Source organism: Salvelinus namaycush, chromosome 15 (genome assembly GCF_016432855.1).
Source record: "Salvelinus namaycush isolate Seneca chromosome 15, SaNama_1.0, whole genome shotgun sequence".
NCBI classification, from domain to species: Eukaryota; Metazoa; Chordata; class Actinopteri; order Salmoniformes; family Salmonidae; genus Salvelinus; species Salvelinus namaycush.
The window spans coordinates 13942043-14230400 of record NC_052321.1 but is presented as its reverse complement, the minus strand read 5'-3'; the positions used below and the strand labels follow the sequence as shown (position 1 = coordinate 14230400).

General features: G+C 42.7%; 4 protein-coding genes across 4 annotated transcripts; all 4 read left to right on the top strand.

The window, feature by feature from the left end:
- The first annotated feature begins 47247 nt into the window (after nucleotides 1-47247).
- Nucleotides 47248-73567, top strand: LOC120060212 (glutamate-rich protein 1). The gene is made up of 6 exons (XM_039009363.1): nucleotides 47248-47742; nucleotides 48172-48312; nucleotides 48540-48686; nucleotides 62242-62628; nucleotides 63307-63501; nucleotides 72706-73567. The coding sequence occupies exons 1-6, from the start codon at nucleotides 47724-47726 to the stop codon at nucleotides 72831-72833; spliced, it is 1017 nt and encodes a 338-aa protein (XP_038865291.1). The 5' UTR covers nucleotides 47248-47723; the 3' UTR covers nucleotides 72834-73567.
- Nucleotides 73568-82626: 9059 nt separating this feature from the next.
- zgc:193593 (uncharacterized protein LOC564090 homolog) lies at nucleotides 82627-84445 on the top strand. Its single transcript, XM_039008831.1, has 2 exons — nucleotides 82627-82677; nucleotides 84179-84445. Exons 1-2 carry the CDS (start codon nucleotides 82627-82629, stop codon nucleotides 84443-84445), a joined length of 318 nt encoding a protein of 105 aa, XP_038864759.1.
- Nucleotides 84446-91558: 7113 nt separating this feature from the next.
- On the top strand, nucleotides 91559-112709 carry LOC120059841 (cytospin-A-like). Its single transcript, XM_039008891.1, has 11 exons — nucleotides 91559-91921; nucleotides 93173-93282; nucleotides 94203-95027; nucleotides 95222-95295; nucleotides 103334-103890; nucleotides 104334-104430; nucleotides 104625-104691; nucleotides 104816-104988; nucleotides 107669-107785; nucleotides 111926-111985; nucleotides 112100-112709. Exons 2-11 carry the CDS (start codon nucleotides 93243-93245, stop codon nucleotides 112187-112189), a joined length of 2100 nt encoding a protein of 699 aa, XP_038864819.1. The 5' UTR covers nucleotides 91559-91921; nucleotides 93173-93242; the 3' UTR covers nucleotides 112190-112709.
- A 3273-nt stretch (nucleotides 112710-115982) lies between these two features.
- On the top strand, nucleotides 115983-270768 carry LOC120059781 (CD109 antigen-like). The gene is made up of 25 exons (XM_039008830.1): nucleotides 115983-116150; nucleotides 116283-116408; nucleotides 116542-116581; nucleotides 116750-116820; nucleotides 118437-118685; nucleotides 119215-119319; nucleotides 120090-120272; nucleotides 120457-120600; nucleotides 121100-121151; nucleotides 121877-121964; nucleotides 122105-122222; nucleotides 122525-122638; nucleotides 122931-122999; nucleotides 123859-124000; nucleotides 124625-124801; nucleotides 133199-133280; nucleotides 133383-133611; nucleotides 136091-136262; nucleotides 136584-136774; nucleotides 136937-137092; nucleotides 142715-142857; nucleotides 143034-143139; nucleotides 249037-249397; nucleotides 270465-270547; nucleotides 270619-270768. Exons 1-25 carry the CDS (start codon nucleotides 115983-115985, stop codon nucleotides 270766-270768), a joined length of 3519 nt encoding a protein of 1172 aa, XP_038864758.1.
- The last annotated feature ends 17590 nt before the right edge of the window (nucleotides 270769-288358 follow it).

Sequence of the window (288358 nt, the reverse complement as noted above, 5' to 3'; positions counted from 1 at the left end):
GTCTCACTTTGCTGCAGATTGCCATCAAGGGCCTGGGAGTATGAGGCGGGGGTGTGAGGAGGGAGAGGGGGGAGAGAGGGGAGAGGCGGAGGTATTGGTGGAGAGAGGTAAGAGGGGGATATGAGGAGAGAGAGGGGAGAGGGCATATTGGGGAAGCGATAGGAGAGGGGGATTATGGGGGAGAGGGGAAAGGGGGTATGAAGAGTGGAGGTTATGGGGGGAGAGAGGGGAGAGGGGGGTATGGGGGAAAGTGTGGTATGGGGGAGAGAGGTGAGGGGGGTATGGGGAGAGGCGAGTATAGGGGAGAGAGGGGTATGGGGGCAGAGGGGGAGAGGCGGAGAGGGGGAGGGGGGAGCAGTACAATGAGACCTCAGAACTCGGCGAGGAAGCGACAGCTCGTCGGTTAATTACAACAGCTAACATAGCAGCTGCTACTCACGGTACGGTGGGGCAACAGAGTGCTCAGATGAGATTTAATACAGCAGCTATAGGGGCTGAAAAGAGGCATAGAGATGGAGTTAGGATTCAGACACACCAATAGCATTTGCTGGCCGAGAGTACTTAGCACCTCTTTTACATGTAGAATCGTGTGAAAAATGCCATTGTGTTCAGCGGGTGGTCCCTAAAACACAGAGCGATGAATGATCGGCAGACGAATGCCGCATTCGCTGTGATATGTGCAAGCCTTTAGACTGAAAGGACTAGTTCAGAGAGTTGGACTGAGTGGCAGTGGTAGTGCACACCTGGGTAAGCGTGGGAGAGTGGAGTATACACCTAAATGAAGGCCTCCATGGAGAGACAAGTAACTGTTTAAAGCCCCAGTAGGTGCACATTCACCTTCCAAAGAATGAACCCACAGGGACACCTGGAGGAGATGCTGTATACCAAATCAAATCAAATTGTATAAGTCACATGCGCCGAATACAACAGGTGTAGACCTGACAGTGAAATGCTTACTTTACGAGCCCCTAACCAACAATGCAGTTAAAAAAAAAAAAAAAAATGTAAAAAATACAATTGCGAATAAGAATAAGAAATAAAAGTAACAAGTAATTAAAGAGCAGCAGTAAAATAACAATAGCGAGACTATATACAGGGGGGTACCGGTACAGAGTCAATGTGGGGGGCACCAGTAAATCGAGGTAATTCAGGTAATATGTACATGTAGGTAGAGTTAAAGTGACTATGCATAGATAATAAACAGAGAATAGCAGCTGCGTAAAAGAGGGAGGGGGGGCAATGCAAATAGTCTGGGTAGCCAGGAGTCTTATGGCTTGGGGGTAGAAGCTGTTGAGAAGCCTCTTGGACCTAGATTTGGCACTCCGGTACTGCTTGCCGTGCGGTAGCAGAGAGAACAGTCTATGACTAGGGTGGCTGGAGTCTTTGTCAATTTTAGGGCCTTCCTCTGACACCACCTGGTATAGAGGTCCTGGATGGCAGGAAGCTTGGCCCCAGTGATGTACTGGCCGTATGCACTACCCTCTGTAGTGCCTTGAGGTCACGGGGCCGAGCTGTTGCCATACCAGGCAGTGATGCAACCAGTCAGGATGCTCTTGATGGTGCAGCTGTAGAACTTTTTGAGGATCTGAGGACCCATGCCAAATCTTTTCAGTCTCCTGAGGGAGAATAGGTTTTGTCGTGCCCTCTTCACGACTGTCATGGTGTGCTTGGACCATTATAGTTTGTTGGTGATGTGGACACCAAGGAACTTGAAGTTCTCAACCTGCTCCACTACAGCCCCATCGATGAGAATAGGGGCGTGCTCGGTGCTCTGTAGTCCACAATCATCTCCTTTGTCTTGATCACGTTGAGGGAGAGGTTGTTGTCCGGGCACCACATGGCCAGGTCTCTGACCTCCTCCCTATAGGCTGTCTCGTTGTTGTCGGTGATCAGGCCTACCAGTGTTGTGTCATCGGCAAACTTAATGATGGTGTTGGAGTCGTGCCTGGCCGTGCAGTCATGAGTGAACAGGGAGTACAGGAAGGTACTGAGCACGCACCTCTGAGGGGCAACCAGTGTTGAGGATCAGCGTGGCGGATGTGTCTTACCACCTGGGCTCGGCCCGTCAGGAAGTCCAGGATCCAGTTGCAGAGGGAGGTGTTTAGTCCCAGGGTCCTTACCTTATTGATGAGCTTTGAGGGCACTATAGTGTTGAACGCTGAACTGTAGTCAATGAATAGCATTCTCACATAGGTGTTCCTTTTGTCCAGGTGGGAAAGGGCAGTGTGGAGTGCAATAGAGATTGCATCATCTGTGGATCTGATTGGGCGGTCTGTTTAAAACATGTTGGTATTACAGACTCGGACAGGGAGAGGTTGAAAATGTCAGAGAAGACACTTGCCAGTTGGTCAGCGCATGCTCGCAGTACATGTCCTGGTAATCCGTTCCGCCATGCGGCCTTGCGAATGTTGACATGTTTAAAGGTCTTACTCACATCGGCTGCAGAGAGCATGATCACACAGTCTTCTGGAAAAGCTGGTGCTCTCATGCATGTTTCTGTGTTCTTTGGCTTGAAGTGAGCATAGAAGTAGTTTAGCTCGTCTGGTAGGATTGTATCACTGGGCAGCTCTCGGCTGTGCTTCCCTTTGTAGTCTGTAACGGTTAGCAAGCCCTGCCACATCCGGCGAGTGTCAGAGTGGATGGATCTTAGTCCTGTATTGACGCTTTGCCTGTTTGATGGTTCGTCGGAGGACATAGTGGGATTTCTTATAAGCTTCTGGGTCCCGCTCCTTGAAAGCGGCAGATCTAGCCTTTAGCTCAGTGCGGATGTTGCCTGTAATCCATGGCTTCTGGTTGGGGTATATACGTCCACTTATTGATGAAGCCAAAGACTGATGTGGTGTACACCTCAATGCCATCAGGGGAATCGCGGAACATATTCCAGTCTGTGCTAGCAAAACAGTCCTGTTGCTTAGCATCTGCTTCATCTGACCACTTTTTTATTGATCAAGTCACTGGTCCTTCCTGCTTTAAGTTTTGCTTGTAAACAGGAATCAGGAGGATAGAATTATGGTCAGATTTGCCAAATGGAGGGCGAGGGAGAGCTTTGTATGCGTCTCTGTGCGTGGAGTAAAGGTGGTCCAGAGTTTATTTCCGTCTGGTTGCACATTTAACGTGCTGATAGAAATGTTCCCTGATTTAAAGTCCCCGGCCACTAGGAGTGCCGCCTCTGGGTGAGCGTTTTCCTGTTTGCTTATGGCGGAATACAGCTCATTGAGTGCGGTCATAGTGCCAGTCTCAGTCTGTGGTGGTATGTAGACAGCTACGAAAAATACAGATGAAAACTCTCTAGGTACAGTTGAAGTCGGAAGTTTACATACACTTAGGTTGGAGTCATTAAAACTTTTCAACCGCTCCACAAATTTCTTGTTAACAAACTACAGTTTTGGCAAGTCGATTAGGACATCTACTTTGTGTATGACTAAAGTAATTTTTCCAACAATTGAATACAGCCAGATTATTTCACTTATAATTCACTGTATCACAGTGGGTCAGATTCTAGTGGGTCAGAAGTTTACACCATCTCAACCGTGAAGCATGGGGGTGGCAGCATCATGTTGTGGGGGTGCTTTGCTGCAGGAGGGACTGGTGCACTTCACAAAATAGATGGCATCATGAGGTAGAAAAATTATGTGGAAATATTGAAGCAACATCTCAAGACATCAGTCAAGAAGTTAAAGCTTGGTCGCAAATGGGTCTTCCAAATGGACAATGACGCCAAGCATACTTCCAAAGTTGTGGCAAAATGGCTTAAGTACAACAAAGGCAAGGTATTGGAGTGGCCATCACAAAGCCCTGACCTCAATCCTATAGAAGATTTGTGGGCAGAACTGAAAAAGCGTGTGCGAGCAAGGAGGCCAACAAACCTGATTCAGTTACACCAGCTCTGCCAGGAGGAATGGGCCAAAATTCACCCAACTTATTGTGGGAAGCTTGTGGAAGGCTACCTGAAACGTTTGACCCAAGTTAGACAATTTAAAGGCAATGCTACCAAATACTAATTGAGTGTATGTAAACTTCTGACCCACTGGGAATGTGATGAAAGAAATAAAAGCTGAAATAAATCATTCTCTCTACTATTATTCTGACATTTCACATTCTTAAAATAAAGTGGTGATCCTAACTCACCTAAGACAGGGAATTTTTACTGGAATTAAATGTCAGGAATTGTGAAAAACTGAGTTTAAATGTATTTGGCTAAGGTGTATGTAAACTTCCGACTTCAACTGTAGATAGTGTGGTCTACAGTTTATCATGAGATACTCTACCTCAGTCGAGCAAAACTTTGAGACTTCATTAGATATCGTGCACCAGCTGTTATTTACAAAGTCATAGTCCGGCGCCCCTTGTCTTACCAGACGGCGCTGTTCTATCCTGCCGATACAGCGTATAACCAGCCAGCCTTATGTTGATAACGTCGTCATTCAGCCACGACTCCGTGAAGCATAAGATATTACAGTTTTTAATGTCCCGTTGGTAGTTTAATCTTCCACGTAGGTCATCGATTTTATTTTCCAAAGATTGCACGCTTGCTAGCAGAATGGAAGGTAGTGGGGTTTATTAGATCACCTACGAATTCTCAGAAGGCAGCCCGCTCTCCGTCCCCTTTTTCTCTGCCTTCTCTTCACGCAAATGACGGGGATCTGGGCCTGTTCCCGGGAAAACAGTATGTCATTCACGTCGTGCTCGTCGGATTCGTTAAAGGAAAAAAAGGGTTCTGCCAGTTCATGGTGAGTAATCACAGTTCTGATGTCCAGAAGTTATTTTCGGTCATAAGAGACGGTAGCAGCAACATTATGTACAAAATAAGTTAAAAAATAAGTGACAAACAACGCAAAGAAACAAACAAAAAAACACAATTTGATAGGAACACGTAAAATGTCCTCCTTCTTCTCCGGTGCCACCTCTCCCCCTCACATGCTCCTCCTATACAGAGTAGAGGTCGATCGATTAATCGGAATGGACGATTAATTAGGGCCGATTTCAAGTTTTCATAACAATCGGAAATCGGTAATTTTGGACGCCGATTTTGCCGAATGTTTATTTATTTATTTATATATTTTTTTTTACACCTTTATTTAACTAGGCAAGTCAGTTAAGAACACATTCTTATTTTCAATGACGGCCTAGGAACGGTGGGTTAACTGCCTTGTTCAGGGGCAAATCGACAGATTGTTACCTTGTCAGCTCGGGGATTCAATCTTGCAACCTTACGATTAACTAGTCCAACGCTCTAAACACCTGCCTCACGAGGAGCCTGCCTGTTACGCGAATGCAGTAAGAAGCCAAGGTAAGTTGCTAGCTAGCATTAAACTTATCTTATAAAAAACAATCAATCAATCATAATCACTAGTTATAACTACACATGGTTGATGATATTACTAGTTTATCTAGCGTGTCCTGCGTTGCATATAATCGATGCAGTGCGCATTCGCAAAAAAGGACTGTCGTTGCTCCAACGTGTACCTAACCATAAACATCAATGCCTTTCTTAAAATCAATACTCAGAAGTATATATTTTTGAACCTGCATATTTAGCTAAAAGAAATTGAAGTTAGCAGGCAATATTAACCAGGTGAAATTGTGTCACTTCTCTTGCGTTCATTGCACGCAGAGTCAGGGTATATGCAACAGTTTGGGCTGCCTGGCTCAATGCGAACTAATTTGCCTGAATTTTACGTAATTATGACATAACATTGAAGGTTGTGCAACGTAACAGGAATATTTTGATTTATGAAAGCCACCCGTTAGATAAAATACGGAACGGTTCCGTATTTCACTGAAAGAATAAACGTTTTGTTTTCGTTTTGTTTTCGAGATGATAGTTTCCGGATTCGACCATCTTAATGACCTAAGGCTCGTATTTCTGTGTGTTATTATGTTATAATTAAGTCTATGATTTGATAGAGCAGTCTGACTGAGCGATGGTAGGCACCAGCAGGCTCGTAAGCATTCATTCAAACGGCACTTTCGTGCGTTTTGCCAGCAGCTCTTCACTGTGCTTCAAGCATTGCGCTGTTTGACTTCAAGCCTATCAACTCCCGAGATTAGGCTGGTGTAACCGATGTGAAATGGCTAGCTAGTTAGCGGGGTGCGCGCTAATAGCGTTTCAAACGTCACTCGCTCTGAGACTTGGAGTAGTTGTTCCCCTTGCTCTGCATGGGTAACGCTGCTTCGAGGGTGGCTGTTGTCGATGTGTTCCTGGTTCGAGCCCAGGTAGCGGCGAGGAGAGGGATGGAAGCTATACTGTTACACTGGTAATACTAAAGTGCCTATAAGAACATCCAATAGTCAAAGGTATATGAAATACAAATCGTATAGAGAGAAATAGTCCTATAATTCCTATAATAACTACATCCTAAAACTTCTTACCTGGGAATATTGAAGACTCATGTTAAAAGGAACCACCAGCTTTCATATGTTCTCATGTTCTGAGCAAGGAACTTAAACGTTAGCTTTCTTACATGGCACATATTGCACTTTTACTTTCTTCTCCAACACTTTGTTTTTGCATTATTTAAACCAAATTGAACATGTTTCATTATTTGTTTGAGGCTAAATTGATTTTATTGATGTATTATATGAAGTTAAAATATGTGTTCATTCAGTATTGTTGTAATTGTCATTATTCCAAATACATTTTTTTTTAAATCGGCCGATTAATCGGTATCGGCTTTTTTTGGTCCTCCAATAATTGGTATCGGTATCGGCGTTGAAAAATCGGTCGACCTCTAATACAGAGTAAAGTTATTATGAGGTGAGGTAAGGACAGAGGCATTAGACTAGACAGGGTAATATCTCTTTACATCGCTCTGTCAGAGGAGACCCCGTGTGGCTCAGGTGGTAGAGCATGGTGCTTGCAACATCCAGGTTGTGGTTTCTATTCCCATGGGGAACCAGTACAAAAATGTATGCACTCACTACTGTAAATCACTTGCTTTAGATAAGAGCATCTGCTAAATTACTAAACTGTAAAATGAGACAATACCTGACAGACCCACTCCTTGAAAGATAACATAAGTACCGTTTGACAATTGGTTTCAAGGGCACCTACCTCCACATTTAGCTTACATCAGACTTGATACTCTCAAAGTAATGCATTGTAGAAGTGCTCTAAGCACAAAACGACTGCAGCTTCATACAGTAGTTGTGTCTAGATTACAGTAGTTGTGTCTAGATTACAGTAGTTGTGTCTAGATTACAGTAGGTGTGTCTAGATTACAGTAGTTGTGTCTAGATTACAGTAGTTGTGTCTAGATTACAGTAGTTGTGTCTAGATTACAGTAGTTGTGTCTAGATTACAGTAGTTGTGTCTAGATTACAGTAGTTGTGTCTAGATTACAGTAGTTGTGTCTAGATTACAGTAGGTGTGTCTAGATTACAGTAGGTGTGTCTAGGTTACAGTAGTTGTGTCTAGATTACAGTAGTTGTGTCTAGATTACAGTAGGTGTGTCTAGGTTACAGTCAGCGTGTCTAGATTAAAATTGGCAGCATTTAAGCATTACCCTGCAAAAAGCTCTCTCTCTCTCTCTGTCTTTCTCTCATTCTGTCTCTCTGTTTCTCTCTCTCTATTCTTCCTTGGTCCACTCCCTCTTCCATGGTCCTAATCCCTCTCCCTCTCGGTCTCTCTCCCAGCTCCTTTCACCATCTCTCTCTCTCTCCTCCCCTTTCCTTCCCTCCCTCCCTCCTTCCAAACCAGCAGAGAGGCTAGGAGCTGGGATAGGAGATGATGATGGGGCACCATAAACTAGACATGGAAGTAAAAAATGGTGATACAATGGTGAAATATAAATACTTTAATGAATGGCTAAAAATAGGCAGCAGAAGCTTTGAGTTCATGCCATACACATGCTGGTTCCCCAGGCCTCTCTCTGAGTACGGCGGGAGAGGAGGGACACACTGATAACAGACACACAGTAATATAAGGAAAACTCATCTCCATGGTTAATATGTAGATCCAATGAATATACAGTACAACTACAGCCTCTTTGATAAGGTACAACTTAAAGTAATGGGAAACGTGTGAGTGTGGGGGGATGGGGGTGCATTGACAGTAAAGGGGAGTGAGATAGAAAGGAAGAAAAATAAAGAAAGAGGGAGAGAGAGTGGGTGAGGGAGAGGAAGAATGAATTAATGCTTTTGTTAATGCATGGCTGTAGTGTACAGAGATGTACACACTACAGCATAGTGCCAGCAGAGGGCGCCACTAACTCAATACAAGGAGAGGAGGCAGCCCAAATGTTGTGGCACTCCTTGTCACACACACACACACGATCTCTCATGCACACGCACACACACACACACACACACACACACACACACACACACACACACACACACACACACACACACACACACACACACACACACACACACACACACTAAGGGGGTTTGTCTTTATCGAGCTCGGCATGAGCGATGAACTAGATATTGATATGGAAGAAATGCCATCGTTTATTTATTTGCTGGGATCTAAAGTGGAATTTAATTTACAGTACAAAACTGCCAGGGTCCCAATTATGCTCCATCTTCTCATCTACATTATGTTATGAAATCAAATTAACATAATTTCTCAGCTAATGTATCAAAGCAGCCATTAACTCTCTGAAAACATATTTTTTTCTACTAATGTGTCCATTTCCAAATGTGCATGTTCATTTAGGACAACTATTCATCATGGTTATATCATTGAATCAACAGGCAAGTGACAGGATGCACAATACCATCTTTTATAACCTACACTGACATCCATGGCTCTGTCGCCATAGAAACAGAATGTGGCCATAGTGATTATATTCTCAAATTGTTGAGGTTATTCGAGTTTGTTAAGCTGAAATAACAACTCCAGTACCTACCTCACTAACGTAAGACACAAAAGAACTGTCACATATTTCCCTTGGAGAAATAATGACACAGTTAAGTTGTGATCTATGACCCTTGGAATATTCACAAGAGGTACGGGTGACATTCAACTCTTCTTTTAATAGTCAAGCAAGACCGAACACAGTCACATATTGATTTAAAAACAAATCATCGCATTCCAAGATGGCGTAGCAGTTGGACATGTGTTTGTCTTGTCCCGTCTTGTCCCGTCTTGTCCCGTCTTGTTCCGTGTACAAAGTCATTTTCCTGGGCTTTTTTGTTATATATTTCATATATATTTTAGTCTAACTTTCCATCTACGAACTGAATATACTTTCCTGCAACCCGCCTCACCCAATGTGGTACGGATCTGCTATTTTTATACTTTAGAATCGGAACCCCCATCAGAAGATAGATGCTAAATTGTAATTATTTCGCCTCTAGGGCCTATTTATTGCCTACCTCCCTAATCTTCTACATTTGCACACACTGTACATAGATTGATCTATTGTGTTATTGACTGTACGTTTGTTTATGTGTAACTCTGTGTTGCTGTTTGTGTCGCACTGCTTTGCTTTATCTTGGACCAGGTTGCAGTTGTAAATGAGAACTAGTTCTCAACTGGCCTACCTGGTTAAATTGTCACGCCTGCTCGCCTGCTCCCGCTCTTCCTCCCTCTGGCGCTTGAGGGCGCCAGACTCCCCAACATTACGCACTCAAGCCCCCATCAGTACGCACACCTGACTTCCCCCCGTCACACACATCAGTGATCATTGGACTCACGTGGACTTACTTGTGTCATTACCTTCCCTATATCTGTCTGTTCCCAAGCTCTGTTCCCTGCTTCTGGATTGATTGGCATATGTCCGTGTTACCCGTGTTCTGATGCTGTTCCTGTCTTGTTCTATGTCTGTTCCCTATTAAATGTTTGACTCCCTGTACCTGTTTCTCCTGTCCGGTGTCACTCCTTATATAAATAAAGGTGAATTTCTTTTATTTTTTTATTAAAATATTTTTTGTTGTTGCTGAGGGTGTGAAATGTCATTTTAACATGAGTTTGACATCAAAGTAAGTCATCCCTGAGCTTCAGACTGCCTCTGTCACCCCATAAGTGACAAGGTTTCTGATAACAATACCCACTTGAGACAGGCCTGGGCTTGTTTTTGTGGCGTTAGTTACAGCACTAACACACAGCAGCTATTAGTTTCAGCAAACTGTGTATCATCTCCTGCGGTCATATTTTCCCAGGATTTGTGGGAGCGTAATAGTCTTAGCTACTCTGATAAGAACTTCCAGTCCCTCTACAATCACACTGGCCAAACAAATAGACAGGTTGCCATGCTAGCTCTGTCTTGTGCTTTATATAAAGACTGGCAGCTGGCACCCAGAGAGAGAGAGAGAGTTTGATCTCTGGCTGTGACCTCACATACCGCTTGGCTGTGTCTGATGTGAGGTGTCAGTGATTTGGTCAGTAGTCAGTACTGTGGGTATTCACAACCCCTATCTCTGTGGGTGAGAGTGAATGTAAGGGTGAGAGTGAATACACTACATTGAAATTCTACTTCGTGCTACGATGAGGCCCGGCGTTGGCCCAAGCTGCTGCACTGAGGTAACACCTTCTGTCTTAGCTGCCTGGGAGATACAGACAGGCACACCAGGAGGGGGCGCTGCCATGCCCCTCATGCAGACAGGAGACCAAGGTACTGCATTCTGGTGTGGCTAAACTAGCAGATCATTTCGCCATCATCGGTTTGGTGACAAGAGGACAAGAAGAGTCAGAAGTGGGCGTCTAATGTGAGAAACATGCAGATTAGAAACTGAAGATATTCTGCACATCGTGCCACAGGTTTGTGCTTGGAAAAGGAATAATCAACATGTGCGCGCCCACACACACACACACACACACACTGTGGCGCCCACACACACACACACACACTGTGGCGCCCACACACACACACACACACTGTGGCGCCCACACACACACACACACACTGTGGCGCCCACACACACACACACACACACACACACACACACACTGTGGCGCCCACACACACACACACACACACACACTGTGGCGCCCACACACACACTGTGGCGCCCACACACACACACACACACACACACACACACACACACACACACACACACACAATCACACACACACACCGTGAATCGTAAGAGCTGAGCCAGGTGGACTTCAAGCTAACTCTTCTCTCCTAGTCAGCCACTGTGTGCTTTAGTCCCATGGAGAGGGAAGACATCCACATTCATAAGGCATTGTTTGGATAAATGTCCACTCAGTCATAACTACTCCTCTCTGAACAGCACCAGGACACCCAAGACACATTCCTCCACATTCATTGTTCCACATTGTCACCTGCTTCAACAAATACCAGTATGAGATGGCATCTATTTCCCTAGAGATTGGTGCATGAAGATTTAAATATGCACTCACAGCTGTCAATAGAATATAGATACTAATTTGTTTCACTAAGGTCAGATACAGATATTCAATCAGACTTTAACTTTTAACTAACTTTAACTTGTAGCTCTACTATTTTTATCTCTCCTCAGGGTTTCTGTTCCCTTGGTGCTCTCACGCCCCCCTCACACCCCCTCACCCCCCCACACCCCCCTCACCCCCCCACATCCCCCTCATCCCGCCACACCATCCCTCACACTCTCTTACACCCACTCACACCTTCCCTCACACCCCTACATACCCCCTCACCCCCTCTTACACCCCACACCCCACCTCACCCCCCCTCACACCCCCACACACCCTCCCTCACACCCCCTCACACTCCCCCACACACACACACACACACACTGTGGAGGATGCAGAGTCAGCCGCAGCCCACTACAGAGGCAGGATACGCTCTGCTTTAGATCAATGCCAGCAGAGGCAAACACCTCCCTGGACCAGATCGTATGAGACTCACTGGATGAGAGGCGCCAACTGCAGGCCCTGTCCCAGTCTCTGAAGCACCTGCTGAACAACACATGTGACACAAAGCTGCTGTCCCAGAGAGGAACACTGACGGCACTACAGGAGCCTCTCCTCCTGTGGGGACACTGCCACCCCACTAGCCAACTCCACTCTCCCACAGAGGCACACTCAGTCTCCTCTCATTACCAATGATCTGGAACTGAACATGCTGGTCCCACGAAGACAACAACAACAACAACAGAGATTGTTGCTGTAGAATCTCAGCTCCTCCATAGAGCCCTAACACTGACTCTGCGGTTCTGGAAGTTGGAGGTGACAGTATAGAACTGAGTGTAGGAAAGAGCAAAACTTCTATGAACTTCCCTTCTCAGGTATCAGTCAGTAAAGATGGCTGAACTCTCTGGGGAAGCAGACTGGCTCCTTCTCAGGTATCAGTCAGTAAAGATAGCTGGACTCTCTGGGGAAGCAGACTTGCTCCTTCTCAGGTATCAGTCAGTAAAGATAACTGGACTCTCTGGGGAAGCAGACTGGCTCCTTCTCAGGTATCAGTCAGTAAAGATGGATGAACTCTCTGGGGAAGCAGACTGGCTCCTTCTCAGGTATCAGTCAGTAAAGATGGCTGGACTCTCTGGGGAAGCAGACTGGCTCCTTCTCAGGTATCAGTCAGTAAAGATGGCTGAACTCTCTGGGGAAGCAGACTGGCTCCTTCTCAGGTATCAGTCCGTAAAGATGGATGAACTCTCTGGGGAAGCAGACTGGCTCCTTCTCAGGTATCAGTCAGTAAAGATGGCTGGACTCTCTGGGGAAGCAGACTGGCACCTTTGCGTTCCTAGACAAGGGGTCAGACCTCGGGTCCTCTGAGGGGTGTCTAAGGTCACCTGTGGTTGTGGCTGCATCCAGTCTGGGGTGCATGGTGGTCCTGGCGCATCCTGAACGCAGGTGCATCTTCATCCACACCTGAGATGGGGAAAGACTATTCACCCTCCAGCCAGAAGGCCTTTTGGAGGGCCAGATATTTGTGACTGACCACTGTGAGGAAGGTGTCCAGACCATCCTGACCATAGAGTGGATGACAGAGAACCTGCTGCTAACCCTAACTGAAGTGGCCCAGCTTTGTGGCCAGGACAGGGGGACAGGGTGGCTGTGTTTACTGAAGACTCTGGTCTTCTCTATGACACTACAAGCTCTCTGCTATGGAGGAGTCAGCAGAGAGTTGTCCACCCAAGTGGCATCGCTATAGATGACAGGAATAATGTCATAGTAGCGAACCACAGCCCTGGAGATATGGTGGTTTTCAGCAGTGAGGGGAGATGGCTGGGCTGGACTGGTAGAGGGTTGGCAGGACCTCAAGGACTGGCACTGGGTAATGACAGGGTGCTTGTCATTACTAACAGCCAGAACAACAAAAACATTATAATACGCCCTTATCAATATCAAGATACTAATGTCAGCTTTCAGAAAACATTGGCTATCAGAAATCACTAAATGCACTAACCTTCAGGTACTGTTAAAGGATATGCTGCTAATAGACATATGGCACAAAAGCATTCAATAACTCATATTTTTTATTTATGAGCTAAATAAAATATCTTGGGACAGAACGATTCTGTATCTAGTGAGCATACTAATCCATCTAAATCCTGTTTTCTCAATGATCCAGTCGTGTCCATTTCCCCCAATAGGATGCAACAGGTGAGTAAGCACGACACATGGCTGTGGGCCAACAACACTACTGCGGCATTGCTTTGTGAAATGAATGGTTTGTGGAACCCTCATGCAAGGTAATAATGGGGCCCTACCCTACAGCAAGAGCATAGAGAGAAAAAGTGGGCAGCTCTGTAAAAGTAAACTGGAGAAAAGCCTCAGCCAGGTACCTGAGTATATCTCCCTGCTCTTCAATTTCATCAGCCACCTCTTCACACCTGCAACAATGATGTGAAGAAGCCCGTCGTGTGCAGAGCAATGTTACAGCAGCCCTGAAACTGGTCAAGGCAAGGACCTTCACGCAGGAGGCTGGCAGTAATATAGTAGTTAACATTCAGTGCAGCCGTAACATTGAATCATTTGCTTTAATAAATCACCACCCGTCCTAACCCCAAACTGAACAACATGAGCAAATACCTGTTGCCGTTTCAAATGAGCAGACGGCTTCTGCAGTAGCACTGACGACACCCATCAGCATTTACACTGAGTGAACAAAACATTAAGGACACCTTCCTAATATTGAATTGCACCCCCTTTTGCCCTCAGAACAGACTCAATTTGTAGGGGCATAGACTCTACAGGGTGTCTAAAGTGTTCCACAGGGATGCTGGCCCATATTGAATCCAATGCTTCCCAAACTTGTGTCAAGTTGGCTGGATATCCTTTGGGTGCTGGACCATTCTTGATACACACAGGAAACTGTTGCTCGTGAAAAACCCAGCAGCGTTGCAGTTCTTGACACACTCAAACCGGTGCGCCTGGTACCTACTACCATACCTTGTTCAAAGGCACTTAAATATGTTGTCTTGCCCATTCACTGATTGGAACACACACAATCCATGTCTCAATTGTCTCAAGGCTTAAAAATCCTTCTTTAACCTGTCTCCTCCCCTTCATTTACACTGATTGAAGTGGATTTAACAAGTGACATCAATAAGGGGTCATAGCTTTCACCTGGATTCACCTGGTCAGTCTATGTCAAGGAAAGAACATTGTTCTTAATGTTTTGTACACTCAGTGTATTTATACTCCCGGCCGAGAGGAGACAGAAACAGCAGGTCTTTCCCTGGGACACTCCAGGGACCAGGTGGACAGATATGAACCCCCTCATCCCCACCTCATCCCATGCTGGCTGGCTGACAGTAGATCTCCCCCTGTTCTAGTCCCCTATCTGCCTCTGCTCTGAATTATGTGTTTGGCTGTGGGGCACCTGCTCTTACCTGTGTTTGTGTCAGGTAAGATACAGCAATGCTTCTGCAGGATGCTCGGCAGCACCTGTGGAGGGAGACAGAGAGGGACAAAAATTAAACAGGTGTGTCACACAACAGAATGGATGGCAATGAGTCCTGGGAGACCATTCAGCCACACTTAAAGACCTACAACTACAGCAATAGGCAACAATTTCTCACCGCATTTGTATGGGCTGAGAATCATCATGTTTATCTAAATAGATTTGTTATGCAGCATTTGATTCATGCAGTAAACCATGAAATTGTGGTCCAGATACAGGTGTGTGTGGGTGGACTATTTCATTCTAAGAGAGTTTTATCTCAACATTGGCAGAGGTGTATTTAGTGTTGTGGAGAGGAGAATGTGATAGGATATCAAGCATCTAGCCCCTGGGAACCAGTAGTAGCACAGAAATACTGTTCAATGAAGGAATGGAAGACTATCTGATAATTTAATCTGACGCGTTCACTACAAGATTGAAGAAGCCTGATTTAGAAGCATTTTCTGCATCAACAGTTTGCCAGGAAGTTATGGAACAAAAAAATAGAACATGCACGTACATTACTTCTATGATATAATTAAGCAATAGGGGGTGTGGTATATGGCCAATATACCATGGCTAAGGGCTGTTCTTATGCCGCCTGTCCACGAGAGACTAGGGTAGAGCAGGTGTCACAGCAAACCTTTTCATGACTACTGATTTACAGGTTCAATGTCATCAAAATTACTTTCATAATATATTATAATAACGACTGCTCTGCATCCTCCCATTTATCCATGGGAAGACCAGTGGGAAGGGAAGCAATAATATTCCCTTTATTTGCTCTTCTCCGTAACTTCCAACACATCAATCTTCCAGAGTATTTCAGGTCCTATTACTGGATATTGGATAGGCCTCTCTTAATTAAAACTGAAATATATCAAGGTCCTATTTGACCATGATAGGAGTCTAGGAGGAATATTTATTTTATTTAACCTTTATTTTGACAGGAAGTTGTGCTGAGACCAAGCAAAGGTCTCTTTTACAGATGAGCCCTGTATACATCAATACACATCAATATACATACACATCCATATACACATCAACATTCACATTAATATACACAAAAAAACACAATCACAGAAAACAAACACATTCCTCAGAAAAAAGGTCCTCAATCAGCCTTTTGAAATGCCTTAGAAGCAATATAAATATGAGTTAAATCATTGGGCCTCTCTGTTGGGGGTTACTAATAAGCCACTGTATGAGATCCTACCAGAGGGGCTATAACATGTACTTTCCATTGTCATGAGCAGCATGTATCTGAGTAGATGACTCATAACTGTAGCTAGGTTAAGGTTAATAACATACTGTACACATGACCATTGCATTCTCACCACTGTATTAAAGGTGCAATATGCAGAAATCGCTCTGCCATTTCCTGGCTGCTAAAATTCTAATAATTCCCCTAATGTCAGTTTATGTTTAACCTCTGCTTCATAAGCACCCCAAATCATCCACACCTTGTCCTCTTAATTAGCAGCTGTCATTGGCTGCTGCTCCACCAGGCTCAGCCAGGCCTTTAAAAGATGACCTAAGCCGTGCCGTGGTTAAGTGGATAAGAAGCAAGAGAGTAGCATCGACGCCAAATGAGAGGCTCCACAAAAGTGAATGATAAACAGTTTGGCCTGTGTGGATCGAACTCAGCATAGTGGGCTAAGCGATTGGGATGACTAGATGGTGCTGGGGGATGGCTGCATGGTATGACTAGATGGTGCTGGGGGATGGCTGCATGGTGATGGGAATGGTGATGGCTGCATGGTGATGGGAATGGGGACAGCTGCATGGTGATAGGGATGGTGATGGGGATGGCTGCATGGTGATGGGAATGGGGATGGCTGCATGGTGATAGGGATGGTGATGGGGACGGCTGCATGGTGATGGGAATGGGGACAGCTGCATGGTGATAGGGATGGTGATGGGGACGGCTGCATGGTGATGGGAATGGGGACAGCTGCATGGGGATAGGGATGGTGATGGGGATGGCTGCATGGTGATGGGAATGGGGATGGCTGCATGGGGATAGGGATGGTGATGGGGATGGCTGCATGGTGATGGGAATGGGGATGGCTGCATGGTGATAGGGATGGGGATGACGATGGGGATGGCTGCATGGTGATGGGGATGGCTGCATGGTCATGAGGATGGTGATGGCTGCATGATGATGGGATGGTGATGGGATGGATGCATTGTGATGGGGATGGCTGCATGGGGTGGGGATGGCTGCATGGTGGTGAGGATGGCTGCATGGGGGTGAGGATGGCTGCATGGTGATGAGGATGGCTGCACGGGGTGGGATTGGCTGCATGGGGTGGGGATGGCTGCATGGTGATGGGGATGGCTGCACGGGGGTGGGGTTGGCTGCATGGGGGTGGGGATGGCTGCATGGTGATGGGGATGGCTGCATGGGGGTGGGGATGGCTGCATGACGATGAGGATGGCTGCATGGCGGTAGAGATGGCTGTGTGGGGGTGGGGATGGCTGCATGGTGATGGGGATGGCTGCACGGGGGTGGGATTGGCTGCATGGTGATGAGGATGGCTGCATGGCGATGGGGATGGCTGCATGGGGGTGGGGATGGCTGCATGACGATGAGGATGGCTGCATGGGGGTAGAGATGGCTGTATGGGGTGGGGATGGCTGCATGGTGATGGGGATGGCTGCATAGTGATGAGGATGGCTGCATGGGGGTGGGGGTGGCTGCATGGTGATAGGGATGGCTGCATAGTGATGGGGATGGCTGCATAGTGATGAGGATGGCTGCATGGCGGTGGGGATGGCTAAATGGTGATAGGGATGGCTGCATAGTGATGAGGATGGCTGCATGGGGGTGGGGATGGCTGCATGGTGATAGGGATGGCTGCATAGTGCTGGCTGGCTGGGCTGGCAGAAGTTGCTTTAGGAGGGGGAGAGACAAACTGTTAGGATGCTCATCAATGTTTCACACCCAGAAAGAGGAGTACTCTCACCCTCTCATTTCTGCTTTAAAGGGATCATAGGGCTTGAAGGCATATCGTCTCATTTCATATAAACATGTTAGGCATCTGTCTGTCTTTCAGCTTCATTTCATATAAACATGTTAGGCATCTGTCTGTCTTTCAGCTTCATTTCATATAAACATGTTAGGCATCTGTCTGTCTTTCAGCTTCATTTCATATAAACATGTTAGGCATCTGTCTGTCTTTCAGCTTCATTTCATATAAACATGTTAGGCATCTGTCTGTCTTTCAGCTTCATTTCATATAAACATGTTAGGCATCTGTCTGTCTTTCAGCTTCATTTCATATAAACATGTTAGGCATCTGTCTGTCTTTCAGCTTCATTTCATATAAACATGTTAGGCATCTGTCTGTCTTTCAGCTTCATTTCATATAAACATGTTAGGCATCTGTCTGTCTTTCAGCTTCATTTCATATAAACATGTTAGGCATCTGTCTGTCTTTCAGCTTCATTTCATATAAACATGTTAGGCATCTGTCTGTCTTTCAGCTTCATTTCATATAAACATGTTAGGCATCTGTCTGTCTTTCAGCTTCATTTCATATAAACATGTTAGGCATCTGTCTGTCTTTCAGCTTCATTTCATATAAACATGTTCAGCATCTGTCTGTTTTTAAGCTTCATTTCATTTAAACATGTTCAGCATCTGTCTGTTTTTAAGCTGCATTTCATATAAACATGTTAGGCAATATTGCAAAAGAGAGTTTAGTATATTACCCTCAGGACTAAGGACAGATCTTGTGAATGAACTGTCTGAATCCACTGTGCCAGTGTGCTATTAAAAGGTGCCATTAAGCAAAGCTATATCAGTGCTTACAAATCCTTGGTGCTACTGGCAATATTATTCTATGTTATGGTTTTTGCTTAACCCTTTACACTCGTGGGAAATTGCCATATGGATAGGGCTAAATTGAAACGTTTCTTTTAGAAGAAATATGAAAAGCATATGCATAACCATGATAGCAAAGGAACAGTTTGGAGATAATGGGAAAATTATTAGACCAAAGGTCTACAACAGCAGTTCACCTGACACAAGACATCACACTGTTGATTTCATGTGCATTTACAGTACTTTTCGCCACATTTGTTGATAACGAAATCTTGAAAATACTCTGGATACATTCATTAACATGATTAGACTATTCATGGAAAATATGGGGTAGGTGCAACATAAGACAACATTTTGGGTCAGGTGGGCAAGATTTGAAAGCCTTTTCTATTGCCAACATGACTACCTAAATTACAAAACATAATCTTACAGTGTTAGGCTTTCATAATGCAATTCAGAGAAACACATTGAGTGCATTCAGGTGTGTGTCGGCGGCTAATTTTCATAGGCTCAACATAGAGGCTCATTCTGTTCAGAACAACCCAAGGTATGACGACATGTCATCTTATAACTATACATCAAACATAGTGATCATAAATGTTGACACTGTATATGACATGAGTTTTATGATTTGTAAATTAGATGTGCACATTTGGACTCATGGGAATTTGGCTTACTTGTATGACATCAAAGCAGTATTTATTATCATCCTCAATGTCTCATCTTTCAAAATACATAGAGTCCTCTTAACTTACAGGATTTCCCTCACTCAGACAACTACAAATTACAAATTACAAAGGGGGCAACTTCTTGTTGCGCGCGTTGCTCAAGTTCAGGACGGCTGTCAATCAAAACTCATACAGCGCTGTGAAGCGCAGAGGCAGAACTCTGACGGCATTTATAGCATGTAACTGTACAGCCACTACGATCCAATTTAGGCGCTTATTATTGCCCAAATCTTCAATTTTCAACCTGTACATGGGTACAAGTGTAAAGGGCTACTCATCTTCGGGGCTGCAGATGAAATAGAAAGGAATCAGAGTAGGTCTCATTATTCTCCTTCTGGATGCTGCCTGTCTGTTTCTCTCCCCTCATCTGCCATGTGTGGAGAGACACATTAAATTAACTGTGGGGTCACACATTAAATTAACTGTGAGGTCACTGCAACCAAGGAGAACACACAACAAACCTGTGTCCTGTGTTTCCTGGCAAAGCCTAAGCATCACAGCAGGAGGCTTTTCTCAGAAGAGAGAGAAAAGAACGATGAGAGAAAAGATAATGTATTGTGCACTTTGCAGGTTTCCGAGAAGTATGAGTATTTTCATTGTCAACCTACCTGAGTACATCCTATTAGATCCGGGACAATACCAGTATCGTGATTCTTGTTAGTATGGTGGCAAGGAAACAAAACACGAAGCGGATTTAACTTCTTCTTCTTTTGTTGAAAACAAACATCATGTTCTCAGCCAGAGTGACATTTACAGTACCAGTCAAAAGTTTGGACACACATACTCATTCAAGGGTTTATCTTTATTTTTACTATTTTTTGCATTGTATAATAAAAGTGAAGACATGAAATAACAGATATGGAATCATGTAGTAACCAAAAAAGTGTTATATATGTTATATTTGAGATTCTTCAAAGTAGACACCTGTCAGGGGTTCACCTAGGGGTCATGATAGGGCCTGTAGCAAATGTTTGATGTATTATCATAATTGATTATGCTTATGTTGTATTAATAGAAGGGGAGGGGTTATAAGACCCCGCCCTCCTTACATTTATAGGGTCCTAGACTACAGATTAACAATATATATATATTCATTATAGAGGTTTAGTATTGTTCCACAGTTGTTTTCTAGTCTCTCTGCTTCTTATAAAGAAACAGTCTGAGAAATGTGTGACTGAGACAGAACTCTGCAGGGGAGTGTAGGAGATAAGAGACTAGTCAGACATTCCACAATAAATCAACTTGGTTTAGTTTTGACGAGCAGAACAGCTGACGTATGACGTAAAGGTAACGTAAGGGTAATGGCGGACTGAAGGGATTTATGTAGAGCACCTCAAGATAAAACATAATATTCGAAATATCTGCTAAATTAGACTAAAATATTAGCACTACTTAATCTGGTGAGTGATAACCTTCAATCTGGACAATAACACAAAACAAATCCTAAAACTAGAGACATTTATCGACAAATATTACGAAAACAGGCAACAACCAAACATGACGGAGAGTAAGACAGGGGAACCGATTACAAAACGAAAACGTGACTCTTCTACAGACACTGATGACTTAATATTCTCACCACCGGGAATGGTAAAGGTCGAAACCGATCTGTTAAAATCAATAAATGACAAACTGGGTATACTTGAATTAGTTAGTAAGGATATAAAAGAGTTGAAGGCAAGCCTAGAGATGAGTGATGAAAAAGCTGCGACATTGGAGAAGCAAACACACGAGCTAAAAGGGACAGTCAATAAGATTGAAACCGAAATGAATGGAATTAAAAAGGAGAACACCGTTCTGAAGGAAACCTTACTAGACATACAAACTAGATCCATGAGAGAGAATTTGGTACTTACAGGTATCCAAGAAAAAGGAGAAGTTCCTGAATCTATAGTTAGAGAGTTCCTCCTTACAGCGCTTCAGATTCCACGCGAAGTTATCGACAAAATCCAACTTGAACACGTTCACCGCTTCGGACAGAGAGGGCAGAGGTACGAACGCCCAATCGTTGCCAAATTTGCTTCATTTAAAGATAAAATAATGGTTAAAAGCCTGGGTAAAAGACTTGCTGGGACCAAAATTGGCATGAATGATCAGTTTCCGAAGGAAATAGCAGAACGGCGCAAAGTTCTGTATCCAATTTTCAAAGAAAATAGATTAAAAGCGAAACGAGTAGCTCTCGTCGTTGATAAACTATATATTGATAACCAGTTGTTCAGAGACACAAAGACTACTCCATGGTTATTTTAAAAATTACAAAGTTCTCATAGACGAGGGAAATAAACACAATTCAAGCCCGGTTACTGATTGTAACAATACAATAAAAAATATAGCTTTTCTATAAATCTTCACATATAACTAATTGAACACACAAGCACTAATTCAACATAGTGAAGATAAAAACTAAGTAAACAGAAGGCACAGTATGTGTGGATGGTATGGTTTGTGTTTATTTTTTATTTTATTTGTTATGTTTGGAAAGTTGAGTGAGTGAGTAATGAAATGGTTGCATATCCCAGAGCCAATGTATTGCTGTGAGCCGGGTATGAGAGGGCTTTCAATGTTGTTCAGATGATGGATATACCTTTATAATGAATTATACGTCTTATTTATTTATTGTCCTATCATGGAGAACTACATTTTTTATTTATTTTTTTATAAATTATATCTAATTATTTATTATCCTATTTTAATGGTACGGTCCATGGCACTATACCCTAGACACCCACCTGAATGACCCAGATACTAAGGAGAAGTCCCTAACTGTTTTATGTGCCCGCTGTAAGCGGTCTGTATGCAGCTAAAATGAGGTCAGAGACCAAGAGCAGCACTGCCCCCTCAAGATTCTGAGCCTGCTTGGCAGGGTTGGTCCTGCAAAGCCAAAGCCCCATAAAGGGAGAGCATAATATACAAGGAAATTCTCAAAGCTGCTAATGAGAACCTTGATGACCTTGTACCTAGCCGGTGGGGATTCCGGTGGGGTGCCCCCACCCAGGCAGTGGCAGTGCTGGCAACACTAGCTGCAGTAACCCATGGGGAGGGGGTCACACTCGGACATTCAGAGAGGGGGTATATTATTGTGGCCCTGGCGGCACAAAATCAAAGTCGGACTGCATGGAGATGCGTGGGGACATGGTCATGACGGGTGGCCGTATTGTGGGTGTTTCAGGAATAAGGTGTACATTTGACCTCCATTATCTAGGATATGACAATGGTAAATAAATCTCTCAATTTTTGCTAATTTTTTGTGCGGTCTTGCAGGCCTTCTCATGCAGCTGCAACTGCAAGTGCATTTGTAAATCATGACCCATCTTGAGTTGGGCTCTGGGATGGTGCAATTGTTGAGAAAGTGAGCTTATGGTTGTGTGGGGGTAAGGGCTGAGTGTGTGTGGGTGTATGTGTGTATCCCACAACTGTTGCGAAGGAAGAAGTAAAAGATGTTAGGGACAATAGAGGATGATCCACAGATATATATAATACAAATTGAGGTGAGGGCAATGGAAATGCATATGGCAATTGATCTTCTTCAATTCGGTAAATGGCACTGTATGCTCTTTTCAAAGAATGGATCCCAGTCGGTTCAGGGCTATGGGATACAGGGGGTCGAGGGTGGTCTGCCGGGCATTGGGATGACAAGCCATCTCGAGATGAGGCCTTTTAGCGGGTGGAATAGTAGGGACCAATTGGAGGTTTACTTAGTAGAAATGCAAATATCATGGTACAACTATATAGACACTCAATCATTATGTTACTTTTTAATAGTACGTTTACAAAAATATATTCTGATTAAAAGAATGAAAGGTGTGTCTCATTATGGTAAGTGGTGAAATAAGTATAGCCAGTTACAATTGTAATTAGCAGATAATAAGAAAAGACGATCAGTATTTACCTGGCTAAAAGAGAAGGATTATAATATCTATTGTTTACAGGAAACCCATTCAACAGTTTTAGATGAAGTTTTGTGGAAAAAGAACTGGGGGGGCAAAATATATTTCTCCCATGGGCAAAGAAATTCAAAAGGGGTGATGGTTTTAATTAACAATAATTTTGATCCAAATGTGCAAATTGTCCAAACAGATCCTCAAGGTAGATGGATTATTTTAAATATGTTATTGGACAATAAACAAATATGGCTTGTTAACCTATACGGTCCGAATAATGATGATCCAAGCTTCTTTGAAAATATATATAAGAATTTATCAACTCTACAAGCAACACTAGACTCTATTATTATAGTGGGAGATTTTAATACGGTCTTAAATACCTCTATAGACCGGAAAGGAAATCACACTACAAACTATCACCCTCAGGCACTTAAGGAAATCATGAATGTCATGGATATATTGGAATTAGTGGATATATGGAGACTTAAATACCCTGATTTAGTGAGATATACATGGCGGAGGCTGAATCAAGCTAGTCGTCTTGACTACTTTCTTATACCATTCTCTCTGGCACCAAAAGTTAAAAAAGTGTTGATAGGGGACAGAATGCGGTCGGATCATCACATAATTGGCATATATATTTCTCTTACAGAATTTCCACGTGGGCGAGGATATTGGAAATTTAATCAAAGTCTACTAGATGATAAATTGTTTAGAACTAGGACAGAAGATTTTATAACTGACTTTTTCAGACATAACATAGGTACAGCAGATCCCCTTATTGTATGGGACACTTTTAAGTGTGCCTTTAGAGGCCATGCAATTCAGTACTCATCTATAAAACAAAGGGAATTTAGATCAAAAGAGTCCATATTAACAAAGGAAATTGAAGGACTAACAGTACAGTTAGATAGCAATAAAAACGGTACCATAGAGGCACAGAATAAGTTAGAGGAAAAACAAAAAGAAATGGAGGAACTTATTCAAGAAAGATCCAGTGTAATATATTATAAAAATAAAGCGAACTGGATGGAATATGGGGAAAAATGCACCAAATTCTTTTTCAATCTTCAATATAGAAATGCTACCAAAAAAAATGTATTAAAACTTGTTACAAATGATGGAGTCACGCATGATTCACCAAATGATATTTTGAAAGAGGAAGTAAAGTACTTTAAGAATATGTTTTCGTTTCAGGCTCCTCCATCTCCACTAACTGAAACTAATTGTATGGATTTTTTTCCTATTAATAATGTAAAATTAACATCTGTACAGAAAGACTCATGTGAAGGCCAAATTACAGAGGAGGAACTGCTTGATGCAATTGGGGCCTTTAAGGATGGGAAAACTCCAGGGCTGGATGGCATACCAGTGGAAGTATACAAAACTTTTTTTGATATACTCAAAGGACCATTATTAGCTTGTTTTAACCACTCCTATATAAATGGTAGATTATCAGACACGCAACAAGAAGGTCTGATATCGTTATTACTGAAACAGGACCCAAGTGGTATATATAAAGATCCAGTCCAATTAAAAAATTGGAGACCTCTTACACTTCAGTGTTGTGATGCAAAAATCCTAGCAAAATGCTTGGCGCATAGAATAAAAAAAGTTTTGTCAGATATTATTCATCCTAATCAGACAGGTTTTTTACATGGACGATACATTGGAGATAATATAAGGCAAGTACTGGAAACAATAGAACACTATGAAATATCGGGGACACCAGGTCTGGTTTTCATAGCTGATTTTGAAAAGGCTTTTGATAAAGTACGACTGGAGTTTATATATAAATGCCTAGAATATTTCAATTTTGGGGAATCTCTTATAAAATGGGTTAAAATTATGTATAGTAACCCTAGGTGTAAAATAGTAAATAATGGCTACATCTCAGAAAGTTTTAAACTATCTAGAGGAGTAAAACAAGGTTGTCCACTATCGGCATATCTATTTATTATTGCCATCGAAATGTTAGCTGTTAAAATTAGATCAAACATTAATATTAATGGATTAGAAATCCGTGGCTTAAAAACTAAGGTGTCATTGTACGCTGATGATTCATGTTTTCTTTTAAAACCACAACTAGAGTCTCTCCACGGCCTCATAGAGGATCTAGATACCTTTGCTATCCTCTCTGGATTAAAACCAAATTATGATAAATGTACCATATTACGTATTGGATCACTAAAAAATACACATTTTATATTGCCATGTAGTTTACCAATTAAATGGTCTGACGGAGATGTGGACATACTCGGTATAAAAATCCCAAAAGAAAGAAATGATCTCACTCCAATAAATTTTTATAGAAAGTTAGCAAAAATAGATAAGATCTTGCTACCATGGAAAGGAAAATACTTGTCTATTTGTGGAAAAATCACCCTGATTAACTCTTTAGTCATATCACAGTTTACCTATTTGCTTATGGTTTTGCCTACACCTAGTGACCTGCTTTTTAAATTATATGAACAAAAAATATTCCATTTTATTTGGAACGGCAAGCCAGATAAAATTAAAAGGGCCTATTTATATAACGAATATGAATTCGGAGGGCAGAAATTATTAAATATTAAAGCATTAGACCTCTCACTAAAGGCATCAGTCATACAAAAGTTATACTTAAATCCAAACTGGTTCTCTAGTAAATTGGTACGAATGTCTCATCCTATGTTCAAGAAGGGCCTTTTTCCCTTTATTCAGATTACACCTGCTCACTTTCGGTTGTTTGAAAAGGAAATAATCTCCAAAATATCCTTATTTTTTAAACAAGCCTTAGAAAGTTGGTTGCAATTTCAGTTTAATCCACCTGAAAGGACGGAACAAATAGTACAACAAATATTGTGGTTAAATTCAAATATAGTAATTGATAAAAAAACTGTATTTATCGAAGAAATGTTTAAAAAAGGTATAATTTTTGTGAATGATATCATAAATAGGACTGGTGGAGTTATGTCACACATGCAGCTAACACAGACATATGGAAATGTCTGCTCTACCCAAAATTACAACCAATTAATTGCAGCATTACCACAAAAATGGAAGAGGCAAGTAGAAGGGGAAAAAAGTAAGGAACTTGTATGTCGGCCCTGTATTAAAGAACATAAATGGTTAAAGAAAAGTGTGATAAATAAAAACATATACCAATTTCATTTAAGGACCAAAAAACTGACAGCTGTGCCATATAAATTGCAAAATAGTTGGGAAGAGATTTTCGATGTACCCATTCCATGGCACATGGTTTATGAATTGATACGCAAAACAACGCCGGATTCAAAACTTCGAATTTTTCAATTTAAATTACTGTACAAAATTCTTGCAACTAATAGAATGTTATATATATGGGGTATACAATCTTCCCAGCTCTGCAGATTCTGTTGTGAGGAGGCAGAGTCATTAGATCATTTATTTTGGTATTGTCCATATGTAGCTCGTTTTTGGTCACAGGTCCAGGAATGGCTGAAGAATTGCAACATTTGCCTAGAACTAACGCTACAGATAGCAATACTGGGGGATTTGAAAAGCCATAGTCAATCAATCAATAATATAATAATTATTTTAGCAAAAATGTTTATTTTTAATTTACAATCTGTAGAAGCTATGAGAATAGGAAGGTTCAAATCTTTTGTGAAGCATCACAGCACAGTTGAAAAATATATGGCAAATAAAAATCCGAAATGGATGATGTTGGAAGATAGATGGGAAGGGTTGAGTGGAACTGAAGGGTGGGACTAATAACAAGATAAACAATGTAGGGCATACGGGATCTGTGAAATGTGTATAGGTGCGGAGCTTTTGTGAAATAGCACAGTTACAAGTGGAAATAAAATTGGATGGACAACAGAAATAGAGGAAGGACTAAGAACAAACAAGAGAGAACTATTATAAAGTAGTCTGTGTCTGTAAAATAGGTATAAGATGTATAAATTGAAGGTAAAAGCAGAAGTGTTTATTAGTTTACTCCAATTGGGGGAGCGGTGGTAGGGTTGCGGGGAATAATAATAAAGGTATATTCTTTAAAAAAGTATGTATGTCTATATAGGTATGTGTATGTATATATGTATATATGTATGCATGCGTGTATGGATATATATATTTACCCAAAAAAATATGGGGGATTGGAAATGATGCAGACAATTACATTGGAAGCAACATTCTTTCCGCAATATTAAGCTGATCCACCCCAAAAAAAAAAAAAAAAAAAAAAAAAAAATTTGGGGAGTGGACATTTATTGCCTAGGCCTTAGAAAACACTGGAACTATTGTATCTCTCTTGCAAGTTTATATAGCTGTGTATGCATGGGCTTGGTCTGATGAGTAGAAGGTAATGACGTATGCTGTGACATCACAAGGGCTGGACTTCGGGTTTAATAAAATAACTTGGGACCCTTTATATTTTGCAGAACTTACTCGGAAACATGAGTGTTGTCAACATGTTCCTGTTTTCAACTTCTGTCTGCAATTGCATTAATAAAGGTTTTTGAATGATTTAATTAAAGATATTGTCATAATGATAACTTCACCAATGAGTCAATGATTGACAAGGAACAAGGAAACGAACCCCAACACACCATTTGCCTTGATGACAGCTTTGGACACTCTCTGCATTCTCTCAATCAGCTTCATGAGGTAGTCACCTGGAATGCATTACAATTAACAGGTGTGCCTTGTTAAAAGTTAAATTGTGGAATTGAATTCCTTCTTAATGTGTTTGAGCCAATCCTTTGTGTTGTGACAAGGTAGGGGTGGTATACAGAAGATAGCCCTATTTTGTAAAAGACCAAATCCATATTATGGCAAGAACAGCTCAAATAAGCAAAGAGAAATGACAGTCCATCGTTACTTTAAGACATGAAGGTCAGTCAATATGGAACCTTTTAAGAACTTTGAAAGTTTCTTCAAGTGCAGTCACAAAAAACGTCAAGCGCTATGATGAAACTGGCTCTCATGAGGACTGCCACAGGAAAGGAAGACCCAGAGTTACCTCTGCTGCAGAGGATAAGTTCATTAGAGTTACCAGCCTCAGATTGCAGCCCAATAAATGATTCAAAGAGTTCAAGTAACAGAAACATCTCAACATCAACTGTTCAAAGGAGAGACTGCGTGAATCAGGCCTTCGTGGTCGAACTGCTGCAAAGAAACCACTGCTAAAGGACACCAATAAGAAGAAAAGACTTGCTAGGGCCAAGAAACATGAGCAATGTCCTTTGGTCTGATGAGTCCAAATTTGAGATTTTTGGTTCCAACCGCCGTGTCTTTGTGAGACGTAGAGTAGGTGAACAGATGATCTCTGCATGTGTGGTTCCCACCGTGAAGCATGGAAGAGGAGGTGTGATGGTGTGGGGGGTGCTTTGATGGTGACACTCTCTGTGATTTATTTAGAATTCAAGGCACACTTACCAGCATGGCTACCACAGCATTCTGCAGAGATACGCCATCCCATCTGGTTTGAGCTTAGTGGGACGATCATTTGTTTTTCAACAGGACAATGACCCAACACACCTCCATGACATGTAAGGGCTATTTGACCAAGAAGGAGAGTGATGGAGTGCTGCATCAGATGACCTGGCCTCCATATTCACCCGATTTCAACTCAGTTGAGATGGCTTGGGATGAGTTGGACTGTAGAGTGAAGGAAAAGCAGCCAACAAGTGCAAATGTGGGAACTCCTTCAAGACTGTTGGAAAAGAATTCCAGGTGAAGCTGGTTGAGAGAATACCAAGAGTGTGCAAAGTTGTCATCAAGGTAACGGGTGGCTACTTTGAAGAATATCAAATATTAAATATATTTTGATTTGTTTAACACTTTGTTTGGTTCCTACATGATTCCATATGTGTTACTTCATAGTTTTGATATCTTCATTATTATTCTACAATGTAGAAAAAAGTTAAAATGTCCAAGCTTTTGACTGGTGCTGTATATCACAGACGACTGAAAAATAACAATACCATTTGACATAGAAACACCAGATTTTCTATGTTTATTTTTGTATGTTTATTAATTACGAAATTATAAAAAATATTAATAAGATTCCACCCATGAGGCCACTAGATCATTTGACTGCAGGATAGGGCTACACCTTAAATACACTACAAGATTTAAATTTCCTGCATTAGAGGAAATTTCTCCTGCAAGCATTAGCGGAAAGTTATCCTGCAACAGGATGATTAAATTAAGATCCTACACCTGTAGAAAATCTCCACTTCATGTGTAGATGCTTTCAGTTTCAGGATAGGACGTGTATACTCATGCACCATAAATGAAGATAATACATTTTACAACACCTATGCCATGTTTGTATCGTCCCTAAAGGTTCACACCGAAATACCTACGAAAAACCGAGAGAGAGAGAGAGAGAGAGAGAGAGAGAGAGAGTAACGTTCGTCTTTCGGGGAGAGAGTGGACCAAGACGCAGCGGGTGATAAATACATGATGATTTAATAACAAGACGAAACACGAAGAACACTTGAACAATTTACAAAACAACAAACGACGTTAAACAGACCTGAACATGAGAACTACAATATAACGAAGAACGCACGAACAGGAAAAACGAATGAACGAACTAGACAGTACCGTGTGGTGCAACAAAACACAGACACAGCAACAATCACCCACAAACAAACCGTGAGAACAGTCTACCTTAATATGGTTCTCAATCAGAGGAAACGTCAAACACCTGCCTCTAATTGAGAACCATATCAGGCAACACATTTGACCCAACATAGAAACACATAACATAGAATGCCCACCCCAACTCACGCCCTGACCAACTAAACACATACAAAAACAACAGAAAACAGGTCAGGAACGTGACAGAACCCCCCCCTCAAGGTGCGAACTCCGGGCGCACCCCTAAAACTCAAGGGGAGGGTCTGGGTGGGCATCTGTCCGCGGTGGCGGCTCCGGCGGTGGACGAGGACACCACTCCACCACTGTCTTTGTCCCCCTCCTTAGCGTCCTTTGAGTGGCGACCCTCGCCCACGACCTTGGCCTAAGAATCCTCCCCAAGGCCCCCACATGATTTAGGAGGTAGCTCAGGACAGAGAGGTAGCTCAGGACAGAGAGGTAGCTCAGGACAGAGAGGTAGCTCAGGACAGAGAGGTAGCTCAGGACAGAGAGGAAGCTCCGGACAGAGAGGCAGCTCCGGACAGAGAGGCAGCTCCGGACTAATGGCAGCTCCGGACTGGGTGGCAGCTCCGGACTGGGTGGCAGCTCCGGACTGGGTGGCAGCTCCGGACTGGGTGGCAGCTCCGGACTGAGTGGCAGCTCATGACTGTAGGGCAGCTCATGACTGTAGGGCAGCTCATGACTGTAGGGCAGCTCATGACTGGCGGGCAGCTCATGACTGGCGGGCAGCTCATGACTGGCGGGCAGCTCATGACTGGAGGGCAGCTCATGACTGGAGGGCAGCTCATGACTGGAGGGCAGCTCATGACTGGCGGGCAGCTCATGACTGGCGGGCAGCTCATGACTGGCGGGCAGCTCATGACTGGCGGGCAGCTCATGACTGGCGGGCAGCTCTTGACTGGCTGGCGGCTCTGGCAGCTCCTGACTGGCTGGCGGCTCTGGCAGCTCCTGACTGGCTGGCGGCTCTGGCAGCTCCTGACTGGCTGGCGGCTCTGGCAGCTCCCGGAACTGGTGGTACCGGACTGGAGACACGCACCTTAAGGCTAGTGCGGAGAGCAGGAACAGGGCACACTGAATTCTCAATGCGCACTATAGCTCCTGACTGGCTGGCGGCTCTGGCAGCTACTGACTGGCTGGCGGCTCTGGCAGCTCCTGACTGGCTGGCGGCTCTGGCAGCTCCTGACTGGCTGGCGGCTCTGGCAGCTCCTGACTGGCTGGCGGCTCTGGCAGCTCCTGACTGGCTGGCGGCTCTGGCGGCTCCTGACTGACGGGCGGCTCTAGCGGCTCCTGACAGACGGGCAGCTCTGAAGGCTCGTGGCAGACGGATGGCTCAGATGGCGCTGGGCAGACGGATGGCTCAGATTGCGCTGGGCAGACGGATGGCTCAGATGGCGCTGGGCAGACGGATGGCTCAGATGGCGCTGGGCAGACGGATGGCTCAGACGGCGCTGGGCAGACGGATGGCTCAGATGGTGCTGGGCAGGCAGGCAGCTCAGACGGCGCTGGGCAGACGAGCAGTGCAGGCGGCGTTGGGCAGACGGCCGACTCTGACCTGCTGAGGCGCACAGTAGGCCTGGTGCGTGGTACCGGCACTGGTGGTACCGGGCTGAGGGCACGCACCTCAGGGCGAGTGCGGGGAGAAGGAACAGTGCGTACAGGGCTCTGGAGACGCACAGGAGGCTTGGTGCGTGGTGCCGGAACTGGAGGCACTGGGCTGGAGACACGCACCACAGGGAGAGTGCGTGGAGGAGGAACAGGGCTCTGGAGACGCACTGGAAGCCTGGTGCGTGGTGTAGGCACTGGTGGTACTGGGCTGGGGCGGGAAGGTGGCGCCGGATATACCGGACCGTGAAGGCGTACTGGCTCCCTTGAGCACCGAGCCTGCCCAACCTTACCTGGTTGAATGCTCCCCGTAGCCCGTCCAGTGCGGGGAGGTGGAATAACCCGCACTGGGCTGTGTAGGCGAACCGGGGACACCATGCGTAAGGCTGGTGCCATGTACACCGGCCCAAGGAGACGTACTGGAGGCCAGATATGTAGAGCCGGCTTCATGGCACTTGGCTCAATGCTCAATCTAGCCCGGCCAGTGCGGGGAGGTGGAATAACCCACACCGGGCTATGCACACGTACAGGAGACACCGTGCGCTCTTCCGCATAACACGGTGTCTGCCCGTACTCTCGCTCTCCACGGTAAGCTCGGGGAGTTGGCGCAGGTCTCCTACCTGACTTCGCCACACTCCCTTGTAGCCCCCCCCAAGAAATTTTTGGGCTTGACTCACAGGCTTCCGTGCTAGCCGCGTACCCTCATAACGCCGGTTCCTCTCTCCGGTTGCCTCTGCTCTCCTAACTGCCTCCAGCTGTTCCCATGGGAGGCGATCTCTTCCAGCCAGGATCTCCTCCCATGTGTAGCAACCCTTGCCGTCCAAAACTTCCTCCCATGTCCCTTCCTCCTTCTTGCGCTGTTGCTGCTGCCCGTTAACCCGCTGCTTGATCCTTCGTTGGTGGGTGATTCTGTAACGTTCGTCTTTCGGGGAGAGAGTGGACCAAGACGCAGCGGGTGATAAATACATGATGATTTAATAACAAGACGAAACACGAAGAACACTTGAGCAATTTACAAAACAACAAACGACGTTAAACAGACCTGAACATGAGAACTACAATATAACGAAGAACGCACGTACAGGAAAAACGAATGAACGAACGAGACCGTGTGGTGCAACAAAACACAGACACAGCAACAATCACCCACAAACAAACCGTGAGAACAGCCTACCTTAATATGGTTCTCAATCAGAGGAAACGTCAAACACCTGCCTCTAATTGAGAACCATGTCAGGCAACACATTTGACCCAACATAGAAACACATAACATAGAATGCCCACCCCAACTCACGCCCTGACCAACTAAACACATACAAAAACAACAGAAAACAGGTCAGGAACGTGACAGAGAGAGAGAGAGAGAGAGAGAGAGAGAGAGAGAGAGAGAGAGAGAGAGAGAGAGAGAGAGAGAGAGAGAGAGAGAGAGAGAGAGAGAGAGAGAGAGAGAGAGAGAGAGAGAGAGAGAGAGAGAGAGAGAGAGAGAGAGAGAGAGAGAGAGGGAGTCTTTCTGAATGAAGGTTAAATGAGATGAAGTCTGGGCTAGGGCTTTAGCCTTGGTAGTGGAGAGGATGAAATAATGGCCTAGGCAGGATTCCCCATGGTAGCCTCTCTTCTCACAAAACTGTAGAAATACTGAGTTTGTAAATGTGTTATTAGTCCTTGATAAATGAAACTGGTCCATCTCCTGAGTCATTATCGTACACAATATGACAAATAAGGTACATTTTCTGAAAAATACATTCTGGTTTCAAATCCCATACCTATGGCATGCATTAGACTTCAAAGCGATCAAAGGCCACTATTTAGATGTTCTAATCTTTCAAGTTCAGTGTAGTTCCTAGTAGCCTGATATTGGTACATCTCAGCCTCTAGTATCATTACACCTCCATAAAGTTCCCACCGTAGAGTTTAAGTGTTTTACTCACATCTGTCTGATTGTTAATCTCTCCCTGTCGAAGCGGAGCAGAGCAATGTAGAGAAACACAGTTTGTTAAAGTAAACTGTACTGTCACATTAACCTTCTGCATCAACAAACAAAGGCAAGAGAGACTACTGGGCCTGTAGCTGAAGAACTTTACTGTACTGTACAGTTTAGTTCTTCAACTGTGGAAATCAGAGGGAACATGAGCAGCAGAAGTGATACCACAGGGAGAACAATTGCCAATTAAGTCCAACTGAACAGCATGATCAGATGTAAACAATAGCTGCTTGTTGACTAAAGAAGCCAGAGGCAGAGCTCTGTGTTTTTACAGTATCTTAATCCAATTTAACTCATACTGGACCCATTAAGTCTGTGCCTGATAAAAACCAATTTTGGAAAAAGTTTAAACAGAGTTAAATAATTTCAGTACTGGCTGTGTTTTTACAATAAAATGTATTGACTTGGCTGTAAAGGAACTGGGCTTGTAGCCAATGATAATGGTATTACACCTATAACCAGCCTAGTAAAAGAGAGAACAATCATTCTGAAGTGCAGTCAAGCATGCTTTTGTTTGAGTGTTGCAGTGGTATCAAATCTATAGACCAAGTGTTAACATTGCATTGTTACCAATAAGACACAAATCAAATTTGTTACAGAAACAATGACCTTCGTTGACCTCTATCTCTACCTAAAGTATTAAAGATGTACTATGCAGAAATGGCTCCACAATTTCCTGCTTACTAAAATTGGAATAGTTCACCTAATTTCAGTTTACGTGACAAAACAAGCAATGTACTGTACAGTGTAAAGCAGGAATTCCCAAACTTGGGTACACGCAATGCTGGGGTATGCCAAATAAAAATGTGATTCACATTTTCAAACAGTCCATTTAAATTTTCCAACGTCAAATACAGGTAGCCTAGTCAAATAATTAACATCCAATTGCATTAACCGTTACTCTCTTGCAGGAATTCCACTAACGGTCCGTATGTAGCCAAACGTAGCTGCTGCTCATTCCGTTTGCTCGAAAATTGATAAATGGTTAAAAATGTAAGGCCATAAAGACACATACCAGCTCTACTGGTAGTACTGCTACTACCAGCAGTACTACACCTGCACCTGTCGACAAAACAAGTTGTTCTGCTTCCACGAGCACATCCAATGCTAGCATCAGTAATTCTACATTTGTTGTTAGCCCAGCTAGCATGGACATGACAATTATGAATCTGATGACAGGGACGTTGGACCATCGAAGAGGCGCAAATATGATGAGAACTACATTGATTTGGGGTTCACTTATTCTGGGAGTAATGCCTTTCCTCAGCGACAGTGTGTTATTTGTGCAAAAGTACTATCTAACAACTCGATGAAACCTTCACTCTTGCGCAGACATTTAGAAACAAAACATGCCAATTTGAACTACAAGCCACAGGAGTTTTTTGTGCGAGAATTAAGACAGCTTTCGAGAAGTAAGTCATGTATAAAAGCAATAGATACCATTAATAAGAAGGGGCTAGAAGCATCTTATACGGTGAGCTACCTAGTTACTCGGACAGGCAAACCCCATACTACTGTGGAGGACTTAATTCTTTCTGCTGCCGGGGATATGGCTGGGACAATGCTGGGGAAAAAGGCCCAAAAAACTATACAGACAAAGCCTTCATCAAACAACACTGTTTCACGACGCATCAGTGACATGGCAGGAGATGTTTTGAAACAATTACTGCTTCGCATACAAGCCAGTGAATTCTATGCATTACAGCTGGATGAGTCAATAGATGTGCCGGGCCTTAATGCCTTTTTCATTGGCAAGATAAGCAAACTTAGGGATGACATGCCAGCAACAAACGCTGACACTACACATCCAAGTATATCGGACCAAATTATGAAAGACAAGAATTGTACTTTGAATTCCGTAAAGTCAGTGTGGAAGAGGTGAAAAAAATATTGTTGTCTATCAACAATGACAAGCCACCAGAGTCTGACAATATAGATGGAAAATTACGGAGGATAATAGCAGACTATATTGCACTCCTATTTGCCATATCTTCAATTTAAGCATACTAGAGAGTGTGTGTTGTTATGAGAATTGTCACGTTCCTGACCTGTTTTCTTTTGTCTGGTATTTATTTTAGTTGGTCAGGGCGTGAGTTGGGTGGGTTTGTCTATGGTTGATTTTCTATGTTGGGATTTTTGTGTTCGGCCTGGTATGATTCTCAATCAGAGGCAGCTGTCAATCGTTGTCCCTGATTGAGAATCATACTTAGGCAGCCTGGGTTTCACGTGTGTTTTGTTTCCGTGTTTGTATTCGTGCCACACGGGACTGTTGTCGGTTGTATTCATTTTTGTTATTTTGGTTTCATGTTAGTGTTCAGTTTCGAGTTAATAAATTATCATGAGCACTACCCACTCTGCGTGTTGGTCCGATCCATGCTCCTCCTCGTCTGAGGAGGAGAACGACTATGACGACCGTTACAGAAACACCCACCAAAAAAGGATCAAGCAGAGTGGGAACAGACAGCAGCAGCAGCAGAGACCGAGGACACAGGATTCGTGGACTTGGGAGGAGATCCTGGACGGCGTAAGGACCCTGGGCTCAGCCAGGGGAATATCGCCGTCCCAAGGCGGAGTTGGAGGCAGCGAAGGCAGAGAGGCGCTGGTATGAGGAGGCAGCGCGGCGACGCGGTTGGGAGCCCGAGAGTCAGACCCAAAAATGTATTGGGGGGGGGAGGCACACGCGGAGTGTGGCAAAGCCGGGTAGGATACCTGAGCCAACTCCCCGTGCTTACCGTGGAGTGAGAGGGCGTCGTACTGGTCAGACACCGTGTTATGCGGTAAAGCGCACGGTGTCCCCAGTACGCGTGCTTAGTCCAGTGCGGGCTGTTCCACCTTGCCGCACTGGCCGGGCTAGGTTGGGCATCGAGCCGGGTGTCATGAAGCTGGCCCAACGCATCTGGCCTCCAGTGCGTCTCCTCGGGCCGGCGTACATGGCACCAGCCTTACAAATGGTGTCCCCGGTTCGCCAGTATAGCCCAGTGTGGGTTTTTCCACCTCGCCGCACTGGCAGGGCTACGGGGACCATTCAACCTGGTAAGGTTGGGCAGGCTCGGTGCTCAAGAGCGCGTGTCCTCCTTCACGGTCCGGTTTTTCCGGTGCCACCTCCACGTACCAGTCCTCCGGTGGCAGCCCCCCGCACCAGGCTGTCTCTCCGTTTTCTCTCTCCAGTTGCTCCCACCTGTCCAGCGCTGTCAGAGCCTTCCTCCTCTCCAGCGCAGCCAGTGTCTGAGCTGCCTGCCTGCCCAGCGCTGTCTGAACTGTCTGCCTGCCCAGCGCTGTCTGAACTGTCTGCCTGCCCAACGCTGTCTGAGCTGCCTGCCTGCCCAGCGCTGTCTGAGCTGCCTGCCTGCCCAGCGCTGTCTGAGCTGCCTGCCTGCCCAGCGCTGTCCGTCTGTCCCGAGCCGTTAGAGCCGTCCAGCCAGGACCAGCCAGAGCCGTCCAGCCAGGAGCCGCCAGAGCCGTCCAGCCAGGAGCCGCCAGAGCCGTCCAGCCAGGAGCCGCCAGAGCCGTCCAGCCAGGAGCCGCCAGAGCCGTCCAGCCAGGAGCCGCCAGAGCCAGCCAGCCAGGATCCGCCAGAGCCAGCCAGCCAGGATCCGCCAGAGCCAGCCAGCCAGGATCCGCCAGAGCCAGCCAGCCAGGATCCGCCAGAGCCAGCCAGCCAGGATCCGCCCCTCAGTCCGGTGCTGCCCCTCAGTCCGGTGCTGCCCCTCAGTCCGGGGCTGCCCCTCAGTCCGGAGCTGCCCCTCAGTCCGGAGCTGCCCCTTAATCCAATGGGGTTTATATGGAGGGTGGCCATTGGGAAGAGGCCACGGAAGCGGGGTTTGACTATGGTGGGGTGGGGACCACGACCAGCGCCAGAGCCGCCACCGTGGACAGACGCCCACCCAGACTCTCCCCTAGAGTTTATGCTGGTGCGCCCGGAGTTCGCACCTTAAGGGGGGGGTTAATGTCACGTTCCTGACCTGTTTTCTTTTGTCTGGTATTTATTTTAGTTGGTCAGGGCGTGAGTTGGGTGGGTTTGTCTATGGTTGATTTTCTATGTTGGGATTTTTGTGTTCGGCCTGGTATGATTCTCAATCAGAGGCAGCTGTCAATCGTTGTCCCTGATTGAGAATCATACTTAGGCAGCCTGGGTTTCACGTGTGTTTTGTGGGTGTTTGTTTCCGTGTTTGTATTCGTGCCACACGGGACTGTTGTCGGTTGTATTCATTTTTGTTATTTTGGTTTCATGTTAGTGTTCAGTTTCGAGTTAATAAATTATCATGAGCACTACCCACTCTGCGTGTTGGTCCGATCCATGCTCCTCCTCGTCTGAGGAGGAGAACGACTATGACGACCGTTACAAGAATTTCGTTATCAATGTTCATAAACTTCAATTAATCTACTCAGTCTGCAACCCAGAGTTTGTAAGGTTCTGGTTTAAATGAAACAGACAGATTTCCCAGCTTACAATAGTCAAAATGTTTATTCATGAGAGCACTCTAACATCAAAAATGCAAACCCAGTCTTTATAACACACACAAACAAGTTCAAATCTTAAGCTACGCCTTGCTCAGACAGTCTGTGTTTTTCCACTATACAGATACATTGTTTAATCTACAACATGTTTCATAATTTTCTGCAAGCCTAATAGTTTCTCCCCTCCACGGGTGGAGACAGAATGTCCTGTAAGGAACACAGTAGTCCATCTTGTCTGACGATAGCTCCTCTTATCATTTGTTTCCCACTTGCACTCTGCTTACATACTAAAAAGGAACAAAAGGTCCTTGTTCTAATTCTGACTAAAACTACACACATCATCAGATTATAGTTTTATGATTCTAATAAATTTCATACAATTATATGGTTTCAGAGTGGAACTATTTAATCATTATCTTTAAACATATACATTATTTTATCAGTGCCCTCAGGCCTGGAGGGAAGCTAAAGTCATTCCGCTACCCAAGAATAGTAAAGCCTCCTTTACTGGCTCAAATAGCCGACCAATCAGCCTGTTACCAATCCTTAGTAAACAACTGGAAAAAATAGTGTTTGACCAGATACAATGTTATTTTAGAGTAAACAAATTGACAACAGAATTTCAGCATGCTTATAGGTAAGGACACTCAACAAGCACAGCACTTACACAAATGACTGATGATTGGCTGAGATAAATTGATGATAAAAGGATTGTGGGGGCTGTCTTGTTAGACTTCAGTGCAGCTTTTGACATTATTGATCAGTCTACTGCAGGCTTTACACCCCCTGCTATAATGTGGATAAAGAGTTACTTGTCTAACAGAACACAGAAACCTATCAAATAAAATCCAGTTAGAATCAGGAATTCCCCAGGGTAGCTGTTTAGGCCCCTTGCTTTTTTACATTTTTACTAACAACATGCCACTGACTTTAAGTAAAGCCAGAGTTTCTATGTATGTGAATGACTCAACACTATAGATGTCAGCTACTACAGCGACTGTATTGACTGCAACACTCAACAAAGAGCTGCAGTTAGTTTCAGAGTGGGTGGCAAGGAATAAGTTAGCCCTAAATATTTCTAAAACTAAAAGCATTGTATTTGGAACAAAACACTCACTAAACCCTAAACCTCAACTAAACCTTGTAGTAAATAATGTGGAAATTGAGCAAGTTGAGATGACTAAATTGCTTGGAGTAATACTAGATTGTAAACTGTCATGGTCAAAACATATTGATGCAGTATAGCTAAGATGGGGAGAAGTTTGTCTATAATAAAGCGATGCTCTGCCTTCTTAACAACACTATCAACAAGGCAGGTCCTACAGACCCTAGTTTTGTCGCACCTTGACTACTGTTCAGTCGTATGGTCAGGTGCCACAAAAAAGGACTAAGGAAAATTGCAATTGGCTCAGAACAGGGCAGCACGGCTGGTCCTTGGATGTACACAGAGAGCTAATGTTAATAACATGCTTGTCAATCTCTCCTGGCTGAAAGTGGAGGAGAGATTGACGTCATCACTACTTTTATTTATGAGAGGTACTGACATGTTGAATGCACCGAGCTGTCTGTCTAAACTACTGGCACACAGCTCGGACACCCATGCATACCCCCACAAGACATGCCACAAGAGGTCTCTTCAGAGTACCCAAGTCCAGAACAGACTATGGGAGGCACACAGTACTACATAGAGCCATGACTACATGGAACTGTATTTCACATCAACTAACAGACGCAGTAAAATTACATTTAAAAACAGATAAAAAAACACCTTATGGAACAGCGGGGACTGTGAAGGAAACATTGGCACAGACACATGCATACACACCCACACACACACACACACCCACACACACACACACACACACACACACACACACACACACACACACACACACACACACGGATTTAGTACTGTAGATATGTGGTAGTGGTGGAGTAGGGGCCTGAGGGCACACAGTGTGTTGTGAAATCTGTGAATGTGTTGTAATGTTTTAAAATTGTATAAACTGCCTTAATTTTGCTGCACCCCAGGAAGAATCGCTGCTGATTTGGCATCAGCTAATGGGGATCCATAATAAATACAAAATACAAATACAGCTCCTGGTATATGTCCATTACGTTTATGGGGGGTCAATTAAGGAAGACATCCTCTTCAGAAAACCACTGGAAACCAGGACAACAAGTGACATCAAATGGACTTTGGTGGTCAAGATGTGTTGCTATTTGTACTGATGGCGCAAAAGCCATGACAGAGAGACATAGTGGAGTGGTAACACGCATGCAAGCAGTTGCTCCCGACGCCACTTGGGTAAACTGCAGCATCCACCAAGAGGCTCTTGCTGCCAAAGAATGCCTGACAGCTTGAAAGACGTTTTGGACACTAGAGTTAAAATGGTTAACTTTGTTAAAGCAAGGCCCCTGAACTCTCGTGTATTTTCTGCACTATGCAACGATATGGGCAGCAACCATGTAACGCTTTTACAACATTCAGAAGTGCGCTGGTTATCAAGGGGCAAAGTATTTACACGAGCTTAAAGTTTTCTTCACTGACCATCATTTTCCCTTGTCTGACCGCTTGCATGATGACAAGTTTCTCACACGACTGGCCTATCTGGGTGATGTTTTTTCTCGCCTGAATGATCTGAATCTAGGATTCCCGGGACTCTCCACAATTACATTCAATGTGCGGGACAAAATTGAGGCTATGATTAAGAAGTTGGATCTCTTCTCTGTCTGCATTAACAAGGACAACACACAGGTCTTTTCGTCATTGTATGATTTTTTGTGTGCAAGTGAACTCAAGCTTACGGACAATGTCAAATGTGATATAGCGAAGCACCTGAGTGAGTTGGGTGTGCAATTACGCAGGTACTTTCCCAAAACGGATGACACAAACAACTGGATTCGTTATCCCTTTCATGCCCTGCCTCCAATCCACTTACCAATATCTGAACAAGAGAGCCTCGTTGAAATTGCAACAAGCTGTTCTGTGAAAATTTAATTTAATCAGAAGCCACTGCCAGATTTCTGGATTGTGCTGCGCTCAGAGTATCCTGCCTTGGCAAATCGCGCTGTTAAGACACTGATGCCCTTTGCAACCATGTACCTATGTGAGAGTGGATTCTCGGTCCTCACTAGCATGAAAACTAAATACAGGCACAGACTGCGTGTGGAAAATGATTTAAGACTGAGACTCTCTCCAATGCAACCAAACGTTGCAGAGTAATGTGCATCCTTTCAAGCACACCCTTCTCATTACCCTGTGGTGAGTTATTCAAAATTTTCGCTGAACAAATCAAGTTTTATATGTAAGATGGCTAAATAAAGAGCAAAATTATTCATTATTATATTATTATTATTTGTGCCCTGGTCCTATATGAGCTATTTGTCACTTCCCACGAGCCACGTTGTGACAAAAACTGTTTAATAAATGCATCGTATGGCAGGCTTACAATGATGGCAAAAAACAACATTTGAGAGTGCGCTGACCCTGGTGCTAGAGGGGGTGCGCAGCTGGAGGTTGAATGTTGGAAGTGGTACGGGACTATAAAAAGTTTGGGAACCACTGGTGTAGAGAGTCATCATACCATCTAAACCACTGTGAAATATATTTTCAATAACAACAAATATTGCATTTTCAGCTGTTTGAAGCTGATGTACAAAAGTAAAAGATGCAAAAACAAACTTAAGAACCGAAGCATAGAAATAGCGCACATTGAACATATCTAACGCTTCTTAGACTTGCTTTCAAGGAGAATGACAGATCTATAACTCACATTTCTATGTGAATTTGGTCGGGTCGCCCAAAAAGTTACATATTGCAGGTTTAAGTCAACTATTGAGATGACTAACACAAATGTGAATAAGAGAAGATTGTCCTTTAATAATTTTCGGTGTCATGGGGCTGGCTGTCACTACAGGGCTCTGCCAAACCCCCAATTACACTCTCTCTCTCTCTCTCTCTCTCTCTCTCTCTCTCTCTCTCTCTCTCTCTCTCTCTCTCTCTCTCTCTCTCTCTCTCTCTCTCTCTCTCTCTCTCTCTCTCTCTCTCTCTCTCTCTCTCTCTCTCTCTCTCTCTCTCTCTCTCTCTCTCTCTCTCTCTCTCTCTCTCTCTCTCTCTCTCTCTCTCTCTCTCTCTCTCTCTCTCTCTCAATTCAATTCAATTCAATTCAAGGGGCTTTATTGGCATGGGAAACATGTGTTAACATTGCCAAAGCAAGTGAGGTAGATATTATACAAAAGTGAAATAAACAATACAAATTAACAGTAAACATTACACATACAGAAGTTTCAAAACAATAAAGACATTACAAATGTTATATTATATATATACAGTGTTGTAACAATGTACAAATGGTTAAAGCACACAAGTTAAAATAAATAAGCATAAATATGGGTTGTATTTACAATGGTGTTTGTTCTTCACTGGTTGCCCTTTTCTTGTGGCAACAGGTCACAAATCTTGCTGCTGTGATGGCACACTGTGGAATTTCTCCCAGTAGATATGGGAGTTTATCAAAATTGGATTTGTTCTCAAATTCTTTGTGGATCTGTGTAATCTGAGGGAAATATGTCTCTCTAATATGGTCATACATTGGGCAGGAGGTTAGGAAGTGCAGCTCAGTTTCCACCTCATTTTGTGGGCAGTGTGCACATAGCCTGTCTTCTCTTGAGAGCCATGTCTGCCTACGGCGGCCTTTCTCAATAGCAAGGCTATGCTCACTGAGTCTGTACATAGTCAAAGCTTTCCTTAAGTTTGGGTCAGTCACAGTGGTCAGGTATTCTGCCACTGTGTACTCTCTGTTTAGGGCCAAATAGCATTCTAGTTTGCTCTGTTTTTTTGTTAATTCTTTCCAATGTGTCAAGTAATTATCTTTTTGTTTTCTCATGATTTGGTTGGGTCTAATTGTGCTGTTGTCCTGGGGCTCTGTGGGGTGTGTTTGTGTTTGTGAACAGAGCCCTAGGACCAGCTTGCTTAGGGGACTCTTCTCCAGGTTCATCTCTCTGTAGGTGATGGCTTTGTTATGGAAGGTTTGGGAATCGCTTCCTTTTAGGTGGTTGTAGAATTTAACGGCTCTTTTCTGGATTTTGATAATTAGTGGGTATCGGCCTAATTCTGCTCTGCATGCATTATTTGGTGTTCTACGTTGTACACGGAGGATATTTTTGCAGAATTCTGCATGCAGAGTCTCAATTTGGTGTTTGTCCCATTTTGTGAAATCTTGGTTGGTGAGCGGACCCCAGACCTCACAACCATAAAGGGCAATGGGCTCTATGACTGATTCAAGTATTTTTAGCCAGATCCTAATTGGTATGTTGAAATTTATGTTCCTTTTGATGGCATAGAAGGCCCTTCTTGCCTTGTCTCTCAGATCGTTCACAGCTTTGTGGAAGTTACCTGTGGTGCTGATGTTTAGGCCGAGGTATGTATAGTTTTTTGTGTGCTCTAGGGCAACGGTGTCTAGATGGAATTTGTGGTCCTGGTGACTGGACCTTTTTTGGAACACCATTATTTTGGTCTTACTGAGATTTACTGTCAGGGCCCAGGTCTGACAGAATCTGTGCAGAAGATCTAGGTGCTGCTGTAGGCCCTCCTTGGTTGGTGACAGAAGCACCAGATCATCAGCAAACAGTAGACATTTGACTTCGGATTCTAGTAGGGTGAGACCGGGTGCTGCAGACTGTTCTAGTGCCCGCGCCAATTCGTTGATATATATGTTGAAGAGGGTGGGGCTTAAGCTGCATCCCTGTCTCACCCCACGACCCTGTGTGAAGAAATGTGTGTGTTTTTTGCCAATTTTAACCGCACACTTGTTGTTTGTGTACATGGATTTTATAATGTCGTATGTTTTACCCCCAACACCACTTTCCATCAATTTGTATAGCAGACCCTCATGCCAAATTGAGTCGAAGGCTTTTTTGAAATCAACAAAGCATGAGAAGACTTTGCCTTTGTTTTGGTTTGTTTGGTTGTCAATTAGGGTGTGTAGGGTGAATACATGGTCTGTTGTACGGTAATTTGGTAAAAAGCCAATTTGACATTTGCTCAGTACATTGTTTTCATTGAGGAAATGTACGAGTCTGCTGTTAATGATAATGCAGAGGATTTTCCCAAGGTTACTGTTGACGCATATTCCACGGTAGTTATTGGGGTCAAATTTGTCTCCACTTTTGTGGATTGGGGTGATCAGTCCTTGGTTCCAAATATTGGGGAAGATGCCAGAGCTAAGGACGATGTTAAAGAGTTTTAGTATAGCCAATTGGAATTTGTTGTCTGTATATTTGATCATTTCATTAAGGATACCATCAACACCACAGGCCTTTTTGGGTTGGATGGTTTTTATTTTGTCCTGTAACTCATTCAAGGTAATTGGAGAATCCAGTGGGTTCTGGTAGTCTTTAATAGTTGATTCTAGGATTTGTATTTGATCATGTATATGTTTTTGCTCTTTATTCTTTGTTATAGAGCCAAAAAGATTGGAGAAGTGGTTTACCCATACATCTCCATTTTGGATAGATAATTCTTCGTGTTGTTGTTTGTTTAGTGTTTTCCAATTTTCCCAGAATTGGTTAGAGTCTATGGAGTCTTCAATTACATTGAGCTGATTTCTGACGTGCTGTTCCTTCTTTTTCCGTAGTGTATTTCTGTATTGTTTTAGTGATTCACCATAGTGAAGGCGTAGACTCAGGTTTTCCGGGTCTCTATGTTTTTGGTTGGACAGGTTTCTCAATTTATTTCTTAGATTTTTGCATTCTTTATCAAACCATTTGTCATCGTTGTTCATTTTCTTCGGTTTTCTATTTGAGATTTTTAGATTTGATAGGGAAGCTGAGAGGTCAAATATACTGTTAAGATTTTCTACTGCCAAGTTTACACCTTCACTATTGCAGTGGAACATTTTACCCAGGAAGTTGTCTAAAAGGGATTGAATTTGCTGTTGCCTAATTGTTTTTTGGTAGGTTTCCAAACTGCATTCCTTCCATCTATAGCATTTCTTAATGTTACTCAGTTCCTTTGGCTTTGATGCCTCATGATTGAGTATTGCTCTGTTCAAGTAGACTGTGATTTTGCTGTGGTCTGATAGGGGTGTCAGTGGGCTGACTGTGAACGCTCTGAGAGACTCTGGGTTGAGGTCAGTGATAAAGTAGTCTACAGTGCTACTGCCAAGAGATGAGCTATAGGTGAACCTACCATAGGAGTCCCCTCGAAGCCTACCATCTCTCTCTCTCTCTCTCTCTCTCTCTCTCTCTCTCTCTCTCTCTCTCTCTCTCTCTCTCTCTCTCTCTCTCTCTCTCTCTCTCTCTCTCTCTCTCTCTCTCTCTCTCTCTCTCTCTCTCTCTCTCTCTCTCTCTCTCTCTCTCTCTCTCTCTCTCTCTCTCTCTCTCTCTCTCTCTCTCTCTCTCTCTCTCTCTCTCTCTCTCTCTCTCTCAGCTATATTTCCACACGTTAGAAAATGCAGTTTCCATGTTGCGACTATAGCAGACCTCCCTGTTCATCTAGGGAGGTCTGCCTCTCTGGTTTCTGCCTCTCTGGTGCGCAGCTGGCTGTCATTGAAGAAAGACATGTGGGATACTATGAGCTAAAAATGAAGACAGGCTCATTGGTATGTGGGGTACTTACAACTCTCTTTACGGTACCAATGGTACACCAGGTATTTTACAGCACTTCTTCCCATTGTCCTCAATCACCCAATTTTGCACAACAAAACAGCTTTTTTGTGGGCATCAATACTTGCACCTGCAAACTGTGAATCGTAACTACTGTCGCCTTAGTGACTCATCATCATACCTGACAATAGCAAATATCATACTGTATACATTTTCAATAAGCCAGCCTCAGCCCAAGTGATGTAACCTAATTCACAAATGATATGTAATTTAGGGGTGTATACACCCCTCATGGGAATACATCTAGTCTTGCTGCTAGTGATCAGTGGCAAACAAACAAACCTCACAGTGTGCACTTGTAGATCATTATTGTCCCAGATAGTGTTGTTGAATACTTGGCTTTTCTCAATGTGTCCTCAACACCCAAGCATTACATAACATGTTTACTAAGGTTTTCTTCTCAGCTTCTCACTGAGAGACTGAGACTGACTATTCAAACACCGCTGCCTGCCTGCCTCCCTTCCCTAGCTGAGCCAAGCTCTCCTTTGACAGCTTGCAAGGCAACTACCCACCACCACCGCTACCACTGAGTATAGTCTACACAGACAGATAGCAGCAGCACATTGCATGTCTGGCGGCTGCTCACAGGAGTGTGTGTGATTGTGATGCACTGTAAGTGTTAGTGATCAGCCTGGCATGCATTTCAGAGTTTAATACCTCACAAAAAGTGTTTTTTTTCTACCTGGAAAGTTCCCATCTCTCACTATCCTCCTCCAGGACAAAGTTGTGCACATGCAGCAGCAACCAGAGAGAACAGTGGTGTCGGTGAACAAATTGACACCTGCACTACAATGCAACATCATTCAAATTAGATTATTTCTAGGAAGGACGCAGGGGAAAATGAGTAATTGCTAATAATTCAAAAAGTAGTACATTATCTTTCTTAACAAAATCATCTATCAAAATTCCTCAACAATGGATATGAAATTAGACTGATCAGTCATACAGCAAATTCGAGGTAAGATGCTGAGACCCACCCATTTCCCAACTGACTTAATCTATGGGTATGCTTAACGCGCTGACTGTTCAAACACACCGAAATCCATGCGCTGCCAACATTGCTAACCCAACACACTTAGACTTTTCTAATAGACTATAACTATGACATGAGAGGTACATTATGATTTTAAAAAACAATTACCTTCTTCAGAGCTGACATTCTAGTTAATTCCTCCTCCTCAAATCCTGTTCACATGCTGACGTTCCCAGCGAAGTTCAGAGGGTGCGCGCATTCCAAACTAGGCTCACTCTGGTCCTGATGCTGAGCTATTTGATATTCACATCGCGGTGTCCATGCGCTGCTGTCAAACCCTTCTTTCACAGCTGGCTTAGTTTGCGCATGTCGATGGATTTGATGTTACTGGATGCGACCAGAGGGGGAGCTGTTGGTCAGGCTACAGACAGCCACCGTGTCATGCAGGCAGTTCCTTCAGAGAGGAAGAAGCGAAGCAAGAGGTATGACTGGGTATGACCCAAAATCTGTATTCTCCATTTTTTTCAGTTTTTTTCGCTCACCAAGCAGATTTTGTATGGAGATCAACGAGTGTTTCAAATTTGGTCATCAAAAAATGTAATGGCTTTATTTGCTACGTGAGGCTTATTTGATCGAATACAAGTTTCGTAATGGTTAGGATGTTAAGAGTGTACTGATATAAGTAGGACAATTGACATCCCGGAAACGTTGAGAAAAAACATTTTATATCGGAGTTATGCCTGTTGTTCACACGCTTATCTGCCCTCTCATTGGCTAGAATGGTCCCACCTGATCTTGCCTCCTCTCGACTGCCTTCCATTGTTGAAGACATTTCACATTGTTAGAGCGGCCACTTCAGTATCTGGTCAATATGGATCATCTTTGGTTCCTTCCTCATGTGTGGATGATTGAGGTCTGTGCTGCAGCTCGTTTGGTTGTTTTCCGTCGCGGCTGTGCACATAATGATATTTAGCGATATTTTTTCAGTCGTAACCGAGCATGATTTCTCATCGCAATGATGCAAACGATGGGGTGTCATTACAAAAGTTCCTTAACAAAGCTGCAAAACATCAACTAGCAGGGTTGATGCCAGGAGCTAGCAATGCTAACTAGCTAGCTGGTAACATTAGCATTTTTCACAAGTGTGTTTTATCTAATGTTACATTCGAGTTAAATATAGTGATATGGCACATAGGAAAGAAGGTAAGTACTTTATTTACGTATGTCGTTGCTGAAACATTAAACGCCAGATGTAGCTAGTTTTTACTAGTCTGTACTTATAGCTAGTTTCTGTCCCGCTAGCCAGGCAGGCTACTGTCGCGCAACTCATTGAGCGTTAACAAACGCCAAGTTGACCGATCAATCCCGCGTGTTTTTGTGATACCTTCGCTGATGTATAACGTTATATCGGTGAATACGTTGGATCACGTTTCGTTTTTGTAGGCTTCTGATATTAATAAATTTATGCTTTTTGTGAATTTTACTTTGATCTATCAGCTACTAGTTATTGAGATTAAATAATTTCAATTGAAATTGTGTAATTAGCAAAACATGTATTTATACCCTAGATGGCTTGTACTTGACATGGGCAGCAATGTGGAAGTAATGTTAAGAATGTCAACTACGTTTCAGTATTCCAGTCTAAAGTTCTTCAGAAGCTGTACCCCTTACCTCCCAAGCCTGAGAGAGAACCCAGCTCTTCACCCCCTGAGTTTGTTCTCGAAAAGTCCTCTGTGAAACAAAAAGTAGGCCTAGAGGAGGGCACTATCACTGGTAAGTAGAGTAACATATTTCATTAAATGAGTTATGCTCAATTGAATTAGAAATATTGTTCCCGGAGCTAAGCGAAGTGAGACATCACCCACTTTTTATTACTTCCAAATAAGTTGGTGTCACAGTCCGGAAATTATATAGCCTACAATACAATCACCTCCAAACCAATCGCCAAACACTTACAGTATAGCTAATGTTCTTTCTTTCTCATTTGCTCTGTGTCTCAGGAGATGAAGGGATAATACCATCCTCGACCCAGCCAGGCAGACGAATGTACACAGTCGTAGCTCCCCCTGCAGAATACAAGACAGGTGCAGAGGGATCTGTCACGCTCTCTCAACCAGCATGCATAAATACTGTGGAAGACCCAGCTGGTAAGAGGGCTATAATCTTACATTTATGGACTGTGGTGACAGAGATGTGCCATAAAGCAGGGGATTTACTAGAAGGGGCTCTCCTCAGTTCCTCTGTCCAACTCAGTGTTACCATCACTCTCCTTTATTGTCTTTTCCAGTCCAGTTGTGGGGAGATTAAAGCGGGAACAAATATTTTTATCCAAGACCTTAGTTGATAAATGTGAGATGGTTGTGTTGAGTGTACTGATGAACAAATACCATCTGAATGCAATCTGTGCCAAATGGATCAGACCACCCACTGTCATTCACATTTAATGCTGTGTGTTCTCAAGGTCAAATGTTGTTATTATTACAGATACGTGGTGATTATCTAAAGGTATATGGCTTATGTGAGCACTCATTGAAACCATTTTAGGCGCAACAGTTGACATTGATTCACCACAGAGCTGATCATTTTGTGATATATGATCAGTAGACTTAAAGGTGCAATATGCAGAAATCCCTCCACCATTTTCTGGTTGCTAAAATTCTAATAGTCTAATTTCAGGTTGTGACAAAACAAGCAATGTGTAGAGAATCATTGTACCATCTAAACCTCTGAAATATCTTTTCAATAACCAAAAATATTGTATTTTCAACTGTTTGAAGCTGGTGTACAAAACTGAAAGTAAAAGATGCAAAAACTAAATGTATGAACGGGAAGCATAGAAAAAGCGCATATAGAACATATCTACCTCTTCTTTGACTTGCTTTCAATGAGAATGAAAGATCTATAACTCATATTTCTATAAGAATTTGTTAGTATCGTCCAAAAAGTTACATATTGCAGCATTAAGATGTAATGCAGCACATTCCATGTGTTTTAGTGAATGTTTCCCTGGCATCAAAGAGCTAGCTGAACAACCTGCTCTAAGCCGTCCTGACAGGATATCCACTACTAACCCAGTCCGTTTCATTCAGTCAGCATCTGCCTGCCAGAAAGGTAAAGGGGTTTAGGCTACCTGACAAAAACTGTTTAGATTATATTAATAGTTGACAGTAGAGAAATTAGCCTTGGGCAACACCTTCATTTGGGTACACTGAGTAGGTTGTACCGGTATTTCCACTTTACCTGCAGCAAATTTCTCATTAATTGGAAGACTTAATGTATGTTTTTCTAGAAACTCAAGAATTAATGACTTCGAAGTATACTCAATGCAGCTATATTTGCCTGTTATAATGGACTAGTCAGCCATTTAGGCCTATTAGTGCTTTCTCTTACATACTTGGTCATCAGATGGCTGGGTTCATGTATATGCACTTTGTGACTCTGCTGATGTAAAAAAGGCTTTATAAACACATTTAGATTATTTTAGAAGTAGTACAAGTTAGCCATTAGGCCTAGTCTTGTAGCGGTACAGGTGGAATAGGGGAGTGGTTTTTAGCTTCTTTCTGCAGTCCTGAAATGGTCTGTGTGAGCAAATGTTTGTGGCTCTGTGCTACGCTTGCAGGTATCTGTTACCATGGAGAAAGCAAAGTACACCATGACAACCTCATAGTCATAAATGTTTTTATTTTTTGGTTACAAGTCCTTTAACATTTAGCTGGGCAAGGTGTCTACCTTGAATAATGTCTTAAAATACTTTCATGTAGATCAGCTGCTAGGTCTGTACACATGAAGCAGTTCTGCTCTAATTACCATCTAGGCCTAAAACAAATTTAAGTCATCATAAATATTGCATATTTTAAAAGGCCAATTTATGGGAAAATCTGAATGCACAGTGCGCACACATGCTAAATATTTAGCAAAAACAACTAAAAAGAGGCATGGAGAGAAGCTCAGCAATACTCAAATTATGGAATAATGAATTTTAATCATAAAACATTGACACTGTAAGAGCAATGTTTACAATGATTTTAGAGAGCCTAGTTGCTCTTAGCCTACATGGCCTGGTGATTGTAGTTGGGTTCTGAATAGGGCTGTTACGGTGACAGTATTACCGCTACACCGGCGGTCACGAGTCATGACGGCAGTCAAATTCCACATGACCATTTAGTCACGGTAATTAGGCTTCTCCAAGCTCTGATGCTGCTGATGGTCATTAGTAGCCTACCAAACTTGCTAACTGCCTGGTACTTGGCACTCTATTGTCCCATTAATCACTCTGAAATCAATGCAAATGTAATCGAAAATCTAATCAAACACTTCATGAGAGCTCATGTTGCACAACATTTATATAGTCTATCGAATTACGTTAGAGAACTGATTGATGGCCTCTATTAACCTCTCTTGGGTACGTGAGACGTTAGCGTCCCACCTCTTCAACAGCCAGTGAAACTGCTAGGCGCCAAATTCAAATACAGAAATACTCATTATAAAAATTCAGAAAACAAAACATATTTTACATAGGTTTAAAGATTAACTTCTTGTGAATCCAACCATGGTGTCAGATTTTTTAAATGCTTTACGGCGAAAGCATACCGTACGGTTATTTGAGAACATAGCCCAGCAGACAAATCATTACAAACAGTAACCAGCCAAGTAGAAGTGTTACAAAAGTCAGAAATAGAGATAAAATCCCTAATCCCTTACCTTTGATGATCTTCATATGGTTGCACTCAGCAGACATTCATTTACTCAATAAATGTTCCTTTTGTTCGATAAAGTCTCTTTATATCCCAAAACCTCTGTTTTGTTCGCACGTTTTCTTCAGTAATCCACAGGCTCAAACACAGTCAAAACAGGCAGACAAAAAAATCTAAATTGTATCTGTAAAGTTCATAGAAACATGTCAAACGATGTTTATATTCAATCCTCAGGTTGTTTTTAGCCTAAATAATCGATAATATTTCAACCGGACAATAACGTTGTCAATATAAAAGGTAAACAGGAAAGGCACTCTCTCGGTCGCGCGCATGAAAAAGCTCTGTGACACTTTAGGGTCCACTCATTCAGACTGCTCTTACTTCCTAATTTTTCAGAATAGAAGCCTGAAACAATTTCTAAAACTGTTGACATCTAGTGGAAGGCATAAGAACTGCAATTTGAGTCCTAAGTCAATGGATACTGTAATGGCATTGAATAGAAAAATGTAGTTTTCTCAGTTTTTCGCCTGCCAAATCAGTTCTGTTATACTCACAGACACTATTTTAACAGTTTTGGAAACTTTAGAGTGTTTTCTATCCAAATCTATCCAAAAATTCCAAATGCTGCCCCCTAACCTAGAGAAGTTAAGAAGAGGATACCATCAGCTTTCTATAGGCAAGGATGACTATTTAATTATCAATTTTCCTAATATTAAGCACATTGCTTCTCTTTACAACAGGAGTATAGCCTACCTGGCTGGCATGAAAAATAACCACTGGAAAAGCGTCCTCCATTCGCTATTTAAGTGCATAGATGACATGTATTCTTTCCTGTTTTGAGAGAGGTGCAAGATAATGGTCCATTCTAAATCAAAACAAATTTCACACATTATTTTGTAAATGTAAAGACCAGATTAAATCAGGAATATTTTGGGTGACAATATTAGCCTATCACTTGTGAATGATGTCCAGCTTGTGCAGTAAGGCAAGAAAGAGCACATGCCTTTTTTTGTAACCCATTCAAATCATAGTAGCACACCTCATTTAGCCTAGCCCATAGGCTAATGTTTTGATAAGGTTTGTATCACAACTAAAGTGGCCAAATGGCTACTTAAAATTAAGCACATTAATCTGCCTTATAACTGGTGTTGAGCCTAACTGGCATACATAGGCTGCCTGTGAGTTTCTAGTTTGGGGAAGATAATTTTCACCATAAAAATGCACCTTTTTCTAATAAAAGCATTACATGCATAATTGCATTTGTGGCCACTTGATAATGGTGTTTTCCTGCTAATGGAACATTGGTGCTTTTAGCCTACTGCTGTGTGCGCATAGGCTTTTTCTTCACATTATAAGCTAAGCTAATAGTTTAAAATTTTAAGCTAAACATTCTAATCTGTTGTGTAAGCCTCATTGCGTACATTCTTTTGGGGGATGCTAGTGGTTGTATTAATTTGGGCTCTATCGCATCCCACAACTGTCCCAGACTATGTTGGGAATATTTATTTCTCGCACAGAATAGAATAAGTCAACTTTTGTACTATAGGGATAGTAGATTGGCATAGGCTAGTGCTTTTGCCGTTTGTTAGGCCTACTTATCTTGTTGGCTGACAAAGTAAATGTGGACATTTCCAACATCTTCAATATGCGCCTCGGAATTGGATAAGGACACACCCAGTTGTCTTCACTTGTAGCCTGTGAGAAAGACTTGATCACGTGACGGAAAGCTATGTGATTGAGAGGTGCTTCGGAGCACGCAGGGAATAAAGGAATTAACATTTCTATATTCAGCCCAAGGGCACAACTGCCACTGGCCGCTAAAGGCATGGATTTTGGGGGGGGGGCATTACGGCCTCACAGAGGATGCCGCCGGGAAAATCGAGGCATTATCAAGTGCTTGTCAAATTGTGAATAAGAGACTGATGAAGTGTGTACAGCCTGCACACAAAAAAAGTAGAGCTCATGCCTTTCATGCAATTTTTTCCAAATCCTCATTAATCGCATAATGCAGCCTTAGAATGTATTAAAAATCAAAACACATAGCCCAACATTTGTATCACAACTAAAGCACATAAATAACTCATTTTATTTTAGATCTGTAAAATAATGAATTTATTGTGAAGGCTATATTACATGGATTTACTAGACTTAAAAAAAAAAAATGTTTTGATATTCCAAAGGTCAGCTTACAAGCCACTGATGCAATGTGTGGAAGCTAAATGTGTTTTATGTTAATTAACGGTCAATTACTGTGAGACCGGCAGTTATTTGCTTGACAATCACTGGCTGATGAAATTTCGGGAACGCCGCAGCCCTAGTTCTGACCTGCTGTTTTTTGTTGTTAGCATAGTTAACTCTATTACACTGTCTTTTCCAGCTACTGTCTGAGTTGTTCTGGGCCTGTGTGTTCATGTCACAAGGAATTTGCCAAATTCCTTCAACCCCCTCCCAAGGCCTTGCATTTATTAGAAAGTGTGAAGTAAGTGACCAAACTAGCCAAGACTGATATCTTATCAGTGGCTTAGATGTACTCAGAGAGACCGTGGATGACCTTACTATTCATCCCGCCTGCCAACATTACTATAGACCCATGTAGGGCAGACCCCATTTAGTCGATTGTTTGGTCAATAGGCTGGCACAGTCTTGCAGGCACAGTCATCACTATATGTGGTATACTGAAATTGTATATGGTTATATTATGTAAAAAAATAATGGGGCAACACGTGTGTGTGTGTATATGCTTTCTCTCGCGTTGGATAGCAGTCACTGTCCGTGGTACTGAAACATCTTCTGTGCGCCGTTGAATTGGCTCCTTTCCCTATGTTTCTATGGACATAATAGCAAAGTTAACCAGCATATTGGTGTTGCGAACAATGCGGCGGAGACAGCAGAGGTGTGAGAAGACGAGAAAAAAATTGAAGTAGCGTTAAGTCAAAACTAACAATGCCACTCAGGAACATTCACTGTCTTCTTAGTAAGCAACTCCAGTGTAGATTTAGCCTTGTATTTTAGGTTATTGTCCTGCTGAAAGGTGAGTTTCTCTCTCAGTGTCTGGTGCAAAGCAGACCCTGGGTGATGCGTAGCTCCATTATGTTTATTTTTTATCCTGAAAACTCCCCAGTCCTTAATCCTTAACGATTACAAGCATACCCATAACATGATGACGCTACCACTATGCTTGAAAATATGGAGTGTGGTACTAATGTGTTGTATTTACCCCTCATATATTTTTTCAGGACAAAAAGTGAATTGCTTAGCCACATTTTTTTGCAGTATTACTTTGTTCCTTGTTGCAAATAGGATGCATGTTTTTGAATATTTTTTTTATGTACAGACTTCCTCCTTTTCGTTTAGTCAATTAGGTTAGTATTGTGTAGTAAGTACAATGTTGTTGATCCATCTTCAGTTGTCTCCTATCACAGCCATTAAACTCTGTAACTGTTTTAAAAGTCACCATTGGCTTCATAGTGAAATCCCTGAGCGGTTTCCTTCCTCTCCGACAATTGAGTTAGGAAGGACGCCTGTATCTTTGTCGTGACTGGGTGTATTGATACTAATTACACTTTGGATAGTGTAACTTCACCATGCTCAAAGGGATATTCAATTTATGCTTTTAATTTTTTTTTCCCATCTACCAATGGGTGCCCATCTTAGTGAGGCATTGGAAACCTCCCTGGTCTTTGTGGTTGAATTGTGTGTTTGAAATTCACTGCTAAACTGAGGGACCTTAAAGATAATTATGTGTGGTGTACAGAGATGAGTTAGTCATAACACTGTTGCACACAGAGTTCATATAAGTTATGTGACTTGTTAAGCAAACATTTTCTCCTCCGTGTATTTAGGTTTGCCATAACAAAGGGGTTGAATATTTGACATTTCAGCTTTTCATTTTTAATGAATTTGAACAACATAATTCCAATTTGACATTCTGGGTGTGTGTGTGTGTAGGCCAGAGACAATCTAAATGTAATCTGTTTTAAATTCAAGCTTTACCACTTTGTGGCAAAGTCCATGGGTGTGAATCCTTTCTGGAAGCACTGTATCAATCATTCATTTGTTCATGTCATCACACAGCATATAAGTCATTAATGCTTTGAAATGCAATCAAACATTTTTGTTTTAAAATTGAATAACAAAGTGAGCTTTGAATAATTAGCCTAAACGGTAAATAAACCGCAATTCACTAATGCATGTAACTTTTTTAAAGTCTTTATATGTAAAGGCGATATACACTGAGTATACCAAACATTAGGAACACCTTCCTAATATTGAGTTACACCCCCTTTTGCCCTCAGAACAGCCTCAATTTGTCAGGGCATGGACTCTACATGGTGTCGAAAGCGTTCCAACTGGGATGCTGGCCCATTTTGACTCCAATGCGTCCCACAGTTGTGCCAAGTTGGCTGGATGTCCTTTGGGTGGTGGACCATAATAGATACACACGGGAAACCCTGGTACCTACTATCATACCCCGTTCAAAGGAAATTAAATATTTTCTCTTGCCCATTTTACCCTCTGAATGGCACACATACGCAATCCATGTCTTACTTGTCTCAAGGCTTAAAAATCCTTATTTTAACCTGTCTCCTCCCCTTCATCTACACTGATTGAAGTGACATCAATAAGGAATCATAGCTTTCACCTGGTCAGTGTATGTCATGGAAAGAGCAGGTGTTTTGTATACTTTGGTGGGGTGTGTCCCTTTTTCAGGACCCTGTCTTTCAAAGATGATTCGTAAAAATCCAAAACTTCACAGATCTTCATTGTAAAGGGTTTAAACACTGTTTGCCATGCTTGTTCAATGAACCATATACAATTAATGAACACGAACCTGTGGAACGGTCGTTAAGACACTAACAGCTTACAGACTGTAGGCAGTTAAGGTCAGTTATGACAACTTAGAGGACACTAAAGAGGCCTTTCTACTGACTCTGGAAAAATACCAAAATAAACATGCCCAGGGTCCCTACTCATCTGTGTGAATGTGCCTTAGGCATGCTGCAAGGAGGCATGAGAACTGCGGATGTGGCCAGGGCAATAAATTGCAATGTCTGTACTGTGAGGCACCGAAGACCGCGCTACGGACGGACAGCTGATCGTCCTCGGAGTGGCAGACCACGTGTAACAACACCTGCACAGGATCGGTACATCCGAACATCACACTTGCAGTACAGGTACAGGATGGCAACAACAACTGCCTGAGTTACACCAGGAACTTACAATCCCTCCATCAGTACTCAGACTGTCCGCAATAGGCTGAGAGAGGCTGGAATGAGGGCTTGTAGGCCTGTTGTAAGGCAGGTCCTCACCAGACATCACCGGCAACGTCGGCACAAACCCACCGTCGCTGGACCAGACAGGACCGGCAAAGTGATCTTCACTGAGGAGTCGCGGTTTTGTCTCACCAGGGGTGATGGTCGGATTTGCGTTTATTGTCATTGCAGGCAATCGCAACGCTGTGCGTTACAGGGAAGACATCCTCCTCCCTCATGTGGTACCCCTCCTGCAGGCTCATCCTGACATGACCCACCAGCATGACAATGCCACCAGCTATACTGCTCGTTCTGTGCGTGATTTCCTGCAAGACAGGAATGTCCGTGTTCTACCATGGCCAGCAAAGAGCCCGGAAAAATCCCATTGAGCCCCTAAATCCCATTGAGCACGTCTGGGACCTGTTTGTCTCGGTTGTTGAATCTTGTTATGTTCATACAAATATTTACACATGTTAAGTTTGCTGAAAACAAATGCCGTTGACAGTGAGGACATTTTATTTTTTGCTGAGTTATATAAGTTACTCCGGGATGCTGGCCTTCTAGGCAGAGTTGCAAAGAAAAAGCCATATATCAGACTGGGCAATTAAAATAAAAGATTAAGATGGGGAGAGTTCCTCTGTCCAGGCCTGCATCCCGGAGTTGCCTCTTCCCTGTTGTCGTTGAGACTGGTGTTTTGTGGGTACTATTTAATGAAGCTGCCAGTTGAGGACTTGTGGGGTGTCTGTTTCTCAAACTAGACACTCTAATGTACTTGTCCTTTTGCTCAGTTGTGCACCGGGGCCTACCACTCTTTCTAATCTGGTTAGAGCCAGTTTGCGCTGTTCTGTGAAGGGAGTAGTAACACAGCATTGTACGAGATCTTCAGATTCTTGTCAATTTCTCGCATGGAATAACCTTAATTTCTCTGAACAAGAATAGACTGACGAGTTTCAGAAGAAAGGTCTTTGTTTCTAGCCATTTTGAGCCTGTAATCGAACCCACATGCTGATACTGAACTAGTCTAAAGAAGGACCGTTTTATTGGTTCTTTAATTTCAGCTGTGCTAATATAATTGCAAAATAGTTTTCTAATGATCAATTAGCCTTTTAAAATGATACTTGGATTAACAATGTCTGCACTGTATTTCTGATCAATTTGATGTTATTTTTAATGGACAAAATGTGCTTTTCTTTCAAAAACAAGGGAATTTCGAAGTGACCCCAAACTTGAACGGTAGTTTGCATGCAGTCAAGTTTGGACACCTACTCATTCAAGGGTTTTTGTTTATTTTTACTACATTGTAGAATAATAGTGACGACATCAAATCTATGAAATAACAGATATGGAATCATGCAGTAACCAAAAGTGTTAAACAAGTCAATCTATTTTGGATGCTTCAATGTAGCCACCCTTTGCCTTGACAGCTTTGCATACTCTTGGCATTCTCTCAACCAGCTTCATGAGGAATGCTTTTCCAACAGTCTTGAAGATGTTCCCACAATTAGGTTGAGGTTGGGTGATTGTGGAAGCCAGGTCATCTGATGCAGCACTCCATCACTCTCCTTGGTCAAATAGCCCTTTCATAGCCTGGAGGTGTGTTTTGGGTCATTGTCCTGTTGGAAAAACAAATGCTAGTCCCACTAAGCGCAAACCAGATGTGATGGCGTATCACTGCAGAATGCTCTGGTAGCCATGCTGGTTAAGTGTGCCTTGAATTCTAATTAAATTACTGACATTCACCAGCAAAGCACCACACATGCAGAGGTCATCTATTCACCTACTCTGCGTCTCACAGAGACATGGAGGTTGAAACCAACAATTTAATTTGGGCTCATCAGACCAAAGGACAGATTTCAACCAGTCTAATGTCCATTGCTTGTGTTTCTTGGCCGAAGCAAGTCTCTTCTTATTGGTGTCCTTTAGTAGTGGTTTATTTGCAGCAATTTGACCACGAAGGCCTGATTCAGACAGTCTCCTCGTAACTGTTGATGTTTCTGTTACCTGAACTCTGAAGCATTTATTTGGGCTGCAATCTGAGGTGCAGTTAACTGTAATGAACTTATCCTCTGCTGCAGAGGTAACTCTGGGTCTTCCTTTCCTGTGACGGTCCTCATGAGAGAAATTTTCATCATAGCGCTTGATGGTTTTTGCAACTGCACTTAAAGAAACTTTCAAAGTTCTTAACATTTTCCGGATTGACTGACCTTCATGTCTCAAAGTAATGATGAACTGTCGTTTCTCTTTGCTTATTTGAGCTGTTCTTGCCATAATATGGACTTGATCTTTTGCCAAATAGGGCTATCTTCTGTATACCACAACTGATTGTCTCAAACGCATTAAAAGGGAAAGAAATTCCACATATTAAGGCACACCTGTTAATTGAAATGCTTTCCAGGTGACTACCTCATGAAGCTGGTTGAGAGAATGCCAAGAGTGTGCAAAGCTGTCAAGGCAAAGAGTGGCTACTTTGAAAAATCTATTTTGAATTGAATAACTTTTTTTTAGCTTACTACATGATTCCATATGTGTTTCATAGTTTTGATTTCTTCATTATTCTACAATGTAGAAAATAGTAACAAAAAAATAAAACCCTTAAATGAGTAGGTGGTGTCCAAACTTTTGACTGGTTGTGTGGACCTCATTACTTTTTCCACATTTGTTACATTACAGCCTTATTCTAAAATTGATTAAATACAAATCATCAATCTACACACAATACCCCATAATGACAAATCGAAAAGTTATTTTAGAAATGTTTGCTAACTTATTACAACTAAACATAAGGTATTTATTTACAAATGTATCAGTCCCATTGCTATGAGACTCAAGTGAGCTTAGGTAAATCCTGTTTCCATTGATCATCCTTGATGTTTCTACAACTTGGAGTCCACCTGTGGTAAATTCAATTGATTTGGAAAGGCACACACCTGTCTATATAAGGTCCCACTGTTGATAGTACATGTCAGAGCAGAAACCAAGCCATGAGCTCGAAGGAATTGTCCGTAGAGCTCCGAGACAGGATCGTGTCGAGGCACAGATCTGGGGAAGGGTACATCAAATGATGCAACATTGAAGATCCCCAAGAACACAGTGGCCTCCATTCTTAAATGGAAGAAGTTTGGAACCACCAGGACTCTTCCTAGAGCTGGCTGCCCGGCCAAACTGGGCAATTGGAGAAGGGCCTTGGTCAGGGGGAGTGACCAAGAACCCGATGGTCACTCTGACAGAGCTCCAGAGTTCCTCTGTGGAGATTGGAGAACCTTCCAGAAGGACAACCATCTTAGATATTACTGCGCTGTTGGAGCTAGAGACAAGCATTTCACTACACCCGCAATAACATCTGCTAAACGCATGTATGTGACCAATAAAATTTGAGTAAAAGGCATATAACAGCCCACTTGGAGTTTGCCAAAAGGCACCTAAAGACTCTCAGACCATGATGAAACCAAGATTGAAGACTTTGAGCTGAATGCCAAGTATCATGTCTGGAGGAAACCTGGCACCATCACTACTGTGAAGTGTGGTGGTGGCAGCATCATGCTGTGTTTTTCTTTCAGCGGCAGGGACTGGGAGACTAGACAGGATCGAGGCAAAGCTGAACGGCGCGAAGTACAGAGCTAATGAAAAACCTGCTCCAGCGTTCCAACAGGACAATGACCCTAAGCACACAGCCAAGACGACGCAGCAGTGGCTTCGGGACAAGTCGTCGAATGTCCTTGAGTGGCCCAGCCAGAGCCCGGACTTGAACTCTATCAAACATCTCTGGAGAGACCTGAAAATAGCTGTGTAGCAATGCTCCCCATCCAACCTGACAGAGCTTGAGAGGATCTGCAGAGAAGAATTGGGGGTGGGGGGGTGTATATATTTCATTAGAACAGACACACTGGTACACTTCTTTTATTTAGTGTTTACATTTTGTTCCAAATGGTCAGAAAAAATATTGTCATTGTAACACTACTCCCACAACGTTTGTTCCTATACCCTCCTTTATCTGGATCTCCAATAGTTTCCACAACTAAGTCAAATGTCTTCCACACATCTGACTTTCCGTTCTGAGCAACCAGTAAACATTCTCCAGGTTAGAGTTTATTTTTCACCACCTCCGCATCCAGTTTGCTGTCAGTGTTCGGAGTTTGATATAATCAATTTATTGATGTGATTGATAGGCTATAGATCAGGCCCTATTGGTCACGTGCATGAGATGCTTACATGTTTCACGTAAAGAGAGCAATGATTGAGGAAATAGGCAATGTTTTTCCTAAACAAATCAGGGATTTCGGTAACCACTTGTCAGTGAAACAAGTAAGAAACGAAATAGCTGATATGTTGCAGCTTCAGCACGGACAGTGCGAAAAAACACTTGCAGTGCTCTGGTGCCTTTTTCCCTGCAGCAGGGAGAAGAGTAAGACAATGTTCACCAGTCACAGGCATTCCCTGTAATTTTGTTTTTAACAGCATGGCCATCAGGCTCCTTCTTGAGTCATTTGTGTCTTAATTATTTAGTCAAACAGTGCTTGTGAAGCATCAGACAAGCTCAGTGCATATAGTGGATTTTATTCAAACACAAGGTAAATGAGAGGCAAGGTAGATAGAGCTAGATAAATCGAGAATAAGAATAGTTGTTGAACATGGCTAAAGCCATCAGTCTTGCGTGTTTTCATGGTTATCACTCACTCTTACATTTGTCACGGTCCCGATACCAGCATTAGTTATACTGCTGCAGAGCTTTTTGATGTCGGGATGCGAGCACATCACTCAAACGACATTTGATGGTAAACAGAAAATGGCTCTGTGGTTTGATCCCTGACCACTAGAGTACATCACCACTAGAGGGAACACTGACTCACATTCATTTGACTGCAGTTTACCTGTTGAACAGTCTAAGTCATGATAAAATGGACTGTGTGCATGTCCATCCTCATTCTACAGGACATCCTGTTTCTTTGAGAGACTATTGAGCTGGACCTTGCTGAATCACATTTGCTGCATTATACGCCTTTTATCAAGCCATGTCCGCTTTGCCCCACATCTGTTGCAGCATTCACTTATTGCCACCAACAGTAAATCGCTTCCTACATGCTTATTATGATTAGTTTTATGGAAATGCTGTGAATAATCATCACCGGCTGTTTATTTGTGCTGTTTCCAATTTCGATCTCCTTTCACAGCTGAGAATTGATACTTAACACGACCTTTTTTTAAAGATTCTTATTGTCGCACTCTCTGCACAGCTGGCCATATGGTGGCAGTTTCTCTTTCAGACCAAAAAGCTCTTGAAACTGCTTCAAGTCTAGAGAAAGAGAGTGGTGTGTGTGCGCATGCATGCTCTGCAGTAGGGGGTACTGGAGTGTATTGACTGGTTGGGTTGCTCAATCCCAGACAGCCTCTCCACCCACCAGTTACTCTGGGGAACAGCCACCACACTCTGTGTGGGCAGGGGCCCAGCTTTACCACAGGGGAAGGTGATGCAGTCAGCTTTTGACTTCAGTGCTCTCTGAGCCCCAGACAGCCATCCATCCTTGTGCATCAATCCAAGGGGTGCTGCTTGGCTGAATAAACTTTCTGCTACCAAATAAACAAAGTCTTATGTCAAAGGTGGGATAGACATGGTGTTGAAGGTGGCTGATTCCAAGTGCTATGAAATGGATATTAGTTATGAATATGGATCACAGGGACTGACTTACCATAGCGCAGCACCACAGCCAAATGAATGCTAGATTAGTTAACAAGCTCTCACTTTTTCTTCTTCCCTTCAGATGAGAACACTCATGAGTCTGAAGGAGAGGGAGAAAGACAACGACTGAGGAGAAAAAGAAGAAAGAGGAAGGGAACAACAGCTCCAGGAGGAGGGACAGTCGCGGGACAGGCTACAGACTCCAACCCTGGGGATCCAACCATGGCTCCGACCCCCACGGAGAAGGAAGGAGAGCGGCTCAGCAAGAACAAGAGGAGGAAGCTAAAGAAGAAACGCCACAAAGAAAAACTCCTGTCTCTGGGTCTGATGCCCCGCGCTGCAGCTCTGGAGTTCACCTACCAGAGAGAGGGGAATGGGCAGGAGGATGAGGATGAAGAGATGAAGCAGAGAAGAGCAGCTGAAGTGATGGACTTCCTAAGGACCACACAGGAGATCTACGTGTCTGATCGTGAGTATCAACCCAGATACAGTCACACACAGCCTAGGCCAGAGCTCTCCAACCCTGTTCCTGGAGATCTACCCTCCTGTAGGTTTTCAATCCAACCCCAGTTGTAACGAACCTGATTCAGCTTATCAACCATCTAATTATTAGAATCCGGTGCGCTAGATTGGGTTGGACTGGAGACCTACAGGACAGTAGTCTCCAGGAACAGGGTTAGTCTGGCTCAGTCTTCCTAAGAGCTGGCCAAATGTAGTGCACTATATAGGAAAAGGGGGGTTTTGCCCATGCTCTTCAAGTGCTGAAGCATAGTTTATTTTATAGCCTTCATATTGGCAGAAAATAAATAATTTGAGGAGCAGTGTGCAGAGCACAACCCAAAAAATGGTCCCAACTTGAGGACCATGGGAGATTTTAAGGTCTGAGGTGTTTAGGTTACTTCCTAATGTACAGGCTCTGTCGTCTGGTCTGGCATAATCCCTCCCTGACTTGCCTCTGGAAGTAATTCTCCTGTCCTTATTATGTACCTCAGTCTCAACATAGACCTGACGATTGGTAGGTATTAGACATTTTGCTGCTGTCATATGATTGAATTACCAACATCCTGCTTAGCACATTCCCATTCAGTAATGGATATTTGAAAGGTTGGTGGAGTAATAGCATCTCCTCTTTCCTCACACTCTCCAGGCTCATTGCCTGCAGGCAGGCTCCATGTGTCCTCAGTGGTAGTGGAGGGCCTTCTGACCAGTCTGTCCAATGGAACATTCCCCCCTCCTGTTTTGGCCCAACTCCACAGCCTCAAGTCCCTGGTGCAGCAACAGGACACTGAGAGGCTTGCCAAGGCTCTGCAAGAGCTCCAGAACAGCTCTACCATGTCTCCTAGTGAGTAGTCTTATCTGGTTTTGCCTTAACTATTCTTGTCTGAGCTCACCTGTCCATACTAGAGGTTGACCGATTTAATTAGGGACGATTTCAAGTTTTCATAACAATCTGTAATTGGCCTTTTTGGATGCTGATTACATTGCAATCCACGAGGAGACTGCGTGGCAGGCTGACCACCTGTTACACGAATGCAGCATCAAAATGACCTTGTGGCTGCAAGGGAGCCAAGGTAAGTTGCTAGCTAGCATTAAACTTATCTTATAAAAAACAATCAATCTTCACATAATCACTAGATAACTACACATGGTTGATGATATTACTAGGTTAACTAGCTTGTCCTGCATTGCGTATAATCAATGCGGTGCCTGTTAATTTATCATCGAATCACCGCCTAGCAATTGTTGCACAAATGTACCTAACCATAAACATCAATGCCTTTCTTAAAATCGATACACAGAAGTGTTTATTTTTTATTTTTTAGCTGCTAATTCATGTTCAGGCAATATTAACTAGGGAAATTGTCACTTCACTTGCGTTCTGTGCACGCAGAGTCAGGGTATATGCAGCAGTTTGGGCCGCCTGGCTCGTTGCGAACGGTTCCGTATTTCACTGAAAGAATAAATGTTTTGTTTTCTAAATGATATTTTCCAGATTTGACCATTTTAATGACCAAAGGCTCGTATTTGTGTGTTGATTATAATTAAGTCTATGATTTGATAGAGCAGTCTGACTGAGCGGTGGTAGGCAGCAGCAGGCTTGTAAGTGTTCATTCAAACAGCACTTTACTGCAGCTCTTAGCAATGCTTGATGCACAGCTCTGTTTATGACTTCAAGCTTATCAACTCCCGGGATTAGGCTGGTAATACTAAAGTCCCTAATACTAAAGTTCCTATAAGAACATCCAATAGTCAAAGGTATATGAAATACCAATGGTATAGAGAGAAATAGTCGACGCGTCATAATTCCTATAATAACTACAACCTAAAATTTCTTAACTGGGAATATTGAAGACTCATGTTAAGGAACCACCAGCTTTCATATGTTCTGAGCAAAGAACTTAAACGTTAGCTTTTTTACATGGCACGTATTGCACTTCTCCAACACTGTTTTTGCATTATTTAAACCAAGTTGAGCATGTTTCATTATTTATTTGAGACTAAATAGATTTTATTTATGTATTATATTAAGTTAAAATAAGTGTTCATTGTTCAATCAGTATTGTTGTAATTGTCATTATATAAATAAATAAAAATCGGCCAATTTTAATCAGTATCTGCTTTTTTTGGTCCTCCAATAATCGGTATTGGCTTTAAAATCATAATCGGTCGACCTCTAGTCCATACTACCAGTCGCCTAATCATACCTGCCCTCGTCTGGCCATACTAGCATGCCTTACCTATACATGCGTCCTCTCCCCTATCCAAACACAAACCAGTTTGACAGTCCCCAGTATCTCCTGCCACCGGGTGTTTTACTCAAGAGCTGCCAGGAGAGCAGACTTTGTACAGGTCTGGAAATTGTGAATGAGATGGTCTCGTGTGTGTTTTGGGCCAGTTCAAATCTAACTGATAAGATCAGTGGTGACCTGGTTGGCCCTAGTGCAGAGTATACTACTGCAGTGTATTATACGACTGTCCTGTCCAGGGGATTCAGGGCACGGCTGAGCAGGTGGTCATAGTGATGATCAACTCTGCCAAGGCAACGCTGAAGAGGAAAACAAACTCCAGTCCAGACCTGTGATCAGTTCCCATAGTGGACTCTCTATAGACCAGGGATCATCAACTAGATTCAGAAGCGGGACGATTTTTTGTAATTTTTTTTCTCGGGTGGCTGGTCGGGGGATCAGAACATAATTTGTAGACTGCAAATTGACTGCATGAAGATATATATTTGACTAGAACATAATAATTTCAAAACTTGCTTACATTTGTATATGATCACGTGTTTGTGTGTGAATACTTTGGAACAGATGTCCAAAATGAAAGTCACTTGGAGCTGATTTCCTGGTGTTTTTACAGACTTATGTCCAACAATAAAAATGTAACACTTGGGTGGTCAAATAATATCACCCGTGGGCCACCAGTTGGGGAACCCTACTATAGACTCACTATAAACTAAAACCACACAGCTTATTCCTGCTGGTCCCTCCACCTGCTCCTCAGATGTGGACAAGCTTTGTGGATTCCACCAAAACGTAATTAGTCATTAAAACTCAAATGCTGCCGCTTTCATCTCAATATCAAATCATTTCTAGGTAACCATTATGTACCTTATTGTGATGGTTATGAATTAGTGTCAGAAAAAAATTCTTAGCAAAGAGCAGTTCACGCAAGAATTTTACTTGGACTGTCTGAGTGGGAGGGGAAATCTGAAAACTAGCTGTTATTGGCAGAGAGGTTTGGAACTCTTTGTTATTGGTCTAATAACTAATTTACTGCCTGGTGATGTCCCCACGCAGGCCAAAACTCCATCCTACAAAAAAAGACTGAAATTTAAGGTGTTCTCAAACAGCGCTTTCACTAAAAGGGCATTTATCATAATTTTCACAGTATTATTCCAACCTCGTATTGTGGAAATGTATATAAATCACATTTTTGACTGCACTGAGCCTTTAAAGAGCAAATAGTCTAATATCCATCCAGTCTGTTAACTAATCTATTCCCACCTGTTCTCTTTTGCTGAAGGCAAATGTCCATTAAACGGAATGTAAAACAATGGGGTAAAATAACTTACTGTTTTAAGGATATTTATATAGCTAAACAAATGGAATTGGCCACCAGTGGAATAAAGCCAGCTGTTTCTGTCCAGCCATGCTTGAGCCCAGTAAGCCTGCTGTTTGTCTAGCCATGCTTGAGCCCAGTAAGCCTGCTGTTTGTCTAGCCATGCTTGAGCCCAGTAAGCCTGCTGTTTCTGTCCAGCCATGCTTGAGCCCAGTAAGCCTGCTGTTTCTGTCCAGCCATGCTTGAGCCCAGTAAGCCTGCTGTTTCTGTCCAGCCATGCTTGAGCCCAGTAAGCCTGCTGTTTCTGTCCAGCCATGCTTGAGCCCAGTAAGCCTGCTGTTTCTGCCCAGCCATGCTTGAGCCCAGTAAGCCTGCTGTTTCTGCCCAGCCATGCTTGAGCCCAGTAAGCCTGCTGTTTCTGCCCAGCCATGCTTGAGCCCAGTAAGCCTGCTGTGCTGTTGGTTTAGCCTGTTCTGTGGAAAAGTCTGAAGTCTTTTCCACAGTTCCCTGGAGCTTCTCTTCAGCTCTGAGAGAGAGGAGGAATCAGTTGACCACGAGGGCAGTGCTAAAGCATATCCCACTGCTTACATTTCACTGTTCTACCCAACACCTCTGTCGGCGATGACGTCTGCTGCTTGCCTGTTGCCAGTTTTATTTGATGACTTTCGTGCACTTCTCCTTTTAATTTGGACTCTTAACAGCACGGTTATATAAAAGACATAGCCCAGGGGGAAAGGGAAGCTGTTAGAGGTACTGTAGGTGACAGTAATCAAATCAAACTTTTTGTCACATGCGCCGAATGACAGGTGTAGACTTGAAATGCTTGCTTACGAACGAGCCCTTCCCAACGATGAGTTAAAAAATAATTAGACAAATTGTAACACAAGGAATAAAATACACTAGAATTAAGCTATATACAGGGAGTACCAGATCAATGTGGAGCTATATATCAAATTTATTTATAAAGCCCTTACATCAGCTGATGTCACAAAGTGCTGTACAGAAACCCAGCCTAAAACCCCAAACAGCAAGCAATGCAGGTGTAGAAGCATGGTGGCTAGGAAAAACTCCCTAGAAAGGCCAGAACCTAGAGAGGAACCAGGCTGATGCGTGGCCAGTCCTCTTCTAGCTGTGCCGGGTGGAGATTATAACAGAACATGGGCAAGATCTTCATAGATGACCAGCAGGGTCAATTAATAATCAGTGGTTGTCGAGGGTGAAACAGGTCAGCACCTCAGGAGTAAATGTCAGTTGGCTTTTCATAGCCGATCATTAAGAGTATCCCTACCGCTCCTGCGGTCTCTAGAGAGTTGAAAACAGCAGGTCTGGGACAGGTAGCACGTCCGGTGGACAGGTCAGGGTTCCATAGCCGCAGGCATAACAGTTGAAACTGGAGCAGCTGCACGGCCAGGTGGACTGGGGACAGCAAGGAGTCATCAGGCCAGGTAGTCCTGAGGCATGGTACTAGGGCTCAGGTCCTCCGAGAGAGAGCAAGAAAGAAAGAGAAAAAGAGAGAATTAGAGAGAGCATACTTAAATTCACACAGGACACCGGATAAGACAGGAGAAATACTCCAAATATAACAGACTGACCCTAGCCCCCCGACACAAACTACTGCAGCATAAATACTGAAGGCTGAGACAGGAGGGGTCGGGAGACACTGTGGCCCCATCCGACGATACCCCCGGACAGGGCCGAACAGGCAGGATGTAACCCCACCCACTTTGCCAAAGCACAGCTCCCACACCACTAGAGGGATATCTTTAACCACCAACTTACCATCCTGAGACGAGGCTGAGTATAGCCCACGAAGATCTCCGCCACGGCACAACCCAAGGGGGGGCGCCAACCCAGACAGGAAGATCACGTCAGTGACTCAACCCACTCAAGTGATGCACCCCTCCTAGGGACGGCATGGAAGGGCACCAGTAAGCCAGTGACTCAGCCCCTGTAATAGGGTTAGAGGCAGAGAATCCCAGTGGAGAGAGGGGAACCTGCCAGGCAGAGACAGTAAGGGCTGTTCATTGCTCCAGTGCCTTTCCGTTCACCTTCACACTCTTGGGCCAGACTACACTCAATCATAGGACCTACTGAAGAGATGAGTCTTCAATAAAGACTTAAAGGTTGAGACTGAGTCTGAGTCTCTCACATGGGTAGGCAGACCATTTCCAGGGAGTACCAGTACCAGATCACTGTGGAGATATATACAGGGAGTACCAGATCAATGTGGAGCTATATACAGGGAGTACCAGTACCAGATCACTGTGGAGCTATATACAGGGAGTACCAGATCAATGTGGAGCTATATACAGGGAGTACCAGTACCAGATCACTGTGGAGCTATATACAGGGAGTACCAGATCAATGTGGAGCTATATACAGGGAGTACCAGTACCAGATCACTGTGGAGCTATATACAGGGAGTACCAGATCAATGTGGAGCTATATACAGGGAGCACCAGTACCAGATCACTGTGGAGATATATGCAGGGAGTACCAGTACCAGATCAATGTGCAGGGGTATGTATATATTAGAGGTCGACCGATTATGATTTTTCAACGCCGATACCGATTATTGGAGGACCAAAAAAAGCCGATGCCGATTTTATATAAAAAAAAAAAACATGTACATTAATTTGTAATAATGACAATTACAACAATACTGAATGAACACTTATTTTAACTTAATATAATACATCAATATAATCAATTTAGCCTCAAATAAATGAAACATGTTCAATTTGGTTTAAATAATGCAAAAACAAAGTATTGGAGAAGAAAGTAGAAGTGCAATATGTGCCATGTAAAAAAGCTAACGTGTAAATTCCTTGCTCAGTACATGAGAAAGCTGGTGGTTCCTTTTAACATGAGACTTCAATATTCCAAGGTAAGATGTTTTAGGTTGTAGTTATTATAGGAATTATAGGACTATTTCTCTATACCATTTGTATTCCATATACCTTTGACTATTGGATGTTCTTATAGGCACTTTAGTATTGCCAGTGTAACAGTATAGCTTCCATCCCTCTCCTCGCCGCTACCTGGGCTCGAAAGAGGAACACATCGGCAACAGTCGCCCTCGAAGCAGCGTTACCCTTGCAGAGCAAGGGGAACAACTACTCCAAGTCTCAGAGCGAGTGAAGTTTGAAATGCTATTAGCGCACACCCCGCTAACTAGCTAGCCATTTCACATCGGTTACACCAGCCTAATCTCGGGAGTTGATAGGCTTGAAGTCATAAACAGCGCAATGCTTGAAGCACAGTGAAAAGCTGCTGGCAAAACGCACGATAGTGCTGTTTGAATGAATGCTTACGAGCCTGCTGCTGCCTACCATCGCTCAGTCAGACTGCTATATCAAATCATAGACTTAATTATAACATAACACACATAAATACGAGCCTTTGGTCATTAATATGGTCGAATCCGGAAACTATCATTTCGAAAACAAAACGTTTATTATCGCATATACCCTGACTCTGTGTGCAATAAATGCAAGAGAAGTGACATAATTTCACCTGGTTAATATTGCCTGCTAACCTGGATTTCTTTTAGCTAAATATGCAGGTTTAAAAATATATACTTCTGTGTATTGATTTTAAGAAAGGCATTGATGTTTATGGTTAGGTACACGTTGGAGCAACGACAGTCCTTTTTTGCGAATGCGCACTGCATCGATTATATGCAACGCAGGACACGCTAGATAAACTAGTAATATCATCAACCATGTGTAGTTATAACTAGTGATTATGATTGATTGTTTTTTATAAGATAAGTTTAATGCTAGCTAGCAACTTACCTTGGCTTCTTACTGCATTCGCGTAACAGGCAGGCTCCTCGTGGAGTGCAATGAGAGGCAGGTGGTTAGAGCGTTGGACTAGTTAGCTGTAAGGTTGCAAGATTGAATCCCCGAGCTGACAAGGTAAGAATCTGTCGTTCTGCCCCTGAACAAGGCAGTTAACCCACCGTTCCTAGGCCGTCATTGAAAATAAGAATGTGTTCTTAACTGACTTGCCTAGTTAAATAAAGGTGTAAAAAAATACAGATTTCCGATTGTTATGAAAACTTGAAATCGGCCCTAATTAATCGGCCATTCCGATTAATTGGTCGACCTCTAGTATATATGTAAATGAAGGCAGGATAAAGTGACTAGGATATTCTTAGTGTGAAAGTGTGTCAAATCAAAAAAAAATCTTTGTCACATGCGCCGAATACAACAGGTGTAGACCTTACCGTGAAATGCTTACTTACAAGCCCTTAACCAACAATGCAGTTAATAAAAAAACAAGTGTTCAAGTATTTACAAAAATTAACTGAAACAATTAAGGAGCAACAATAAAAGAACAGTAGCAGGGCTATATACAGGGGGTACTGGTATGGAGCCAATGTGCAGGGGCACAGGTTAGTCCAGCTAATATGCACATGTAGGGAGGAGTAAAGTAACCTACACATAGATAATAACAGAGTAGCAGCAATGTAGAAGGGCGGGGCAATGCAAATAGTTCGGTTAGCCATTTGATTAGCAGGAGTCTTATTGCTTGGGGGTAGAAGCTGTTAAGAAGCCTTTTTTACCTAGTCTTCGGCACTCCGGTACCGCTAGTCTGTGACTAGGGTGACTGGAGTCTTTGGTAATTTTTAGGGCTTTCCTCTGACAACGTCTGGTATAGAGGCCCTGGATGGCAGGAAGCTTGGCCCCAGGCAGTGATGCAACCAGTAAGGATGCTCTCGATGGTGCAGCTGTAGGACTTTTTGAGGATCTGAGGACCCATGCCAAATCTTTTCTATGTGGGTTTTGTGTGTGTATACACTGAGTATACAAAACATTAAAAGCACCTGCTCTGTCCATGACAGACTGTCCAGGTGAAAGCTATGATCCCTTATTGATGTCACTTGTTAAATCGACTTCAATCAGTGTAGATGAAAGGGAGGAGACCGGTTTAATGAAGGATTTTTAAGCCTTGAGACAATTGAGACATGGATTGTGTATGTGTCATTCAGAGCGTGAATGGATGAGGACAAAATATCGAATTTCCTTTAAACTGGCTATGGCAGTAGGTGCCAGGCGCACCGGTTTGTGTCAAGAATTGCAACGCTGCTGGGTTTTTCACACTCAGCAGTTTCCCGTGTGTATCAAGAATGGTCCACTACCCAAAGGACATCCAGCCAACATGACACAACAGTGGGAAGCATTGGAGTCAACATGGGCCAGCATCCCTGTGGAATGCTTTTGACACCTTGTAGATTTCATGCCTTGACAAATTGAGTCTGTTCTAAGGGTGTATACTCAATGGATATAGTCTTGAGTGTGCATTGTCCATGTAACCAACCAGCCTGTTGGTTTGAGAGCCGGTGCTCCGGTACTGTTTGATGGACAGTAGCAAAATGAACAGTCTTGGTTGGCTGAAGTCTTCGGCAATTTTTTCAGGCCTTCCTCTGACACTGCCTCATAGATGTCCTCGGTGGCAGGGAGCTCCGCCCCAGTGATGTACAGGGCCGTCCGCACCATCCTCTGTAGCACTTTGCGGTCGAGGGCGGTGCATTTGCCATACCAAACAGTGATGCCATCAGACAAGATGCTCTTGATGGTGCAGCTGTAGAATTTGAGGATCTGAGGGCCCATGCCAAATCTTTTTAGCCTCCTTAAGGGGGAAGAGGCGCTGTTGTGCCCTCTTCACGACTCTGCGTGTGTGTGGACCATCCTTAGGGATGTGGACGCCAAGGAACTTGAAGCTCTCGACCTGCTCCACTACAGCCCTGCTGATGTGAATGGGGAAGTGCTCTCCCCTCTCACATGTAGTCTACAATCAGCTCCTTGGTCTTACTGACATTGAGGGAGAGGTTGTTCTGTCACCACACTGCCAAGTGTCTGACCTCCACCCTGTAGGCTGTCTCATCACCGTAGGTGATCAGGCCTACCACCGTCAGCTAACTTGATGGTGTTGGAGTCATGCGTGGCCACGCAGTCTTGGGTGAACAGGGAGTACAGGAGGGGACTAAGCACACACCCCTGAGGGGCCCCTGTGTTGAAGGTCAGCGTGGCGGAGCTGTAGTCAATGAACAGCATTCTCACATAGTTATTTCTCGTCTTGTCCAGGTGGGAGATGGCAATGTGAAATGCAATGAGATTGGAGTGGGTCTGGGATGGTGTGTGTCATGACCAGCACTTCAAAATTACAGATGTGAGTGCTACTGGGGTGCTAGTAGGGTGATAGTCATTTAGGCAGGTTAACTTGGAGCTCTTGGGAACAGGGACAATGGTGGTCAGTTTAAAACATGTTGGGATTACTGACTGGGTCAAGGCGAGGTAAAAAATGTCTGAGGAGACAGACAGTACACACAGACAGACGGGTACAGTACTGGACCTAGACCAGGATAATTGTCCTTATCACTATAGAATGGCAGTAATGATCTCATTAAATAACTGTTTAACCACTCACTGTTCCTAATTGCAATCAAACTAATGTAACGTGTGTCTCGTCTTTCCAGGTGAGGCCACTGCAGTTGTGTCCTTATTTCAATACTGGATCACAGACATCCTGCCCCTGCAGAGACAGAAAGACAGGCCAACCAACAACACAACCTTCCTAGTCGAACCAACCAACAACACAGCTTAGACTTTCCTAGATGTTCAAGGTTTTAAACAATACTACTGATGGAAAATTAATCTGAATCATACATTGTGTGCCCACAACCACGACTGTTTGAGAAGACCACTACATACAAACGTTCTTAAAGGTGCTACCTGTAGGATTTTTTGTTTCATTTTTGCATTGTGATTTCCTGAAAATGTCCCTAATATATCTGCAGTAATAGTGGAATGATAGTATTACTTACCCACCTTGTTGTGACTGGCTGTGATATTCAACCTATTGATTTATCCTGCCGGGCCTTCATCTGTTGTCAAAATAGGAAAGCTGTTCTGTCTTTGGCTGTGTTATCTAGTGGAAATCGGATCAAGCGGCCAATGTAGAAATAACTTTCATTTTTTTGGTCGCTAAAATTGTACTCTCAATTTCAGTTTGAGAGAAAACAAGCACTGAATAGTGTAGGGAATCATTGTACCATCTAAATTGCAGTGAAATGCATTTTCAATTACAAAAAAAATGTTTTATAGCTGTTTGAAGCTAGTGGACCAAAACAAAGTAAAAGGCTCAAGCGCGAGGCTCTGCCATGTTATGGGTAAATGGATGCGGTGCAGGGGTTTGTTCTGAATGCAGCCTAGTGCGTACCACTTTTTTCCCCCCATGTAATTTATTTAATTTTTATGCACACATGTGAAGCTGTTAATTAGGAGTGGATATGAATGGAAATCAATTCGTGTCTGTGCGTATTAAAACTTTTTGATATATTTTGCTTTTATTTTTATTGTCCACCTGATATACAGTAATTAATTACTTATTTTAAATGAAGAGGCTGTTGGATCATTCTACCTTCCATGAGTAAGTGTGATAATGCCACTTGAGTTACTGTTAGTTGTTTCATACGATAGCATGGATATAGCATAACACTACATCCTTCCAATTGACGTGAGACATATGCCAAATCTGATGCAATTGTTGGCTTGTTGACATGACATTTGGACCAACTTGATAGCTCACCAATTACTGTACGATGTAGTCTTCACAATCCATTTTCAATGAGGTCAGAACATACACCTTTTGACTAAACTAACTTGGCGACAATTTACTTCACTAATCAAGTCAAGGTACACGTACGACTTCCGAAGGAAGTTTTGGAAGGGAGATATTGTTCAGCATGTTATAGGTTAAGGGCCAGGTGTTTTTTTTCTTGCTCGTGAGACCTGACCAGGAGAACTCTGAGCCCTAGCAACAGGCTATTAGTGCTGTTCAGATCATAGGAACAATTCCTGGTCCTTGGGACAAAGACCTGTTTAGACATTGGTAGTCACCCTAAATCTACATGTGTATAGTCTCCATCCACGCACAGGTTGCGTTCTGCATGCATCAACCAATGGTTCTGTGCCGTAGGGCACCAGATTTCTATTACATAATTTGGTTAGCTGATACGTAAAATAACTATCCAGGCGTTGTAAGATCTGACATGCGTCAGCAATGCCTGGGCAGAGGAACGCGCCCACAATGTTACTGACATTCTGTTTGTGAGTGAAGTTCAGTTGAAAATCACCTACTGTCCCAGAGCCAACAGATTATCCACTGACAACACAGCATCTGACTTTAGCACTGAGCATTCTAAGCTAGAATTAATTTCATTCTAGATGCTGATTTAGAAATGAGTGGCTTTATGAGATCAGGCATAGTCCTGGCTGGATCAGTAACTAGCTACCATAGCAGTTGTGAACCATTACCACAAGGGCCACCATCTGTGGCCCCTATTCATAAGAGGCCCATTCTGGAGTCATTAGCCAGAGGGGATGATGAGGTCAAACACTACATCATGCTGTAACAGTGAGTGTTAACGGCATACCATTAGCACTTTGCCTGGTGGTGCTGCTAAAATTCACACTGTTTTATTCAGCCTTGTCATCTTTTTGAGGATGTGACATGGATAGGCTATCACGTACCCTCTTAAGTCTTGTAAGACTTTTACGAGTTACAAGCAACTTCGATTCATACATGTCATTGTAAAATAACGTGAATGACCATTCAGAGGAGTATCTTTTTAGGTAAGTTGTTTTTAATGCCCGTCTCACAAGAATGCCTCAGAACTCACACACTGCTTTACGACATTCCGTAACAGTCGTGCATACCATGACACCTCCCCCTTTAACTTTTACACATTTTCTTTTTAATGCCTACAAATTATGGTAACCATAATGAAAACTGTACTTCAGAATAGCGATTAAACAGTAACAATGTTACTGTAAAGGTTTTGAAAGCACAATAAAGCAACGCAACATTTCTTTTTTATCACTTTCCCCTGAAGTCTATTGACCTGTAGTGTCTCATTTCAATGCCTCTTTGTTTCTATAGTTGTTCTTTACAGGTCCTGTCTGACAACTGGTTTGCTAACCCTACCAGACCTGGTACAGGCGGGCCTGGACTTCAGACGGGCCTGGACATGTACTGGCTTAAGCAGGGGGACACGTCTGGCACTGCAGGATTTGAGTCCCTGGCGGCGTAGTGTGTTACTGATGGTAGGCTTTGTTACTTTGGTCCCAGCTCTCTGCAGGTCACTCACGGGGTGAGATCTTGCGTGGAGCCCCAGATCGAGGGAGATTATCAGTATGTCTTCCATTTCCTAATAATTGCTCCCACAGTTGATTTCTTCGAAACCAAGCTGCTTACCTATTGCAGATTCAGTCTTCCCAGCCTGGTGCAGGTCTACATTTTTGTTTCTGGTGTCCTTTGACAGCTCTTTGGTCTTGGCCATAGTGGAGTTTGGAGTGTGACTGTTTGAGGTTGTGGACAGGTGTCTTTTACACTGATAACAAGTTCAAACAGGTGCCATTAATACAGGTAACGAGTGGAGGACAGAGGAGCCTCTTAAAGAAGAAGTTACAGGTCTGTGAGAGCCAGAAATCTTGCTTGTTTGTAGGTGACCAAATACTTATTTTCCACCATAATTTGCAAATAAATTCATTAAAAATCCTACAATGTGATTTTCTGGATATTTTTTTTCTCATTTTGTCTGTCATAGTTGAAGTGTACCTATGATGAAAATGACAGGCCTCTCATCTTTTTAAGTGGGAGAACTTGCACAATTGGTGGCTGACTAAATACTTTTTTGCCCCACTGTAGGTCCAAAACAATTATTTCCCATGGCCTGACGGAGCGGCGTTGAGATTAGTCTCCTTTTGCTGTGTATTTCTAAGCTCAAGACTGACATGACAGCCTTTTTATTTATCTCTGAGATCCCGGCCACCATACTGAGGCGTTGGCCTTCTCTGCATTTAGTCAGACCTTGATGTCCATTGTGCATGACGGACATGTCTGCCCTCTGTCTGGTACTAGAATGCGTTTTCCCCATCTGACTATACCATTGTACTCTGACAGTTCACTTTTCACTGGGAAGAACTGACTGTGACTGGGGTTTTACTCACATGTTCAAGCCTTACCTGAAGTACTTGGTCACTGTCTGTAGTTTATCTGCTGCAGTGGCAACTCTGATGCTCTTCATTTTTGTCTGTGTATCAGGTATGTCGTTGATTACGGCTGTGATGCAACACTCCACGTCCGTGTGTGTGTGTCTGTCTCCTTTTCTGTGCGTGTCAACTGACTCCTTGACACAGTGTCTGCCACAACCAAGGTTTTGTCTTGTGCGTACTCCCACAGTGGGTTTGAACCTCATAAGCCGCATGTGTAGTCTCTGGCACCATAAAGCCACATTATCCAAGTTTTTTTTCTGTTCATTAGTGAGACCAAGGGCTTGTGGTCTGTCAGTAACTTGAAGTCCTCCAGGCCGTACAGGTATTTCTTGATCTTCTCACACTCGCCAGACACTCCTTTTCGATCTGTGCATATCTGGTTTCTGCCTTGGTGAGCCACCTGGAGCAGTACGCCACTGGCTTCCAGTCCTCTCCATGGAGCTGTAGTGTTACACCACCAAGTTGCTTGCGTCTGCTGAGACTGCGGTGGCTCTGTTGCTGTAATAGAACGTCAGGACTGGGGAAGTCGTCAGGAGTTCTTTGAGGCGCCGGTCCCATGTCCATGCTGTCTTTGACTTGCAGTGGTTGACCCACTGTGGAAAGGTTGGGGATGGTTAACTACCTAGGGAAGTATATCTCAAGAACTCTCCTCAGCTCCTGCATGTTCTCTGGTGGGGAAAGCTGCCTGATGGCCTCCACTTTCACTGGATCAGGCCTGACTCCTGAGGGGTCGATGAGGTGTCACACTAATTGTAGCTGTGTTTGCCTGAGGGGACACTTTCTTCTTTTCAACTTTAGTCCGGTTGACCCTGATCATCTGCAGGACTCTTTAGTTGCTTGTCGTGCTCCTCCAGGACACCTACAGCACCTAATGTCACAGGAAGGCCAAAAAGATCATTATTTTATTTATTTAACCGTTATTTAATTAGGCAAGTCAGTTTAAGAATAAGTTCTTATTTACAATGACGGCCTACCCCGGCCAAACCCAGACGACGCAGGGCCAATTGTGCGCCGCCCTATGGGACTCCCAATCATGGCCGGATGTGATGCAGCCTGGATTCGAACCAGGGACTGCAGTGACGCCTCTTGCACTGATATGCAGTGCTTTAGTCTGCTGCGGCATTCGGGAGCCCTAGAATCAAGGACAACAACCACCCGAGCCACTGCCTGTTCACCCCGCTATCATCGAGAAGGCGAGGTCTGTACAGATGCATCAAAGCTGGGACCAAGAGACTGAAACAGCTTCTATCTCAAGGCCATCAGACTGTTAAATAGCCATCATTAGGCGGCTTCCACCCGGTTACGTAACCCTGCACCTTAGAGGCTGCTGACCTAAACACATAGACTTGAAATCACTGGCCACTTTAATAATGGAACATACACAAAATAGTCCAAATTGGTGAAGTGAAATGGAAAAAATAAATAAAAATAAAAATATGGAAAAGTGGTGCGTGCATATGTATTCACCCCCTTTGCTATGAAGCCCCTAAATGAGATCTGGTGCAACCAATTACCTTCAGAAGTCACATAATTAGTGAAGTCCACCTGTGTGCAATCTAACTGTCACATGATCTGTCACATGATCTCAGTATATATACACCTGTTCTGAAAGGCCCCAGAGGCTGCAACACCACTAAGCAAGGGAACCAACAAGCAAGCGGCACCATGAAGACCAAGGAGCTCTCAAAACAGAGGGACAAAGTTGTGGAGAAGTACAGATCAGGGTTGAGTAATAAAAAAATATCCGAAACTTTGAACATCCCACGGAGCACCATTAAATCCATTATTAAAAAATGGAAAGAATATGGCACCACAACAAACCTGCCAAGAGAGGGCCGCCCACAAACTCACAGACCAGGCAAGGAGGGCATTAATCAGAGAGGCAACAAAGAGACCAAAGATAACCCTGAAGGAGCTGCAAAGCTCCACAGCGGAGATTGGAGTATCTGTCCATAGGACCACTTTAAGCCGTACACTCCACAGAACTGGGAATTACGGAAGAGTGTCCAGAAAAAAGCCATTGCTTAAAGAAAAAAATGTGCAAACACGTTTGGTGTTCGCCAAAAGGCATGTGGGAGACTCCCCAAACATATGGAAGAAGGTACTCTGGTCAGATGAGACTAAAATGGAGCTTTTTGGCCATCAAGGGAAACGCTATGTCTGGCGCAAACCCAACACCTCTCATCACCCCGAGAACACCATCCCCCACAGTGAAGCATGGTGGTGGATGTTTTTCATCGGCAGGGACTGGGAAACTGGTCAGAATTGAAGGAATGATGGATGGCGCTAAATACAGGGAAATTATTGAGGGGAAACCTGTTTTCAGTCTTCCAGAGATTTGAGACTGGGATGGAGGTTCACCTTCCAGCAGGACAATGACCTTAAGCATACTACTAAAGCAACACTCGAGGGGTTTAAGAGGAAACATTTAAATGTCTTGGAATGGCCTAGTCAAAGCCCAGACCTCAATCCAATTGAGAATCTGTGGTATGACTTAAGATTGCTGTACACCAGCGGAACCCATCCAACTTGAAGGAGCTGGAGCAGTTTTGCCTTGAAGTGTGGCAAAAATCCAAGTGGCTAGATGTGCCAAGCTTATAGACATACCCCAAGAGACTTGCAGCTGTAATTGCTGCAAAAGGTGGCTCTACAAAGTATTGACTTGGGGGGGGGGGGGGGGGGTGAATAGTTATGCACGCTCAAGTTTTCATTTTTTTGGTCTTATTTCTTGTTTGTTTCACAAGAAAATGTATTTTGCATCTTCAAAGTGGTATGTGGCATGTTGTGTAAATCAAATGATACAAACCCCCCAAAAATCAATTTTAATTCCAGGTTGAAAGGCAACAAAATATGAAAAATGCCAAGGGGGTGAATACTTTCGCAAGCCACAGTATATACTGTATTCTATTCTACTGTATTTTAGTCTATGCCGCGACATTGCTTATCCTAATATTTATATATTCCTTACTTCCATTATTTTACTTTTAGGTTTGTGTGCATTGTTGTGAATTGTTAGATATTGCTGCACTGTTTGAGCTAGAAACACGAGCATTTTGCTACACCAGCAGTAACGTGTATGTGACATTAAAATTTGATTTGATATACCAAAATATCATCCATAAAAAATGCGATGTCTCCGTAATTTTCTCCTGGGAGTGCTCGAGATCCCAAACGGCAGGTGGGGTATTTGCTAGAACCCACTTGACACATCAAATTGTGAGAATACTTTGGTTCCGCTCAGCTTTGTGCGTATCTCTTCCGAGGTGGGTAGGATGAACCATTCTCTTTTCACCGCTTAATTAAGCTTTTTCAAACCCACACATATACACAACCATTTTTCTTCAGGGCAGGCACCATGGGTGCATACCAATCTCTTGGCTGCGTCACCTTCTCCACAATGTCATTTTCGTCCATCCTGCACAGCTCCTCTTTCACCTTCTGCATAAGTGGTATTGGGATTCTGGACACTGTGTGCACTGCATATGGCTGTGTTCTCACTGGTTCTGTTTTGAGCAAGCCATGTTCTCCTAATGCGCTCATGAACTATTCGATGTGTTTCACCAGGCCCATCTTAGCTGCTGTTGACTGGCTGAGTAGGTTGTTCACGCTGTCCCTGAACGACATATAGTGGGAAGGAGTAGTGTTTTTCATTGTATGTGGTGCTTGCTTGAAATTGCTCTAAACAATTCGTGGCCCCCGGTACTTCACAGAGTAATGGTAGATGTTCTCTCTGAAATGTGCATATCAAATCTCTTTTCACACATTACGCTAGCTTCTGCTCCAGTGTCAATACATTATTTCCAGGTGTTGCACCAATGAGGAATTGCACTGTCCATTGGTCATTACTCCTATCTGCATGCTAACGGATCCCAAGAAATATGACGTCTGGTCATTTTCTGTAACTTCACTAACCGATTTTGTGTGACACATTCTTTCCCAGTGTCCTGTTTTCTGTTAATCTTTCCTGCTTTTTATGTTGCATTTTCCCACACCGGCTGCGTTTTCCTTCTGCACGCTCCGTGTCCCTTTTAATCTCTGTTCTCATTGTGTTTTGTGCGCCATTATGCATTCTTCTTGTGCCGCTGTGCAATCTCTTACTCGCATGCTAACCTCTGACTGATGGACTGTTTGTATAGTAGTTGCTAATGTGAGATCTGACATCAACTGCAGTTTGCGAGACAGTCCTTTATCCAGTCCTGAATATGCTAATCTCTACGAGCTTTCAGAGCATTGTGACTGCTGCGAATAAAGGGCTCTGATAAATGTCTCTTCCTTTTCCCCAGGTAGCTGTATTCTTCAATCAGAATACGTTTTTCCCCACAAAAGGGCTTTATTACAGACCGAAATACTCATCTGCTGTCCGGGAGGCTGGTCTCAGACGATCCCATAGGTGAAGAAGCCGGATGTAGAGGTCCTGAGCTGGTGTGGTTAAACGTGGTCTGCGGTTGTGAGGCCAGTTGGACGTACTGCCAAACCGCCTGCAACGTCATCTTAGAGAATTTATGGCAGAGAAATTAACATAAATTCTCTGGCAACAGCTCTGGTAGACATGCCTGCAGTCAGCATACCAATTGCACACTCCCTCAAAACTTGAGTCAATTGTGGCATTGTTGTTTGACAAAACTGCACATTTTATTGTCCCCAGTACAAGGTGCACCTGTGTAATGATCTTGCTGTTTAATCAGCTTCTTGATATGCCACACCTGCCATGTGGATAGATTATCTTGGCAAAGGAGAAATGCTCATTAACAGATGTAAACACATTTTTGAGCAGAATTGGAGAGAAATAAGCTTTTTGTGCATAGGAACATTTCTGAGATAATGTATTTCAGCTCATGAAACATGGGACCAACACTTTACATGTGTTATTTTTGTTCAGTATATTTCCACATGACAATATCAAAGTCTGCTTTCTCATTCTCTGATGCAAAGGTGAACGATTTGAATACGTTCTCTGCCTTGCTGCCCATGTCATGTATGAGGGAACTGACTTGCACATCGCGATCTTCCTGATCCAACTTGGTCGTTGTTCTGAACCCCATAAAATGTTTCCATTTCGTCGGTTCATCAAAGTTAAAGTTATGTGGCGCTTCAAACTTCGCCACAGTCCACTTTCTTAGTAGGATGTTAGCCTGTAACGCACTTCTGACACCATGTAATATAATGTGAATGTCCAGTCAGGAGTATCTTTCTAGGTAAGTTGTTTTTAATGCACGTCTCACAAGAATGCCTCAACTCACGCACTGCCTTACGTACTGCTTTACGACATGCCTTAACACTGTCGTGCATACTATGACAGTCATATTTTGGGGTGATGTGGACATGCATCGTATCTAATTAAATACCTTTTTTGTGAGTAACAATCTACTTGGACTAACTTTGGGGAAAGGATGCTCTGAAAGCTCAGTTGCCTAGTTGAGTGAGTGTGAAATGTTCAAGCCACTGTTCAGAGGTTCTGTTGAGTGGAGGGTCATTACTGGTTCCTCTGTGACACTGTTCCTTCTCTCCCTGTCCACTGATGATGTTATCAACCGAACAAACTTATTATTAATATTCTTCTGAGCTGGAGACCACCCCCTGGCAAGTATGGACCCAATGACACAAAGGGATATTAAACCTCAAGGAAGGTGCTGACTTAGCAAAAAGAGAGGAGACCCTGCTGCAAACATAATCAGAAAAACATCCAGATCTCCCAACTCGGCCGATTTGAAGGAGTCTTTGTTGTTGAGGGTTCAACTCACAACTAACGATACTCGCTCTACCCTTGGGAAGGGGAGAGCAGTGAACCAACTGGTGTTGATGTGTCCTAATGCTAATCTTATTGGAGGTAGCCTACCATTTAGTATGCTTGACCATATAGCGTTACTTCTAACCATGTATTACTACTACTGTACAGCTACTATGTATGCTGTGTTTACATACTTGATCTCAGCAATGTGACTTCTCCTCTGGCTCTCTAGTGATTGACTTGTCTCCCTGTTGATGACCTTGTGTATAATCCCCCCTCCTCCCTGTCTGTTTACTCCTAGGTCATTGTCTCTGTGCCAGCAACTCCCATAATCCACACACATACCACCTGTGTTCTATACATACTGTACTGTAGTTGTGTAAAGAGGAGAGGTTATATAAGAGCTTCAGAGGCTGACACGCACCAGGTTGATAACAGCAGGTCCACACATCCAGGTCCTCTGACGAGCCCTCTTACAGTGGGTTCCTCACGGGAGAGAAAGAGAGTCTAGGAAGACTGCGAGGAAACAGTTTGAGAAGAACTGACCAGTAGAGCTGTATTTTCACTATCAGTCTCGAAGCAAAAGTTTGAAACCCTGGAGACCCGCAGCAAGATGTTTTTCAGACTCCCAAGACTAACTCCTGGATACCTACGGTATCTACAGGTGAGTGGTCAGTGATGTGTACAAAATTGTACTGTTTAGTCTTGTCCTTTTTTGCTTGTACTTTTAGACAAATCTTATGAGTACACAAAGTACTGAATGTTTTGCTGTGTCATTCCTTACTCTAAGGGGATTAGTGGTGTTTAAACTGTCTGCTACCTCAAGCAGCTCAGGTCCAAGTTAGTCCTCTTCTGGCTGAGTCACTGGAAACAGTATGTCCTCAGCACTGGTAGGCATGAGGGAGTGGATTCTGCTTTGTTTGGCCTGATCTGGCCTTGATTGAGGACCTTTCAAACATAAATGCCCTGCAATATCTGCTGATGTTTTAGTATAGATGACTTGGTCCTTGGCATTCTGTGGCTTTAGGAGTCTCTAGGGAGTTCCTGGGATGTAAACAAATGGAATGAACTTGAGATAGTGTATTGATGTATGCTGTATTGCCTGTAGTTGTGAATGGATGGACAGGTACTGCATGGCTTTCAGGTTAATGCCCGTTGGCCAGAGATTGCTTTACTGAGCCTAATGTTATAATTTATTACTAACCTATTGCACCTTGTAGTAGGGCAGTTTGTCTCAAATGGTTTTATGTTTAGGTCCTTGTAAGAAAGTGCAGCGGCCTTGCAATTTGATAGAACATAGGGCAGTTTGTGTGTCTGTTTCTATCCAACCACTAACACCAGTGGCCAGCTTGTTAAGATTGCCGTTCCCTTTTCTATTCAAACTTGAGTGTCTGCAGGCTATGAATGACAGAGAACACAGTGGCGTTGCAATGTGTGATAGACCACAGTGCAGTTTACGCTTCTACTTGCATAAAAATAAATATATATTCTCTGTCTTACTTCTCAGCTGCAAGTTTGAGGAAGTCTTTTGTTTTAGCTCACAACTTTATTGGACTTATTTAGTAGTGTTTACTGCTAGCTAGTGAGGGAAAAATCCATGACATGGTTTGTTGAATTATGATTACAAATAACTCTGAGGGAGCATCAGGAAGGGCTGCTTAACAGCCTGAGTCCCAGCCCCATTATAGCTGGGGGATCTATTATTTCCTCTTCTCTGCTCTTTATTATTGTCTAGGGGCCTGCGAGGAAATTGTCCATCTCGCAAAATAACAGAGCCTTTGTTTGTCACAGACTGTAATTTGGCAAATGGGGCAAGATGGGTTTTTAATCTCTTCAGTTGGGGTGTGGGGGTGAAGGGGGCATAATGTGGCTGACTTGGTACTTTGGGAAATTGGGAATTTTGTCGCAAGAGACTAGGAGGTTTTATGTTTTTTGAGTTCTGTTCTGTTCATGCGACTGCAGCCCACTACATCCCCTTATCTATCAGTATATAGCACAATGCACAGTACATTGGTCAGTGCCGTAGTCTCAGTGGTTAGCATTGAGCCCGTTTAGAAGGCCTATTATGATTATCCTATCGATGCCATCTCCCAGACCATTATTCATGAATAAGAATGCTTTCCCCTTTAACCACATCATGTCATGTTGATTTGTCTCCCCATCAGACCCAGGCTATGGCGAGTGAGACCCAGAGAGCTGGGGACCTGCCCCGTCTGGCCATGCTCCTGGGGGCCTTGGGGATCGGGGTGTGTGGCTACAGCTCCAGGCAGCTGGCACTGCACCACCGGCTCTCTGCCCGCGTGCTGACCTGGATGGACGTTGGGAGCACCCCGGTGAAGGGGAGAGCACCTTCCTTCATGGACCTGTCTCAAAGCCACAGCATCTGTCAGGACATCCCACCTCCAGCATTCGCTGGGCAGAAAGTGCCTTAAAACAACCACCAAATCTAGAGTGCATGTTTTAATCCCTCAGTATGCAGTACCTAGCCAGGTATGGTGGAGCTTTACTCCACTGTGCTAGCACTTCAGTGTTAACACACGTTTAACCCTAACCCAGAGATCCATAATCTGATAATCAATAATTACTAGCCACACCTGTGTGAGATTCTGCATTGACATGCAGTATAGGAGCTGCTATACCAGGTTATCGATTTAAAATAGTTGATTGGATGAGTAGTTCAACTTGTTGCCACAGTGGGTAGGAAGGTTTAGCTATGGAAGTCTGATTTAGCTACATCCTGTGTGTCTTTGTGAAGTCACCGTGTTTGGCTCGGCCCCCTGGTACACAGATGGTTGGCAACCCCTCGGGCTGGTTGCCATCCATAAGTGTTGGCAGCTCATCCACAGCCAACAACTTCCATTGATTTCAACTGATAAGAACTATGGGGACCTATCCATCACTAGAGCTTGGCATCCACTGTCAGGTCTGGACTGGAGTGAAAGACACAGGTTTTATTTCACGGTGTTTTCAAACGATAGTGCTACAGTAGTCGTCCTCTCTGAAGGTGTCAATTCTCTTACATATTGATATTGTAATGAGGTACATTGCAAGGAAAGGCTGGACGATTGTTCAGCTACAGTTACTGAAGCATGCTAGTGATGCCTCTGGTTGTATAGAATGATCCACACTCTCTTTATGATGTCTCACTGCCATGTAAATAATGTAACTGTATCAATACTGCTCATTAGATTATAGCTCTTATTTGAACCATGGTTAAAATGATGAGGGAGAGCGAGAGAGAACAAAGCTCCTCATCACTAAACCAATTTCCTCCTATGGGATTAAACCAGGTGGAACATCCGTGAGCTGGCATACATCGCTCCAATCTGGTATTAGGGATGAGGACAGGAGACTGGTTCCTGCAGTGCCATGAGCAAAGGCTTTGTTCCAAAGAGTTCATATGATATCAGGTATCTTTAACTAGATTGGGAAATGTGCACAGCATCTTTCAGAATGAGAAGTTTTCTGTTACTGCTACCAAAGGCCATTATGAATTTCTCAGAGCTAGTGTGAACCACGCCTATATTTTTCCTCCAAAGAAGATAGTGAGATGCAAAATCAAACATCCATTGTACAACCACTGGAACCACTAAATGTCGAACCAATGCTTTTGTCTGTAAACAACAGAGGAATGATATTAAGGAGAGCAGGTACAGTAGAGGTCTGTAAAAGCTGATCCCATAATCCTTTTCCACAGCAGCTGAGCCAGTTTCCTGTGTCTGCCAAAATAGAAGTTTTTAGCAGGACCAGATTAGCTGTGCTAGCCCTGCCACTGCATTTTAGGTCACTACAAATGGCCCTAATCCACTCAGCAGATGTGCTAATTGGCTGAGCTGGCACCAAAGAGCGACCGGCAGTTCCCTCAACTCATGACAGAGACTGACACTCAAACACTTGTTAATGGACTATCTAATGGTTTTACGCAGAAACATGACACGGTGTGTTCCCGTTGAGCTCAATTTGGAAACCACTTTTTTTGGGAACAGAAAACGAATGCATCCTGTTAGGTCAACCCCTATTTCCTTCAAACTAGAATATTATGTAGTCTGTACCTACTGCTTACATGTTGTATGAAATTTGCTTGGGCTTGTAAGGAATTTCTGGGACAAATAAATTTGTTAAACTTTTGCCATGGTTTTTCTTTTATCTATATTTGTTTTACAAATGTATGATTCTTTTAAGTTGTTACTATTGTTGACCGCTATTGTTGACTTTTACTATTCCTCAGTCTGTTCTCTACCTGTACATTAGTACAGATGGATTGAACAATGTGTTATCTATTGTTTAGTCTTATAGAATAATTAATAATGGTCACTGAAACCGCATGTGGGCATTTCCATCAAATGACCCATGACCACCGAAGTGATATTCATAGGAACATGTACAATTGGGTGTCACATGAAAGTTGAGTCTATATTTTTTGGGAAATTAAGGCTTTGAGTTCTGAATCAACAGATGGAAAATGGGTCTTACCCTTTATTTTTTGGGGTATATGTTTTGTATCAGATATACATCAAAACACGATGTAATGACCCCTGCCTACTAATACCAACATATATATTTAGTTTTGGAGAAATTGTTTACCTTCTGTAAGTTTAAGAAATATTGCCTTCGGCCTCCCGAGTGGGGCAGTGGTCTAAGGCATTGCATCGCAGTGCTAGAGGAGTCACTACAGACCCGGGTTCGATCGATGATATCAGGGCGGCGCACAATTGGCCCAGTATCTCTGGGTTAGGGGAGAGTTTTGCCGGGGGGAATTTACTTGACTCATTGCACTCTAGCAACTCCTTGTGGCGGGCCGGGCGCCTACAGGCTGACCTTGGTTGTGGAAATTCTAATCAAAAGGAAGAAAGACTGCAAATTCTTCAAAATAACTTTTTATTATAAGAGTTGCAAATCTGGAGCTGGTTAACAATCCACTCAACAACAGCACAGAGTTAAGAGCCCAACTCACAAGAGTTGGGTCTCAGCCTTAATATGAAAATACAACCTCTGTCTACGTGGCAGTTTAGCAGGTGTGTGAGAGCATGGTGCGAACATTGCGCACAAACAAGTGAAAACACCAGTTGTGTTACTCCTTTCTGCTGATAGAATTGTCGCTGATGCTCAAGCTAGCCTCTTCTCTTCTTATCTCCACACAGCTGTGCCCTTGAAAGATACGAAAAGAACCGGATGAACCAAAAACTGTGTTCTCTGAGGCTCTTTGTCTTTGGCCGAGTGACCAAGTTGCTCAGAAAATAGAGGAAAAACACTGGCTTCTTCTTACATGAGAGAAACAGACAGTGGAACTGTACAGGTTTACGGTTCATACAGAGCATGTACATAACAAAGTTTGTCATTTTGCCACCATACGGTGTAGTCAGGTGAACAGTGTTTCCTCCAACACATTGGTGCAGCTGGCTTCCGGGTTAAACAGGCGGGTGTTAAGAAGTGTGGTTTGGCGGGTCATGTTTCGAAGGACGCATGACTCAAAATTCGCCTCCTGAGCCCGTTGGGGAGTTGCAGCAATGAGACGATCGAAATTGGGGAGAAAAATGGGGTAAAATATGTAATTCCATTAACAGAAACATATCTTTAAGATATTTTTGCATAGTAAAATACAGTACATAGTACAGTACAATAATTTAAAGTAAAAAGTAAAGTATATTGTATTGTACTGCACTCTACTGTGCTCTGCTGTGCTGTGATGTCCATACTTGTTGAACATGATAACATTAATATCCATAATTATGCTTTTCTTTGAAGTACAGATCACAACCCATGATGTAATTCCGTTACCATAATTATGTTGCTGGTTGTAAATACACTTCACTTACTGTAGATCAATAACCAAAATATATTTTTTCATAGCTGACACCCCATTCTTTCTGCAGACATCTTTGAATCTTAATTCGGAGCAGATATGAGAGTTTTTGGAGAACGTGGCAGCATAAACACCTGAGGGAGATTTTTCTGTAATTCCATTACTTAAATTTACATCTGCACAGTTCTTCCACTATATTTGTTTTAGTACATCTTTCAATGGAAATTGTTAAAAGTAGTCCTTGTGCATGGTTGTATCAGTGGTTTGTTAAACTTTGAAATCAATGCTTTTTGTTTAGCATACATTTTAAAGTGAAAAAACGAAGTTAAAGTAAAATTCCGTTATCGTGGAATTGCCCATGTAGAATAACATCGACTGTACCAAGAACACTAACAGGCATAGTTAGAGCAGTTGATGTTGTCTTATTCCTTCCATACGGTTTCCTGTGGAGGCTAAGGCTCTTTGGCTGTATAATGAAGAATTGGGCATGAAACAGCAATGAGAGGCATTACTTCTACATCAGCTCTGTTAGCTGTGGTCAACAAAGCAAACACAGTGCCTTCAAAAAGTATTCACAACCCTTGACTTTTTCCACATTTTGTTGTGTTAGTCTGAATTTAAAATGTATTAAATTGAGATTTTTTTGTGACTGGCCTTCAGGATAAAAAGGAAACAGAATGGAGATAAACACAGGCAAAATCCTAGAGGAAAACCTGGTTCAGTCTGCTTCCACCAGACACTGGGAGATGAATTCACCTTTCAGCAGGACAATAACCTAAAACACAAAGCCAGATCTACACTGGAATTGCTTAACAAGAAGACAATGAATGTTCATGAGAGGCCGAGTTCCAGTTTTGACTTAAATCTATCGCAAGACCTGAAAATGGTTTTCTAGAAATGATCAACAACCAATTTTACAGAGCTTGAAGACCTTTGAAAAGCTGTAATCACAGCTGTAATCACTGCCAAAGTTGCTTCTGCGAAGTATTGACTCGGGTGTGAATACTTACGTAAATTTGATATTTCTGTATTTCATTGTCAATAAATTTACTAAAATTACTAAAAACGTTTTCACTTTGTCATTATGGGATATTTATTGTGGGTGAGGAAAAAAATATATATTTTGAATTCAAGATGTAACAACAAAATGTGGAGTAAGTCAGGCACTTGAAGGCACTGTATTGCTGGTGTATCCCCACCACCACACTATCATCATCCAACTAGATACCATACATTCTCTTAATGAACCCAAAGGTTGGAATAATGCGCTTTTACGCAGTACTAAATTCCAAATTGATTCAACTCAGTTTTACCAGGGAGAAATTGAGTCATTAATTATATTTAGGGAGGAAAAATTCACTGTGTGTGACAATATAAAGCCAAGTGTGTGAGTTCTACAACCAATGAGTGTATTCATAGAGTTGGGTTGTTTTTATTCATTCATGTTCTTCATAGAGATATATTACCGATATTTGGTTGTTCATTATATTGCGTGACAAAGTATTTTTTAAATGTTTAATTCACCTTTATTTAACCAGGTAGGCCAGTTGAGAACAAGTTCTCATTTACAACTGCGACCTGGCCAAGATAAAGCAAAGCAGTGCGACACAAACAACAACACAGAGTTACACATGGAATAAACAAACGTACAGTCAATAACACAATAGAAAAAAGTCTATATACAGTGTGTGCAAATGGCGTGAGGAGGTAAGGCAATAAATAGGCCATAGTAGCGAAGTAATTACAATTTAGAAAATTAACACTGGAGGGATAGATGTGCAGATGATGATGTGCAAGTAGAAATACTGGTGTGCAAAAGAGCAAAAAAGTAAATAAAAATAATATGGGGATGAGGTCGGTAGATTGGATGGGCTATGTAAAGCTGCAGCGATCGGTAAGCTGCTCAGATAGCTGATGTTTAAAGTTAGTGAGGGAGATATGTCTCCAACTTCAGCGATTTTTGTAATTCGTTCCAGTCATTGGCAGCAGAGAACTGGAAGGAAAGGTGGCCAAAGGAGGTGTTGGCTTTGGGGATGACCAGTGAGATATACCTGCTGGAGTGCGTGCTACGGGTGGGTGTTGTTATCGTTAAGTATGGCTGTTGATACTCTATCAAATCAGTTTGTGAAATCCAGTGGCAATTTTAGCATGTAAATCTTGGTGGGACAAACTCCCAATATTATCAATGCATGATAGTTAAATGGATACATGAAACGCATCCTAGCAGACAATTGTTACATCTATTTTCTATGTCAACGTTCTAAATATTGACTAAAGAAATCACAAGTTAATGGAAACTGTAGCTTCTGAAATCAGAATTATGGTTCTGTCGCCATTCAACACACCTGTCCGAATCTGTATCTGTCCAATTTGCAAACCTGAATTGGGAGATTCCAAGGACAGAGAGACTGGAGAGGTACCATCATTCCAGGGTTTCAAACCACAGGAGGTTGGTGGCACCATAATTGGGGAGGATGGGCTCGTGGTAATGGCTGGAGCAGAATTCCATTTGCTCTGTTCCGTTCTCCCCTCAGCAGCCTCCACTGGTTCGAACCACATAAAAGCTCCTCAAGCTGCTCACAGCATGGGTAGGCAGACCAGAGATGGTATAGAAAGCGAGACATCCCACTCCCTTATTTGTTCTGCCACTCTGGTCTGATTATTGCCCCAGCCCTGCGAAGGGGTGTTTTTTTTCTGGTTGTGCTGGGGCGGATGGGGCGAGTGGGGATGGGACAATAAGTAGACCAGAACCATCTGTTCACGCGAGAGAGGGAACGGCCACTTACACAGACAGGAACCGTGACCATTTTTGTTCAATGGGAAACGGCCTGAGTGAACTATCTTCATTTATCCACCATCTTTGACCAGACCACCATGAGAAACGCTTTATGATAGATAACATGGCACTCCTTTTTAGCTTTGTACAAACCATCCTGATCTCGCGAGCTTAGGTTCTGTTTCGTGAGACCAGGATGATTCATACGAGGCTAACTCTTTTTAGGGCCCAAGCCAAGTTGGCATAGTCAGATTTTTCTTTTTTTCAAGTTTGTATAAATCTGTCATTTTTATTTTGTCAGGCACTGTAAATAGCCTAATTCCCATAGAGACCTGGAACTTTCCATATTTTTTGTGAAATTAACCAATGATGTAGGCCCAGGCTACCACTGCCTCCATTCCAATGCTTTCAAGCCTCCACCCTACTGCTGGGCCAACCTTACAGGCGCAGGCCTACCCCTACAACAGGCTTCACCAATATGTTTAATTTTATATGATTATACACCTGAAATACTTAATAAGATACCACTAGATCAGAAAGAGGTGACAACTCAAAAGGCGATAACACAGACTTTCAATTCTCAGAGGCGCAACATCGCAAGTTTTCCGGGTACGCTTGAGAAGCAGACCAGGCCGGGGTTTGGGGTTTGAGAAGTCAATGAGAGAAGTGAAAAATTCTTCCTTCGTTCCTAATTTTCTCGAAATCTAAAGGCACAACCTAGATTCAAGCCAACGTCTTAAGTAGTTGAATATGTCAATTCCTCCAGCCTCGTGAAAGTGAAACTACTTTATATTGAAGGAGTGCCTTTGATTTGACATCTTGTACATGCGCAGTTTGGAGCATGACGACCGTTAGATCTGATGACGTGTGTCTGCACATGAGATTTGCTAGCTATCTTCACACTGTACTGTCTTTGGCTATAATTCCATCTGGTAGGTTGCATGCTGTAGGACAGCCCAACTATGCTCCCTAGTGGTCAAGGACAGAATTTAAAGGACATCAGAGAAGAATGGATCAAAGTTAGAGAAAGTTAGACCTGTATAAAGTTGATAAAGATGCATTCAGTTCTGTTATAAAATAATCACATGACATATTGGGTGTTTTCATGAGAGAAACGGGAGTTTATATGTCAACTCCATCGAGAACAAGTGGAGTTGGTGCGCTTGGCTACTTCGTCCCGACTCTTTCGTTGTGCTCAACTCCACCGCATTGACAAAGACTGATCCAATGCGCGGTAGGCTACAGAGGGAAGAAAGGACAACACACGGACTATATTTCCACGAGGAGGAAAATAAATCGATTAAAAAAAGAAATTATTCTACTTTAAAGGTTGTGTATAGTTACTTTTTTCGCAGAGTAAAAAGTTTGATGCATGCGTCACTGTTTGGAAAGAAAGAACATATCAGCCAACTTCTTTTGAAACTGGTTTTGTGTTTGTAGAACAACAATGTTTGCTTATGTAATTCCTTGGATATTTTCTGATAGTTTCTGAATAAATATTTTTATGGGACGACTTGGGTTGCCCTCCTAGGCTACATTAATTAGTTTAAGGTGCGGTTCTGTACGTCTAGGACTACATACATGAAACTTCATTCGGTTTATCAATCCAATTTAAAATCTTGATTATTAAAGGCCTTCGTGTTCATTTAAAATGCGAGAACAATGCAAACGCCCAAAAGCCATTGAGGTTTGAGTGACCTCCATCATTAGTCGGCTACAAATTTGGATTGAGTACTGCCAGTGCCTCATGTATTGGCACTCTCCTTTGGACTGATGTTACGCACTCACACGATTACACAACCTAATATAGGATACCAGCACCGAATTTTATTATTATTACTACTACTACTAATGTAAATAGACTTATGTCTAGTGTCTTCTGTAATTAAAATGTATGCAAATTTACTTTGGATATGAAATCGTTTGTTTTCTGTGCTAATGATAAGAAGTTGTGGGGTTCTATTCTGTCTCCTGGTATATCCCTCTCACTAAAATGTAGTTTATTTTGTTGTAGGCTTTGATTTACACCACAGGTACTACAACAAATTCAAATGAACATTCAAATGAACATGGCGTAGATTCTAGGGTGTGTAATGTTTAGTCTGGATGCACGATCTCTCTGTCTTACTGGGCATTCAATATGCTAGACTAGAGGGTCAGGTTCAAGTGATTGGTTTACATGTGAAACAAAGTAGCCTTTTTCCATAGCACTTCTCTAATCATATCAAGTGATTAGAGAAGCACTATCACTGGCTTACCACACACCCTGCAGCCCCCACAAAAAAATTAACTGCTACGTTTTCTCTCAGCCTCATGCCAAAATGTGTAGAATGGCATGATATTAGCTATGTAACTGCACATTTTTCTTTTTGCCCCATGGCCAAATGTGTAGAACTGTTGGAAGTTTGTTATTTTCCCCCCAGACCTTGCGGGGCCCATCAAATGTGTTATGCCACTGAGTCCTATGTGTATGATTAGAGAAGTGATGACCGATTCATTGGTGCATAATTTCCCTTGTGGAACATGACATAATTGTGTAGTGTCATATTGGAGATTAATCCTACTGATTGTTGTGTGCAGGTCTCCTCTGCAGCCTCTGCTCTGTCCTGACTGAGAGCCACTGGTGTGTTGCCCACTTTCCCTCTGCATCATGGGTACCTTCTCCAGCAAGGACGGCCATGGACCCACAGGTACCCTCTGCCTCCCAACAATACACACACACCTCACTTCATTAACCTGTCAACCCCCCTTGCTGTGCTGAACAAGTCTTTATTGACTTTTCTTACAGAGAACAAAGACAACATACCTTGAGACTCGCATTTATATTTAAGCTTTTAGTCGCCGGTGGAAAGACCGAAAGGAGACAGGAGGGGGGATGGACAGAGACTGACATGAATAGAGAGAAGGAATGAGACAAGAAGAGGGGAAGAGACAGGAGATTGGGGAACACAAAGTGTGTGTGTGTGTGTGTGTGTAAGCCAGAGGGTAGAAATCTTGGCTTGGCTGGGCTCATTCTCCTCGCATCCTCTTGTGATTCGTCAGGCTCTGCTGCCCCAGCTGTGATGAATCGGCAGAATTCCCCAGCTCTGCACAAGGGCAACGGCTTAATCATGGCAAGCCTAATGCTGGCGGACACACACACACGAGCACACTATGGCTTGGAATAGGTACATACAGGCAGCGGTGGAAGTGGGGAGTTATGGCCCTTCACTCTGTTTTTGATGTGGATTGATATTTACCTGATCATGATGCATCACTTTCAATAACTTGTTTAGTTGAACTCTATCAGTGATAATATCCATTAAACCTAGAGAAGGTCTGTTCAAGCGAAGGACAGAGGAGGACGGGGTCAGTGGTGGTGTAGATCAGCAGCACAGAGCAGAGGAATGTGTCTCCTGATGAGCAATTGCCCATTCATCCGGAATGACAGCCTGGGTATTGTACGGGGTTAATGGTCTGGTTTAGTCATCCTGGCAGCTCTGCATGCCCAACCAGTGACCACTGCACTCAATCTCTCACAGTCTCTGTCAGTCTGCCTGTCTCTCTGACCATCTGTACGTGTCCCTCACTCACTCTCACACTCGTGCGTCGTTGCTCTTATTCTCTCCAGGGCCCAGCTTGGATTTGTTCCAAACCCCTCCTACTTCTCCAGTGACCTCCACCCTGCCTGCTCTTACTCCGATCACACCCTCTACACCAGGCCGGCCGGCAGCTCCAGTACCAGTCACAGCCCTATCCCCAGTACCAGTACCAGTCACAGCCCTATCCCCAGTACCAGTCACAGCCCTATCCCCAGTACCAGTCACAGCCCTATCCCCAGTACCAGTCACAGCCCTATCCCCAGTACCAGTCACAGCCCTATCCCCAGTACCAGTCACAGCCCAAGGCCCAGCACCAGTCACAGCACAAAGCCCAGCACCAGTCACAGCCCTAGCCCCAACTCCAGCACCAGTCACAGCCCTAGCCCCAACTCCAGCACCAGTCACAGCCCTAGCCCCAGCACCAGTTACAGCCCCAGCCCTAAGTGGGAAGAGACTCCTGCCCATCAGCCCAGGCTACTCTGTGATTGGTCCTGGGTTTATCTCCCTGCAAGGAAGGACAGGAAGTAATGCAGCAGTGCCTGAAGGGTGGGTTGTGATGGGGTGTAATGGAGGCCCCACCAGGTCTAGTCCCAGGATCCCTGTACCCCAGGGGAAGAGCTCATCGATGAGCCCCACCAAGACTCCTTCATCCCTGGGTAGCTCCCTGTCCTCGGCCAGCCCGATTAGCCTGGTCAGCCCCTCGGGGCAGAGCGAGAAGGACAGTGGGCTGAGCCTGACCACGCTGGAGCACCATGGGGCTGCAGACAACCAGGGTGAGATTGAGAGGCTGGTGGAGGAGTGTAGGACAGCACTGGGTCTCAGTCCCAGTCAGTATGCAACACTAAACAGCGCAGGTAAAAGCAGCACATCATGTACATAAACATTACCACTCCCTCTTTATAGCAATGCCTAAAATAATCCCCCATTATGAAATGCATGATGTCATACCTCTGAATTATATGAATAACTACTACCAAATGCATCTTTCTGTGCTCCTCCCTCTCTCGCGCTTACTCTCTCCTTTTTCTCCCTCCCCTCCCTCTGTCAGATGTGTTGAAGCATCTGATAGTGGAGCGCCAGGAGTTGACCGCTGAGGTCCAGAGTCTGCGGGAGACCATGCAGGTGAGAAACACCAACAAGACATCCCAATAAACACTTAATTTACCTTACGACAGGAGATGTCCTGTTTCCAAATCAGGAAACTGATTTTACATAATGTAACCCTTCAGCTTCAGTCTAGTTCCAGATCTGATTAGGCTTTAGCCAATTCTTCTGACTATTGTTGTCATGCCATGCAGCACATTTGGCATAATACCAAAGGAACACTGTAGAGAACAGTTGGCTAAAGCACAAGTAGATCTGGAGTGAGGCTCATCATGGCTACAAATTTAGACAGTAGAACATGACAGATTGTTTTCCTATTAATCTAAGTACTGAAGCCCAGGTGTGTTTTTAGGTTGGGAAAACTACCTTCAGTTTTAATCAAATCAAATTTTATTAGTCACATGCTTACTTATGAGCCCTTAACCAACAATGCAGTTTAAAAAAATATGGATAGGAATAAAAGTAACAAGTAATTAAAGAGCAGCAGTAAAATAACAATAGTGAGACTATATACAGGGGGGTACCGGTACAGAGTCTGTGTGGGGGCACCGGTTAGTTGAGGTAATATGTACATGTAGGTAGAGTTATTAAAGTGACTATGTATAGATGATAACAACAGAGAGTAGCAGCGGTGTAAAAGGGGGGGGCAATGCAAACAGTCTGGGTAGCCAATTGGTTAGGTGTTCAGGAGTCTTATGGCTTGGGGGTAGAAGCTGTTTAGAAGCCTATTGGACCTAGACTTGGCGCTCCGATACCGCTTGCCGTCCGGTAGCAGAGAGAACAGTCTATGACTAGGGTGGCTGGAGTCTTTGACAATTTTTAGGGCCTTCCTCTGACACCGCCTGGTATAGAGGTCCTGGATGGCAGGAAGCTTGGCCCCAGAGATGTACTGGGCCGTTCATAGTACCCTCTGAAGTGCCTTGTGGCTGAGCAGTTGCCATACCAGGCAGTGATGCAACCAGTCAGGATGCTCTCGATGGTGCAGCTGTAGAACCTTTTGAGGATCTGAGGACCCATGTCAAATCAGTCTCCTGAGGGGGAATAGGTTTTGTCGTGCCCTCTTCACGACTGTCTTGGTGTGCTTGGACCATGTCAGTTTGTTGGTGATGTGGACACCAAGGAACTTGAAGCTCTCAACCTGCTCCACTGCAGCCCCGTTGATGAGAATGGGGGTGTGGATAAGTTTAGAAATGTAAACAGGAAATGACACCACCCTGAGGCAGAGGTCAGGGCTGGGTTTCACCGCTTGTAACATCGGAGTTCAGGAGATAACAACAAAAGACCCTGTCATCTCCACCCAGAAATGGATCAGAGCAAGGTCCTCTGGGAGACGTGGTCCTGCTAATAGGCCTCTTCCTGTCCTAGACCCATCCTGAGAGGCCCAGGAGGAAATGCTCTGATATCATTTTGCCCCCCCCCCCCCCCCCTTGCCCAACGCACTATCACAGGAACTGTGTTGAAAAGGCTAGATGGTGTGTAGAAAGACAAGGTAGGGAAGATGGAAGTTTAAATTCTTTGAGCGTTGCTCAGACAATCCAAAGAGGCTCCCAAGAGATTCCAATTCAGATTTTTTAAAAATCTGGTAATTTCCTGTCAAAAGCCCATTCCAAACCTTGACCCACCATAATTATTATTCTTTGCAGGGGCTCACATCTTTTCCTGATCTGCTACAGATTGGGAAGATGGAACACAAGCCCTACTCTCTCCATCCCTCTCTCTTTTCCTACCATCCTCTCTTTTTCTACTTCCTTCCTTCCATCTCTTTCTATCATTTCCTCTCCTTCCCTGAACTCTTCAACATATCTGTAGAGGCCCAAGACAGATAGACTGAGCTGGGGAAAGCCAAGAGAGACGGGCTCCAGTGAGAGAGAACCTCTAACCCTAAATATTAAATTCAGTGTTTCTAACACTGTTGACTCAGTTGTGTAATATAAGTGATAAAAGCGTTAATGTACTTTCAGAGAGAGATAGAGATGTGTGGAGGAGGTGGGCTGCATTCAGCTGTCGGAGACAAAACTTGTTTTGTTTGGTGGCGTTAGGGGAAAAAGTCAGACTGTGTTAGAGGGAGAGAATGGAGAGACTGACTGACTATTGTTGGTGTGTGTGTGTGCGCTAGAGAGAGAGAATGGGGAGAGAGATCAGACACATTGAGTCTTGGCTGAGATGTGGGTGTCGGGCTGCAGTGTTTACCCTTTCCCTGGGCCTCGCTCTCTCTGTGCTTCTCTCTACCTCTCCGTCACTACCTCTCTCTACCTCTCTCTTTCCCTGGGCCTCGCTCTCTCTCCCTGTGCTTCTCTCTACCTCTCTCTCTATACCTCGCTTTCTCTACCTCTCTTCTAGCGGTCAACCGAATATGATTTACCAACGCCGATACCGATTAGTGGAGGACCAAAAAAAGCCGATATAAATCGGCCGGTTTTTATTTATATATATATAATGACAATTACAACAATACTGAATGACCAATGAACACTTTTATTTTAACTTAATATAATACAGAAATAACATCTATTTAGTCTCAAATAAATAATGAAACATGCTCAATTTGGTTTAAATAATGCAAAAACAGTGTTGGAGAAGAAAGTAAAAGTGCAATATGTGCCATGTAAAAAAGCTAACGTTTAAGTTCCTTGCTCAGAACATATGAAAGCTGGAGGTTCAATATTCCCAGGAAAGAAATTATTCAGTTGCAGTTATTATAGGAATTATGACGCGCCGACTATTTCTCTCTATACCATTTGTATTTCATATACGTTTGACTATTTGATGTTCTAATAGGCATTTTAGTATTACCAGCCTAATCTCAGGAGTTGATAGGCTTGAAGTCATAAACAGCGCTGTGATCAAGCATTGCTAAGAGCTGCTGGCAAACACAGTAAAGTTTGAATGAATGCTTACGAGCCTGCTGCTGCCTACCACCGCTCAGTCAGACTGTTATATCAAATCATAGACTTAATTCTAATATAATAAACACAGAAGTACGAGCCTTAGGTCATTAATATGGTAAAATTTGGAAACTATAATTTCGAAAACAAAACATTTATTCTTTCAGTGAAATACGGACCGTTACGTATTTTATCGAATGGGTGGCAACCCTAAATCTAAATATTGCTGTTACATTGTACAAACTTCCATGTTATGTCATAATTATGTAAAATTCTGACAAATTAGTTCGCAACGAGCCAGGTGGCTCAAACTGTGTCATATATCCTGACTCTGCGTGCAATGAAGGCAAGAGAAGTGACACAATTTCCCTAGTTAATATTGCCTGCTAACACTAAATATGCAGGTTTAAAAATATATACTTCTGTGTATTGATTTTAAGAAAGGCAAAAGATGTTTATGGTTAGGTACATTCGTGCAACAATTGTGCTTTTTTTTGCAAATGCGCCTTTGTTAAACTTCTCTGGGATATGTGGGACGCTAGCGTCAACAACAGCCAGTGAAATTGCAGGGCGCCAAGTTCAAAACAACAGAAATCTCATAATTAAAATTCCTCAAACATACAAGTATTATACACAATTTTAAAGATAAACTTCTCGTTAATCCAGCCACAGTGTCTGATTTCAAAAAGGCTTTACGGCAAAAGCACACCTTGCGATTATGTTAGGTCAGCGCCAAGTCACAGAAAAACATACAGCCATTTTCCAAAGAAGGAGAGGTGTCACAAAACTCAGAAATAGCGTCATAAATATTCACTTACCTTTGATGATCTTCATCGGAATGCACTCCCAGGAATCGCAGTTCCACAATAAATGTTTGTTTTGTTTGATAAAGTCCATCATTTATGTCCAAATACCTCCTTTTTGTTCACGCGTTTAGTCCAGTAATCCAAATGCTCAATGCGCGATCACTTAGTTCAGACAAAGTCAAAAAAAATATATTACAGTTTGTAGAAACATGTCAAATGATGTATAGAATCATAAATCTTCAATAATGTTTCAACCGGATAATTCCTTTGTCTTTAGAAATGAAAAGTAACGCAGCTAACTCTCACGGCCGCACGCCTGACTGAGCTCATGGCATTCTGCCAGACCCCTGACTCAAACAGCTCTTATTCTCTCCACCCTTCACAGTAGAAGCCTGAAACAAGGTTCTAAAGACTGTTGACATCTAGTGGAAGCCTTAGGAAGTGCAATATGACCCCATAGACACTGTATATTGGATAGGCAAAGACTTGAAAAACTACAAACCTCAGATTTCCCACTTCCTGGTTGGATTTTTTCTCGGGTTTTGCCTGCCATATGAGTTCTGTTATACTCACAGACTCCATTCAAACAGTTTTAGAGACTTCAGAGTGTTTTCTATTCAAATATACTAATTATATGCATAATCTAGTTTTTGGGCCTGAGTAGCAGGCAGTTTACTCTGGGCACCTTATTCATCCAAGCTACTCAATACTGTCCCCGTTCCCAAAGAAGTTAAATCATTACCCGTTTGGCGAAGTAGGCTGTGATTCGATGATAAATTAACAGGCACCGCATTGATTATATGCAACACAGGACAAGCTAGTTAACCTAGTAATATCATCAACTATGTGTAGTTAACTAGTGATTATGTTAAGATTGATTTTTATAAGATAAGTTTAATGCTAGCTAGAAACTTACCTTGGCTCCTTGCTGCACTCGGGTATCAGGTGGTCAGCCTGCCACGCAGTCTCCTCGTGGAGTGCAATGTAATCTGCCATAATCTGCGTCCAAAAATGCCGGTTACTGATTGTTATGAAAACTTGAAATCGGCCCTAATTAATCGGCCATAATCGGTCGAGCTCTACTCTCTACCTCTCTCTCTTTCCCTGGGCCTCACTCTCTCTCCCTGTGCATCTCTCTACCTCTCTCTCTTTTCACCTATTTCTCTTTCCCTGTACCTCTCTCTCAATTCAAATTCAATTTAAGGGCTTTATTGGCATGGGAAATATATGTTAACAATGCCAAAGCAAGTGAAGTAGATAATATACAAAAGTGAAATAAACAATAAAAATGAGCAGTAAAAATTACACTCTCAGAAGTTCCAAAATAATAAATACATTACAAATGTCATATATATATATATATGTGTGTTGTAACGATGTACAAAAGGGAAAATAAATAAGAATAAATATGGGTTGACCTTTTCTTGTGGCAACAGGTCACAAATCTTGCTGCTGTGATGGCACACTGGTATTTCACCCAGTAGATATGGAGTTGATCAAAATCGGGTTTGTTGTCTAATTGTGGATCTGTGTAATCTGAGGGAAATATGTGTCTCTAATATGGTCATACATCTCTCTCTGTGCCTCTCTCTCTCTCTCTGTGCCTCTCTCTCTCTCTCTCTCTCTCTCTCTCTCTGTGCCTCTCTCTCTCTCTCTGTGCCTCTCTCTCTCTCTCTGTGCCTCTCTCTCTCTCTCTCTCTCTCTCTCTCTGTGCGGCAGGTACCTTAGCGGTTAGGAGCATTGGTCCAGTAACCGAGCAAAGGCACTTAACCTCAATTTCTCCTTTTAAGTCACTCTGGATAAGAGCGTCTGCTAAATGACTAAACTGTAAATGTACCTCACTCTCTCGCTCCTGTGCCTCTCTCTCTGGACATTTGAGGGTTCACCGCTCCTCTCTCACCAACCCTCCCTCCTTCAGCACAGAAACTACAACAATTACTTCACAACTGTTGCTCCTGTCTCTTATCCCCCCCATGCTAGCCTCCCTGTCTCCCCCCATTCATTGTGCCTGTCCGTGTGGTTGGTTGGTGGGTGGGCTGATCCCGAGGATTTAATAGCTCTCAGGTCTGCTCTGGGATCAGTTCCAGGTGGACAGTGCTGCAGATTTCCTGGAATGAGCTATTTGGTTTTGGCTCCAAAAACTCAAGAGGCTGGGGTTGAACATGTTTACATGCCAAATGAAGGTTCTGTGTCAAATTTGCAATGCGTAAAAAATGGTGGAGGCTGGGGAGAAGGTAGTGTGTGTGTGTATATGGGAGAGGTATAAGCAGTATGTCTTTTCTCTAGGTGTGTGGGTGAGTGTATCCACAGTCCTTGTAAGTAGAGGGAGTGAGGCAGTCTCTTAATGAGTATCAGAGTGTATGGGAACTGGTTGTTCAACACACCCCAGTGAATGTGGAAAGCTGCAGAGCCACGGCAGAGTGAGGATGTTTCCCCAAGTACGCGTTAGGGAGTCTGGGTGTGGACGTAAACTGAGGCGTGGGGACAGATGGATGGTTCTTTCTCTCTCTCTCTCACACGCACAAACACACCAACCGAGAAACACACATCTGGAATAAGCTCAACACTCCCAGAGAGACTGTGCATGAATCAGTGTATGAGAGTCAGCATCTGTGCCTGTGGTGGGTCACTATGTCAGTACCTCAGGGATATATAGAGAGAGAGTGTGTGTCTGGGGGGAAATCAACAGTGTTATCTTTGAGTTAAGGAGTGTCCCATCCTGTTTCCCTTCTAAGACATACCCTAGTTGAACACTGACAGTTAGTTAGCTGTACAGACAGGATTCAGAACATAGGCTACTAAAGAATGTGGTGGTTTAGACTAATGGTTTCCCACGTTGTCCTTTTTCTCCCATCTGGCGTTATGAGTTGCATCATGTGTACCAATAAAAAGTAGTTTGTCTCTGCTGCTATAACAAGGCAGTTTAAACTCTGTGTGAGGCTGTGTGTTTGTGGCTTTGAATCAACGAATGTAGGAATGGGTTGTTCAGTGTTTGTGTGGTTTTACATGCTGTAAAGTTTGTGTTCGAGAGAGGGGTGAACTTCACTTTATGGCTGTGTTCGAAGGGAAAAGACAAAGAAGGGAGGTGTGTGTTATCGAGAGGGGGTGGAAGAGAATATGTTCTGTGTGTGTCTCCAGTGACTGCATAATTGGCCCCAGCTGTGGTCTTGAGTCGCTGGTCAGATGAGGAAATGAGTTGGCTCCAGTTTCTCCGTCTCTTCTCCTCCTCCTCCACGTCTCTATCCATTCTTCATTTAATTACCAAATGACCCAACTCCTCCACACTCCCACGTCACTCTGCGGGTCACATTGCAATGTTCACGAACCGAGTCCATCTGTATGTTACCTGACTGCTTTGTTAGTCCTCTATTTCCATCATTATAGGGATGTCTGCTCTCAAAAGCTTTTCTCAATATGAGAGCTTGGGACTAGAAGGTTCTATCTGCAAAAAGATGATTCTAAGATAATTGGCTTTAAATGTGCTTTTTGATCTTAAATGATGGTTAGGGTTAGCATTGTGGTTAAAGTTAGGGTTAGCATTGTGGTTAAAGTTAGGGTTAGGTTTAAAATCAGATGGTATGACTTTGTGGGTATGCCAGCTAGTGACCACTGCAGAACTGCCTCCAGAACAAGAGTCATGATGAAAACCACTAACCTGCTGTTTCCTTTGAAATTTAGCAATAATGCTCTGATTTCCTTTCCCTGTTTGAACTTGTATATGTTTCCTTACAAATTTATCAATAATCTCAGTGCATCAAAAACCCTTGGGAGTAAGAGCTGTTAACACTACATTCCAGGTTAGTGGATCTGATCTGAGCACCTGAATGGGGCCAGGGCTATTTAAATCAAAATACAATTTTATTGGTCACACACATTTAGCAGATGTTATTGCGGTGTAGCAAAGTGCTTAGGAGCTAGAAGCAGAGCTTCCATGTCTGTCAGCGCCACCTTGTCACTTAGAACAACCCCTTGGCACAGGGTCCCGATGTGGCTCATTTGATTCCCTAGTGCCACTCCTCTAAACTTGCAAAAGCTTGCCTCTCATTCTGTCCAATATTTGAGTCAGATTATGAATGCCAAATGGATATTTGATCACTAAATAGCTCATAGTCTCTAGAGGCTCAGTGCTGTGTATAATGTGATGCTGGCAGACAAATTAATATGGAAATGATGTCATATGAAATCAAAGATTAAAGGCTTGCACTCTGGGTGTGAATATAGAAATAAACTTTAAGACCGAATTAGTTAACTCCAGGCCTTGAGCTGCGGACTATACATATGTTTGTTCCAGCCCAGCACTAACACACGTGATTCAACCAACCTGTTCTTCATAGTACCTAACTGTTAGTGTCTTCCTTCCTGCAGACGGAGCGTGTGGAGTGGCACCAGTTCCAGTCTGACCTGCAGGTGGCGGTAGCAGTGGCTGACCGGCTGAGGGCCGAGGCCGAGGAGGAGCTGAACACGCTCAGAGCGGCTCGGATGGATACAGAGCGCGAGCTGGAGGCTGCCCAGCAGAGACAGAAAGAGACTGATGGGCAGCTGGTCAGCCTGAGAGGAGAGCTGAGGGAGAGCAGGCAGAGACTGGTCCACCTCACCCAGAACCAGGGACCAGGACAGGCCCAGGCTCAAGCCAAGACCCAGGGCATGGAGATGGCTACTGGGGAGACCAGCACACTGGAGACCCAGGAGGGGGGACACCGGGGAAGGGAGAGGGGGATCAGCAGGTTTGGAAGAGGAGATGACAAGATGGAGAAGAGGAGCCAGGAAGAAGGGAATAAGAATATAAGTGTGAAAGAGGCTCGAACAGACACTAAGAGCGTGGCCAACAGGTACTTGAGGAACGTGACCAATGAGGAGAGGAGTGGAGAGGAAGGGTGTAGCATGAGGGAGACACGGAGGATAGTCACACAGGAGAGGGCAAGGTGAGTACCACGATGACTTCCTGTTTGTATGATTTCAACTATACATGAACTTACGCTCAGCCTTTTGCTTGTAATGAAGGTTAATGTCCATGATTTATATAGCTGGCTATTCTAACATAAAGCGATCCAGACCGATTTTGGACTGCTGTAATGGAACAGAGATTAACAGGTAGGGCACTTGAGGACAAGGATTTGTAAAAACCATGTTAAAACTGTGCTCTACTACTACGCTTTCAGTTAGATTATTAAAAAATAATCATTATTTTCGGTTTTGATATATTTTTTAAACATGAACTGAGAATAAAGTGTATCAACAACAGTTGGCTTTGCTCTCATGTCTGACCCCTGATAAGTTGGAACAACAAATGGTTCTTCTCTGCTCAGTGTGGCTGTGTGAGTTGAGTTCATCCAATAATAGCAAAGCACATTTCTTGATTTCACAGAAGCCTTTCTAGACTACCCGCATCTTCAGACTCCCCTGCTGTAATGAATGGAACATCCCAGTCCAATACTGCCACAATAGCTGGATCTACAAACAAAGTGAGACCACTTAAAAGTTGGGGTCTAACTGCTTGTCTGTGTGTCATACCTCTGGAAATATGTAACGCTATTACTGTTCCAACCGGTGGCATCATCGCATTAGTCAGTGTGTTTTCTGATCTACTAGAATTTGAAAGGAATGTATGCTATGTTATTGCGTAGGAATATATATACTGTATGGTGTATCCTTTCAGAACCAAAGCCAAACCAGAGGAAGAAAAGGGCTAGAATGGCAAGACAGCTGGTCCAGCACTCACACAGGTGTGTTTTTGTGTGTGTTCCACAATCACCCATGTGTCAGGACGCTCACCATTCCATGTTGCTCTTATGTCTAGTAACGGAAATTAGGTAAATCCCTTTCTATTGACATATTTGTGTGTTCCAGGGAAACGGGAGGAGGCATTGAACCAGTACAACTCTGCCCTGGCAGAGCTGCCCCCTAACACGACCTCTAAGACCAGGTCTCAGGATGGCTTTAATCTACTCCTACGCCGCCATGGAGGCTCCAAGAGGAACTCTCTTCTGCGCTGGTGTCAGAGCCGCACTCAGGGCTACAAGGTACTGTAACGTGTGTGTGTGTGTGTTAGGGTTGGGTGATTTATTATGATAGCATCGACGATGATTGGCGATGACATCGTGATGTGACCCAAAACGTAGTCTCGCAGGGATTCACACGTGACATTCTGAGTAATTTGTCTTTTCCTATTTGCTATAGTTTATTTCTATACATATGTTCTATAGGCCTACAGAACACGAGAGGAATGAAGGCCAGACAGAGCGGAGAATTCCACAAAAGCAGCACAAAATGTCCAGTCAGAAAATATAGTTTCTCTCTCTGTCAGATGCATGGGCATCAGGCTATAGTAGCCTAAACCTATATATTCTTTTATAACAGACATTCCTTAACTATCTTATGTCAAGCTGTTTAAAAAAATGACTTTGCCTATATTCCTTTCTCTCTCCATTCGATAGGCTATGAATATGACAGAAGGCTATGCTTCATCGTTTTATGCATGGCTTTCTCCCGATCAAACAATGAATGAAACGGCGTTCCATCTCAAAGTTATTTGAACAGCTTAAAAACTTAAGGTAGCCAGTAGTGCTGAGCGATTAGTGCCTTTTGAGGTCAGTTTGGTTTCGGTTTGATTATAAGACAATTATCACGATTTCGGGTTTCAGCGATTTTATTTTTATTGAAATTGTATCATTATTATTCTTTTTTTGTATATAAACTCAGCAAAAAAATAAACGTCTTCTCACTGTCAACTGAATTTATTTTCAGCAAACTTAAGGTGTAAATATTTGTATGAACATAACAAGATTCAACAACTGAGACATAAACTGAACAAGTTCCACAGACATGTGACTAACAGAAATGGAATAATGTCCCTTAACATAGGTGGGGTCAAAATCAAAAGTAACAGTCAGTATCTGGTGTGGCCACCAGCTGCATTAAGTACTGCAGTGCATCTCCTCCTCATGGACTGCACCAGATTTGCCAGTTCTTGCGGTGAGATGTTACCCCACTCTTCCACCAAGGCACCTGCAAGTTCCCGGACATTTCTGTGGGGTGGGGGGGGGGGGCTGCAGCCCTCACCCTCTGATCCAACAGGTCCCAGACGTGCTCAATGGGATTGAGATCCGGGCTCTTCGCTGGCCATGGCAGAACACTGACATCCGGGTTTGGCCGGTGTAGGCCGTCATAGTTAAGAACAAATTCTTATTTACAGACTTTTCTAGTTAAATAAAGGTTAAATATAAAAAAAAATTATAATAATTCCATTCCAAGTCATCTCATATCTATAGAGCTGCCGGCTATGCTTTCTGACAAAATCACTATTTTGTACTTCTTCAAAGTAAATTAGGCGTACTTTTATGACTGCTGAATACCAACTATCAATCCCTTAGATCATGTATTTTCAGGTAGAGATACCTCACAAAGAAACTGCTCTCTGTGTACCCTCTTGATCGCACAGATCTGACATAGTAGTTCGTTTAGCGTAGAAAACTTGATAATTATGTAGAACATTGGCCTGTTGGAAACTACAACTCCCTACTACATCGCACAGTTTGGGCAGATTATCTGATTTATCTGTAGAGAAACTGCAGCAAAATGTGCCATTGAGCTCACAGAAAAAAAAAGTACGAAATGGAATTCAAGTACCGGTAATTGAAACCACGTTAGTCAATTAGTTGTTTAAAAACATTTTGGTTAATCGCTCAGCACTAGTAACCAGAGGACTAATAATGAGAGAGAACAAACAATATCAGTAGCCTATAGAACAATCTAATGACAAGTTTAAGCTTATTAAGACAGAAATTATCCATGCGGCCCGGGAAAATCCCTCCGTGCGACGTTAAACCAAATGGCCAATAACCTATCCTCTTACTAGGCTGATCATAAAAGCTTTAAGAAAAATGTAAGTTAAGAACATTAGCTCATTTCCTAAATATTCTAGTCTAAGGTATTGTTCAAAAAGAACAAGAAAAGTCTATAGCCTAAGTCTAGGCATACTGTAGGCTACTTTCATCCACAGCTTTATGAGAGATGGAACAAACAATATCATTTATTTTTCTACTTTATGATGCAAATAAAGCAAGAATTATCCAGTACTGAAGACTGTAGACTGCTTCTATCCAGCACTTGATATAGTCCTGTAACCTAGAGCTCACTACTGTAAGACAGCTGTTCCTCATCACAGTCACTGCATCATCATGTGCGTGCCACACACACACACACACACACACACACACACACACACACACACACACACACACACACACACACACACACACACACACACACACACACACACACACACACACAAAAAGCTTTTTCTGCTCCTCCACCAGAAAGGAATTATATAAAAGATTTGCCATTGTCTGCACTTGGCCTCTGACCAGGCTTTCAACAACATTATCTTTCGACATGATTTGTCCAGTTTGATTTGATTTCGCTCTACAGCCCAATAGTAATTTTAGCAGATTTGTATTATTTATTTATTTTAGTAGGGGGGGCGATAGCATCGCTCATCACAATGTTTTATGGGTACATAATCACGATATGACAAAGGTTGACATCGCCCATCCCTAGTGTGTGTGTGTTGAACAGGGTCAGGAGAAAGAATGCTTTGGGACTCTGATGTAAAGAGAATGTTGTCCAGATGTAATCAGTCAACACTCATTATGGTGGTGTCTTTACCCTTTCTCTGCCCCCGCTCACTTTCTCTATTGACAGAATATTGACATCACTAACTTCAGCAGTAGCTGGGCGGATGGTCTGGCCTTCTGTGCTGTGTACCACACCTACCTCCCCTCACACATCCCCTACTGCACCCTTAGCCCTGACAACAAGGTGGGTAATACTAGGGCTGTGGCGGTTATGAAATTTTGTCAAACGTTGATTTTCATCCAAATCTGCCGGTCTCACGGCAATTGACCGTTAATGAACATAAACACGTTTAGCATCTCCAGGCTTCCACACATAGCCTACAAGCTACTGATGCGGACTTTTGGAACATGTACATCCATTTAATGTCAGCTAGACCATCACAATAAATCCATTATTTATTTTAGACAGGTCTAAAGAAACATGATATGAAGAAAATGTAGTCTATTTCAAAAGAACACAATAGCATATTCTGAGTTGTCCTTATGTTAGGCTCTGATCTTGCTATGTCATATGGCTGTGGGGTACACTAGTTCATTTAGCAGACTTGCTTAGAATTCCGTAGCATTATTTTATAGTATGAAGAATATAATTGAACAAAAAAAAAAAAATAATAATATTTTACCCAAACGATTTCCAGATGGAGTGTGCACATGCGGCTATTTTGTGTTGAGTCGTTTACAAGGAAACAGGTCCTCTATGCTTAATTTAGAGTTAATTATGTAACTTTAGTTGTGATACAAATGTTAGGCTATATGTTTAGATGTTTAGTACATTCTAAGACTGCATGATGCGACTCTAATGATGATTTGAAAAAAGTCGCATGAAAGGCATGAGCTCTGCTCTATTTCTTGCGCAGGCTGCACACACTTCATCAGTCTCTCATTCGCAATTTGACAAGCACTTGATAATATTCTCACCCATAAAACAAATCTTTATTTTAAATTGTTTTATTTAGATCTTGTCTCATCGCTGCAACTCCCCAACACCCGCCCGCTTAACCTGGAAGCCAGCCACACCAATGTGTCGGAGGAAACACCGTTCAACTGACGACCGAGGTCAGCCCGCCACGAGGAGTCGCTAGAGTATGATGTGTCAAGTAAAGCCCCCCCTGGCCAAACCCTCCCCTAACCCCGATGACGGTGGGCTATTGTGTGCCCCCCATGGGACTCCCGATGCAGTGGCTTAGACCGCTGCCCCACTCGGGAGGCCCTCCATCAGACTATTCTTAATCTTATATGGTCTTTACATATAGCTTACTAATATACACTGAGTATACAAACATCAATAACACCTTCTCTTTTCATTACATAGCCTGACCAGGTAAATCCATGTGAAACCTATGATCCCTTATTGATGTCACTTCAATCAGTGTAGATGAAGGGAAGACCAGTTAAAGAAGGATTTTTAAGCCTTGAGACAATTTAAAGCATGGATTGTGTATTTGTGCCATTCAGAGGGTGAATGTGCAAGACAATACATTTAAGTGCCTTTGAATGGGGTATGGTAGTAGGTTCCAGGTGCACCGGTTTGTGTCAAGAACTGCACCGCTTCTGGGTTTGTCACGCTCAACAGTTTTCCGTGTCTATCAAGAATGATCCACCACCCAAAGGACATCCAGCCAACTTGACAACTGTGGGAAGCATTGGAGTCAAAATGGGCCAGCATCCCTGTGGAAAGCTGTTGACACCTTGTTGAGTCCATTCCCCAAAGGCTGATCTGAGGGCAAAATGGGGGAGTGCAACTTTTATATTAGTGCACACTGAGTATACCAAACATCAGGAGCATCTTCCAAATATTGAGTGCGCCCCCCCTTTTGCATTCTATGTATGCCCTGTTGTAAAGGGGATTAATGTGCTTAATTTCAATAAATATAGCAGTACGAGAAAGCTGGGATCGTCTTTTAAATAGTGGTCAGTCAAAACTCTGTTTTCACACGCGATTGCTCAATGACTGGGCTTATAAGAACACGTTTCACTAGGCTTCTGTAGGCTATGTGCTCTGATTGTATTCCAGGGGTCCTAGGCCTATACACCATGTTTGGAGTTATTTGGCCACTTTAGTTGTGATACAAACCTTAACTAAATACACTGCTCAAAAAAATAAAGGGAACACTTAAACAACACAATGTAACTCCAAGTCAATCACACTTCTGTGAAATCAAACTGTCCACTTAGGAAGCAACACTGATTGACAATAAATTTCACATGCTGTTGTGCAAATGGAATAGACAAAAGGTGGAAATTATAGGCAATTAGCAAGACACCCCCAATAAAGGAGTGATTCTGCAGGTGGTGACCACAGACCACTTCTCAGTTCCTATGCTTCCTGGCTGATGTTTTGGTCACTTTTGAATGCTGGCGGTGCTCTCACTCTAGTGGTAGCATGAGACGGAGTCTACAACCCACACAAGTGGCTCAGGTAGTGCAGGTCATCCAGGATGGCACATCAATGCGAGCTGTGGCAAGAAGGTTTGCTGTGTCTGTCAGCGTAGTGTCCAGAGCATGGAGGCGCTACCAGGAGACAGGCCAGTACATCAGGAGACGTGGAGGAGGCCGTAGGAGGGCAACAACCCAGCAGCAGGACTGCTACCTCCGCCTTTGAGCAGGAGGAGCACTGCCAGAGCCCTGCAAAATGACCTCCAGCAGGCCACAAATGTGCGTGTGTCAGCATATGGTCTCACAAGGGGTCTGAGGATCTCATCTCGGTACCTAATGGCAGTCAGGCTACCTCTGGCGAGCACATGGAGGGCTGTGCGGCCCCACAAAGAAATGCCACCCCACACCATGACTGACCCACCGCCAAACCGGTCATGCTGGAGGATGTTGCAGGCAGCAGAACGTTCTCCACGGCGTCTCCAGACTCTGTCAGGTCTGTCACATGTGCTCATGTGCTCAGTGTGAACCTGCTTTCATCTGTGAAGAGCACAGGGCGCCAGTGGCGAATTTGCCAATCTTGGTGTTCTCTGGCAAATGCCAAACGTCCTGCACGGTGTTTGGCTGTAAGCACAACCCCCACCTGTGGACGTCGGGCCCTCATACCACCCTCATGGAGTCTGTTTCTGACCGTTTGAGCAGACACATGCACATTTGTGGTCTGCTGGAGGTCATTTTGCAGGGCTCTGGCAGTGCTCCTCCTGCTCAAAGGCGGAGGTAGCGGTCCTGCTGCTGGGTTGTTGCCCTCCTACGGCCTCCTCCACGTCTCCTGATGTACTGGCCTGTCTCCTGGTAGCGCCTCCATGCTCTGGACACTACGCTGACAGACACAGCAAACCTTCTTGCCACAGCTCGCATTGATGTGCCATCCTGGATGACCTGCACTACCTGAGCCACTTGTGTGGGTTGTAGACTCCGTCTCATGCTACCACTAGAGTGAGAGCACCGCCAGCATTCAAAAGTGACCAAAACATCAGCCAGGAAGCATAGGAACTGAGAAGTGGTCTGTGGTCACCACCTGCAGAATCACTCCTTTATTGGGGGTGTCTTGCTAATTGCCTATAATTTCCACCTTTTGTCTATTCCATTTGCACAACAGCATGTGAAATTTATTGTCAATCAGTGTTGCTTCCTAAGTGGACAGTTTGATTTCACAGAAGTGTGATTGACTTGGAGTTACATTGTGTTGTTTAAGTGTTCCCTTTATTTTTTTGAGCAGTGTATATAGGCCTATGAGCTAGGCTACACGATGCGTGCAACTATGATTTGATAAAGTCACAAAAAGGTAATCGCTGTTTCTTGTCTGGGCATTATTCACAAGTGATAATACATCCTTCAGAAGTGATAATATTGTCACCATCAAACTCAATTTCATATTTTCTTTAGTTTTGAAATTAGTTTTCATATAGAATGGACCATTATCATGCACCTGTCGAACAGGAGCAGGGGGAAAAATACATGGCATCCTTATGCACTTAAATAGCGAATGGAGGATGCTTTTCCCGTGGTTAATTTTCATGCCAGCCAGGTAGACTACTCCTGTTGTAACACAAAGCAATGTGCATTAAAAAAAAGAGAAATAAATATAGTAGGCCTAGCCTATAGAAAGCTGATGGCATACTCCTCTTTTTAATAGAGGCCATCAACTCTGTTTCCTCACGCGGTTGCATAGCTTATAGAAATGTGGCGCAACATGAGTTCATGGGCTCTCATGGAGAAGCCTAGTTACTGTGACTAAATGATCACATGGAATTTGACTGTGGTCATGACTCGTGAACGCCGGTGTGGCGGTAGTACGGTCACCGGAACAGTCCTAGGTAACACACACATGCATTGCACACTCACTCAGTTATTTGCCTGTCAGACATGGTGCTGCTTCTTTTATCCATAGAGCGAGAACCTCAGCCTGGCATTTAAGACGGGAGAGAATGTTGGAATCACAACATCACTGGTGAGTCTGTTAATCAGAACTTGTGTTATTTAAAGACTGTCAAGTTTGTTGTATGCTTGTATGAAAAAACTCAACAGTGAATGCTGCAGTATTGAAGTCATCTGTGTTTTACAGACCATGGAGGAGATGCTGAGAGCCGGAGGACCAGACTGGCAAAGAGTTCTGGGATACGTGGAGTGCATGTACCGTCACTTTGAGATGTAACGCCCAGGACTGTGTGCTTGAGGGAAACCTCGGCGGGAGGTACAGTTCACTGCTATTGGTGGAAGGATGGGGAGTGGGAGTCACTCCTCTACTAGCTGATATGGTCATTGATAGCCATGTAGAGAAAGTTAGGCTTTGTTGGCACAACAGAGCCCCCTTCTGGTCAAGAGTGCAGGTGCAGGTTGCTGTAAATGTCTACACTGGGACCCCATCAGAAGGTTACACAAGTAACTGATATTATCATACCAAACCTTTGCTTGACTCCTAAACTTTTTCTCAGCTGCTGATCTGTGTCCAGTGCCTTTAGTACCACAGTCTTCCATTTAAAACATGTTCATATTTTCTATCCGTTTTAGCACTCTGTAAATATGCACTTTTAATAAGCACTTTGATGATTGTAATTTAAAGGAGGAAGGGGGAAAAGGAGTTGTATGGATGCAGTCTCCCTGTCTAGCAATCCATTGATTCTTATATGTAACTAAAATGTGAACGCTGACTATGTTGCCAAAGATGCAGAATAAATAAAATGGGCAATATAAAGCTAACGATGTCTTTTTGTTCTGTACAGTGCTGTCCAGCAGGGAGACTGAAGTGCTTTATTACAGTGACATGACTTGGGAAATTATAGGGGAGGCCTTGGTTAGTATGGTCTTTGTCTCCATCTACTGGGGTCTTTGAAGTTGACAAGTTATAGCCATTGTAGTGATTAGTACTGTGATCAAAACAAATGTAATAATTGAAAGGTTTTTTCAAAGATTATTACAGAAGAACCATAATCACACAGAGACAGACACACACACGCAATGACCGGCTAAGATAAGATCCCACCCAGTTGCTGCCCTCTTGTCACCTGTATTAATCTGTTCCCAAGTGGTAATGGAAAGATCACGTCCATTTATTACATACATTTGAAGTCGGAAGTTTACATACACTTAGGTTGGAGTCTTTAAAACTTGTTTTTCAACCACTCCACAAATTTCTTGTTAACAAACTATAGTTTGGCAAGTCGGTTAGGACATCTACTTTGCATGACACAAGTAATTTTTCCAACAATTGTTTACAGACAGATTATTTCACATATAATTCACTGTATCACAATTCCAGTGGGTCAGAAATGTATATACACTAAGTTGACTGTGCCGTTAAACAGTTTGGAAAATTCCCGAAAATGATGTCATGGCTTCAGAAGCTTCTGATAGGCTAATTGACATAATTTGAGTCAATTGGAGATGTACCTGTGGATGTATTTCAAGGCCTACCTTCAAGCTCAGTGCCTCTTCGCTTGACATGGGAAAATCAAAAGAAATTGTAGACCTCCAGAAGTCTTGTTCCAAACGCCTGAAGGTACCACGTTCATCTGTACAAACAATAGTACGCAAGTATAAACACCATGGGACCACGCAGTCGTCATACCGCTCAGGAAGGAGACGTGTTCTGTGTCCTAGAGATGAACGTACTTTGGTGTGAAAAGTGCAAATCAATCCCAGAACACCAGCAAAAGGACCCTGTGAAGATGCTGGAGGAAACGGGTACAAAAGACACAGATCGTACTTTTTGGAGAAATGTCCTCTGCTCTGATGAAACAAAAATAGAACTGTTTGGCCATAATGACCATCATTATGTTTGGAGGAAAAAGGGGGAGGCTTGCAAGCTGAAGAACACCATCCCAAACGTTAAGCACGGGGGTGGCAGCATCATGTTGTCGGGGTGCTTTGCTGCAGGAGGGACTGGTGCACTTCACAAAATAGATGGCATCATCAGGAAAGAAAATTATGTGGATATATTGAAGCAACATCTCAAGACGTCAGTCAGGAAGTTAAAGCGTGGTCGCAAATGGGTCTTCCAAGTGGACAATGACACCCAGCATACTTCCAAAGTTGTGGCAAAATGGTTAAGGACAACAAAGTCAAGGTATTGGAGTGGCCATCACAAAGCCCTGACCTCAATCCTATAGAAATAACTGTAAAAGCGTGTGCGAGCAAGGAGGCAAACCTGACCTACAAACCTGACTCAGTTACACCAGCTCTGTCAGGAGGAATGGGCCAAAATTCACCCAACTTATTGTGGGAAGCTTGCGGAAGACCACACGAAACGTTTGACCCAAGTTAAACAATTTAAAGGCAATGCTACCAAATACTAATTGAGTGTATGTAAACTTCTGACCCACTGGGAATGTGATGAAAGAAATAAAAGCTGAAATAAATCATTCTCGCTACTATTATTCTGACATTTCACATTCTTAAAATAAAGTGGTGATCCTAACTGACCTAAGACAGGGTATTTTTACTAGGATTAAATGTCAGGAATTGTGAAAAACTGAGTTTAAATGTATTTGGCTAAGGTGTATGTAAACTTCAGACTTCAACTGTACTTGAATGAATGATGAAAACCTTAGAAGACTGAATAATATTACTCATATAGCTCTTGGCTTGGAAGTTGTTTTGCTCCGAACTAACTTTTGTTCCAAGTTGGTGATATTGAAAAAGCTGGATTTAGTTCATACGTGGTATCATCTCAGCTACTGAATATAGTCCCTCTGGGCCGAGATGTAGTGTCAATCCCCACATGATCCTCTTCAGCCCCCCACAGCATGGCACAGGGATGAACCTGATATGGCTGTCTTTGTGTGGGGCTGGGAAAGGGCAGGGTGGTGGCCGCTTGGGCTCCACACTGGGTGTGGTTTGTACAGGTACGGAACGGGTCAGTGGGGTTGGTTAGAGCAATACGGACTGGTGTTGCTTTCAGTCTGGCCCTGGGTACAGTAAAGAAGACATGGAGAAGATTTGGCTCCTGGGAGTTTGTGTGGCACTGGCTGTCGTTTCTACTTCTGCTCAGGTCTCCTCCAGGTAATTCGCCTTCAATTTGAGCTGATGATAATTAGATATTTCTGTGATTTATTTGGTATATTTTGCCATATCTTTAAATTGAATTTCTAAAGATGACTGGGTCTTCTCTGTCAGGTAATCTGTTTATTATTAGAAGTACTCATGTCTGATAGGCAGAACTCATAGGAGCCAAGAAGCATGCTTGAATAGTTTAAATTGCCATCTTTTTTGGGGGGGGGCATTTTATTGATTGCTTGAACACTCTTAGGCTTTACACAGGCTGAACAATTCTAATATTTTTTTCTTCAGTAATTGGTATTTTGACCAATCAGATTAGCTCTGAAAAAGTTCTGATGTGATTAGTCAAAAGATCAATTAGTGGAAAAAAGATCAGAATTCTATCTCCTCTCTCTCTTTCTCAGTATGAGTGCTACATACTTGATCTCAGCTCCCAGTGTGTTGCGTCCTGGGACCCCTACCTCCCTGGCTGTCACCATCCTCACTAACGATCCAGTCAGGGTCACAGCAGAGCTGACCAATGGCAACACCAGCCTGGCCCAGGCAGAGAGCACCTTTACAGGAGGTGACATTGACTTATATGATGCTTACTGCAAGATAACTTGGCAAGATGTTAAACTTACTTTTTGTTATTAAGCAACTTAAACATTGTTGCTGTTTTTTTCCCGAAGGTGTGACTGGAGTTCTAGATCTTCCTCCAGTGAGTATTTTAAATCTGTATTGATTGTCTATTGAGGTAATATCTGGGCTGGTCAGGGGTGGGTGAAGAACCATTGATGATACAAAAAGTATACACATTTGACCAGTTAGACCAAGCATGGCACTCATTTTGATTATTGATAAGATCAACTCAATTAAGTAATATACTTTTCATTTGTTAGTTTCCTGAGAGCTCTGTTGATCAGAGGTATTCCTTTAAACTGCTTGTGAGGGGATACCAAAGAGACCGAATGGTATTCATCAACACAACCACTCTACGCTTCAACCCCAGGACTTTCTCCACCTTCATCCAGACTGATAAACACAACTATAGACCAGGAGACACGGTCAAAATGAGAGTCCTGTCCGTCCAACCAGATGGCAAGCCACACAAGGGCCGTGTGTATATCTCAATAAGGGTGGGTCTGAATTTTCTGTGTGAGAAGTGTGAGAACTTCGAAACAAAACCCAGGGTGATGAATAGATTTCTAGCCTGTATTGTGTTCTAAACAGTTTGACTGTCCCTTTGTGCTACCTGCCCTGTAATCCAGGAACCCAAAGGGAACCTCATCCAAGGGTGGCCGTCCCTGAACAGTTACCTGGGCGTTGTGTCCAAAGAATTCCACTTGTCTCAGAACACTCCCCTCGGCATATGGACCATCGAGACCATGGTGGATGTATGATTCACCATACTGTCATTCTGCATTGTCATCCTACTGTATTCCACCACGAATACATTCTGTTTTTCATATCGTGATGAAGATCTGATCTAGTTTCACCCCATTGACATTGGTTTTTGTTTCTCTGTAGGAGTTGACCACAGAGGAGCAGTTCATAGTGGATTACTATGGTAAGATTATCCTAACTATGTTGCCATAGCTAATGATTGGAAACAGCCTAGTTAAGGGTTGGCTAAAGGAATGAAAGGGTGGAGGGGGGTCGGGTCATTGAAATGTTTCCGATAGGTGACATATCAGACTATTATCTATTCAACCTCTCTTTGTGGCTGTTGTTCTAGAGCCGCCCCACTTTGATGTGCAGGTAAAGACGGCCCCAGAGATTGTCATGGTGGACGACCTCTCAGGGACTGTGACTGCTCAGTGAGTCAGGCTTTAAAAAAAACAAGCAAATCGATATTAAAGGTGCTAGAAAAATGTACTTTCAATATGTAAATTCTATTGGTTCACATACATTATATTTCTTTCTAGACACACCAATGGACAGCCAGTCCAGGGAACACTGTCTGTCACAGTTACTCTGGTGTCTGCTTTGTTCAACTCTGGCCGTCCAACCATTGTCCATAATACAACTAAAGATGTAAGACTGTCATGCTAAGTTTACGAAGTGAAACCAGTAACAGCAAACCATGCTAGCTAAATCCAGTTTGAGCCAGGATTCAGTCACTGTTTGAACCAAAATGGATATATGTTACAGGTGTACCTGCCTGACAATGGTGCCAGAATGTCATACACATCGTCTATCTGACGATCTCTTTCAGATTCATGGGTCGACCCAGTTTCTCATCAGCCAAGATGATCCTCCTGTACGCCAGCACAGGGCAACAGATCTGAGTAATTCTCAGCACCACACCAATGGAAGCCTTTATATTACAGCTTGTGTTACAGAGATGTCTACAGGTGAGGTACCGATGTATGATCTTAATTTGATCACCCTGTTGCAGGAGAACTTTCCTACAATGCAGGAAATTCAAAACTTGTAGTGTATTTGAGGTTTAAAAAGGCTTCTGAAGTTTAATTTCTACTTTCACATTTGACTTGATTTTCCCTTATGAAAAATGTATCAACCCCTACAAAAATTTAAATGAATTATAATCCACATAATTCACATTTCTTATTGCTGCAGGATTATTTTTCCTGCTGTAGCAAATTGGCTTAAATTAAGATCCTACATCTGTATATCACGTGTTTTGAGAAAATTGCTAAACTTGAAGTAACAGTTTGATGCATATTTAAATTAATTTAATATAGCTGGATTATTCACAGATACAGGTAACTGCCAAAATAAAGTAAACATTTTAGTAAATGAGGGATACAAAGTATATTGAAAGCAGGTGCTTCCACACAGGTGTGTCCCTGAGCAATTCCTCGGCAATTAACATCCCATCATGCTTATGTATAAAAGGCCCAGTTGCCCATTATTTTGACTACCATGGCAATGCCCCCATCCACAGGGCACGAGTGGTCACTGAATGGTTTGATGAGCATGAAAACAGTGTAAACCATATGCCAGAGATCTGTTACCAGATCTCAACCCAATTGAGCACTTCTAGGGAGATTCTGAAGCAGCGTATTCCACGACACCAGCAACAAAACACCAAATTATTGCCAAGGCGCATTGAAGCTGTTCTGGCTCTTGGTGGCTCAACGCCCTGCCCTTTGAAAATAAACTTTATGTTGGTGTTTCCTTTATTTTGGTAGTTACCTGTTTCATTGTCTTTTATCCTAAAGGACTCAAAACCAATAAGACTGTGGTGGTGCACGTTATGGAGAATACATACCACCTTGAATTATACAATTTCCCACATGTTCTGAAGCCATCTTTAAACTTTTCAACACATGTGAGTGGTAAATATCTATTGGCTTGGAGTAATACATACCTCTACATACCTCTACCTTTGGTACCACTAGTTCACTGTTCTAATAATACTGTATGAATCACAGACTACACCTTCCTGTATCCCTCAGCTGAAAATATCCAGGTACGACAACGAGCCTCTGACTCCAGAGGATCGGATGAACTCTGTGTTCATTGACATCGGTCACAGAACATCTAAGCCCATCGGACAGAACCAGGGAGAAACCAACTCCGATTCACCACAAGACAAGATGGAGGACATAAAAAGCTATAGACGCTTGACTCTACCAGTGCCTCAGGATGGGATCGTACACATTGAGTTCCAGTTACACAAACAAGTAGAGATGCTTTTCATTCAGGTGAATAGACACGTTTCAAGGAGCTACTCTATACCACAGGAATCCCAATACGCAACGAAACTCACTTTCAGCATTTCAGCTGAACGGATATTAATCAAGACTCAGTTGTCAAGTGAGGGTAAGCAGTAAAGCTATACAAGAAATACACAACGGAAGGTATACTTGACCTAGTATGGAACCACAGATTTTCCTCTCAGTAGTATAGGTCAGGGCTCTGTAGGTTTCCAGTCCAACCCTAATCTAGCGCAACTGATTCTAATAATTAGATGGTTGATAAGCTGAATCAGGTTCGTTACAACTGGGGTTGGATTGAAAACCTACAGGAGGGTAGATCTCCAGGAACAGGGTTGGAGAGCCCTGTAGTAGGTCAAGATGAATCTAATCCAACACAATCCCAAGTCACCATTCTATGATGATTGTATGAACATGTGCACCACAAGAACTATAATCTCGGGACCCAGAACCGAGTAAATTCTGTGTGCGCCTTTTATCTGTGACGTGACACAAGAAATGAGTTTGTTCTCTGCAGGCCATGTTCATGGGCAGTGAGGAGAGCCTGGAGCTCTACAATAGTAACCACTCCTCTCCCAGTGGATCATACATCCAGATCCAACGCCTCCGCTCTCCACCACAGGTGACATATCAGCATCCACTTTAGATCACCAAAAGTTGACTGCATCTCTAAATGAGTCTGACCTTAACTTAAGGCCCTCAAACTCAGCTCTGGATCTTGTTTAAAGAAAAATGCTATTGCAACCTCTTTGCAATAAGGAATTGAGACTAAAAGCTCAAGAGAAGTTTCAAGTGTTTAATACCAAGGATGCCATCAGCTGAGTGCATACATTTTAGAAAGCTCACAACACATCTTATGCTCTTCCCTTGTAGGCGTCACCTCCCCAGCTATACATTTTATGACCTCAGTGAGTTTTCCTCCTTTCCCCTGTGGAATGTCCATGGTCCTCTCTTTGTTTAGCTATCCATCTTCTGGGCTACAGTTTAACTTGAAACATGTTACATTTTAACAGAATCCATCAACCTCAAAGCCAGTTCCTCTGCATTTTTTCATTGTTGCTCTCTAATCAGGAACTGATTTAGACCTGGAACACCAGGTGTGTGCAATTAATTCAGGTAGAACAGAAAACCAGCAGGCTCCGGACCTCGTAGAGTAAGAGTTGAGTACCCCTGACCTATGGTATACAGTTGATGAAAATAATACTTTTTTGCATTTTATGTTCCAGATTGGAAAACCTCTTCCTATATCTGTAGAGAGCACTTTCCAACTCACTGAGCTTCACTATCTGGTAGGTATTTTTCTTGATTGGTGAGATTGTAGAGAAGTAAAGTGATTCCTCAGTGCTCTTTAGGTTGACCTCTGCTTTGACCTCTTGTGTTATTGACTTCCAGGTGACGTCCAGGGGTCAGGTGGTGGCTGCTGGGACAGCAACCTCTCCCTCCTTCTCTCTGACCCCTGCAGTATCCTGGTCACCAGAGGCCTGCATCACTGTGTTCTGTGTCCTACCAGATGGAGAGATCATCAATGAGTCCATGCACGTCTTCATCAAGCCCCATGGAGTCCTACAAAATGAAGTAACTAACTTATTCACTAGATAAATCAGTCTGAACCTTACTGATGATGCTACAGAGCCCCAATGGTGATTTTAGCAACTCTGTTAGAAGCCATGAAATACATACGGAATGCTAACATTGTTAAGTGTATAGACTAGGTCTGGCATATTTTACTTGCTTATATTGTATGTACATGTTTCTCCAGGTATATCTGAGCTGGAGCCATGAGAAGGTGATGCCAGGTGAAGAGGTGTCCCTCACTGTCCTTGTGATTGAACCTGGCTCTCTGGTCGGAATCATGGTGATGGACAAGGACTCTGACTCTGATGGTGACATCACAGAGGAGAAGGTAAGGAACACAACAATACCGAACTGTACATCTATATAATCCCTGTCACATGAAATACATCCTACTGTAAACAACGCTTAGGATTTACCATGCTTTATTGTCTCTATTGTCTGTAAAGCACCCGTATCTGAGATTTAATCTGTGAATACAATAAAATTTGATTTGAAATGGATACTTCTGTGAAGCACTGAACAGTTCAATCAGACATAAAGGAGGTTTCAGATAATGTCAGTGATAATTGTATTTCTCTTTGGGCTTTCCCTTCGATTACAATAGTTGCAATCATAATGAGCCTGGAATAACCCTCAAGTGGTTCATCTTGTGACTGTAACAGTTTTGGGAATCAGCTCAGCAGTCAGGCTCTGTATCAATGGAGACGTGGTGAACTTCAGTCTCCCCCAGAACTGACCCAACTGGCTGTAATGTAGCTAGTTGTATTGTTGTGGAATGCTGTTTTTTCTAAGAGGTTGTGGTAACTCTAGTGTTGTGCTGTTCTCAGGTGCTGGCGGAAATGACTGAATACCTCAAGGAGGAGATAACCCTTCACCATAGTGGAATAACTGGAGGGAACGACAGCCCGCTCTCCGTTTTCACGGTATTAACGCCACACATTGTGTCTTGCTGAATAGACCACACTGAGCCTGGAATAACCCCAAGCCTCACCTCACTGTAAATCAACCCAGTTATCCAATGTCATGTTACATCATGAGCAACCTGACCCACTTCTGGGCCGTACGCATGTAGTTGACAGTGATGGATGCGCCTTTTATCATACTGTATCATTTTGGCTGTGTTACAAGTGTTGCATTACTATTGTGTTAATATTAAACTTTGAACACATTGCAGAGGAAATTTCATATAAAGTTGCAAAACCTTTTCTGTTTGTACACACAGGCCTAATAGGCATACAGTGTTTTGTGTACAATGTTGTCATGAACATTTGCTTTTTGCTTTTCAAATCTTAGGCTTGCAACCTTGTGGTTTTAACAGATGCCAGTTTACATACAACTGGAGATTATCAGGAGACTGGAATGGGTATGAAAACAATGACACACTCTATAGTGTTTGGATAAATGAACATTTTAAACAAAACGCATTAACAAACACACATTGGGAGATCTTTCTGTGTGTCTGAATTGAATATGAAATCAAGGGGTCCCTCTTGTGGAGCTGTGGCGTATTACATAAATAAAATACTACATCTACATTCCCAGTGGTACAGGCTCTGTGACTGAGGCTTAGATAGTTCTGATTACCTATGTTGTGTATCCATCAGATCATGAGGCGGAGGATCAGCCAGAGCGGAGGCCCTCCATGGGACAGGACTTCTCTAAGACCTGGCTGTGGCTGGACATGAACATCAGGTGAGCTTTAGGAGAAGCACATTAACAATGCTTAGGTGTGAATACACTTGAGGATACAGTCTACATTCACCACTATTGAAAACGGTCAGGGTTATTTGGAGGGAATGTTGAAATACTCTATTCCTTCCTGTCTGTATCAGTGAGTCAACAACAACTAGTTTCCATGTGGCTGTCCCAGACAGCATCACCTCCTGGAGAGCAATGGCGTTTGTTATGTCAGATAACCTGGGCTTGGGCCTCACCTTTAAACCACAGAAGGTATGTTAAGACCTATCCACTACATCCACCGTTACCTAGTCTGGGCAGCTAACTAGTAGTTTATTAAGATTAATATTACTTTATTGGCCAATTGCACCCAAGGTCCAACCAAAATTTGACTTCCACTTTTAACCCTTCTAATTGCTGGCTGGCCACTCTAACCAATAGGTTACATGTATGGCTGTGTGACATAAATACATGGTTGATAAAGATGGTATGTTTCATTTAATGTCAGTGCAATATTCAGATATTCTAGAATTCGATTTTTGAGGATAATCTTGAGTATTGGTTGTCTCCCACAGCTGATAGTGTCAACGGATTTCTCCCTGTCTCTCGATGTCCCAGAATGCATCACCAGAGGAGAGCAGCTTGTCCTCGAGGTCAACCTCTTCAACCATCTAGAAGAGGACACGGAGGTCAGTGGTCTTGGTTGAAAAGGCCAGGAGGTTTTTACCTCTCCTCACATGTTTATGGTCTTAACAATCTCACCATGTAGGGTGATTTCTTCAAAGAACAGTTTGTGTTACTCTCGAACAGTGAACAAAAAAACCAAGTTGTTAAACACTTGTGAAAACGTCTTAGAAATCATTACCTTCTTCCCATTCTCTTTGTATCTCCCACATCAAACAGCTTCCTGGATGTAAGTGATCCATCCTCAATTGTTTTCCCATTCCTCAATTGTTTTTCCATTCCTGTTGTTCTCCACAGGTCATAGTGGTGGTTGCTGAGAGCTCTCGCTTTGAGTTTGTTCTGGCAGACCGAGACCTTGTTTCTATGGTGAACGCACGTAGAGTGACAGTGGGGAGCCAGGGCGGCGCCACCGCTCTCTTTCCCATCAGGCCTCTGGTTTTTGGAGAGATATTGATGTCTGTGAAAGCAATGACTGGACAGGCCACAGAAAAGATTGTTCGTAAAGTGCTTGTGAAGGTACAACGGGGCTGAATAACTGAGTCTTCTAAGTTATAAAATGGATCCTTGGTGACTGTAAAATTATTAACTGTATCTCTGTCTTTTGATGCACACCTTTCAGTACCCCTCTCTCCTCAGAACACCCCAGTAAATCACTAATTAACACTATAGTGAGTATACAAAACATTAACTCCTGCTCTTTCCATCAACTGGTCAGTCTATGATCTCTTATTGATGTCACATGTTAAATCCACTTTAATTCGTGTAGATGAAGGGGAGAAGACAGGTTAAAGAAGGATATTTAAGCCTTGAGACAATTGAGACATGGATTGTGTGTGTGTGCCATTCAGATGGTAAATGGACAAGACAAAAGATTTAAGTGCCTTTGAACGGGGTATGGTAGTAGGTACCAGGCGCACCAGTTTGTGGCAAGAACTGCAATGCTGCTTGGTTTTTCACGCTCAACAGTTTCCTGTGTGTATTTAGAATGGTCCATCACCCAAAGGACATCCAGCCAACTTGACACAACTGTAGGAAACATGGACCAGCATCAATGTGGAACACTTTAGACACCTTGTAGAGTCCATGACCCAACGAATTGAGGATGTTCTGAGGGCAAAAGGGGGGTGCAACTCAATATTAGGAAGGTGTTCCTAATGTTTGGTATACTCAGTGTATATTTCCAATTGGTTCTCCTCCCGTAATCGCTGTCTTTGTGTTCTCTTAGCCTGAGGGTAAAGAACAGTCCTTCTCAGAGACCGTGTTTCTGGAGGTGGTTCCGACCAACCGTAACCTGTCCAGACAGCTCCACTTCTCCTTCCCTCCAGATGTAGTGCCAGGCAGCGAGAGGGCTCACGTGGCAGTGGTTGGTATGTACCATGCCCTACTGTATACCAGCCATCTTTTGTTATCACCAACATAGCTCTGTTTACTTTTTACATGTCGTGAACTCAACCGCAGCATACGCCCATGTTTAATTTTGTGTTTAGATGCAGGGCATGAAGCAGGCATATGGTAGTCCAGTAAAGAGCTGTCATTTACCATGTTGGGTGTTAGATGATGGAAAAAGAAATGAGGGCTATCAAAACAATATTTGTGGCAAGCCGACTCGGAGCGGCTGCTGGGTTGTTTATGATGATCACCAATCAGGTCCAGAGATGTTGGGTATTTGTCGTGGTAGAATGCTAACCTACAATATTTTTGCGCTTGGTGTTTACTGTACAGGGCATCTTCCTCTTTTCTAAACACCAAGGGCTTTTCTGTCTCTTCATCTCTGCCATATTCTTCTCTACATTCACACCTTTTTCCTCCCTCTGTTTAATCTGTCCATCTCTCTCTGCTCGCACATTTACCTTTTCTCTGTTCAGGTTGCTTGGTCTGAAATGTCCTCTGGTGAAATCAATCCCAATCCGTCTGTATTACCACCACAATGTTTGGGTTGTATAACATCTAAATGGTTCCTCCCTTCCCTTCTTGTTTGTGGGGTGTGACAGGTGATATCTTGGGCCTGTCCATCACAGGGCTGGGCTTGCTGGTTAAGATGCCTCACGGCTGTGGAGAGCAGAACATGATCAACTTCGCTCCCAACGTCTATGTCCTGCAGCGCTTGGCGAAATCCAGCCAGCCATACGAGGAGATACGCAGCAAGGCTTTGTTATACATGATGGAAGGTGATGAACTTTCAAACACGCTGAATCCATGCCCTATAGTTCAGTATGATACTCAGTATGATTTAATCCATGCCCTATAGTTCAGTATGATTTAATCCATGCCCTATAGTTCAGTATGATACTCAGTATGATTTAATCCATGCCCTATAGTTCAGTATGATTTAATCCATGCCCTATAGTTCAGTATGATTTAATCCATGCCCTAAAGTTCAGTATGATACTCAGTATGATTTAATCCATGCCCTAAAGTTCAGTATGATTCTCAGTATGATTTAATCCATGCCCTATAGTTCAGTATGATACTCAGTATGATTTAATCCATGCCCTATAGTTCAGTATGATTTAATCCATGCCCTGCAGTTCAGTATGATACTCAGTATGATTTAATCCATGCCCTAAAGTTCAGTATGATTTAATCCATGCCCTATAGTTCAGTATGATACTCAGTATGATTTAATCCATGCCCTATAGTTCAGTATGATTTAATCCATGCCCTATAGTTCAGTATGATACTCATTATGATTTAATCCATGCCCTATAGTTCAGTATGATTTAATCCATGCCCTATAGTTCAGTATGATTTAATCCATGCCCTAAAGTTCAGTATGATACTCAGTATGATTTAATCCATGCCCTATAGTTCAGTATGATACTCAGTATGATTTAATCCATGCCCTAAAGTTCAGTATGATACTCAGTATGATTTAATCCATGCCCTAAAGTTCAGTATGATTCTCAGTATGATTTAATCCATGCCCTATAGTTCAGTATGATACTCAGTATGATTTAATCCATGCCCTATAGTTCAGTAGGATTTAATCCATGCCCTATAGTTCAGTATGATACTCAGTAGGATTTAATCCATGCCCTATAGTTCAGTATGATACTCAGTATGATTTAATCCATGCCCTATAGTTCAGTATGATTTAATCCATGCCCTATAGTTCAGTATGATACTCAGTATGATTTAATCCATGCCCTATAGTTCAGTATGATACTCAGTATGATTTAATCCATGCCCTATAGTTCAGTATGATACTCAGTATGATTTAATCCATGCCCTATAGTTCAGTATGATTTAATCCATGCCCTATAGTTCAGTATGATTTAATCCATGCCCTATAGTTCAGTATGATACTCAGTATGATTTAATCCATGCCCTAAAGTTCAGTATGATTTAATCCATGCCCTATAGTTCAGTTTGATACTCAGTAGGATTTAATCCATGCCCTATAGTTCAGTATGATACTCAGTATGATTTAATCCATGCCCTAAAGTTCAGTATGATTTAATCCATGCCCTATAGTTCAGTATGATACTCAGTAGGATTTAATCTATGCCCTATAGTTCAGTATGATACTCAGTTTGATTTAATCCATGCCCTATAGTTCAGTATGATACTCAGTATGTTTAATCCATGCCCTATAGTTCAGTATGATACTCAGTATGATTTAATCCATGCCCTATAGTTCACTATGATACTCAGTATGATTTAATCCATGCCCTATAGTTCAGTATGATACTCAGGATGATTTCATCCATGCCCTATAGTTCAGTGTGATATTCAGGATGATTTCATCCATGCCCTATAGTTCAGTATGATACTCAGTATGATTTAATCCATGCCCTGCAGTTCAGTATGATACTCAGTATGTTTTAATCCATGCCTATAGTTCAGTATGATACTCCAGATGATTTAATCCATGCCCTATAGTTCAGTATGATACTCAGGATGATTTAATCCATGCCCTATAGTTCAGTTTGATACTTAGGATGATTTAAGCCATGCCCTATAGTTCAGTATGATTTAATCCATGCCCTATAGTTCAGTATGATACTCAGGATGATTTAATCCATGCCCTACAGTTCAGTATGATACTCAGGATAATTTAATCCATGCCCTATAGTTCAGTATGATTCTCAGTATGATTTAATCCATGCCCTATAGTTCAGTATGATACTCGGTATGATTTAATCCATGCCCTATTTTAATCCATGTCCTATATTTCAGTATGATTTAATCCATGCCCTAAAGTTCAGTATGATTTAATCCATGCCCTATAGTTCAGTTTGATACTCAGTAGGATTTAATCCATGCCCTATAGTTCAGTATGATACTCAGTATGATTTAATCCATGCCCTAAAGTTCAGTATGATTTAATCCATGCCCTATAGTTCAGTATGATACTCAGTAGGATTTAATCTATGCCCTATAGTTCAGTATGATACTCAGTTTGATTTAATCCATGCCCTATAGTTCAGTATGATACTCAGTATGATTTAATCCATGCCTATAGTTCAGTATGATACTCAGGATGATTTAATCCATGCCCTATAGTCCAGTATGATACTCAGGATGATTTAATCCATGCCCTATAGTTCATTATGATACTCAGGATGATTTAATCCATGCCCTATAGTTCAGTATGATACTCAGAATGATTTAATCCATGCCCTATAGTTCAGTATGATACTCAGTATGTTTAATCCATGCCCTATAGTTCAGTATGATACTCAGTATGATTTAATCCATGCCCTATAGTTCACTATGATACTCAGTATGATTTAATCCATGCCCTATAGTTCAGTATGATACTCAGGATGATTTCATCCATGCCCTATAGTTCAGTGTGATATTCAGGATGATTTCATCCATGCCCTATAGTTCAGTATGATACTCAGTATGATTTAATCCATGCCCTGCAGTTCAGTAAGATACTCAGTATGTTTTAATCCATGCCTATAGTTCAGTATGATACTCCAGATGATTTAATCCATGCCCTATAGTTCAGTATGATACTCAGGATGATTTAATCCATGCCCTATAGTTCAGTATGATACTCAGTATGAATTAATCCATGCCCTAAAGTTCAGTATGATTTAATCCATGCCCTATAGTTCAGTATGATACTCAGTAGGATTTAATCTATGCCCTATAGTTCAGTATGATACTCAGTATGATTTAATCCATGCCTATAGTTCAGTATGATACTCAGGATGATTTAATCCATGCCCTATAGTCCAGTATGATACTCAGGATGATTTAATCCATGCCCTATAGTTCAGTATGATACTCAGGATGATTTAATCCATGCCCTATAGTTCAGTATGATACTCAGTATGATTTAATCCATGCCCTAAAGTTCAGTATGATTTAATCCATGCCCTATAGTTCAGTATGATACTCAGTAGGATTTAATCTATGCCCTATAGTTCAGTATGATACTCAGTATGATTTAATCCATGCCTATAGTTCAGTATGATACTCAGGATGATTTAATCCATGCCCTATAGTCCAGTATGATACTCAGGATGATTTAATCCATGCCCTATAGTTCAGTATGATACTCAGGATGATTTAATCCATGCCCTATAGTTCAGTATGATACTCAGAATGATTTATTCCATGCCCTATAGTTCAGTATGATACTCAGTATGATTTAATCCATGCCCTATAGTTCACTATGATACTCAGTATGATTTAATCCATGCCCTATAGTTCAGTATGATACTCAGGATGATTTCATCCATGCCCTATAGTTCAGTTTGATACTTAGGATGATTTAATCCATGCCCTATAGTTCAGTATGATTTAATCCATGCCCTATAGTTCAGTATGATACTCAGGATGATTTAATCCATGCCCTATAGTTCAGTATGATACTCAGTATGATTTAATCCATGCCCTATAGTTCAGTATGATACTCGGTATGATTTAATCCATGCCCTATTTTAATCAATGTCCTATATTTCAGTATGATTTAATCCATGCCCTAAAGTTCATTATGATTTAATCCATGCCCTATAGTTCAGTTTGATACTCAGTAGGATTTAATCCATGCCCTATAGTTCAGTATGATACTCAGTATGATTTAATCCATGCCCTAAAGTTCAGTATGATTTAATCCATGCCCTATAGTTCAGTATGATACTCAGTAGGATTTAATCTATGCCCTATAGTTCAGTATGATACTCAGTTTGATTTAATCCATGCCCTATAGTTCAGTATGATACTCAGTATGATTTAACCCATGCCTATAGTTCAGTATGATACTCAGGATGATTTAATCCATGCCCTATAGTCCAGTATGATACTCAGGATGATTTAATCCATGCCCTATAGTTCAGTATGATACTCAGGATGATTTAATCCATGCCCTATAGTTCAGTATGATACTCAGTATGTTTAATCCATGCCCTATAGTTCAGTATGATACTCAGTATGATTTAATCCATGCCCTATAGTTCAGTATGATACTCAGTATGATTTAATCCATGCCCTATAGTTCAGTATGATACTCTGGATGATTTCATCCATGCCCTATAGTTCAGTGTCATATTCAGGATGATTTCATCCATGCCCTATAGTTCAGTATGATACTCAGTATGATTTAATCCATGCCCTTCAGTTCAGTATGATACTCAGTATGTTTTAATCCATGCCTATAGTTCAGTATGATACTCCAGATGATTTAATCCATGCCCTATAGTTCAGTATGATACTCAGGATGATTTAATCCATGCCCTATAGTTCAGTATGATACTCAGAATGATTTAATCCATGCCCTATAGTTCAGTATGATACTCAGTATGTTTAATCCATGCCCTATAGTTCAGTATGATACTCAGTATGATTTAATCCATGCCCTATAGTTCACTATGATACTCAGTATGATTTAATCCATGCCCTATAGTTCAGTATGATACTCAGGATGATTTCATCCATGCCCTATAGTTCAGTGTGATATTCAGGATGATTTCATCCATGCCCTATAGTTCAGTATGATACTCAGTATGATTTAATCCATGCCCTGCAGTTCAGTAAGATACTCAGTATGTTTTAATCCATGCCTATAGTTCAGTATGATACTCCAGATGATTTAATCCATGCCCTATAGTTCAGTATGATACTCAGGATGATTTAATCCATGCCCTATAGTTCAGTATGATACTCAGTATGAATTAATCCATGCCCTAAAGTTCAGTATGATTTAATCCATGCCCTATAGTTCAGTATGATACTCAGTAGGATTTAGTCTATGCCCTATAGTTCAGTATGATACTCAGTATGATTTAATCCATGCCTATAGTTCAGTATGATACTCAGGATGATTTAATCCATGCCCTATAGTCCAGTATGATACTCAGGATGATTTAATCCATGCCCTATAGTTCAGTATGATACTCAGGATGATTTAATCCATGCCCTATAGTTCAGTATGATACTCAGTATGATTTAATCCATGCCCTAAAGTTCAGTATGATTTAATCCATGCCCTATAGTTCAGTATGATACTCAGTAGGATTTAATCTATGCCCTATAGTTCAGTATGATACTCAGTATGATTTAATCCATGCCTATAGTTCAGTATGATACTCAGGATGATTTAATCCATGCCCTATAGTCCAGTATGATACTCAGGATGATTTAATCCATGCCCTATAGTTCAGTATGATACTCAGGATGATTTAATCCATGCCCTATAGTTCAGTATGATACTCAGAATGATTTATTCCATGCCCTATAGTTCAGTATGATACTCAGTATGATTTAATCCATGCCCTATAGTTCACTATGATACTCAGGATGATTTCATCCATGCCCTATAGTTCAGTGTGATATTCAGGATGATTTCATCCATGCCCTATAGTTCAGTATGATACTCAGTATGATTTAATCCATGCCCTGCAGTTCAGTATGATACTCAGTATGTTTTAATCCATGCCTATAGTTCAGTATGATACTCCAGATGATTTAATCCATGCCCTATAGTTCAGTATGATACTCAGGATGATTTAATCCATGCCCTATAGTTCAGTTTGATACTTAGGATGATTTAATCCATGCCCTATAGTTCAGTATGATTTAATCCATGCCCTGCAGTTCAGTATGATACTCAGTATGATTTAATCCATGCCCTATTTTAATCAATGTCCTATATTTCAGTATGATTTAATCCATGCCCTAAAGTTCATTATGATTTAATCCATGCCCTATAGTTCAGTATGATACTCAGGATGATTTAATCCATGCCCTATAGTTCAGTATGATACTCGGTATGATTTAATCCATGCCCTATTTTAATCAATGTCCTATATTTCAGTATGATTTAATCCATGCCCTAAAGTTCATTATGATTTAATCCATGCCCTATAGTTCAGTTTGATACTCAGTAGGATTTAATCCATGCCCTATAGTTCAGTATGATACTCAGTATGATTTAATCCATGCCCTAAAGTTCAGTATGATTTAATCCATGCCCTATAGTTCAGTATGATACTCAGTAGGATTTAATCTATGCCCTATAGTTCAGTATGATACTCAGTTTGATTTAATCCATGCCCTATAGTTCAGTATGATACTCAGTATGATTTAACCCATGCCTATAGTTCAGTATGATACTCAGGATGATTTAATCCATGCCCTATAGTCCAGTATGATACTCAGGATGATTTAATCCATGCCCTATAGTTCAGTATGATACTCAGGATGATTTAATCCATGCCCTATAGTTCAGTATGATACTCAGTATGTTTAATCCATGCCCTATAGTTCAGTATGATACTCAGTATGATTTAATCCATGCCCTATAGTTCAGTATGATACTCAGTATGATTTAATCCATGCCCTATAGTTCAGTATGATACTCAGTATGATTTCATCCATGCCCTATAGTTCAGTGTCATATTCAGGATGATTTCATCCATGCCCTATAGTTCAGTATGATACTCAGTATGATTTAATCCATGCCCTGCAGTTCAGTATGATACTCAGTATGTTTTAATCCATGCCTATAGTTCAGTATGATACTCCAGATGATTTAATCCATGCCCTATAGTTCAGTATGATACTCAGGATGATTTAATCCATGCCCTATAGTTCAGTATGATACTCAGTATGATTTAATCCATGCCCTAAAGTTCAGTATGATTTAGTCCATGCCCTATAGTTCAGTATGATACTCAGTAGGATTTAATCTATGCCCTATAGTTCAGTATGATACTCAATTTGATTTAATCCATGCCCTATAGTTCAGTATGATACTCAGTATGATTTAATCCATGCCTATAGTTCAGTGTGATACTCAGTTTGATTTAATCCATGCCCTATAGTTCAGTATGATACTCAGTATGATTTAATCCATGCCCTATAGTTCAGTATGATACTCAGGATGATTTAATCCATGCCCTATAGTTCAGTATGATACTCAGAATGATTTAATCCATGCCCTATAGTTCAGTACGATACTCAGTATGTTTAATCCATGCCCTAAAGTTCAGTATGATACTCAGTATGATTTAATCCATGCCCTGCAGTTCAGTATGATACTCAGTATGTTTTAATCCATGCCTATAGTTCAGTATGATACTCCAGATGATTTAATCCATGCCCTATAGTTCAGTATGATACTCAGGATGATTTAATCCATGCCCTATAGTTCAGTTTGATACTTAGGATGATTTAATCAATGCCCTATAGTTCAATATGATTTAATCCATGCCCTATAGTTCAGTATGATACTCAGGATTATTTAATCCATGCCCTACAGTTCAGTATGATACTCAGGATAATTTAATCAATGCCCTATAGTTCAGTATGATACTCAGTAGGATTTAATCCATGCCCTATAGTTCAGTATGATACTCAGTATGATTTAATCCATGCCCTAAAGTTCAGTATGATTTAATCCATGCCCTATAGTTCAGTATGATACTCAGTAGGATTTAATCTATGCCCTATAGTTCAGTATGATACTCAGTTTGATTTAATCCATCCCCTATAGTTCAGTATGATACTCAGTATGATTTAATCCATGCCTATAGTTCAGTATGATACTCAGGATGATTTAATCCATGCCCTATAGTCCAGTATGATACTCAGGATGATTTAATCCATGCCCTATAGTTCAGTATGATACTCAGGATGATTTAATCCATGCCTTATAGTTCAGTATGATACTCAGTATGTTTAATCCATGCCCTATAGTTCAGTATGATACTCAGTATGTTTTAATCCATGCCTATAGTTCAGTATGATACTCCAGATGATTTAATCCATGCCCTATAGTTCAGTATGATACTCAGGATGATTTAATCCATGCCCTATAGTTCAGTTTGATATTTAGGATGATTTAATCCATGCCCTATAGTTCAGTATGATTTAATCCATGCCCTACAGTTCAGTATGATACTCAGGATAATTTAATCCATGCCCTATAGTTCAGTATCATACTCAGTATGATTTAATCCATGCCCTATAGTTCAGTATGATACTCGGTATGATTTAATCCATGCCCTATTTTAATCCATGTCCTATATTTCAGTATGATTTATTCCATGCCCTATATTTCAGTATGATACTCAGTATTATTTAATCCATGCTCTATATCCTTCCAGGATATCAGAGAGAGCTATCTTTCCAGAGAGATGATGGATCCTTCAGTGCCTTTGGAGCCAGCGACACTTCTGGTAGTACCTGGTAAGTCATTATATAATCATGTGAATATCATAGCTGTGGTTCAGACTTAGGGCATTCATTTCAAAGTGTATCTGTTCTCAAACTCTTCTCTCCCTGGTCCAGGCTGACAGCGTTTGTCCTGAGGTGTTTCCTGCAGGCCCAGTCCTTCATGCAGATTGACCAGAGTGTTCTCTCCAGGGCCATGGGCTGGCTGGTCCAGCAGCAGGGATCCCAGGGAGAGTTCATCGAGATGGGCAGGGTCATTCACACTGAGCTACAGGGAGGCCTGGATGGACCCGTCTCTCTGACCTCCTATGTACTGATGACACTGCTGGAGGACCAGGCCTATGTGGTAAGGAGAACCAAGAGTTTGAGATTTACAAAAAAATTATGAAAGTGTGTGTGGTGTGTGGTGGCAAGTTGAGTGAGTTTGATACTCTCCAAAGTCTTTTGAACCAAGTGTAAGCAGAAGAAGGTTGACAATCTAAGTATTTGAGGAGTCTCAGCCTTCAAATAAACATTTGTCATGCTAGCGTCCCACCTTGACAACAGCCAGTGAAATTGCAGGGCGCCACAGTGTCTGATTTCAAAAAGGCTTTACTGCGAAGCACACCATGCGATTATGTTAGGTCAGCACCTAGTCACAGAAAACCATACAGACATTTTCCAGCCAAGGAGAGGGCTCACAAGCCAGAAATAGCGATTAAATTAATCACTAACCTTTGATGATCTTCATCAGATGGCACTCATAGGACTTCATGTTACACAATACATGTATGTTTTGTTCGATAAAGTTCATATTTATATCCCAAAATCTCAGTTTACATTGGCGCGTTAAGTTCAGAAATGCATTGTCTCAAACAAACATCCAGTGAAAGTGCAGAGAGCCACATCAAATTACAGAAATACTCATCATAAACATTGATAAACGATACAAGTGTTAAACATACGAATAAAGATAAACTTCTCCTTAATGCAATCGCTGTGTCAGATTTCAAAAAGGCTTTACGGAGAAAGCACACTTTGCGATAATGTTAGATCAGCACCTAGCCACAGAAACCCATACAGCCATTTTCCAGCCAAGGAGAGTGTCACAAAAGTCAGAAATAGCATGAAATGAATCACTTACCTTTGATGATCTTCATCTGGTGACACTCCCAGGTCTCCATGTTAGACAATAAATGTTTGTTTTGTTCTATAATGTCCCTCTTTATGACCAAAAACCTAATTTTTGTTTGCGCGTTTTGTACAGTAATCAGAATGCTTAAGTCCAGACGAAAAGTCAAAAAAAGTACAATAAAAGTTAGTAGAAACATGCCAAACGATGTTTAAAATCAATCCTCCCGTTGTTTTTCAATAATATTTCAACCGGACGAAAGCTTCGTCAATAGGAAAGGAGAAACAAGAAAAGCGCGTTCCCGATCAGGCGCATGGCTGATGAATGGAAATTTCCACTGGCCACTGATTGAAAGTGCTGTATCTCCCTCATTTTTCAGAGTAAAAGCCTGAAACAATGCCTAAAGACTGGCCACATGTAGAGGAAGCCACAGAGCTCGTGAACTGGGTCCTAAGTCTTTGTATGGTGGATAGGCTTTCAATGGAAAAACAGCCTTTCAAAATAATAGTACTTCCTGGTTGGATTTTCCTCGGGTTTTCACTTGCCATATCAGTTATGTTATACTCACAGACATTATTTTAACAGTTTTGGAAACTTTAGAGTGTTTTCTATCCAGATCTACTAATTATATGCATATCCTACCTTCTGGGCCTGAGTAGCAGGCAGTTTAATTTGGGCACGCTTTTCATCCAAAATTCCGTATGCTGCCCCCTACCCTAGTGAAGTTAACCAACAATGCAGTTCAAGAAATAGAGTTAAGAAAATGTTTACTAAATAAACTAAAGTAAAAATACTCAAATCAATCAAAAAGTAACACAATAATAACGAGGCAATATACAGGGGGTACCGGTACTGAGAAAATGTACAGGTTAATCGAGGTAATTTGTCAAGTGACTATTCATAGATAATAAACAGCGAGTAACAGCAGTGTAAAAACAAAGGGGGGAGGGGGATTCAATGTAAATAGTCTGGGTGGTCATTTGATTAGTTTAGTTGTTCAGCAGTCTTTTGGCTTAGGGGTAGAAGCTGTTAAGTAGCCTTTTAGTCCTAGACTTGGCGCTCCGGTTCTGCTTGCCATGCAGGATCAGAGAGAACAGTCTATGACTTGGGTGACTGGAGTCTTTGGATGTCAGGAAGCTTGGCCCCAGTGACGCACTGGGCCGTAGGCACTACCCTCTGTAGCGCCTTCCGGTCAGATGCCGAGCAGTTGCCATACCAGGCGGTAATGCAACCAGTCAGGATGCTCTCAATGGTGCAGCTGTATGGTGCAGCTGTAACTTTTTGAGGATCTGGGGACCCATGCCAAATCTTTTCAGTCTCCTGAGGGGGAAGAGTTGTTGTCGTTCCCTCTTCACAACTGTCTTGGTGTGTTTGGACCATGATAGTTTGTTGGTGATGTGGACACCAATGAACTTGAAACTCTCGACCCGCTCCACTTCAGTCCTCTCAATGTTAATGGGGGCCTGTTCGGCCCGCCTTTTCCTATAGTCCACAATCAGCTCCTTTGTCTTGCTCACATTGAGAGAGATGTTGTTTTCTTGGCACCACACTGCCAGGTCTCTGACCACCTCCCTATAGGCTGTCTCATCATTGTCGGTGATCAGGCCTACCACTTTTGTGTTGTCTGCAAACTTAATGATGGCCTTGGGCCACCATCTTGTCTCTCTTGATGTGTCCCTGTCTCATGCCATCCTTTATTCTTGTCTGTGTGTAGACCATGTTCCCCGGCAACGTGTCCCTGACCAGGAGCTATCTGGAGGGCGAAGTGGCTAGCGGGGTGTCCAGTAACTACAGCCTGTGTCTGGCGGCATACGCTCTGTCTCTGGCTAACAGTCTCACCGCAGGCACAGCCCTGGATGAGCTCAAGAGCAGAGCTGATATTAGAGGTAATTTGCGTTTGAATTAGCTATGGTTATTTACAGGTTGTCAATATGTGCCGCAGAGAGAAGATGGATACTAGCCCGTGACAGCCCATGACAAAATGTTGACAATCAATATTGTTTTTGAGTGATCAGTTGAGGAGCAGTATGGTCAGTTGAGGAACAGTATGGTCAGTTGAGGAACAGTATGGTCAGTTGAGAAACAGTATGGTCTCAACCATCGACATTGGTCTTATGATAATGTACATAATGTGTAAATATTGATGACATCAGCTCATCTACCTGCGAGACCCTGTTTGACCTGGTGTCTGTTGCTGTCCCCTCCAGATGGGGTCCAGACCTGGCGGTCGTCCAGTGCCGAGGTGTCTGACTCATGGCAGCCGCGCTCAGCAGAGATAGAGATGGCTGCCTACGTGTTGCTGGCGCTGTACAAGCGGGCTAGTGTGGTGGAGGCCATCTCCCTCATGAAGTGGCTGAGCCAGCAGAGGAACCACCTGGGGGCATACGGGAGCACACAGGTAGACCCTAACTTCACATACTGTAGAAGACCCTCTAGTCTATCTTCATGCCACTGTTTCTGTATGACCCTCTGTCTTAAAGTTACCTTTTCAATAAGAGAGATTTATCCCTGATGGGTGGATTTCCAAAATGATACCACCTTTGACCCTTTCCTCTCTTAGGACACAGTGGTAGCCCTACAAGCCCTGTCTGTCTACGCTGCCTTTAGTGGGGCAGATGCCATTGAGCTGGGGGTCGAAGTGTCCACCTCAGTCTCACCTACAGTGTCCCACTTCAACATCAACTCCACCAACTACCTGGTACATCAGAGCAAAGAGGTAAAACATTTGGGCATAGTGGTCTTTGTCTGTTTCAAGATATATGATATTTCAACGATCATCTAACCGCATACACAAGCAAACAGCCACCATAATGTATAGTTTACAGGCAGTACAGTATTAATAGAGATTTTTTATTTTTCAAGGTAGATGCTGAACAAGATTTACTCATCAATGTATTTATGGAGGGAAGAGGATTCGCCTTATTTCAGGTATTGCCACATATTTTTCACTGGATGTCTAAGTCATTGCTATGAACACCATTTTCTATTTGTGCTTGCCGTTTATGATATGTGATGACATAACTACGTCAGAACAGTGGTTCCCAACCTTTTTCGGTTACTGTACCAGCAACTGAATTTTGCTCTACCTAGTATACCCCTGCAAGCATTTCGCTACACTCACATTAACATCTGCTAACCATGTGTATGTGACCAATACAATTTGATTTGATTTGAAGTATGTTTTGAATTTTCCCAGTAGGCCTATGTTTTCATGAGTTCTCAAGTACCCCCTGTGGATAGACCAAGTAACCCCAGGGGTCCTAGTTCCCCTGTTTGGGATGTATAGGTATGCTCATACAGGCAATGGAGGGGGCCTACAATGACTCCTACACTTCAGATTTAATGGCCATACATTACAATGGTTGTCTCCTCACTAGCTTTCCATGCAATCTCGGAACCATGTCCAGTGTGAATGAAGGCAACAGCTGTGAACCATAGATCTGCCCGCCACAATGCAGCATGAACCCTGTGTTGAGACGGGTCAACATAAAAACGTGGTAATTGACCACATTATTAATACGGCAATTACCATCTGGAACACATACCGTCTGGTCCATGTTAAATCGGCTCCGATTGTATCACAGAGAGGATATGATGGAAGGTCCTGCTTCCAACTGCCTTTAATTTAGTCCTCTGTTACAGACCCTTTCTAAACATCTTGTTCTAGATCTCCCCTAAACATCTTGTTCTAGATCTCCCCTAAACATCTTGTTACAGACCCCCTCCAAACATCTTGTTACAGACCCCCTCTAAACATCTTGTTATAGACGCCCCAAAACATCTTGTTATAGACGCCCCTAAACATCTTGTTACAGACCCCCTCTAAACATCTTGTTATAGACCCCCTAAACATCTTGTTACAGACCCCCTCTAAACATCTTGTTATAGACGCCCCTAAACATCTTGTTATAGACCCACTCTAAACATCTTGTTACAGACCCCCTCTAAACATCTTGTTATAGACCCACTCTAAACATCTTGTTATAGACGCCCCTAAACATCTTGTTATAGACGCCCCTAAACATCTTGTTATAGACCCCCTCTAAACATCTTGTTATAGACGCCCCTAAACATCTTGTTATAGACGCCCCTAAACATCTTGTTATAGACGCCCCTAAACATCTTGTTATAGACCCACTCTAAACATCTTGTTATAGACGCCCCTAAACATCTTGTTATAGTTCCCCCTAAACATCTTGTTATAGACGCCCCTAAACATCTTGTTATAGACGCCCCTAAACATCTTGTTATAGACGCCCCTAAACATCTTGTTATAGACGCCCCTAAACATCTTGTTATAGACCCCCTCTAAACATCTTGTTATAGACGCCCCTAAACATCTTGTTATAGACCCCCCTAAACATCTTGTTATAGACCCACTCTAAACATCTTGTTATAGACGCCCCTAAACATCTTGTTATAGACCCCCCCTAAACATCTTGTTATAGACCCACTCTAAACATCTTGTTATAGACGCCCCTAAACATCTTGTTATAGACGCCCCTAAACATCTTGTTATAGACGCCCCTAAACATCTTGTTATAGACGCCCCTAAACATCTTGTTATAGACGCCCCTAAACATCTTGTTATAGACGCCCCTAAACATCTTGTTATAGACGCCCCTAAACATCTTGTTATAGACGCCCCTAAACATCTTGTTATAGACGCCCCTAAACATCTTGTTATAGACGCCCCTAAACATCTTGTTATAGACACCCTCTAAACATCTTGTTATAGTTCCCCCTAAACATCTTGTTATAGACCCCCCTAAACATCTTGTTATAGACCCCACCTAAACATCTTGTTATAGACCCACTCTAAACATCTTGTTATAGACGCCCCTAAACATCTTGTTATAGACGCCCCTAAACATCTTGTTATAGACGCCCCTAAACATCTTGTTATAGACGCCCCTAAACATCTTGTTATAGACGCCCCTAAACATCTTGTTATAGACGCCCCTAAACATCTTGTTATAGACGCCCCTAAACATCTTGTTATAGACGCCCCAAACATCTTGTTATAGACGCCCCTAAACATCTTGTTATAGACGCCCCTAAACATCTTGTTATAGACGCCCCAAACATCTTGTTATAGACGCCCCTAAACATCTTGTTATAGACGCCCCTAAACATCTTGTTATAGACGCCCCAAACATCTTGTTATAGACGCCCCCAAACATCTTGTTATAGAACCCCTGCAAACATCTTGTTATAGACCCCCTCCAAACATCTTGTTATAGACCCCCCCTAAACATCTTGTTATAGACGCCCCTAAACATCTTGTTACAGACCCCCTCTAAACATCTTGTTATAGACCCCCTAAACATCTTGTTACAGACCCCCTCTAAACATCTTGTTATAGACGCCCCTAAACATCTTGTTATAGACCCACTCTAAACATCTTGTTATAGACGCCCCTAAACATCTTGTTATAGACCCACTCTAAACATCTTGTTATAGACGCCCCTAAACATCTTGTTATAGACGCCCCTAAACATCTTGTTATAGACCCCCTCTAAACATCTTGTTATAGACGCCCCTAAACATCTTGTTATAGACGCCCCTAAACATCTTGTTATAGACGCCCCTAAACATCTTGTTATAGACCCACTCTAAACATCTTGTTATAGACGCCCCTAAACATCTTGTTATAGTTCCCCCTAAACATCTTGTTATAGACGCCCCTAAACATCTTGTTATAGACGCCCCTAAACATCTTGTTATAGACGCCCCTAAACATCTTGTTATAGACCCCCTCTAAACATCTTGTTATAGACGCCCCTAAACATCTTGTTATAGACCCCCCTAAACATCTTGTTATAGACCCACTCTAAACATCTTGTTATAGACGCCCCTAAACATCTTGTTATAGACCCCCCCTAAACATCTTGTTATAGACCCACTCTAAACATCTTGTTATAGACGCCCCTAAACATCTTGTTATAGACGCCCCTAAACATCTTGTTATAGACGCCCCTAAACATCTTGTTATAGACGCCCCTAAACATCTTGTTATAGACGCCCCTAAACATCTTGTTATAGACGCCCCTAAACATCTTGTTATAGACGCCCCTAAACATCTTGTTATAGACGCCCCTAAACATCTTGTTATAGACGCCCCTAAACATCTTGTTATAGACGCCCCTAAACATCTTGTTATAGACCCCCTCTAAACATCTTGTTATAGTTCCCCCTAAACATCTTGTTATAGACCCCCCTAAACATCTTGTTATAGACCCCACCTAAACATCTTGTTATAGACCCACTCTAAACATCTTGTTATAGACGCCCCTAAACATCTTGTTATAGACGCCCCTAAACATCTTGTTATAGACGCCCCTAAACATCTTGTTATAGACGCCCCTAAACATCTTGTTATAGACGCCCCTAAACATCTTGTTATAGACGCCCCTAAACATCTTGTTATAGACGCCCCTAAACATCTTGTTATAGACGCCCCAAACATCTTGTTATAGACGCCCCTAAACATCTTGTTAGACGCCCCTAAACATCTTGTTATAGACGCCCCAAACATCTTGTTATAGACGCCCCTAAACATCTTGTTATAGACGCCCCAAACATCTTGTTATAGACGCCCCCAAACATCTTGTTATAGAACCCCTGCAAACATCTTGTTATAGACCCCCTCCAAACATCTTGTTATAGACCCCCCCCAAACATCTTGTTATAGACCCCCCCTAAACATCTTGTTACGGACCCCCTCCAAACATCTTGTTACGGACCCCCTCCAAACATCTTGTTACGGACCCCCTCCAAACATCTTGTTACGGACCCCCTCCAAACATCTTGTTACGGACCCCACCTAAACATCTTGTTATAGACCCCCTCCAAACATCTTGTTATAGACCCCCTCCAAACATCTTGTTACAGACCCACTCTAAACATCTTGTTACAGACCCACTCTAAACATCTTGTTATAGACCCCCTCCAAACATCTTGTTATAGACCCCCCTAAACATCTTGTTATTGACCCCCTCCAAACATCTTGTTACAGACCCCCCAAACATCTTGTTACAGACCCCCCAAACATCTTGTTACAGACCCCCTCCAAACATCTTGTTACAGACCCCCTCCAAACATCTTGTTACAGACCCCCTCCAAACATCTTGTTACAGACCCCCTCCAAACATCTTGTTACAGACCCCCTCCAAACATCTTGTTATAGACCTCCCCTAAACATCTTGTTATAGACCCCCTAAACATCTTGTTACAGACCCCCTAAACATCTTGTTACAGACCCCCTCCAAACATCTTGTTATAGACCCCCCCTAAACATCTTGTTATAGACCCCCTCCAAACATCTTGTTATAGACCCCCCTAAACATCTTGTTACAGATCCCCTCCAAACATCTTATTATAGACCCCCTCCAAACATCTTGTTATAGACCCCCTAAACATCTTGTTATAGACCCCCTCCAAACATCTTGTTATAGACCCCCCCTAAACATCTTGTTATAGTTCCCCCTAAACATCTTGTTATAGACCCCCTCTAAACATCTTGTTATAGACCCCCTAAACATCTTGTTATAGTTCCCCCTAAACATCTTGTTATAGACCCCCCCTAAACATCTTGTTACAGACCCCCTACAAACATCTTGTTACAGACCCTTTATAAACATCTTGTTATAGACCCCCTAAACATCTTGTTATAGACCCCCTCCAAACATCTTGTTATAGACCCCCTAAACATCTTGTTACAGACCCCCTCCAAACATCTTATAGACCCCCTCTAAACATCTTGTTATAGACCGCCTCTAAACATCTTGTTACAGACCCCCTCTAAACATCTTGTTACAGACCCCCTCCAAACATCTTGTTATAGACCCCCTCTAAACATCTTGTTATAGTTCCCCCTAAACATCTTGTTATAGACCCCCTCCAAACATTTTGTTATAGTTCCCCCTAAACATCTTGTTATAGACCCCCCTAAACATCTTGTTATAGACCCCACCTAAACATCTTGTTATAGACCCCCTCTAAACATCTTGTTATAGACCCCCTCTAAACATCTTGTTACAGACCCCCTCTAAACATCTTGTTACAGACCCCCTAAACATCTTGTTATAGACGCCCCTAAACATCATGTTACATACCCCCCCTCTCAACATCTTGTTACAGACCCCCCCAAAACATCTTGTTACAGACCCCCTCTAAATGTATTTCCTTGTTCTGTCTCTGACAAGCTCTTTTTTTTATTGTGGTACTGTAGTTGCTCATAACAAGTTAAACAGTACTATGCTTAAAATATATAACTATAGTAATTACAATGTAACTCAGATATACACCGACTTTTATCACCCCTCCTGTCATTCAGATGAATGTGTTCTACAACATAGAGGACAGAGTGCTGTCTGAGAGGAGCCAAGATGACACAGACCATGAAAGTTTCTCTCTGGACGTTGAAGTGTTAGATGATGAGGATGACCTGGACCACATCATGTTATCCATATGCACCAGGTAAGTGTCCATCTCTATGGAGATGTTTTCAACCATTCTTTGTCTGTTGCAGGCATCAAGACGTGTTCGTATTTTGAGCCACTATTTTAAATTTATCTAGACAGTTTTATGTGTTTATAAATGTCTGTGAGCAGACAGAAATATGCTCATTTAATCATGTATTTGTTCTGTGTTAGGCTGCTGGAGAGCCAGAAGATAGCTCAGACAGGTATGGTGCTGGTAGATGTGGGTGTGCTGAGTGGCTTCACCCTTGCGCCACAGGCTGTTGCCACGGGCGACCTGGTCAGAAAAGTTGAGGCTTCTCCTGGGAAAGTTAGCCTCTATTTAGATTCAGTAAGTTGACTTTACCTATTGTACGTCTCATGTTTAAATACAATAGCATTGCTGTTTCAGAGGTGGAATTGGAAAAACACACATTGTATTTGCTGTATGTTGGAAGTTTCATTTGTGTCACCTATTGATTGTGTAGATTGTGTGTAGCTATTAATCTATTGATTGTGTAGCTAATTCATGACTTTTATTTGCAGTTGACCACAACACAGGTGTGCATCAGAATCCCAATGATAAGAAACTTCAAAGTGTCACATGTGCAAGATGCTGTGGTTCAGGTGTACGACTACTATGAACCAAGTAAGTACCTTTCACTATCACAGCAGACAATCACTCATGCGTAGACTGTCTCTCTTGTTATCAATGCAATATTTATCAATACAATATTTCCCTCTGCCATATCTTAAAGGGCGTAAAGCAGTGAGGTCCTACAACTCCGACGTGATGCAGGACATGGGCTCCTGTGCCTTCTGTGGGAGAGACTGCGGTCTCTGCAGGCAAGAACTAATTATCTCGAGCTCCTCCACCACCCACACAAAGAACACTGCCATCTACTGGTTGGGATGTGTACTGGTTGCAATTAAAGCTTTACTGTTATAACAATATCAATGTCTCGTGGACAGATCTACGTAAACATAACTGGCACCATAGAATCTATGGGATGCGTGAGATAACATCAGAACTACTGCTGCTCGCTGAGTTTTTTTCGTCACTAGTTATTTGGACAAATCACGATTTGGCAGGTGTTAGCGTCTTTGGAATTGTGAATGGGAGGGGACATTCGGCTCGTAACTTGTAAAGAGAGAGGGTGGAGCTCCTGGTTCTAGCATTTCTTCATCACTTTTGGACCCAGAACTTCATCCAGCAGCTGCCCAATTACACAAGACTTTAGTTCTATGTTAACTGAGATTATAATAATATAAACCGCTTATTTTAAAAGCCGTTGTCAGAAGGCAAAAACTACCTGTAGAAATACCTAATTATTATTCTATGAATAGATTTGATTTACTTAGCCCGAATCAGTAAATTGGTCAAATCAGACTGTTTTATTAGCTATTTGATGCGCTGGATTTAATGTGGAATGTACTTTTTATATTTATCATAAATCTGTGTTTTTTAGTAACCTCATTAATTTGTACACTTTAATACAAAAATGTTAACAAAGTCAAATAAATTGAGGTGAATAATGAAGATATAGTTTGCAGGACATAGTTTTCCATCCACTATTATGAGTTACTTGGCAGACTAAATGACTCATGATGTAGCCTAGATTCTGGATATTTGGCAACAGAAGAAATAAAGAGGATTAGGTTCTTATCCTCCACATGTCTCTGACCCTTTGGAAGATTAAGACAGACATGTTAAGATGAAGCAGTAAAATAGTGAATTAAGATTTATTCTGGCAGCACTCAACTTGACTCCATGCAAATGCATCACTTGTGGGATCAATCTGTTTTAGCTTACAGTGATGTATGGCACTTTTGGAAGCATCTGGCCGTTGCGTGCACTGGACTCTTCTGTGAGTTTGTGTGAGTCTTGCCACTTTAGGAGAGATGTAATGTCGTCCACCAGCCGGCTCTCTCTCTAGGCTCCAGCAATTCGAGCCTGGTAACGAGTTAAAGAGAGAAACCATGGTTTCTATGGCTAGGGTCAGTCAACTGTAAAGTCTACCACGATGATGAAAGGACTTAGAAGTGAAACTCTGTTTCAGGTGATGAATGTCTAATCTCACATGTGTAATGTCTCTAGTATCTGCCATTGGGATATCTCTCGTCACATCTTTAGTGTGTTGTAGCTCAAAGCATGGGTGTGACAAGTTCCTGCTCTCTGGCTTTCTCTCTGGTAATACCTTGCTTCAACTGTACTGGACAATACCACTCTGTCAGAATGACTGTTACACAATCATCATAAACCTTCCCTGCTTTATCTACAGCCAGCTGAATGGGGATAATTAGTGTCCTGGCCAACTAGACTTCCTCAGCTGTTTCTATTCACAGACAGACAGATGGACGGACAGACCGCAGACTAGACAGAACAGGGCGTAGCGTGGGCAGCTGCTGCAGCAGGACTGTTCCACGGTCTGTTCTACGTCTTCGCACCAATACCTTCCTGTTAGAATATGACAATTCTCAGCCATTATCATTCCCAGTGACTTCCTCTGAGAGTGACTAACTGACAATACCTTTGTCCATACAATTTCTGTCCATTTGTAACCATACAAAACTATTTAAATCTACAGGTCATGCAACTCATCAATCTCTCTAGCCTGTTGGCTGTGTGACCCCCTATAACTCCCAGAGCAGTGACACAGAACGGCTCCATATCATACAGCATCTATTAAAAACAGGTGTCCTCACCAGAGGATGAGGTTGTTAGTGCACACAGGAAAGACGGATTCACAGACACGCCTTGCTCCTCCTGGGTTGTGGTGAGTTGCGAACACATAATAATCAAAGACACCCTCTTAAATACACATGTTTCTCAGTCAGCTGTGACGGCACGCTGTGCCCATGGGAATATAAACTAGGCAGCGGGGATGGGAACACACACACACACACACATTCTAAGCACATTTAAAGGAAATACACACACTAATTCCTCATTCCTCAATATAAACATGCCAGGTCGCTGTGTACACAATAATGGTGGAGTTTTTTTATGCAACACCAATTACACTGCATGACCAAAACTATGTGGACACCTGCTTGTCGAACATCTCATTCCAAAATCACGGGCATTAATATGGAGTTGGTCCCCCTTTGCTGCTATAACAGCCACCACATCTAATAAACCACTAGATGTTGCAACATTGCTGTGAGGACTTGCTTCCATTCAGCCACAAGTATTAGTGAGATCGGACACTGATGTTCGGTGATTAGGCCTGGCTCGCATTCGCCATTCCAATTCTTCCCAAAGCTGTTCGATGGAGTTGAGGTCAGGGCTCTGTGCAGGCCAGTTAAGATGTTCCACGCCGATCTCGTCAAACCATTTCTGTATGGACCTCGCTTTGTGCAGCATTGTCACGCTGAAACAGGAAAGGGCCTTCCCCAAACTGTTGCCACAAAGTTGGAAGCACAGAATCATGAAGAATGTCATTGCATACTGTAGTGTTAAGATTTCCCTTCACTGGAACTAAGGGACCAAGCCCGAACCATGAAAAACAGCCCCAGACCATTATTCCTCCTCCACCAAACTTTACAGTTGGCACTTTGCATTGGGGTAGTTTTCTCCTGGCATCCGCCAAACCCAAATTCGTCCGTTGGACTGCCAGATGGTGAAGTGTGATTCATCACTCCAGAGAACGTGTTTCCACTGCTCCAGAGTCCAATGGTGGTGAGCATTACACCTCTCCAGCCAACGCTTGGCATTGCACATGTTGATCTTACGCTTGTGTGTAGCTGGACGGCCATGGAAAACCATTTCATTAACTTCCCGGTGAACTGTTCTTGTGCTGACTTTTCTTCCAGAGGCAGTTTGGAACTCTGTAGTGAGTGTTGCAACCAAGGACAGACGATTTTACGCGCTTTAGCACTCTGTGAGCTTATGTGGCCTACCACTTCACTTCTAAGTCGTTGTTGCTCCTAAATGTTTCCACTTCTCAATAACAGAACTTACAGTTGACCAGGGCAGCTCTACAGGGCAGAAATTTGACAAACTGCCTTGTTGGAAAGGTGGCATCCTATTGTAACAGTATAACTTTAGTACGTCCCCTCGCCCCGACACGGGCGCGAACCAGGGACCCTCTGCACACATCAACAACTGACACCCACGAAGCATCGTTACCCATCGCTCCACAAAGGCCGCGGCCCTTGCAGAGCAAGGTGCAACACTACTTCTAGGTTTCAGAGCAAGTGACGTAACTGATTGAAACGCTAGTAGCGCGTACCCGCTAACTAGCTAGCCATTTCACATCCGTTACACTATGACGGTGCCACGTTGAAAGTCACTGAGCTCTTTAGTAAGACCATTCTACTGCCAATGTTTGTCTATGGAGATTGCATGGCGTATGCTCGATGGTATACACCTGTCAGGAACGGGTGTGGCTGAAATAGCCAAATTCACTAATTCCACATACGTTTGTGTATATATAGTGTATCATTATTGTTATAGTCTAGCAACCATATCAAGGTCTGTCAAACATACACTTTCCATCTATAGGAAAATGTGTTCTGAAACAATACCTCCTTGTTTATCAAGAAGGACACACAGCTTTAATTGCTGCCAAAGGTGATTCTAACATGTAGTGACTCAGGGGTGTGAATATTTACGTAAATTAGATATTTCTTAATTGAAATTTCAATAAATTAGCAAACATTTCTAAAAATATGTTTTCATTTTGTCTTTATGGGGTAATATGTGTAGATAGGTCATAAAAAAAAGCAATTTAATCCCATTTGAATTCAGGCTGTAACACAACAAAATGTGGAATAAGTCAAGAGGTATGAATACTTTCTGTATGTGACAGGCTGAAGTACCTTTTGTTTGCCAGTATATGGCAGGCTTGTTATTGTCCTGCTCTCAGTTGCAATGGTTGTGCTGTAATCCCAAGAAACAGGAAACAGGAAACAGACACAATCTCACACACTAGGACATTGTTTTGCCATATATACATATCTGTGATTATCAGTGGCGTGCCGTGGGCCTGGGGCCTGGGCCTTCAGTGAGGTACTACACAGTCCCACCCGAATTAATCCACCTCATTATGATGCCATGGCTCTAGAAACTATACATTTAGACAGAAACGCAGTATAACCAGGCGTTGCGTCACCTTGAAATTGACAAATTGACATTTTTGGGTAAACAGTGTTTACCCAAAAACATGACACAATCAATGAGTCTTTTCAATATTTCCCTTCACCTTTTCATTGTGCAGCTCCGTTGCCCTGCGCGTTTGTTCTTTGAGCTGTAGATCCACTCCGGTGTCCCCAAAAGTTTTCAAAAGCACCATTGCTTGTTAGTGCCCAGACGTACTTTGGTGTCTCGTTGCTGCCTTGGTTAGACAACTCAAGTTTGCAAAGCCAGTGTGGCTCCAAACACCAAATCGATCACTTGCAAATAATAGGCATTCCCAGCAGTACAGTTTGCAGTGCTTCTCGGAGCCAAGGAGCCTGTGAGCCATTGACAGCGCTCGTAGTTGAAACTTTGAAAGTGGCGAGCGAACGAAGCACTTTCCCGCCTGTGACAGGCTTTGTGGCGTCGGGCGACCTCTCCTTACAATGTCTAACTTTTCTTGAAAAGTTCGTCTTGAGAATGGCGTTATAATTATATCCTCGACCAAATCGATATCTTCTCCTCCTTCCGCCATTGTGGGTTGAAAAAACAGCTTAGTAGTACGCGAATTAATTCGTTTATCAAATTCAGTTTCCTAGATCTCCATAGGACCTGCCTCTCAATATTGGTAATCCAATCAAAAGACGTACACGCACTACGCCTGCTAGCTGGCTCCTGTGTAACACTGGAGCCAGCCAGAAGGCGTACAATAGCCAACTCTAAAGCTGATTGGTTGACACTAAATTTTCATTTCCATTCACTATAAGCTACAAGCGCCCGCACTGTTGATTCTGAAGGCCTGAGGGCAGATTTTAGACCCCTGGCAACACATGATGGCTGAATATGATTGGATAAAAGATCTAACATAAAGACCAGCCCTCAAAATCTCAACCTGGGGCTGGAAGCAGTGCAACCAAGAGGAAAGCTATGAAATGAAGAGTATAACTCTTACTCTGGGGAATAATTTAATACATATTTGTGGGAAAATATATTTAAAAAAAAAATTATATTCTGATGATGTTTAGGCCAGCAGAGAAGGCCTTGCAGGCCCTGACGGCCCACCACTGGTGATTATTATGATAACTGTGTGCTCACATATGTAGGTGTGAGTACTCATCATAAACCCAGTGGTGGAGTGTCATTGTAAACTTAGCCTTAGAGGGAGTTAGTTTCCTTTGGGGATTTTCATTGGTTGGAAAAGGGAGATGCAAATCTAAGGTATGTTGTCTAATGACATGTTTACAAGTAACCATCTTAGTGCTTTGACAATCTGGTCATGACAAATGAGTCATGACTGACCATTGACACATACCAACACTGGTTAGCTAAAGACAACCAACTAGCCAGCCATGGTCATACCTTGATCCTGACGTCAGGTCTATGGCATCTGTTATGTCACACAGGTGATAAAGTATTGGTCTCTATGAGGTGTTACCATGGTCTTATGGAGGACTTAGGGCTAGAGATGAATGGTACCATGAATCTTCGCTGGCAGGGTCAGAGTGTCTGAGGTAATGTAGCTTTGTTATTTTGACTAGAATGTAGCCTGAGGGAGTGGTTCTCTCTCGATCCTCTCCCCACAAGTTATCCAACTGTCTGAAAGAAGGCAAGGAGTCTGGACAAACGACAGACCACTCAGTATGTGGTTATGTGTCTTTTAAAACAGCTGAGAAATTATAACACCTTTATGCACCAAAGAAAAGCTGGGTATCGGGGTGCGTCATTGTCTTGCAGTAGGATGTCACTTTTCACATGGAGCAGGATGATAGTAAGTCCCTGTTGTTATGTGCTTTTGTTTTGTGATGACTTTATTGGTAATGCAGATGCAACACTGTTATTGCATTTATTCTCAGGATGAAACTGAATGATTTGTAGACTTATGGTTAGAGAAAATGCAATTATTTTCAATAATCAGCTGTTGAAACTTGCAATGTATGACAGAAGGAATCTCTGAATTTGGCTGATGGTGCAGACATCTGTCCCTAACTGCCAATGTTGGTTTCTAAGTTTCTAGACAACATCATGACCATGATGTTCAAATCACAACCATTGAGACTGTTGACATTTATTCATATTCAATAATGTCCAAGTGCTTGGAGATTATGGTTTGCTAAAATACTGTCGCCATGGGGAAGAACATGAAATGAACTAAGGAAATACACTAACTTATGATCCCCACTCCCTAACAGGAAGCCTGGTGAGCAACATGTACTGCTGCTGTTGAAGAGAGATCTGACGCAAAGAAAGACCAACAGTTTTAACTTTATTACAAATAAACGTCAGTGACTGCATGGGGATGAGTTAGATTGTTGAATTCATTCTGCATATGATTTTGCATGTGAAGTTGTAGGCCTATTACACTTCTGCTGTTCAAACTGGAGTTCTATACCTGGTATTTCATACAAACATAGGCATAATGTTTTGTTCTGGCATCAGAGGTGAAATGGTTAAATGGAAGGCAATAACAAAAGGCAAATCAAACAAAAATCACATGGTTGGTAAGCTAGTACGGTAAACTACATGAAAGACAACAGGGGTCTTCTCAATAACAAGAAGAGGGATGGGGAACACAGGAAACACCCTAGTGATGGGCTTTAACTGGCCTCTGTAATGAATGTGATGTCCACCATAATGATGCGTGAGTTTGGGAGGCCACACTCCAGTCATCCGGGAGAGTCATGGAAACTCATTTGAGCTTTCATCCTAGACAAATTGTATTTACACAACCCTGTGAGCTGCTTTGTGCTATCTCCTCAGGGACCTTCCACAGCACCATACAGACAGCTCTGCTCTGCTGGTGGGGGCTGAGCCAACCCAGACACAAAGAGACCCACAGGGGATTAGAGAGAGCCTGTATGGACTAAGAAACATCAGCTATTTGCTTTAGTCATTCCAGACACATGAAACCGCCCTAATCTCACCACAACACCATAATTCTTCCAGGTAGAGGTGAGACGTACATGAAGAGTCTGGAAAAAGCTGTTAGCACAGGGTGTTGTCAGGAAGCACTGAGAATGATGAGGGTGTGTGTGTCTGTGCATGTCTGGATCACAAGGTTGCCATTCAAAGACCATGAAACTCAAACAAAGAGTCCTCTTTCACAATTCAGTGTTATTCTCCCAGTCAAAAAGTCGTAATGACCCTTCCACTCAGAGGCCTGGCCATGCAGAAAGAGACGGAGTCAACTATTTTAAATAGGTCCCATTGGCTTTTAAACCAACAAAATGCAGATGTTCTCAGTGTGGTGAAAGGGGAAAGCATGAGAGGCTGAGACGTTGTGAACTGAAGTCTCTGTCATTCTGCCTGACACATGACGGGACCTTTTGAATCACCCCCTCATCAGCTGCCTCTGTGTGATTAATCTGGCCTGATGCTTTGGCGTGGCTCTGTGAAACCTGGTGAACCGAGGCTGTGTTAAACTTGATTGGATGTGTTTGAATTAGTGACTCACAGCAGGGGATCGTAGCCTCAACTTTACTCTAGTTGGCTGCTGCTTCTGCCCAGGAAAAGCAACTCTATAGTGTCACTAGACTCGGTACAGTATCTCGCAACAGAGTTTCAAACCCAGAGGTGCAACATTGTGAGACTTCCGGAAAAGCTTGCGAAACAGACCAAGCAGACCAGGCCGGGGTTTGAGAAGTCAATGAAAGAAGTGAAAAATTCATCCTTAGTTGTTAATTTTCTCAATCTAAATGCACAGCCTAGATTTGAGCCAATATCTTAAGTAGTTGAACATGTTATTACTCCAACCGCTGCGAAAGTGACAAACTGATACGTTTTCATTTTCATCAAAAATAACTTTATATCGAAGGAGTCCTTTTGATATGAGGGTCTGCACAGTTCAGCGTGAGATGACTGTTAGACCTGATGAGGTGTTTATGTGCATGATCTTAGCTAGCCAACATTGCCATAACATCGCCTACAAGCGTAATCAGGGATGGATTTCTGCCCATCTCCATACTGTACTGTCTTTAACCTCACAGTCCAACCAAGATGCATGAGTTAAGGAGATATTGAGCCAATCTTGGAGGACAATGTAACTTGAATTGGAAAATACTTGTGTATGTGTGTGCTGTTCTAAACACAAAGTGACTTCTGTCTCCATACTGCTCTCCACTCATTTTTACACTGTTCAGTTTTTGTGGCACAGACTCAGACAGCCGCCACCGATTTCCTTTCCTAGGCTAATCAGAAACAGGTGAAGACTGTGTGTTACACCATCACTGTCTCTGAGTGATTGGCATGATATAATAGAGTAGGGAGGTAGCCTAAACCATGAAAAATGTGGAGGCTCCTATAGGCTTGATTGGGGTCCTTCCAAATATTGGTGTTTGACGTGTCTGGGTAAGGGCTGGTGTGATCAGCTGCTTTGATAGTTCTGTGGTGGAAGGAAAAGCAACATGGGTCTGACTTCCCAGGGTTAAACACACATGAAATCTATATGTGAACAGTAGCAGGGAGGGAGCCCTTCCTCCTTCACCCCACGTCCCCATTCTACGCATATTCCTCTGGGTCCATTGCCATTCTCGGAGACTGACAGTGCTAATGTGTTGTCTAAATATTTCCTGTCACAGTTTCAAGACTTCTGTAGGATGCTTTTTCCAGCTACCGGGCTGCGGGCCACTTCTGATCCAAGAGTACCAAGCCCAGTCTGAGTGACAGAGGATATTCACACTCTGGATATACTAACACCTCCCCATAAGTGTGTTAGAGAGCTGATAAAATCCCGGGTTGCCAAGCCAAGAGAGTGTGGGTCATAGTGTATAGTGTAACTTGACTTCTTTCATCAAGGGGGGAAATATCATGTATTTTTGATACAGAAGATGCCTTTGAATCTTTGAATGTATCAACTTTTAACATCACTTTCTGAATGAAGACAGCCATTTGGCCTAAAAGAGTAAATAGTATCCAGTTCAAAGCAGGGGTTGGAACCGGTTCAGGGAACAGAACCAAAACCGGAAAATAACAAACATTTGAGGAACGGTAACAGAACCGGGAACGAAAGTGATAACTAGATTTCCGGAAGAGAACCATTATTTTAAAAGCATGGGAACCGGTAAAAATGTAATTTTACCTTCAGTCCCACAAAAACACCATTCAAAGCGCCTATGGCTATGTAAAGCACTCTCTGTCACTCAGACCCAGTCTGGAATACCTACTGTACATGTTTCAAGAAAACCACCATAGTCCCTGTGCCCAAGAATGCCAAGGTAACCTGTCTAAATGACTACCGCCCCACAGCACTCACATCTGTAGTCATGAAATGCTTTGAAAGGCTGGTCATGGCTCACCCTTAACACGGAGGCCCCTGAGGGGTGCATGCTCAGTGCCCTCCCTGTTCAACCACGACTGCATGGCCACACATGATTCCAACACCACCATTAAGTTTGCCGACGACACGACAATGGCCATCCAAGACCACCCGAAAACCGCCCCTCAACCATCCAAGACCCCCGAAAACCACCCCTCAACCATCCAAGACCCCCGAAAACCGCCCCTCAATCATCCAAGACGCCCCGAAAACCACCCCTCAACCATCCGAAAAGCACCCCTCAACCATCCAAGACCCCCCGAAAACCGCCCCTCAACCATCCAAGACTTTTTAGTGTCATTTTTAAATTATTTTTTATTTTTTACTGTCATTTTACCCCTCACTCAGCAACTACACTCAATTCCAGTACCACATTACCGCCTTGGTTTCCCTCATCCCATCCCTCCTATCTCTGCTGGCCACCCCTTCAGATTTCTACGTGCGATATATCTTTCAACTATACTGTTAGTTTCCAATTGTATGTTAATTAAACATATCTAATAGAATAGAATCCATCGATTGCGAGTTGAATATAATTACTTTTGTTAAGAGTATTAATATATTAGTGATTGACTGACCAGGTCTCTCCAGATCTCCCAACAATGGGTACATTTTAAATGAATTATGCTTTTTCAGCCATTCCTGAGACCAGAAGCCGGCTACCTGAGGGCTATACCAAAGCAACACGCTTGTTAGCTAGCTCTGGTCCTGGGCGTTGCGCTAGTCTCAGCGTTGAGCCAACTCTCGGACATTCAAAGTTCCTCCATATTAGCCGCTCCTCAGTAGTAATTCAGTGAATTAATGATAGGCCTACTACTAATATCCTAAACACATAATGCACGTTATATCATGATGCCCAGAGAGTCAAGCCTCCTCCATGTTCACCCCTCTACCTCGCTCTCTCCCCACCTCGCAAAATGTGTTGCATCTCGCACCCTAGACTTGTCTATCCATCAAGCATGTAAACAACCAGCTTCCCTAGTCCATAGACATCTGCTCTATCTGCACTGATTGGTGGCGTAATTTAATGAGGTAAATTTAAAAAAGGTCAATTTCACAGGTTAAAAAAGGAACGATATAAACCGGTACTTTTTTCTGGTTCGAACCGGTTCAGAAATGTATGCTGGTTGGAACAGTGGAACAGGAAAAAATTGTGGTTCTGTTCAGAACAAAACGATTGGAAAATTATTTTGGTTTCAACCCCTGGATCTAAGTATCCATCTATCATCTCAGATATGTTGTTTTTTGAGGACTTCCCCTCGAGACGTCCCATTTCCACTTTCATATTTATGCCATTTGGCAATTTATCCTAGCTGTTCTATTTTATTACTTTTTATGAATTAATGACTAAGACATTAGTCCTGAGCTAAACAGAAGGATATGTAAGATTGTTCTAGGGAGACCAATATGTGAGGCTGTGTTGCTATCTCATTCATACAGCCCACCTGGTGTTCAACCTTCCTAAGTTCTCCCATGTCACCCCGCTCCTCCCCACACTCCGCTGGCTTCCAGTCGAAGCTCGCATTCACTACAAGACCATGGTGCATACCTACAGAACAGCAAGGGGAACTGCCCCTCCCTACCTTGAGGCTATGTTCAAACCCTACACCCCAACCCAAGCACACCATTCTGCCACCTCTGGTTTCTTGGCACTCCCACCACTACGGGAGAGCAGCTTCCGCTCAGCCAAGCTCTTCTCTGTCCTGGCACCCCAATGGTGGAACCAGCAATGCCTCATAATAACAAAGCGATTTCTTTTTTAGAAATGTTATTAAAAATAAAAAACAGAAATATCTTATTTACGTAAATATTCAGACCCTTTGCTATGAGACTCGAAATTGAGCTCAGGTACATCCTGTTTCAATTGATCATCCTTGAGATGTTTCTACAACTTGATTGGAGTCCACCTGTTGTAAATTCAATAGATTGGACATGATTTGGAAAGGCACACACCTGTCTATATAAGGTCCCACAGTTGACAGTGCATGTCAGAGAAAAAACCAAGCCATGAGGTCGAAGGAATTGTCCTTAGAGCTCTGAGGCAACATTGTCGTGGCACAGATCTGCGGAAGGGTACCAAAAAATGTCTGCAGCATTGAAGGTCCCCAAAAACACAGTGGCCTCCATCATTCTTAAATGGAAGAAGTTTGGAACCACCAAGACTCTTCCTAGAGCTGGCCGCCCGGCCAAACTCAGCAATTGGGGGAGAAGGGCCTTGGTCAGGGAGGTGACCAAGAACCGAATGGTCACTCTGACAGCTCTAGAGTTCCTCTGTGGAGATTGGAGAGCCTTCCAGGAGGACAACCATCTCTGCAGCACTCAACCAATCAGGCCTTTATGGTAGAGTGGCCAGGCAGAAGCCACTCCTCAGTAAAAGGCACATGACACACCGCTTGGAGCTCACCTAAAGACTCTCAGACCATGAAACAAGATTCTCTGGTCTGATGAAACCAAGATTGAACTATTTTGCATGAATGCGAAGCATCACGTCTAGAGTAAACCTGGCACCATCCCTACGGTGAAGCATGGTGGTGGCAGCATCATGCTGTGGGGATGTTTTTCAGCGGCAGGGACTGAGGCTAGTTGTAGTCGAGGGATTGAACCGAGCAAAGTACAGAGATCCTTTCATGAAGTCCTGAGCACTCTGGAGCAGGTTGTCAGACTGGGGCGAAGGTTAACCTTCCAACAAGATAATGACCCTAAGCACACAGCCAAGACAACGCAGGAGTGGCTTCGGGACAACTCTCTGAATGTCTTTGAGTGGCCCAGCCAAAGCTTGGACTTGAACCCGATCGAACATCCCCGGAAAGACCTGAAAATAGCTGTGCAGCGACGCTCCCCATCCAACCTGACAGAGCTTGAGAGGATCTGCAGAGAGGCTGTAATCACTTCCAAAGTTGCTTCAACATAGTACTGAGTAAAGGGTCTGAATACTTATGTACATTTTATATTTCCGTTTTATTTTTAATAAATGTGCAAAAAATTCAAAAAAACTGTTTTTGCTTTGTTATTATGGCTTTGTTATTATTATTGTTATTATTATACAATTGTATCTATTTTAGAATAAGGCTGTAACATACAATGTGGATTAAGTCAAGGGGTCTGAATACTTTCTGAATGCACTTTGTGGCTTTCCCACCTAGCTATCTTAAGATGAATGCACTAACTATAAATTGCTCTGGATAAGAGCATCTGCTAAATGACTCAAATGTTAATGTAATATAGAATGATAATGTGTTTCTCATTTCACTGATGGTAAAATGAGAGCTTGTTTTTGAATGGAACTCGGGCACGCACGGTTGCGTACACATAAACACGAAAAAAACAAGACTCTGATCACAAAAACATGACAAAATAGCCATCAATATCTGCTATTGAGATAATTGGTCACTTTCGTCAATATGACATGAACAAACATTGGTACCTCTGTATGTTATGATTGGTCCATGTCTCAGTATGTGGCATGAGATAAATCATTGGTGTGTAAACATGTGAGTGGTGTGTAAACATGCCACATTGTTCCACTACTCTGCACTGCCCTCCAACCCCAGACAGGCAGCAGCTGCATGGGGCGTCTGTGGATGGATTACGGCCTAGTAGAGTCCGTCCATTCCTCTCTAGAGCCTTCTAACACACAGCAGTCAGGAACGTAATGCACACGTTCAATGTGGTCTAAATCCATGCACAGTAAATCTCTTGGTGAAAGACCGAATTAAAACCTAGATGAGCGTTGGTGTTGTTGAGGCAGTGGTCATGTCCGAATGCCCATACTTGCGTACTACATACTTAAACTGTATACTAATTTTGGTGTTTGATCGAGTAGAATTCACTCGTCTTTTCTTTTCTGACAACCGCTAATAATCAGATAAATTGACGCACTACCGAAAATGAACGACTGGCAGGAATCAATGCAATCGCACATTAGAGGACGCATTCAGAGTACTATTTTCAAAATGTCACGTACTATAAAGAACGCTAGTATGGGTATTAGGACACGGCCAGTGTTTTCTGAGCTGGAACCAGGATGTCACCCAGGTCAGAGGTGTCCATGAAATGATCCCCGTCCAACCCAGGTCAGGTAGTGGTCAGTAACCATGTCACCTGTACAATCAGATGTGCTGATAGAGATATGGGAGATGTGTGGTTTCTCACTTATTTTCATTTCATATCCCTCCTCTTCTGGAACGCTGTATAGACTGCTGGAACTCTAAACCATGCTACATAAAACTGCTGAACGCGAGCCTCTACTATGTTAAATGGTTGCTGCTACTGCTTGCATATTGAGACACTTCACCCAGGACTATTTCTAGATGCTATAAAAAATGACTTAAACATAAACCATTGCCCAGCCATAATATCATCTTATTTGATGTTTTCTTGTCACACACACCGGATAAGTGTAGTGACATGTTGTTTTACAGATTCAGCAATGGCGGCACGGTGCCCCTGGAGCAAATTAGGGTTGAGTGCCTTGCTCAAGGACTCAGTTATTCAAACCAGCAACCTTTTAGTTACTGGCTTAACGCTCTAACCGCAAAGCTACTTGCTATCAATCCAATTCCCCTGTCCATGTTATATGAGGACCATGACCACCCTTTATCTCCTATAACATCATGATAGTGATTTACTCCAGGGTCTGAGGGGTGAAGGCCAACCATGCTCCAGTCATCCCCCGTTCTCTCCACATCCTGATAGTGATTTGTATCTCCAGAGGGTCTCTGACAGGATTAGAGCCTTGCTGTGCTCACTGCTCACTCCATCCCCTTCTCTGACGTGGCCTGGGCTGGTCTGCATGTTGAACTCTTCACTGACAGAGCGTTGGACATGTTTTTTTTCCAGGGGGAAAAGCCATCTTCTCCCTCTGATCCCCTTCAAGGGAATACTACATACCACAAAGCTGGAGGCTTCTACTAAAGTATGTGTTCTATGGAATTTCCTTTTGATGGCTCACTTCAAACATCTGAGTTCCACATGAGACAAATCATCTGCTGGATCCTCAACACTGGGATCCACGTCACATCCATCTCCACACATCTACGTTTAAGATACATGTAAATTAATGCCATGACGGTGTAGTACTTAGGAATACTGTACAATATATCTCTATTATATGTTACGAACATTTCACGTTTGGAATTTCTGTATGCCATGCGAAAATGACACCTTAGATTCATTTCGATGTTAGCCCATCTCATGACACCTGACAATGGTTGTGAGACATTAGGGCCTCATCTGAGCCATACATGCCACTGAACATAGATTTATTATGGTTTTCATTATTTTTTGGGGGGGGATACTCTGTGGCTATAATGCATGATGAGAATAATGGATGGATTCCTTTAAATCCAAGTTTTGCAATAAAAGTATTAAATAGAGAATGATGAATTTCTTGAAAAGACAAACGATACTCGATTAGACATGAAAGTCATGTTAATTTCCGTGTCTGTAGTTTCATTGATATAGTTATTAATCATGCTTAATCAAGTCTTATATGAATTGGATGTAGTGGCAGGTTTTGACAGCAATCATAACTGAAGAAAAATGCCAGACGAGGCCAAAATGAATTTGGAAATAGAGGCCAAATGTGGAAATGTGATAGTACTGACCTAAATAGATTTTACTGCTTGAGTCTTCCATGTCCCAGACATATGGACAAGACATCAAGTGGTGCTTGCAAGACTCTGTCTCTTTACTGGGTCTGACATGACAAATACTTTAGTGTGGGCCATGACCTGCAATCAGAATGACACTGCTTCTGGTGAGGACACAGTGCCAGGTATGACATCACCCACAGGGCCAGCTCTCCACTTAGCCAGGCCACAGCTCAACCTTTCCCCCAGGTGACCTCCTCCCAGCAGATACTCCTGGTTCAACCTTTCTGCATTCTTCTCTCTGTGGATCTCAGGAAGCCGACCAGCTCCCTCCCTTTGATGTCTCCTGCAGGATCATACCACTGCTCTGCGGGTCGTCTTTGAAGACTTTCTGGGACAGAGAGGGAAAGAAGGAGAAGGAGAGAGAGAGAGAGAAAGAAGATGGATAGAGCAGCTAACATGGACCATGTTATTCTGCAGCAGAGTGGGGGCCATTATCTTGTCTAGACTAGACAGTTTTTAATGTATGACAGCGGGACCGGACCTCAGAGCCCAGGGGGGGGGGGGCGTTCCTCCGTACATCCATTTGCATCAAACCCCATCCCCACCCCCTGGCCCAAGCATCTCTCCAGCAGACGCCATGGAGCTGTGGCCAGGATCGCCATGAGCTACGCTTAAGTCATGGAAATTATGGAAGGCACAGCTTGTAATTGGTTAAATGGTCAGCCTCACTCTCCCCCTTTCTCTTCACGGGCCCGAGGTTCAAACCAGAAGGCTCTGTTTGGGGCTGTAGAGAATGGGCCTTGTCTTGCTGTGATTTCAGGCTGCCTGACTCAGGCCCTCTCCTGTCCCTAACCACAGGGTTGATGTGCACTGCTGTTGATCATGGAGGATTTGTCCTGAGGGGAGGTGTTTTGTGTCTTGTTTCCAGTGGGTAAGACAGACTGGACACCCTCCTTCTCGAGACGTCAAGTAGTAAAAGTTAAACATGGTTTGTGGTGAACACGATCAAGAACACTCCTCAGCAACAGAGAATGGAAAAATAGATGGTAACTTGATATGTTTATTAAGGGAAGACCTAGTCAGTTGCACAACTGAATGCATTCATCCAAATGTGTCTTCTGCGTTAAACCCTACCTCTTTGAATCAGAGAGGTGCGGGGGGCTGCTTTAATCGACATCATCAGCGTCTGGGGAGCAGTTTTTCCACCTTTGCCGGCTCAGGGATTCGAACCAGCGACCTTTCGTTTACTGGCCCAATTCTCTTAACCGCTAGGCTATCTATGTCTGCATGGTTAGCCATTACTGATAAACCACTGAAAAAGTGACAAATATATATCAGTGTTTGTTAAAAGGTAAGCCAGCTCCTTTGGGGTTTTAGCAGCACTACCAATTTCTGTACCCTTCAGAGTTTTACAGTATGTTTACATATACAGTTCACATGAGATATTTTCCCATTTATTCAATTTACAGTAAGAGCGTTGAAACAGGCCCAAGTAAGACATATATGCATTGGCATTGTACTGTAGCAAGTTTACCCACTTTCACAGTGGGGCATTTTTCTTTTTATGTCACAAAACTACACAACATGACCAAACGTATGTGGACACCTGCTTGTCGAACATCCCATTGCAAAATCACGGACATTAATATGTAGTTTGCTCCCCTTTACTGCTATAACAGCCTCCACTCTATTTGGAAGGCTTTCCACTAGATGTTGGAACAATGCTACGGGGAATTGCTTCCATTCAGCCACAAGCGCATTATTACGGTTGGGTACTGATTTTGGGTGATTAGGCCTGGCTCGCAAACACCTTGAGTTCCAATTCAAGGTGTTTGATGGAGTTGAGGTCAGGGCTCTGTGCAGGCCAGTCAAGTTCTTCCACACCGATCTCGATAAACTATTTCTGTATGGACCTCGCTTTGTGCACTGGGGAATTGTCATGCTGAAACAGGAAAGCACCTTTCCCAAACTGTTGCCACAAAGTTGGAAGCACAGAATCGTCTACAATGTCATTGTATGTTGTAGCGTTAAGATTTCCCTTCACTGGAACTAAGGGACCTAGCCCGAACCATGGAAAACAGCCCCAGACCATTATTCCTCCTCCACCAAACGTTGGCGCTATGCAGTTTGGCACTATGCATTGGGGCAGGCAGCATTCTCCTAGCATCCGCAAAACCCAGATTTGTACGTCGGACTGCCAGATGGTGAAGCGTGATTCATCACTCCAGGGAACGTGTTTTCACTGCTCTAGAGCTTTACACCACTCCAGCAGACGCTTGGCATTGCCCATGGTGATCTTAGGCTTGTGTGCGGCTGCTCGGCCATGGAAACCCATTTCATGAAGCTACCGATTTTATACACCTGTCAGCAACCGGTGTGCTGGAAATAGCCGGATCCATAAATTTCAAGGGGTGTCCACATACTTTTGTATATATAGTGTATGTGTTAAAGTATGGCAGTTGGCTATTCACTGCTCTCAGGGGCTTCTCTTACAGTAATCTTCACATCAGCACGTGCTTGGCCTGCAGAACACCTAGGTGAGAGAGAAAAGCATGTCTCTGGCCAAGTCATTATGCCAGTTAAGCATTGAAGCACTGTGAAACCAAACAGACCCTGGAGGACTAGGCGGGTTCACCCCCACATTCACAACAATGGAGTAGCAGAATAGAAAAGGGAAACCATATACTTATAACTTTATATACTTATGAAACTATAGTGCAATAGGATGACTGCTTTTCAGGAGGACTAGTTAGACACAATGGGCTATTTTCAATGCTTAGAGAACTATGGCTGTAGTTTTGGTGGTATACAGCCTGGTCTCATAGACTAGACGTAACATAGTAAATGTAAATCAGGGACACTCAAAATAGTATGATATGTTACGTTTGGTATGGTTACATAAGACAGAAGGTTCCTGAAGACAAAAACCAAAGTAGTGTGGCTGGTCGGTGTGGATGAGTAGACGTATAAGGTGAACGTCTAGCAACCCAAAAGTTGTGTGTTCGAATTTAAAGCCAGCAGTCCCAGTAGCTCTCCTCTCCAGAGAGGATTAGAAGTCCTTGGCTGTCTGATGGCATAGCCAGACACATATTCACTCAATCTCACTTGTCATAAACCTGTCACACAGCTGGTCGCCAAAAACACATACGTCATGTTGTCCTAAAGCGTATCGCTGCAATACCCGTCAGTCTGTGAATATCCGAATTAGGACACATGTCGATATTGTATCATTCCTGCTGTTACGATCTAAACAACAGACTGCAACACAAGCCTGTAGAAAACGCAGGAGAACGAACTGCCAAAGAAGTTACGACTTAATTTGAATGCCATTACTTAGAAAGCCATTCGTATTTTTGTCTGTGATTTTGTGAAAAATAAGTGGTACACAAAACCACACATTTAAACTTTTATATATTTATGTCACACGTTGTAATTTTATTTTTATTTTATTACAACATTGGTGGTGTGTAGTGTGTCACGCTGCAGTTCCACATTTCTCATGTTCCAATGTCAGAAGGCTGTCAAAGCATTTAGGCCATTTTTAGCAAGCATACAAAAAGAATCATGGCAGAAGTGAAAGGTATGAGGAATAAAATCATCACCTGAAAACTCTGTGATTTGTTGTGATAGACCAATGGCATGGCCCATTCAAGCAACACTCAGACCATTGGCAGACAGACAATAGCTCTAAGCACATCTGTGAAAATTAAGTGTTTTTCACCTTCTGCCCAGGTAACAACACCCCGGCAACAGGCGTCATGATTAGTCACAGCTACTAATGGTTGTTGACAAATGAGCCATTACTGTCATGTAACCGTCAGCTACATTGTGTAACTAATGTTCAAATCACATTTTATTGGTCACATACACATGGTTAGCAGATGTTATTGTGAATGTAGCGAAATGCTTATGCTTCTAGATCCGACAGTGCAGTAATATCTAACAGGTAATATCTAACAATTCCACAACAAAACCTAATATCTAACAAATCCCACAACAAAACCTAATGCACACAATCTAGTAAAGGAATGGGATAAGAATATATAAGTATAAAATATATGGATGAGCAGTGACAGAGCAGCTAAGATGCAATAGATAGTAAAGAATAGATAGTGAAGGATACAGTATACATTATATACATATGAGATGAGTAATGTAAGATATGTAAACATTCTTAAAGTGGCATTATTAAAGTGACAAGTGTTTCATTTATTAAAGTGGCCAATGATTTCAAGTCTGTAGGTAGGCAGCTGCCTCTCTGTGCTAGTGGTGGCTGTTTAACAATCTGATGGCCTTGAGATAGAAGCTGTTTTTCAATCTCTCTGTCCCAGCTTGGATGCACCTGTACTGACCTCGCCTTCTAGATGGAAGCAGGGTGAACAGGCAGTGGCTTGGTGGTTATTGTCCTTGATGATCTTTTTTGCCTTCTTGTGACATCGGGTGTTGTAGGTGTCCTGGAGGGCAGGTAGTTTGCCCCCGGTGATGCTTTGTGCAGACCGCACCACCCTCTGGAGAGCCTTGCAGTTGTGGGCGGTGCAGTTTCTGTACCAGACGTTGACACAGCCCGACAGGATGCTCTCAATTGTGCACCTGTAAAAGTTAGTAAGGCTTTTCGGTGACAAGCCAAAAAATGTTCTGCCTCACTGTTGCACCACACTGTCTGTGTGCGTGGACCACTTCATTTTGTCGGTGATATGAACACAGAGGAACTTAAAACCTTCCACCTTATCCACTGCTGTCCCGTCGATGTGGATAGGGGGGTGTTCCCTTTGCTGTTTCATGAAGTCTACGATCATCTCTTTTGTTTTGCTGATATTGAGTGAGAGGTTATTTTCCTGACACCACATTCCTGAGGGCCCTCACCACCTCCCTGTGGCTGTCTCGTCGTTGTTGGTAATCAAGCCTACCACTGTTGTGTCGTCTGCAAACTTGATTGAGTTGAAGGCGTGCATAGCCACGCAGTCGTGGGTGAACACAGGGAGTACAGGAGGGGGCTGAGAACGCACCCTTGTGGGGCCCCTGTGTTGAGGATCAGCGGAGTGGAGATGTTATTTCCTACCTTCACCACCTGGGGGCGGCCCGTCAGAAAGTCCAGGACGCGGTTGCACAGGGCAGGGTCAAGACCCAGGATCTCAAGCTTAGTGATGAGTTTGGAGGGTACTATGGTGTTGAATGCTGACCTGTAGTCAATGAACAGCATTCTTACATAGGTATTCCTCTTGTCCAGATGGGATAGGGCAGTGTGATGGCGATTGCATCGTCTGTGGACCTATTGGGGCGGTAAGCAAATTGAAGTGGGTCTAGGGTGACAGGTAGGGTGGAGGTGATATGATCCTTGACTAGTCACTCAAAGCACTTCATGACAGAAGTGAGTGCTACAGGGCGATAGTCATTTATTTCAGTTACCTTAGCTTTCTTGGAAACAGGAACAATGGTGGCCATCTTGAAGCATGTGGGGACAGCAGACTGGGATAGGGATTGATTGAATATGTCCGTAAACACACCAGTCAGCTGGTCTGCGCATATGCTCTGAGGACGCGGCTAGTGATTATGTCTGGGCCGGCAGCCTTGCGAGGGTTAACACGTTTAAGTCAGCCACCAAGAAGGAGAGCCCACAGTCTTTGGTAGCGGGCGCGTCGGTGGCACTATATTGTTCTCAAATTTGTCTGGAAGCAAGACGTCGATGTCCGTTTTCTTTTTGTAATCCTTGATTGTCTGTAGACCCTGCCACATACATCTCGTGTTTGAGCCGTTGAATTGCGACTCCACTTTGTCTCTATACTGACACTTTGGTTGTTTGATTACCTTACGGAGGGAATAACTACACTGTTTGTATTCAGCCATATTTCTAGTCACCTTGCCATGATTAAATGCGGTAGTACGTGCTTTCAGCTTTGCGCGAATGCTGCCATCAATCCACGGTTTCTGGTTAGGGAAGGTTTTAGTAGTCACAGTGGGTACAACACCTCCTACACACTTCCTTATAAACTCGCTCAGTGAGTCAGTGTATACGTCAATGTTATTATCTGAGTCTACCCGGAACATATCCCAGTCCATGTGATCAACGCAATCTTGTTGTGGAATGTATCATGACTGTGTGTTAATTTGTTGTAGTTATGTTGTCATACTTCACCGTGTGAAATGGACTTCAGGGTCGATGTTACATCTTGTGTGTTGCTAAGAGTTGATAAAAAATCTTTAACCGTTATGTCAACCCACCTCGTAATGCTCAACATTTTTTGCTGCTGATAGTCCTTTCATTGAGGAAACACTGTAGGTCTAAACAGTATATAACATAATTTGCTGTGTATTAGCTTTCAACCCTCTGAAATCGTAATGTTTCCCCGTCTGTGCAGTAGTATGGTGGTGAGGCGGCTGGAACCCTGCAGAGTGCGCTCAACAAATCTCATACACACACCAGGACGGAGTTGTTTGTGTTTCCTTCCGTGAGCACATGCTGGAAACCCAGGGATTGAGAACACAGTGGTGTAGAACCAGGAACCCTACAGTCTGTGGTCACCAAGCCTCTCGCTCCCTCTCCACCAAAGAGGCCCTGGACTTTTCCATCCACCAATGGCCTTCCAGAATATTTTCCGAACCAACAATGCAAATATACTGTGGCTCCCATTCCTGATTTTCCGCTCATTAAAAAGTGCCCCAAACTTCCTCACAGAAAATCCCCCGACATCAGATTTCTCCCTAAAACAATACGACGATGTGAGGACTCGGCACTCCCCCCCGCAGTAACCTGCTTGTTCATCTGGCTGCGTCATTTTATTGACTGTTAGGAGAGAATCTTCAGAGCGTATTGCTGGGGCGTTGAGTCACACTGCACCAGGTCATGCACTGTGGTCGTCCATGAGAGAGCATATTCCTGGCCCAGGAGGAGATCATTGGCGAGGGGTCATTGGCGAATATCAGTAGGAGTCTGTCTTTCAATGCCAGAAGGAATTTCCAGCATCACATTTTGCAGGTTTTGATGGCTGTTTAGTAATGGGTTTTATGGTGTGTTGAATGTTTCTGTGAGAGTTGAATGTAGATTTAGCTGTTGGCAGATTTGAGGGCTCCAGAATAAATGCATTGAACACAGGAAATCAAGGAAAAGCAGCAGCATGTTGTCAGGTTTGGAGCAGGACAACTGTGTAAGATTAATCATCTGGCTTGAGCAGTTACTGATGAAAGGACATGTACAAATAATCACCTGCATCCTGCTGAAAATGGTGTTGGCCAGACCCATTACTTAAACCAGGGATGGGCAACTGGCGGATAATTGTGGGGGGAGCTCAGTCAGGATCTCTATTAGAATTATAGAATACATATGGTGTAATTTCGATATTTGGTTGTGCATCATCAGTTTTTCTCTCTTATCAATTAGCCCATGTACATTTTTTGGGGGGGATTGTTAAGTTAGTTCAGCGGACAGCTATCTAAACTTATAGTAATCATGGTCAAATTACCGACCAGGGGCCCCCATTGATTTTACATTAAAAACTGCAAACATTTCTCTCCACCTTATGGCGGAGAGACTATACAACATTTACAACTATAAATACCTAGGTGTCTGGTTAGACTGTAAACTCTCCTTCCAGACTCATATTAAACATCTCCAATCCAAAATCAAATCTATTTCGCAACAAAGCCTCCTTCACTCACGCCACCAGTAAAAACTTACCCTAGTAACTTACCCTACCAACTTACCCTAGTAAAACTGACTATCCTACCGATCCTCGACTTCGGCGATGTCATCTACAAAATAGCTTCCAATACTCTACTCAGCAAACTGGATGCAGTCTATCACAGTGCCATCCGTTTTGTTACCAAATCACCTTATACCACCCACCACTGCGACCTGTATGCTCTAGTCGGTTGGCCCTCGCTACATATTCGTCGCCAGACCCACTGGCTCCAGGTCATCTATAAGTCTATGCTAGGTAAACCTCCGCATTATCTCAGTTCACTAGTCACGATAACAACACCCACCTGTAGCACACGTTCCAGCAGGTATATCTCACTGATCATCCCCAAAGCCAACACCTCATTTGGCCGCCTTTCATTCCAGTTCTCTGCTGCCAGTGACTGGAACGAATTGCAAAAATCGCTGAAGTTGGAGACTTTTATTTCCCTCACCAACTTTAAACATCAGCTATCTGAGCAGCTAACCGATCGCTGCAGCTGTACATAGTCCATCTGTAAATAGCCCACCCAATCTACCTACCTCATCCCCAAATTGTTTCTATTTACTTTTCTGCTCTTTTGCACACCAGTATCTCTACTTGCACATCTGCTCATTTATCACTTCAGTGTTAATCTGCTAAATTGTAATTATTTGCTCCTATGGCCTATTTATTACCTACCTCCTCATGCCTTTTGCACACACTGTATATAGACTTTTTTTTTTTTTTACTGTGTCATTGACTTGTTTATTGTGTTATTTGCTTGTTTATTGTTTATTCCATGTCTAACTCTGTGTTGTTGTCTGTGTCACACTGCTTTGCTTTATCTTGACCAGGTCGCAGTTGTAAATGAGAACTTGTTCTCAACTAGCCTACCTGGTAAAATAAATAAAAAATATATAAAAAATGTGTAGAATTGCAGGAAATAAGCTGTAAAACTGCACATTTTCCTCTCAGCCCCATGGCAAAATGAGTAGAAGTGCATGAAATTAGTTATAAAATCGCAAAATCTTCTCTGCACACCATGGCAAAATGTGTATATCTTCAACTTTCTTGCTTTAAAACGGCAAAATATTCTTTAAGCCCAATGGTAAAATGTAGAATTGCAGAAATGATGAGATCAGATTTTTTGTGGCCCCAAACCCCATCAAAGTTGTCTATCCCTGACTTAAATCATTACCTAATTTGTCCCTATTCAACCTGTATTGTCCATATCCATCACTTGGTGCAGATGGGTTGGTGGAAGCTGAAAACATAATGAGTTAAAGAGTTAGGTACACACCTATTGTTGTGTACTACTTGCAGACCTGTGCAACACCAGTCCTCGGGGGCCTGATTGGTGTCACACTTTTGCCCCAGCTAACACACCTGACTCCAATAATTAGTTAGTTTAAATCAGGTGTGTTTGTGTGGGATGGGGGAAAAGTGTGACACCAATCAGGCCCCCAAGGACAGGAACTGCCCAGGCCTGACAAGGTACCTCTAGAATTGCAAATAAGTTTGCTGAGCTTCCCTGAGTGCAGAGCTCATGACACCTTGATAGCACTCACCCTAGCTGTGTTTGAATACCCATACTAACATACTGTATACTACATACTTAATCAGTATATACTATTAGTTAATTTTAGTATACTGTAAACGGAACAGTATCCTTTCAGTTGAGCGTACTAGCTCTTCGCCGGTCTACTGGAAGTTGATTCTGTTGCTATGCAGCCTCTTGCTAGCTAGTTAGCATAACAAATTACTAGTTAGACATTTTACGACTTCGGATGTGATCTTAAATTCAATCTGGAGTGCCAGAGTGCGCTCGTAAATTCAGATTGTCCGTTTGTAAATTCGGAGCGTTTCGCTCTCGGAGCGCACAATGAACATTCAGGCCGAGGAGTAGGGTTGTTTCGAGCGTTCTGACCTTACAACGGCAGTCAAGCACCCAAGCTAACGTTGGCTAGCTTGCTAGCTACTTCCAGACACAAATGAGAGTGACCACTCTGACCATTTTTCTCGCCCTAGAAGAGCTGGTTAGGCGGTTTATGTTATCCAGAGCGTTGGTGACTAATTGTGTTAATTACACTTTTTTGCAGACGTTAACTGACACTGGCCATATTCAACCGGTGTTGAGCACTCGTAAATTCATTATTCTGTGCTCTGGTACACTCAGACGAGTGTGCTCTGAAATTGGAGTAGATAGCCAGAGCAAATTTACGAAAGAACCCGAATGTCCACTGAGAACGCACCTCCGACTATACCATTTAGCTGAGCTAAGAATGACGGGAATAATCAAGTCAATAAACATTGGGTAGTAGGTTAGATAGCCTATAGTTAATATACTGTCAAGTTTGAAGTATAAGTAGCCAACTAACGTTAGGTAGCTAGCTAACATACCGGTACATATTGCTGTAATGATATGCTATGTGGTTCGTAAGGACAGCGTAGCTAACAAATTGTCAGCCAACATAACGTGTTAGGTAACTTAATGGAAAATAATCTATTGCTCAACATTTTGTTAACTTTTCTCATAATTAGTTAAATCAATACATTTATATCCGCTATCGTTGACTTCGGCTGCATATTTTCCACCATTTTCTTCAAATCTGAAAATTATGTGAAGAAACATCCATTTCCTGAAGAATTGCATTATGGACCCTAAAGTACGGAAATAGTGTCCTCTGCGTGTATACTTCATATTTGGTGAATTTAGTACGACATCCGAGAACTTTTGGCATACTAACTATATCCATACTATGACCAATAAGCATACTATATACTCAATTCATGTCACAAATACTACGCTTAGTGTGGGTAGTATGAGTATTCGAACAGCTCCTGTCTTGCAGAGGTCAGACTTCCTGATTGTGATGTCATCAGTGTACCTTGAACAGCATGACACCGGAGGGAGGAGACGTTAGCATCTCTAAAGAGCTGCCAATGAGACATGTCTAAGGAGCCCGTCTAAGACAGGAGAATAGGTGTTGCAGCTATACTCTATGCAGTCTGTTTTGACTGTGTCATGCTCATCAAGCTTCATCCAATTAATCAAATGTTATCTCAGTTGTTTCTGGTGGTGATTGTGATATTGCTGGACAATACCAGGGAGGGAAGCAGAGGTGAATGTAGATTTAGTTTCATGCTGATTACAGAAAACACTGTCAATAGCTGTTGTATGTCATGAAATTCGATACTTTTACAGTTAGCTCAGGTTGTTGGAGAAATGTTCTATAGTCCAAGACGTGTTTGGAAACTACACACACGAACTTTCTGACAAAAAACAAGTTTGTTTTATTTTATATATACTGTATAAATATTTTGGGGGTTGTTTCCTTTTTCTCCCCAATTTCAATCTTGTCTCATTGCTGCAACTCCCCAAAGGGCTCGGGAGGCGAAGGTCATCCTCCAAAACGTGATCCGCCAAACCGCGCTTCTTTACTGCGCCCGCTTAACACGGAAGCCAGCCGCCAGCCGCACCAATGTGTTGGAGGAAACACCGTTCAACTGACGACCGAGGTCAGCCTGCAGGCGCCCGGCCCGTCACAAGGAGTTGCTAGAGAGCGATGAGCCAAGTAAAGCCCCCCCGGCCAAACCCTCCCCTAACCAGGACAACGCTGAGCCAATTGTGTGCCACCCTATGGTGGGTCTCCCGATCACGGCCTGTTGTGATACAGCCCGGGATCAAATCCGGGTCTGTAGTGACGCTCTAGCACTGCGATGCAGTGCCTTGGACCACTGCGCCACTCGGGAGGCCCTGTTTTCTGATTATTTAAACTCTCAGATGAGTTCATGCATGCATTGATTTGACAAAGTACGGGACCACACACACGCATAAATGTGTGCTCACACATACACACACATTTTAATGTGTATATACTGTACATACCACACACACTTAATGTATTTCCATTTCCTTGGCATCAGTAAAGTATTCCATTACAATCCGTGTCATGTGGAGAACAGCTAGAAACAGTCTAAAAACACATAAGGGCGAGGACCAGAATAACTACCTACTGGGCACAGGCATCAGTTCAACATCTAATTTTGATTTACATTTGGTTGAGTTGTCAACTAATGTCTATTCGGATTAGTAGTAAACAGCAGCCAGTAGTTCTGGTTCCTGTGCATTTCTTCCCTCTCAAGACAGGAAGTCAGTAAACCTACACAGGCTTTTGGTCAAGCCAGACAGAGGAACTGCTTGAAGCGTTTTATGGAGGAACTTGGGAGTGCGGCTCACAGATGTTGAGTTTATCCAACAAAGAGGAGGGAGAAAGTCGAAGTGGGGATCGATGGCTTGTATTTGCTAAAATGCCGGATTGGTCGTAATAACCAATTGTGTTATTCTAGCCACAGCAGTGTTTCCTCTGCAAAAATGTTATGTATAAAGAGTGAGAAGCTCAATTCTAGTGCCTTTTTAAAAAGGAATTCTACTCCAACATGAACAAAAATAATATGATGCTGACACCATCTAAAATATATTTCCACCTCCAGAAATGAGCCGAATAACATAATGGTAAAATTATTTCCAATTATTTTAACAAATTGGACCGTACATATAGCCTATGCATGGTCCATATTATCAGGTATGCTATTAGCAATAAGCATGATCACCTGTAGCCCAACTGATGCAGCATAGTGGCTATAAATAAATAGGGTTTGCCTGTCTGCATTTACCCTATTGGGCTAATCATTAGCTAGGTCCCAAATATAATATTTTAACTAGTTAGCATCCTATGGGGAATTTTATGTCCCAAAAAACATTTAGCCCCACTCTCCTTTATGCACTCATGACTAATTGCAGAGCTGTAAATTGCTTAGCTATGAAGCTGCTAAAAACTGGGTTTAAAATGGTGCAGTTCACTCATATGTAGGAGTTGAAAAATAAATAAAGTAGAAATGGAAAGCTGGAACCCCCTCTTTTTAACAAAGGCCATAGAAACTGCTGTTTTCCCATGATTGCAAGAATTGTGGTGCATTGACTGCTTGTCAGAGTGCTGGTTCCCCTCCCTATGGTACTCCTAACCTACTCCTAAATGTGCTTTGAGAGGAATATTTCTCTCACATAGAACACACAACAACAAGCTGACTATGTTAAATACAGGTGATCAACTATCCTATAATGGGGTTGTCAGATTTTTCTGTTCTTTACTCGTTTTGTTTGCAGAGGAAAAGTAAATGTGGACTGTTCTGTTCAAAGTGCACATCCACAGAAATATTTTATGTTTCATATTTTTGGGGAGTGGTGGCAATGATTTTGCTGTAGCGCAGCACCTCAGTTAAATGACTGCAGCGGAAAACACTGAGCCACAGAATGAGGTGTGTGGACAGGACACTAAGCTGGCCAGTTGAGTGGTCTCTCTGACATCGTTACCTTTTATTAAGATATACGAAATACAAGAGACGAGAGGATGGTGCGACAGTGACTTATGTACTATTAAACTGTGCTTCTATTTGTTATTTCTGGTACTTTACACTCCGAAGAGTTCAAGGGTCACAGAGGATACCTGGGGTGAGAAGTAGCCAGTCGCTAAAGAAAACAAAGTTTTCCAGTAACCATTATCAACTGAACACACACAGACAGGGACCCAACAGAAAGGCCATAGAGGAAGTCAGGTCTGGTTAGAAACAGTGGGAGAGCAACCCAAATGTTAGTGAGTGAGAGAATCCCTCCCTGATCATTGTTGGCGCACAAGTAAAATATCACCATAAAATATTGGTCTTAAAAGTGCAGTTAAGCTTAGTCTTGGCAAGAGCAGCTTGGACAGTATGGGTTTCGATTTCTCGATCAACGTTACAGTGTGCTAGTGATATCAGGGCCCATAAAGCCCAGTGAAGAGCTGCTCAGGTGCCTCTGTTTCTCGGCACTAGGTGTCACTGTTCCTCTGCTGTCTCACCAGTCCCCTCAGCCCCCTCAGCCAGTGAAAGACAGGGATGCTAAGTGCAGCTTTCACACAGAATCACCCCTGATTTCATTTCAAGGCTTCGCTCTCTCGCCACCACTTCCCAGACCCCCGTCTGTCCTTCTGTCTGTGTGTCTGTCTGGTGAGAGAATCCACACTGCAAAACATTCCGCCTGGAGCCCCAGAGAGTGGACGTTAGTTTTTCCACTACCACACACTTCACCTTCTGGTAACCCCCATTTAAACCCTGGACCTCCAGAGATAATCTGTCTGAACAAGGGCTCCAACGATGACTGAGCCAGTCTGCCTTCTCCATATGAGTTGTTTGATATGCAGCAGCATGGACCACTGAATGGAAAATTATGTTCATGTTGTGCTAGGAAGAACACCTCCTGTGTGACCGACTATAATGGGCTATACCTCTGCCCCTTATTATGACAGACAGCAGCTGTTATTTTCATACTCCTATGAAAATAAACTCACTCTGTACTCAATGTACATTTCTCTACCATTTTCTCTTGTTGCCTTTCATCTAGCTACCTCCTCTTGTGCATTGACATTATTAGAGCAGTGATTTGGGTAAGCGTTCAACTCCACATCCGTGTTGGCCCCTCTTATTTTCAAACATGTGAAAGCAATTTGCCATACTATGAGATCCCCCCAGTTTCAAACATATTTTCTGATGCTCCTGTACTGTAGGTCTATAATATGTGCGTGCCTGCATGTGTTGCATTCATTTCTAGACAAATACATTTTCACTAATCAATGTACTGTACTGCTCATTGGATTTTGCGTCACATTTAGCATTTTTTATGAATTTGCCACTTTTGTATTAACCAACGTGTGCCTTCCCAACATTTGTAAAGCAGCATGTCAGTTTGATTTACATTTATCTTGACTGCACTTAGGACTCCCCCACCTACTGTGCACAAATGCCAAACACTTTAAAAGCAGTTACTTTTGGGTGTGTCTATTTAGGCGGAAATCTACATTTTTGACATTACAGTTAAGAGGTTAAACTCTGAATACCTCTCGTAAAAATTACAATGAAATGAAATTCTGCTCAGATGAGGTAAATAAATAGAACATTTGGGATGGCAGCTGATGAGCTCTAGGTGTTTTAGTGGATTTCAAACGCTGAGATAATTTCAATAAAGTGAATTACATGTAATTGATGCATGCCAGTGCTAAGACTTCACTGGGAATATGTGTAATGACCAAACCAACAATGACGTTGCAGTAGCAAATAAGTAAGTAAATAACCTAGACCATAAGTTACTGTTGTTGAACCTCCTATCCAGTAAATCTGCCTGTTAAGTTAACTCATATTTATTATTGGAGTATACAGCCCGAGGACTTGGGTTTTATATGAGTTAGATTATAATTGGATTTTATAAAATGGGTGGTTTGGAGTTCCCATTGTTTAGTCTATTCTGCCCATAATATACTAGACAACATACAGTGGATTTGGAAAGTATTCAGACCCCTTTGACCTTATGTTACACCCTTTTTCTAAAATGGATTAAATATTTTTTTCCACTCATCAATCTACACACAACACCCCATAATGACAAAGCAATAACTGTTTTTTAGAAAATCTGTCCTTTGGTCTGATGAGTCCAAATTTGAGATTTTTGGTTCCAACTGCTGTGTCTTTGTGAGACGCAGAGTAGGTGAATGGATGATCTCTGCGTGTGGTGTTCCCACCTTGAAGATGTGATGGTGTGGGGGTGCTTTGCTGGTGACAATGTTGGTGATTTATTTAGAATTCAAGGCACACTTAACCAGCCTGGCTACCACAGCATTCTGCAGTGATACTCCATCCCATCTGGTTTGCACTTAGTGGGACTATCATTTGTTTTTCAACAGGACGATGACCCAAAACACACCTCCAGGCTGTGTACGGGCTATTTGACCAAGGAGAGTGATTGAGTGCTGCGTCTCCACAATCACCCAACCTCAAACCAATTGAGATGGTTTGGGATGAGCTGGACGGCAGAGTGAAGGAAAAGCAGCCAACAAGTGGTCAGTATATGTGGGAACTCCTTCAAGACTTTTGGAAAATAATTCCAGGTAACTACCTCATCAAACTGGTTGAGAGAATGCCAAGTGTGCAGGGCTGTCATCAAGGCAAAGGGTGGCTACTTTGAAGAAAATAACATATATTTAGATTTTCTTAACTTGGTTACTAAATGATAGAAAATAGTAAAAATAAAGAAAAACTCTTGAATGAGTAGGTGTGGTCTAACTTGACTGGTACTGTATGTGCCTTATTATAGGCAAGTCAACCCTGTTTTCATGATTTCTGGTAGATCATCTAAATAAATAAATCACATCACGTTTTTGGACTCATTCCGTTGTTACCTAATTAAGTAAAATACTATTGGAAATTTATGTTGAAAGTTCCATTTATATTTCTGAAACCTAAGTTGAAAGTGATGCTATTGCTGCATCCGTTGACCATAACTTTTTAATAATAGCCCAATTTATTTTGTATTTTTTAAAATGTTATTTTCCCTTTATTTAACCAGTTAGGCTAGTTGAGAACAAGTTATCATTTACAACTGCGACCTGGCCAAGATAAAGCAAAGCAGTTCGACACATACAACAACAGAGTTACACATGGAATAAACAAACATACAGTCAATAATACAGTAGAAAAAGTCTATATACAATGTGTGCAAATGAGGTAGGATAAAGGAGGTAAGGCAATAAATAGGCCATGGTTGTTACGTAGCAGAGCAGACAAACCAGAACACGCCATACACTCACCTAGATGAGCTGGATCACAGTCCAGGCCTAAGGGTAAGGGGAGCAGAACTGAGACATGAGCCAACTGAAGGTGAGGCTTCTACCGGCAATACTTACTCACGGGTGGGTCGGCTGTGCAAGCCACCGGACAGGATTACTCTGTAAGCAAGAGACTGTTAACTTGTCCTCTGTTAATTAAAACAATGTAAAAAGGAAGATGACAACTGAAGTAAAAAGAACATGTCATGCTTTTTCAATTGTTATGACTTCACTGTTAAGAACTTAATGTCATGCCGTTATGTTTGCACTTTCTATTGAAAAGGATGATGTTACGGAGTCGTTGATAGGTATTCGACTAGCCGGACTGTTCCCCGGACTCCACGTGTAGGGATTTGTACAATTGTAACGGCGGTCCTCCTCCTCTTCATCTGAAGAGGAGGAGTATTGAGGGAACCAAGGCGCAGCGTAGTGAAAAGACATTTTATTAACGAAACACGAACTTGATTAAACTAACAAAAACAACAAACGGTGTAGACAGACCTAGACGACGTACTTACATAAAACAAGAAAACGCACGAATAGGAACATAGGCTACACAAACCGAACAAACCGTAAACAGTCCCGCGTGGTGTACAAACACAGACACGGAAGACAATCACCCACAACGAACACTGTGACAACGCCTACCTAAATATGACTCTTAATTAGAGGAACGCAAAACACCTGCCTCTAATTAAGAGCCATACCAGGCAACCCAAAACCAACACAGAAACAGAAAACATAGAATGCCCACCCAACCTCACGTCCTGACCAACTAACACACATAACAACTAACATAAATAGGTCAGGAACGTGACATTACCCCCCCCATAAGGTGCGAACTCCGGACGCACCAGCACAAAGTCTAGGGGAGGGTCTGGGTGGGCATCTAACCACGGTGGTGGCTCAGGCTCCGGGCGAGGTCCCCACCCCACCATAATCCATCCTAGCTTCCTCCCTCTAAGAATGTCCACCCTCTTTTTACCCCCACAAAATCCTCTTAATAACATCACTAATAAGGACAGCACCGGGACAGAGAGATAAATCAAGACAGAGGGATAGATAAGAATATAGAGGTAGATCAAGATAGAGAGGGAGATCAGGATAGAGGGGCAACTCCGGACTGAAAGGCAGCTCCGGACAGAGAGACAGCTCTGGACTGATGGGCAGTTCTGGGTATCTAGCCGTTTCAGGCTGAAGGGCAGCTCATGGCTGACTGACGAATCTCGACGCTCATGGCTGGCTGACGGCTCTCGACGCTCATGGCTGGCTGACGGCTCTCGACGCTCATGGCTGGCTGACGGCTCTCGACGCTCATGGCTGGCTGACGGCTCTGGACGCTCATGGCTGGCTGACGGCTCTCGACGCTCATGGCAGGCTGACGGCTCTCGACGCTCATGGCAGGCTGACGGCTCTCGACGCTCATGGCAGGCTGACGGCTCTTGACGCTCATGGCAGGCTGACGGCTCTCGACGCTCATGGCGCTCTGACGGCTCTGGCTGCTCATGGCTCTCTGACGGCTCTGGCTGCTCATGGCTCTCTGACGGCTCTGGCTGCTCATGGCTCTCTGACGGCTCTGGCTGCTCATGGCTCGCTGGCGGCTCTGGCTGCTCATGGCTCGCTGGCGGCTCTGGCTGCTCATGGCTCGCTGGCGGCTCTGGCAGATCCTGTCTGGTTGGCGGCTCTGGCAGATCCTGTCTGGTTGGCGGCTCTGGCAGATCCTGTCTGGTTGGCGGCTCTGGCAGATCCTGTCTGGTTGGCGGCTCTGGCAGATCCTGTCTGGCTGACGGCTCTAGCGGCTCCTGTCTGGCTGACGGCTCTAGCGGCTCCTGTCTGGCGGATGGCTCTGTAGGCTCATGGCAGACGGGCGGCTTTGCAGGCTCATGGCAGACGGGCGGCTTTGCAGGCTCCTGGCAGACGGATGGCTCAGACGGCGCTGGGGAGACGGATGGCTCAGATGGCGCTGGGGAGACGGATGGCTCAGATGGCGCTGGGGAGACGGATGGCTCAGATGGCGCTGGGGAGACGGATGGCTCAGATGGCACTGGGGAGACGGATGGCTCAGGCCGGATACGGCGCACTGTAGACCTGGTGCGTGGTGCCGGAACTGGAGGCACCGGGCTAAGGATAAGCACCTTCCTACTAGTGCGGGGAGCAGGGACAGGGCACACTGTATTCTCAAAGCCCACTCTATAACTGATGCGTGGTACCGGCACTGGTGACGCCGGGCTGAGGACAAGCACATCAGGATTAGTAGGGGGAGAAGATACAGTTTGTACAGGGCTCTGGAGACGCACAGGAGGCTTAGTGCGTGGTGCCGGAACTGGAGGCACCGAACTGGATACACGCACTACAGGGAGAGTGCGTGGAGGAGGAACAGGGCTCAGGAGACGCACTGGTAGCCTAGTGCGTAGTGTAGGCACTGTAGGTACTAGGCTGGGGCGGGGAGGTGGCGCCGGAAATACCGGACCGTGGAGGCGTACTGGCACTCTTGAGCATTGAGCCTGCCCAACCTTACCTGGTTGAATACTCCCGGTCGCCCGACCAGTGCGGGGAGGTGGAATAACCCGCACCGGCCTATGTAGGCGAACCGGGGAAACCATGCGTAAGGCAGGTGCCATGTATGCCGGCCCGAGGAGACGCACTGGAGACCAGACGCGTTGAGCCGGCCTCATGACACCTGGCTCAATACCCAATCTAGCCCTACCAGTGCGGGGAGGTGGAATAACCCGCACTGGGCTATGCACTCGTACAGGAGACACCGTGCGCTCTACTGCGTAACACGGCGCCTGCCCGTACTCCCGCTCTCCACGGTAAGCCTGGGAAGTGGGCGCAGGTCTCCTACCTGCCCTTGGCCCACTACCTCTTAGCCCCCCCCCAAGAAATTTTTGGGTGTTACTCACGGGCTTTTTGGGCTTCCGTGCCAGACGCGTTCCCTCATAACTCCGGTTCCTCTCTCTCTTTTCCTCCACTCTCCGAGCTGCCTCCAGCTGTTCCCATGGACGGTGATTCACTTTAGCCCATGGTCCTTCTCCGTTAAATATTTGCTCCCAACTCCACAAGTCCTGTATACTTCCCCGTTGCTCCAAATTACGCTGCTTGGTTCTGGATTCTTGGTGGGTGATTCTGTAACGGCGGTCCTCCTCCTCTTCATCTGAAGAGGAGGAGTATTGAGGGAACCAAGGCGCAGCGTAGTGAAAAGACATTTTATTAACGAAACACGAACTTGATTAAACTAACAAAAACAACAAACGGTGTAGACAGACCTAGACGACGTACTTACATAAAACAAGAAAACGCACGAATAGGAACATAGGCTACACAAACCGAACAAACCGTAAACAGTCCCGCGTGGTGTACAAACACAGACACGGAAGACAATCACCCACAACGAACACTGTGACAACGCCTACCTAAATATGACTCTTAATTAGAGGAACGCAAAACACCTGCCTCTAATTAAGAGCCATACCAGGCAACCCAAAACCAACACAGAAACAGAAAACATAGAATGCCCACCCAACCTCACGTCCTGACCAACTAACACACATAACAACTAACATAAATAGGTCAGGAACGTGACAACAATGCTTAACAAGGCTATTGAACTTGACATTGGTGTCTGACGTTATTCCTTTATCTAACATATCATACTGAAACAATGGTGGCGAAGTAATTACAACAGAGCAATTAAACACTGGAATGGTAGATGTGCAGAAGATGAATGTGCAAGTAGAGATACTGGGGTGCAAAGGAGCAAAATAAAGGAATCTGAAAAGACTCATATACCGCATGATGGTGTACTTACTCCATGCACATGCTAAAAGAAAGAAACGACGTGGCTAGCTAAGTGTGTCATTGTAGCAAAGTATTTATGATTAAAAAAATCTGATTGCTTAAAAGTTTTGTTCATGTACAGTTGAAGTCGGAGTTTACATACATCTTAGCCAAATACATTTAAACACAGTTTTTCACAATTCCTGACATTTAATCCTAGTAAAAAATCCCTGTCTTAGGTCAGTTAGGATCACCACTTTATTTTAAGAATGGTAAATGTCAGAATAATAGTAGAGAGAATTATTTATTTTAGCTTTTATTTCTTTAATCACATTCCCAGTGAGTCAGAAGTTTACATACACTCAATTAGTATTTGGTAGAATTGCCTTTAAATTGTTTAACCTGGGTCAAACGTTTCGTGTGGTCTTCCGCAAGCTTCCCACAATAAGTTGGGTGAATTTTGGCCCATTCCTCCTGACAGAGCAGGTGTAACTGAATCAGGTTTGGAGGCCTCCTTGCTCACACACGCTTTTTCAGTTCTGCCCACACATTTTCTATGGGATTGAGGTCAGGGCTTTGTAATGGCCACTCCAATGCCTTGACTTTGCTGTCCTTAAGCCATTTTGCCACAACTTTGGAAGTACGAATGGGGTCATTGTCCATTTGGAAAACCCATTTGCGACCAAGCTTTAACTTCCTGACTGATGTCTTGAGATGTTGCTTCAATATATCCAAATTAATTTTCCTCCCTCATGATGCCATCTATTTTGTGAAGTGCACCAGTTCCTCCTGCAGCGAAGCACCCCCACAACATGACGCTGCCACCCCCATGCTTCACGGTTGGGATGGTGTTCTTCGGCTTGCAAGCATCCCCCTTTTTCCTCCAAACATAACAATGGTCATTATGGTCAAACAGTTCTATTTTTGTTTCATCAGACCAGAGGACATTTGTCCAAAAAGTACGATCTTTGTCCCCATGTGCAGTTGCAAACCGAAGTCTGGCTTTTTTATGGGGATGAATACTTTCATCCCCATTGGCATTTTTCTTATTTTGTTGCCCTACAACCTGCAATTAAACTAGATTTGGGGGGGGGTTGTATCATTTGATTTTCACAACATGCCTACCACTTTGAAGCTGACAAATATTTTTTCTTGTGAAACATACAAGAAATAAGACAAAAAAATTGAAAACTTGAGCGCGAATAATTATTCACCCCCCCAAAGTCAACACTTTGTAGAGCCACCTTTTGCAGCAATTACAGCTGCAAGTCTCTTGGGATATGTCTCTATAAGCTTGGCACATCTAGCCACTGGGATTTTTGCCCATTCTTCAAGGCGAAACTGCTCCAGCTCCTTCAAGGTGAATGGGTTCCTGCTGGTGTACAGCAATCTTTAAGTCATACCACAGATTCTCAATTGGATTGAGGTCTGGGCTTTGACTAAGCCATTCCAAGACATTTAAATGTTTCCCCGAAAACCACTCAAGTGTTGTTTTAGCAGTATGATTAGGGTCATTGTCCTGCTGGAAGGTGAACCTGCGTCCAAATCTCAAATCTCTGGAAGACTGAAACAGGTTTCCCTCAAGAATTTCCCTGTATGTAGCGGCATCCATCAGTTTCCCTGTCCCTGCCGATGAAAAACATCGGGGATGATGTTCTTGGGGTGATGAGAGGTGTTGGGTTTGTGCAAGACATAGCGTTTTCCTTGATGGCCAAAAAGCTACATTTTAGTCTCATCTGACCAGAGTACCTTCTTCCATATGTTTGGGTAGTCTCCCACATGCCTTTTGGCGAACACCAAACGCACCCCTTTTCAGTTTGAAATTTTTTGAAATTTTTGAAACAAGTTTTTTTCTTTTTTTCACTTCACCAATTTGACTATTTTGTGTATGTCCATTACATGAAATCCAAATAAAAATCCATTTAAATTACAGGTTGTAATGCAACAAAATAGGAAAAACGCCAAGGGGGGTGAATACTTTTGCAAGTGGCCACACATTGAATGGACACTACAATTGGATACAACTTTATTGGACAATCTCATAGCTAAATATGGCACAGAAACCTGAACTATGTTAAACTGCAATCAAGATTAAAGCCCAGTAAAAGAACAGCATCTTTCCTGATCTCCGGAGCACAATCTCCATATCTTTGCCTACTCACACCAGTGATAATTCCCTGATGTTTTCATCCTTTTCAACACACCGTCACAATATGGGAATGATTCAAGGCTGCAAGTTCATTTGCAGTAGGACCAATAGAAAAATCATATCAGATTTTGGAACCAGTCCTATTGGACTCGTACAGGATTCTATCTTATAGGATAAAAACCTAGAGGATAGGTTCAATATTTTTTTTTATTGCTCTGAAAACTTTCTTGAGCGTCCTTCATGGATGAATTAGATTTATGTCCCTCCTGGCTGAAAAGAAAGATTAGCTGTTATTTATATCTTAGAGAGATGGAGAAGAAAGTTCTCCCATATTGCCCTAAGTCATTGTATTGGAACGAGGTAGGCCTTTGCTGACTGTGAATCTCATATTTCAGAAGGACTTTGAAGAACGAGAGAAAGAACTTCCATGCTAATCCTCCAGCGTGTAGACTAGTCCTCAGGGCAACTTGTTTAATAGTTTGGGATAGGGCCATGCTCGATTGGTTGTGACAAGTTGAAAAGAGAAAGCAGAGTCCGTCCCTCCCAACCAGTCCTTCTCACCACATGCTGCTCTGTGTTCCTGATAAACTGCTATCTGTCGCTCTGGTCTAGACATGGCAAGGCAGCTTTTTATGCTTCACTCGCCATACACACACACGCACACACACACACACACATATTTACATACACACATATACATGCATGCAGACACACACGCACACAGAGACACATTTAAGCGTGCATGCAGACACTGATACAGACGCACACTTACACACACAGATGCGCATGAAAGTCGCACACACATAATACATAGAGTACCAGTCAAAAGTTTGGACTTTTCCAGGGTTTTTCTTTACTTTTACTATTTTCTACATTGTAGAATAATAGTGAAGACATCAAACGATGAAATAACACATGTGGAATCACATAGATTTTAGATTCTTCAAAGTAGCCACCCTTTGCCTTGATGACAGCTTTGCACACTCTTGGCATGTGTGTACGCGATTTGATTTGATGTTGGTTGATCATTGCTAGACAGCCATTTTAAAGTCTTGCCATAGATTTTTAGCCAATTTATGTCAAAACTGTAACTCGGCCTCTCAGGAACATTCACTGTCATCTTGTTAAGTAAGTGTATATTTGGCCTTCTGTTTTAGGTTATTGTCCTGCTGAACGGTGAATTTGTCTCCCAGTGTCTTTTGGAAAGCAGACTGAACCACGGTTTCGTCTAGGATTTTGCCTGTGTTTAGCTCTATTCTGTTTCTTTTTATTCTAAAAATCTCCCTAGTCCAAGCTGATGACAAGAATACCCATAACATGATGCAGCCACCACCATGCTTGAAAATGTATACTGTAGAGTGAAACTCAGTGATGTGTTGGGTTGGATTTGCCCCAAACATAATCCTTTGTATTCTGGACAAAAAGTTAATTTAGATGCCAAATGTTTGCAGTTTACTTTAGTGCCTTATTGCAAGGCATGCATGTTATTTTTATTCTGTACAGGCTTCTTTCTTTTCAATCTTTTATTTAGGTTACTATTGTGCAGTAACTATAATGTTGTTGATCCATCCTCAGTTTTCACCTATCACAGCCATTAAACTCTGTAACTGTTTTAAAGTCACCATTGGCTTCATGATGAAATCCCTAAGCGGTTTCCTTCCTCTCCGGCAATTGAGATAAGAAGGATGCCTGTATCATGGTTGTGACTTGGTGTATTGATACACCATCCAAAGTGTAATTAAATAACTCAAAGGGATATTCAATGTCTGCTTTTTTTATTTTTACCCATCTACCAATAAATGCTCTTCTTTGCGAGGCATTTGAAAACCTCCCTGGTCTTTGTGGTTGAATCTGTGTTTGAAATTCACTTCTCGACTGAGGGACCTTAGAGATACAGTGCATTGTGAAAGTATTCAGACCCATTCCCTTTTTCCACATTTTGTTATGTTACAGCATTATTTTACACACAATTTTAGAAAATTTAGAATAAGTATAAAACAGATACCTTATTTACATTAATATTCAAACCCTTTGCTATGAGACTCGAAATTGAGCTGAGGTGCATCCTTTTCCAATCGATCATCCTTGAGATGTTTCTACAACTTGATTGGAGTCCACCTGTGGTAAATTCAATTGATTGGACATGATTTGGAAAGGCACACACCTGTCTAAGTAAGGTCCCACAGTTGACAGTGCATGTCAGAGCAAAAACCAAGCCATGAAGTTGAAGGAATTGTCCGTAGGGCTCCGAGACAGGATTGTGTCGAGGCACAGATCTGCGGAAGGGTAACAAAACATTTCTCCAGCATTGAAGGTCCCCAAGAACACAATGGCCTCCATCATTCTTAAATGGAAGAAGTTTGGAATCACCAAGACCCTTCCTAGAGCTGGCCGCCCAGCCAAACTGAGCAATCGGGGAGAAAGGCCTTGGTCAGGGAGGTGACCAAGAACCTGATGGTCACTCTAACAGAGCTCCAGAGTTCCTCTGTGGAGATGGGAGAACCTTCCAGAAGGACAACCATCTCTGCAGCATTCCACTAATCATGCCTTTATGGTAGAGTGGCCAGATGGAAGCCACTCCTCAGTAAAAGGCACATGACAGCCCGCTTGGAGTTTGCCAAAAGGCAATTAAAGGACTCTGAGACCATGAAACAAGATTATCTGGTCTGATGAAACCAATATTGAACTATTTGGCCTGAATGCCAAGCATGACGTCTGGACGCCTGGCACCATCCCTACAGTGACGCAGGGTGTTGGCAGCCTCATGCTGTGGGGATAATTTTCTGCGGCAGGGACTGGGAGACTAGTCAGGATCGAGGGAAAGATGAATGGAGCAAAGTATAGAGAAATCCATAATGAGAATCTGCTCCAGAGTGCTCAGGACCTCAGACTGGGACGAAGGTTCACCTTCCAACAGGACAACAACCCTAAGCACACAGCCAAGACAACGCTGGAACGGCTTCGGGACAAGTCTCTGAATGTCCTTGAGTGGCCCAGCCAGAGCCCGGACTTGAACTCGATCGAACATCTCTGGAAAGACCTGAAAATAGCTGTGCAGCGACACTCACCATCCAATCTGACAGAGCTCGAGAGGATCTGCAGAGAAGAATGGGAGAAACTCCCCAAATACAGGTGTGCCAAGCTTATAGCGTCATACCCAAGAAGACTCGAGGCTGTAATCATACCCAAGAAGACTTGAGGCTGTAACATTTTCCACATTTTTCCAAAATGTGGAAAAAGTCAAGGGGTCTGAATACTTTCCAAATGCACTGTAATTGTATTTGTGGGGTACAAAGATGAGGTAGTCATTCAAAAATCATGTTAAACACTATTATTGTTCACAGAGTGAGTCCATGCAACTTATGTGACTTTTTAAACTCATTTTTACTCCTGAACTTATTTAGGCTTGCCATAACTAATGTGTTGAATACTTATTGACTCAAAAAATGTCAGCTTTTCATTTATTATTAATTTGTAAAATATACACTTTGACATCATGAGGTATTGTGTGTAGGGCAGTGAAACAAAATCTAAATTTAATCAATTTTATATTCAGCCTGTAATGCAACAAAATGTTGAAAAAGTCAGATTTTCTGAAGGCACTATAAAGCCACAGCCTAATCAGGCACTACTTAATGACAATCCATGGCAAACACATACCAAGACTGAGATTAAGAAGAAGCCAGAAGGCTAAGTACATGTGATTAAACTACTCACTGGCTTTAGCATAATTTTCCTATTTTATTGTTAGCATGGTAAATAAATATCTCCTGCAGCCTTGTCCCCAGAGATTGATGAGAAGTAAAAGGAAATTAACGTAGAGATTTTCTGTTACATAGGCAAATCGTAGAACCCAGTAGTGAACTTTCAGGCAAACTTGACACAGTACAGTAACATTGAGGTAAGCCCCCCCCCACGTCACGTCTATTTGTATGGGCACAAGCGCTGTTCATGACACAAACTGTTCACATCCCTCTTGTAGGCGGAGAGAACATTTTGCAGGTTTATAGCTTATTTCCTGCAATTCTACACATTTTGTCATGTGGTACAGATTTTTTTCTCAGTTTTACAAAAACTTATTTGGGATCAGTGTCCCTTCCACGGGACGGTTGAGCTAACGTAGGTTTATGTGGTTAGCATGAGGTTGTAAGTAACAAGAACATTTCCCAGGACATAGACATATCTGATATTGGCAGAAAGCTTAAATTCTTGTTAATCTAACTGCACTGTCCAGTTTACAGTAGCTATTACAGTGAAATAATACCATGCTATTGTTTGAGGAGAGTGCACAGTTTTGAACATGAAAAGTTATTAATAAACAAATTTGGCACATTTGGGCAGTCTTGATACAACATTTTGAACAGAAATTCAATGGTTCATTGGATCAGTCTAAAACTTTGATCATACACTGCTGCCATCTAGTGGACAAAATCTAAATTGCAGCTGGGCTGGAATAATACATTATGGCCTTTCTCTTGCATTTCAAAGATGATGGTACAAAAAAATACAAAATAATGTTTTTTTCTTCTTCTTTGTATTATCTTTTACCAGATCTATTGTGTTATATTCTCCTTCATTCCTTTCACATTTCCACAAACTTCAAAGTGTTTCCTTTCAAATGGTACCAAGAATATGCATATCCTTGCTTCAGGGCCTGAGTTACAGGCAGTTCGAATTGGGTATGTCATTTTAGGCGAAAATTGATCTTAAGAGGCTCATTTTCTTGCAATTCTATAAACATTTTGCCATGTTTAACGTGTATTAATAAGATTTAAGTGACTCAAACACAGTGGTGGAAAAGTTCTCAATTGTCATACTTGAGTAAAAGTGAAGATACCTTAATAGAAAATAACTCAAGTCAAAGTGAAAGTCACCCAGTAAAATACTAGTTGAGTAAAAGTCTAAAAGTATTTGGTTTTAAATATACTTAGGTATCAAAAGTAAATGGAATTTCTAAAATGCACTTAAGTATCATAAGTAAAAGTACAAGTATAAACCATTTCATATTCCTTATATTAAGCAAACCAGACAGCACAATTTAATTTTATTTATTTATTGGCGGATAGCCAGGGGCACACTCCAACAGTCAGACATAATTTACAAACAAAGCATTTGTTTTTAGTGAGTCTGCCAGATCAGAGGCAGTAGGGATAATCAGGGATGTTCTCTTGATAAGTATGTGAATTGGACCATTTTCCTGTCAAAATGTAACGAGTACTTTTGGGTGTCAGGGAAAATATATGAAGTAAAAAGTACATTATTTTCTTTAGGAATGTGAAAGTAAGAGTTGGCAAAAAATATAAATAGTAAAGTACAGATACCCCAAAAAACTACTTAAGTAGTACTTTAAAGTATTTTTACTTAAGTACTTTACACCACTGCTCAAACATTACAACAAAATGAATGGGCTAAAATCGTAGCTGAAAAGCTGATGATGTGGGCTAGTTGATCTGTACATTTCTGTCAAGTTATAAATAGCTCTCTAAGGTATGCAATTACTGACATGACAAGAGGAAAACTGATGATGCACTACCCAATTTCGAAATTGCACCTTGTGCATTCTACTCTTCTACATGTGCAACCCCCCCACCCCCACGCAGCCCACAATTTTGGAACCACTGGATTATGCAACCACAACGGCAGTTGATTGATGATACCAATGCTAACCAAATACCAGTGATAGCATCATTCTCTTGAATGATCACTGCTTTTCTTACTCTATAATAAAGAACCAGAAACCCCCTTCCCATCTTTACTGGTGCCTATGTCATTCAGGCCAGTCGGCCCCAGACCAAAAGGATCCGTGGCCACCCAGGTCTCAGTTGTGACGGGGAAACAGATTGGAATGGATCGCTGCCCCACAGGCGAAGAGAAACCCTGAAACTATCACTGTGTGTCTGTCTCATATTCTTCCTGCCAAGCGATTTTTGCTAATTGGAGCAGATGCTATGGCTGCCTCACTGTGCTGCGCTTAAACACTTGTAGCTGAAACCCCTCCCAGAGTTGTCCCAGTAGAGAGTAGACTAGACTAGAAAGCCCAGGCTCCCAGCGCTACATTTTCCATTCTCCTGGACAATGCCAATCCAGCTGATTTATGGCTGGCTCTGCGGACCTACCCACATGAAAGCACCTTTTTTCTTTCAGGCATCGTACAATCTCCATGTTCAACGATGGCAATTAAACATTTTATTTTGGGATACTATAAAATGCTATTATGTGGTAAAACCTCAAACTCAAAATGTAGTACATCACTGCAGTTATAAATAATTGGACAGTGAACACAACAATGTGTTTTATATGCTTTTGATAGGCGTCATTTTTTATTCCAAATTACTGTGATCAAGGTCTTATGCATAATTGCGCATAATGCAACAATGCTTTCTTTTTTTGGGTAATTTTTTCCTTTCTCAAACCATAACAACCGTACATAAAGAAAAGACAAACAGACAAGCACACAGCTACCATACACATTACGTAGTATGTCTCACAACCTCACTCCCCTGCATCCTTCATCCCCTGGAATTTTCCAGTGCTTGCAACACTCTATGCCATATGACCTCAAATTGCAACAATACTGTCTTATATTCCTTGCACATCATCTTTTTGTAATTGTGAAGTCGAGCTAATTTTCTGTAGTGAGGAGCTGTGAAATTGTGCTTAGCTTGGAAAGTAGCCTACTGCTTACTTTATACCGAGAACTTGAGACTCTCCTTGAAGACATTGTTATAAAATTATAAAATCCCTTTAATCATCTAAAGATCACATACTGTTGTAGAAATAAACTCATTCACCACAGGGTAGAGTCCATTACATTAGGTCTAGCTTCGTGAAACAGGCCCATGAGAGACTGGGCTTGATGTAGAGCATGTGTCAACAAGGAATCAGGAAGCATTAACGCACTAATGATGTCACTAATGAGTGGTGTATCAACACTTAACTCTTCAGCCAGGTGTTAATCAAACTGGACGTGTCTGCCGTACTCCGAGCTGCTCTCTGTCTTCAGCCAAGCCATCATTCAGGACCTATACTGTAAGATGTAAATATTTAAAGGTCCCGAACAGTCATTCTGATTCCCATGTAATTAAGACTTTTGAGTGACTAAAATATCACCCATAATATTTTTGGAGGATAGAAATACTCAACATTTTAAAATATATTTCTCTCTCATGGCTAACTACAAGGAAGTTTGAAAAGACAGTCTGAGTGGGCGGGGAGCTGATGTGATTATTTAGATACTGTTAGCACTTGTTGGCATATAGCAACACCCTAAAATAATAGGCTTTAGATGAGGCAGGTGAACCTGCAGCCACAGTTCTTCAATAACACTTGACATGAGATATTCTCTAAGCGTTACTGGGACATGGCTCAGAATATACACTACCGTTCAAAAGTTTGGGGTCACTTAGAAATGTCCATGCTTTGAAAGAAAAGCACATTTTTTTGTCCATTAAAATATATTAAAATTGATCAGAAATACAGTGTAGACATTGTTCATGTTGTAAATGACTATTGTAGATGGAAATGGCAGATTTTTTATGGAATATCTACACAGGCGTACAGAGGCCCACTATCAGCAACCATCACTCCTGTGTTCCAATGGCACGTTGTGTTAGCTAATCAAAGCTTATCATTTGAAAAGGCTAATTGATCTTTAGAAAACCCTTTTGCAATTATGTTAGCACAGCTGAAAACTGTTGTTCTGATTTAAAGAAGCAATAAAACTGGCCTTCTTTAGACTATCAATCAATCAATCAATCAATCAAGTTTATTTTATATAGCCCTTCGTACATCAGCTAATATCTCGAAGTGCTGTACAGAAACCCAGCCTAAAACCCCAAACAGCTAGTAATGCAGGTGTAGAAGCACGGTGGCTAGGAAAAACTCCCTAGAAAGGCCAAAACCTAGGAAGAAACCTAGAGAGGAACCAGGCTATGAGGGGTGGCCAGTCCTCTTCTGGCTGTGCCGGGTGGAGATTATAACAGAACTATGCCAAAATGTTCAAAAATGTTCATAAGTGACAAGCATGGTCAAATAATAATCATGAATAATTTTCAGTTGGCTTTTCATAGCCGATCATTAAGAGTTGAAAAACAACAGGTCTGGGACAGGTGGCGGTTCCATAACCGCAGGCAGAACAGTTGAAACTGGAATAGCAGCAAGGCCAGGCGGACTGGGGACAGCAAGGAGTCACCACGCCCGGTAGTCCCGACGTATGGTCCTAGGGCTCAGGTCCTCCGAGAGAAAGAAAGAGAGAAGGAGAAAATTAGAGAGAGCCAAGATTTTCAAAATGTTCATAAATGACAAGCATGGTCAAATAATAATCAGGAATAAATCTCAGTTGGCTTTTCATAGCCGATCATTAAGAGTTGAAAACAGCAGGTCTGGGACAGGTAGGGGTTCCGTAACCGCAGGCAGAACAGTTGAAACTGGAATAGCAGCAAGGCCAGGCGGACTGGGGACAGCAAGGAGTCATCATGCCCGGTAGTCCTGACGTATGGTCCTAGGGCTCAGGTTCTCAGAGAGAGAGAAAGAAAGAGAGAACGAGAGAATTAGAGAGAGCATACTTAAATTCACACAGGACACTGGATAAGACAGGAGAAGTACTCCAGGTATAACCAACTGACCCTAGCCCCCCGACACAAACTACTGCAGCATAAATACTGGAGGCTGAGACAGGAGCGGTCAGGAGACACTGTGGCCCCATCCGAAGATACCCCCGGACAGGGCCAAACAGGAAGGATATAACCCCACCCACTTTGCCAAAGCACAGCCCCCGCACCACTAGAGGGATATCTTCAACCACCAACTTACAATCCTGAGACAAGGCCGAGTATAGCCAACAAAGATCTCCACCACAGCACAAACCAAGGGGGGGCGCCAACCCAGACAGGAAGATCACGTCAGTAACTCAACCCACTCAAGTGACGCACCCCTCCTAGGGACGGCATGAAAGAGCACCAGTAAGCCAGTGACTCAGCCCCTGTAATAGGGTTAGAGGCAGAGAATCCCAGTGGAGAGAGGGGAACCGGCCAGGCAGAGACAGCAAGGGCGGTTCGTTGCTCCAGAGCCTTTCCGTTCACCTTCACACTCCTGGGCCAGACTACACTCAATCATATGACCTACTGAAGAGATAAGTCTTCAGTAAAGACTTAAAGGTTGAGACCGAGTCTGCGTCTCTCACATGGGTAGGCAGACTGTTCCATAAAAATGGAGATCTATAGGAGAAAGCCCTGCCTCCCGCTGTTTGCTTAGAAATTCTAGGGACAATTAGGAGGCCTGCGTCTTGTGACCGTAGCGTACGTATTGGTATGTACGGCAGGACCAACTCGGAAAGATAGGTAGGAGCAAGCCCATGTATCGCTTTATAGGTTAACAGTAAAACCTTGAAATCAGCCCTTGCCTTAACAGGAAGCCAGTGTAGGGAAGCTAGCACTGGAGTAATATGATCAAATTTCTTGGTTCTAGTCAGGATTCTAGCAGCCGTATTTAGCACTAACTGAAGTTTATTTAGTGCTTTATCCGGGTAGCCGGAAAGTAGAGCATTGCAGTAGTCTAACCTAGAAGTAACAAATGCATGGATTAATTTTTCATTTTTGGACAGAAAATTTCTGATTTTTGCAATGTTACGTAGATGGAAAAAAGCTGTCCTTGAAACAGTCTTGATATGTTCGTCAAAAGAGAGATCAGGGTCAAGAGTAACGCCGAGGTCCTTCACAGTTTTATTTGAGACGACTTTACAACCATCAAGATGAATTGTCAGATTTAACAGAAGATCTCTTTGTTTCTTGGGACCTAGAACAAGCATCTCTGTTTTGTCCGAGTTTAAAAGTAGAACGTTTTCAGCCATCCACTTCCTTATGTCTGAAACACAGGCTTCTAGCGAGGGCAATTTTGGGGCTTCACCATGTTTCATTGAAATGTACAGCTGTGTGTCATCCGCATAGCAGTGAAAGTTAACATTATGTTTTCGAATAACATCCCCAAGAGGTAAAATATATAGTGAAAACAATAGTGGTCCTAAAACGGAACCTTGAGGAACACCGAAATGTACAGTTGATTTGTCAGAGGACAAACCATTCACAGAGACAAACTGATATCTTTCCGACAGGTAAGATCTAAACCAGGCCAGAACTGGTCCGTGTAGACCAATTTGGGTTTCCAGTCTCTCCAAAAGAATGTGGTGATCGATGGTGTCAAAGGCAGCACTAAGGTCTAGTAGCACGAGGACAGATGCAGAGCCTCGGTCTGACGCCATTAAAAGGTAATTTACCACCTTCACAAGTGCAGTCGCAGTGCTATGATGGGGTCTAAAACCAGACTGAAGCATTTCGTATACATTGTTTGTCTTCAGAAAGGCAGTGAGTTTTTGAGTCTAAAATTTTTGAGAGTAATGGAAGATTCGATATAGGCCGATAGTTTTTTATATTTTCCGGGTCAAGGTTTGGCTTTTTCAAGAGAGGCTTTATCACTGCCACTTTTAGTGAGTTTGGTACACATCCGGTGGATAGAGAGCTGTTTATTATGTTCAACATAGGATGGCCAAGCACAGGAAGCAGCTCTTTCAGTAGTTTAGTAGGAATAGGATCCAGTATGCAGCTTGAAGGTTTAGAGGCCATGATCATTTTCATCATTGTGTCAAGAGATATAGTACTAAAACACTTAAGTGTCTCTCCCGATCCCAGGCCCTGGCAGAGCTGTGCAGATCCAGGACAGCTAAGCCCTGGAGGAATACGCAGATTCAAAGAGGAGTCCGTAATTTGCTTTCTAATGGTCATGATCTTTTCCTCAAAGAAGTTCATGAATTTATTACTGCTGAAGTGAAAGCCATCCTCTCTTGGGGAATGCTGCTTTTTAGTTAGCTTTGCAACAGTATCAAAAATAAATTTTGGATTGTTCTTATTTTCCTCGATTAAGTTGGAAAAGTAGGATGATCGAGCAGCAGTGAGGGCTCTTCGGTACTGCACGGTACTGTCTTTCCAAGCTAGTCGGAAGACTTCCAGTTTGGTGTGGCGCCATTTCCGTTCCAATTTCCTGGAAGCTTGCTTCAAAGCTCGGGTATTTTTTGTATACCAGGGAGCTAGTTTCTTATGACAAATGTTTTTCGTTTTTAGGGGTGCAACTGCATCTAGGGTATTGCGCAAGGTTAAATTGAGTTCCTCAGTTAAGTGGTTAATTGATTTTTGTCCTCTGACGTCCTTGGGTAGGCAGAAGGAGTCTGGAAGGGCATCAAGGAATTTTTGTGTTGTCTGAGAATTTATAGCACGACTTTTGATGCTCCTTGGTTGGGGTCTGAGCAGATTATTTGTTGCGTTGCAAACGTAATAAAATGGTGGTCCGATAGTCCAGGATTATGTGGAAAAACATTAAGATCTACAACATTTATTCCATGGGACAAAACTAGGTCCAGAGTATGACTGTGGCAGTGAGTAGGTCCAGAGACATGTTGGACAAAACCCACTGAGTCGATGATGGCTCCGAAAGACTTTTGGAGTGGGTCTGTGGACTTCTCCATATGAATATTAAAATCACCAAAAATTAGAATATGATCTGCTATGACTACAAGGTCTGATAGGAATTCAGGGAACTCAGAGAGGAACGCTGTATATGGCCCAGGAGGCCTGTAAACAGTAGCTATAAAAAGTGATTGAGTAGGCTGCATAGATTTCATGACTAGAAGCTCAAAAGACGAAAACGTCATTTTTTTTTTTGTAAATTGAAATTTGCTATCGTAAATGTTAGCAACACCTCCGCCTTTGCGGGATGCACGGGGGATATGGTCACTAGTGTAACCAGGAGGTGAGGCCTCATTTAACACAGTAAATTCATCAGGCTTAAGCCATGTTTCAGTCAGGCCAATCACATCAAGATTATGATCAGTGATTAGTTCATTGACTATGACTGCCTTTGAAGTGAGGGATCTAACATTAAGTAACCCTATTTTGAGATGTGAGGTATCACGATCTCTTTCAATAATGGCAGGAATGGAGGAGGTCTTTATCCTAATAAGATTGCTAAGGCGAACACCGCCATGTTTAGTTTTGCCCAACCTAGGTCGAGGCACAGACACAGTCTCAATGGGTATGGCTGAGCTGACTACACTGACTGTGCTATTGGCAGACTCCACTATGCTGGCAGGTTGGCTAACAGCCTGCTGCCTGGCCTGCACCCTATTTCATTGTGGGGCTAGAGGAGTTAGAGCCCTATCTATGTTGGTAGATAAGATGAGAGCACCCCTCCAGCTAGGATGGAGTCCGTCACTCCTCAGCAGGTCAGGCTTGGTCCTGTTTGTGGGTGAGTCCCAGAAAGAGGGCCAATTATCTACAAATTCTATCTTTTGGGAGGGGCAGAAAACAGTTTTCAACCAGCGATTGAGTGCTGAGACTCTGCTGTAGAGCTCGTCACTCCCCCTAACTGGGAGGGGGCCAGAGACAATTACTCGATGCCGACACATCTTTCTAGCTGATTTACACGCTGAAGCTATGTTGCACTTGGTGACCTCTGACTGTTTCATCCTAACATCGTTGGTGCCGACGTGGATAACAATATCTCTATACTCTCTACACTCGCCAGATTTAGCTTTAGCCAGCACCATCTTTAGATTAGCCTTAACGTCGGTAGCCCTGCCCCCTGGTAAACAGTGTATGATCGCTGGGTGATTCGTTTTAAGTCTAATACTGCGGGTAATGGAGTCGCCAATGACTAGGGTTTTCAATTTGTCAGAGCTAATGGTTGGAGCCTTCGGCGTCTCAGACCCCGTAACGGGAGGAGTAGAGACAAGAGAAGACTCAGCCTCAGACTCCGACTCGCTACATAATGGGGAGAACCGGTTGAAAGTTTCTGTCGGCTGAATGAGCGACACCAGTTGAGCATTCCTACAGCATTTCCCTCCAGAAGCCATGAGAAAGTTGTCCGGCTGCGGGGACTGTGCGGGGGGGTTTATACTAACGTTACTATCTGTACTTACTGGTGGCACAGACGCTGTTTCTTCCTTTCCTACACTGAAATTACCCTTGCCTAACGATTGCGTCTGAAGCTGGGCTTGTAGCACAGCTATCCTCGCCGTAAGGCGATCGTTCTCCTGTATATTATGAGTACAGCGACTGCAATTAGAAGACATCATGTTAATGTTACTACTTAGCTTCGGCTGTTGAAGGTGCTGACGAACCATGTCCAGATAAAGCGTCCGGAGTGAAAAAGTTGAATGAGGGAAAAAGTTGCGATGGAAAAACTAAAAATATAAACGGTAATTAAAAAGAAAAAAAACAAAACGTAAAGTTGGCAGCTAGCAAAGTAAAGTTGGCAGCAAAACGCACAGCAACAAAACGCACTAGTTGAGTATCTGGAGCATCAGCATTTGTGGGTTCGATTACAGGCTCAAAATGTCTAGAAACAAAAAACTTTCTTCTGAAACGTTGTACGAGATCTTCAGTTTCTTGGCAATTTCTCGCATGGAATAGCCTTCATTTCTCAGATCAGGAATAGACTGACGAGTTTCAGAAGAAAGTTATTAGTTTCGGCCGGTGCAAAACACTCCTACATGGGATCCCGGGTGAGTTTAATTGAAACCCCTCAATGATTTGGATGTTGTTTTACCTGGGTGCACCTTGTGTAGTAACCGCATCCCCTGACTACTTTTCACTTGTGGGTGGAGACTTCAGATTTTCTGGGAACACACTGAAAAGTAACACATTTGGATTATAATAATGACGAGAATTTATTCTACATGCATGTTTGAAACAGCGATGCTGTCAGTCGAGCCTGGTCAGTTGTCTGATGCTAGCATGCATTTGCACACTTGCAGTGTTAGCTATCTAACGTTAGCAATCTATGTTTTGTGTAAGAAAGTATGATATTGTGGTGCATGAACTGGTCATATGTGTTAGCTAACGTTAGTCTTACGTTGCCAAGGACGTTCGCTAGGGTATTTGTGCATATTTGTTTGTGCTCTGATTACACGTAAGTGTCTAGGTCAGCAGTTTACACATGACTTCAGCCTTATATGAAAAACCTTACTTGGCAGAATATACCTAGCTTTCCTCGCTTGTTGGTTAGCTACCAAGCTAATGTTAGCTCTTATCTGACTGGTATAACGTTACTTTAGCTAGCTACCTAGCTAATCAAAACAACCACATTCATTGGCTAGTTACCATTCTTTGCCTGTTTGTTAGCTAGCTACAGAGACTAGCTGCTGAACTTTGGACAAGCAACCTAACGTAAGCTAACATTAGCTAGCTTCCTAGCTAATCAAAATATCTGTTTTGTATTTTTTGATCAACTTCAGCTTGAATACCACCATATAGCTAGCTATATACAGTAGCCTAGATTTGTTCACATACACTTCTTATGACTGGCAGCATGGTGCAAGCAGCTGTGTTAGAACTCTGAGCTTCCGCAAAAAAATATTTTAGTTTTGTCAAATGCTACAAAAAGCTAGCAAATTGTTGGTTCTTAATGGCCAGAAGTTATCACGCGAGAGCAATAAATGATACATTTAATCAACACGGTTGCCCCAAACGGATTCAGTCCGAAAGGTGGAATGTCTAATGGGCACTTTATGGATGCTGTTGTCTCGTTTTTATCTGAAGCCTAGATAGTTGATTTGCGAAGTGTCATATTGGCTTAGATTGAGCTTCAATCAATCCCTATAATGGAGGTGGCTTCTCTGTGGCAACAAGTTATATATTTGGTTCACCTCATTTCTTATTCTATGGTCTGTGAGGTTCTGGCCCTTCCTCATGTTAGTCTTCCATCTCTCACACCAAGACAAAGCAAAGCAGTCCAAGCATCCCCAATGAGATGAGAGAATCTGGCTTGCGCAGGTGACATAAGTGGACACAATTTATTACAGTACTCACAATACTGTGGTAATAAGGATGGCTATCATTTTGAAGTATTGGCCCCATGGGAGTTTTTCATCTTTTACCAGGCAAAGGCGGCAGGAAGCCTAGTGGTTAGAGCGTTGGACTAGTAACCGAAAGGTTGCAAGATCGAATCCCCGAGCTGACAAGGTAAACATCTGTCGTTCTGCCCCTGAACAAGGCAGTTAACCCACTGTTCCTAGGCCGTCATTGAAAATAAGAATTTGTTCTTAACTGACTTGCCTAGTTAAATAAAGGTAAAAAAGGAGTGTCATGACTTGTTTGTCAACACAGATTGTGACATTAATTATATTCATAATTAGTAGCATAGTAGGCTAAAGAGGAATCAACTTGTCTACAGAATGTATATATATATGCAGATATTAGACTATCACACTACAAAGATCTGAGATCTGTCAACACCCTGTCACTCAATGATAGAGCAAGATACTGTACTTTAGACAGGGTTTTGTTTAAAATGGGTCTGTATACCACGTGTCTCCCAGCCAGTAAAATAGATACATTACATAGAAGGGTAGCGGACCCACTATATGGCACATGGAAAATTAATTTCCTCTGGCAGCAGACCATGGAGTCAGTGTGTTTTGGTTAGTGGAGATCTTTGATGAGGAACATGCTCTTTGCCGTCTTCAGCCTGATGGGTTATTTTAAGCGTCTCATGCGACATGACTCAACCCACTGGGCACACACGGGTTGAATCAACATGGTTTCCAATGTTTGGAGGTGTACTTCCTGTAATTATTCTCATCTGTAAAAATCATTTGATGAGCAGAGTGAAGCTTGCCAATACTATAGTTCCTGAATATTCCCTGGAAAAATATTCCCTGTATGTGACTTGATTGTGATTTGCTGAAGTATAGTATAGACTGCTCATATCATCACCTGGATACTTAGACAAAACAATGTATTTTTGAATCACACTTAAATTATTGTTGTATTTCAATGGCAAATGTATGCACTCGCTGATTTAAAAGCCATAATTCAATTAACTTTATTTGCACAGTTAAGGCGTAACAAACTCAATGTGCACAGGCCAGTTCAAAACAGATGTGATGCATTTGCTGAGCTTTTGTCGTGCAGTACACTTGGCCAGTTGGAAGGGATTGTAAGGGGGTCATTTGACATCAGTATTGTATCTCCTCAAATGGAAAGAGGATGCAATGATTGTCAGATTGAATACCTCTGGCAACATTTCATTCGGCGATTGAACTGTAAACCACAGCCCTCGGCCAGTATATGTTGCCCACTAAGGTTTATTGTTGGTACTTGAATCGCCTCTAACTCAGAGAAAATAGTGTTTAACCTTAGGGGGAGTGTGCTAGAAGAGGCTACATCAACATAATGTGAATATTTTAAGGGAAATGTCATTCAAAAAAGTTGGTGGTGGCAAGTCTGGAAATTATATTTATTTTACTCCTGTGCCAACTCATTATAATCACTTTTCTGTGAGAAGGTTTTCTCAGCTGTGAAGGTCCATGAGGCACCACAAGTCTGGCTTCTAACAAATGGGTCCTGCTTAATTTCCATCGCTACTTGACACCTGACACTGAAATTACATTTATCACACTTATATCCCCGTTGAGAGACTGCTAAATTCAGCATAGCAAAAAAGCTGTACAGCAATGTATTCAGATACAAAGAATGTTTAATCAAGTAAAAACTATGGCTTTAAGGTTTACACTAGTAGGTAGAATAGCATTCCGTCATCTTCATCTGGGAGTCTAAGGTATGTTTTTACTGGGAAGGGCGGATTGGTCAGGAAGGCTAGGAGCAGCCCTATAAACACAAAATGATACAGCAGGAAACACGTCTTCTGCAATATTACGTAACAGGACTTAAATGTGGATTTTACATACTTTCACTCTCTTGAAATATTCTTTGCCACAACCCAAATGTGAATATTTCAAGCTTGACTTCCGTATTACTTATATAGTTGACAATTTATTGCAAAGAATACTGTACACGGTTAGCCGGTTACATTTTTCACTAACTTACTGTATTAACAGTATGCTACTGAATACAGTAGAAGGCGCAGTAAAATACCATAATTTGTTTTCCAGCACACTGTAAGAGCTTAATGTAATTTTAACAGTAAAACCCTGTAGAATGCACATTAAATACCACAAATGTGTTTTAGAGTATTAATTATGGTGCATTGTGGGAATTTTGTTGGCGGGGAAAGAGTCTCTGGCTCATTAACATATATATTTTTTTAACACATCTGACCTTAAGGCACTACAGAGGGTAGTGCGTACGGCCCAGTACATCACTGGGGCCAAGCTTCCTGCCATCCAGGACCTCTATACCAGGCGACGTTAGAGGACGGCTCTAAACATTGTCAAAGACTCCAGCCACCCTAGTCATAGATGGTTCTCTCTGCTACCGCACGTCAAGCGGTACCGGAGGGCCAAGTCGAGGTCCAAAAGACCTTAACAGCTTCTACCCCCAAGCCATAAGACACCGGAACAGCTAATCAAAGGGCTACCCAGACCCCTCTTTTACGCTGCTGCTACTCTCTGTTTATTATCTATGCATAGTCACTTTAACTCTACCTACATGTACATATTACCCCGCACATTGACTCTGTACCGGTACCCCATGTATATACACTGCTCAAAAAAATAAAGGGAACACTAAAATAACACATCCTAGATCTGAATGAAATATTCTTATTAAATACTTTTTTCTTTACATAGTTGAATGTGCTGACAACAAAATCACACAAAAATTATCAATGGAAATCAAATTTATCAACCCATGGAGGTCTGGATTTGGAGTCACACTCAAAATGAAAGTGGAAAACCACACTACATGCTGATCCAACTTTGATGTAATGTCCTTAAGACAAGTCAAAATGAGGCTCAGTAGTGTGTGTGGCCTCCACGTGCCTGTATGACCTCCCTACAACGCCTGGGCATGCTCCTGATGAGGTGGCGGATGGTCTCCTGAGGGATCTCCTCCCAGACCTGGACTAAAGCATCCGCCAACTCCTGGACAGTCTGTGGTGCAACGTGGCGTTGGTGGATGGAGCGAGACATGATGTCCCAGATGTGCTCAATTGGATTCAGGTCTGGGGAACGGGCGGGCCAGTCCATAGCATCAATGCCTTCCTCTTGCAGGAACTGCTGACACACTCCAGCCACATGAGGTCTAGCATTGTCTTGCATTAGGAGGAACCCAGGGCCAACCGCACCAGCATATGGTCTCACAAGGGGTCTGAGGATCTCATCTCGGTACCTAATGGCAGTCAGGCTACCTCTGGCGAGCACATGGAGGGCTGTGCGGCCCCCCAAAGAAATGCCACCTCACACCATGACTGACCCACCGCCAAACCGGTCATGCTGGAGGATGTTGCAGGCAGCAGAACGTTCTCCACGGCATCTCCAGACTCTGTCACATGTGCTCAGTGTGAACCTGCTTTCATCTGTGAAGAGCACAGGGCGCCAGTGGCGAATTTGCCAATCTTGGTGTTCTCTGGCAAATGCCAAACGTCCTGCACGATGTTGGGCTGTAAGCACAACCCCCACCTGTGGACGTCGGGCCCTCATACCACCCTCATGGAGTCTGTTTCTGACAGTTTGAGCAGACACATGCACATTTGTGGCCTGCTGGAGGTCATTTTGCAGGGCTCTGGCAGTGGTCCTCCTGCTCCTCCTTGCACAAAGGCGGAGGTAGCGGTCCTGCTGCTGGGTTGTTGCCCTCCTACGGCCTCCTCCACGTCTCCTGATGTACTGGCCTGTCTCCTGGTAGCGCTGTCAGGGTCGTCTGTCTCTGTGACTTTCAGCTTCCACCCGTTACAGATTCCCTCTTTCTTTATGGATGGGTAGTGAGAGCAGACTGCTGAGCGCCATGCAGTTGGCTGGTCAGTGAGAAAGATGAGATTAGTCACATCACCGTTTTTTATAGAAGTCTGGGAAAAGTGTTTCTGGCCTCTCTTTTAGTAGTTTCTGTTTAAAATCTTTCCTCGTTTTTGGCCTCTGGAGGGTAGAGAAGGGATTGAGCGCTGAGGGGGAGTGGGGACATGGTGCCTGTGGGCTCTGCTGCTGCTGCTCTGTTCTGCTGATGCTGCACCGTTGCCACGGCAACCAGTTTTGTTTGTCTGCTGCTGTTGCTAGCTAGCTCTAATTTAGCTTTAAAAGAAAATGCATAAAAGAGTGCCTCCATGCTCTGGACACTACGCTGACAGACACAGCAAACCTTTTTGCCACAGCTCACATTGTTGTGCCATCCTGGATGAGCTGCACTACCTGAGCCACTTGTGTGGGTTGTAGACTCCGTCTCATGCTACCACTAGAGTGAAAGCACCGCCAGCATTCAAAAGTGACCAAAACATCAGCCAGGAAGCATAGGAAGTGGTCTGTGGTCACCACCTGCAGAACCACTCCTTTATTGGGGGTGTCATGCTAATTGCCTATAATTTCCACCTATTGTCTATTCCATTTGCACAACAGCATGCGAAATTTATTGTCAATCAGTGTTGCTTCCTAAGTGGACAGTTTGATTTCACAGAAGTGTGATTGACTTGGAGTTACATTGTGTTGTTTAAGTGTTCCCTTTATTTTTTTGAGCACTGTATTGTTATTTTACAGCTGCTGTTGAATTATTTGTTACTTATTTTTTAACACTTGTTTTTCTTAACTGCATTGTTGGTTGAGGGCTTGTAAGTAAGCGTTTCACTGTAAGGTCTAAACCTGTATTTGTCGCATGTGTCGTGTCTTTGGCTATGCCGGATTAATTGCTATGACATGCTATTCTATAAAATACTTTCTCCGTAATTAATATCACCTGATTGAGCTAATCGGGAACATGTAATTAACTAGAGAGTCGGGCACCACGAAAGAATATTTATAGAGCCGTTATCTTCCGAATAAACTCTTAAAGATTTAGCAATATTTTACATCAATAGCAGTCAACATCGTCATCTTTCTTCAGTCTCATATTCTGAAAGTTGTAAATTCTTGGTTATCTGCAAGAATCCTGGCTAACAAGTTGAATCAGCAATACAAAATTGGGTTTAATTATTTATTTACTAAATACCTAACTAATCACACAGAATCACACATACACAATTAAATCATAACTTGATTACAAATTGCTGTCATAAAGGAAAACGTCCCTAGCGGGTGGAACAGATATGACAGCTTGTTACACAAAGGAAAGGGGGCTGGGTTTTAGTGAAAGAGCGGGAGACTGGAACAGAGGCGAAGCTGTGCTATCGTAAATACAGTATCTTATGCATTCTAAATTACCGCCCATTTGGAAAAGGAAAATGCAATAAATATTTACTCTGAGCTGCACTTCAGTAGGTTGGTGGTAGATGGAAGACCGTGTTGCCAAACCGAGTCCTCTGTCCTTTGAAGAATGTCTCTGGTCACTGGATATGTTTTAGTAACGTCGTTGTGTAGTAGACGGGATACTCTGACTGTCCTTCCTAACCTGCGTTTGTAGCAGCTGTTGCTAACTCAACGGCTAGGAGGTATCACTTCTGTAGTGAATACGAGTTCAAAGTTCATACCATTCACAACCAAAGTTCATGCTGATGTTGGCTTAGTTCTGTAGTTATTATCTGAACCATTCTGACATGGGATCGTCACCCTCATCTCCTCGGAACAGAAGGTTATATTTTTGTCAATGGCTTTATATAGTGGAGGGAGAGGGGTGTGTCTGAAAAGTTTGAAAAGTTTGTAACCCAATGAGTAATGTATTGGATAGAAAACACTCTCAAGTTTCTAAAACCGTTTGAATTATATCTGTGAGTAAAACAGAACTCATTTTGCAGCAAACTTCCTGTCAGAAAGTGAAAAATCTGAAATCGAGGCTCTGTTCCAGGGCCTCCCTATCATTTTGCTTGAAATGTATGACTATACATGCACTTCATACGCCTTCCACTAGATGTCAATAGGCTGTGAGAGGTGAAATGGGGTTTCTAGGTATTTCTATGGTCAAAAGAGAGAGCTTGGAATGACATGTCCCCCAAATTCCTTTGTTCAGGAAGCGCATAAAGGTCATCAGTATTGGCTTCTGAAAAGCATTCGCTATAGACGCCTAATAACTCCGGCTTTGATTTTATTTGATAAATGTGATAATATCATCATAAAGTATGTTTTTTCAATATAGTTTTATCCGATTATTGAAATTTTTTCGGGAGTTTAGGCGTGTTGCGTTCTTTGCGTTTGGTGACGAAGGAGAGCTTAGTGCCACTTGGCTAGTTTTGCTTGCTCATTCGAGAGGGAAAAATGCCATTCTAAAACCAAACAACGATTGTTCCCGACAAAGGACCCCTTGTACAACATTCTGATGGAAGATCATCAAAAGTAGGACCCATTTTATGATGTTATTTCATATATCTGTCGAACATGTGTACTATTAGTTTGCGCCCAGATTTTGGGCACTCTCTCGCTATAACGTAAGCTGGATGTCATAATGAAATTATTTTTAGAATTCTAACACGGCGATTGCATTAAGAACTAGTGTCACACCCTGGCCTCTGTTATATTGATTTTCTTTATTAGTTTAGTTAGGTCAGGGTGTGACATGGGATGTTTTTGTGTTTTGTCTAGTTTAGGGTGTGTGTATTGTTTAGGGGGTTGTGTATAGTGTATGGGGTTGTGTTCAGTATAGAGGTTTAGGAAAGTCTATGGTTGCCTGGTTTGGTTCTCAATCAGAGACAGCTGTTTATTGTTGTCTCTGATTGGGAGCCATATTTAATTAAGGCAGCCATAGGCTTTAGGTGATTGTGGGTAATTGTCTATGTCTATGTTGCATGTGTGCACGTAGTTTGCTTAGCTTCACGATCGTTTATTGGTTTTGTTCGTTTGTAGTGTTTGTTTGTCTTCATTAAAAGAAGATGTCTTTCTTTCACGCTGCGCCTTGGTCAGCTTATTATGACGATCGTGACAACTAGTGTATCTATCATTTCCTATACAACATGTATTTTTTAGTAACGTTTATGAATAGTTATTTGGTCAGAATAGGTGAGTGTCATAAAAATATCCGGACATTCTGGGAAAAAGATGCTACGTTAGCACAATGTATAACCACTGATTTCAGCTCTAAATATGCACATTTTCGAACAAAACATAAGTGTATGTATAACCTGATGTTATAGGACTGTCATCTGATGAAGCTTATCAAGGTTAGTCAAAAATTATATATCTTTTGCTGGTTTGTTACGATCGCTAACTTTTGCTGCTGGTAAATGGCTTGTGTTTCTGGCTATTGTGGTAAGCTAATATAATGCTATATTGTGTTTTTGCTGTAAAACACTTAAGAAATCGGAAATATTGGCTGGATTCACAAGATGCTTGTCTTTCATCTGCTGTACACCATGTATTTTTCAGAAATGTTTTATGATGAGTATTTAGGTATTTCACGTTGGTGTCTGTAATTACTCTGGCTGCTTCGGTGCTATTTGTGACGGTAGCTGTGATGGTAGCTGCAATGTAAAACTGATTTATACCTCAAATATGCACATTTTTCGAACAAAACATAGATTTATTGTATAACATGTTATAAGACTGTCATCTGATGAAGTTATTTCTTGGTTAGTTTGGTTGGTTCTTGGTTAATTAGGTTGGTTTTGTGCATGCTACCTGTGCTGTGAAAAATGTCTGTCCTTTTTTGTATTTGGTGGTGAGCTAACATAAATATACGTGGTGTTTTCGCTGTAAAACATTTTAAAAATCGGACATGTTGGCTGGATTCACAAGATGTTTATCTTTAATTTGCTGTATTGGACTTGTTAATGTGTGAAAGTTAAATATTTCTAAAAAATATATTTTGAATTTCGCGCCCTGCACTTGAAGTGGCTGTTGTCATATTGTGCCCGGCTTCGGGCTTGCAGCCCAAAGAAGTTAAAGGACTGTCATCTGATGAAGTTTGTCAAGGTTAGTGAATAATTTTATATCTTTTGCTGTTTTTTTGCGATCGCTACCTTTGCGGTGAATGAATGCGGTTGTGTGGTTGGCTATTGTGGTACGCTAATATAATGCTATATTGTGTTTTCGCTGTAAAACACTTAAAAAATCTGAAATATTGGCTGGATTCACAAGATGTTAATCTTTCATTTGCTGTACACCATGTATTTTTCATAAATGTTTTATGATGAGTATTTAGGTATTTCACGTTGCTCTCTGTAGTTATTCTTGCTGCTTCGGTGCTATTTGTGATTGTAGCTGCAATGTAAAACTATGATTTATACCTGAAATATGCACATCTTTCGAACAAAACATAGATTTATTGTATAACATGTTATAAGACTGTCATCTGATGAAGTTGTTTCTTGGTTAGTGACTAATTCTATCTCTATTTGGGGGTTTTGTGCAAGCTACCTGTGCTGTGAAAGAAATGTCTGTGCTTTCTTGTATTTGGTGGTGAGCTAACATAAATATACGTGGTGTTTTCGCTGTAAAACATTTAAAAAATCGGACATGGCTGGATTCACAAGATGTTTATCTTTCATTTGCTGTATTTGACTTGTTAATGTGTGAAAGTTAAATATTTCCCAAAAATATTTTTTGAATTTCGCACGCGGAACCCCGGGGCTAGACAGGTTAAACAACAATTCCATGTGAATCCGATACCTCTGTTTAGACTTTCCACAGTAGAGTTTATGTCATTCTATCATTGATGAGAATGTGTCAGAGGGCAACCGAACTGACATAATATACCTTAAGTACCACCGCATATGTTCAGTTTGTCGGATTACCAGAATATAGTTAATTTCCCCCCAACTTCTGATGTTCCCAGAATCTCTATGTTAACCAAAGGGGCTTTCTAATGTCACATCAGTAGAGTAGGGAGAGGGAGGGGGAAAATAGGTATTTATGACTGTCATAAACCTACCCCCAGGCCAACGTCATGACACATGTGACATAAGATTTGATTAATAGTCACTTTTACTATGTTGCATTGTGTGTGTCATTGCTCTGGCATCAAGTTATCAATCTGGCCCGGTATCCTGGAAGGATATTGACATCATGCCGTCAGAGGATGCCTGGTTGTTCTTTAAAAGTAATTTTCTCACCATCTTAAATAAGCATGCCCCATTCAATTTAAAAAAATATATTTATATAATTAATGACAGATATAGCCCATGGTTCACTCCAGACCTGACTGCCCTCGACCAGCACAAAAACATCCTGTGGCGTACTGCACTAGCATCGAATAGTCCCCGCGATATGCAACTTTTCAGGGAAGTCGGGAACCAATACACAGTCAGTTAGGAAAGCAAAGGCTACCTTTTTTTGCATCCTGTAGCTCTAACTCCCAAAAGGTGTGACACTAAAGTCCATGGAGAATAAGAGCACCTCCTACCCACTGCACTGAGGCTAGGAAACACTGTCACCACCGATAAATCCATGATAATCAAGAATTTCAATAATTTCTTTATGGCTGGCCATGCTTTCCTCCTGACTACCCCAGCCAACAGCTCCGCAGCTACTTGCCCAAGCCTCCCCAGCTTCTCCTTCAACCAAATCCAGATGGCAGATGTTCTGAAAGAGCTGCAAAACCTGGACCCATACAAATCAGCGGGGCTAGACAATCTGGACCCTCTCTTTCTAAAATGATCCGCCGCCATTGTTGCAACCCCTATTACTAGTCTGTTCAACCTCTCTTTCGTATCATCCAAGATTGGAAAGCTGCCCCGGTCATGACACTCTAGACCCAAACTGTTACAGAGCTATATCCATCCTTCCCTGCCACGTTAACAGATCACTGACCATTTCAAATCCCACCTTACCTTCTCTGTGCAATCTGGTTTCCGAGCTGGTCACGGGTGCACCTCAGCCACGCTCAAGGTACTAACCGATATCATAACCACCATCGATTTTAAAAGACAGTACTGTGCAGCCGTCTTCATCGCCCTGGCCAAGGCTTTCAACTCTGTCAATCACCGTATTCTTATCGGCAGACTCAACTTGGTATCTCAAATGACTGCCTCGCCTGGTTCACCAACTACTTCTCAGATAGTTCAGTGTGTCAAATCGGAGGCCCTGTTGTCCGGACCTCTGGCAGTCTCTGGGGCTACCACAGTTTTCAATTCTTGGGCCGACTCTTTTCTCTGTATATCAACGATGTCGCTCTTGCTGCGGGTGTTTCCTTGATCCACCTCTACACAAACGACACCATTCTGCATACACTGGCCCTTCTTTGGACACTGTTAACAAACCTCCAAACAAGCTTCAATGCAATACAACACTCTTCCCGTGGCCTCCAACTGCTCTTAAATGCTAGTAAAACTAAATGCACGCTCTTCAACCGAACGATGCCTGCATCCTCCCGCCCGACTAGCATCACTACACTGGACGGTTCTGACTTAGAATATGTGGACAACTACAAATAGCTAGGTGTCTGGTTAGACTGTAAACTCTCCTTCCAGGCTCATATTAAGCAACTCCTATCCAAAATTACATCTAGAATTGGCTTCCTATTTCGCAACAAAGCCTCCTTCACTTACGCTGCCAAACATGCCCTCTTAAAACTGACTATCCTACCGATCCTTGACTTCGGCGATGTCATTTACAAAATAGCCTCCGACAATACTCAGCAAACTGGATGCAGTCTGTCAGTGCCATCCGTTTTGTCACCCAAGCCCCATATATCACCCACCACTGCGACCTGTATGCTCTCGTCGGCTGGCCCTCGCTACATATTTGTCCCCAAACCCAGTGGCTCCAGGTCATCTATAAGTCTTTGCTAGGTAAAGCACTGGGTAATATGTTTCTGCATGGGTAATTCCAGTAATATACTCTAAATTAGATTACAGTAACATATTTGGTACTGTAAAATGCATTATAGTAGCTGTACTGTAAAATAAATGACAACTTACTGCCAGTAAGTTACTGTAAATTTAACAAGAAAAGTTGTACAGTTTAAGAAACTGCCGTTGCATCCAGACCTCTGATTTCTATCTAGTGCAACTTTAACTCTTTATGCAGTATAGACTGATTTTCCTATTGCTATTAATTCATGTCATTTAGAGGGTTCACAGTTTTATGTGAGAATGCACAGAAATGGTGAAAACATCAAATTGGATTTGTCAGCTGCTTCGTAAACAACAGGTGTAGGCTAACAGTAAAATACACAATGAGTAATGATATCTTGGCTATATACATCGAGAGTACCGAGTTGATGAAATCCAACTGTGCACAACGTCATCGGACACTGTCTGGTGTACCATGGGCTGACTCGCTCAAGTTGGGTGGGCTCTGGGCAGTTATCTCCCTGTCACTCATCTGGTGTGATGTGTTTTGATTGGGAGACATCGCCCAGAAGGACTGATGGAGGCAGGTCTCTGCGTTCTCTCGCTTCACTGCACTTTCAGCAAGCCTTGCAAATGTAGCCACATGCTCATTGGTTCAACTGGATGTATCTCTTTGTGTGTGATGGCTGTTTGCTTTTGTTTTCTGATGTATTTGTGTGTGGGGGGGGGGGGGGGGGGGGAGAGACTAGAGAAAAAAAAAATGAAGGAAGACTACCAGTATGGTCAAAGAAAATTGAGTGGGTGTATTCCTTAATGATATTTTCAAATCCACAATAAGGCAGTATTATGCGGCAATAAAGCGTTGTGTAGATTTAGAACACATTTGTGACCAAACAACCTGAATATTATAGGTCTGCATTAAGATATGAATGTAAAACAGGTTGTTGTTGCAGGGATGGAATACAGACCCTCTTGAATGCATGAGTGTTTCGCTTGAAGTGGATGAATTCTTGAAACAGCCTGGGGATGATGGATGCCAATGCATAGGAAGTTTCATCTGCTGTTAATTACACCAGAACAGAGGAGTTTATTTTTCAAAACTTCAGGTGCTGAGAGACGAAATGGAAAGCAGAATCCTGACAAGTGTGTGAACTAAAGCGTTGGAAGGTCTGTGTTCATCTCATTTCTCCTCTCCGTTGTTTTCTGCATGGTTACTATCTTGGAACGCCATACCAGGACATTAGCGGAATGTTGGAGGAGATGGCAAACGTCTTATAGATGCATATCAAGGATTCAGAATGTGCAATCCTAATCTGATGACCTGGAGGACATGGTCCTGTGTAACCTCGTCCCCAGGCTCAATTGCTACCACATGGAGAGTCGGCTGGTGGACCAGATTAGGTCCTGTGTACTGACATATGTTGTATTTATAGTGCCACACAATGTTTCACAGGTCAATCAGTACCAAGCATACTAGCCTCTCTGTTCAGTGTCCTTTTGGATCATCAGGGTTACAGGTATACATTGCCTGATCAGGTGAATGAAAACAGATGTGGTAGTACGGAGGTCCATCTGGACGGAGAGAAATTCTTAATGTAAACCTCCAAGAGAAGCAGAGGTGGTCCTTTCATGTTCTGTAAAGAGAGGTTTAAACAGATCAAGCCCAAGTAAACCCAAATACCAGGAACCATTGAGAACATAGGCAATTCAGCACCTCCATTTCATTTATCTTAATGCAGCATAAACCATTGAGTTGAATGATTGTGCTTTAAGCGATGTGGTCAAAGATGGTTGATGAATCAGGGACATAGGGACATTAAGCAAGTTCCCTATTTGGCATGTCAGTTAGGTGACTGATTGTTCACACAATGTACATGGCCGTGCTTTCATTGGAAATGTCTGGTAAATCTACGAGTAACATGGCTCAACAATTACAAAACGGATCCTGAAGTGATCCTGAAATGAACCCACATCTGTGGCATTGTTGTGTGACAACTGCACATTTTGGCAATGCCTTTTTGCTTGCCCCAGCACAAGGTGCACCTGTGTAATGATCATGCTGTTTAATCAGCTTATTGATATGCCACACCTGTCAGGTAAAATGGCTTGTAAACTTTAACCTGTTCACTTGAGTACGCACACATTTAGTGTTTATTACAATGTTACAACATCGTAACTGTAGTTTAGTACCCACCTATACACCTAAAGCAACTTGGACTGTTTCAGGACCACAATACAAAATGTGACTGCACAATGTTTTCTCAGATTACAAAAAGACATCCACAATGCTTTTTACAATGACATAAACCAATGTTCTACCCATTTCAGCTGAGATGTAGTTTCCGACAGCAGAAATCTCATATCAGCACATTGACTGGAAGTGTTGATTTCTCCACAAATCAGTGCCATCAGCAAACAGTGTAACATGTATTTATAGAGAAAGCATATTGGCTGCCATTCCCTCCTACTTACATAAAGTTGGCTCACAGAAATCCTATACGGCCAGTAACGTGGGCTGGGTTTTGTTTAACAAGTCCAGTCCAGAGTGAGCATGAGAAAGGCTATTAGTTACACAATGGTGCCATCTCTGTGTTATTTATGACAGTTTGGATTGGACAAACATGGTGTGTGAACGTTTTCTTAATGGTAATGAGGCTGTCATACAGGGAAATAAAATGTTCAGTGCTCAGAAGGAATGTGAGCGCACGTGGCACCTTGAGTGCAGGGAAGGAGACACACGTGACTGTTAGAAACTACATTCCCACTTAGTTTTGTGTGTATTGGGTACATGTGTAATTTGTTAGATATTACTTGTTAGATATTACTGCACTGTCGGAGCTAGAAGCACAAGCATTTCGCTACACCCGCAAAACATCTGCTAATCACGTGTATGTGACCAATAAAATGTGATTTGACACTGGTGGCAGGAAAGGAGACGCGTGACGTGACACCAGGAAAGGAGACACGCACGTGACACCAGGAAAGGAGACACTCGAAGCAATGCGAATATCAATAGCTATAATGACAACCTTATGGTAATTGTATGGTAATAAGATGGCAACCTTCTGCTATGTTGATTCCAACTTGCCCCAAAGAGAAGAAAATACAGTAAGACAATGCAAACATTCTCTCAGAATAGAATCTTTTGTATTTCTGAACGTCTTCATCAACAACAACAACATTTCAACCCAGTTATATAGATCACATATGTCAAACTCAAGGGCTGCATGCCGGATCCGCATCCACATTTCACAGAAATGCCACAGCAAGTGCCAGATCTGAAGAACAGTCAGTCAAGTGCATCTGCAAACTCAAGAGCTCCAATTGTCATACTAGAGTAAAAGTAAAGATGACTAAACTAAAATTGAAAGTCACCCAGTAAAATAGTACTTGAGTAAATGTCTAATAGTATTTGGTTTTAAGTATCAAAAGTAAAAATGACTTCTATTAGTCAAGCCAAACAGCACAATTTTCTTTTTTTTTAAATGTACGGATAGTCAAGGGCACACTCCAACACTCAGAGATAATTTACAAATTAAGCATTTGTATTTAGTAAGTCCGCCGCGTCAGAGGCAGTGGGGATGACCAGGCATGTTCTCTTGATAAGTGTGTGAATTGAACCATTTTCCTGTCCTGTTAAACGTTCCCAATGTAACAAGTACTTTTGGGTGTCAGGGGAAAATGTATGGAGTAAAAAGTACATTATGTCAAAAATATAAATACCCCAAAAAGCGACCAAGTTGTATTTTACACCACTGGTTTCCGTAACGGAGAACAAAATAAGAATCAAGCCCAGATGGTCAAGAGAAAATACATGAATATGTTAATGAGAACTCACCACATAGAAAAGGTGTAAAAAATTAAAAGAAAAGAAAGTAAGGACCCCTCCCAAAGCTACAGACAAGATTGTTCTAACTTTGATCTCCAAACATCCACCATTTTTATCAAGGAGAGAACAGTTACATCCTCCCACCCCACTTCAGCCTTTCACCTATGAGGAACTTTCTACTCTGTGCAATGTTAACTCTGTGTAACCTGCCTACCTGGCCCTCAGCTTTGATCATGCTAGAGGAGCTCTGCTGTAAACCTGCTGCCATCACATTCCTCCATCTTGTATTTGACTGTCCGTGACATCGGCGTGGCATCTGTGCCAGGACAAGGATCACCACTCTGAAACAGTATGTGTCCGCATTATGAGGGAATCCCTTTCTCTCGTTTGCTGTCTCTCCTTTCGACCCTCCTCTGTCTCTGTTTCTGTCTCTTTCCCCATCTCTCTCCACCTCTTTCTTTCTGTCTTTCCCTCTCTCTCCATTGTAATCAGAGGGATAATATTAATACTATGTATGCCAGTCTCGGCTGAGAGTTGAGGAAAGACTGACTGCATCACACACACACTACATGCATGTAAATTGTAAAGTAAGACTAGCTGTCACCATTGGTGCTGGCTAATGGGGATCCTAATACATAGATTTATTTTATTTGTCTGCTTTTCTGTCTCTCTCTCTGAGGGTGTGTCAGATCATAGTCACTATAGATACGGCAACTGGAGCTATACATAAACAAAACTATTGTTTGAATTACACTTATATCTGAGTGAGCGAGAGGTACAGTATATGGTAATACAATCAATAGTAAATAACATGTTACACATTTGCAGGTGTGCATACGTGTTATCGTGAAATTACGGTGGATATGTGAACATGTTTCTCTCACTCTCACATCCTGCACATCTCTTATCAATACAACCTAGCTATCTCTCTCCCCCTCTTTCTCACTCCCACATCCTGCATCTCTTATCTATACAACCTAGCTATCTCACTCCCCCTCTTTCTCACTCCCACATCCTGCATCTCTTATCTATACAACCTAGCTATCTCACTCCCCCTCTTTCTCACTCTCCCACATCCTGCACATCTTGCACATCTATCTATACACCCTAGCTATCTCTCTCTCTATATATATATATTCTGTTTCTCTTTCTCACTCTCCAACATCCTGCACTTCTCTTATCTATACACCCTAGCTATCTCACCCCCCCCCCCCCCCCTCTCTCTGTCTATCACACCCTGATCTGTTTCACCTGTCCTTGTTATTGTCTACACCCCCCCCAGGTGTCGCTTATTTTCCCTGGTGTATTTATCCCTGTGTTTCCTGTCTCTCTGTGCCAGTTCGTCTTGTATGTTTCCAAGTCAACCAGTGTTTTTTCCCGTTCTCCTGCTTTTTGCTATTCTCCTTTTTCTAGTCCTCCTGGTTTTGACCCTTGCCTGTTTCTGGACTCTGTACCCGCCTGCCTTGACCACGAACCTGTCTGCCACTCTGTACCTCCTAGACTCTGTACTGGTTTTGACATTTTGCCTGTCCACGACCATTCTCTTTCCTACTCCTTTTGGATTATTAAACATCTTTAAACTCCAACCATCTGCCTCCTGTGTCTGCATCTGGGTCTCGCCTTGTGTCATGATATTCTCGGTCTCTGTCTGTCTGTCTTGTTCTTGCCTGCACTATGAATAATGCTGCGTTTAGATGAGGGACCAAAAAAACGCCATACACGTTGGCATAGCGGGACAAAGACGGTTACGGCAAAAGAAAGCCAGCACTATGCTGACTTGCAAAGCGTTGCTATGCTGATTTCAGTAAACAAACAGAAAACAACGCTACGGCAGATGGCAAAAGTTTAAATATTTGAACTCTGGCAGCAAGTCCCATCTACCGTGGTGGCTGAAGGCATTCACCGCCATTTACCATCGTGCTCTCATTGAAAACAATGACATCCGGTTTGCCTTGTACCTCATAGCATGTAAACGCAGCATAAATCTGATTTAAAAGTTAGCTTTGATATTTGTTTCATGTCAACTAAGATTTAACTTAGATTTACATTTTAGTAATTTAGCAGACGCTCTTATCCAGAGTGTCTTAGTTAGTGCATTCATCTTAAGATACACTATATATACAAAGGTATGCGGACACTCCTTCAAATGAGTGGATTTGGCTATTTCAGCCACACCCATTGCTGAAAGATATATAAAATTGAGCACACCGCCATGCAATCTCCATAGACAAACATTGGCAGTACAATAGCCTTACTGAAGAGCTCAGTGACTTCAACGTGGCACCGCCATAGGCTGCCACCTTTCCATCAAGTCAGTATGTCAAATTTTTGCCCTGCTGCCCTGGTCAACTGTAAGTGCGGTTATTGTGAAGTGGAAACGTCTAGGAGCAACAACGGCTTATCCGCGAAGTGGTAGGCCACACAAGCTCATAGAACGGGACCGCCGAGTGCTGAAGCGCGTAGCACGTAAAAATCTTCTGTCCTCGGATGCAACACTCACTATCGAGTTCCAAACGGCCTCTTGAAGCAACGTCAGCACAAGAACTCTTCATCTGGAGCTTCATGAAATTGGTTTCCATGGTCGAGCAGCCACACGCAAGCCTAAGATCACCATGTGCAATGCCAAGCGTTGGCTGGAGTGATGTAAGCTTGCCGCCATTGGACTCTAATGAATCTGGGTTTGGTGGATGCCAGGAGAACGCTACCTGCTCGAATGCATAGTGCCAACTGTAAAGTTTGGTGGAGGAGGAATAATGGTCTGGGGCTGTTTTTTATGGTTCAGGCTAGGCACCTTAGTTCCAGTGAAGGGAAATATTAACGCTACAGCATATAATGACATTCTAGACGATTATGTGCTTCCAACTTTGTTGCAACAGTTTGGGGAAGGCCCTTTCCTTTTTCAGAACGACAATGTCCCTGTGCACAAAGTGAGGTCCATACAGAAAATGGTTTGTTGAGATCGGTGTGGAAGAACTTGACTGGCCTGCGCAGAGCCCTGACTTCAACCCCATCGAACACCTTTGGGATGAATTGGAATGGTGACTGCAAGCCAGTCGGGGTTCCAACATCAGTACCTGACTTCACTAATGTTCTTTTGGCTGAATGGAAGCAAGTCCCCCGCAGCAATGTTCCAACATATAGTGGAAAGCCTTCCCAGAAGAGTGGAGGCTATTATAGCAGCAAAGGGGGGACCAACTCCATATTAATGCCCATGATTTTAGAATGAGATGTTTGACAAGCAGGTGTCCACATACTTTTGGTCATGTCGTGTAGCTAGGTAGAACAATCGCATACTGTATTACAGGCAAAGTAAGTACACTTTTTCTCAATAAAGTAGTAATATATCACTAGCCACTTTAAACAATGCCACTTAATATAATGTATATGTATATACTGTACTCTATCATCTACTGCATCTTGCCATCTTTATGTAATACATGTATCACTAGCCACTAAACTATGCCACTTATGTTTACATACCCTACATTACTCATCTCATATGTATATACTGTACTCAATACCATCTACTGCATCTTGCCTATGCCGTTCTGTACCATCACTTATTCATATATCTTTATGTACATATTCTTTATCCATTTACACTTGTGTGTGTATAAGGTAGTAGTTGTGGAATTGTTAGGTTAGATTACTCGTTGGTTATTACTGCATTGTCAGAACTAGAAGCACAAGCATTTCGCTACACTCGCATTAACATCTGCTAACCATGTGTATGTGACAAATAAAATTTGATTTGATTTAGGGATATTTAGAAGTGTAAGGATGTGTATCATCCTTGGAAAAATAAAGGACCAAGCCAATAATCTCCCAGAGAGCATGCCAAGGGAGTGATAAGACGGATATATATTTTAGTGATTTACTTGAGACTGAATTCTACTGTCATCACCATCCAGCAGTAGATTGGCAGTACCAGGCCAAAGCACCACAGTGTCTCAGTTTGGCAGCACCAGGGTGTCTGTCGCAGCTTGGCAGCACCAGGCCAAAGCACCAGGTTGTCTGCCTCAGCTTGGCAGCACCAGGCCAAAGCACCAGGTTGTCTGCCTCAGCTTGGCAGCACCAGGCCAAAGCACCAGGTTGTCTGCCTCAGCTTGGCAGCACCAGGCCAAAGCACCAGGTTGTCTGCCTCAGCTTGGCAGCACAAAGTCAAAGCACCAGGTTGTCTGCACACTCCACAGACAGACCGATGAGCTCACCCCACATAACAATGTGTGAACACAGTAAGGAGACACAGATTGGTCTTGGCTCTTACATCCTCTGGTAAGTCTCTTATTTTTCTTCCCTCCATGTGTAGCGGTGTGTTGAGTGTGAAGATATGGGCTCATACTGGTGTAAATGACCTATAGCCCCCAGGCAAGATATGTCATAGATATCTTAAACAGCTGCAGAAAGCATAAAAAGAACCACAGAGAGTAGCTAAACGTTGGAACCCCGTGGACATGCAGGGTGCCAAAGGCCCAAAGCCACGGAGACAGACGTGAAGATGCTCACCGTCTGTGCGTTTCTTATGATGTCATATTGCTGTGTAACCACTTAAGCACAGAGGGTAGAGGAAATGCTCGCAAATCTGTCTTTCATGCAAATCTCCTTTTGGCATCAGTACATGATTTATGAGCAAGCTAGAGTTATGCCTGCCGTTCCTCAAGTGATTACTTGGTCCAGAATAGACAAAGTAGTTTCTAGGTAACCCGATCAACTGGAGCATCATGTATGGATCTGTAAAAGAGAGGGATTGTCAGGCTTAGAGACCCACTGTGCATCAAAGATAGAGTTTAGAGATCGTATAATCTCATATGTCAGGAAAAGTATTTACACTAGACTGTATAGTATGTGCAACGTCTAAGATGGGAAAGTCTACTCCTAAGTCACAAAATATTTTCCTCAACGCTCTGTCAAAATTCAAGATGCAGCCATTAGTTTGAATTAAGTGTATGCTCTTATACCCCAGAAAATAACTGGGACAAAAGGATAATGCCAAACCAAAAAAGTGGAGAGAGCACAATAAAGAATACAGATGTCTGCTTCCAGCATTTGAAACGTTCCTTACTCTGGCAGTTTGGAGATTACTTTCCACAGGATACATAAAATGCCAGTGTCATTGCAGTGACACTGGCAGTAAATTATGTTTTTGTCATTTGCTAAAAACCATTCAATCTTCTTGGTACAGCTAACATGTCTTACTTCATGTCTTTTGTTTTTGAGGTAAGATGTTTTCACTACGGTTTACTAAGCCATCACAGTACTGTTTTAATTTTACTGACAATTCACTGAGTTGTTTGTATGAAATGTGTTTCAAATCTTTCATCTTGAAATGGTAGCAGCGTAAATTATTCACCACTGCAGCCCAAGCTTGGGATTTGACGTTTCTATGCCTGAAGGCCCTACTGTTTTCACCAAACACAGAATCACCTGGGAAGATCATTATATGTCCTTGTTTATCTTGGACCTGTCGAAAGAACTCCCTGATCTTTTCTACTATTCTGGCACCAGGCCAAGTAGGGCTTGCCACTGCAGAAAACAATGAAATAATATTATCATATTTCTTCGAATGTATTTATAATGGCGTTGGGGTTGAAGTGAAATGACGACAATAAATTGGTGGTGAAAGTAAACAATAATAAAACCAAAGCCAGCAATAACACATAATCTTTGCAGAGCTTCAGTGATTGATTGTATTACCAGACTGGCAGAAATGGTAAGTCCTGTCCTGTGGTGGAAGAAGTACACTGTTGTCATACTTGAGTAAATGTAAAGATACCGTAATAGAAAATTACTTCAGTAAAAGTGAAAGTCACCCAGTAAAATACTACTTGAGTAAAAGTCTAAAAGTATTTGGTTTTAAATATATTTAATTATCAAAAGTAAATGTAATGCTAAAATATACTTAAGCATCAAAAGTAAAAGTGTAAATAATTTCAAATTCCTTACATTAAGCAATCCATATGGCACCATTTTCTTGTTTTTATTTATTTATGGAAAGCCAGGTCTGGTATGTGATAAACTGGGGAATTTGTGGGGAAGCCTATACCTTTATGGGCATATCAGAAAGAGATGGTTACATATATATTTCCACAGTGCAGAGGGGTATACAATAAAGCAGAATCAATTAGTTAGCCAGCTAACTTTGTATTTTTTTAAGATAAGCTTGAAATTGGCGTGGTCTAATTGACTCCACCACAAACACATCAAAGTTTAGCTATCTTCATGAACCAGAATTTCTGGTTGTTTTTCAAAGTTAGCTAGCTCTGTTCAGAGCTGTGTTGTTGTATTCAGAAATTAAGGTCAACAGAGTTAAGGGACCACTGATTTTTAGTTTGTATCAGAAAATCGACAAAAGAAATTAGCCAGGATCTTGTTTCATAAGCATGTACAACAGAGTTATAGTTGTGTTTTCATGATTTACTATTTGTCTCATGATAAAAAGCACTATGTATGTTTCCAGCGGCTACGAAACAGCACTTTTGCTGTCTGCTGGTTCTTCAGTTGGTGGCTATTTCTACTGAATCTGTGTGTTCATTCACAAGTGTCTGATTAGACTCCAGTTTAATATCAAATCCAGGTGAGGTGTTTCCAGTGTTTGTTCAAAACCTCCAATAAATCTCCTGGAAATACAACCCTTCTTTCCCATGAACCTCAGCAGCAGCAACAGAGGAGACTATTTCAGCAGATGACCACGAGGGGGAGAGGACAGGAGCCTGTAGTCAGACGGATGGTAGCCTAATATATACTCCCTTTGGAAAACAACGTGAAACACCACTAAACAACAAGAATACATACATGCTAGATAGACAAAGTGACCATCCAGATTTTGCCCCACAGAATAAATCAATCAAACGACGGTGAAACAATCTGTATGTTTTCATATTGATTTGTTGTGTGGAGGTGTTTGAAATGTATATGTTTGAAATTATATAACACTATGGTGTCAAGAGTTTGAGGGTCTTTGTAACTCAGATGATATTCTGGATCCTTTAGGAAGACATCCTCCCCAGTGATGATAAATGGGAAGTCCGATATTTTGACATGAGACACAGCTTGGACACTTTACAGATGCAAAGTGAATCAATCTACATGAAGATGCTGATATTTTCCATCTGATATGACCATTCCCCTAATTGACTATGTAATCCTCACGGTTACTACATCCTGTCAAATAAGGTAATTCTATTAGCCTCCATTATCATCATTAATATCTATTAAGAACATACAGTGTAATATATACATACCAGATGTGTGTTTGAGTGGAAGAAAGAGGTCAGGGTTCTGGTCATCTCTCCAGCCCCATGCCAATACAGATGGATCTCAGGAACTGGCTGTGAGTGTGTTTGTGTGTCTGGGCAACACAGGGCAATGCACTCCTGCGGAGATTGCACATTCACCAGACATGAGACTTAGAAATGTTCCACTCTCTCACTCCTGGTTTAGCACGTTTCATGATCATGTTTGTTCTCTGCTAGGTGGAAAAGCAGGTCACAATGATTGGTTTTGGTCACATTGTGGTTTTGGAGGTCAGATCAGGTTGGTCACTCCTTGTTCAAATAGTAGGAAAATAGTTTTCTGATGACTCTTGAAATAGTGGCTATTTCTAACGTGATTGATTTAATGCCTCTGCATTGGGGGCAGCTATAGGAAAGCCTCACAATCTAGAGCTTTGAATTTTGGTAGTGAATTTAAACTCTTGAATTTTGATTCCCTTGATGGGTGGAATAGTCATGAACTTTCAGTCACTGATCAACCAAGATTGGAGCTTTCCTTATAAAATAGCCTAATTACATTGACAGAGGTTATGTTTACTGATTGTAGCTAATTGTAATCTCATAACATGCTACTTTTTCATTCCAACATCCAATCTTTCATGGGATGGTTGTAAAATCAATCACAGGTTGCAAATAAATCTGCTATTTCAGGTGGGCCTATCTTCAAGCACCTAGGAAAAATCTAATTCTAAATATTTTTATGCTTGTCTCTTTTGAAACAATGTAATGTTTTACACATTTGAAAATCTCTCAGCCTATCACACAATGTTATGCAAATGAGTTGCTCTATGTGAGGATGCTGAGGGAGAGTTTTTGGAAAGGTGTTGTGTGTTGCAGGTCAGTGCTGGGGTGCACTGTCTGTTCATCCAAATAAACTATCAACTATTATTCCATGGGAATCATTGTCTTAGACTGTTTACGCTAGTCAACAAACAACGTGCGAGTTTCGGTGGCCTTACAAGTTCGTTACAAATTGGTGGCAGCAGTGGGATTAGCACGTTAACTACAATGGCTTGCGAAAGTATTCACCCCCCTTGGCATTTTTCCTATTTAGTTGCCTTACAACCTGGAATTAAAATAGATTTTTAGGGGGTTTGTATCATTTGATTTTAACACACACCTACCACTTTAAAGACGCAAGATATTTTTTTCTTGTGAAACAAACAAGAAATAAGACAAAAAACGGAAAAGTTGAGCGTGCATAACTATTCACCGCCCAAAGTCAATACTTTGCTGCAAAAGGTGGCTATACAATTACAGCTGCAAGTCTCTTGGGGTATGTCTCTATAAGCTTGGCACATCTAGCCACATCTATGGATTTTGGCCCATTCTTCAAGGCAAAACTGCTCCAGCTCCTTCAAGTTGGATGGGTTCCGCTGGTGTATGGCAGTCTTTAAGTCATACCACCGATTCACAATTGGATTGAGGTCTGGGCTTTGACTAGGCATTTAAATGTTTCTCCTTAAACCACTTGAGTGTTGCTTTAGCAGTATGCTTAGGGTCATTGTCCTGGTGGAAGGTGAACCTCTATCCCAGTCTCAAATCTCTGGAAGACTGAAACAGGTTTCCTTCAAGAATTTCCCTGTATTTAGCGCCATCCATCATTCCTTCAATTCTGACCAGTTTCCCAGTCTCTGCCGATGGAAAAACATCCCCACAGCATGATGCTGCCACCACCATGCTTCACTGTGGGGATGGTGTTCTCGGGGTGATGAGAGGAGTTGGGTTTGTGCCTTTGGGGCCTTTCAGAACAGGTGTGTGTATATATACTGAGATCATGTGACAGATCATGTGACACTTAAATTGCACACAGGTGGACTTTATTTAACTAATTATGTGACTTCTGAAGGTAATTGGTTGCACCAGATCTTATTTAGGGGCTTCATAGCATAGGGGGTGAATACATATTGTCACGCCCTGACCATAGAGAGCTGCTTATTCTCTATGTTGGTTGGGGCGTGACAGTGACTAGGGTGGGTCATCTAGGTGTTTAATGATCTATGTTGGCCTGGTATGGTTCCCAATCAGAGGCAGCTGTTTATCGTTGTCTCTGATTGGGGATCATATTTAGGCAGCCATTTCCCCTTTGTGCTTTGTGGGATCTTGTCTATGGGTAGTTGCATGTTAGCACTATTATTAGCTTCACTATTCATTATTCAGCTTTCATTTGGTATTTTGTTGTTTTTGTTCGGTATTCATTTAATAAAGGAAAATGTACGCCTACCACGCTGCACCTTGGTCCAATCTTTATGACGAGCGTGACACATATGCACGCACCACTTTTCCGTTTACATTTTTAATTTTGATATTTTGAAACACGTATTTTTTTAAATTTCACTTCACCAATTTGGACTATTTTGTGTATGTCCATTACCTGAAATCCAAATAAAAATCCATTTAAATTACAGGTTGTAATGCAACAAAATAGGAAAAACGCAAAGGGGATGAATACTTTTGCAAGGCACTTTAGCTTACAGCAACTTGTGAGCTTGGCTAACTTTAGCTGGTTAGCAGCGTGGAAAATGGAGGGAGAAGTCGAACAACCCGGGAACAGCAATCAACAACCACTGACCGACAGCCGGTGGTGGATCAGCCGGGTGCCATGGACAAGCGGATTGACCGGCCGGTGTTCATGCCAGCATCTTTCGAGGGGAAAGAAGGTGAATGGACTGTTTGGATTGAATAATTTGAGTTAGCAGCACAAGTGAACGAATGGTTCGCGGCAGATCATTTGAACTTTATCATGCTGTTACTGAGGTGAGATTTTGTCGTACTTTACCTCATGATAGAAAGAACGATTACAACAGTGTGAAAGTGGCTTTGCAGAGGCATTTTGATTCACCGGAACATGCGGACTGGAATCGTGCATTGTTTTAGGACAGAAAACGTAAAGTGGGTGAGTGCATTCGTGACTTTGGGCATGATTTAAACAGTCTATTTTCAAAGGCTTATCCAAATTATAGTGCAAGCACACATACCTTTTCTCAATAGGGGGGCGCTGTTTACACTTTGTAAAAAATCGTGCCCAAATTAAACTGCCTCGTACTCTATTCTAGCTCGTACAATATGCATATTATTATTACTATTGGATAGAAAACACTCTCAAGTTTCTAAAACAGTTTGAATTATATCTGTGAGTAAAACAGAACTCATTTTGCAGCAAACTTCCTGTCAGGAAGTGAAAAATCTGAAATCGAGGCTCTGTTCCAGGGCCTTCCTATTAATTTGCTTGAAATCTATGGATATACATGCACTTCATACGCCTTCCACTAGATGTCAACAGGCAGTGGGAGGTGGAATGGGGTGTCTAGCTTGATCTGAGGTCAAACAAGAGCTCTTGGAATGACGTGACCCCAATTTCCTTTGTCTAGCAAGGCGCGGGATGGACATCAGCATTGGCTTCTGAAAAGCGTTCGGTATAGACGTCTAATAACTCCGGCTTTGATTTTATTTGATACATGTGATAATATCATCGTAAAGTATGTTTTTTCAATATAGTTTTATCAGGTTATTGAACGTTTATCGGGAGTTTTGGCGTTTTCCGTTCTCTGCGTTTGGTGAAGATGGACATCTTCGCGCCACTTGGCTAGCTAAGGTTGCTAATTCGACAGGCGAAGAGGACATTCTAAAACCAAACAACGATTTATTCTGGACAAAGGACTCCTTGTACAAGATTCTGATGGAAGCTCAGCAAAAGTAGGAACCATTTATGATGTTATTTCGTATTTCTGTGGAAAATGTTTAGTTCTATTTTCCGCCCTCATTGCAGGCGCTGTCTCGCTATAACGTAAGCTGTATGTCGTACTAAAGTTATTAAAAAAAATCTAACACGGCGATTGCATTAAGAACTAGTGTATCTTTCATTTGCTGTACAACATGTATTTTTTAGTAAAGTTTATGATGAGTTCTTTGATTAGATTAGGTGACTGTCCAAAATATCTCCGGACAATTTTGTGCAGTTTGGCTACGTATTCACATTGTAAAACCAGGATTTGTAGCTCTAAATATACACATTTTCGAACAAAACATATATGTATTGTGTAACATGATGTTATAGGACTGTCATCTGATGAAGTTTGTCAAGGTTAGTGTATAATTTAATATCTTTTGCTGGTTTTTGCAATCGCTACATTTTGCTGCTGATAAATGCGTTTGTGTGGTTGGCTATTGTGGTAAGCTAATATAATGCTATATTGTGTTTTCGCTGTAAAACACTTAAAAAATCTGAAATATTGGCTGGATTCACAAGATGTTTATCTTTCATTTGCTGTACACCATGTATTTTTCATAAATGTGTTATGATGAGTATTTCGGTATTTCACGTTGCTCTCTGTAATTATTCCGGCTGCTTTGGTGATATTTTTTATGGTAGCTGCAATGTAAAACTATGATTTATACCTCAAATATGCAAATTTTCGAACAAAACATAGATTTATTGTATAACATGTTATAAGACTGTCATCTGATGAAGTTGTTTCTTGGTTAGTGACTAATTATATCTCTATTTGGTCGGTTTTGTGCAAGCTACCTATGCGGTAAAAAAAATGGTGAAAATATGCGGTTGAGTCTTTTGCTATTGTGGTTAGCTAATAGAAATACATATTGTGTTTTCGCTGTAAAACATTTTAAAAATCGGAAATGATGGCTGGATTCACAAGATGTGTATCTTTCATTTGGTGTCTTGGACTAGTGATTTCATGATACTTATATGCTAGTATTTACTTGTGGCGCTATGCTAGGCTATGCTAGTCAGCTTTTTTACTGATGAGGATGCTCCCGGATCCGGGATGGTGACCAAGTAGAAGTTAACTGGCACGAGACAAGTTTATTACACACATTGGGTGCAGTGGTCTTCGTATGCACCTGCACAAGGCAGTACCAAAAACGTTGGAAGAGGCTATTAGCATTGCTACAGAGCTTGATCAGATAAGGCAGCTAGAATTGCTGGAAAGCAAAGACACTGCACAATACAAAGTGAACATGTGTGGGACAAGCGAGGTTACTCTGCCTCCAGTTGGAGACAATGTCAGAGTTCCAAAAGAGATGTTTGTGTGAGTCATTGTGTGAGAACATTGCACAGTTGCGGACCGAGGTGTAGCATCTGGCCGCGAGACAGCCACATCAGAGGGAGACATTCCAAAGCAGCAGAGCGTTTCCAGGGCCTTCTACAGTAGCAACGACGGACGCCATGGGAGGATACAGACCGGACCAGGGGAGAGGGAGATCAAGGTTTCCCGGGAGTGACAGAGGACGACCTACGTCGACCAATAGCAGGGCCTGCTGGCACTGTGGTTGCACATTGCACATGAAAAAAACTGTTCTTACATGGAAAAGAACAGCACAGCATTGGCTTCAACTACTTGCACAGCTGACCAGTCCACAGCGAGGATTACTACACGTGTTGTGGGGTTTACCTGGAGAGCAAATTTGCTGACTTTGAGTGTGAGGTCATGGTGGACTCGGGGGCCCAGGTTTCCATGGTACACGAACAGGTATGGAGAAATGCTACTGGAGGTAAGAATGGTACACTGCAACCATACCACAGCACGGTTAAATAAGCAAATGGACAGTTTCTTTCAGTCCTGGGGAGCAGGTCGACAGTCATGAATATTGACTGTTTGAATTTGACCTGGGATTTTGTAGTCGCTAGCGACGCAGACCAGTGCACTGGTAGTGACAGACTTCCTGGTAAAATACAGGCTGTGCTTGATTTGAGAGAGAAAACATGTGTTTTGGGGAAGCAGATTCTGTTGATTTTCAGGGGAGGGTCAGGGGGAGTGCGTAAAGTGGTGGTGTTGAATGACACGATTATCCCTTTCAGAAGTGAAATGTTTTCACTGGTAAAGTTGAGGGGACAGTAAACAATGACAAAACGGAGGGTCTTCTTGAGCCCTGTGCTCAAGTCACTGATACAAGTAACCTGTTGGTAGCATGTAGCGTTTGTAGCTCAGTGTGTATGATGAATGTAACTCCATAATCACAGTTACTGAGGGAGGGCACTGAATTGGGGGGTTTCTCTATCTGGGAGAAGGGTAGTGAAGACACTATCATTGCTAGCCTGCAGGATTCTAACCAGTCGCCATACTCTCCCACCACAGCAAAGTGGGATGTAGAACAGTTAATGCAAAAGCTGGACATAGATTGCAGCCAGCTAACTGAGGTGCAGCTGAAAACTGTAAAGGAAATGGTGGGAAGGTATATGGGAGTGTTTAGCACTGGTGATTTTGAATTGGGCTGCACAAAACTAGTCCAGTTTAGGATTGACACAGGGGACAACAGGCCTATCAAGCAAGCGTTGAGGAGGGTGCCTGTTCATCTGCAAGCAGAATTTGACAAGCATTTGCAGTACATGTTAGAAATTGGAATAGTTAGCCCATCCAGCAGTCCATGGGCAGCACCAGTGGTCTTAGTAAGAAAGAAGGACGGCTCAACCAGGTTATGTGTGGATTACAGAAGGTTAAACGAGAACACTGTTAAAGATGCTTATCCACTTTCTAGGATCGACAAGACCTTGGACTCACTTGCCGGTGCTCAGTGGTTTTCCACTTTAGACTTAGCCAGTGGGTATTGGCATGTCGAGATGCACCCCGAGGTTCCTTGAAAAACTGCTTTTGTGACAAAGAGAGGGCTTTTCAAATTCCAGGTCATGGGTTGAGCATCTTCCAGCGTCTCATGGACCTGGTTTTGGCTGATTTACAGTGGACAACATGTTTGGTGTACTTAGACGACATCATCATGGGTTCCTGAGTGGCGCAGCGGTCTAAGGCACTGCTTCTCAGTGCTAAAGGCGTCATTACAGACCCTGGTTCAATTCCAGGCTGGGTATGGCTGTCCATCATTGTAAATAAAAATGTGTTCTTAACTGACTATCAAGGTTAAATACAATTTTAAGAGCATGTGAAGCATTTAGACAAGGTCTTCAACAGATTGGAGCAGGCAGGACTTAAGGTGAAGCCATCTAAGTGCCATTTGTTCAGGTCGCAGGTGAGCTCCCTGGGACACATCGTCTCGGCTGAGGGAGTGTCCACTGACCACATGAAAACAGAGACAGTCAGGTCATGGCCTAGCCCCAAATCACTGACAGAGGCAGGAAGCTTTTTAGGCCTGGCGTCATACTACAGGAGGTTCAGACCAGATATTTAATCTATGGCGGAGCCTTTGTACAGATTGACAGAGAAGGGGAAAATGTTTGAGTGGAACGCAGCGTGTGAAGTGGCCTTTAATGAATTAATGTCCAAGCTTACCACATCCCCCCCATACTGGCTTTCCCGGACCATAATCTAGATTTCATAATGGATACTGACGCATGTGACACAGGCATAGGGGCAGTCCTCTCCTAAAAACATGAGGATAGAGAGTGAGTAATAGCATATGCAAGTCGGGTACTGTCAAAACAGGAGAGGAGGTATTCAACCACCAAGAAGGAGCTTTTTGCTGTGGTAGTGTTTCTTAAACATTTCCAACAGCGGAGGACATTTTTGCAGGGGAGGAAATTTCTACTGAGGACTGATCACAGCTCACTGAGGTGGCTCAGTAACTTCAAACAACCTGAGGGACAGTTGGCTAGATGGTTAGAGAAAATGGATCCGTTTGACTGTGATATTGTCCACAGGCCAGGGAGACTGCACAGTTATGCAGATGGTGTGTCACGCCTACACACACACAGACAGAGTGTGGACACAGCCGTCTCACAGGAGGCGACTGTCAATCTGAGAGCCATCGTAAACAAGCCTCAGGATGTCACTATTGAACCTGTGGTTGGAGCTCAAACAAGCCAGGCAGTACCCAAAAATGCAGCTTTCTTTTTGGAAGCACAGGATAGAGACCCAGTGGTCTCCCAGTTAAAGAAATGGAAAAAAGAGGGGAGAGCAAAGCTCAGCAGAACCTGTGGAGTTGCAATCGGAGCCAAAATGCAGGCCTTCCAAGCAAGTGTGGGGGGCATATGGGGTGTTATGCCTTGTGAGTCAAAACTAAGAGACAGATGACACCATCTGGAGAGGGGTTGTATCAGATGAGCTCGTACATGAGATACTTACCTGTATCCACAATAATAGAACAGAAGGCCTTTTAGGAGTTGAAAAACTCACCAGTAAAATTAGAGCAAGATTTTATTGTCCAGGCTGGCAGAGAGCCATAAAGCAGTGGTGTAAGGGCTGCGTGGCATGCTCTGCATACAAGTTACAGGGTCCAGTCCCCAGAGCACCCATGACAAGTTCTGTCACAGGCCACCCTTTTGAGAGGATAGCTGTAGAATGAATGGGTCCGTTTACAGAGACGGGACGAGGTAACAAACACATTATGGTCGTGTCAGATTAAATTACTAGGTGGTCAGAGGCATATGCCATACCCAATCAGGAAGCAGTAACAGTGGCCAAGAAACTGGTAAAGGAATTTGTGTTGAAGCTTGGCGTTCCTCGCTCTATCCATAGTGACCAGGGGCGACATTTTGAATATAGTCTTTTTGGAGAGATGTGCAATCTTTTACAAATGTACAAAACACGAACCACTCCGTACAACCCACAATCAGATGGTTTAGTTGAAAAAATGAACAGAACTCTGATCAATATGCTGTCACTTTTTGTTGATGACAATCAAAGAAATTGGGATGAGATACTGCCATATGTGATGATGTCATACAGGAGTAGTGTTCAATCTTCCACGGAGTTCACATCATAAATGGTGCTGTTTGGTACTGAAATGACTTTAACGGTTGATGTGTTTATGGGGACACAACGAAATGAAGGGAAACAGTATGTTTCTCAATATGTGCAAAAGGTGCAAGGTTATTTAAGCACTGTAAGGGAAGCTGTAAAGAGAAATCCCCTAAAAGCCACATGTAAACAAAAGCAATACTTTGATATAAAGGTGACACCACAGATGTATGAGGAAAATGAATATTTGTGGCTTAGAGACTACCACAGGAAAAAAGGGGTTGTCACCCAAACTGAGAAAGAAATTCAAGGGTCCTTCCAAAATGGCAAAGAAAGTGCTGTATGAAGTAGTACAGTGTAATGGACCTTATCTGGACACTGTCAGGACTGAAAGCTCAGTCAAAGACACAGAGACCCATACCACACAAACTGACGTGAACACTGAGTTGCCCTGTGCACCTGCAAGAGAAAGTGTCTCCTTTTGAGACGGGTCAAGCACCTGAGTCAATTGCAGCAGAAGATCAGATGGATCAGGGGGGTAGACCTCAAATAACTATTAAGAGGCCTGTTTGGCAAGTGGGTTTTGTGTTGAACACGGTCAATGCATTCTGAATGTGTTTAGTTACTGTACACTTCTCATAGGGTATTGTGTGTGTGTGTTTATCCAGGTTATTAAACACAGGGTGTGTTCACTTTAAGAATGGGGTAATGTAATGTTTTACACATCGAAAGTCTCTCAGCCTATCACACAATGTTATGCAAATGAGTTGCTCTATGTGAGGATGCTGAGGGAGAGTTTTTGGAAAGGTGTTGTGTGCTGCAGGTCAGTGCTGGGGTGCACTGTCTATTCATCCAAATAAACTATCAACTTGATTTTTCCATGGGAAATCAGTGTCTTAGTCTGTTTACGCTAGTCAACAAACAACGTATGAGTTTCAGTGGCCTTACAGGTTTGCTACAATAACTAATGAACCTTGTCAGCAAAATGTTGCCTGACACTCCTCCCAATATCCTGTTGTATTAGAGACAAGTGTACTTCCCAGGTAGGAGAACAGTAAGGTTCTTCAGCTTTCATCCCGCACAATAAAGAGCTTTTGTTGTGGAAAAGCGATTAAATCCAAATCTCGTTAAAGTACCTGTATTTAACAACACTTCCTCATAAGGCAGTGCCAAAGCTGTGGTTCATTTCGTTTACAGCGCCTCAGCATGCAGTGTTAGTCTCTATTTCTTCCTTAAATCTACTATGTGTCCAATCTGTTGCTTTTACACAATTTTCACCTCACATGGCCACTCTGGCACAAACAAACACCCTGTTTTGGCACAAACAAACACCCCACAAACATCATCTGTGATTAGATGCCTTTTCATCCTTCATACTCTACAAAGCTGAGCTTACAGCTAAGGCACTGACTTCCCTGAACTGGGGTTGTTGCGCAGACCCAGATACATAATATAATTGAATATCTAGAATTGTTATTACTGAGAGGTACAGTACTTAAAGATGAAGTAAATGACAGCGTTAAGGAGTTTGGCAGTCAGCGAAAGGTAAGATCAATAACTCAGGGCTAGCCGCGGCCCGCACGTCTCTGGTGCAACGTTGAAGAATTGTCTGTGAATTAGTCTCCTTAGCAAATCAAATCGAATTTGTCACATGCGCCGAATACAACAGGTGTAGACCATTTGATTACTTGTGCAGCAGTCTTATGGCTTGGTGGTAGAAGCTGTTAAGGAGCCTTTTGTTCCTAGACTTGGCGCTCCAGTATTATATAGGTCCTGGATGGTAGGAACTGTTTGAATGATGTCTGTGAGTATAACAGAACTCACGTGGCAGGCAAAACCTGAGAAAAAATCCAACCAGGAAGTTGGAAATCTGAGGTTTGTAGTTTTTCAACTCTTTGCCTATCGAATACACAGTGTCTATGGGGTCATATTGCACTTCCTAAGGCTTCCACTAGATGTCAACAGTCTTTAGAACCTTGTTTGAGGCTTCTACTGTGAAGTGGGGGCGAATGAGAGGGGAATGAGTTAGAGGTCTGCCAGAGAGCCACGAGCTGGCCACGCGCGTTCACGTGATAGTTAGCTTGCGTTCCATTGCAATTCTACAGACAAAGGAATTCTCTGGTTGGAACATTATTGAAGATTTATGTTAAACATCCTAAAGATCAAATCAAATCAAATCAAATTTTATTTGTCACATACACATGGTTAGCAGATGTTAATGCGAGTGTAGCGAAATGCTTGTGCTTCTAGTTCCGACAATGCAGTAATAACCAACGAGTAATCTAACCTAACAATTCCACAACTACTACCTTATACACACACAAGTTGAAAGGGATAAAGAATATGTACATAAAGATATATGAATGAGTGATGGTACAGAACGGCATAGGCAAGATGCAGTAGATGGTATAGAGTACAGTATATACATATAAGATGAGTAATGTAGGGTATATAAACATAAAGTGGCATAGTTTAAAGTGGCTAGTGATACATGTATTACATAAAGATGGCAAGATGCAGTAGATGATATAGAGTACAGTATATACATATACATATGAGATGAGTAATGTAGGGTATGTAAACATTATATTAAGTGGCATTGTTTAAAGTGGCTAGTGATACATTTTTACATACATTTCCATCAATTCCCTTTATTAAAGTGGCTGGAGTTGAGTCAGTATGTTGGCAGCAGCCACTAAATGTTAGTGGTGGCTGTTTAACAGTCTGATGGCCTTGAGATAGAAGCTGTTTTTCAGTCTCTCGATCCCTGCTTTGATGCACCTGTACTGACCTCGCCTTCTGGATGATAGCGGGGTGAACAGGCAGTGGCTCGGGTGGTTGTTGTCCTTGATGATCTTTATGGCCTTCCTGTGACATCGGGTGGTGTAGGTGTCCTGGAGGGCAGGTAGTTTGCCCCCGGTGATGCGTTGTGCAGATCTCACTACCCTCTGGAGAGCCTTACGGTTGTGGGCGGAGCAGTTGCCGTACCAGGCGGTGATACAGCCCGACAGGATGCTCTCGATTGTGCATCTGTAGAAGTTTGTGAGTGCTTTTGGTGACAAGACAAATTTCTTTAGCCTCTTGAGGTTGAAGAGGCGCTGCTGCGCCTTCTTCACAACGCTGTCTGTGTGGGTGGACCAATTCAGTTTGTCCGTGATGTGTATGCCGAGGAACTTAAAACTTACTACCCTCTCCACTACTGTCCCGTCGATGTGGATAGGGGGGTGCTCCCTCTGCTGTTTCCTGAAGTCCACAATCGTCTCCTTTGTTTTGTTGACATTGAGTGTGAGGTTATTTTCCTGACACCACACTCCGAAGGCCCTCACCTCCTCCCTGTAGGCCGTCTCGTCGTTGTTGGTAATCAAGCCTACCACTGTAGTGTCGTCCGCAAACTTGATGATTGAGTTGTAGGCGTGCATGGCCACGCAGTGGGGGTGAACAGGGAGTACAGGAGAGGGCTCAGAACGCACCCTTGTGGGGCCCCAGTGTTGAGGATCAGCGGGGTGGAGATGTTGTTACCTACCCTCACCACCTGGGGGCGGCCCGTCAGGAAGTCCAGGACCCAGTTGCACAGGGCAGGGTCGAGACTCAGGGTCTCGAGCTTGATGACGATTTTGGAGGGTACTATGGTGTTAAATGCTGAGCTGTAGTCAATGAACAGCATTCTCACATAGGTATTCCTCTTGTCCAGATGGGTTAGGGCAGTGTGCAGTGTGGTTGCGATTGCGTCGTCTGTGGACCTATTGGGTCGGTAAGCAAATTGGAGTGGGTCTAGGGTGTCAGGTAGGGTGGAGGTGATATGGTCCTTGACTAGTCTCTCAAAGCACTTCATGATGACGGAAGTGAGTGCTACGGGGCGGTAGTCGTTTAGCTCAGTTACCTTAGCTTTCTTGGGAACAGGAACAATGGTGGCCCTCTTGAAGCATGTGGGAACAGCAGACAGGGATAAGGAATGATTGAATATGTCCGTAAACACACCAGCCAGCTGGTCTGCGCATGCTCTGAGGACGCGGCTGGGAATACCGTCTGGGCCTGCAGCCTTGCGAGGGTTAACACGTTTAAATGTTTTACTCACCTTGGCTGCAGTGAAGGAGAGGGAGAGCCCGCAGGTTTAGGTATTGGGCCGTATCAGTGGCACTGTATTGTCCTCAAAGTGAGCAAAAAAGTTATTTAGTCTGGCTGGGAGCAAGACATCCTGGTCCGCGACGGGGCTGGTTTTCTTTTTGTAATCCGTGATTGACTGTAGACCCTGCCACATACCTCTTGTGTCTGAGCTGTTGAATTGCGACTCTACTTTGTCTCTATACTGGCACTTAGCTTGTTTGATTGCCTTGCGGAGGGAATAGCTACACTGTATTCGGTCATGTTTCCGGTCACCTTGCCCTGGTTAAAAGCAGTGGTTTGCGCTTTCAGTTTCGCGCGAATGCTGCCATCAATCCACGGTTTCTGGTTTGGGAATGTTTTAATCGTTGCTGTGTGTATAACGTCGCAGATGCACTTTCTAATGAACTCGCTCACCGAATCAGCGTATTCGTCAATGTTGTTGTTGTTGGACGCAATGCGGAACATATCCCAATCCACGTGATCGAAGCAGTCTTGAAGCGTGGAATCAGATTGGTCGGACCAACGTTGAACAGACCTGAGCGCGGGAGCTTCTTGTTTAAGTTTCTGTTTGTAGGCTGGAAGCAACAAAATGGAGTCGTGGTCAGCTTTTCCGAAAGGAGGGCGGTGGAGGGCCTTATATGCGTCGCGGAAGTTAGAATAACAATGATCCAGGGTTTTACCAGCCCTGGTAGCACAATCGATATGCTGATAGAATTTAGGGAGTTTTGTTTTCAGATTAGCCTTGTTAAAATCCCCGGCTACAATGAATGCAGCCTCAGGATATGTGGTTTCCAGTTTACATAGAGTCAGATAAAGTTCGTTCAGGGCCATCGATGTGTCTGCTTGGGGGGGAATATATACGGCTGTGATTATAATCGAAGAGAATTCCCTTGGTAGATAATGCGGTCGACATTTGATTGTGAGGAATTCTAAGTCAGGTGAACAGAATGACTTGAGTTCCTGTATGTTGTTATGATCACACCACGTCTCGTTAATCATAAGGCATACCCCCCCGCCCCTCTTCTTACCAGAAAGATGTTTGTTTCTGTCGGCGCGATGCGTGAAGAAACCAGCTGGCTGCACCGACTCCGTTAGCGTCTCTCGAGTGAGCCATGTTTCCGTGAAGCAAAGAACGTTACAGTCTCTGATGTCTCTCTGGAATGCTACCCTTGCTCGGATTTCATCAACCTTGTTGTCAAGAGACTGGACATTGGCGAGTAGTATGCTAGGGAGTGGAGCGCGATGTGCCCGTCTCCGGAGCCTGACCAGAAGACCGCTTTGTTTGCCCCTTTTACGGCGACGTCGCCGGCTGGGATCCGATCCATTGTACTGGGTGGAAGGCAAAACACAGGATCCGCTTCGGGAGAGTCATAGTCCTGGTTGTAATGATGGTAATGATGGGAGTTGACGTTGCTCTTATATTCAGTAGTTCCTCCCGACTGTATGTAATGAAACCTAAGATTACCTGGGGTACCAATGTAAGAAATAACACGTAAAAAAAACAAAATACTGCATAGTTTCCTAGGAATGCGAAGCGAGGCGGCCATCTCTGTCGGCGCCGGAAGATTGATTCTATACATCGTTTGACATGTTTCTACGGACTGTAACGGAACTTTTTGACTTTTCATCTGCACCTAGTGATCGCACCTCATGAATTTTGATTACTGGGCTAAACGTGCGAACAAAAAGGAGGTATTTGGACATAAATTATGGACATTATCGAACAAAACAAACATTTATTGTGGAACTGGGATTCCTGGGAGTGCATTCTGATGAAGATCATCTAAGGTAAGTGAATATTTATAATGCTATTTCTGTTGACGACACAACATGGCGGATATCTGTTTGGGTTGTGTTGGTCTCTGAGCGCTGTACTCAGATTATTGCATGGTGTGCTTTTTCCGTAAAGGTTTTTAAAAATCTGACACAGCGGTTGCATTAAGGAGAAGTGGATCTAAAATTCCATGCATAACAGTTGTATCTTTAACAATGTTTATTATGAGTATTTCTGTAAATTGATGTGGCTCTCTGCAAAATCACCGGATGTTTTGGAACTACTGAACATAACGCGCCAATGTAAACTCAGATTTTTGGATATAAATATGAACTTTACCGAACAAAACATACATGTATTGTGTAACATGAAGTCCTATGAGTGTCATCTGATCATGATCATCAAAGGTTAGTGATTAATTTGATCTATATTTCTGCTTTTTGGCTGGAAAAATGGCTGTGTTTTTCTGTGACTTGGCTCTGACCTAACATAATTGTTTGGTGTGCTTTCGTCGTAAGGCCTTTTTGAAATCGGACACTGTGGCTGGATTTACAAGAAGTGTATCTTTAAAATGGTGTAAAATACTTGTATGTTTGAGGAATTTTAATTATGGGAGTTCTGTTGTTTTGAATTTGGCGCCCTGCAGTTTCACTGGCTGTTGATGAGGTGGGACGCTACCATCCCACAACCTCACTAGGGTAACTTAGTGATGAGCTTTGTGGGCACTATGGTGTTGAACGCTGAGCTGTAGTCAATGAACAGCATTCTCACTTAGGTGTGATTAAGATTGCGTCATCTGTGGATCTGTTGGGGCGGTATGCGAATTGGAGTGGGTCTAGGGTTTCTGATGTGAGTGCTACAGGGCGGTAATCATTTTGGCAGGTTACCTTCGCTTCCTTGGGCACAGGGACTATGGTGGTCTGTTTGAAACATGTAGGTATTACAGACTCGGTCATGGAGAGGCTGAAAATGTCAGTGAAGACACTTTCCAGTTGGTCCGCGCATGCTTTGAGTACATTCCTGGTAATCCGTCTGGCCCTGCGGCTTTATGAATGTTGATCTGTTTAAAGGTCTTGCTGACATCGGCTACCGAGAGAGAGAGATCACACAGTCATCCGGAATGGCTGGTGCTCTCATGCATGCTTCAGTGTTGTTTGCCTTGAAGCGGGCATAAAAGGTATTTAGCTCATCTGGTAGGCACTCGGCAGCTCGCGGCTGGGTTTCCTTTTGTAGTCTGTAATAGTTTTCAAGCCCTGCCACATCCGACAAGCATCAGAGCCGGTGTAGTAGGATTCAATCTTAGTCCTGTATTGATGCTTTGCCTGTTTGATGGTTCATCTGAGGGCGTAGCAGGATTTCTTATAGGCGTCCGCATTAGTGTCCCACTCCTTGATAGTGACAGCTCTAGCCTTTAGCTCGGTGCGGATATTACCTGTAATCCATGGCTTCTGGATGGGATATGTACGTACGGTCACTGTGGGGACGACGTCGTCGATGTACTTATTGATACACTCCTCAAGGTCATTGGATTAATCCTGGAACATATTCCAGTCTGTGCTAGCGAAACAGTCCTGTAGCATCCGTGGGATCTGACCACTTCCGTATTGAGCGAGTCACTGGTACTTCCTGCTGTAGTTTTTGCTTGTGAGCAGGAATCAGGAGGATAGAATTATGGGCAGATTTTTGCTCCTGGTGCAGAATACCAAGTCTCGAGATATGCTTTATTGTTGGTCACCTATTCACATTCAGCATCAAGTGAATTGTGTCACACCCTGATCTGTTTCACCTGTCTTTGTGCTTGTCTCCATCCCCCTCCAGGTGTCATCCATCTTCCCATTATCCCCTGTGTATTTATGCCTGTGTTCTCTGTTTGTCTGTTGCCAGTTTGTCTTGTCTGGTCAGGTCTTACCAGCGTTCTTTCCCGCCTTCCTGTTTCTCTAGTTCTGTTTCCTAGTATTTCCCGGTTCTGACCATTCTGCATGCCCTGACCTCGAGCCTGCCTGCCGTCCTGTACCTGCCTGACTCTGACCTGATCGCGAACCTCTGCCTGTCCTCAACCTGCCCTTTGCATGCCCCGTGTTTCTAATAAATCATCTGAGAACTGTACTATCCGCCTCCCGTGTCTGCATCTGGGTCATATCCTGAGTCGTGAGATAATTGCATGTATTCCAAATCTGAGATGATTTATAATGATCTACTGTTCATAAAGGGTTGAATCCTTAAGTGTTACACCTGTTCTCCTTATGTTCTGCAGCCTACATGAACCTGAACTTTCATTGCAGAGTGGAGTACTTACTTGTATCACTATTCTTCCCAGTTAACAAGTTAACTTCAATCTTTGTAAACCTCCTCTATGGAACAATTAAACATTTCCCTTGACCCCAACAATTATTGTTTAGACAGAAGCTAGAAATTGAAGTATGGAGGGAAAACAAGAATTATGGAAAATAATCCAATTGAAAGCGCATTTGACAGACATGACAAGTTAAATAAATGTAATATAAATGAAGGCTTGTGCTGAATAACTTCCTCTGAAGGAAACTGAAGAAGAATTGTAGATGATTTACTCAACGTATTCAGCTGGGTATGCACATATGATTCTATGGACGTGTCAGAGACGGAAAGAATTGTAACTGGAAAAAGAAACACATCACTTGCTCCCCATTGCCCGTCCGTTCTGTATATTATGAAGAATTACATAATGTTATCTATTTTAGATTAAGTCAGGTAGAGCCTAATAGGCAATAATAGACAACACTATGGATGGATGTTCTGTTTTTAAGTCTTATAATTGAAATGTGCTGCAGGTAAAGCTTGACTGAGTTTCTGGCGTAAATAGTAAACGTTTGTATCAATATGTTTGTCGTCACCCAAGAAGAAGAATGGAGCTCTGTGAAGCTGTGGATAACTGAGCTGGACAAGTCCCAGTGACGTGACCACCCAGAAGGAGAGATTAGCCTGCTTCTAGCCAGGGATACCCGCCTGTACCACAGACTGCATCCCACCGTCCCACGCCAACCCTGGTCACGGTGAATCTTCTATTTATGTCTGATTATCAGTGAATCATGTGCTAACAGTAAATATCACGAATGCTCTTACACTGCTACAATTCATCTTTGTTATTACCATAATGGATGCTGCACATATACAGTATACAAGTCAGAAGTTTACGTACACCTTAGCCAAATACATTTAAACTCAGTTTTTCACAATTCCTGACAATTTAATCCAAGTACAAATACCCTGTCTTAGGTCAGTTAGGATCACCACTTCATTTTAAGAATGTGAAATGTCAGAATAATAGTAGAGAGAATGATTTATTTCATCACATTCCCAGTGGGTCAGAAATTTACATACACAATTAGTATTTGGTAGCATTGCCTTTAAATTGTTTAACTTGGGTCAAATGTTTCGGGTAGCCTTCCACAAGCTTCCCACAATAATTTGGGTGAATTTTGGCCCATTCCTCCTGACAGAGCTGGTGTAACTGAGTCAGGTTTGTAGGCCTCCTTGCTCGCACACGCTTTTACAGTTCTGCCCACAAATGTTCTATAGGATTGAGGTCAGGGCTTTGTGATGGCCACTCCAATACCTTGATTTTGTTGTCCTTAACCATTTTGCCACAACTTTGGAAGTATGCTTGGTGTCATTGTCCATTTGGAAGACCCATTTGCGACCAAGCTTTAACTTCCTGACTGATGTCTTGAGATGTTGCTTCAATATATCCACATCATTTTCGTCCTCATGATGCTATCTATTTTGTGAAGTGCACCAGTCCCTCCTGCAGCAAAGCACCCCCACAACATGATGCTGCCACCCCCGTGCTTCATGGTTGGGATGGTGTTTTTCGGCTTGCAAGCCTCCCCCTTTTTCCTCCAAACATAATGAAGGTCATTATGGCCAAACAGTTCTATTTTTGTTTCATCAGACCAGAGGACATTTCTCCAAAAAGTACGACCTTTGTCCCCATGTGCATGGGAGTTTGGGAGCAGTGGTTTCTTCCTTGCTGAGCGGCCTTTCAGGTTATGTCGATATAGGACTCGTTTTACTGTGGATATAGATATTTTGTACCTGTTTCCTCCAGCATCTTCACAAGGTCCTTTGCTGTTGTTCTGTGATTGATTTGCAATTTTCGCACCGCAGTACGTTCATCTAGGAGACAGAATGCGTCTCCTTCCTGAGCGGTATGACGGCTGTGTGGTCCCATGGTGTTTATACTTGCGTACTATTGTTTGTACAGATGAACGTGGTACCTTCAGGCGTTTGGAAATTGCTCCCAAGGATGAAACAGACTTGTGGAGATTTAAAGTTTTTTCAAAATTTTTATCGGATTTCTTTTGATTTTCCCATGATGTCAAGCAAAGAGGCACTGAGTTTGAAGGTAGGCCTTGAAATACATCCAGAGGTACACCTCCAATTGACTCAAATGATGTCAATTAGCCTATCAGAAGCTTCTAAAGCCATGACATCATTTTCTGGAATTTTCCAAACTGTTTAAAGGCACAGTCAACTTATTGTATGTAAACTTCTGACCCACTGGAATTGTGATACAGTGAATTATAAGTGAAATAATCTGTCTGTAAACAATTGTTGGAAAAATGACTTGTGTCATGCACAAAGTAGATGTCCTAACCGACTTGACAAAACTATAGTTTGTTAACATAAGTGTATGTAAACTTCCGTCTTCAACTGGAGGTAGCGAAGAGTGGAGTAAATTTAGATTGTTTTTACATTCAGCATCACTAGGTCAAGGGAAATATACTACAGTATTCTTTATAACAAATATATCTATGTATATTTCAGGATGTTGTGTATCATAGGAAATAGTCAGAATTCATGTAAACATGAAAAAAATGTGGTCTCATGTCACAATTTACACCGGGTATGGGGTAAATTGAGCATAGGGACAGGGTAAGTTGAGCTGCCTAGAAATGTCTGTACTGAATGAAATATTACCAATACTTTTAACACAGGCTTAACATCTAACAAACACTTTATACTTTTTTTATAAACACTTTAAAAAAAAGTTTAACATAGGCCAGGCCTGGTTGTTACCGCATATACCAATGATAATGCCTTGCATTACGCCTGGGAAGATTATGTTTGTCTAACTTGCAATTGGCTCAACTTATCCCTTGGCCATTTGCTCAATTTACCCCAAAGCAAACATTTTGACTATATTAGCCCACACAGCTACAAGGATGCACTTTCATACTAGGTTTAGGACCTCATATTGAAGTTCATAGAGACCCCAACTGATGTATAGAAAAATATTAAAATGATCTACTTTGGTGTATTTACAAGCTTCATGAAACCTCTAACACAATACATTCATTTGACTTGGTGGAAATAATTATTTTGGACCTAACTTGCTTACCACTTTTTCTATAGTATGTGGTTTCTTCCTTCACAGACTCTGTGAAATGATCACCTCTTCCTACATATTTGGTGCAATGATACATTTTGTGTATGGTTTCCAAGAAACAATGGTGGCTCAACTTACTCTTCCCTTTAGCTGTTTTTTAACAAATGTTTTATAATGTTGATATGTCATCCCTGTCATTGGGCTGGTAAATGGGGGAGGAGGGTGTGGGGGAATGAGTTGAGTAAACATAGATGGTGTGTAATGTTTCAAGGAGAGACCAAACAAATACAGTAGTGTACCGAGGGGTGGTAGCAACTCTGAAATCCTGATCTTCTCTCAATAAAGTACAACATTAAAAGCGGTTTCTCTCTGCTGTTGTCCTTCCAGCTCACAGGCTTCATTGCTCTCCTCTCTCCAGAACATGTGGTCTGAATTAGTCTGTTGGCAACAGCCATAATCTGGAATCTTCCTCTCATGGATGTGGCCAAGGCAGACTTTAAGACAGTTTGCTACAGCAGGAAAAGAATCCTGCAGCAACAGGACATGTGAATTATTATGTGGATTATAATTCATTTACTTTTTTTGTAGGGGTTGATACATTTTTTGTTAGGGCAAGTCAAGTCGGACATTTTAAAGTAGAAATTACAAACTTTAGAAGCTTTTTTAAACTTCGAATACACTACAAGTTTGTATATCCTACTGTGCAGGAAAATTCTCAGCAACAAAAGAGTGATCAAATTAAAATCCCACATCTGTACTCATCCACTGCAGATCTTAGTGGAAAATCTTTGTCCAGTTATGCTGCAAAAATACGCAAGACCAAACCCATCAAAATCCGATTGAGTAAACAGGTCGGTAAGAGTTGCCACTGTGATACACCGGAACAATATGCATCATTTGTCTGCTACATCATTGACAGAGCAAAAGAGCACTACGACACTCTTAGAAAAAAGGTGTTTTCTAGAACCAAAAATGGTTCTTTGGCTGTCCCCATAGGAGAACGCTTTGAATGACCCTTTTTGGTTCCAGGTAGAACCCTTTTGGGTTCCATGAAGAACCCTTTCCACAGATGGTTCTACATGTAACCCAAAAGGTTTCTACTTGAAATCCAAAAGGGTTGTACCCTGAACCAAAAAAGGTTATTCTATGGAGGCAGCTGAAGAACCCTTTTGGAACTCTTTTTTATAAGAGTGTACTATCCACCGTCTCCACAAATAGAATAGCTATCAAAGTTTTAACAAGTCACCCAATAATAACCATAACTTTTGAGGTACATTATCAGAAGGTATGTTCTTCCAAATGAATCAAAGCAGTTGATCTGGAGTTTCCTTCACAACACATGTACAAGCAGCTCATTAATTGAAGCCCTGCAGCATGTGTTGTCAATCGTGACCCATTTGCTACTGAATTGCTAAATTAGGTGTTTCTGAGAACACAGTGGCAGCTTTACAGCCCTTTTGTGAGGTGACCATGTGAGTAGTGATTGTTGGAGTAATATCTAGTTAGTCAACCATTCAACTCTCTCACCTCTGAGCCTCAGGTGGAAGATACAGTTGGTTGTGCCATATAGCTTCTCTTTCCAGGCGTCAGGAAGATAAATGGCTAATGTTATCCATGGCTGAAAATAGCTTGATTCTCTTCAGACACTGCCACACACCAGTCTCTCTGATTTATAGGAATTCCTGAACTTTAACATACTGTAGGTCTGAGTGTTTGTTTTGCAAGGTAGATGATATCTTGTAATTTACAGACTAGTGCTATTTAATGCAAAAATGTGGTCCCGTGTGGCTCAGTTGGTAGAGCATGCTGTTTCCAATGCCAGAGTTGTGGGTTCGATTCCCAAGCGGGACCAGTATTAACATGTATGCACTCTCTGCTGTATGTCGCTCTGGATAAAAGTGTCTGAAAAATGTAAATCAAGAAATGTGGCTTTATTGCCAGCTGGCATGATCACCTAGCTGTGTGGTGTTATTTAATTCATAACGTTTATGATATCTGATCTCCATTAGAGGCACTGCTGGGGTGGGTTTTCTACAAAAACATGTACAGTACCAGTCAACAGTTTGGACACACCTACTCATTCAAGGGTTTTTCTTGATTTTTTCTACATTGTAGAATAATAGTGAAGACATCAAAACTACGAAATAACACATAAGGAATCATGTAGTAACCAAAAATGTGTTACACAAATCAAAATATATTTTTATTTGAGATTCTTCAAATAGCCATCCTTTGCCTTGATGACAGCTTTGCACGCTTTTGGCATTCTCTCAACCAGCTTAATGAGGAATGCTTTTCCAACAGTCTTGAACGAGTTCCCACATATGCTGAGCACTTGCTTTTCCTTCACTCTGCGGTCGAACTCATCCCAAACCAAATGTGGACTCATCAGACCAAAGGACATATTTCCACTGCTGGAAATATGTCAATTGCTCATGTTTCTTGGCCCAAGCAAGTCTCTTCTTCTTATTGGTGTCCTTTAGTAGTGGTTTCTTTGAATTCGACAGTTGATGTTGAGATGTGTCTGTTACTTGAACTCTGTGAAGCATTTATTTGGGCTGCAATCTGAGGTGCAGTTAACTGTAATGAATTTATCTTCTGCAACAGAGGTAACTTTGGGTCTTCCTTTCCTGTGGCGGTCCTCATGAGAGCCAGTTTCATCATGGTTTTTGCGACTGCACTTGAAGAAACTTTAAAAGTTCTTGAAATGTTCCGGTTTGACTGACCTTCATGTCTTAAAGTAATGATGGACTATCGTTCCTCTTTGCTTATTCGAGCTGTTCTTGCCATAATATGGACTTGGTCTTTTACGAAATAGGGCTATCTTCTGTATACCACCCCTACGTTGTTAGAACACAACTGACTGGCTCAAATGCATTAAGAAGGAAAGAAATTCCACAAATTAACTTTTATCAAGGCACACCTGTTAATTGAAATGCATTCCAGGTGACTACCTCGTGAAGCTGGTTGAGAGAATGCCAAGAGTGTGCAAAGCTGTCATCAAGGCAAAGGGTGGCTATTTCAAGAATCTCAAATATAAAATATTATTTGATTTGTTTAACACTTTTTGGTTACTACATGATTCCATATGTGTTATTTCATAGTGTTGATGTTTTCACTATTATTCTACAATGTAGAAAATAGTAAAAATAAAGAAAAACCCTGGAATGAGTAGGTGTGTCCAAACTTTTGACTGGTACTGTATGTATGCTCCAGGTTAACGTTCTATAGTCAAGATCCAAAGTACAGTATAGAACTGAACATAACATTTAAAAGAAAATACATCAAACACATACAGTAGGGTCGTATTTCTGGACAGCTGGAGGTATATTACTTTTTGAGGTTGTGCTAAAATGTAAGAATGCATATCTCAGAGGGCCTTGAACACTCCAGATGTCTGCCCCACTAGGTCCCTCACTAGGTTGGAGATTTTGGGTAAAGTTACCGGAATTTTGCAACCCTATCTTTCACTGGTTGGAACTTTGAATATCCGCTTTGGCCATCACTGCAGAGACAGAATGCTAATTAGATTTCTGAATGTCATCGGGTCCTGCATCAGATCGCATGTGCTTCTCTTAGTTCCTCCTATTACATGGTGATTTCTTGACGTCTACATGGACATGTGGCAACACTTACCTAGATTCAAGATTCTTTTCCATCTGTGTTGAGGTCCCTCAGAAATGTTTCTCATTTTAAGCCCCTGCTTTGCTGTTTAAGTGAACTCTCTTGTCAGACACCACATCTGAAATGGGGTGCCACTTTGAAAGTTACCACTTATGTCTAATTTGCAAAAAGCACAAGTCCAACATCTGTTTATTCCAAGACCTTTTATTTATATGTTTAAGTTAGAGCAACATGTGTTTGTGCATGTCCTCATCAAAGAGTTTAGATACTTAGCACACACTACAGATCACTGTGGAGAGAACTGTCAGCAGGATGTGTAATTCCTGTGATGTAATGAGCCAACCTAGAGCACAGTGGGGAAGAAGACATCAAAGGAAGCTAGTCGACAAGCTTCAAAACAAGATTGTTGAATATATAAAATCCTACATGGGAATGTGAGGTCCTTATTGCTATCATACATTTGTCTCTAAAATAAGATACTCATAAATGGAAAAGCTCATACCAAATTTATAGTTTTGATTCACACAGAGAACTCATAATTCATTAACATCATAGTTTCCAATAACATGAAGCAGCCTTCTGCCATATTCAAGTGAAATTCAACAATTCATTGGATCATTTATTGGACATAAATTTTAAATACATGTATCCGCTTGTGCCAAACCACCAAATCCCCAGTGATAAATCCCATTAAAAACTTAAAAACATAAAAGGCACAACAATCTTTGAAATATATTTGTTTTGCATGATTAAATATCTAAAATGTGATTCAGGTTTACAATAGTACAGCGTGGTGCTGTTAAGAAAATAATGGATGATTGTGCTTTACAACGAAAGCCTATGGGTCAATAAGGGAACCAGTAAAGCCAGAAGGACACATGGAGCTCTTGAATCCAGCAAACCCACATTTAATGATGACAATCAATAGTCTTGACATAACTATTCTATATCCAACCATAACAAACTATTGTCCAGAGATGTCAAAGTCCTTATTTTCTCCCGTGAGTCATTTAAAGTTTAAACATCCATAATTATTTGTGTGTCCTTGTGGGTATACAGTATATAGATATAATATTATTTCACACAATCATCAAGTATACCTTTAAATCATATACCAATTTGTGAATAATATTCCGTGGACCTCCATGGTGTACACTCAAAATACTGGATTGATAGGAAACAGATTGGAGAATCATAAAATTATAATTTAAGAAATTAGCCCAATTAGTTTTGCTTTTCAACAATAGTTTCCAGAAGTATAAGAGCTCTTTGTTTCATTTTTATATTTTCATTTTCACGAGAAAGGAGCCTATTTGTGAGCAGCAGGAATTGGTCTATAAAACCAATTATTTGTCAAATTTTTTTTTTCATATATTATGTTTCTGGTTTTTAAACATGCTAGACTGTAAGTTTAGACCTTGTGAATGTCAATCAATGCTGTAATTTGTTAAAGCCTGTAATTAATTTCATTTGACTACAGCTTGGTAACTGTATGGAACAGTTGTAACGATTCTCGTTGGTGGAAGGAGAGGAGGACCAAAATGCAGCGTGGTAAGTGTTTGTCATATTTAATAGAAACTGAACACTACACAAAACAACAACGAGGAAAAACGAAAATGAAACAGTTCTGCCAGGTGAACATACACTAAACAGAAAACAATTACCCACAACACACAATGGAAAACAGGCTACCTAAGTATAGCTCCCAATCAGAGACAACGATAGACAACTGCCTCTGATTGGGAACCACACCAGGCCAAACACAGAAATAGACAACCTAGACATACAACATAGAATGCCCACCCACATCACACCCTGACCAAACAAAACATAGAAACATACAAAGCAATCTATGGTCAGGGCATGACAACAGTCATGCTATTGGTGAATAACATAGTCAATAACCTTAACTCATAACGTACAGTACTTAACATATATCAGTCGGGAATGAAATCGTCTCTAAAATAATGTTATTTCAGTAAGCTCACAGTGTGACCAATTGCTGCAGATTCAAAGCACAAAAGTAAATGTCTACAGCCGAAGTCACAAACTTCTGGGAAAGGAGATGACGAATGATAGATTCAAGACAAGGATGCGTGTGGAAGGTATCTTAACCACAGTTCACTTGTGAGTCACGTGCCCCAGTCCTGAGGCCTGTCTTTACAGGTAGTGGGGGCCAGGGGTGGCAGGGCTGGGTGTTTTGAAGGTGGTTGGTTACCAAGGAAAGGGACCGTTTTTTGAGGTTGTTTTAAAAGCGGCAATAGTGTTAGACACGTTTTGTTGCCTTTATTTATGTTCCCTTTATTTATGGACTAAACCCCATGCTACTGTTCAGGTGCCTGCCCAACACGTATGACATGATTCAGCCTAACAACCACTTGGTAACAACCACACTGTTTCCTCTGTGGGGCCAGATAGGGAAGAGAAATACAGATTCTGATGCAGAATATGGAGTGTGTAGACATTGTAACTGAGCTGTTTAAAGCCGAGTGATGTTTTCTCTCAGAATCAGCAATTAAAATGTTTCAGGTCAGTTAATACGGAACATTTCAAGAACTTTGAACATTTCTTCAAATGCAGTTGCAAAAACTATCAAGCTCTATGATGAAACTGGCTCTCATGAGGACCGCCACAGGAAAGGAAGACCCAGAGTGATCTCTGCTGAAGAGGATAAGTTCATTAGAGTTGCCAGCCTCAGAAATTGCAGCCCATTTAAATGTAACAGACACATCTCAACATCAACTTTTCAGAGAAGACTGTGAATCAGGCCTTCATGGTCGAATTGCTGCAAAGAAACCACTACTAAAGGACACCAATATTAAGAAGAGACTTGCTTGGGTCAAAAAACATGAGCAATTGACATTAGACCGGTGGAAATCTGTCCATTGGTCTGATGAGTCTAAATTTGAGATTTTTGGTTCCAACCGCTGTGTCTTTGTGAGACGCAGAGTAGGTGAACGGATTATATGTGTGGTTCCCACCGTGAAGCAAGGAGGAAGAGGTGTGATGGTGCTTTGTTGGTGATACAGTCTGATTTATTCAGAATTCAAGGCACACTTAACCAGCATGGCTGCCACAGCATTCTACAGCAATACGCCATCCCATCTGGTTTGCGCTTAGTGAGACTATCATTTGTTTTTCCACAGGACAATGACCAAAAACACACCTCCAGGCTGTGTAAGGGCTTTTTGATCAAGAAGGAGAGTGATGTTCTTGCCTGTGCCCAAGAACACTAAGGTAACCTGCCTAAACGACTACCGACACGCAGCACTCACGTCTGTAGCCATGAAGTGCTTCGAAGGGCTGGTCATAGCTTACATCAACACAATTATCCCAGAAACCCTAGACCCACAACAATTTGCATACCGCCCAAACAGATCCACAGATGATATAATCTCTATTGCACTCCACACTGCCCTTTCCCACCTGGACCAAAGGTAAACTTACGTGAGAATGCTATTCATTGACAACATCTCAGCATTCAACACCATAGTGCCCTCAAAGCTCATCAATAAGCTAAGGACCTTGGGACTAAACACCTCCCTCTGCAACTGGATCCTGGACTTCCTGACGGGCCGCCCCCAGGTGGTAAGGGTAGGTAACAACACATCGGCCACACTGATCCTCAACATTGGGGACCCTCAGGGGTGCGTGCTCAGTCCCCTCCTGTACTCCCTGTTCACTCATGACTGCATGGCCAGGCACGACTCCAACACCATCATTAAGTTTGCCGATGACACGACAGTGGTAGGCCTGATCACCGACAACGATGAGACACCCTATAGGGAGGAGGTCAGAGACCTGGCCGTGTGGTGCCAGGACAACAACCTCTCCCTCAACGTGATCAAGACAAGGGAGATGATTGTGGACTACAGGAAAAACATTTGGCATGGATCCTCAGATCCTCAAAAGGTTATACAGCTGCACCATCAAGAGCATCCTGACTGGTTGCATCACTGCCTGGTACGGCAACTGCTCAGCCTCCGACCGCATGACACTACAGAGGGTAGTGCGAATGACCTAGTACATCACTGGGGCAAAGCTTCCTGCCATCCAGGACCCTAAAAAGGCACAAAAAAATTGTCAAAGACTCCAGCCACCCTAGTCATAGACTGTTTTCTCTGCTACCGCATGGCAAGCAGTACCGGAGCGCCAAGTATAGGTCCAAGAGGCTTCCAAACAGCTTCTACCCTCCAAGCCACAAGAGTCCTGAACACCTAACCAATTGGCTTCCTAGACTGTTTGCATTGTTGTCCCCCCCCTCCACACTTTTACACCGCTGCTACTCTCTGTTGTTATCATTTATGCATAGTCACTTTAATAACTCTACATGTACATATTACTGTACCTCAACTAACCGGTGCCCCCGCACATTGACTCTGTACCGGTACCCCCCTGTATATAGTCTCGCTGTTGTTATTTTACCGCTGCTCTTTAATTACTTGTTACTTTTATTTCTTATTCTTATCTATATATTTTTTAACTGTATTGTTGGTTAGAGGCTCGCAAGTAAGCATTTCACTGTAAGGTCTACACCTGTTGTATTCGGCGCATGTGACTAATAACATTTGATTTGATGGTGCTGCATCAGATTACCTGGTCTCCACGATCACCCGACCTCAAGCCAATTGAGATGGTTTGGGATGAGTTGGACCGCAGAGTGAAGGAAAAGCAGCCAACAAGTGCTCAGCATATATGGGAACTCCTTCAAGACTGTTGGAAAAGCATTCCAGTTGAAGCTGGTTGAGAGAATGACAAGAGTGTGCAAAGCTGTCATCAAGGCAAAGGGTGGCTACTTTGAAGAATCTCTAAAATTGTTTAACACTTTGTTAGTTACTACATGATTCCATATGTGTTATTTCATAGTTTTGATGTCTTCACTATTATTCTACAATGTAGAAAATTGTAAAAATAAAGAAAAACCATTGAATGAGTAGGTGTGTCCAATCTTTTGACTGGTACTGTATTTCTATACTGTGCTATGATGACTATTACAGGTAGTTTACAAATAGTTGGACTTTAAAGCAGCAATCAGGAGTTGAAACAATAACAAAGTTTACTCTCCGCCACTGTTTTGCTAAAAAGCTGAGGGATGTAGAAATGTTACCATTCTCAAATTCATAGACTGAACCATGGATGCAAGGACTGACCGTCCATGATATCAAAATGATAGTTTTAACCATGTTTTGATTCTATACAGTGTTTGCTTACATTTACTTTGTTTACAAACATTTGAGAACAACAAGCTTATATTCTGGGTACTGATGGGGTACAACAGTTGAACTAAGCTCACGAGGCATTTATAAATTATGTTATTCAATCATCACTGGGTACATATCATTCATTTATAAGTACAAAAATGTATGTAGCTACTGCAGATTGCCCTTTTAAGTTTTGAGGTATAGTAGCCATATCCTGCTCATTACACCTTGTACACATTTTAGTCATTTAGCAACAGACACTCTTATCCAGAGCGACTTACAGGAGCAATTAGGGTTAAGTTCCTTCCTCAAGCGCACATCGACAAATTAGTTACCTAGTCGGATCAGGGATTTCGAACCAGTGACCTTTCGGTTACTGGCCCAACTCTCCCGCTAGGCTACCTGCCACACCAGAGTCATTTAATCAAAATCCAGTATCCCTAGGTTGTTCAAATCAGACACTAACATTTTACAGCCTCACATGGAATAGGTCTTTGAGTGACATTTTGTTAGTATGTACAGTATATTAGACGAGAGGATGTTGAGGCTGTTTATTTCCAAAAAGTCCCATTGCAACATAGGTTTAAAGTATATGCCTCCATGTGAGGGTGGTGTCTCTGCTATTCAGAAGATTATCTTCAAAGTTAAAAGACAATATCAGTTAGCCCAAATATGTTTATTAATCGAAGGACTGTGTCCCGGCCTCTCAAACAGTTCTGTTTAGAATGAGAACTGCATCATGTCAGGATAGACATTCTTAGCAACTCCAGCTTTTCATTAGCCCTGTATTTTAACATTTAGCATTCACCATAGTTTCCGTCCCACTTGGCACAACAGATGCTTAGATAACCTTCAAAGGCCAGGCAACGTGTAAAAGTCAATTAAGAAATCAAGTCTAGACATTCGTCCAAACCACAGCCATGGGCAAGGAAATTGGCAGAGTAGCGCTTGTTCTTTTTGCAACACAGATCGAACCGATCAGAACTATTTTCAGCCTCACGAATCCCTTACTAAATGTTATATAAATGAGTGAGTCAGGGGCTAATGGTATTATTAATGAGGGTAAATAGCACACCTCTGACTCACTCCTTCATTTAATGTTTCTCACAGTCTGACATACTGTAATTGTAGCCTTCCAGCCAGGCTGCTGACCACACAACGTACGCATGATGTCTTTAAGCACACATTTACTGATCAGCCTCTGATGTATCACTGTTTTAATAACCTCCAGAGAGATGGATATGCTTCTTTAAGCTCTATAGACAAAATTACAGACAGTGTATTCCTACATTATAGAAATAACAGAGGAGGAATTTCTATTTTACAGCTTATGAAGTTTATGTAGAATGGATGCTCTAAGTATCTGAACTCCTTGTCCTTGTTGCCAAAGAGTGAGGGGAGAGAGTGAAAACGCTAATTCTGCCTCAGCTTGTCAGAAAATGCAAGTGAAAATAAGGATTTTTTTCTCAAAATCAATAAATGAATGTTTCTCAACACTGGCCTTCAAACAAAACATTCTCTGAAAACAAATTTAGTTAATATTCTACTGCTTTTCCTCAGACAATTGTTCATGGTTGCATGTACAAATGTAAATTTGTACATGCAACATGATCTGCAAGAGCAAATGATGCATTAAAACACATTGTGGATATTTTTGATTCACCTAATGCACTGCATCTCCTTCGTTAAATGTGCATTCCTTTTCAAAGTTTAAAGCTGTGATAAAATAATGTGTAATCATCAAAAACCTACTGTTACACCCACTTTCTAGTGACCTAATTGAAACCGAACCAAAGATAGGCAAAGGTAAACCTGCAGGGGGCTGAAGTCAACGGGAAGCCACCAGGGGACCACATTCACCGTCTGAAGTCACCAGGTGATCACTATAAATCAAGCTCAGCTTGTTCAAACAGGAAACCCAAGTGTAGCATCAGCTGATATTGCACCAATTTGAATCTACGTTAATATGGTGGTCTATTTTGTCCACCAGGTTCTGCACACACTTTTCTGATGGCTGCTTGCACGCTGGTGTTCTTGGTGACATGGTATTGTGTAACATGCGTTACTCACATGCATGTCTGTTTTCTGCTTTCCCACCACCCACCCAGCCCAGCCAATACCTGTTTGGTTCTGTTTCCTTCCTGCAGGGGGATCGCTATAGCAAACCTTGCTCTCTGCCTGTAATTATTATTATGTTAACATTATGCATGCTCTGGCAGTGAGCTACCCTGAAGGAGCAGAGCCTAATGCCAGGACTAACGTATTGCATGTACTGTCATTTTTTCTGATAAATGGTTAAACGAACCCCTGCCGTTTCCTGTCTGCACTATACTATAGCAGTAAAACCCAGCAGGAACAGGGGCCAGGGACCCTCTGAGGCTTAACCACCCTGGCTCAGTGGTTCATCCCTGTGGAGGGGGCTCTCGCTCAGTGGTTGATCCCTGTGGAGGGGGCACTGTCTCAGTGGTCCATCCCTGTGGAGGGGGGTCTGTCTTAGGGGTCCATCCCTGTGGAGGGGGGTCTGTCTCAGGGGTCCATCCCTGTGGAGGGGGGTCTGGCTCAGTGGTTCATCCCTGTGGAGGGGGGTCTGTCTCAGGGGTCCATCCCCGTGGAGGGGGGTCTGTCTCAGGGGTCCATCCCTGTGGAGGGGGGTCTGTCTCAGTGGTCCATCCCTGTGGCGGGGGGTCTGTCTCAGGGGTCCATCCCTGTGGAGGGGGGTCTGTCTCAGTGGTTCATCCTTGTGGAGCGGGGTCTGGCTCAGTGGTTCATCCCTGTGGAGGGGGGTCTGGCTCAGTGGTTCATCCCTGTGGAGGGGGGTCTGGCTCAGTGGTTCATCCCTGTGGCGGGTGTCTCAATTGGTAAGTGGCCATGTGTCAGGTGGAATGACGGATAACCAATGATCTGAGGAGAAGAGATGGTCTTATTGTACCATCATTGATGGTTCTGAAAAGCCTCAGGCCCTTCGGTCCTAATATGTTGTAATGTTCCTCATTGATAATTTTAAGAACATTGCTAGTGGTCGTAAATTATCATTGACTTTGAAAAGAAAAGCTGTGTTGTAAATAACAGAAGAAAAGAGGGATTTCCCACTGAGAAAAAGAACGTCATTGTAAAATGAAACGATTATCCTGAGTAGGCTAATCATCACTTGCATCAGGTGACATCAGGTGAGTTCATTCAGATGATCAGGAAAGAGCAAGGACACACAGAGTTTGTTTTCTCAAGAAAGATTTCCATTGATATCCAACATGTTCCCTACCTTCAACATGTCAGTGAATCTCCTGTAGGCTGTGTGTGTGGTTTGAGGTCAGAGTCCTATCAATCCATATTATTCCAAACATCAGCTGAGGATACTGTATGCAGGGTTGGGTAGGTTACTTTCTGTCACGAGAATTTTCAATCCCAATGATAATTACTAATTACTAACAATCAATAGCTTTGACTAATCCCCGAGGTTTGTAAGACCATGGGTATAATAATAATTAGGCAAAGACTCAGTTTATGCAAAAGGCTAGTACAGTTTATTCAGAGAACGTTCTAAAGTCAAGAATACAAAAACATCCATTTTATAGCTGCGCACATACATACATACAAACAGTAGATGAGTTTTATCCTTCTCCACAGTTCACACCACTACCCAGCCGACAGTTCCATTCCCCCGAGATTAGGGAGACCTTGAGAAGTACTCCCTGTCCTCTCCCAAGTCTCTCAGAGGCCTAGCCAGGGCGGTCCAGACACAGTTTTAATTGTTCTTCGGTATTTTACTAGGCACACACACACACAAGTTCAAATCCTAAGCTACGCCTTGCTCAGACAGTCTGTGTTTTCCCATTATACAGATACATTGTTTAACCTAATTCCGACTAAACCTACACACATCATCAGATTATAATTTTATGATTCTAATCAATTTCATACAGTTAAGGTTTCAGAGTGGAATTATTTTATCATTATCTTTCACATATACATTATTTTATTATTATTATTTATTATTTGGAGGCCGTCGCTGGAGGCTCCGGACTGGAGAACGTCGCTGGAGGCTCCGGACTGGAGGCCTTCGTTCCATGACTCCTCACTGGAGGCTTCGTGCCATGGATCATCACTGGAGGCTTCGTGCCATGGATCATCACTGGAGGCTTCGTGCCATGGATCATCACTGGAGGCTTTGTGCCATGGATCATCACTGGAGGCTTCTTGCCATGGATCATCACTGGAGGCTTCATGCCATGGATCATCACTGGAGGCTTCTTGCCATGGATCATCACTGGAGGCTTCTTGCCATGGATCATCACTGGAGGCTTCGTGCCATGGATCATCACTGGAGGGAGGAGATGTATGGGCAGTCTGGTATGTTGAGCTGCCACAGGGCTCACCAGGCTGGGGAGACATACGGGAGGATTAGTTCTAGGTGCAGGCACAGGACTCACCAGGCTGGAGAGACATACAGGAGGCCCTGTCCTTCTGGGGACAGGCACAGGATACACTGGGCCGTGGAGGCGCACTGGTTTTGAGCGTAGAGCCTGCACAACCCGTCCTGGCTGGATGGTTATTTTGGCCCTGCAGATGCGGGCGCAGGCACAGGACGCACTGGGCTGTGCAGACACACGGGAGACACAGTGCGCAGAGCCGGCGCAGGATATCCCGGGCCGTGGAGACGTACCGGCGGCCAGATGCGCTGAGCCGGCATCCTCCGACCTGGCTGGATGCCCACTCTAGCCGGCCGATTCGGGGAGCTGGAAGGTAATGCACCGGGCTGTGCACGCGCACTGGAGACACCATGCGCTCCACCGCATAACACGGTGCCTGACCAGTACGACGCTGGCCACGGTAAGCACGGGGAGTTGGCTCAGGTCTCCAACCTGACTCAGCCACAGTCCTCGTGTGCCCCCCCAAATTTTTTGGGGGGAGCTGCCTCTCGGGCTTCCTTGCTAGCCGTGTCCCTTCGTAATGCTGCCACTCTGCTCTTGCTGCCTCCAGTTCATCCCGTGGACGGCGATACTCCCCAGCCTGCCTCCAGGGTCCCTTACCGTCCAGGATCTCCTCCCAAGTCCATGAATCCTGGACACGCTGCTCCTCTATACCGTGCTGCTTGGTCCGTTGTTGGTGGTGGGAAGTTCTGTCACGGCTGTCGACAAAGAAGAGGACCAAGGTGCAGCGTTGTGAGCGTACATTTTCCTTTTAATAATAAAAAATGACGCCGAACAAAACAATAAACACTACAAAAACAAACCATGAAGCTAAAGGCTATGTGCCCTAAACAAAGTCAACTTCCCACAAACACAGGTGGAAAAAAGAGCTACCTAAGTATGGTTCCCAATCAAAGACAACGATAGACAGCTGTCCCTGATTGAGAACCATACCCGGCCAAAACATAGAAATAGAAAATCATAGAAACACAAAACATAGAATGCCCAACCCAACTCACGGCCTGACCAAACCAAAATAGAGACATAAAAAGGATCTCTAAGGTCAGGGCGTGACAACCCCACTGCTGTCATCCTTACCTCCAAGCGTTTAATCAAGTTGGATAATCTTTGGATCCCGACAGCAGTCGCACCATTGGAAGACATAGCTTGGACTGTAGCCTACAATAGCTTATTCATGCTGTAACGGCTGCTCTCCTCCTCTTCGTCTGAAGAGGAGAAGCATGGGTCGGACCAATACGCATCGAGGTATGCAGTCATAATGAATTTATTTAAAGGATAGACGAACACGAAACACTTGAGAATTTACAAAATAACAAACGCAGTCAACAGACCTGAACAAACGAACTTACATGACACGAAGAACGCACGAACAGGAAAACAGACTACACAAAACCGAACGAACAAACAAACCGAGACAGTCCCGTGTGGCGCGACAAACACAGACACAGGAGACAACCACCCACAAACAAACAATGTGACACCACCTACCTTAATATGATTCTCAATCAGAGGAGATGAAAACCACCTGCCTCTAATTGAGAACCATATCAGGTACCCATTAAACCAACATAGAAACACAAAACATAGACTGCCCACCCAAACTCACGTCCTGACCAACTAACACATACAAAACTAACAGAAAACAGGTCAGGAACGTGACACATGCTCTTTTCCCGTGATCCATCAAACGCATTTGGTGTGCCATCATAGTGGTCTCTGACTTGTGGTCAGACTCACTCAGTTGGAACAAACTTTAAAAAAAATTCAATGCTGATTTGAATGTCATTGAGAGAACATCGCAAACATCCTTTCTAAATTTAAAAGGAATCTTCGAAGTAATCAAGTTTTTCAAAAATATCTGTAATCTGATTACAATATTTTTGCTTTTAACGTAACGGATTACATAAAATAAAATAAAAATGTAATCCCTTACATGTAATAGATTATATGTAATCCGTTACTCCCCTGACTGTATGGCAAGATGGTGGGAAATGCATTACCTCTGCTGTACTACCATTGCTTCTACTTCATTCCAGTGTATGTCATTGATCACCTGCTAAGATATTTAAGATCTTTGTGGTTGCCCAATTTTCTTGAGGTTTCAAGACATGGCTATAACGTCATTTCCCTGCGCAATACCGATCATTTCTTGCCTCACTCACCCCACCAGATTTGGGCGAACATCAGCGGATACTATGGTGATGAGGGTGCGGAAGACATGATTCCCTTATTTGATGGTCAGTGTTGAGAGAACGTGGATTTTTGACCAAAGACCTTCACTTTTTAGATATGAATGTTCTGCCACTGGAATTTCAATCCAGCTATTTATCAGCTCAAAATGTATTATGCAAGATCATGAATGCAGCCCAGTAAATGCATGCAAAACCCCAAAGATAGAATTAGTGGCTTCTACCCCTTTGACACGTATGAACACAGTGAAGGCAACACACCTCAATTCAAAAATGTGACTTGTTAGAAAATAATTGACAAGTCAAAACATAGCCTATAGATAATTAGCAGGCAGCGTGCCTTGGTTTGAGGGCAGCGTGGGTTAACTGTCCTGTTGCATAACAATCACATTTTGGAACAGTGAGTACATCCTGACATCAGGCGCATAAAAAAACTCACGCTGGGGCAACCGATTTTTGGAACTCACATGTTGAAAAGGCTAGAGATGTTTGAGACTAAATAAGAAATACTATATTTTGAAGTCAACATCCATGCCAATAGTAGTAAACCCTTGTACTATAAAAAGACTCGATGATGGAAATTCACTTTCATTCGGACTGGTCTTATCAAATCACTGTATTCCCACATCCCTGGCTCACCAGTATATATTTATCCTTCCTTCACATGGCCAATCTGGAAGTTAATAAAGCTTTGCGCCTACAAATCGCATCCAAAATATACAGTATGAGCATACTTTATGAAGATGCCCCACTAGCTTTTACTGTCAGCTTTTCTTGAACTCAGATAACCCTTACACCCTATCCCTTGATTGTACATGAAGTGCTTTGAAAGGCTGGTCATGGCTCACATCAACACCATCATCCCAGAAACCCTAGATCCACTGACATTTGCATACCGCACCAACAGATCCACAGATGATGCAATCTCTATTGCACTCCACACTGCCCTTTCCCACCTGGACAAAAGGAACACCTATGTGAGAATGCTATTCATTGACTACAGCTCAGCGTTCAACACCATAGTGCCCTCAAAGCTCATCAATAAGCTAAGGACCCTGGCACTAAACACCTCCCTCTGCAACTTGATCTACTTCCGGCGCCGACCGAGATGGCCGCCTCGCTTCGTGTTCCTAGGAAAATATGCAGTATTTTGTTTTCTTATGTGTTATTCCTTACATTGGTACCCCAGGTAATCTTAGGTTTCATTACATACAGTCGGGAGGAACTACTGAATATAAGAGCAACGTCAACTCACCATCGTTACAACCAGGAATATGACTCTCCCGAAGCGGATCCTGTGTTTTGCCTTCCACCCAATACAATGGATCTGATCCCAGCCGGCGACCCTAAACAACGACGCCGTAAAAGGGGCAAATGAAGCGGTCTCCTGGTCAGGCTTCGGAGACGGGCACATCGCGCTCCACTCCCTAGCATACTACTCGCCAATGTCCAGTCTCTTGACAATAAGGTTGATGAAATCCGAGCAAGGGTAACATTCCAGAGAGACATCAGAGATTGTAACGTTCTTTGCTTCACGGAAACATGGCTCACTCGAGAGACGCTAATGGAATCGGTGCAGCCAGCTGGTTTCTTCACGCATCACGCCGACAGAAACAAACATCTTTCTGGTAAGAAGAGGGGCGGGGGTGTATGCCTTATGATTAACGAGACGTGGTGTGATCATAACAACATACAGGAACTCAAGTCATTCTGTTCACCTGATCTAGAATTCTTCACAATCAAATGTCGACCACATTATCTACCAAGGGAATTCTCATCGATTATAATCACAGCCGTATATATTCCCCCCCAAGCAGACACATCGATGGCCCTGAACGAACTTTATCTGACTCTTTGTAAACTGGAAACCACACACCCTGAGGCTGCATTCACCGTAGCTGGGGATTTTAACAAGGCTAATCTGAAAACAAAACTCCCTAAATTCTATCAGCATATCGATTGTGCTACCAGGGCTGGTAAAACCTTGGATCATTGTTATACTAACTTCCGCGACGCATATAAGGCCCTCCCCCGCCCTCCTTTCGGAAAAGCTGACCACGACTCCATTTTGTTGCTTCCAGCCTACAAACAGAAACTAAAACAGCAAGCTCCCGCGCTCAGGTCTGTTCAACGCTGGTCCGACCAATCTGATTCCACGCTTCAAGACTGCTTCGATCACGTGGATTGGGATATGTTCCGCATTGCGTCCAACAACATCATTGACGAATATGCTGATTCGGTGAGCGAGTTCATTAGAAAGTGCATTGACGATGTCGTACCCACAGCAACGATTAAAACATTCCCAAACCAGAAACCGTGGATTGATGGCAGCATTCGCGTGAAACTGAAAGCGCGAACCACTGCTTTTAACCAGGGCAAGGTGACCGGAAACATGACCGAATACAAACAGTGTAGCTATTCCCTCCGCAAGGCAATCAAACAAGCTAAGTCCCAGTATAGAGACAAAGTAGAGTCGCAATTCAACAGCTCAGACACAAGAGGTATGTGGCAGGGTCTACAGTCAATCACGGATTACAAAAAGAAAACCAGCCCCGTCGCGGACCAGGATGTCTTGCTCCCAGACAGACTAAATAACTTTTTTGCTCGCTTTGAGGACAATACAGTGCCACTGACACGGCCCGCTACTAAAACCTGCGGGCTCTCCTTCACTGCAGCCGAGGTGAGTAAAACATTTAAACGTGTTAACCCTCGCAAGGCTGCAGGCCCAGACGGCATTCCCAGTCGCGTCCTCAGAGCATGCGCAGACCAGCTGGCTGGTGTGTTTAAGGACATATTCAATCAATCCTTATCCCAGTCTGCTGTTCCCACATGCTTCAAGAGGGCCACCATTGTTCCTGTTCCCAAGAAAGCTAAGGTAACTGAGCTAAACGACTACCGCCCCGTAGCACTCACTTCTGTCATCATGAAGTGCTTTGAGAGACTAGTCAAGGACCATATCACCTCCACCCTACCTGACACCCTAGACCCACTCCAATTTGCTTACCGACCCAATAGGTCCACAGACGACGCAATCACAACCACACTGCACACTGCCCTAACCCATCTGGACAAGAGGAATACCTATGTGAGAATGCTGTTCATCGACTACAGCTCAGCATTTAACACCATAGTACCCTCCAAACTCGTCATCAAGCTTGAGACCCTGGGTCTCGACCCCGCCCTGTGCAACTGGGTCCTGGACTTCCTAACGGGCCGCCCCCAGGTGGTGAGGGTAGGTAACAACATCTTCACCCCGCTGATCCTCAACACTGGGGCCCCACAAGGGTGCGTTCTGAGCCCTCTCCTGTACTCCCTGTTCACCCACGACTGCGTGGCCATGCACGCCTCCAACTCAATCATCAAGTTTGCGGACGACACTACAGTGGTAGGCTTGATTACCAACAACGACGAGACGGCCTACAGGGAGGAGGTGAGGGCCCTCGGAGTGTGGTGTCAGGAAGATAACCTCACACTCAACGTCAACAAAACAAAGGAGATGATTGTGGACTTCAGGAAACAGCAGAGGGAGCACCCCCTATCCACATCGACGGGACAGTAGTGGAGAAGGTGGAAAGTTTTAAGTTCCTCGGTGTACACATCACGGACAAACTGAATTGGTCCACCCACACAGACAGCGTTGTGAAGAAGGCGCAGCAGCGCCTCTTCAACCTCAGGAGGCTGAAGAAATTCGGCTTGTCACCAAAAGCACTCACAAACTTCTACAGATGCACAATCGAGAGCATCCTGTCGGGCTGTATCACCGCCTGGTACGGCAACTGCTCCGCCCACAACCGTAAGGCTCTCCAGAGGGTAGTGAGGTCTGCACAACGCATCACCGGGGGCAAACTACCTGCCCTCCAGGACACCTACACCACCCGATGTCACAGAAAGGCCATAAAGGTCATCAAGGACAACAACCACCCGAGCCACTGCCTGTTCACCCCGCTATCATCCAGAAGGCGAGGTCAGTATAGGTGCATCAAAGCAGGGACCGAGAGACTGAAAAACAGCTTCTATCTCAAGGCCATCAGACTGTTAAACAGCCACCACTAACATTTAGTGGCCGCTGCCAACATACTGACTCAACTCCAGCCACTTTAATAATGGGAATTGATGGAAATTATGTAAAAATGTATCACTAGCCACTTTAAACAATGCCACTTAATATAATGTTTACATACCCTACATTACTCATCTCATATGTATATGTATATACTGTACTCTATATCATCTACTGCATCTTGCCATCTTTATGTAATACATGTATCACTAGCCACTTTAAACTATGCCACTTTATGTTTACATACCCTACATTACTCATCTCATATGTATAGACTGTACACTATACCATCTACTGCATCTTGCCTATGCCGTTCTGTACCATCACTCATTCATATATTTTTATGTACATATTCTTTATCCCTTTACACTTGTGTGTGTATAAGGTAGTAGTTGTGGAATTGTTAGGTTAGATTACTTGTTGGTTATTACTGCATTGTCGGAACTAGAAGCACAAGCATTTCGCTACACTCGCATTAACATCTGCTAACCATGTGTATGTGACAAATAAAATTTGATTTGATTTGATCATGGACTTCCTGACCGACCGCCCCCAGGTGGTAAGGGTAGGTAACAACACATCCGCCACGGTGATCCTCAAGACAGGGGCCCCTCAGGCGTGCCCATTCTCATCGACGGGGCTGCAGTGGAGCAGGTTGAGAGCTGCAAGGTCATTGGTGTCCACATCACCAACAAACTTACATGATCCAAGCACACCATGACAGTCGTGAAGCGGGCACGACAGAACCTATTCCCCCTCAAAAGACTGAAAAGAGTTGGCATGGGTCCTCAGATCCTCAAAAGGTTCAACAGCTGCACCATCGAGAGCATCCTGACTGGTTGCATCACTGCCTGGTATGGCAACTGCTCGGCCTCCGGCTGCAAGGCACTACAGGGGGTAGTGTGAACGGCCCAGTACATCACTGTGGCCAAGCTTCCTGCCATCCAGGACCTCTATACCAGGCGGTGTCAGAGGAAGCCCCAAAAATTCTCAAAGACTCCAGCCACCCTAGTCATAGACGGTTCTCGCTGCTACCACATGGCAAGCTGTACCGGAGCACCAAGTCTAGGTCCAAGAGGCTTCTAAACAGCTTCTACCTCCAAGCCATAAGACTCCTGAACATCTAGGCAAATAGCTACCCAGACTATTCACACACCCCACCCCTCCCCTCTCCACACCACTGCCACTCTCTGTTGTCATCTATGCATAGTCACTTTAATTAACTGCACCTACATGTACATACTACCTCAACTAACCAGTGCCCAGCACATTGACTCTGTACCGGCACCCCCCTGTATATATATATATTTTTTTTTTTACTGCTCCTCTTTATTTACTTGTTACTTTTAACTCTTATTATTATCCATATTTTTTTTAAACTGCACTGTCGGTTAGGGGCTCATAAGTAAGCATTTCACTGTAAGGTCTACACCTGTTGTATTCGGCGCATGTGACTAATACAATTTGATTTGATTTGAAATATGTATTGATAAGGGCAAGCTAAATAGGGCGGTGTGTGTAAAGCTGTTCTTGCAGGTGCTTCCTGTTCAATAAAGGAACCAAAACATACAAGGAGAGCCATCATGAGCTCCAAAGCTGTGTGTAATCTTAAATCCATCTCTATACATTGATTACTATCCAATCTGGAGGAGATCCTCCTCATCCTCTTTGTCTCCTGACAGACTGAGTGTGGAGAGCCAGACCATGTCAGGCAACAGAATGACTCCCATCCCATGTTTCAAAGATACAGCCTTAACACAATTAGAAAGATTCTGGTAAACCCTCCATTGCATGGAACGCCATGGAAACGCTTTGGGCTTAGAGAAATGTATGGTCTGTTGTCTGTAACCTTTGGGAAGTTTTGGGAAGAGAAAAAGAGAGGAGCAGAGAGTGGTTTTGAAACAAATAACACAGTTCTGACCATGGGGTTTTGACATTGGGTTTCATACCCCCAAAGTTTATGCTGTTCGGAAATGGGTAAAGAGGTTTGTGCTTCAGTTTTCCACCAAAGAAAAGCCTCAACGTTGGGAACCATTGAATGAAACAGGAACTGGTTTCAATGTAATTGGCCATTGGAAAGTTTGCAGGCTCTCTGTGCTGGCATCATGTCCATGTTCCAAGACCTCTAATTGCATTATTAATCATCTATTTGTTGAGCTGAAGCTCTCTTTTAAAAGTACCTGACAAATCTCCTTAACCATTGAAATGTATAATAGCATGCGAGAATGCCATTCCATTCTGTTTCAAAATGGTTGATCTCAAGCCCTCCGCTGAGAGTTGACGCAATGATGCAACATGTCACAGAACAGAAGCCACAGGGGTGATTCGGTGACAACTGGGTGTGTTTCACTGACCCGTTAGCGAGGTAAGAGAAATGCTACTGGTAGATACTTTATGTTGTTTCTGTGGGTATACAGTACACCTGAGTGATGGCTTATATACTGTAGGTTTACATGTACAGCAGGCACAGTAGCAAATGGTTGAATCTAATTCAAAGGAAAGAAACTCCAGCACAAATTATCACATTTTCAAATGTTCTCAAAACACATCTAGAGGGGTTAGGGTCAACCTCTGACCATTTTCCCATTTTGAATATAATTAATACAGTACATTGTTGGTGCACTGACAATTATTTTACTAGCAAGGAAAGCTGTTCGATTTTTGTATTAAACTTTTTTAGAACTCTATAGTGGTTGTCATATGCGTCCGGCCGACTTGTCCTATCCGTCCGGCCGACTTGTCATATCCGTCCGGCCTACTTGTTCTACACGTCCGGCCGGCTTGTACCATCTGGATAGTTGGCCAGACAGATACGACAAGTCCTGGTTATGAAGCTAATATGTCTGCCAATGTATCTGTGTATTTGAAGAGATGTTGAATAACATACACAGTGTACAAAACATTAGGAACACCTGCTCTTTCCATGACACGGACTGACCAGGTGAATCTAGCTGAAAGATATGATCCCTTAATGATGTCACTTGTTAAATCCACTTCAATCAGTGTAGATGAAAGGGAGGAGACAGGTTAAAGAAGGATTGTTGAGCCTTGAGACAATTGAGACATGGATTATGTATGTGGCCATTCAGAGGGTGAATGGGCAAGACAAAATATTTAAGTGCTTTTGAAACGGGGTATGGTAACAGGTGCCAGGTGCGCCGGTTTGAGTGTGTTAAGAACTGCAATGCTGCTGGGTTTTTCATGCTCAACAGTTTTCCGTGTATCAAGAATGGTCCATCACCCAAAGGACATCCAGCCAACTTGACACAACTGTGAGAAGCATTGGAGTCAACATGGGCCAGCATCCCTGTGGAATGCTTTTGACACCTTGTAGAGTCCATGCCCCAACGAATTGAGGTGGTTCTGAGGGCAAAATGTCCCAAAACTATTTTTTGGTATCTGTTTCATTTGTCCATTAGTCCAAAATGTTAGGGTTATCATAAATGAAGTTTTCCAAAAAAATCATCCCTGTACGATGCATTTAGCATCATATGAAAGTACCATATATATTCCTAAAACATAAGTTGAAAATAATGTCTCTGCTTTCCGTTGACAATAACTTTTGATAAATAGTGTCCGAATCAATAAACAGTTTGTGATCTATAGAAAACCTATAGAAAACCTAAACATAAAATGTACTACCTACACATACATGTGCCACAATAGTAATCATATTACTTTTTTCCTTTTTTTACAAGCACCTTATAAACTGCATATGCACCAAAAACCCTGTTGTTTTGACAAGTGGGAATTAATCACTCTCAAAAACCACAAGCCAATCACAGAATATGATGACAGAACTGAAGCAAATCATAGAATCTGGCCAGGTTGATATCAAGATTTTAATTTGGTCACATCGCACAGTAATAATTATAAAAGGCTGAATCCGAAGTACAGTGTGGGAAGGCCTTAAACGTAGCACTATCTCCATATCTTTGGCTGAGCTTCTCAAACTCTTCAACACACCACCACATTTGGGAGTGATTCAAAGCTGCAAGCTCATTTGCAGTATGACCAGAAGAAAAATCCTATCAGATTTTGAATCCAGTCCTATTGGACTCCTATGGAATTATATCCTGTATGATTGTATTTTATAGGATCCTATAAGATTCCAATACAAAAATCCAATACAAAAATAAGATTTTGGAACCAGTCCTATTGGAATCTTACACGGTTTTATCCTATAGGATCCAATAGGATTCCAACAAAACTATCATTTTGGAACCAGTCAGTAGGATTCTCTCCTATAGTTTAAAATCCCATAGAATAGGTCCTATAGTATTCTAACCTATTGGATAAAATCCTATAGGTAAGGTTCCAAAATGGACTACTATGTTAAGTCTAATCTATGAGGCCAGGCTGCACAGACAGACACACACAATATTTTTCACCTCCAGATGCACGGCAGTTGCCTGGACTAAGCCCATACAAACATCAAGAAATGAAATGTTTCTGTGAATGAATAGTAGCCTATCATAAATAATGTAGTTGTTTCCTTCAACACTGAAATCTGATGTTTTTACATCCATGGATAAGTGAAGGATTTCTCATCAAATGACGTACAAACACAGGTGTTTCCTCAACAGTTTGACTCAAACCAATTTTCTTTCATTTCCTAATTCACTTTCCTCATGCTGTGGTTTGACAGTAATGGATGCTTTTCCAACCCTACATCCTGCTTTCCAGGTGGATTTGGTAAAACGAGTAGCTCAGGAAATGAATAATTGACTGTGATAGCGTGCTCATCACTCTCAGATAAACCCACTTCCCATTTCTAAGATCCCATTGACACCCTACACCATCTAAGAAACAGCAGCATGATAGTGTAGCTATTGTGAATCCATCAAACTAAATCCAGAGCATCACATATCAACATTTGCATGTGTAGTATAAAGTACTGTATAATGAAGTCTAGTAACTTTCCCCCATCCCCAACCCACTCACAAAATACATATTCAGGGGGAGAGAGCCAAAATCCTAAAACAGTCCAATTCAGATTTAATACTCAGATATATCATGTATTATGACCTTCTCTCCTCCAATCTATGGATTAGCTTCCTTCTATTTGATTGTGGTGGGAATGAGAGTAGTGTTTGGTTTTCACACGGGTAAAAAGGGGGAGATCAAGGAAAATCACTCACTCCGCTATTTCTGGATTCCCAAAATGGCTTTACTGGAATGATTGTGGAAAAGGACATGAGCAAGCTGCATCTGAATAGTTACAATGATTCGTGCTTTTTTATGATGCACACTGCGATATGGGGTAATTACAAAGAAGCTATAAAATCTAAATAAGGTGTCTAATAGAGGGCAGTAAGCGGGACAGGACTTATAAAAGTCAGCCTTTACAGTAAGAATACAAATAACTCACAATTAATTTAATTCTGTAATCTATCAACTAGAAATACTGTGTCATCCACTGTGGTTTCTGTTTTAATGAGAACATGCAACAATGAACTTTAAACTTGAACTAAACTACATCCATGTCCAACTCAAAACTGAACACACAAAACCAGAATGAAATAGACAGTTTTGATGGGGCTTTCAAACTGCACAGGGGATTTTGGCTTCCCCCACTTCAACCTATTTAAGAAGTATTACAGCAAAGAAAGGAAAGGTGCCTGAATTTCTGCAAAACATTAAAACTGAGACTTTCGAAGTAGATGGAAAATGTGAGCAAATGATGCTACAACATAGGAAAAAAGCGGCAGCAATGGCTTGAACATGTCTAATTGACCTAGACAGTGCTTGACTACAGAGACAAGGATTCCGTTTTCTGTACATATTTCACAGCTGACACGGCGCTGGTTCAAACCATGAATAAAGAAATCCATAACAACTTAAAGGTGCAAAAATCTTCTATTTTGCCAAGTCAGATGTTTCATGGCCACCTCATAACTAAACGCAGGCCTTCTGTCGCAGAAGATCTGTCTCAAAAGGGAATCTTCTTCTAGAAAGTTAATACCTTAACTCAATTGCCATCATTTACCTCCTAACTCAAGTGTCATGTGCATAAGAGGATACCTAAAGGTAGCCCAGAGGTGAATGTTTCTGCACACAAAGTATTAAACGTTTCCTTTTTTCAACAAAGTTGCCCAAAATAACTTATCTAGCATTTGCTTTCCACATTCTTAGGTACAGCACCAGTTCCCAATATCTGGGGAGTCTGCTCTTTCCACCTTATTCATCCCTTAGCCCAAGTAACACACAGGCAGGGGTCCTGTCTCAGCCTCCCGTATTTATGCTGCAGTAGTTTATGTGTTGGGGGCTAGGGTCAGTCTGTTATATCTGGAGTATTTCTCCTGTCTTATCCGGTGTCCTGTGTGAATTTAAGTATGCTCTCTCTAATTCTCTCTTTCTTTCTTGCTCTCTCGGAGGACCTGAGCTCTAGGACCATGCCTCAGGACTACCTGGCATGATGACTCCTTGTTGTCCCCAGTCCACCTGGCCGTGCTGCTGCTCCAGTTTCAACTGTTCTGCCTGCGGCTATGGAACCCTGACCTGTTCACTGTGATTACTATTATTTGACCATGCTGGTTATTTATGAACATTTGAACTTCTTGGCCATGTTCTGTTATAATCTCCACCTGGAACAGCCAGAAGAGGACTGGCCACCCCTCATAGCCTGGTTCCTCTCTAGGTTTCTTCCTAGGTTTTGGCCTTTCTAGGGAGTTTTTCCTAGCCACCGTGCTTCTACACCTGCATTGCTTGCTGTTTGGGGTTTTAGGCTGGGGTTCTGTACAGCACTTTGATATATCAGCTGATATAAGAAGGGCTATATAAATACATTTGATTTGATTTGATTTTACTGGAATTCATATTCTTCCAGAAGGCACCTTGCCATCCACAGCAGGTCCAGTGGCTGTGTCTTAAATAGTTCTCATACAGGCATACAGTTGAAGTTGGAAGTTTACATACACCTTTGCCAAATACGTTTAAACTCCGTTTTTCACAATTCCTGACATTAAATCAGAGTAAAAATTCCCTGTCTCAGGTTAGTTAGGATCACCACTTTATTTTATGAAAGTGAAATGTCAGAATAATAGTAGAGAAAATGATTTATTTCAGTTTTTATTTCTTTCATCACATTCCCAGTGGGTCAGAAGTTTACATACACACAATTAGTATTTGGTAGCATTGCCTTTAAATTGTTTAACTTGGGTCAAACGTTTCGAGTAGCCTTCCACAAGCTTCCCACAATAAGTTGGGTGAATTTTGGCCCATTCCTCCTGACAGAGCTGGTGTAACTGAGTCAGGTTTGTAGGCCTCCTTGCTTGCACACACTTTTTCAGTTCTGCCCACACATTTTCTACAGGATTGAGGTCAGGGCTTTGTGATGGCCACTCCAATACCTTGACTTTGTTGTCCTTAAGCCATTTTGCCACGACTTTGGAAGTATGCTTGGGGTCATTGTCCATTTGGAAGACCCATTTGCGACCAAGCTTTAACTTCCTGACTGATATCTTGAGATGTTGCTTCAATATTTCCACATAATTCTTCCTCATGATGCCATCTATTTTGTGAAGTGCACCAGTCCCTCCTGCAGCAAAGCACCCCCACAACATGATGCTGCCACCCACGTGCTTCACGGTTGGGATAGTGTTCTTCGGCTTGCCCATTATCCTCCAAACATAATGATGGTCATTATGGCCAAACAGTTCTATTTTTGTTTCATCAGACCAGAGGACATTTCTCCAAAAAGTACGATCTTTGTCACCATATGCAGTTGCAAACCGTAGTGTGGCTTTTTTTATGGCGGTTTTGAGCAGTGGCTTCTTCCTTGCTGAGCGGCCTTTCAGGTTATGTCGATATAGGACTCGTTTTACTGTGGATATAGATACTTTTGTACCTGTTTCCTCCAGCATCTCCACAAGGTCCTTTGCTGTTGTTCTGGGATTGATTTGCACTTTTCGCACCAAAGTACGTTCATCTCTAGGAGACAGAAAGTGTCTCCTTCCTCAGCGGTATGACGGCTGCGTGGTCCCATGGTGTTTATACTTGCGTACTATTGTTTCTACAGATGAACATGGTACCTTCAGGCATTTGTAAATTGCTCACAAGGATGAACCAGACTTGTGGAGGTCTACAAGGTCTTGGCTGATTTGTTTTGATTTTCCCATGATGTCAAGAGAAGAGGCACTGAGTTTGAAGGTAGGCCTTGAAATACATCCACAGGTACACCTCCAATTGACTTAAATTATGTCAATTGGCCTATCAGAAGCTTCTAAAGCCATGACATCATTTTCTGGAATTTTCCAAGCTGTTTCAAGGCACAGTCAACTTAGTGTATGTACATTTCTGACCCACTGGAATTGTGATACGGTGAATTGTAAGTTAAATAATCTGTAAACAATTGTTGGAAAAATTACTAACGGACTTGCCAAAACTATAGTTTGTTAAGAAATTTGTGGAGCAGTTGAAAAATGAGTTTTAATGACTCCAAACTAAGTGTATGTAAACTTCCGGCTTCAACTGTATATCGGGGTCTAGGAGTGCTGGAGCACCTTCCCTTTTGCCCTCTTATGAGTAAAGTGTTCTTTTTAAAATTTCTTTTTTACTAATTACTTTCTTACTAAAGGACACCAATAATAATAAGAAACTTGCTTGGGCCAAGAAACACCAGCAATGGACATTAGACCGGTGGAAATTGGTCTGATGAGTCCAAATTTGACATTTTTGGTTCCAACCGCAGTGTTGGAAGTGTTTTTATTTCATCTTTATTTAACCAGGTAGGCTAGTTGAGAACAAGTTCTCGTTTGCAACTGCGACCTGGCCAAGATAAAGCAAAGCAGTTCGACACATACAACAACCCAGAGTTACACATGGAATAAACAAACATACAATCAATAATACAGTAGGAAAATCTTTATATAGCATGTGCAAATGAGGTAGGATAAGAGAGGTAAGGCAATAAATAGGCCATGGTGGAAAAGTAATTACAATATAGCAATTAAACACTGGAATGGTAGGATGTGCAGAGGATGAATGTGCAAGTGGAGATACTGGGGTGCAAAGGAGAAAGATAGATAAATAAATAAATACAGTATGGGGATAGGATAGATTGGATGGGCTATTTACAGATGAGCTATGTACAGGTGCAGTGATCTGTGAGCTGCTCTGACAGCTGGTAAGCTAGTGAGGGAGGTAAGAGTCTCCAGCTTCAGAGATTTTTGAAGTTCGTTCCAGTCATTGGCAGCAGAGAACTGGAAGGAGAGGCGGCCAAAGGAAGAATTGGCTTTGGGGGTGACCAGTGAGATATACCTTTTGTGAGACGCAGAGTAGGTGAACGGATGATCTCTGCATGTGTGGTTCCCACCGTGAAGCATGGAGGAGGAGGTGTGATGGTGTGGGGGTGCTTTGCTGGTTAAACTGTCAGTAATTTACTTTGAAGTCAAGGCACACTTAACCAGCATGGCTACCACAGCATTCTGCAGTGATACGCCATTCCATCAGGTTTGCGCTTAGTGGGACTATCATTTGTTTTTCAACAGGACAATAACCCAAAACACACCTCCAGGCTGTGTAAGGGCTATTTGACCAAGAAAGAGAGTGATGGAGTGCTGCATCAGATGACCTGGCCTCCACAATCACCCGACCTCAACTCAATTGAGATGGTTTGGGATGAGTTGGATGCTCATATGCTCAGCATATGTGGAAACTCCTTCAAGACTGTTTGTAAAAGCATTCCAGGTGAAGCTGTTTGAGAGAATGCCAAGAGTGTGCATAGCTGTCATCAAGGCAAAGGGTGGCTACTTTGAAGAATCTCAAATATAAAATCTATTTGGATTTTTCTAACACTCTTTTGGTTACTACATGATTCCATATGTGTTATTTCATAGTTTTGATGTATTCACTATTATTCTACAATGTAGAAAATAGAAAACAAATCTTGAATGTTTAGGTGTCCAAACTTTTGAACGGTAGTGTAAATATATTATTTTAACAATACAAAACAGACATATACAAATGACAACATACAGACGCTCACAAACATCCACAACATCACCCGTCCACTGCTCATACCCCCATCTCTAGCGCCCACATCACTCTCCGCCACATGGCCACAAACTGCACCATTTTGTTTCTCTCACTCGCCCACACACTTTCAACATTTAGATAATAAAGCATTTGGCCTTTCCGTTGTGTTGATGATGGAGGATTGGTTGATTTCCAGTTTAAGTATACGTTTTTTCAAGATGATTGACGGGAAAAGAATCGTCTAACCCATCCAGTATCTCATTGCACCCTCCTATGCCATGTCTTGAAATATGCAGACAAACGGATTAAAAGTACATTTACATTGTAATACTTCTGACAGCCAACTTTCTAACTCCATTCATAACTTTTTGACTCTATAGCATTTCCAGAAGGCATGCATTTTTAAACTTAAGACATGACTCTGCCATTGTGCTGCAGAATTTGTGAATTTTGTCTCTTACTGTATGTCAGCAATTCTATACGTTAATTTATACTGGATTAAGCGTACATTTTTGATAACTGTAATTTCATTTGTTATGTTACAACATTCTCTCCATCCTGTGCCAATACCAGTTATTTTTAAGTCTTTATAGTCTCAAGCTCTTGACTAGTGAATTAACACAGATATATTGATACTCTGGATCTGATACTCTCATCAACATATCATCCTGCACGTGCACGTGGTGCATACCTTTTACTCTTTTTATTTTGTCTTCTCCCCGTTTCCTATGGTTACCTCACTTTCTCATTGCTCTGGACAGTCTGGTCTATATAAGCTCTGGAGTGCAGCTTAGACTTTTATTGGCCCTGCTCGCTTTGGGGACAGTCAGTGGTGATAGTCACCAGACCTGGGCTGGACTGCGAGGGGAGTCGTGGTGTGTGATCAGATCACACTGAGTGTTCTCTCTGTCTGACTGGATCTTTAAAGTAGGCCCAACGCTGGGAGGCAGCACAGAACATCTCCTTTTACATCCAGTCAGCCAACCAGGCAGAGCCTAGGAGAGCGGTGTGAGTCCCATAGTAACTTAGCCTTGTGGCCTAAAAAGCATGGTGTCCGGCCAGAGGATCCCATGCTCTGATGGAAGGTCGCCTTGCCTGCTGACTCACTGGAGGACCTCTCACACAAACTGGGGGTCTCTCTATATCTCTGTCCCTGATAATGGCCAAAGCAAGCAGCACCATACTAATAATAGTCAAAGCATCCCTCTGGAAGGTCATGACTTCCTGAATAGTGCTGTACACCTAATTCTGTACCTCTGATTACATCCAACCTCCAGTACAGAACTAGCTCCCTCTGAAAGGTTATAGTGTGAGTCTATACTCACTTCTAGTCTAAAATAATTACTGTTTTGTACTAACACGTCTGTTGTGTATTGACTTCTTGCCTTTACAAAAACTGTTGGCTATGAATCATCTAACTTGATTGTATGATTGATATATTTTTTAGTAAATTATAACAGTCCCCCTACAATTATAATATTCCAATTGTGCAATATTCTAGAACACTGTGTTACTCAGACACCTAAGAACTAAAAAAGCTCTGACTTCTGAACTAACATGTTTTATATGAGAAACATGGTTTACAGGCAGTCTTAACTGTGCCTTTGTGTAAACCTGCATGAGAAAAGGACTAGGTCTAGGGAATGTGGGTCAGCCAGAAAGAACACAATAGGTGTTGTGCTCTGAACTTGACAGCCAAGTAAAATAATCACTATTGTACCAACAAATCACCTGTTGAAACTGTCCTGTTCAAAACATAAAGCACAGTATATCATAGCTTTTATGTCACCATTGGTGCATGCATTGGCTCATGCAATGGCCCTAGAACAATGCATCTAGCTGGGTCCTGCTGATTACAGTATCTGCCAAAGTACAGTCATCAACAACACCACAATGAAATAAGCCCCATTTTGCTTTATTAAAGCACAAAGAAATGGCAAATTTAGTGAAGAGGAAAGTCTTTGAACACTTTCCACCAAAGACAGCTACTTGAGTCTCTTTTTCACTCTTGTAAAAAGAGAAGGGAATGAGGAGAGTAGGGAGAGACTGTTCTGTATTTATGAGTTTCTAGTCAACACTCTGAAGAAGGCTGCAAAGCCAAAACGTACTTTGTATGATATCCAGGGGCTGGAACCAAAATAATTTTCCAATCGTTTCGTACTAAACAGAACCATTATAGTTTCGACATTCCGTTCCACTGTTCCTACCAGCAAAATACATTTATGAACCGTTGATATCTTTCCTTTCTGTTCCTTTTTAAACCCCTGACATTAAACATTAAATAACTTTACCAATCAGTGCGGATAGAGCAGCTTGCATTGGAGCGGGTAAGCTATTTCATCTTTATAGGAAAGTCATTAATATAAGGGCACAGGGCGAGACCCAGATGCAGACACAGGAGGCAGAGTCTCTGATATTTATTATAATCCAAGGGGCAGGCAAGAGAATAGTCGTGGACAGGCAAAATATCATAAATAAGGTCAGAGTCCAGGAGGTACAGAGTGGCAGGCAGGCTCGAAGTCAGGGCAGGCAGTATGGTCAGGCAGGCAGGTTCAGAATCAAGGCAGGCAAGGCTCAAAACCGGGAGGACTAGCAAAAGAGAGATAAGAAAAAGCAGGAGCACGGAAAAACACGCTGGTTGACTTGACAAGACAAGATGAACTGGCAACAGACAAACAGGGAAAACCGGAATAAATACCCAGGGACTAATGGGGAAAACGGTTGACACCTGGAAGTGGGTGGAGACAATCACAAAGACAGGTGAAACAGATCAGGGTGTGACAGTGCCCCCCCACCCCCCTCTAGGGGCACCACCTGGCATCCTACCTGGGCGCATACCTGGCTGACCGGGGGGCCGGCGATGAAAGTCGTGATGAGGGCCGGGACCAGGATGTCTTTAGCGGGAACCCAGCACCTCTCCTCTGGGCCAAAACCCTCCCAGTCAACCAGGTACTGGAAACCCCTGCCCCATGGTCGAACCCTCAGGAGGCATCTCACCTTGTACGCTGGCTGACCGTCGATTACACAGGGGGAGGGATGGGCCTAGAGACAGAAGACAAAGGACTGTGAGACAAGGGCTTAATCTTGGACATAAAAAGTAGGGTGAACATTGAGGGTGCGGGGTAACAGCAGGTGAACAGCAGTGGGACTAAGGACTCAGTGGGACTAAGAAATGGGGAAAGGACCAATGAAACAGGGGGAAAGTTTACGTGATTCCACCCGGAGGGGCAGGTCCTGTGTGGACAACCATACCCTCTGCCCGACCCGATAGCGGGGAGCCAGAGTCTGGTGGTGGTCCGATTGTCGACTATACCTGGAGGTGGTCTTGAGAAGAGCCGCCGAGCTCTCTTCCAGGTACACCGACAGCGGTGGACGAACATCTGGGCTGAGGGTATGTTGACCTCAACTTCTTGCTCTGGGAAAAGCGGAAGCTGATACCCCATGGAGCATTCGAAGGGATAGAGTCCAGTAGCCGAGCAGGGAAGAGTGTTCCTAGCATATTCCACCCAGACCAGTTGCCTGCTCCAGGTGGTGGGGTTACTAGCAACGAGACACCAAAGTGTGTCATGTCTTGATTGGCTCGCTCCGACTGGCTGTTGGATTGGGGATGAAACCCGGAGGACAAACTGGCCGATGACCCGATAAGGATGCAGAACGTCTTCCAGAATCGGGACGAGAACTTGTCCAAGAGCATGTCAACCGGGAGTCCATGGATTCGGAAGACGTGCTGCACCATGAGCTGGGCCATCTCCTTGGCTGAAGGTAACTTGGGACGAGGGATGAAATGGGCGGCTTTGGAAAACCTATCCACCACTGTCAGAATGGTGGTGTTACCATCTGACGGGGGAAGCCCAGTGACGACGAGCCCCACGACGAGCCCCAGGATGACAGGTAAGCCTGGAGGAGTGAGCCCATTCCAGGACCTGAGGCTGGGCTGGATCAGGAACAAACATCCGGTTAGCCGGGCACCCCACCAGGGTCCGGCTGGTAATGTTGTGCCTTGCGAACCAGAGCCTCAATACCCCAAACAACCAAAGCCGCCAAACATGAGGCAGGGAGGATGGTCTCAGATTCAGAAGGAGTGAGAGTGGAACTGTACAAATGTGAGAGAGTGTCCAGCTTCCCGTTTTTGGACCCTGGGCGGTAGGAGATGGTGAAATGTAATCTGGTAAATAACAGGGCCCAACGAGCTTGCCTTGGGTTGAGGCACTTGGCAGTGCGGAGGTATTCAACATTCTTATGGTCCGTCCATACAAAAAATGGATGTTCCGCCCCTTCCAGCCAGTGCCTCCACTCCTCCAGAGCCATCATAACCAATAGGAGTTCCCGATTCCCAACATCATAGTTCCTCTCCGCAGGGTTGAGATGATGGGACATGAAGGCACAGGGATGAAGCTTTTGGTCCTGGACGGGTCGCTGGGAAAGGACGGCCCCTACTCCCACGTCGAAAGCATCAACCTCAACCACAAACTGACGAGTCGGGTCCGGATGGATGAGGATGGGGGCAGTAGTGAATCACTGCTTTAGATCCCCAAAAGACTTGGCAGCTGCTGGAGACCATGTGAACGGTACCTTGAGTGCAGAGAGGGGGGGCCGCCAGGTTGCTGTAGCCCCAAATGAAACAGTGGTAGAAATTAGCAAACCCCAGAAACTGTTGGAGCTGCACCCTGAACGTGGACTGGGGCCAATCCACCACCGCTCTCACCTATTCCGGATCCATCTGAGCATTCCTTTCAGCGTTGATGTATCCCAGAAAGAAGATAGTGGAGCAGTGGAACTCGCACTTTTCATCTTTTACAAAAACATTATTTGAAAAACCTGTCGAACATGGAGAATGTGTTCCTGAGCAGAACGGGAGAAAACCAGGATGTCGTCGAGGTAGACAAAAACAAAACGATTTGACATGTCCGGGCGCACATCGTTGACCAGGGCCTGGAAGACAGCGGAGCGGGCGCGTTGGTGAGTCCAAATGGCATGACCAGGTACTCATAGTGTCCACTGGCAGTGTTGAAAGCCGTAATCCACTCGTCTCCTTCACTAATCTGCATTAGGCCCACATAATTATACCTATGGAGGAGCAGCATCTATTAAGGAACTTTGAATGTCTTTGAACTTCCGGGACTTTGCTGAATGTTGGATAAGAGCTAAATTTAGCTAGCTGGCTAACAAGCTTGTGTGTGCACAGAGTAGCACTAGAATTAAAAGCATAAACAATTAAACACATATTGCAACTAAAACTTAAGAACAATCACAAATAACATTTTATATTATTAATTTCAAACAACGGCATTAGCATGACAAGAACTTACCAGTCCAAAACGATATCCTCTCCGTTCAAGAAATAGGCCTCAGTTTCAGAATCAAACGAATGTTCACTAAAAGAATCTTCCTCAGATAACATTTCTGTATCGCTTTCACGATCAATTTCCTCTAAAATTGTCTCTACATTGCTATATCTAGTCTTGGATTTAGCTTTCCCAGACTTATTCGCCATGATGTTGGATAAAAATACAGCTGAAGATGCACGTTGCCGAAATACCGCTGTGCGTAATCGCTTTCAGTCCTTCCTGGTTGAAACGCGAATTGCAAAGACTGCAATTGCGCAAACGTTTACCGTGTGAGTTAGTCTCCAAACAAAGGACCATTTGATAGTGCCATTTACCTCTGTTCATTGGCTATCTACCCAGCTAGATTTCAAGACGATGAGTGGTCATTGGGTTAAAATACAGTCAATCAAAGAGACAGTGGTCATATGATTGGTGCGCAATGAGCTCGTTACTTGTTGTCTTCCGTTTTTTTTCGGATCAATACGTCCCGCAAAATGACACATCAAGTTTGGTTGTGTTACAAACAAACAGTTGATTGCAAGGAAACCAAACATGACTAGATAACGTCAGGTTTAGTAAGTGTATTTACATCCGATGTTTCGCCGAAAATTTAATGACATGAAATTCAACGACATAAGCGTTCACAAAATGTTTCGTGTTAGGCTATAAAAAATGGATTTAACCGAACAAAGACCATTCAGTGTGTATCAATGAGCCTTGGGATTGCAAACAGAGAAAGATTTTCACAGGTAAACAATTTCTTTCAACGCAATCTGTGATAATGTTACGCTAGTGCTGGTTGAAAAGTATCTTTTTATGGAGCGCTGAGCTCAGATAATCGCATCCTATTCTTTCGCAGTAAATAATTTTTTTAATCTGACAATGCAGTTGGATTAGCAAGATTCTAGGCTTTTGAAGCATGTGAGACACTTTTATTTTCAGGAATGTTTAATATGACTATTTGTGGCGATCACCGTATGTTGTCTATTTTCAAACCCGGATCCGGGATCGGTATTAAGTAGAGGCTAACAAGCTTGTGTGTGCGCGCAGAGTAGCACTAGAATTAAAAGCATAAACAATTAAACACATCTTACCTTTGTGTAGTTAATGAATCCAATATGAACTAGCATTGAAAAGTGAATATTTGCTTTTGCCTACACCTAGTGACCTGCTTTTAAAATGATATGAACAAAAAATATAAAATTTTATTTGGAATGGCAAGCCAAACAAAATTAAAAGGGCCTATTTATATAATGAAAATGAATTCAGAGGGCAGAAATTATTAAATATTAAAGCATTAGACCTCTCACTAAAGGCATCAGTCATACAAAAGTTATACTTAAATCCAAAATCGTTCTCTAGTAAATTACTAAGAATATCTCACCCCATGTTCAAGAATGGCCTTTTTCCCTTTCCTGAGAATACAACTGCTCACTTTTGGTTATTTGAAAACCAAATCATCTCCAAAATATACTTATTTTTTAAACAAGTCTAAGAAAGTTGGTTGCAATTTGAGTTTAATCCACCTGAAAAGACAGAACAAATAATACAACAAATATTGTGGCTAAACTCAAATATACTAATTGATTAAAAACATTTTTCAATAAAATTAAAAAAAAATATATATATATCATCTTTGTAAATGATATCATACATAGGACTGACGGAGTTATGTCACACATGCAGCTAACACAGAGATGTGGAAATGTCTGCTTTACCTAAAATTACAACCAACTAATTGCAACATTACCACAAAAATGGAAGAGGCAAGTGGAAGGGGGAAAAAGTAAGGAACATGTCTGTCAGCCCTGCATTAAAGACCAAAAATGGTTAAGAAAATTGTGATAAAATTACATTGGTATATATTTTTATTTAAGGACCAAAAAATTGACAGCTCTGCCATATAAATTGCAAAATAGTTGGGAAGAGATTTGCGATGTATTATTCCATGGCACATGGTTGATGAATTGACACACAAAATGACGTCGGATTCAAATGATCCTGCTGGAAAAAACAATCCTCAGAGTTGGGATTGCAGAGCAGAAGGATTCCAGCATTGCCGAAGCACGCCCAGTGTCACATTCGTCATAAGGATTGGACCAAGGCGCAGCGTGCGTAGAGTTCCACATATTATAATAAATTGAAACTCACCAAACAAAACAATAAAGCACAAGAACAAACGAAACATGACACTACTGGTGTGCACACAGGCAACAATCTGTAGACAAGATCCCACAAACACAATGGGAAAAATGGCTACCTAAATATGATCCCCAATCAGAGACAACGATAAACAGCTGTCTCTGATTGGGAAGCATACCAGGCCAACATAAACCATTAATCAGCTAGATGACCCACCCTAGTCACTATCACGCCCCAACCAACATAGAGAATAAACAGCTCTCTATGGTCAGGGCGTGACACCCAGATCATCACCAATCCTCCACCAAATTCCACAGTGGGTGCGAGACACTGTGGCTTGTAGGCCTCTCCAGGTCTCGCATCCACTGTGCAATTTAGTGGAGGATCAATGATGATCTGGGGGTTCTTCAGCAAGGCTGGAATCGGGCAGATTCTTTTCCACCATAATTTGCAAATAAATTCATTACAAATCCTACAATGTGATTTTCTGGATTTTTTTTTCTCATTTTGTCTGTCATAGTTGAAGTGTACCTATGATGAAAATTACAGGCCTCTCTCATCTTTTTAAGTGGGAGAACTTGCACAATTGGTGGCTGACTAAATACTTTTTTGCCCCACTGTATGTGTATATGTATGAATGTTTAGGTATGTATATATATATATAAATAAATATATATTTATGGGTATGTGTATGTATGTATGTGTATAGATTTATATATTTACCCCAAAGATATATGGGGGCTTGAAAATGATGCAGACAATTACATTGATGGAAGCAACAATCTATCCGCAACATGAAAGCTGATCCACCCCCTGAATTTAATTTTTAAAATAATTTCTTAATTTTCCGGTTTTCGATTCCTTGGACCAGTTCCAACCCCAGACGATATTCCTGATGCAATGAAAATATATATTTTTTTTTATTAAAAAAAAGTAAGTTTTATGCAAATTATTTTTGAGGGCGGACCCATCACACTTTTTTGCTAGTTTTGAAACAGGAAAAGACATCACCTTGTTCACGTTCTCATAGTGCATGGGGCTGTGAGTGGGGCTGACCGCACTGAGCAGGTCTGGAGCTTAAACGACACCACACCAGGAGAGAGCGGGCTACCTTCAGAGGAAGTCATGAGGATTAGTCCTGACCCACGTCTTAACCACGTAGGAGGCATTCAATTATTCTGTATTTCCCCCATTGTTAAGTCGATCTGGGGAGAGAGTGATAATTAGCTTGCTGTGTGGGGCCTAAGTGAAAACCGGGAAATAGTGTTGTGTGGGAGGGTGAAACCCTACTAGGTTCTAGATAGCACTTTTCTTTCTGAGAGTGTAGCGTGGGTTTGGGAGTTGTGTTGTAACTCCCCGGCTGCCACCATCACTCCATGGCCCAGTTCTGACTCATCTTGGCCTGTGTACAGCAACACAAGGGGCACCCTTGTTCATTGTACTGTATTTTCTGTGCTGCACAGAATTGTTGGCAGCACCTGAGCTCTGAAAACCCAATCAAACTTCACTATGAAACCAGGACTATCGTACATACTGATCATGTCATGGGCCTCTTTCAGGGTTGTAAATTCACAATACAGAGCCCATTCCTTTGCATTGCCTGTACAGAGTGCAGTGACTTTGAGGGGGTATGTTTGCAGAAGAAAAGCTGGAAGAGTACAACAAAGTCAACGGCACGTCTCTTAATCCCTTATTTTTTTCATGCCTTTGGCTCCTACAGTCTGTGACAACAGTACAGTAGGAGGTGTTTGCTAAAGCTCATATCATGGGCTCTAGATGGAGGATCAGAACGGGCCAATAAAACCACAAAATAAACTGTGCTGAGGAAGCAGGTGAGACCCATGGAACATCGCAGACCCTGTGAGCATAGAAGGGAAGACGTGTCTGCTGGCTAACTGTTTTCTCCTGATGACAAAGACATTTCCCAACAAACCGTCAGGACTACAGTAAACCCAGTCCGTAACATCTGTCTGTCAGCTGAGATATAAATCAGAAACACACCACGTTCTCTTTGTAGTAAGTGCAACAAGCTTCTAGAATGGATGCAGCAGACATGGAGCTGAGCCGTCCCAGGGGACAATAGAAAGCCCCTCCCAGCTAAGGGCCAGGGAATGACCCAGTTTGCAGAAGAGAAGATCACCTCCTCTGGGAGTCTCTGGTCTCATAAAGTCTTCAACTATATGTTAACACTACTATAACATGACCTACTTCTGCAGGCCAGTGGAAAATATACACAAATGTCCCTTTTGAGGAGGGAAAAATAGTTGCCTTCATTAATGAGCCGTTGTCAACTATGCAGTGCTCAGTACTACTGGAAGGTTAAATATATCACTGTTTGGTTAAATGCTTGATTCTGATTGGTCAAGGGACATACAACACAAACATTCTATCCACAACTGGCAGTAGAGGTACAATAACATTACCAACTACACAAACTGAAATTTGACTACACTTAAATGCATGGGAAGGTTGGGGAAATGGAGAGTGAAAAGGGATGTATTTTTAGGGAGGGTTGGAGGGAGGGTGGAGGCAAGGTTGGAGGGAGTATAGGGAGAGTGAAACCTGATGCCCCACTCATGAAAATGTCGAAGAGTTAATGTTTCTCTCCACAGCTGGTAGCTGGTGCTGCCTGAGAGTCTGCAGTATAGATTAACAATCAACTACCACACCAGAACATATCTGCCCCATCAGGCAGTGGGGATACAAACTAACTCTTTATAATATGCAGTCCCCGACTCTCTATTACTGCTATTCATCCATTCACATGCACAACTCTCTTTCCTTGCTCATCATCCACTAAGGTTTGAATTTCATGTCAGTTAAAAGGAGCTGTGGCCAGTCATGAAGTGCCTCATATCAATACTTTAGGAAACAATACCTGTAGTCACTTGTAAAATGATGTAATATTTAACAGCAAGGCAATTACACACTCCCTTCAAGCATCTCTCCCAATGATGTACTAAAGCATTGCTGTAGACATTGTGATGTGTTGTTAGCTTTTCAATGCCTTTTTAAAGGATCTAAACCATTTCTTCCACCCAACCTCACAGGGACTGCCACTGTTTTGTTCATGTAGATACTGACAGCATGCCTAGTCGCCACAGTTTACATGGGCAGTGTTCTCATGTTTGCCAGTGTGGTCCGAGCCCGGTAACGGTCACACGGTTTCAGTCTGAATTGAGATTTGAGTGCTGCCACTTCAATAGACTCTTCAAGGGCAAAAGTGAAACCAGGAGGCATAAGACAAATTACAACTTCTATCGAGTGTCACAGAGTTTCCTTCATGACTCATGTTGAAACCAATATGTGGAGAGATAATTACACCACTTTGTTTAGCTCCACTGCAAAATGTATGAAGGAAACTGCTATCAACTTTGCTATGGCTAGACAGTACACTGTAAAACCGAATAAGTTAGCAGAAATCAATACATTTGTGGCAACTGATTGCTTCATTTTTTATTTTTTTTTACTTAAAAGTATTGATTGATACAGTACTTAATCATTTCTGTTAATTCATATATCATTTTTATTACAGGTAACTTAAAGTAATTAGAATGATTAACTTTATTACTCTGATCTACAGTAACTTAAAATATACAGTATATATATCGATTTAACTCATTATGTTAAAGTAAATGTAACACACCCCTTTCAAGTAGTTTTACCACAAACTTCATGTTGTAGAACTTAATATTTTTGTGTTATGCTTACTTCCAAGCTATTAACCTGTAATCAATTATTATAAGTTGCGACAACTAACACACACATTGAGAAAACAAACTTTCTTAATTCAAAAGGTACATCTACTCAAAACTTTGCGGCAACTGATTGCATAGAACTAAAATTAAATTAAAAAACGTACAAATTAATGCTTTTAATCCAGGAATAATATGGATTCATTGTTGCAGTAACAATAACACATTTCCTTTGGGTCAATCATTTTCAATTCAGTCGATTTGCCTCTTTTGAGGAAAATGTTTGAATTTCAGTGTCACACTCTGATCTGTTTCACCTATCCCTGTGCTTGTCTCCACCCCCTCCAGGTGTCACCCACCTTCCCCACTTATCCTCTGGGTATTTATACCTGTGTTTTCTGTCTGTCTGTGCCAGTTCGTCTTGTTTGTTCAAGCCTACCAGCGTTTTGTGTCTCAGCTCATGCTTTTTCCAGTATCTCTTTTCTCGCCCTCCTGGTTTCGACCCCTGCCTGTCCTGACTCCGAGCCCGCCTGCCTGACTATTCTGCCTGCCCCTGAACCTGAACCTTAGCATGCCTGCTGTCCTGTACCTTTGTCCCTGCTCTGGATACCGACCTCTGCCTGACCTGACCCTGGGCCTGCCTGCCGTCCTGTACCTTGGCCCCACCACTCTGGATTATCGATCCCTGCCTGCCTTGACCTGTCATTTGCCTGCCCCTGTTGTTACAATACACATTGTTACTTCTACACAGTCTGCACGTGGGTCTTACCTGAAACCTGATATTCAGTTTACTTTCTGAATTGACAGAATTTAAAATGGAATTGACCCGACCCTGACCTCCACTGAGACATTGCCCCATATGTAAGCCCCAAAGTCTACTTGACAGTGCTAAGCCGTGTTACAAACAGTGGACAACATGCTTGAAAAAAGTAAGTGGTAGACCGATTCAAGTGCTGTGTGTTACAAACAACATGCTTAGAAAAAGTAATCTCAATGCATTTGAGCAAGGACATAATAAATTAAAGTAAATGGCAGATCTAAGAAACACCATGACCTACAATTATTAGCCTAAATACTGCAAAGGTTCACTTATAAAGAGAAGTATTTTACAGTAGTGCTTCCACTGTGGTTGGGGTCAATTCCTTTTCAATTCAGGAAGTAAACTAAAATGCCAATATCAATTCCAATTTTCCTCATTGCCTCCTATGAGATGAAATTAGAACTGAAATTTCAGTTTACTTCCTGATTTGACCAGAATTGACCGCAACCCTGGTGGAGGTGCTACTGTAAGGATGATTACGGGGTAAGAGGAAGTGTCTTTTGGGGTTCCTTTACTAAATAATTTTAAAAAATCAACAAGGTTAACAAATAATAATTTTGAGGTCAGTTTGGGATTATAAAACAGCTTATTATTTTAAGTAAACTGAAATTACAATATCAATTGAGACAGCTCAACAGGCACAATACCCTCAAAGATTAAAAAATACCCTCCAAAAAACCCCTGATGGGGTGGAAATACTGCAGTGACGCGACAGTATCACTTCCCCCTAACATTTTGTATATTAAAGTCATTGCTGGCTTTTGTTCTCAGGCTCAACTCTTTGTAGATGTGTAGTGACTTGGCTCAGTATTTGGTTCTGAGATGTGTTATTAAACAGTTATTGAATCTAAAGTATTGGAACATAAACTGTTGTGTTCTGCTCTAAGTCTAAAGCATGCTGTACTGGCATTACCATGGCATAGTTTCTCAAAAGATGATAAAACAGCATATTAACCATAAAACCAGAAATAAGTGTACAGGTGAAGACTCAGTGTATGTTTTCATACAAAATGTCAAATTCTATGCAAATTCTACCTGCATGGTTCAGGGAAATGCCCATGTAAAGCACTTACAGGCCACTGGTAGGTGGCCTGTAAGATTTTCTGTTCTGACTTCAAACAAATATTCTGACAATATTTTGTACTGTGTTCTAGCAGATCAGCATAACACTTCTTACAGAATACAACACAATGTCACCTAAAAAAATAAGACTCCAACAAAAACAAAGAGTGTTATCAGCTTGTGGTAGACATTTGGTTAATGCCAACACGTGTATCATCAAATCATTATTCAGAGCCTGTAGCCTTGGCTTCAGTTTCCCATCTTCTAAAACGAGCATGATTTTCTGAATGAACTCGAATGTGTAAATAACGAAAATAACCAGAATGACGGGAAACCTACCTTGCATGTTTTGAAAAATCTAGAGACTTCCTCGTGCAGCAACACAGGAAGAGCACGAAGAACAGTCATACGCCTTTTGTGGGCATCATGTAGTTCCTAAACGGATACATAAATGTCAATTTTATGGCACAGGCTTACTAATCTAACATGTTACCAGAGAAAGATTAGAATACTTAGCCTTAAATCACTTGGGACATGTGCTGAGCTTGGTTTAACTAGGAACATGGTACAATGGAACGAATGGAATAGTCACTAAAGGGCAAACTCTCAGGTGCCATTTAAATACTTATTAAGCCTAGTCCTGGACTAAAAAGCAACCTCAATGGAGAATGTTCAGAATCATCACTAAGCTAAGCACCCTGGGACTAAACACCTCCCTTCACAACTGGATCCTGGACTTCCTGACTCGCCGCCCCCAGGTGGTAAGGGTAAGCAACAACACATCTCCCACGCTGATCCTCAACACTGGGGCCCCTCAGGGGTGCGTGATTAGTACCCTCCTGTACTCCCTGTCCACCCACAACTGTGTGGCCAACCACGACTCCAACACCATCATTAAGTTTGCTGACAACACAACAGTGGTAGTAGGCCTGATCACCGATGAGACAGCCTATAGGAAGGAGGTCAGAGACCTGGCAGTGGGGTGCCATGATTACAACCTCTTCTCTCATTGTGAACAAGACAAAGGAGCTGACTGTGGACTACAGGGAAAGGAGGGCTGAACAGGCCCCCATTAACATCAACGGGGCTGTAGAGAGAGTTTCAAGTTCCTTGGTGTCAACATCCCCGACAAACTATCATGGTCCAAACACACCAAGACAGTCGTGAACACCAAGACAGTCGTGAACACCAAGACAGCCGTGAACACCAAGACAGTCGTGAACACCAAGAAAGTTGTGAACACAAGTCTGGTTCATACTTGGAAGTAATTTCCAAACTCCTGAAGTTACCACGTTAAGCTGTACAAACAATAATACGCAAGTATAAACACCATGGGACCACACAGCCGTCATACCACTCAGGAAGGAGACGCGTTCTGTCTCCTAGAGATGAACGTACTTTGGTGCGAAAAGTGCAAATAAATCCCAGAGCAACAGCAAAGAACCTTGTGAAGATGCTGGAGGAAACAGGTACAAAAGTATCTATATCCACAGTAAAACGAGTCCTATATCGACATAACCTGAAAGGCCACTCAGCAAGGAAGAAGCCACTGCTCAAAAACCGCCATAAAAAAGTCAGACTACGGTTTGCAACTGCACATGGGGACAAAGATTGTACTTTTTGGAGAAATGTCCTCTGGTCTGAGGAAACAAAAATAGAACTGTTTGGCCATAATGACCATCGTTATGTTAGGAGGAAAAATGGGGAGGCTTGCAAACCGAAGAACACCATCCCAACAGTGAAGCACGGGGGTGGCAGCATCATGTTGTGGGGGTGCTTTGCTGCAGGAGGGTCTGGTGCACTTCACAAAATAGATGGCATCATGAGGGAGGACAATTATGTGGATATATTGAAGCAACATCTCAAGACATCAGTCAGGAAGTTAAAGCTTGGTCGCAAATGGGTCTTCCAAATGGACAATGACCCCAAGCATACTTCCAAAGTTGTGGCAAAATGGCTTGAGAACAACAAAGTCAAGATATTGGAGTGGCCATCACAAAGCCCTGACCTCAATCCCATAGAAAATTTGTTGGCAGAACTGAAAAAGCGTGTGCGAGCAAGGAGGCCTACAAACCTGACTCAGTTATACCAGTTCTGTCAGGAGGAATGGGCCAAAATTCACCCAACTTATTGTGGGAAGCTTGTGGACGGCTACCCAAAACATTTGACCCAAGTTAAACAATTTAAAGGCAATCCTACCCAATACTAATTGAGTGTATGTAAACTTCCGACCCACTGGGAATGTGATGAAAGAAATAAAAGCTGAAATAAATAATTCTGTCTACTATTATTCTGACATTTCACATTCTTAAAATAAAGTGGTGATCTAACTAACCTAAGACAGGGAATATTTACTAGGATTAAATTGTCAGGAATTGTGAAAAACTGAGTTTAAATGTATTTGGCTAAGGTGTATGTAAACTTCCGACTTCAACTGTATATGACTTCAGACGTAATCAAGGTCGAACTTGACAGATATTTGTGCCTGTCAAACTATCATCACCTAAACTCTCCAATACATTTAATCAGAATAAAAAAATACAAAAGTCTCTCAAAATCAAAAGTGAGGTAGGTGCATGTTATGGGAACCTAAAACCTAAAACAGTTATGTTACTACAATGTTTTCACATTTATTATGTTTACAGAACATTACAATTATTGAATAATACTGTTCGGATTTAGAGTGTAGACATTCAAGCTACTTGTCAGCTAAAGTGACGTAGGGCAAAAAATCGCCCTTACAATGCCAGATTTGGCAGTTTGAATTGATATTCAGTTGGTTTATTTTTGGTGTAATTAACATGATTTTGCAGAGTTCAAACAGACATGCAGAAGAACGCAACTGTTTGTAATTTATTTCGGAAACCTGGTCACCAGGATGGATTTAATTGGACCCCTGTGTTTAAATACCCTGCAGCTGAAATGTGGCCTGGCCTTCTTAAGTTACAGTAAGTAACAGGGTTAAGGCCTGAATCCATTGCATCAACATTAATCTCAGGAGAAAATGCATTACAACACATGACTCACTCACACGTAGCAGAGACAAATAAAACACTACATGATATACTGCACCATATATAGTATACTGTTACAGTGATTGGTTAGTTCAATAAATATCTTAACAATTTGTTCACCGACAGCAATCCTTCAATCAAACTCTAATGTTCATTTTCTGTAAACAAAACAATGGACCACTTTAGATGTCATGAAGATATTGTTTCTGTGCAATAAATAGCATGACTAGTTTATGTTTGGTTCTCTTTGATCTTAGTGTGAAAACTGGCGCTGTATTCAGCGTCTGCACAGCATACGGTGTCTCACATGTTCTGTGTTCTCTGATTTACATCAAAGCAAATGTGCTGAAATGTTCTGAATAACCCTCAAATGCAAAACAGGACCATCACTTCTGTGGTGCTTCATATGTTGCCCATACACATTACTAGTAGGCAAGGATGTAAGGTTTCTGAGTGAGGGGAGAGAGGAAGACCACATCAGCTCTTTGAGAAATGTTTCCCTCAAGACGTTATCACGTTAGGCTGTAGCAAGGGAGCTGCAGAACATACCAGAACAAACATCAGTGAAGATGATATGTGACAAAAACAGGGATCATTAAGTCCATTCTTTTCCATACGGCCATCAGATTTGCCACTAATGCTCCTTATTGAACACATCACTGCACTCTATACTCCTCTGTAAACTGGTCATCTCATTATACCCGTCGCCGGACCCACTGGTTGATGCTTATTTATAAAACCCTTAGGCCTCACTCCCCCTTATCTGAGATATCTACTGCAGCCCTCATCCTCCACATACAACACCCGTTCTGCCAGTCACATTCTGTTAAAGGTCCCGAAAGCACACACATCTCTGGGTCTCTCGTCTTTTCAGTTCGCTGCAGCTAACGACTGGAAAGAGCTGCAACAAACACTCAAACTGGACAGTTTTATCTCAATCTCTTCATTCAAAGACTCAAACTCTTACTGACAGTTGTGGCTGCATTGTGTGATGTATTGTTGTCTCTACCTTCTTGCCATTTGTGCTGTTGTCTGTGCCCAATAATTGTCTGTGCCCAATTCCACATACAGTAACTGACTACTTTCTGACAGTACGTGAAAGACCAAATGGTGGAACTTAACCTTGATGTACAGTATGTTCCTTAACCTAAACCCTATATTCAACTGGTACGTTTGGTGACGATGTCAGCGTAAAAGCTTTAAGGGTTGACGAGGGTGTTCGTGTCCTCAAGCCATGCTCTCACCATAAAATAGAAACTGGCTCGCATTACTTCGGGGACAAGAAGAAACTAAGTGTGAAAAGGTTCTAGAACAACAAGCAAGGGACACATGGAACTGTTTTCTACAGATGTTCATATTTCATTCGCAGTTGGTTAGGTTTATGATCATGGACAACATTTAAAGTGTTTTCTTAGTCTTAAAAACATTTTAAGCCTCATTTGCCAATCATGTCTATCTAATTAACTCAATGTTTGCTTACTCTAAAATGTATGTATATCACATTCTACCAGAACCACATTCATGTGGAGATGCAAAATGTGTTCCAAATAAATAGAATTTCATACCAAAACAAGCACAGCTCCATTTCTCTCATTCACTCCATATGAGAATGTTTATTGTATCCTAAAACTGAAAAACTACACTTTCTTATACAGCAAATGGATGAAAACACCACAAAACATTATTCATCATGACCAGTCTTCCCTTCCCGTTGAACAACAGCAGGCGTTTCTCATCAGCCGCTACGGTAGCCTTACACTGGCTCCCCCCCACCCAGAAGAAAACTCAGGGGAGCTTCGTCATCCTGGTTCTCTTCCTCTGTTGGGGGTTCTCCCCTGCTTAACACATTCCCCATGGCCCCAGGTCATGATGACCAACAGTCTACCAGCTGCTCAGAACGGTTCAGAACAAGAAGCCTATCATTGTCGAGCTGAGAGATGATTTTTTTTCCAATGAAAAGCTGCCAGGAAAAAATGACACAACACAATCATATTTTGTAGTGAGTCTTTCTCCTTATTGCCCTCTAGGGAGAAGCATTGGAGATCATTTGGCCAGGCAGAAAACTTTCAGGCCCCCTCACCAACACCCACACTCAGCTCAGCTACATCTGAATAAGCCCAGCTTGAAATAACCAACTGAAATGTTCTCCTTTTGTCCCAGAATGTGGCAGTGCAAATACGGTAAGCTTCACTCAGACCAAACTGACCTTTCCGGAGAAGATGTGATGATTTGAAATGGAATGTGTATTTTCTATTATATTTCATTGCTTTGTTAAAACTGAGAAGAAGGATTTTCAGGACAGAATTCTATGGTCATTTCTTCCTCAAAATAATTCATCTGTGAAGAGGCATCCTCTGTCTTTCCATCATTTCCCTCTCGTTAGAGACAGCCTTCATATCCACAGGCTCTGTCATGTTATTATCTCTTTATCATTTAGACCAGGGGTATTCAAATTTTACCATACGAGGTCAGTAGCCTGCTGGTTTTCTGTTCTACCTGATAATGAATTGCACCCACCTGGTGTCCCAGGTCTAAATCAGTACCTTATTAGATGGGAACAATGAGAAAAACGCAATGGAACTGGCTTCGAGGTCCAGATCTGAGATTGAGGGATTTAGACATTGTTTACGAGTCCACAATCCCAGACATCAAATCAAATCAAATGTTATTAGTCACATGCGCCGAATACAACAGGTGTAGACCTTACAGTGAAACGCTGAATACAACAGGTGTAGACCTTACAGTGAAACGCTGAATACAACAGGTTTAGACCTTACAGTGAAACGCTGAATACAACAGGTGTAGACCTTACAGTGAAACGCTGAATACAACAGGTTTAGACCTTACAGTGAAACGCTGAATACAACAGGTGTAGACCTTACAGTGAAACGCTGAATACACCAGGTGTAGACCTTACAGTGAAACGCTGAATACAACAGGTTTAGACCTTACAGTGAAACGCTGAATACAACAGGTGTAGACCTTACAGTGAAACACTGAATACACCAGGTGTAGACCTTACAGTGAAACGCTGAATACAACAGGTGTAGACCTTACAGTGAAACGCTGAATACACCAGGTGTAGACCTTACAGTGAAACGCTGAATACAACAGGTGTAGACCTTACAGTGAAACGCTGAATACACCAGGTGTAGACCTTACAGTGAAACGCTGAATACAACAGGTGTAGACCTTACAGTGAAACGCTGAATACAACAGGTGTAGACCTTACAGTGAAATGCTGAATACAACAGGTTTAGACCTTACAGTGAAACGCTGAATACAACAGGTTTAGACCTTACAGTGAAACGCTGAATACAACAGGTTTAGACCTTACAGTGAAACGCTGAATACAACAGGTTTAGATCTTACAGTGAAACGCTGAATACAACAGGTGTAGACCTTACAGTGAAACGTTGAATACAACAGGTGTAGACCTTACAGTGAAACGCTGAATACAACAGGTTTAGACCTTACAGTGAAACGCTGAATACAACAGGTGTAGACCTTACAGTGAAATGCTGAATACAACAGGTTTAGACCTTACAGTGAAACGCTGAATACAACAGGTGTAGACCTTACAGTGAAACGCTGAATACAACAGGTGTAGACCTTACAGTGAAACGCTGAATACAACAGGTGTAGACCTTACAGTGAAACGCTGAATACAACAGGTGTAGACCTTACAGTGAAACGCTGAATACAACAGGTGTAGACCTTACAGTGAAATGCTGAATACAACAGGTTTAGACCTTACAGTGAAACGCTGAATACAACAGGTGTAGACCTTACAGTGAAACGCTGAATACAACAGGTGTAGACCTTACAGTGAAACGCTGAATACAAGAGGTGTAGACCTTACAGTGAAACGCTGAATACAACAGGTGTAGACCTTACAGTGAAACGCTGAATACAACAGGTTTAGACCTTACAGTGAAACGCTGAATACAACAGGTGTAGACCTTACAGTGAAACGCTGAATACAACAGGTTTAGACCTTACAGTGAAACGCTGAATACAACAGGTGTAGACCTTACAGTGAAACGCTGAATACACCAGGTGTAGACCTTACAGTGAAACGCTGAATACAACAGGTGTAGACCTTACAGTGAAACGCTGAATACACCAGGTGTAGACCTTACAGTGAAACGCTGAATACAACAGGTGTAGACCTTACAGTGAAACGCTGAATACACCAGGTGTAGACCTTACAGTGAAACACTGAATACAACAGGTGTAGACCTTACAGTGAAACGCTGAATACAACAGGTGTAGACCTTACAGTGAAATGCTTACTTACGCATCCCTAACCGACAGTGCAGTTTCAAAAAATATGGATAAGAATAAGAGATAAAAGTAACAAGTAATTAAAGAGCAGAAGAAAACAATAACAATATATACAGGGGGGTGCCGGTACAGAGTCAATGTGCTGGGGCACCGGTTAGTTGAGGTAGTATGTACATGTAGGTACAGTTCATTAAAGTGACTATGCATAGATGACAACAGAGAGTGGCAGTGGTGTGGAGAGGGGGGGGGGGGGGGGGGGGGCAATGCGAATAGACTAGATGTTTGACTAGGGATTGGGGACTGCCCTGTGTAGGGTGCCGTTTTTCGGATGGGACGTTAAACCGGTGTCCTGACACTCTGAGGTCATTAAAGATCCCATGGCACTTATCGTAAGAGTAGGGGTGTTAACCCCGGTGTCCTGACTAAATTCCCAATCTGGCCCTCAAACCATCACGGTCACCTAATAATCCCCAGTTTACAATTGGCTCCTTCATCCCCCTCCTCTCCCCTGTAACTATTCCCCAGGTCATTGCTGTAAATGAGAACGTGTTCTCAGTCAACTTACCTGGTAAAATAACGGATAAATAAAAAAATATATTAAAAAAATAGCTGTTTAGAAGTCTTTTGGACATAGACTTGGCGCTCCGGTACCGCTTGCCGTGTGGTAGCAGAGAGAACAGTCTATGACTAGGGTGGCTGGAGTCTTTGATCATTTTTAGGGCCTTCCTCTGACACTAACTGGTATAGAGATCCTGGATGGCTGGAAGCTTGGCCTCGGTGATGTACTGGGCCGTTCGCACTGCCCTCTGTAGAGCCTT

Bases quoted from the DNA above. Each gene is read 5' to 3' on its own strand.
- LOC120060212 (XM_039009363.1), top strand. The intron at 48,313-48,539 runs GTAAGTAGAGTA...TCTGTGTCTCAG, and splicing joins AGAGGAGGGCACTATCACTG to GAGATGAAGGGATAATACCA. The intron at 62,629-63,306 runs GTGAGTATCAAC...CACACTCTCCAG, and splicing joins GGAGATCTACGTGTCTGATC to GCTCATTGCCTGCAGGCAGG.
- zgc:193593 (XM_039008831.1), top strand. From the start codon at position 82,627: ATGTTTTTCAGACTCCCAAGACTAACTCCTGGATACCTACGGTATCTA. The intron at 82,678-84,178 runs GTGAGTGGTCAG...TCTCCCCATCAG, and splicing joins GATACCTACGGTATCTACAG to ACCCAGGCTATGGCGAGTGA.
- LOC120059841 (XM_039008891.1), top strand. From the start codon at position 93,243: ATGGGTACCTTCTCCAGCAAGGACGGCCATGGACCCACAG. The intron at 103,891-104,333 runs GTGAGTACCACG...TTGATTTCACAG, and splicing joins GTCACACAGGAGAGGGCAAG to AAGCCTTTCTAGACTACCCG. The intron at 107,786-111,925 runs GTGGGTAATACT...TTTTATCCATAG, and splicing joins CCCTTAGCCCTGACAACAAG to AGCGAGAACCTCAGCCTGGC.
- LOC120059781 (XM_039008830.1), top strand. From the start codon at position 115,983: ATGGTATTCATCAACACAACCACTCTACGCTTCAACCCCAGGACTTTC. The intron at 120,273-120,456 runs GTAACTAACTTA...ATGTTTCTCCAG, and splicing joins ATGGAGTCCTACAAAATGAA to GTATATCTGAGCTGGAGCCA. The intron at 124,001-124,624 runs GTATGTACCATG...GGGGTGTGACAG, and splicing joins GGCTCACGTGGCAGTGGTTG to GTGATATCTTGGGCCTGTCC.